Raw genomic sequence first — 225,288 nt, 5'->3', positions numbered from 1 at the left:
CACTTTCAACGCCCCCGAGTGCAAATATTTTATAGCTTGTATATTTTATAATCGTCATATTTTAGTTTTACTCTATCTATCCATTTATCTAACTATCTATCTCTTTCGCTCAATTGATTGCCCAACGCTTTCAATACCAAGTGTATCGGTGTGTGTATGTTTGTGTGTGTTTGTGTTTGTGTGTGTGTGTGTGTATATCTGTTCAATATTTATTCACTTGTCTACTATTTTATTCAGACTCATTTTTTTTTGCTTTGGCGTTTTTTTTCCTCTCTCTCTCTCTCTCTCTCTCTCTTCTTCTTCTTGTTGCATTTCATTTGTCAATTTGCAGCATTTAGAATTTGGAATTCCAAAATGGCTGTGATTGGAATTTCTCTTTCATTTAAATGGGTTAAACATTCAAAATTGATCGATGCTGAGAGCTCAAGAAAATCACAAATGTATTTAAGCAAAATATTATAAACGATGCACTTGGAATTCACATTTTTAAAACTACAACTTTATACGCTTAAAGAAACATTTATTCAACTATTTGAATTCTATTTGAAAAAAAAAAACCAAAAATTTCTTTCAAAAGAAATATAGAATAAAGAGCATAAATCAAAGTTATTCGAGTATTAGAAAAATTTAAATTAAAAATGAAAAGAACCTAAAATTTTTTTAATTATTTTTGTTTTATTAATTGGGCAACTTTTTATGATGTATAAAATGCATTTGCAAAATTATAATTCAAAATGAAAAATATAATAGAGTTTGTTTTATTAATTAGATTTTTAAACGACAACTTTTTACGCTATTTTCTAAATTCTTTTTGAAGAACATAAAGTTATATATAATATAATGATAATCATTAATGAACGTTATTTGAGTATCATAAAGATTGTAATTCACAACGGAAAAAAACAACTTAAATAAAATAAAATAAAAATATATTTCTTTCTGTTATTTTGTTTTATTAAAAAGAAAAAAAGTGAACAAAATTAAGACATCCAGTGTAAGATTTGTATTTAATTTTTATTTTTCATAAATGCAAAGAAATTTAAACTCTTAATTCCGAAAGATTAAAAATTCAAAAAAATTGAAAACAGAAACAATATTTAATGTGAATGTTGTGAAGTTTTCTATTTCAATCATAAAGATTTCATTTTTACAACAACATTAGACAAACAAGGAAATTTTCAAAAAAGAAATAATCTATATTTGGTATATACTATGATATATATAAATAGTATATATGTAGTAATACCAATATAAATATATACATATATAGTATATACTATATAGTACATAGTATATATTAATTATGCAACAAATTTAGATTTTAAATTCAAATGGAAATTGAAACACATAAAATTTGTGATATAAGAATAGAATAAAATATGAAATAAATGTTGCAGACGTTGAAATATCTCAAAAGGTATAAGATAACAAGTTTTTTCCCTTAAATATTTATTGTAAAGTGAAGAAACTGTATAAACAATGAAGAATTCGTACTATAAAATCACAAAATAAAAAAAGAAGTACATTTTTAAACCTATGAGGAATTCTCTAAAATTCAAATCTTTTATAAACAAGTAAGAAAGTTACAGTCGAGTATGCTCGACTGTGAGATACCCGCTACCCATTTTAAATAAAGGCAAAATATTGCGGTATTATTTTCAAAATTTACCGAAATACTAAAAATATACCAAATGGTATGTTTGGTATATCAATATAGTACAACATTCAAAATATACCATAGACGGCACAATATACCAGATCGTCAGCAAAAGCAACTAAGACCCCTAGTGAGTAGGGGTGTTTGACCATACAAAAGTATTTCTTTAATAACTTTTAATTCTAACTTTTAATTTTTATCTTATCGCAACCAAATTTTCAGGAAAAATAACTACTATAGTAATTATTATATATACCAAAACTCGCAACTCTAGCTTTAAAATTACGCTTGTTATTCGATTTTTTTATTGGCGGGGGCGGAAGTGGGTGTGGCAAAATTTGAAACAAACTTGATCTGCGTGGAAACATAACAAATGCTGTCGAAAAAAAATTATAGCTCTATCTCTTATAGTCTCTGAGATCTAGGTGTTCATACGGACGGACGGACAGACACACAGACGGACAGACGGACATGGCTAGATCGTCTCGGCTGTTGATGCTGATCAAGAAAATATATATACTTTATAGGGTCGGAGATGCCTCGTTCTACCTGTTACATACATTTCCTGTCGGCACAAAGTTATAATACCCTTCTACCCTATGGGTAGCGGGTATAAAAAGAAGTACATTTTTAAACCTATGATGAATTAATAAAGATAACAAGTGAGGAATTCACTAAAATTAAAAACTTTTATAAAAAATGTTGATTTGCTTTTTAAAACACGAAACGCACTGAAGATATCAAATACAAAATGATTTGAAAACTTAAGATTTTGTGTAATAAAAAATTATTTGAAAGAGTTTTCGAAATGAAGTTGGAAAACAACTAAATAAAAGGCTATAAAACATTTTAGATAGTTGATAAAAACTCGAATATTTAGAATAAAAATATGTGCAAACTAAATTAAGCATAGAATAAGTGTATTTGTAGATTAAATAGATTTGAAATTTGAGTGAAATTTTTGAGCACAGTGCCAAGTGAACTGAAAATGGTTTTTAGCAGCGAGTTATGATGATGACTGACGGATGATGATGATGATGATGATGATGCTGAGCAGAGGGGGAGGAAGGGGTGTAGTTTTTGGTTTTTAGGTTATTGCAGTTAATCGAAATGTTCATCAAAATTCTAAACAGGTTTCCCATTCCCATTCTCATTCGCTTATCGCGTATCGCGAATGCAGCCGGATTCCCTTTGGCGAAACGAGAGCGCACAAAAGTATGCAACATGTTTAAAAATGCAACTGCATAGCTCCCCAAATCGTTAGAGAAAGAAGGGGGACGGGAACGGGAACGGAAGGGAAGTGGCGCCAAAAATGCAAATTCCAAATAAATCAAATCAAACGCGCCGCAAGAGGTAACGAAGCGGCAGCAACACCAACGTCAACCGCCAACGGGAGGCGGGAGGCGGGGTCTGAGGTTCTGAAGTCCAGCTAGAAACCGAACGGTGGGGAAGAGGAGGAGAGTGTGAGAGGGGGGGGTTCTATATAGTACTCTTTTGGCTAGGCTAGGCTATTTGAACACTTTTTAAATATTTCATGTTCGTTATTTCAGTGATTGTTTATCGGCAAATTGCCTGGAAGCACTTTAAAACGCTTCATAGAGCGCAACAACAACAAGAAACAACAACAAAACACAGCTGCTGCTCGACTAGCTGCGTACCCGGACCCTTAAATTTGCATACTAACAAATGTTTGCATAGAATTATGTTTTACTTTGCATATTGAAGCATTGAAACAACTTTAACTGGAAATCTACATAAATCGAAAATCGAAAATATCTAAAGCAAAAATCACAAAGCGAGAAACATTTCAGCGAAAGTAAAAATTGTATTTTATATAAGTGTGGACAACAATAATCATAATAATATAATTATATTGCATGAATAGAAATAGTATTAACAATTAAAACAAAATCTAGATTGAAAAGTAGATTTCAAATCTTGATTTAAGAGCTTTTTGAACTTAGAAAAATCAAGGATTTGAAACAAGATTTTTATGCAAAAACTCAAATCTTATTTTAGAAATAAAATCTTGCTTCAAAAATGTTTCAACTTGCAACAAGATTTTTTGGTTGGAAAAAATCGTACATATAGATTTCGTTCATCAATCATGGTTTTAAGAAAAGCTTGAAAATTTTGTTCTTGTTTCTTAAATGAACAGAACATGTTTCTAAAGTCAGTCTTAGCTTTAAACTATGTATATAAGCTATAAACTTTACTTAATTTTAGAATTGCTTCATTTTATGTTTTTTTTTTTTTCACTGTAATTAGCGTCGTTCTCGTCATTTTACGCTATTATTAAATCAATTATAGAGAAGAAAAAATATAAGAAACAAACTATTAAACAAAATATGAAAATTCGAACATAATTATTATATGAAATGTATACTCGTATTTATAATTTCTTATTTGCTAACTGTCTAAATAGAAATTTGGTAGATCAACTAATTTGGAGACGTCTCATTAAATATTTCAAAAGAAGTGGATCTACCATTCTATTCTATTTCGGGATTTAGTAAATAAGAAAAATTAAATTCGGACAAATATGATAGTTTGCATTAAAAAATACAATATGCAAGCAGCTAAGTAAGATAAAAAATTCTGGATTTTCCAGTTCAATAATAAATGTATAAAGTAGTTAAATTACATTGAAATTATAAATTCACACATATGTTGGCAATTATATTAATGTCAATTAATTAATATTAATTAATAATATTAATAAATAAACCAAGTTAGATTTTCAACGCAAATAAAATAAGATATTTTCAAATAGAAACGTGATTAGGAAAAGCAATCGTAGTTGCTTATGTATGTATCATAATATAATATATAATATATAATAATAATATATATGATATAGTAATGTAAATAATAAAATTCTAAATATATAATGATATGGTATTAATATATATATATATATATTAATATGATATTATATACATATATATGTATATGAAATGATAATATAAAAATCAGTGAAAAAGACATCAAGCTCAACTTAGACTTCAATCAACTTAAAAGATCACAGATGTCGATCAGAGACTCCCGATCGTTGAATGAAAAATAACGAATGCTTATTCTTGATTAGAAACTTAATTGTTTTAATACCTCATATGTTGAGCATGCCCGTTTTATTTTGGGTTTTCGGCTTCGGATAGCAAATGTAGCAGGCAGCAGTGGCAACAGTGGCGCCCCCTAGCGTCATAAATACGCAACAAATATGAAAAGAAATAACAACAATACAACAATAAATGTATTGTATTCAATTGTTGTTGGGTTCGTTCTCGTTCTCGTTCATGTGCATAAAAATATTTTGTACAATCCCCCTCCTCTCTATCTCTCTCCCTTCCTCTCTTCCTCTCTTTCTCTTGCCTTTCAGCTGCTCCAGCTTAGCGGCAGGCGATTGTGCGAAAGGGTTAAATAGGAGGTAGAGGAAGGGAGCCGTTGGTGGAGGGGGAGTGTATTTTCGGCTAGCCACATTGGTGGACCAGGTCCAGAGAGTTCTCTGCGTGTATGTGTGTGTGTGTGTGTGTGTGTTGCTCCGATGCACACAATTTTTGCCAGCTCGCCGAAGTTCATTGTGCATAGTCAAATATATTTCACCATAAATTTTCGCACGTCCATCAAAAATTGATTGGGCAACGGACCATGAGCCTGCCACCTCGATATACATATATATATACATATATATTTCCATCCATATCCATATCCATATCCATATCATATATATATATATATATATGCATATAGCTGCCACACACTCTGTCGCTTTGTTGCATTATTATTGACTTTGGCAATGTTTTGGCCAGGTCCGCGGGCCACGCGTATTTTGTGCCATGTTTTTCCGCTTAAATCATAAAAATATACTGCAAATATACCTATTGTTTTATATACTATTCAATACGCAGTATTTTTAAAGTATTTTAGCTGTCATCAATCGTAACAATGAGTGTCAGTTAGTTTTATATTGTAAATATGTACTAAATTTACTAAGAAAACAATTCTATAAATATACGGTAAATATACTTTCTCAACAGTCTTTAAGCTGTCATCTGTCTTAGTAAAGCGTTAAGTTATTTTTATTTGTCGTAGGTGTCTCAGTTCGCCATAGCTAAATATACCACAAGTATATACTAAACTTACTACCTCACTATACTATAAATATACTGCAAATATACCTATACTATACATTTATATATAATATTTAGTATGCAGTATTATGGCTGTCATCTATCTTAACCATGATTATGCGAGAGTGCCAGTTTTAGCTAAATATACTGCAAATATATACTAAATAAACTTCAACACAATACTGCAAATATACTGCACATATACTTCAAATATACTTATAGATTTATATACTATTTAATATGCAGTATTTGTATAGTATCTCAGCTGTGATCATCACAGCTAATTATACTGAAAATATATACTAAATATACTACTACAAAAATACTGCATATATTCTCATATGTTAATATACTATTTAACATCCAGTGCGATAAACTCTTTAGAATCTCGCATGAGTGTCACTCTGTCAGAGTTAATTATACTGAAAATATATACTAAATATACTACTACAAAAATACTGCATATATTCTCATATGTTAATATACTATTTAACATACAGTGCGATAAACTCTTTAGAATCTCGCATGAGTGTCACTCATCCAGAATTAATTATACTGAAAATATATACCAAATATACTACTACAAATATACTGCATATATTCTCATATGTTAATATACTATTTAACATACAGTGCGCTAAACTATTTAAAATCTCGCATGAGTGTCACTCAGTCAGAGTTAATTATACTGAAAATATATACTAAATATACTATAATACCATATACTGTACACATACTTGAAGATAAATAATATACAATTATGCACACATACGAGTATATTTTTAGATACTTTCATCTATTCATTAGCCATGCGCTAAGCTATTTAAAATCTCGCATGTGTGTCAGGAGCGCAACTTGCAATTAGTCTCCACGCTACTCGTTAATTCTCCTCCATTCATATCTACATATGTGCACCCCTCCCACCTCCTCGCACTCCGCCTACTTTTTATTCGCCTTCCCTACCTTCACTCTCTTAGTGTAGGCGCTGCTCGTTGGCTTTGTATTTATGTTGCAACTTTTACATTTATTGCATTTATGGCATTTATTAGCTGAAATGCTATAAAAAAAAAAAACTTAAAAAAAAAAAATGAAAACAGAATCGCGAGAGGCAAAACATTACACAGCTCAACACAACACGGACAAAAATGTTTCAGCAGCGTAGCCCCAAAAAGGGGGCAAACTTTAAGATTGTCATACTAAAGATTTAATAAATCAATGTAACATATTTTCATCTTTATGGTTTCTATATATTTTTCATTTAGTTAGCCTCTTTTTTACAAAATTATTGTTAGAAATAAATTAAAAAATAAAGCTGAAATTATATCGAGTATTATTATGGACATATTTCGACTATCTAAACTTCAAGATTTAATAAATCAATGCATATTTATGGTTTCTATATATTTTTTATTTATTTTTTCAATTATTGTTAAAAATGAATTAGAAATGAAACTAAAATTATATCGAGTATTATTATGGACATATTTCGACTATCTAAACTTTAAGATTGTTATACTAAAGATTTAATAAATCAATGTAACATAATTGCATATTTACGGTTGTTATATAATTAAGAAGTAAATTAGATTATTAGAGAAATATATTAGATATTTTGAATATCTAAACTTTAAGATTTGCATTCGACATTTTTAATAAATCAATCTAAAATATTTGCTGTTAAGGTTTCTATATATTTTTCATTTAGTTTGTCTTTTTTTACTATTGTTATTTCTTTATTATTATTGTTATTAATATTGTTATTTTGCATTTCTTAAGATTTCATCGCGCTGTCGATTCGTTTTTCTTGTATAACTTATTATTTTTAGCATAACTTATTATTATAAATTACGCAATTAATTTATGCATTACAAATTTAAATTATTCAAAATGTATTTTAAATGAAGTTTTATTTTAACTGCTTAGAAAAATCGGTGTAACTTCGAATTCGTTTTTTTTTTCTCTGCATTTTATCATTCATATTTATATTAATGCGATATTTGTATCTTCTTTTCGACAGCATTGTGATTATTATTATTACTTTCTTTTCTTTTTGAATATATTACTTAACTAATTTTACAATTTCGCTACTCTGATTAAAACTTGAAACAATTTTGATAGAAACACGCAGAGATTCGACTTTTGAAATATATACAAGAAATCTTTTTCTTTAATTTGAATCGAAGACAACAAAAATCTTTTTCAAAATTCGAATCTATGCGTCTTCACATACAAATTGCTTTAATTTGAATCGAAAACAACAAATCTCTTTTTCAAAATTAGAATCTTATTATATCAAAATTATTGCAAGTTTTTTATTTTCTTTGAACTACAAAGTGTCACATAAATAATTAATTCTCCATCATATTTCGTTACTCTAATTTTCGATCTGATTCCCTTTTTCTTAATTCAAAATTTTCGATAATTTTCATGTTTTTTATAAAAAATAGCATATTATATTTCGTAGTGATATAAAATGTATATAAGATAAGATAAGATATGATATAAGATAGGGTTTTTGCATGAATTTCAAACCTTTTTCAAAGCGATAAAATTTTTTTGGTTTTCGTAGGATTATTGTTTTGAATTCAAAAACTTTTTTAAAGTGATAAAATAAATAATATCTAATCTCTGCCCCTTTTAGTGTCACGCCACTGTGAGTGAGGCAAGAGCAAGGGGAGGGAGAGGAAGGGGAGGCGTGGTATGGAGCTGTTAGTTGGCGCTGTTTTATGGGGGTATTTCAGGATGCACAAAAAGCCCGAGTGCAGCAGCGTGCACTAATTTCATTGCTGAGTGCTTTTAGTGGAGCCATCGAGCTCGACGCCCACGTGGGCCGAACGGAAGTAGAAGAGGGTGGGTGGAGGGAGAAGGAGAAGAGGGAGAGGGGGAAGGGTAGAGAGGCAAGGTGGAAACTGCCATCAATCTGCAATCTGCTGGCAAAACTCTCTATGCAAAATGTCCTGGTCGAGTGCTTGGCACAACGAAGCGAAGGCAACAGAACGGGGAGGGTGGTGACGGGGGAGGTGGGAAAGAGGTGCAGCTGCTGTTGCTGTTGATCCGCACAGCAAAGTTCAGCAGGCAAAAATAGAGAGGAAAAAAAAAAGATGTCAACAGGACCAATTAGTTTGAAAAATTGGCATAAATGAAGCCCGAACCAAAGCCCCCAAGAGGAGGAAGGGGTGTGGGCGGTTGGGGGCGTGACAGGCAATGCAATGTACTGCACATTGAGTGGCAGCCATGTTGTAAATAAATGTAGCACGCGCCAACCTCGTCCTAGTCGTCGTCCTCGTCGTCCTTCTGATGTCCTGCCGTCAATTGGGGAGCTTGCCTAGCCCAGCCAAGTGGCACTCGAATTGAAATTATGAGCACCGCCTTCAGGCTAATGAGCAGACGTTCGGTGTGCAGCAAATGTGCAAAAGTAGGAAAAAACGTCAAAAGTAGAAGAAAAGTCAGCCAGGTGGGCGACAATGTCCGCTCTCTCCTGCTCTCGCTCTTCCACTCTCTGAAGGACTTCAAAGCAATGCGGATTGTCCGTCAAGTGCTGGGCGACAAACCACACGGTTGAGTGTGGTTCCGACTCTCCTACTTAATTAAAAATGCACGAAAATACTCGAAGTGGGCCGCGCGCAGTTCAATAGCGAAACTCCAAGCTGAATGCCAGCCTCAAGTGTGGAGTCAAGTTTTAGAAAAGTCACTCTCTCCCTCTTCCTGTCGTGTATGCAAAGCATTTTTAATTACGTTGGAGCGTTGTGGAGCTAAAGAGAGAGTGAAAGAGAGAGAGTCATCACCCTGAGCACACACTTGAATGAAAGGCAATAAAAAATGCCTGCTCGCCTCGGCCAGCGACATTCCAGGAAAACAGGCAACAGCAACACAAAACAAGCCAAACAAATGCCAAAATGGCGGACATCTTGTCAACTTCCTAGGACGGGGGGAGTTTTTAGAGCCGCCCTAATTAATTCACCCCTGCTGAGTGGGCCACAACAACAACAACAACGAAACAGCAGCAGAGGGCGAACAACACAAAGGACGACGTTTAGCGCTCAAGTAGTTGCACGAGTGCTGCGACAATTTCAACCTCTCACATGCCACCCAACTGTACTTCTCCACCTCCGCACCACAGCACCTCCTCCTCTATTCATCCCCTGCACAAGCTTCCCTCCCCATCATCATCGAACACAACCGCCTCGGCACACGCTTTGCGTTGAAATTAATTTTGCAGCGCTTTTTAATCAAATGCTGCCACATGCAGCAACATTCCCTTCCCTTTTCATCGCCCTTTTCACTACCCACTACCCACTCCGCGCCACCCATGCCATACCCTTTGCCTAGAGTATTACAATTTTGTTCTCTAGCGTGTAACTCATTAAACTACCTAGAGCTAACTCTACGGAAATTGGAAAAGATTTCCATTTATTTAGCATGACAAAAAAATGTACAATTTTAGATTGACAACTTTTTAAATTTTCTTGTAAGTTTCATATTTTTCCTTTTTCTTCATTTGATCACCACATAAACTTATCTATAACTGACAAAGTCTTAGTGTTTTTCCATTGTATTATAAAGTCAAAAACAGCCTTTATGTTTTCTACTTGATTCAACATTAATTTCATATCAGTCTGTCCTCCAATTCATGTGCTTATATTTCTCTTAGACTTGCAGCAAATTTTATTAATCATGGCACAATACTGTATTATTCCGATTAAAGAATTAAGAATTACATTTTTGTATAAACTTTTCTATTTACTACTGCATTATTATTTCAGCAGCAATTCATATCTGTCTCTCAGATATGGGCAGTTAACTTTACAAAAAACTTGGCACAATTTTGTATTATTGCTATTGCTAAAGACAATTAGCAGCATCGTCAGTCTAGGAATACAATGGACACATAAACTTTCATTCTATCCGTCTGCCCGTCCGTCCATCAACTTTTTTGCCAATATTTCTCTCATATTTGAAATTAACTTTACTAAACTTGGCAAATTTGTATATTTCTAATATATTAACTCAAAAAACGAAATACTTTTTGTACATTTCTATGTCAATTGCTTTAATTTTCTATCCGTCTGCCTGTCTGTCCGCCAGCTTATGTGCGAATATTTTACCCAAATTTGCATTTAACTTGCCAAAACTTCTCGCAGCTGCCTATCTATGGTAATAACATATGAAAATCAAAGCAAAACTTGTAGTTAGCGTATTAAGAGTTCGTTATGCTGCAGTCCGCATTTCCATGCTGATTTTCTTAACATTCCTGTTTTTTTTTTGCTAGTTTATTTTACTTACTTATGTTGTTGTTGCTTTTGTATCGTGCTTAGTCGACTTATGTGTCATGGATATGTGCTGTGAGCATGGCGCGATTATGAGCATTTCATCAAATGAAAATCAGCTTGGGCCAATTCCCAGGAGTTAGATCAAAATGGTGCCAGGCCGGCAGGCAGGCGAAGCAACCACCATCATCATCACCAGCATGTTGTTGCACCACCATCAGCACCACCCAGCCATTGGGAAGCTAACTCTCAACACTCGAGTCGAGTCGTCAACTCGATTCAACTCGACTCTCGGGGGCGACTCTCGACGCGCATTATAAACATGTCGTCGTCCATTGACGGCATTTGAACAGACAAGGAGTTGAGCCAAGTGGAAAAATAATGAAAACATTCGAGGATAATGATGACGATGACGATGACGATGACGATGACGATGCAGCTACGAAGGGCGTTTGAGCACTTGAAATCGATACGGCCAACTTACACAGAGAGCTAAAGAGAGAGGGAGAGAAAGAAAGAGAGAGAGAGAGAGAGAGAGAGAGGGGAGAGATGCTTTTTATCAATAAAGCGCTAAGCTGGCCATAGTTTGCTAGGCTGTTGTGGGCAATCTTCTGCCCCTCGGCTTCGTTGCTGCCTTCTATTCTGGCCACAGGAAGCATCAACAACCCTGAAATAGGCTGCGACAACAGACGGACAGACAGACAGACAGACAGATGGATGGATGGATGGAGAGACCACATCCAGCTGAATTCAGCGAGCATCCTGTGTGCAGCTTTTCAACGAGCGATAACAACAACGGATGTCCTGAATGAGCCTCAAGGAAGTAAACACTTTTTGCGCCTGCACCCCGAGCGCAATGTGTGGCAAGCAGCAAGCAGCAGTCGCAGTGGCAGTGGCAGCAACATTTGCTCAGCCATTGGGTGCCACTCACGAGTGTGCACAACAAATACGTGTACTCACAATTCACAACTCTCAACTCACAACAGCAACAACAACAACAACAGTGGCTGCTGTAAACAATCTATATTCGATTGAAAAGAAATGCTTAAAGATGATTTCGTGACACGATCAGAAAAATACAAAATATTTCTTAACAACTTTGGATATCTTTGCATTTCAAGTTTAAAACCCGTCAAAACTAATTCCTTAGTAATGCAATAAAAATATTGCAGTGAAAATCAAATATTTATAGCTCAACCCATCTTAGCAACTTACCATTTATATTCTAACATTTTAAGATTCAAGTAAATGCCAAATTCAAAGCAAATAAGGAAGCTTTTGAGATAAAACCATATTCTACAAATATACCGCAAAAATACTAAAACATATCAGAGGCTATATTTGGTATATCGATATTGTACTACAATACATTCCAAATATACTACAATAATAGAGTACAATATCTAACAGATTTTCAGCCAGTATTTCAGTATTTCAATATTTCGTTAAAAACTTCTACAATTTGTATGTGATCGAATTTTTGGGAATCTTAAATTCTGTAGTTATTAATGCTTCAAAATTCGGGTTGATATTCGATCTTTGATAAAAAGTTAATTATACAAAACGAGTATGCAAACATAATTAATTTTTAATATAACAAACAATTTAAGCTAGTCACAATTAAATATGTAAATAAAACCTAATTCTAAAATGATTTTCATATTAAATAAAATAAAATATATTTTCATATATCAACTTTAAAGTATTTTAAGGAAACGATTCCCAAATGTACTTCACATAAAATGTACCAGAAATATTCAAGATCGTTAGTTCTAAAAACATTCTATATTTATTTTTTTAAATTTTCATTGTAAGCATGAATTTCATGAATGAACCTGACAAATATAGAAAATAATCGAAAATTTATATATGGCAGCATCAATAATATATGTAAGAAATCAATTATTAATTCTTAGTAAATTTATTTATTGTGCGGAGCGTTCATATCAAATTTAGCTATAACATTATCAAAGTATCTATAATGTTCTCTCAATAATAATATGAACAAATCTACTGTCTTTGCGAATAAACATCTAATTTACAACAATCTTATGTAGTTACAGAAGCTGCTCACGTTGCCATCTCTAAAGCCTCTATAGTAAATCACCTATTAGTGTCGACGGTGCACAGCAGATACAACTATTATTTTCACATATGTCAACATTCGGAATAAAAGCCAAGACATGTTCTTAAGTTACAACAAACTGTTGAAGTGTCTGCGACAAATACAAATCTTCGAAATGTATTTAAAATTGAGAATTTTTTTGAAAAAACTAAATCATAAAAATATAACTTAAAGTTATTGCAACGTTAACGTTCAAACTGAAAGGTTATTGACTGCCTAAAAAATCATGCAATATTATTAGAATTTAAAAGCCAGATCTAAGAGCAATTATAATTCAAATACCGAAATTAAATGACAAAAGTCAATTTGTAAAATCGTTACCAATATTTTTATTGAAAAAATTTACTCATACCTATTAAATATTTACTATGGAAGAAATGCTTGCAAAATAGTTTTGCAATACAACTTTAGAAAATAAATGAAAGAATTAGTGTATAAAAGTGACAATGGAGAGAGATCATCATAATGTTGAATATGTCATGGAAAAGTGAATTTTTTATTTGCTGCGAAATTGTTTTATATGTTTTCGTAAGGAAAGGGCGGAGAATAAACGTTTATACAATACTCTGCCAGATATATTAAAATATGTATGTATATTCAAAGTTTATTTACAAAAATTCTATAAAATACTGACTTTCTGTGTTTTGTTTCCCAAAACGTTAAATTTATATAAGATATTCTGCATAAATATTTCAGAGAATATTGAAGACATACAAAATATATTCCGCTCACAAATTAATTCGGTCTTTATTTTTTACTTATGTTAAAATATAACTATAATTTATACAAGATATTTTCTATATATGTACATATGTATATTTCAAAGAATGCTCAAGACCTAAAAATTGTATTACGCTTCCGCATAAGTTAGTTTAGTGCTTCTTCTAATGTTTTAATATTATAATATAACATATATACATAATTCGCTTAATATTTTTGATTTAATCATTCTTTACTTTTCAGATAACATATAGCTAAATATATATTCTATAGACTACATTCTGTTTTTATCAGTAGAAATGTCGAAAAATATTATTAAACTTTGTTTAGACTTTTAGACTTTGCTTCACTATTAACTTAGACTAAATTGAATGAATGCGAATCAATTTTATTGACTTATCCAAAACATATACTTACTCTAGATAGATTCTAGATATTTTCGTAAAGTTATATATAAAAAATATATTACGGTCTGAAGTTGACAGTCTCTTAAGTTGTACGAATGATTTAATATTATTTGCAGCTTATAAATGTACATAATATTTATGTTCATTTTGTTTAATTCCCTACAACATATTGTATACTATATTCCCAAAAAATTCTGCATACGATATAATAAATGTATAATACATCATATTATATTGATTATCTCTTGAAGTTGTGCCAATGTTTCAATATGATTTGCAGCTTATAATATATACAAACTATTTATGCTTATTTTGTTTATTTCCAGACAACAAATTGTTTACTATATTCTCTAGATATCTTAAAAATTTCTGTAAAAATACAGCTAAATAATAATGTGAATACATAAAAAATCTTTTTTTCTTACTGCATTAACAGAAAATATGAAAAGAGAAATAATATTGGTAACATAACTTATCTAGATTATTTGAAGTTTTTGCAGGGTATCTAGTCTTCGTTTAGACCGTTAGCTTGTTGAACGCGTTACTTTAAAAATTGTCTTTATCTCCTATTTTTCATTCTCTCTTCTTCTTCGTTTTCTGTTTCTGTTTCTGTCTGTGTGTGTGTGTGTTGGGTGGTGTCCTTCAGTTGCTGTTCCCGTTATCCTGAAAGCTGCCACAACGCACTTTTATGGCGTTTGCTCTGACAATGTGGACAGTGGAGCCCTGCCACGCCCCCAGGGCGTTCTTCTGCCACGACAGCTATCACATATGTTTGTGTGTGTGTGTGTGACTGTCGCTGTCTGCAGCCAGGATGTGGGCGACTGCTCAGAATTTTAGCCTGAGGAGAAAAGAGAAGAGAGGAGAGAGAAATGAGAGCAGAGGGCCAAAGGCACGTCAAATGTTTTGTCGTTTGTAATCTATTTACACAAAAAGATTCAGCAGACTCGTGCATGTTTTTCAAGAGCACCCAAACAAGGTGCACACACACACACGAGCACAAACACACATACACACGCACACACACACAAACGCAGTGACAAAAACTCACAGCATGCGAATTTTCAGAGTTGAATTCGACATTTACTTCAACGTTCGACGACGACGGCGACGACGATGTCGGCGACACATTTGGCGTGTGTTCACCAAATTTTGTAAGCTTCCCCTCGCTCCCCCTTTTCCCCCTTACCCTAAGCACTGCTTGCCTACCATACAGTCAGTGGGCTTTGTGCAAATAATGCAAAAGCAAAAAAAAAGATGACAAAAATTGGAAAAAGAAATGAAAGCAAAAACTTGAATATGATAGCTCACAACCTCAACAGCAACAACAACAACAAGCATACACACAGACAGACGCATTCACACACATGTGTGTGTGTGGCCTTTCAATTCTACCTACTTCTCACCTCTCATTGCCCAATTGTTTTGCTCCTCGCTTCGTCTACGAGTGCTTTCATCATATCTCTCTCGCTCTCCCTCTCTCAATCTCTCCTCGCAGTTCCCTTCTTACTGTTGTTGTTGTTGCTGTCGAAGTTATTTCTTATTTTTCTTGTTTTTGTTGTATTCATTACATTTTTCGCAATGCTCTTAGCTCTCAGCTCTGAAGCGCCGCGTTAGCTAATCACACCAGCAGCTAAGCATAGTTTCTAGGCATATCACAGTGGGGCAAATTATAAGTTGAAAAGCAGTTCATAAAATATGAATGAATATTGTAACAGCTCATAATTTAGAAATTCCGAGAAATTCGACTACTACAGAAATTTGATTTGAAGTTTTTTGAAGTGAATTTAAAATATAAATTATGTGACTGAGTGATTGCCTAAGTGTATGACTTACAGACTGACTGATTGATTGAACAACTGATGATTGACTGTCTAACCGAATGAATTATTGACTGTATAAGAGACTAATGATTGACTCGTTGCGTGATTGAGGGCTTGAATGTCTGAAAGAATTATTGAATATCTAAATGAATACTTGATTGACTTGATTGAAAGACTGACACCAGCATAAATGATTGACGTACTAACTAACTACTGACTGTAACTGACTAATGACCAACCAATAATTGGCTTGCGGGATTGATAGACTGACTGAATTAATGTCTGAATGATTGAATGCCTAAGTGAATAACTAAATATTTACTTTATTGATTGAAAGACTGATGACTACCAGCATGAATGATTGACAGAATGATTGACTTACTAACTAACTACCTCAGTAACTGTAACTAACTAATGACCATCCAATAATGTGTCAATTATTTGGGGAATTGATGGGCCGACTGACTAACATCCGAATACGTGACTAACGGACTGATTGACTAACTGCTTAAATGTCTAACTATCTAGAGGACTAACTGATTTACTGACTGACTGAGTGATTGACTTACGGACTGACTTAAGTGAATGACTGATTGATCGCTTAATAGAAAGACTGACTGCCTGCCCGAATAAATGACTAATGATTGGCAAACTATCTAAGCGAATACTTGGCAAATGATTGACTATTCGCTTAATTGAATGACTCAATTGATGACTGACTGTCTGTACAAATGATTGACTAACTGTTTATATAAATAATAGACTATTAAACGATTAGATGACTGACTACCTGTGTGAATGACTAACGTAATGATTGAGTTATTAAGTAACTAATGATTAATCAATGAATGACGGATTTTTTGATTGAATGTCTGATTGATTGACAGACTGCCCAAGTGAATAACTGACTATTTGCTTGACTGAATGACTGACGAAATTGAATGATTGATTGAATTATTGAGTAACTGATTAAATTAACAAATGACGATTAACTAATTAGATGGCTGACTGCTTGTATGAATGATTAACCTAATGATTGACTTACTAACTAGCTAATGACTAACCAACGATTGATGGATTGCTTGATTGAATGCCTTAATGATTGACAGACTGCCCAAGTGAATACCTGACAATTTGCTTGACTAAATGACTGACTGTCATGAATGGCTAACTGTTTGCATGAATGATTGATTGAATGATTGAGTAACTGATTAAATTAACAAGTGACGATTAACTGATTATGTGGCTGACTGCTTGTATGAATGACTAACGTAATGATTGAGTTATTAAGTAACTAATGATTAATCAACGATTGATGGGTTGCTTGGTTGAATGTCTGAATGATTGACAGACTGTCCAAGTGAATAACTGACTATTTGTTTGACTGAATGACTGGCTAAATTGAATGATTGATTGAATGATTGTGTAACTGATTAAATGAACAAGTGACGATTAACTGATTGGCTGATGGCCGACTGCTTGTATGAATGATTAACCTAATGATTGACTTACTAACTAGCTAATGACTAACCAACGATTGATGGATTGCTTGATGGAATGCCTTAATGATTGACTGACTGACTGAACGTCTATGTGCATGGAAGAGTGGGGCAGTTGAAGTGGGAGTTGACTGCTCCAATGCCTGCACTGGGGACATTTGAATCATGCTTGACTGCCTCCGACGACTGCCACCCAAAGCACACGCTCTCAGGGCATGTCAAGGGAATAGGCCAGGAGACAGATGTCGAAAGCAGCGGTGGGAGTCGAAAAGATAAAAAGCGAACAAGAAAAGGCGAGGAGGAGAGGGAGAGAGAAGTCTGTGTGTTATGTGCGAGAGTCGAGTGTTTGGTAAATAACACGTTCGTTGTGTCGCCGTCGCCATCGTCCTCCATGCTGTCGGTGTCTGTGTCTGTGTCTGCGTTTGTGTTTGTGTTCGTGTCCGTGTCCGTGTCCGTGTCCGCGCTCTCCACATCTTCATCACCATCAACACAAAACACAGTGATGGGCGAAGAAGGAGGAGGCGGAGGAGGAGGAGGAGGGAGGACTATATCATCAGGGTTGTTCTTTCTGTCTTTTGCCGTTGAGCTTTGCAGAGGGTTGAAATTGTGAATTATATATTAATAAACAGAACCAGCAGCAACAGCTACAGCAACAGCAACAACAAAACGCTAAAGTGAAGTGCCGGGCAAAGCCGCCATTATGCCAAATGCTGGCAACCCTGTGACTACCAAACAAAAAAGCGTCAGCGTGACACGTGTAGCCAACCCAGCAACCTCCTCACCTCACCCACCCCCTCTGCTGAACACGTTTCCTCCCTCTGATTTTAAATCATCGTCTCATCACTCGACCCGCATTCACAGCGCAACCTTTTGACTTTTAATGAAATGGATATCGCACTGAAACTGAGACCAGATCATCATCAGCAGCAGCACACTCCACCTCCACTAGGGTTGCCACCCTCTTGTTGTGCACACACACACTCAAGTGTCGATTTATGTTACTCTCTCAAACTTCGCTCAACTCTCGAAAAAAACAACAAAAATTTGCACATATGCCAAATGCAATAATTTCGCATCCGGGATTCTGATTCAGATTCACAACTCGAGTCCTTGTGTAGTACTCGAGCGATGTGCCCATGTTTTGGTGTTGCTGTAATACACTTGAGCATAATTTATGCTGTTAATTAGTCGACAGAGTCATTGACGGAACGCCATTTACCGCTTTTCCAAGGACTTTCCGCATTGCAGGTTTTTTTACTTCTTTCTTTTTTTTTTTTTGTACCTCCCCCAATGCACTTTTCATGTGTATGTTTTTTTTTTTTTTTGGCATTGTTTTGATGCATTGCGTTGGCAGCAGCAGATTGGGAACTTGAAACGCGTTAATGAGCTCACAATTTGCGCTGATTGCGAGAAAATGCAGTGTGATTGTTATACAAAACGATAATTAAGCCATTTACGACGAGTAGCGAGTTGCACATGATGAGTAGCGAGTTGAAAGCGGGTGCGGCACTGCTTATTGGTTAGCTGAAATCCAAAATACTTCATTGACATTAAAGCCGAGAATTCTGTTTGGAAAACAGTCGCTAGAAGTGCTTATTAGTAGCGAGTCCAAATCAACGAGTAGCGAATTTATATTTAAATGTAATTAAATCTTTCTGATTTAACGCAACGAATTGGCGAAAAACTATAAACAAATTTAATAATGAAAAACTGGTTAAACCAACGAATAACAAGCATTTTATACAATTTCAAATGAATAGCTATAAGCTAAATGAATAGCAAATTCTCGATTAGCGAACAAATTTAAGAGCAGGATAATAATAGCCTTGGGCTATTTAAAGTAAAAGCAGCGAGTGGCTGCTAGCGTGTAACAAGTAACTAAAAACAAAAAAGTATATAGACTCAAAAACTATAGCAACGAGTAGCAAGTAAACTTAAAATCAAATCAAATGTGAACATATGTAAGGCTATTTAAGGTTCAATCAGCGAATGGCTGCTAGCGAGTAACGAGTAACTAAAATTAAATTGAAATTTAAATCAATTGTATATCAATGTCCACTTAAAGTAAAAGCAACGAGTAGACTCAAAAGCTATAGCAACGAGTAGCAAGAAAACTTAAAATCAAATCAAATGTGAACATAAGGCTCTTTAAGGTTCAATCAACGAATGGCTGCTAGCGAGTAACAAGTAACTAAAATTAAATTGAAATTTAAATCAAATGTATGTTAATGCCCACATAAAGTAAAAGCAACGAGTAGCTAGTGGCGAGTGAAGAGTAACTAGAGCATTCAAATATATAAACTGCCTATTTAAAGCTTTTCGTTTTAAAGCGAAAAAAGTATTGCAGACAACTACTACTGATGAGCAACGAGTTGCCCGCAGCGTATAATAAATAACTGACAAACTTTTCGATTATCTGGAAAATCTTTACAATATTTTCATGTGGAAAACATACAGTATGCACTTTCCGAGTTGGGAGTTCGAGTCGGGAGTTGAATCTGCGAGCTGGAGTTGGGAGTTGGGAGTTCGAGTGCGCTGACATGACTCTGTCTGGCCAAAGTGTGCGCCAACTGCCAATTACAGAAGCATTGCGGGGGGGGGGGGAGGGGGATCAGGACGAAAAGGAAAGACTGCACACATTCACATATGGATGTTTTTGTGGAGTGTGCCCAAAGGCGGCTGGATGACTGCAGATATTTTTTATAGTACGGCGTACATATAAAAATTAAAAGGGAACATTTGTCATTTCTCAAGATATTTCATTGCGATTCGCTGTTGCTTTTTCCATCTGTTTTCTTTTTGTTCTTCGTCATTTCTTTTTTTGTTTTTTTCTTTCTTTTTGTTTTTGTGTCTTGCTTTTTTCAGGACAAGTGAGCGATTTTAATTAACTGCCAGTGTCGCAGGCTCTTGTCTCATCCCCCCTTCCATGCAACACTCATTTGCCTCCTGCCTCGCTCTGAGCCTGGTCCCCATTCATTTCATTCGCCTGCGCCTAGCACTTCCATTGCCTTCTGCCTTTTTCACTCGCCTCTTCAGCCGCACATCGAAATAAAAACAAAGAAAGAAAGCCGAGCAAAAAAAAAAAAAAAAATGTGGAAAAGCGAAAAAGTTTTGAGAGGTGACGAAAATGCCTATACACTAGCAAAGGAAACTGAATAAATATTTTAACTAAGCGAATAAAATCGAGAAAACCATATATATATATATATATTAGATATTATATTTACTAATTGCAAAAGATTACTTCGTAATACAAATTTGATATAAGAATTATTTAGGTTTTCTGCAGCTGCAAATTTTATAATCACAAACATAATCAATCATAGATATAAAGTTTTACTAGAACATTTGTAATATAGTATATCGAAGTACTAATAATTTTCTTAAACAGAATGTATATCAAGCTAAACGTTAAATTGTGATTAAATATGTTAAAATCTAAACATATTCCATCACAATTCGTTAGTTTAAGCTTTAGCTTACAATTGAACTTAGATTTGGTAGATCGAAAATAATTCGATTTTAAATTTAAATATTTGAAGAAATCATTTTTAGGAAAAGAAAACATGTACTTCATATTTGGTCACATGGATAGAAGTAGACTTGTTTCATAAATTGTAAATATTGTAATGAAGAAGAATAGCAATTATTGAGCATTGTTTGTTTTTTTTTAGTTTTCTTCGGATTAGTCTTTTTCTGTTTTTAGGAAGGAATTAATAAACTAATGAACTCATTTCCAGTACTACCAAAAAATAACATTCTGATAAAATATACTTCGAATTCAAAGAATTTTTATATTTCAAATGTAATCTCTCATCTTGCAGAAGAACAAATTATATGCAATGAGACGAATTTGGTTTTGCCTTAGTTTCTTATTTTTATAATTTTCTCTTTTCCTTTATAATTTATATTTACTGTATTACTTATTGTGATGTTAGTTATAGTTTAACCAATTAGTATTACATATAATAACTGGCAAACAAATTAAATATTTCTCAAAATAAAAAAATATATTACCAATGAATTTGGAAAATGAAATAATATTTATTTTCCTTGAGCTAGAGTTTCTTTCCCATATTTTTCAGTGACAATTTCCAATCTGGGTTGAATTTCTGCTCTGATGTCAAATTAGCAACTTGCATTTTGACAATAAATCGATGCTGGCTGTCAAAATCATAATACCCCCCGCATTGGCAAGAGTATACAGAAAACAGTTCTTTCATTTTTCTTTTTTCCATTTTATATTTTTTTTTTCGGGGCGTTTGTCAAAGCTCATTCGTTGGGGATGTGAATGTGACTGATACTCTGAGACGAGAGACGAGTAACGGGAAAGAGGAAAGAGGAAGAGAAAGCGAATGCGAGTAAGAGAGAAAGAGAGAGAGAGAGAGCGAGGAGTGCGCTTGAGGTTCAGATTGGTGAGGTGCTTGGGGTTTTACTTTTTTTTCGGAGGGGATTACGAGAATGTTTTGCGGGGGTGCGGAGGTGGGGGAGCGGTGACTCGGCATATTGTTGACTGCTTTTGTTTTTGCTGTTTGTGGAAAAGATTTTTTCCCTCTTGTAATGCAAAAATGCCGCCATTTTAAAAGTGGATGCAGAGCCAAATGAAAGAAGCCGAGACCGTAAGACAATGGGGGGGACAAAAAAGGAAAATAAGGTGAACACCAGTGTTGCCAAGTTCGCCATTTTTCCGTCAAATCGGATATACTGTTATCTTTGCATTTATAACCAGATATTGGTCAGGAAACGATTTTAATATACGAATATATACCGAAACATTAAGTAATACTTACACATTTTTCTTTGTGAAATTTTTAGCTTTTTTTTTTTGAGCTTTGTAAATGTTTTCAGCACTGGTGAGCACAGATAAAGCGAGAGCAGGACAGCAACATAGTAAGAAAGAGAGAGTGAGAGAGTGGAAAAGGAACATGTGCTGCCAAGCGTGAATTTGCCACCGAGTGCAAGATATTTCGCTTCACAGCTTTGCCGAGCGATCCCCAACTGCTCAAAAGAGTGCAAAAAATCAAAGGGAAAACCCCAAAAGTAGAATGTCCTTTTGCTGATGAAAATAGGCTCGACAGCATTAGTTATGATAATAGCATAGAAAATACAAATCTACTTTTTGGATGTAATACTTACAATCGAGTGAATATTTGTGGTGACAGACTTATTTATAATGAAATTTCATAAAATCTACCTGCATCTTCCTCAAAGAAAACAAGCAATTTAAAGAGAATTTCAAAATTGACTTTAATAGTAAAGTATATAGTATATATATAGTATTTAGTGTATAGTATATAATAGTATTTAGTGTATAGTATATAATATTTAGTAAATTAGTATAAAGTATGATGTGTATATATAATACATAAAAAGATCAATCAATATTTAGAGATTGAACATTATCCAGAGCAAAAAAAGTTGGTTATTCGAAAGCAGATTTATATTCAGTTCAATAAATATAAAAATGAAAGTGCATCGGAATTTTTGTCTGACAACTTAAACGATTAAATTTTGTTCAACTTTCTACAAGAAATATCTACTAAGAAATATACCTAAACATTAATTTTATATTTATTCAAAGGATTAATGTTTGGTTTTCCTATAATATTCACCAAAAAAATATTCAAATTGGAAATAAAGCTAATTCGCAAAGCCCGCAAATTTTATTGCTAAAACTCGTAAAAAGATTGTATCATACTTTATTCTATTATATATTGAACATATTACCAATGAAGAACTTTAAATAATAGATTATTGGGAAATCAAGTTATTTCCAAGAAAAACCAAACGGCTGTAAAGATGAAAAGTTTTGTGTTGAAACTTGTAAGAAAATAATTATTTTTAAGTTTTATTTTCAATAGAAATTTTTGAGCTAAAAATCATAAAGTATTAACAATTAATTAAATATAATTTGTTGTGCAAATATTTAATATACTGAAAACCCTGTGTACTATATTTTTTATCCTATGCAATAAATTGAAAAAAGTTTCAGATTACTTTAAATATTATTCATAATAGTTAACTTATAAGACAATCACTTTTTTTAGTTTTACTATTTGAATAAAAGGCTTAAATGATTGATCAATTTTTAAGTTTCATTTCTTGTTCAAATATTTCAAATACTGAAAATTATGTCCTAACCTATTTAATAAATATATTGAAGTAACTATTTTATATACATATATGTAACTATTTTATATACATATATATTTTCTTAATAATTACAGTTATTATGTACTAAGCATACATACATATATCTGAAAGAAGTAGTTATTGTTTTTTTTTAGGCTGCGGAAACAACTATCGGAAAAGTCTTATGTAAAGCATCGCTTCTTTCCCGTTGCCCAACTACGCACTGTGTTTTACCCTCAAAAGAGATAAGTTTCGCAAAAGATGTGTTCAATCAGGGTATTTAATTTGCTGCTCAAGAGGCCCATCCACTCACACACACACACATGTCTATTATAATCTGTGTATGTGTGTGTGTTTACGTAACGCAAATATGAAAGGCGTTCTAATTAGAGAGCAAAAATTCACGCAGAACGATGCAAACAGCACTCAACGCACACACACACACACACACATAAATATGTTGTATATGTATGTATTTATATATATGTATATGTATAAATGTATATGAGGGCGCAAATTCTTCAATTTAATAACTAACATCCGGAGGCGTAAGGCAGCTCAACAGCCGCAGTAGGCGGACGCAGCAAATTGTGGACAGAGATGGAGAGACAGAGAGAGAAAGAGAGAGAGAGAGGTGGAAAGAACAAGAGACTACGCTTGGGTGACGACAACAAGAACAACAACAACAGCAACAACTTGGGGAGACCCAACACAATGAGATGTCGAAGAAGCTGCAAAGGACAACAAGGATATGAAAAGTTGCTTGGGGACTTTGCCTTGCCTTGCCTTGACGAATCCTTGACAAGGACAAGCAGTGGCGAGAGGGAGGGAGGGAGGGTCGAGAATTTTGTCACAACAACAGCAATCACAACAATATTTTTGGTGGTTGTTTGCGGCCCCTTGACAACGTGAACGAGAAGCGAACGAAGAATGTCCTCTCGTTGTCGTCATCGTCCTTTTTGGTGGTGCGTGCTGACTGTGCTTTCGTGGTGGTGGCAATCATGATGATGATGATGATGCTGTTGGTGGTGGCGGTGGCTGTTGGTGGTGGTGCGAGGCGAGGCGAGGCGCCATCAACGGAAATGAGACGTTTAATTTACATTTACACAACGGCTAACAAACGATAAGTCCTGCGGGACGTCAACGACGACGACGATGACGACGTCGACGCTTTAGTTATGGGATCAGCATTTTGTGACATGGATCCAACAGGTCGAACAAGTCCAAGTGCGTTGAGTTGGACTAACAATGCGAGTGCTGACTGTACTTGAGCGCATGCATATTGTATGAATGTTTTTGGACAGCTTTGACGCCAAGCATCCTGGCAACACACACACACGCACACACACACGCACATGTGCTTGTATTTGTATTTCCGGTGCTTAAGACAAATTTTAAAAGAGCCTCATGAATATTTGAGCGCATTTCCTGCCGCACTTTGTTCAACTGCAAAATGTCCTGACGTCCTGTTTTCCAGGAGTTTGGGTGCCAGCTCGCCAATTAATACACGCATGTGTGTGTGTGTGTATGTGTGTGGGTGTGTGTGTGTCTGCGGTTAATTCAAGTGAATGCTTGCGTCAATAATTGAGGCACGAAATTTTGTTGCTGACTCCCAACAACGAGGCGTCTCCTCTTCACCTTCACCTTCACCTTCCACTTTCTCTTGCTCCTCGACGTCTGCGTTAATTGACCAGCAAATTAAGCGAGTTCTTGGCATTTTCCCACCTCCCCCCACCCCCCCATGCTGCACAACAATGCTGTTGCACTCAATGTGCAACAACGCACTCCGAACTATGCAAATCATTCGCGCCATTTTCGCATTCACTAGCAAAACGCATTTTACAGCATTTCTGGTTGACTTTGCTAATAATAAGTCGCGATGATTGGCAGATAGAATAATGATAATAGTATTTATGATTCCTGAAAATTTGATTGCAATAGAAATACTTTCGTATGGGAAAAAAGCGTTTTTACTACGGATCTTAATAGCTTTGGCTGACAATCTGGTATATTTTGGACTCTATGGTATATTTTGAATGTTACCTGTTTTGAATATACCTAAAATAGACGTTGGCATATTTTTGGTATTTTTTGCAGTATATCAATTTTTTGTATACTTTTCGAATATTGAGCATTGAAAATGGATATTTGAATGTTGTATATACCTAAGATAGTATTTGTTATATTTGTAGTATTTTTTGGGTATATTAATTTGGTATATTTTAATACCGCACTATTTTGCTTTTATTCAAAATGGGTAGCAAGTATCTCACAGTCGAGCACACTCGACTGTAGCTTTCATAACTATCATTAATTTTGTGAAATTACACACAAAGGAACTCCACTTAACAAAATCTAAAATAATCATAAAATATACTTTCTGCTCTCTTATTTTGTAAATTTTACGTAATTTTCTATTTCATGAATATTTGCCAGTGAGAAAGTTTGTGTTTCTTTAAAACACTTCTAGAAAGCTGTAATTAAAATTCGCATACATTTTCATGAAATTTTCAACAATTTACTGATATATGTAAATAATTACTAACATAAAGATTATAGATGTGATTGTATGTACCACAAATCATGATTCTAGCTTCAAAACTACACTTATGCTAATCCTTTCTATCGAAAATCTAACACAAACTTGATCTTTTGAAGTGCTGTCAAAAATCATAGCTCTATCTCTTATAGGCTCCAAGATCTAGGTGATTATACGGACGGACGGACAGACAGACAGAAATAGACGAACAACATTAATATTAATATTCTGACCAAATAAATTGATTGAAAATAACTTTTATTAAGTAGTTTAGCATGCTCTTCATTAATTCTTCAGTTATATCCTTTTGGAATTCGACTCCATTTGGCTTGAAAGCTTCTTGGTATTGCCCGAGCCATTTTTTCACCATTGACCAAAAGTTTTCAAATGGCTTGAGATTGGGACTTTGACTCCTGACAACTCCATCTATTAAACTTGCTGCTTTCCAATCCATTTCTTTGAGAATTTTGCTGTATGCTTCGGATCTGACTGGAATACAATTTCGTTTTGTCAATAAAATTCGAAAGATTTATTTATAAGCTTAGGCTTGAAATAAATTTGAAAACCAAATAAATCAATATAATTAAATACATTGAAAACAAAAGAAGCGAAACATGATAGACGAGAATTTCATATTGATTCGCTTGACAAAATGCTTTCAATTTATTTTGTGTAATAGTCTCCAGAGAATGCTCTAATGATTTGTAGCTACAGAGTTTTTAGGGGCTGTCGCTGTGCACCCTTAACGATGAAGAAGAAGAAGAAGTAGCAGAAGTAGAAGTAGAAGAAGAAGAAGTGCTGTAATGAGCTCTGACCGTTCGTTGGGTAATCCTTGAAACTCGACGTCGCCAGGACAAACAAACTATTTGCAACTTTTTGCCAACGCCCAATTAGTGACACTCAAATAGCACAACAATTGGTCAGAGAGAGAGAGGGAGAGAGAGAGAGATGGAGGCGTCTCCTTGTGGCAACAAAACGTGCAACTGGACCTCAATCAGTAATATTTTTGGACAGATGTCGTAGAGTGATGAAGGAGGAGCAAGAAGGGGCGGGGGCAGCACTTAGAAAATTGCGGCATAATCAGACGCTCTGCCTCTTCCTCTGCCTCCGCCTAAAGGAGGCAACAGCAACAACAACAACAAGAATGCGAGGCAGATGGATCATTGGGGGTCAACGGCAACACAATAAGAGCAGCACAAAATGGATGCCAGACAAGTGGAGGGAACCGAAGGGGGTAAGGGTGAGGAACAGGTTACAAAAGTGCTGACTGTGACAGCTTACTTTATTGGCAAAATCAAATCAACGTGGCATTTGCATGCAGCACAGCAGAGCAGAGCAGAAGAGAGCTGAGAGCTGAGAGCACAAGCCAAAGAGATACAACAAATACTACGATGTTCGTTGTTCATGATGAAATGGGGCATGTCTGGGAGGTCGGGGCAACAAATGGTGGCAGCTGTGGCAGCATTCAGCAACATCATCATCATCATCGTCGACATCATTCTTCAGTCGATGTCGATGTCGATGCGCTAAATGCAAGTCAAACACAAGTAAGAACGCGACTCGTTGCAGTCTGATCGACTTAGAGAGACCTTGTATTAAAAGGAAATAAACAACGAAAGAAATAAAAAACAATTAAAGTATATATTATTATTATTGAAAAAAGTGACTACGAAAGAAAATTAATGCCATGATAGTTACATTTCAATTAAATTCAAGAATATAACTTAATCAAATCTGATCGACTTAGAGATACCTTGTATTAAAAAGAAATAAACAACGAAAGAAAATTAATTCCATGATAGTTACATTTCAATTAAATTCAAGAATATAACTTAATCAAATCTGATCGACTTAGAGATACCTTGTATTGAAAGCGACAACGAATGAAAATGTATTCTATAATAGTTATATTTCAATTAAATTAAAGTATATATAGTATTATTATTTTAATACATTATTTGTAAAGAAAAAACGAAGAAAGTTCCAACAAAATGTAGAAATGAGTTCCAAAAAATTTAAATAAATTATTAATGTACAAATATTTAAATATATATATATATATAGAGAGAATTCAGAGAAGAGTGTCAAATCTAGAAAATCCAACAAAAAATCCAATTAAACCAATTTTAACTTAAGATGAAAATAAAAATAGATTTTAAGTCGCTTTCATATATTTCATATTAATTTTGATTACCATATAAATGATTATATTATTATATTATACATAAAAAGTTATTCGATCCTCAGCTTAAACTTTTTTCTCTCAAATTCAAACAAGATCAAAATAATTTATTTTAAAGATCGATAAAATTCTAAAGTAAGATTTTCAATCTTCATTTCAATCTAGATTTTTCATTCTGTGTAGCTGCTCTTCATTGAAATTTATTATTTCATATTAATTCTGATTATCGAAAAAAAAAACAATATACATAAAAAGTCATCTAAGACTCAATTTCGTTTACAAATTTTAAGTAAACATTCAAATAAAAGATTTGATTCTCTCTTTTTAGGTTTAACATATTTCTTTTTAATTTTGAATATCAAATATCATTGGAGCCTCAGCTAATAGTATTATATTATTTCCTTTGCTAGCAAACAAATTTAAACTTTAAATGAAAATTAAAATAAAAATGCAATTATGTAGTTGAATTCTTTATAGATTTAATATTTTATATTGATTCTAATTATTCGAGCATCAGTTGAATAAGCTTTCCTTTCTGCCTGTTACAAATGTGATCGCAATTCGAGCATACTCGCTGCAAAGTTTCAACAACGAGTGGAACAAGCAACGTCGCGTTGCAACAGAGAGAGAGAGAGAAAGAGGGAGAGAGAGGGAGCTATGGGGAGACAGAGGCTTGAGGCAGAAGTGAAGAGAGTCGTAGAGGAGAATGCTTAAGGGGGATTGGGCTAAAGAGGTTTCGTTCTTTTGCCTAGGTATTGAAGCTTGTAAAAATTGCATGGCGCTGCATTACCGCTTAAGTACGCGCTCTTGGCGAGAGGCAAGAGTGGAGAGAGGGGTGACAGGGGAGACAGGGGAGAGCGAAGGGAGGCAAGAGTGGAGAGCGCCCCAGTTGATGTGGCATGTGGCATGTGGCAGCCATCTTAGTCGGCAGTCACTCCACACAGTCATTCACATGCATTCAAGTGGCAGACTAGCCTCTCCTCTTCCCTCCCCTTCCTCCCCTTTCCACCCACTCCCTGCGTCAACTGTTTGGCAAATCACATTCATGACATTTTCTTGCATTGACTGTGTTTTTTTTTTCTTTTTTTTGAAGGCAGGTTTGAGGTTTCGACTTTTCATTTGTTTCGTTGTCGAGGCCGTCGAGGCAGCTCCGCCATTTGCCATTTGCCAAGGGTTGCGCATCATCCTGGTGGCATACGTCGTGGGTGGAGGGAGGAGGGAGGAGGTGGTGACGAAGGGGTGCCATGGGGTTGAATTTGTGGCGCACTTGACGCGTTTTATAATTTCCGTAAATAACAAACGGCTTAATTTGCGCATATTTCCGTTTGGATTTGCACGACTCGAGTGCCAGCCAGACTTGAGGATTCAGGATTCAGGATTCAGAATTCAAAATTACGCTGCTGCCTTTTTACATCACAACTTGGCCTAACTCGAACCTTCCTCCCCTTCCCTTCCCCCTTCTACCATGCCTCTCGCCTCTTGTTGAGGCATTTTTCAGGCTTTCACATTTTTAGCTTTGCCGCAATATGCGTAATTAAAAAATGAGAGAAAAAAAAAAGAAAGAAAAACGAACGCCAAAAGGGTCGTCAGGTATGTGACATGGGTTACCAACAGCCAGCAGCAGGAGCGAGTGAGAAGCCATCTAGAGAGAGAGGGAGAACTCAATGAACTGCAGCTGGCAGAGGACTAAGGTTCAGCACATTCAAAGTTAGACAACTTAAGGTAATTCCGATTGTAACAACAGTCGAGATCTTTATATTGTACATTGTGGCAATAAAGTTGTCCTAATCATTTCAGCTTGTTGAATACAAGCGAATTTTTAAACATTTCAGATTGCTAAACAAAAAAAGAAACAGAATTTCAAAAAAAAATCATTTTACTTACCGAAAATACTACGATTTAAATATATATATATATATATATATATCCATTTATTTTAGAAAATGAGTAACACTCATTGCATTTAGGATCAATCTTTTTAATTAAGTTGTCCTAATCATTTCATCATTCAACAGGCAACAAACATTTTAGAGTGTTGAATAAATAAACAGAATTGAAAAAACAAACATTACAGTTAACATAAGAAAAATTTAAGGATTTACATTTAGCAAATTATTACCACTCATTTCATTTAAGATTAATCTTTTCAATTAAGTTGTCGCAATCATTCAGGCAAATTTCAAAACATTCCAGATTGCTTAACAAAAGAGGAAAAGAATTTCAAAAGAAAATCATTCCATTTTTGTAAATTTTTTTTTAGAATCAAAAAAAATAATTTTACGATGTATATCAATTTATTTTACAAAAGAATTTCCACTCATTTTATTTATCATCAATCTTTTCCTAACAGAATCAACTTGGTTTCATAGCTTTGTCATTTTAATGAAGTTCATCCAATAATTTTATCATTAACCAAAAAAAAAAAAAACAAAATTAAAAAAAAAAATCTTTTCATTATTGTGAATTTTTTTTTTGTAATCGAAAATATTCATTTTACTTGAGGAAAATTTTACCACTTATAAATTTTAATTTGCAACATTTAAAAATGTTAAGTTTAAAAACAGAATAGATTTTGCAAAGTCATTACTGTTTTATTTATTTTGGAATAGAATGAGAAACTATTGATATTAAAATATTATTATATATTATATAATGCTATATATACATATATCATAGGTATGCGGCTAAACTGAAGTGAAACAGATTTCTTATTTATTATATTAAATAACATATTAAATACTAACTAAAATTTACAGCAAAGAGAGTTCTTGGTGTCGCTTTCGACTCGCGAAGAGATGTTTTCAACTTCATAAAGTTATAAACTCTGATCTTTATATAATGCATAGAAGCAACGGAATCATTTCGCTTCTAAACAGCACCAATTTATTTTACAATTCTGATCTCAAAAACTACAAACTATTCAGTATTTTTAGTATTTAGTAGTACAGTGTATAGTATATTTTCCATATTATAAAATCTTTTATTTATTAACAAAAAATCGTATTCAAAAGTATTTTATATTGAAATCGTAAAACTGTTTTCAAATATTAAAGTTTGAAATGAATATATTATTCTAGACTTGCAATAAAACATAAAGAAATAATTTAAAGATATTTATTAATCTAAATAAATTTGATGTGAGTAGTGGACAGATGGAAACTAATGTGATATAGATATTTACAGCAATGATTAATCTCAGCAAGCAGCTTAAAGCTCAGCAAGCTCAATGTGTGCTTAATTATGTTAGTTTGCGTTTTGCCATCAAATTGCTGAACAGAAAACAAAAAAAAAGAAAACAAGAATAATGTCAAAGGTAGAGGAGATTCCTCGGTTGCAGTTGCAATCGCTGTTGCAGCTGTAATTAAAAATCTTTTTGCCAAATGATTGTCGATGTGTGTGTGTGTGTCAAAGTGTGTGTGAGAGTGTTTGTGTGTGTGTGTGTGTGTGTGAGTGTTCTGTGAGCAAAACTGAATTTCCATTGATCTGTTGCTAAACGTTGTTAGCATCTCCAAACTTTGATTAGATGGCCACAAAGCAGTCGGGGAAAAGCAAAGCAGCAGGCAAAGCAGACAGCAAAAGTGGCAAATGAAACGTCAAGAAGAAGAGTAGGAGAAGAAGAAGGAGAAGGAGAGAAGAGACCGCAACATTCACACAGTTGTATGACAGTCAAGCAGTTGGGCAAACAACGACACTATTACGATGATGATGATGATGATAATGATGATGATGATGAGCGCTTGAATGATGTTGTTGCTATTGCATTTGTTGTTGAGGTTAGACTAGAACACAGCAATTCTCTAACTTGTTCTTGTTGTTGTTGTTGTTGTTGCTGCAGTCGCCTTGTCACGATGCTTATGACAAAAAGCTTTTCAACGTCGTTAGCTTAATAACTGTCAAGTAGATGAGTGTTTGCCTATGTGTGCGTGTGTGTGTGTGTGTGTGTGACTAGCTTTTAGGCATCGCCATATTGTCTCCCTTTTTTCCCCCTCTCTCTCCCATTCTTGTTGTTCATCTTTGCTCCGTTTCTTTGCTTTTTCCACATCTCTTTCATTCCCCTATTCTTTTCGCATCGAGCGTATTCCGTTTTTGCCACAAAGTGTCTATATTACACTTCAAATTGAGTCGATCGATCAATATTCTGATATTAGTTTTTAGTTTTCACATATAAACTCTTCAATCAATAGATCTGGAATTAACTATTTTCTATAATAAATTGACATTTACGACTATTCTTCAAAAATAACTAAAAGAATAAAATTTAGCGCTCTTAGGATAAATAATAATTAAAATTAATATGTAAATAAATATACTATATATACCAATATAGTATATACTATATACTCATAACCTTTAACTGTATTCTAATACCCTTATACAACACTAAGATGCAGACATTAGAACCCTTGACTAAACTGAAAAACAAAATTTTGTAAAAACAAAATAAATCAAAGAATTTTGTATAATAAAATAGTGTCTCGAAATTTTTATTCTACCGGCAACATTGCCCGTGGATCCCAAAAGTAATATGAACAAACATTTATAATCAGATGCTATTTCGAAACCTTGCCTTTAATATAATGAAACTTTGATAATACAAAAGTATTATAATCTTGATAAAATTTAAATGTTTTTTTTCATATGAATATACAAATATTTCATAAATGTTGACTTTAAGAATAGTAACATAAATCAATCATGATTTAAAATTAAATGTAAAAAGTTTCAAACTTGACTCAAGATTGTAATATAGATGTTTTATGGGTTTAGTTAAATGTATAAATTAGTTTGTGAATACATTAATAAGTTAATAATTATTAATAATAAGAATTAATAAGTGTGTAGACTAGTAAATCTGAAAGAGAACTGTAAAATGTTTTCAGCTTGGTTCAAGATTTAATTATTATTTTATTTATTATTATTAATATCAGAATACGCTTCCAGTTTGCGTAAATGTCTATTTTTGATTTTTATGCAGTTACTATCAAATTCTGTTGCAAAAACAATTCGATTGAAAATATACTTAAGAGTATGAGTTAAGAAAAAAACTATAATAATTTTTATTCAATTGCTAATCAACTGAGAAACTTGACTTCTTATGTAGAAAAATTCGTGGAGAAATATAATAAATCAGCAAATATTATATTATAATATGTAATATAGAATATGTAGAAACAGAAATATTCTGATATTTGAAAAGATAAACAAGAAAACTAAATGAAGACAAATAAGAATGTGGAAATCATGAAATTATTTAATGAGAATCAAATGTGTTAATCTATTTCGTTCCTATTTCATTCTAACTATGTTTAAATAATAAAATATCAATATACATAATTCATAGAGCTGTAATCAGCAATTCCTATGTCTATATCATTCATCTATATAATTTGTTTACATCATTATATTACTCTCATTATCTAAATACACATTGCCTTGGAAAGTATAATATTAGTGTCAATTATTTCGTTGCTTGACTTTTCTAGTATATCTAGTATAAGTTTCGATCTACATTATGTTCTAGTATATATATACTATAATCAATCTAGTATATACACATATATACTATAAACAGTTTAGTATATATACACTATAATGTGATCTAGTAAATATATACATATATGTTATGTACATATATACTCTAATCTTTTAAGTATGTATATATACTGTAATCTGTTTAGTTAGTATATATAAATACTAAACAGATTACAGTATATAAACAGTTTAGTATCTATACACTATAATGTGATCTAGTAAATATATGTATACTCTAATCTTTATAGTATGTATATATACTGTAATACTGTTTAGTATATATATACTATACTCTGTTTAGTTTATATATATACACATATACTACAATCTGATTTAGTATATTTACAGCTTCGGCGTTGCCAGCTTGTTTTTCATTTTTCATCTTGTATTTTTTCCTGTGTTTTGTTGTTGTTGTTGTGCTTGTCTAGCAAGCCGCATAATTACAACAACTGAGCGCACTTGTGTGTGTGTGTGGGTGTGTGTGTGAGTGTAGAAGACGAAATCTAAGTATGTGTGTGTGTGTGTGCGTTGGCTTTCAAAGGACATGTGCCAATATGGCGAACTGAACTGCGGTTGCCAACTGTCACAGTCACTCGCCGCAAATGCAAGTGTGTGTGTGTGTGTGTGTATCAGAGTGTGTGTGTGTGTGCCATTGATGTTGTATTTTTGTGACAAGCTGCCTCCTTGTTCACCTCGACTCCTTGGCCAGGCCATGTCCTCATCCTCATCCTCGTCCTCGTGCTCGTCCTCGACGTGCTCATTTCCTCGAGTGGCGCTAAACAAAAGATTTCTGCTTGCTGCACCTTGTTGCAAGCTCACCTCACTTCACCTTCCCCTCTCCACAGCATCCCACTTGATGTTGTGTTGCCTGCATTTTGCACTTTATTAAAACCAAATCAACGAAGCAGAAAAGTCAACTGCACTGCTTATTATCCTGGCTAAAGGACACATCACGAAAACAGACTTAACATTCTCGCTCGCTGTCTCATTTCGAACCAATTAAATGATATTACTACCACTCTAATCACACACACACACACACACAGATGTGTATCAAATTTTTTGGTCAACATCTTTACAAGTTCCCAATGCCGTAATCAGATTAAATCATTATTCATTGCTTCATGGAAAGATTTATTCATTTCTCATTGTCTCGTTAAAAATTAATCCTTAGTGAATATTCTATTCTATTCAAGGCGGTATTCAATCTGTGGCTGTTTTAGCTTCTCAAGGATTAAATACATAATTCCAGAAATTACGAAATTCCTTAGAGAAATCAAAGAACGAGAGATTAATCAATGCTTGGTCTCAATCTTAATGAATCATATTTAATATTTGATTCAAAATAAAGCTATATTATCAAAGAGTACGATTTATTGAACTTTTTAAAAGGTAAAGAAAATAACAATAATATAGTTTTAGCCAATTTACAATTGCCAAAAAACTCAATGAAGGAATCAACATATTTATTAGTTTGCATTTGCATTTCTACAATATAATACAACAAATTCGTAGAGAAACATAAAAAATCAGTAATCATTATATTATGGAATGAAATATAGAATATCAAATATATAGAAACATTATTATTCTAATATTTAAAAAACAAGAAAACAAAATGAACAAAATTTAGAAAAATAAGTAAGCACAATAAACCATAAAAAAATGTTTATTTGAGTAAACTAGTGAATTTGCTTCTCAAAATGTATAACAACAGAATAAACATATGGAGGTGTTTGAATTTGTACTAAAAAAAAAAACAAAAATTTGTAAAATGTAAGGAAAAGAAAGGAAATAAAAACTAAAGATTAAAAAAATGGCAAATAACAAATATAAAAATAAATATCATAATAACAAGAATTAGCAAGTATTACCAAACAAATTAAATACTTATTCTCAGCTAAACATACTCGTAATATCATAACATATAGAATTAGTTAATATTATATGACAAAGTAATTAATGTAAATCCAGTATTCAGTATTCAATATTTACAAGCATTGTAAAATATAAGCTATCGAAGGGGTAAAACATCTTTAGTATTTTTAAAAGAAAAGCAAGAAAAACTAACAAGCACAAGACATTAAAAAAAAAAAACAAATTAAAAGATATTTAAAATATATATCATCGTTGAAAGAATAAACAAATATTTTGAAGACAAAGCAAATACTTATTCTAAGTTTAAATATAATATCATAATTAGCAAATATGACAAATTCGAATAAGTAAATATAATACAAAATGTACAACCATTGCTACTATATAACATTAATCGTAAAACTATAAAATACAAATGCAGATTGATGTGCAATAAATGCGCTCTAGCTTAAGCTGTTGTCGAACGTCCAAAATCAATGAAAGAATCTCTCAGCAGAGAGATAGATAAATAAAACGCGCCTCTCTATGCGATTCTCAGACAGATGCACAAAGTGAATCGCAGATTCCTCTGATATCCACTCACCTGTCATATTGGCTGAGCTTTAAAAAGCGGCTGACAGTCAACACCAAAAAAAAAAAAGTAAAAATGGAAAACCAGCACAAGACGAGAGAACGACAAAAAAAAAAGGAAAATTGCACACACACACACACAGAAAAAAGGGAAAAAATCTCATTAAATGCAAGCCAATGAAGGCCCCACTTTGCTGACCGATAGATAAAGTCGCACAACGCCCCAAAAAAAAAAAAAAAAAAAAAAAAAAAAAGAAAAGAAAAAAATCCGAAACCTGCCGTCTGTCCCGACTATTCGTTTGGGCAGTTCAGCAACTTTATTTGCGACCGGACGACAAAATCCCCAGCAGCCTCGCCACAAGTCCCCCCCTCTCCATCACCCACTCACCGTTCGGTCCCCTCTCGTCGTAAAGCCGTAAAAATAAAAAGAAAATCGAATGAAAAAAGGAAGCAGTAAATAGAGAAAAAATGCGGCGCCAAAAAAGTTTTTGCGACCATTTTTGCTGATGTTGAGAGAAACGTGAAACGTTAAAGAAGCGAGAAGCGAGAGACGAGAGACGAGACCAGGGTTGTCATAGCAACGCAGCTAACGCGTCACTTTACGTGTCGGATTCGGGTGTTGGCAGCCATATTTGCTCTTATAGCGCTTTACTTGCCTTTCATCGCCAGCCAGGCAAACGAGGCAGCGAGGCAGCGAGGCAACGAGGCAGAGAGCCAAGAGGAACCCGCCCTTATGTGATGAACCAACCCGGCAAAGCCAACCCTCCAGCCCAGCCCAGACGAACCCAACCCAACCCAACCCAGAGGGCGGTAAGAGTCGCGAGGCTGTTGCTACCCTTGTGTCTATGTGTTCTGTGTCGTCGTCATCGTTGACGTTGCCGTTGTCGTTGTCGTTGCTGCTTCATTTGGCTTCAGAGTTCACTTTAGCCGGGGCACCAAAAAGGAGCAAAAGGGACTCGCCAAAGGAGCGTGGACCGAGCATTTGGCACCACTCACTGGCGCGTCCTTTGGCTTGTGTCCTGTCCGTAGTTAGCTAGAGACTCGACTGCTCTGCTGTCTGTCTGTCTGTCCGTCTGTCTGTCTGTCTGTCCTAGCTCGTTCTTTGCTCATAGTCCTGGCTTTTAGGTGTTGGGTGTTGTTGTGCGCACTTTACGTTGTCCTTCTCCACGCAAAAGAGAAGGCACATGTTCAACCTCAAGTGAGATATGGACAGCCAGAGAGCAAAGGGAGTCTGCAGTAGTATATATAGATATATGTATATATACTTTACTTTTCCTAAGGGCCTCCTCGCCACATGTCCTCGTTGTCCTTTGCACAGCTCGTCCTCGTCGTGTCAGTCTGTATAACATATATCTATGTTTATTTGCCAGTTTGTTTCTTTATTTGTTGATTTGCGGCCATTTGCCGTTTGCCTCGTTTTTCTATTTCTTCATTTCTTCATTTCTCAACTTGATTCTTTCTTCTCCTCGTTTTTTTTTTAATATTCCTTGCTAATATTCCTGTGAAATCCTTTGTGCTGGCACAAAAGCAAAGCGCACAACATGCAGGATAATAACCAACATTTCTTGTTGTTGTTAGTGAAGGAAAAGTCTTCGAGTGTCAGCCAGGTCGCCATCAAGTGACATCGACTGCAAATCGATTGCAAATGGCCGCCTCTAGATATGATTTCTTATCATTATACTGAGGGAATAGACGATCTAATAGTAGGAGAGAAACTCATTGAGAAAGCATGACAAATATAATTCAGATATAATAGGCCTTAACTACTTAAAAGTTAAGGAAATTTTAGTCAAATATAACCACTTAAATTCTTGAAAAAAATAAACAAAAATAAATACATGGCTTCAAAAATATGGCAAATATTTTCAGAAAAAAAATATACATACATCAAAATATATGTACATATATTCACATTAATTATTTATTCAGATTTATTTCAGCAATATTTTCTAAAAATTGAATAAAAAGAAAAATATTAAAAAATAAACCTTAAAAAATATTAAAAGTAGGCTTAAGTTAAGACAAAAATAGGATAATTAAATAAACAAAATATAAAATAAAAAAGGAAAACATTAAGACAACTCTTTAATAAAAAAGAAATTTACTCAATTTCGAAGTCATAATTATAACAAATAAATGGAAAATTATCAAATACTGATTGTACATTTCTGTGTGCATCAATAATTTTAAGTCCACAACTAATATTCTAACAACAAATTAAAAGTTTTGTCAAAAAATCCTCATCTTAATCTCCATTTCAAAAGCGTTTTTTAAAACCCCAAAACCTCATAAAATATTCATTAAATGTATAATTGCGATTATCCAAAATGTAATAAAAAGCAAAGCAATATTGATTAAATGGTAAATGCATATAAATATTTGGACAGCACTTGAAAAGCTTTTAAGCAGCTTATTGCGAGCTTTAAGCGGCTTTCGGCAAGTGCTAATAACAATAGCTAGATAAATAGCATATCTATCCGAAATAGATTGAGATTTGCATATGAAATGTATTTTTATTTGTCGAATGCATCATTCACTACAACCCCCCCAAGGAGCATTCGTTTTTCTATTCACAAGCGAGTGCTGAGTACTCTGAGTGTGCTCTGTGTGTATTCAAAGAGCATTCAGAGGCGTAATCAGGGCGCAGTTCGCTGCACTTTTTGGATTGTTTTGGCATTGTTTTCGATTCACGATTCACGATGGATTCACGTTTTACGATTCAATACTCGATTCGTTTCGTTTCGTTTCGTTGCGATTCATTGTTGTTTTTGTTTTTGCTTTTTGCATTCTTTGTTTTCCTTTTGCGTACATAACATATATATATATATTTTTTTTATCATCACCATCATCATCATCATCTGCTGTTGCGCCCTCAGCAAACTCAACAATTGTTTCGATTACGCAAAGGGATAAAAATGTTGTAAAAGAGAATGCAAAACATTGAGTTTTGAAATTGCGTTAAGCCTCAACTCAACGGCAGTCGAAGGACGAGACGTGACGATCATCAGCAGCAGCAGGAGCAGGAGCAGGATAATAGCTCAAGGCTGTATGCCTCTATTGTCCATTCTCGCAGATCGGAAAAGGACTCGTTTCGAGTGCCGCCGATTGCTCGAAGGCTTGAATAAATAGTCGAGCCGAGCGCCGGCTAAACAAACACACACAGAAAATCTGGTATCTGTATAATTGGGTTGCCAAATATTGCGCAGGATATCGCAGTCAAGGATCGAGGAGAAAGAAAAATTCAACTCTCAACTCAACTCTCAGTTCAACTGCGGCACCCACGGCGCAATTGCTGCTGCCGATTGCATTGTTTGTGAGCGCATGGGCGGAAACAAACAATCGACAATTGGCCGTAGTCCTGGATTTGGGAAGCCAAGAAAGGACGGCTAGAAAACATTAAGATTCATGATAGAAAGACAGTCGAAGAGATAGCTAAATATACAAAGAAGCAATTGCCTAGACTGATCGACTGATCGACTGATAGTCTAAGGTCTTAGGTCTTAAGGAGGTCTTAAAGAGTTGTCTAGGATTACAAAGAAGATGTTCATGGGCAATTTGTCGCCAAATTGTGTGCAAGGTGCAAGCAAAAGGTGCACGCCAGGACATTCAACTCGATCAGCTGCCAAGCCGAGGATCGCTGAGAGCAGAGGCAAACCAAGAGCAAGAGAGTGAGAGAGAGAGAGGGAGAGCACAAAAGCTTTCTTTGAACTATGCCGATGGGGGACGCCTGTCATAACTGCACAATGGGCAAGGCAAGGCAGCAAGGCAGGCAAGGCGAGGACTAAGGACTAAGGACAGCCAATGTTGGAACTTCCCTTGTTGCCTTTTGTTTTCGGTTCGCTTTTTTGGTCGACTGGCTGGCTGCCTAATATAGATTTCAGTGTGGTAAGCGATATGCTTGCTGCTTGTTCTTTTAATTGCTACGCTCCGACTCGCCCCGCAACAAAAACGATAGGCAATCACCAAGGGGATCGGAAGGAATTGCTATCCTTCAACAACAACAACAACTAAAACAACTAAAACAACAACAAAAGTCGTGTCCACGTCGAGTCGTCGTCGTCGGCGGTTTGGCGGCATTTTTCAATTGTCGGCTTTTGCGGACAGCACAAAACTATATCAAATTTCAGGCGCACACAAAATTCTCAACATCACCGACTATTCGCTCGCTCTGCGCTGAAGTAGTGAGTGAAAAGGTGAGTGATGGTCGCCTGACAGGGAGACCTGGTCAAGGGTCGACAATCCATGCATTTTATTCATTCACTAGTAAGCATTGAAACAAAATACAATTTCACATAACATACTTCACACACAATTTACATAAACTTTAAGCCCCAAGCCCAACGCAGCTTTAAAGCTTGAAGCGCAGACAAACACCCAGCTTAAGGGTGCATTAGACAGGATTTGCACCTTTTAAAAAGCGATTCAGGCTTCAGTCCGCAACAGTGTTGCCAGAGTCGCTTTTTCCCCGTCAAAACTGACTTTTTCAAATACCATTTACTTGAAAAAATTGCAAACAGCGGGCAGCGGGAATACTGGCTTTTTTTTAACTTAAATGGTTTTTTTAGATTTTTTCTATTTGCCCCGAATTTGTGCGCTCGCCCTGTGACTATCAGAAAAATATAGAGAATCCAATGAATTAAAAAATCAGTTTTTTTTATAGCTTTTTTTCTTTCTAATTTTTCAGCTTTTTTGCATCGTTCTTCCCGTCAAATACAGCTTTTTTCTCAACAAACTTTGGCAACACTGGTCTGCAACTGCTTTATAATGTTGTTTAAGTCAATATTAACCATATAATATTATATTTATATTATATTTGTATAATAGTACAATCGTCTTTTATTGGTTTATCAAAAATGTTGTATATTGTTAATTCTCACTATGCAGTATAAACCCACAAATGAAACTTATTAGTAATTTGAATTTTCCAAAAATAAAAATAAATGTTGAAATATTTGATGCGAAGCTTTGAATAGTAAAACTTCCCATTATGGAAGTTAAAATTCCCTTTAACATAATCCAAAGGGAAATCAAATGTATTCGCTTTTCAATAAGGAAATCTTATGCATTCATTTTAAAGTTAATTTTTTATGTTGCTTTAATTAAAATATTCGATGGTTAAAAGTAAAGTGGTTCTAATTCACGAGCGTCTACTGTACTTGTACTTAACGAACCACGTTTCGCAATTTTAATCCAGCCAAACTGCTGAATAAAAATCCTCCCAAAAAATCCAACAAGCGAGGACTTAAACCCTGCGCGCTAGGTTGATTTTAAATTTCGAAACGATCTGCGACTTAACTGTGATTCATTCGCCGTTTGTTTGTAATTTAAATCTAAAGAGGTTTATCTCACTTAAAAATATTCCACAAATATATTTTCAATGTTTTTTAATTAGAAAATCATATTGCTTATCCTTTAATGTTTTTCGATGTTTTCGTTGAGTTTTTGTGTTCGTTGTATTTCCGTTTTTGGATAAGTTGGCAGCGCCTGGTGCTTGTCCTTGCTGAACGGCGGGTTGTAGAGTCAGCTAACACGGACAGAGCGCTGCCACATTGTTGTCACATCCTGCGTGAAGTGGCATCGCTGTTGGCAAAGTGGCAACGCTGCAGGCACAGGACACCATGTGAAGCGATGATGCGATGCAGCGACAGCGACTGCGACAGCGAAAGCGACATTCAGTCTCAGAGAGCGGACGGCAACCGCCACAACTTTGATTAGGCCCCAAAAAAGAACAAAAAAAAAAAAAAAAAACATACTGAAAACACACGGAAAATAAGAGAAAGAGCAAAAGCAGAAATTAACAACAAAACAGTTAAAGGCAATAACAAGGAATGAAGTAAATGTTACAACAACAGCAAGTACAGCGAGAAGAGGAAGCAAGCAATGTCAACTAACTGCAACAACAACAACAACAACAGCGACAGAGAAGACAACAACAACAATTGTTGTTGTTTTTAAGCTCAACTGCAGCCCACGCAATAAGCAATTAGCGCCGCAGGAGCAGCGACAGAGCAGCGGCAGAGGGGCGGCGACAGCGCAGCAAACAGCTGTGTGAGTCAGTGTGTTAGTGTCTGTGTCCGTGTCCGTGTGTTACTGTTTTCGTGTATGTGTACGTGTGTGTGTGTGAGCGGCACAACAACAACAATTGCTAATTCACCGTTAGTGCTAATTCAATAATAAATATACAACAACTATTTACGCTGCTGCGACTCTATTACTTTTACTTCGAGCAGCGATTACATAAAATAAAAGAAAACGAAGGAAAGAACGAACGAAGGAACGAACAACAACAACAACTCAAATTAGTCATTCATAATTTATTGATTGTGCGAGCATGTGTTTGTGTGTGTGCTAGCGCCCCTTGTCTATGTGCGCGCGCGTGTGTGAGTGAGTGTTTGTTTGAACGCGCTGTTAAACAAACGTCGCCTAGCCGTCCTTTTGGGAGCCTGGCTGGGCATAAAAAATCAATAGACATCAGCAGTAGCAGCAGCAGCAGCAGTAACAAGACAACGACAACAACATCAACAACAACAACAACAGCTATAAGAACAACGACAACCACAAAACGCAGCAGTAGCAGCAATAACAACAACAACAAAGGATATAATAGGCGACAGACACAAACACAAATACAAACAGACACAGCTCAAAGAGCAATTGGCAAAGCAGCCACAGCCACAGCCAACGCCAACGCGAGCGACAAGGACAGCGCGCGAGCAAAGAGAAAGAGCAGGTAAGTAAGAGGCAACAGCGACAGCGTCATCGCCATTTCCCATTCACCAGCAGCAGCCGCAGTCGCAGCAGCAGCAGCAGCATAATAAAGTTAAAGTTGAGCAAGTGTCGCTTGCATCTGTATGTGTGTGTGTGTGTGGGTGTGTTTGGCTGCCTGAGTGCGAAATGGGAGGTAGGGTGAGTGTGAATACGTGAGAGAGAGGGAGAGAGAAAGAAAACGAGCACGCGCGAGTCTTTCAAAAGTGCACTTAATTATGAGAAGCAGCAACAACAGCAAACAGAAAGAACAAGAAGGAGACGAAGAAGAGAGCAAGTCAGCGCCATTGTTGTTGTTATTGCCAACTTTCCGGCAGCAATTCTGCAGTCGCTGCTGTTGTTGCTCTTGTTGTTGGCGTTAATTTGATTAAACATTTTTGCATAGTAGAATTTATTGTATTATGTAAGCATCAGCAGCGTCAACGATGGCTTTTGTTGCCACTTAATTAACTTTTATTGTTGCCAGCAAAATTGCACACACACACAAACATCCACATACATGTATAAATTACCCCGCCCCTCTCTCAACCAACACACCATTTTCAGTGTTGTGTAGTTGCTCGTGTCCGTTGGCAACTTTCTATGTACAAAGTGTTGTGCTTTGTTGATGACTAATTGGCAGCTCTAGGATGGGTAGCTAGAGAGAGAGAGAGAGAGAGCGAGAGATAGAGGTGGGACAGGCATGCATATCGATCTTCTGTCTTAATTATCGATAAATTGTCATGACGTTAGCAATATGCATTATTGCATTTTCATGCGTGTGTGTATGTGTGTGTGTGCATGTGCATGTTTGCCAGTCAGCTTCTGGCTCTCTGCATGTGTGCACATGTGTGTGTTTGTGTGCGCGCTGTGACGGTGTGCAGCAAATTCAGTTCAAGGCGACGCCTTCATTGCCTGTCACGTTGCTGTGGCTGCCTCTTCCTCTTCCTCTTGTCCTGTTACTACTATGTAGTATGTGATGATGACTTTTGCTTGCTAACTTTCCTATTACCCTTCTTCTTCTTCGTCTCTCTCTCACACTCTTTTTACTTCTTACAGTTGACCGAGCAGCATAACGATAACAATAACAACAACAACAACTAAGATGCTCTCACTGCCGCCGTCAACAACGCTGCTTTTGCTGCTGCTTATCATCGGCTGCCTGACGCTGACGCTGCCGCTGCCAACATTCGCTGAGAATGCGACGTTGTCTGCCGACGCTGTCGTCGCTGCCGACGCCGGTGTTAACGCAACGTCCAGCACAGCAGCGCCGTCGCCGTTGGCTAATAATGACTATGAGAACCGAACCGCAATCAGTAGCAGCAGCAGCAACAACAACAACAATAGCAACAACAACGATGCTAGCGACGAGCAGAGCTTCACCAGCGGCAGCGGCAGCAATTCGAGCTTAGCGGAGACAACAACCACAACGACCACAACAACCGTGACCACAACCAACACAGCAGCAGCCAACTTAACAGTGGAGCAGCAACAAGAAATCGCCAGCGTTGCAGCGCAGTCGCCAGCTGGCAGCAGCAGCAATCTAAGTAACTTAACAGTTGCCGCTGCTGAGCAGGATGCCTTTGGCTCCGCCACGCCCAACAAGGGCGAACAGGAGGCCATATTGCGTGCCCTCGATTGGCTAAAAGAGAAACGTGCCTCGGACTACGGTTGGGCCAACGACACCCATGTCGTCATACTGGCCAAGGAGCTGTCGGGCGGTCGCGATCCCAACGATAGTGCCGATGCACATTTGCAGGTCATCCAGGATCTGGAGGATACGCTCTCCGTCAAGGAGATGGAGATCGAGATACTGGCGATGCTCGATCGCCATCATACGCTGCCCAAGCCGCTCAATCTCGATAAGCTGGCACGCTATGTGCTTGCCTTGGGTTCGCTGTGCAAGGATCCGAAGCATTTCCATGGCCACGACTTGGTTGCCACACTGCAGCATCATGAACCCGCCCAGGACATTGAGTTCGCCCTGACCACACTCTCCGCCTGCAGCTCGGCGGCGCATGTCCGCAAGCGTCAGATACGCCGACTTCTCGACATTGCCAGCGGTGTGACGGATCAGAGTGTCGATGCCATTGCCATGGTCATCTTGGCGTTGCGTTGCATTGTCACCGATCATCGGCATCGCCATCTGCAGCATTTTGTGCGTCGCCCCGCACGGGGTTTGGCCAGTCTGCAGGATCAACGCGGCAGCTTTGGCTCGTTGCGCAGCACTGCCCTGGCCATGCAAGCTCTGCAGGATCTGGAGTATGATCCGGCTGGGCATTGGAATCGCACGGCCGCCTCGCGTTACATCTTGAGTCGTCAGCGTGCCGATGGCGGTTGGAGCGAGGAGCCGCTACAGGATGGCCAGGAACCCGATATTGGTGTCGGTCTCACGGCGGACATTATCCTCGCCCTCGGCTGGAAGGGATTGGGCGCTGTCCGTGCCCTGCAATGTGATCATGTCATACGCGAGAGCAGCGATCCCACAGGTATTTGTTGTTTTTTTTTGTTTTTTTTTTTATTTTTACTTTTGTGGTTGGCTTTCCCTCGCATCATCATGCAGTTGTTTTGCTTGCAGAGAATGGTGAACCGAAGCTGGCGTTGCCATTTGGACTCAGTTCATCGGCCGAGGAGTCGGATGCCAAGAATATCACGTATACGTACACTCTGTGGGTCGGCTCCAATGTCACCGAGGCGTTCTCCCTGTCCCTTGTCTCACCAAAGAACACCAGTTTCTTTAAGGCCATGACACAGGCGGCTGAAATGGATCCAAGGTGGGTAAACCAACAACAAAAATACTAAAAACATACTAGAAGTATACTGGTGGAGTGTGCATTTGGTATATACCTTAAATTAGAATGCTGAATATACTTAAGTTGTATACTAAAAACATACTAGAAGTATACTGCTGGGTATATACCATAAATATGGCACAATAGAGTACAGAATATACCAAAGTTGTAAAGAAATATACTGTAGATAGGTGCATTTGGAATATACCAAAGTTAGATACTACAAATATACTAGACATATACTGCTGGGAAGTGCACTTGGTATATACCATAAATATGTCACAATAGTGTACAGAATATACCCAAGTTGGAAACTAAAAATATACTAGAAGTATTCTACTGAGAAGTGCTTTTGGTATATATCATAACTATAATCCGTTGGAGTGCAGAATATACCAAAAGTTTTATACTATAAATATTCTAATGGAAAATGCACAGAATATTCCAAAGTTGGATACTACAAATATACTAGAATATACTGCTGATAATAAAATTTGGTATATAAATAAATATACTGGCTTAGATTTAAAAATACACCAAAAGTACTGATGAAAAAAGCATTTGGTCATAAATATACTGTGTTAAAAAAGAGAATATACCAAATTCGGATACTAAAAGTATACTAGAAGTGCAATGGGTATACATATACCATAAAAGTTCCGAAATATATATCCCGCGGAGTATACCAAATACTAAAAATATACTAGAAGTGAACTAGGTATATACCATAACTATGTCGCAATTGAAACAGAATATACCAAAGTTGGATACTACAAAAGTACTGTATACATTTGGTATATACCAGAAATATACTGTGTTAGAGTGCAGAATATACCAAAGTTGAGATTCTCTAACTATAAATTAGCTATATGAATTTGAAATACTTAATTTACATATATAAATAATCATAGTAACAGATAAATAATCAATCAGAACATAACTAAAACTAAAAATTGTATCGCTTACAGATTCATTTTCGAGGCCCGTGAATGGCCCAATGGACACTATGTGCATACGCTCTATGGCAAAAAGGAAGAACCGCGAGGGTAAGTCGCTGCCCTTATATATATAATATATATAATTATCGATATTATTTAACACTTTGATTCTTGTAGATATCATTACTGGCTGCTCTACAGATTGCCCGAGTTACCTGATCCGAACAATACGCCTGGGAATCAGCTTATTGCGCCTGTTGGTAAGTAAGGTGCACAGCTAAAAAGCACTTCAAATTAATTCCTATCAACGATTACAGGTGTCGATGAGCTAATGGTCGAGGATGGAGAGCACTATCTCTATTGGTATAAGAAACTTTAAGCACATGAAAATGGAATTTGCGCTGGCCTTAGTTGCACAACAAAATACTAAAGTTAACCCAAGGCAAGGCCATATAGCAGCTAATACGTCAAATAGAAGCAGCAGCAAAAGCAACAACAGTAAACAGCAACAAGAACAACAAACAACAAACAACATAAATAGCATATACTCTCATCTAACTGATTAATAATGGCGTAATCAAAAATTTACATTAATCCCAGAAATCTTACACAAGTCCATAAACACACATAACATATTATGTGCACATGGCTAGATCCCGCATAGTTATTCTATATATATATTTATATATATATATATACCCAACATCGACATACACACGCATTCTACTATATACAATAATATACCCTATCGGTAGCTTACAATTGTGTTTAGGTTATACACCAACAAAACAACAAAAAAAAAAGAAGAAAACAAAAAAAAAAACAAAGCTAAGGCAAAAAAAAAGCTTATGAAATACTTTAAACTAAGCAAAGGAAAACGAAAAGTTACAACAGATGCGATTTTCTCAACTGGATGTCAGAGTTAACAAATAAATCTAGCATGTACATGAGTAGATTATCCCATTGATAATACAGGGAGAAGAATTGTCCTATAAATCCTAGACTACAACGTGAACATGAAAAACAATTTACTTTAGTCAAATTTATGATTTTACCATCAATCGCATGGTTTAACTTTGACATGACGTTGAGAAAATCAATCTGATTGAGAGCAACTTGCAAACTAGAAACATTTACACACACTCACACAGACACACACTCACACAGACACACACACACACACACACACACACACACAAACAAAAGCAAAAAGCAACGAATAAGTGATCAGTGAAAAGCGCTCTCTTTCTCTCTATCATTCTCTCGCTCGAAAAGCTCTTCTACGATTCACATTATTGTGTAACGGGCAATAGTGTCATACTATCGATACTATTATCGATAGTTGTGTGTAACTTCATCGATAGTACAAGGCGAGAAATGAGGTTTGGTTCATTTATTACTCCGTCCGTTTTGAAGATTGAGAGTCCCAAAATATACACACAAACAACAAAAAAAAAATAATTGAGCTACGATTGTTGCACGCTAAAAACACTAATACACATGAACACCCAAATATGCTTTACATGTTATCGAACGAAATGATGGAGAAGAACAAGATGGAATACGGAAAAGCAGTCCAAGCGAAGCATGTTATACCAAACACCGTACGTAACAATAAGTGATTGAAAATCATCCCTAGACATACATAAATAAATAAATATATATACACATACTATATATATATATACATAACAAAATATATATATATATATAAATACCTGCATATACATACATACATAAAGATATACTAAAAAAAAGCAAACTAGTTTTATATGAAACAAATGAAAGCAAAAGCAAAAGCAAAAAACCAAACGAAAGTCGCGTCGGATTATACTATATTATGTATACAAAATACCATATATACACATACATACATATATGTACTATATGTATCTATGATATGATTAATCGAGTAAAACGCGTTGACGCAGCAGACGCAGAGAAACGCACTCGTAAGCTATAACCTACTCTCTCGTCTGTCGTAATAATCATTTAAACGCAATCATCCTCATGCCAAGTATAATACCTAATCTTATATCCTATACACATACTATACATGCATATATAGCCTACACTATCAGCATACATACATACATATATACAAAGTTATTGCCATTGCTCATCCAACATACTAATCTCTACTGCTATATATAAAAATATATATAAAACTTATTTTTGTTCTGACTCACTCATGCACTTCTGAGGTACAGAGCAAACGGTAAATAGCCAACATAATCTACTCTATTTCATCGTGTAATAAGGCTGGGTTTTTAGTAATTTTAACTTCCTGCTCTAAGTGTATTGAATCACTAATCGAATATTGATTTGGCAAGCTTCTACTTGGAAGAAAAGAAGAGTTGTAGTTGCTAACTTTTGAACACAGTGAATCAACTGTAAAAAGTAAGGGGCAATCATGGGTTAATACTAAACAAATGGTAAAAGTTCAAGAAAATTCAAAATCAAAACTAAATTAACTACTATATTCTATACTATAACCAGACGTCATTGTTTTATTTAAAGAATTTACTTTTTGTCCCGATCAGCTGTTTGGCATTAACCCATGTCACCTCTTTCTATTCACAGTAGCCGCACTGCAAACACAAGTTAGTAGCTACAACACTTCTTTATTGTCTAAGCGAAGCTTGTCATATCAATATTAAATTAATGATTTAATATAGTTCGAGTACGAATTTAAGACAGAAAAAAACCCAGTCTTATTGCACAATAAAATTGCGTAGACTATGTTGTCTAAAAATTACAGGCTTCTTGAATTTACCGTTTGGTATGTGCTTTAATACTTGATTCACTGAGTTATACTTCAACTTTTGGAGTTGTTTACAACTTTTCGATTACTTAAAAAAAAGTGCAACCTTTTCTTGCTAATCGATTGAGTTCACATTTATAAACTGAATGCAAAATCCGTTGGAATTTGTCCAAATCTTTTTCTTGGCAGCAAGCAATCATCTCTCTCGCTCTCGCTCTCATTCACACTCACCTACTCAACCACTCTCATGGCTATTTTCAACCTAACCTAATCCAAAACTAACCTAGAAAACAACCAAAAACAAAAAGATGAAAAGAAAAACAAACTACAACTTAATGGTTTATATTATAAGCATAAACTTGAGCTTTTTAATTGTGCAGATTCAACAACAAATAAATAAAAAGAAAATCACAATAAATTAGAGAAAACTATGAAGCAAATAAAAAAAGCGCATACGTGAGAAAGACAAACCAAAACGAAATAAAAACTAAAACATACAAAAAAAAACAAGCGTAGCGTATTCTCAATTTCACATTAGCGCAAAAAAGTATGCTAGAATTTTAGTCGTTGCTTTCTTAACGTGAAATGTGAAATTAAGTATACGCCACCGTGTTGGCTGTGTTGGCATCGACAAAGCAAAAAATTTCAACTATATTGTATTTATGTATGCAATGCGAGCATGTGCCCCTTTTACGTCATTCTCCGTTCTGTTCACCGGATTAACCTAACCTAAAAAAAAAAACAAAAAACTAAAATGAAAACCTTAGAGAAACTTAACTAGAACAAAAAACTATCTTTCAAATGCCAGCAGCAGCAGAAGTGTGTGTGTGAGCGAGATAATGACTATATATAGTTGGCAGATCTAAATCTGATTGCTTGCTGCTGGTTTATTCTGTGTGTGTCCCCAAAACAAAAACAAAAGAACTCAAAAAACTTTAAAACACAAATAAAACGGAGCAAGCAAACGAGAAACAAGCGTGAATAAACAAAGATACATTCAAAACTAAACAAAATCGAAATGTTCTTCATTTATAGTAAAGATTCAATTTCTTCTCTTAAGGAAATTTATTAGTCATTTCATATTTCAAAATGAAGGTAAGAAAAAACATTAGTTGTTCACTTTTTTTGCACCCCACAAAAAAGAGAAAAATGAAATATTTTTAAAACGCTGTGTTTATTTCAATAGATTTAGATGTAGAGTTCATCTTGCATAGGTTTAAAAAGCATATAATATATAATAATATTTTTATGTTTGTTCATTCGCATCATATCCAATCAACAATAATTGCGCATTGTTTGTTTTCTTTTATTGGACAAATGATTATTGTTCATAGTTTAGTTTTCTTTTTTTTTTTTTACTTTTTGAGTTTTGTTTTAAGAGTGGAAATTTGAAACTTGAATGCCTAACGATCATCATCATAATAATAGTATATATATAAAAAATGTATGTATGTATGTAAATATTTCAACATTCAATTGCTTAATTTTCGAAAAAGCCAAAAATGAAAAATGCCTCGAAAATGTTTTTTTTTTGTTTTTTTTTTTTTTTATCATATTTAGGGGGAGCTTGAAAAGTTGGCGTAGGAAACGGATTAGCTGGCTCACACATACATATACATATACACTCACTTATATATATGTATATATATATATTGGTTTAGTTATTTATTTGATTAACAAAATGGGAGCTAGGCTCCATTATAGGTTTCAACTGCTAACTCTTCTCTCTCTCTCTCTCTCTCTGGCTGGTATATGCAAATAGTCATCTCAAATCTACAAGTATATATAGTATACAAATATATGTATATATAGTATATACATATGTACTTGGTATATCGGATTGCGTGCGCTACAATTTGCTAGGCAACAGAATGAAAGATTGTGTTGTATATAGAAAAAGTTGCTAATCAAAATCAAAAGTCGACTATTTTGGAATTTGTTCGTAGTAGGCAACAATTCGGTTAACATTTGGATAATTAGTGCTGTGCTGCAAGCCCTCGATCTGTATATATATACTATATATCGTTATGTAAGTCATTTTTTTTTTCGTTTTTTTCTTATTTTTTTTTGCTACGATATTGAAAAAGGCCGCATAGAGCACAAAGGCAACAGAGTTACAACATCAAAACACACACACACATGCATACACTAATACACATTTAGTTATAGTACAAATACACACACACACACACATACACGCGCATAGGCAACAACATTGATTAAAAGGGTTTTTTTCATTTTGCGTTTTTCTTTTTATAATAAAATTGTTCATAATTTCTGCACTTGCTTCTGGAATCGCATTTGTTTTCAGTTTGTTTATATTTATATAAATGTAATCGAATGATTTACGTAATGTTTTAGCAGCTTTTGAAGAGTACAACAAACAAGAAAAAAAAAATAATCAAAATGTTGCTCTTGGAATCTCGTTTTGTTACGCAAACTTATAATGTATGAAAGTGGTTAAATAATGTGTTTAGGATTCAATTCTCAATTCAATAATTGTTCACAGTATAAAGTATAAAGTATAGAGTACATAGAATGTGCTTTTAATAATATAAAATTAATAGATTAGTTTACGTAATGATTTTCCCTTTTGCTTTGCTTCAGATTCAGTTAACAGATTCAACACTCAATTCAAATCGAAATCCATTTTAGATGGAAAAACTCAGCTGCAACGCGTTGCGCAACTCATTCAACACCATCGAACCGATGACCATCTTTTCGCAGTTGACGAGCAGCGTGAGTGCCTCATCCGTTTGCCACTGCAACGTGAGCAGGACGAGACTCTTCGAGCTGAGCGTTTGGCCGGCAAAGCAATGCAATTGTCCCGTCGTCGAGCTGAACGTGTGCGCCACATTGATGCACTCGTAGATCTTTTGCTTCAATGCTGCCACATCGAGCAGTTCACGCTGCATGCCACGCAGCTCACACTGATGCTCGTTCATGCCACGCAACTTGCCACGCTCCTCGCGATGCAAACTCTCGCTGATCTGCACGGCACGCACCAATTCACCCACCGGAGGCTTCAGCTGGACACGTGAGCTGCCCGCACTCGACACCAACTCAAAGTCAATCGCATGCGTTGTATCATTGAAATCCACGCCGAGCACTCCGCTGGCAACCTGCTCCGGTTGCAGCTGTGCGATGGGAGCGAACTCGCTCAGTTGCATGCCTGGGGGCAGTGTTTGTTGCCCCATCCGAATGCTGGTCAGCTCGTGATCGCTGCGATTCTCAAAGTGCAACTCAATCGAACACATCGCTGCCGCATACAAATGCGGCGAGCGGGTGAAACGATATCCCAGCTGAAGGCCGTGTCCTTGCAGCTTGTTCAGCAGCGGTTTGTGCTTGAAGTCCGTGTGCGAGGCGCCGACGAGCTCGATGCGATTACGAGCTTGCTGCGGCTGCAACGTCGCCTGTAAGCCGGGTGTGCCTACAAAGTAGAGAACTAGCATTTAATATTTGCACTTAATACGTACTTAATGGTGTTTACACTGCGGTCTTAAGCCCTTTCACACTGCAATTTTTTTTTAATCTAAATTATGAAATAGTTTGCTACTCGACAATTGCGATACCTTTGACCAACACTTTTTAAACCGAAATGGTGTTTACACTGCGGTCTTAAGCTCTTTTACACTGCATTTTTTTTTAATCTAAATTATGAAATAGTTTGCTACTCGACAATTGCGATACCTTTGACAAACACTTTTTAAACCATAATAATACTTGATTTTTTGTACAAATTCGCATCTATCAAAATGTCGAAACTTTTAAGAAACGTTTTGATAAAGTTTACACTACAAAACTATTGAAAACTACTCACTTTCAACAGTAATAAAAAGATTCCATCACAAAACAGTTTCAATGAAAAAATAACTTCCTAATACCTTTTTAAATGAAAACAATAATAGACTTTTCTTCATCTGTTTAATAATCATTCGCAATTTAAATAGACCGTTTACATGACAGAATCATTTGAAATTAAAAATCTATTAAAATATTATGTTTAACATTAATATAAAGATTCCACCTCAAATCTGTTCCAAATTAAAAATTACTTGCAAAGCCTCTTTAAATAAAAAAAAAGCTGCTTTTTCCTTAATATTTTAATATTTACAAATCTCTGATTTTAATAATCACTCCAAATTTTACGGTTTACACGGCAGAACTATTTGAAATAAATAATCAAATGAAATATAAAGTTTACACTACAAAACTATTCCAAAGTAATATTTATTTTAAACATTAAAATTATGATTCCAAATTAAAAATCACTTCCGAAGAATCCTTTCAAATATAAACAATATTTCAAAAATGTCTGATATTAATAATCGCTAGAAAACGATTAAACCGTTTATAAGACAGAACCTACATTAATAATCAGACGAAATACCACTGTGTCTAAAACCTTTTTTCAACAAAGTCTATTATGTACCTTACACTGTATTCCTAATATTTCTTTAAATAACATTTTGGAAAAGTAAAGTATTCCACAATAAATACAAATAATAAACATCTACTCTATGGATGACGGGTAGAAACATAGCTTCTAGGACAAAAATATGCAAACTTCCTAATCACTTTTATGATAAATAATTGCAATTCAAAAAAACAATCAACAATAAAAGGTCGTAAGACTTCAGTGTAAACCTTAGTGTAAACTCTCTTAACAATAAAGAAACCCCATTCTATGAACTCTTTTCGATGCACTTACCCGGCGTAAGGAAGCCGCCCAGCGAGGGCGTCATCACGGGTCCAATGGGCGGTATATCATCCAGATCGAGCAGCAGATCCAAGTTGCTCTTGGCGGGCGCCTTAGCAGCTGTCTCTGTTGCCTTGGCTTGTGTTTTGGCAGCTGGTGCTGCTGATGCCGCAGTTTGTTCGCTCTCCGAGTCGCTGCTCTGACCATCGCTGCTGTTGCTCTCGCTGCCGCTGCCGCTGTAGAACGACGATTCGCCGCTGTCCGATGTGCCCGAATCTTCGACAGCATTATTGTTGTTATTATTGGGAGAAGCAACTGCAGCAGCAGCAGCAGGAGGAGCTGAATTGCTGGCCACCGCTTGTGGCAGCTGCTTGGTGGCTTGCCCTTTACTTTTAGGCTGCTGCTCGTCAGCCTCATCGTCATCGTCGCTGTCGCTGCTGGATGAACTGTCACTGCTGCTGTCGGAATCCTCGCTGCCACTCGACTCGGAATATGCCGACGATTTGTCCGACTCGGAAAGGAAGCCCTTGTCACGTTTAGCCTGCTTGCGTTGCTTCTCCTTACCAGCAGCGGCACCAGCAGACGCGCCCTGCTGCGCCTCCTCGCCCGAATGCTTGCCACGTCCCGAACTATCGCCGGGCAACTTCTCATGCATATAGCCCTCGATGTTGCGCACACTGGAGTCGGGTGCAACAGCTGGGAATGCGGGCAAATCCTTATAACCCGACGCTGGCATATTCAGATAATGCGACAGCGAACCCAATTGATACACATTGCTATCGCGATACTTGCTCTCGGGCAGCGGAGCCGGTTTGGCGGCCAAGAACACTTGACGCGCCTGCTGGCTGAGCACGCTGCTTTTGCCGCTGGCCGGGAAGATGAATTGGCGCAAGAAGCGCGCACGATCGCGCACATCGTAGTTGGTGTCGTAGCGGGCCAGCGTGAACACGTATTGGCACAGCAGCGATGTCTGCTGCGGATTGGTCAGATACAATTTGACGCCCAGATTGAGCACCTGCAGCTTCACCACATCCTGTTCGTCCACAAACGATTTGGCCATCTTGCGCAGCACATCGGGCGCTATCAGCGGCACCTTCTCATTGTATTCGCCAATCAGCCAAATGATCGCCGCACGTGCGGCTGCCACATTGATGTAGTCGATCAGCTTCGCCATCTGGGTGATGATCTCAAAGTGTTCGGCCGCTTTGCTCTGCAACAGTTTCTTGATCACCACCACGCTCTCAGCAACAACGTGTTCTGCAAAGACAAAAAAAGGAGAGAAATTTAGTATGTACTTAGAAAAAAAAGTTAGTATTTTTATATCATTTAGTATTAATGGTAAATTTAGTGTTTTAGACTAGTATTTATAGTACTTAATATTAAAAGTAAATTTAGTAATTTAGTTACAAGTAAATTTAGTATTTTAAGTATAGTATTTATAGTAAAGTTGGTATTCATGGTAAATTGTAGTTTTCTAGTAAATTTAGTATTTTTATATCATTTAGTATTAATGGTAAATTTAGTGTTTTAGACTAGTATTTATAGTACTTAGTATTAAAAGTCAATTTAGACTAGTATTTATAGTACTTAGTATTAAAAGTAAATTTAGTATTTTTAGTATAGTATTTATAGTAAACTTGGTATTCATGGTAAATTGTAGTATTTCAAGTAAATTTAGTATTTTTATATCATTTAGTATTAATGGTAAATTTAGTGTTTTAGTATAGTATTTATAGTACTTAGTATTACAAACAAATTTAGTATTTTTAGTATAGTAAAGTTGGTATTCATGGTAAATTGTAGTATTTCTAGTAAATTTACTAAATTTAGTATTTATAGTATAATTACTAACTTTAGTACGCATAAAAATTCAGTATTTACAGTATAATTACTAAGCTTAATACATATATTAAATTTAGTATTTACTGTAAATTTAGTATTTATAGTAAATTTAGTATTAATAATACAAGAAGGAACAGAATATTAAAGTTTAACAGGGAATTTAGTTGTAGTACAACATTTTCCCTTCAATTCATTAAAAGTTTGCTCCCTATAATGTTTTGGCTCAATTTCATTATTAATCTGTTATCTGTACTCCTTTCTTGTATTATCAATCCAATCTACTTATAATACAATAATATACAATAAAAGCTATTTAAAGACAATCATTTAAATTCAAATGTATTGCAGTAGTTATTCCGTCGTATTTCGTCGATTTTCTTTCAACAATTATAGTGACAACTATACTATGATATAAACTAATTTAATATAATAACCGAGTTATCGGTTTAACAACATTTTCAATTGTTGGCAATTAACACTGATGATGGTATACCATATATAGTATTTGTATGATTCAGAGAGAGAGGGAGAGATTCAGCTGCCAGCTGCATTCACATTGTTCTAATCAACGAGCGAAATCTTTACAAGAATTTATATTGTGGATTATAATGTAATTTTTTCTTTCTTTTAAATTCACAGTTTATGTAAAGATTTTAAACTTTTGAAACAAAATGTAATACATATCTTCAACTATTAAATTTAGATTCAAATGTTCTTTTAAATTACTTCAGATTAAATGCTCCCCAGACTAGTATTAATTTCATCATCTAAGTAATGAGTTTCGATATCGTTATGACATTTAAATAAATTATAGTATTTTAAAAGAATTGTAGTATTTAAATAAATTATAGAATTTAAATAAGTTCTAGTATTTAAATAAATTCGAGTATTTCAAAAATGTTAGTATTTAAATAAACTTTAATTCTATCTCTCTCTTATTGTCAACTCACCATCGTGATTGGAGAGCAGATGCACCAGACCACTTAAACAGGTCTCGGTGACCGCTTTAATGCTGGCCGCACATCGTCCAATTGCCTGAATGGTGGCAGCCACAAATGGTCGATCGCTGCTCGAGATGTACGTTTGGAATTCGCGCAGGATGAGCGAAATGCTCGATGCGGATGCCAAATTGGTGAGAATGTCCAATTTGAGCAGTTTAATGTGCGTGGGATCGCTGGTGCGTACAAAGAAAGATTTCAGATGCGGCTCAAAGATCGCTTTGCGACGCGACGACATCGATGCAATGCAATTGAGGACAACACTCTGCACCTCCTTGTGGGAGCGCAACAGACGAATGAGGACCTTGGCAATCAGTTGGACTTCGTTGCGTGGCGCCACATGATGATACAATTGGGCCACGGCCATCACAACCGATGCGTTACGCGATTGCAGCAATGGTTTTGTCTGTCGCAAAAGCAAACGGTGATCCAAATCGATATGATAACTGCTACCGCCGCCGCTGCTGCCACTCGTATCCTTGTCGTGCTCCTTGTCATTGTTATTGACATTGTTGCTCTTCGCTTTGCCCTCATTGCCACTGGATGCATCATTGTCATTGTCATCGTCATCGCTGGCCGACGATGACTCATCGTAGAAACGCTCATTGGCCGTTCCATCGCCATCGAGACAATCATTTGCCCCATGCTCCTCATCGGGATTGGGATCGACGAACTGTGTGCGCGCATAGCGGGTCAACATATTGATTATGATCACCTGACCCCATTCGTCCACATCGACGAGCAGATTGCACAGCTTGCGATAGTTTTTGTGTATCAAGTCGACGCGTTCCGGGCACACCTGAGGGTAAAGATGAAAAGATTAGGGCAATCATCATAGGAACAAAGGAAAAATTTAATTAAGATTGAGAAAGTATTAAAAAGGAATTATTAATAAAGATTGAATAAGTATAATCATATCATCCAGCTTTAGTATTTTTCTTATACGACTTCGATTCCGTTTTAAAAGTCAGTATTATTTATATACTGAGTAGCTGATGCTGAAACCTTACAATATGCATATGCTTACCTCATCGAAAGCCATCACAGCTGAGCCCACCACGAGCGTGGTGCGATCGGAGAGCAACTTCTCGATGACCGTGACCAATTCGTCCTTTTGCTCCGCATCCAAGGAGTAGAGCTTGGGTATCGCATGCGCCGCCGTCTTGCGGACATAGGGACTGAGATCGGCGGCACTGTCGCGTATCGCCAGCATCACAATGGGCACAATCATGCTGACCCTGATCGATGAGAGGACACGCAACGCTGAGGCGCGTATCAATTGATTGGGATCCTTCAGCGCCCGCTGGAACGTCGATATCGATAGCAATGCCAAGTCCTGTTGCTCCTCCGCATAGCGCACCAGATACACATAGACCAGCTTCTTCACCTCAATGTTCTTTGAGACGACATTTTTGACCACAGCCGGGAACAAATCGCTGGCATCGCGTCCACGCGCAATCATGCCAATGATGCGTTTCATTGCCTCCAGCTTGAGGCCATCCTTGTTGCTGTCGAGCATCTGCTTGAGATCATCGTGTTTGCGTCCATCGCTTTGGAAGAATGCCGCTCCGCTGGCGGGGTCAGAGCCAAATTCCACATCCAGTCCCAATTGCGGACGATCGCCATAGGCGGCCACCGAAAATGGATTGCTGGCTGCGTTCTGTTGCATCTTGTTGCAAACGGTGCAAAAACTTCTTCAATTGTTGCTGCTGCTTGTTGTTTATTTGTTTGTTTGTTGCCTATGCTGGATGCGTTTTGGGGGCGGGGGGCGTGTGAAGGCGGAGAAAGCGTCGACGTTGTCGACGTTGAAACCTGCTGTTACTAATACACACTCCACACACACACACGCACACTCACTTTACGCACTTGGCGAATTCGTCTACATCACACAATTGGCATATCTGGAACATGCAGAGCAGTGTGACCGCATTTCACAGCCTCAGTATGTGCTAAAAAATGTTCCCAGCAAAATTAACCAACATTTTGGCATCCAACGAAATGAATAACAATATAAACTTATTTTTAATTTTGTATAATAGGCAGCAATAAATTTGTACTAGAAACATTAATAATTATTTTGCATAAAATAAATAATTTTAAGAATAGCATTTTTCATTTACAATTTTTAATCGTTATATAGGAAACAGGAAATTCCAATACAAATAGGATCTACTAGTTATAAAGAAACTATAATTAAATGTTCAGTTTAAATTAATTAAAATTTTAAAAATAAAAAAATAAAAATCAAACACATTTTATTTAAGTTATTTGCCAGTTGACAGAAATTACAATTATTTTGATGGATGATGAAATATAGTCTAATTTTGTTTAAAGTTGGTATGCTTTATTTATTTTTTTATTATTAATTGAATTTTCAAATATAATTAAAAAAAAATGGGTGGTAACTTAAAACACAAAAAAAAATAAATAAATTTAAAAAAAAAAGTTGCAAAAGATTTTTGTGGGCTGGCAGTGTGAACGTGTTTTGTGCTGCATATTTGGTGAATTATCGTCTCATCGATAACGCTATCGATAGGCGCCGCATCGTATTGACAACGACAACAACAGAGGCAACAAAAACAACAGCCGCTGCCGTCGACGTTGCCGTGTGGTGGTTAGAGCAGACCAGACTGAGAGCCCTGAGCGCTGCTGCAGCGCCGCAATCACGTCAATTAATGGTCAACTAGTAATTGAAAAAAGTAAGAAAAGCGCTTAGCAGAAAATCAAAGGGACAAGCCATGAACTTTCCGCTGGCCAACTCCAACAAGGATACGCTGCGAGCGGCGTGCAAAAAATGCGGCTACGCTGGTCACCTGACCTATCAATGCCGCAATTTTCTCAAGGTAAGAAGTGTTGTTCGTTCTCCTTCTTTTTTCGCTGTTTCTGTTTGATGTGCGAGAAGCAGAAGCCGAAGCAGAAGATGAAGAAGAAGAGAAAGTAGAAAATCTAACATGTTGTGTTTTATTATTTATTATGCATACATACAGGTGGATCCAAACAAAGAGATATTGCTGGATGTGGAGAGCACAAGTTCCGATTCGGAGCTTGATTATTTGACGCCGCTAACCGAGCTGCGCGCTCAGGAGCTGAAAAGCGGCGGCAGCGGCGTCGACGTCGCAGCTGCGACAACGACGACAACAACAACAACAACAGCAAGCAAAGAGAGTAAGACAGATAAGAACAACAAAGCAAGCAAGAAGAGTAACAACGATAGATCAGCAACAACAGCGGATAGGAAACAAACAAAAACGGAGCGACACAAGAAGCGTAAGAAAAAGAGCAAGAAGCACAAGAAGAGCAGCTCGAAGGACATCAACAAACTGGCGACAACAACAAGCAAACGCATTGCAAAGAAACACAAAAACAAAAAAAAGAAGAGCAGCAGCAGCAACAACAATCACAAGAGCAGCAGCAGCAGCAAGAAATCAAAACGTCGCCGCACAAGTAGCTCCTCCTCTTCCTCCTCCGACGACGATGACGATGATGACGACGACGACAGCAGCTCGTCATCGTCAACAACTGCCTCATCAACTGCCTCATCATCGTCATCCTCATCATCTGACAGCGATTCATCGTCGGATGATGATTCAAGCAGCGATTCCAGCGACAATGAAGAGTCGAGCACCAGCGAATCGGATGAATATGGACGCAAAAAGAAGCGTTTGGGCAAATACAAGCGCAAAGCGGAAGCCGCTGCTCCGCGTCGCAAGAAGCCAAAGGCGAAGCGTCGACGTCATCGTGTCAGCGGTGGCGGCGCCTCAAATGCCGCATCCGCCTCCAAAGCGGGGGGAGCAGCAGGCACCAGCAGTTACCTCAGCAGCCTCAGCGATAGCAGCACCTACTAAAGCTACACTTTTGGACTCCCAAACTCTTTAGGCTAGTGTTTATTAGACGAAACGATAATTCACAAACATCAGCAGCAGCAGCAGCGAGCACTTCCTTTTGCATCTCCCGACATCCAAGATCCTTATCCAAACCCTCTGCTCTGCTCGTGTCTCTTCCGCATCCAAAGTAGCAAAGAGTTCTATGCAACAAACAACATCAACAACCACAACAACAACAACTCGACATTAGACTTCTCTTAGTGTTTTAAGATAAAACTCCTGTTTTATGATTTTTGCATAAAGAAAATACAACAAATTAGTTTGTACAACAAATCGTTTTTTTATATCTAAAATGAGTTCTATAAGAAATCATAGAAAGAATATCAGGAAAACTGGATGAATAGACTAGGAAAGGAATCGATGAAGCTATAGCATAAGATCCCCTAATACCCACTTAATTAGGGGAAACCAACTAACGTGAACTATCCCTAACTTTATGATCATCTTATGCCAATTGTTTCCTTTACTACTTATTCTGCTTTTCCTGACATTGTTTTATGATTTCCTATAGAGTGAGATGCGCTTTTTAAGCTGCACATCTTCATCACACTTATTACCATATATTATATGTTTAATGTTTGTATATATATCTACGCTTCCCATTTGATTAAGGGAAAACTAACTTTCCTCAACTTTATGATGATCTTATACTATAGCTTCATCGTTTCCTTTCCAACTCTAGCCCTCCGTTTTCTCTTATATTCTTCTATGCAATATATGATGTGTTTAAAAAGATCTTTACACAGACATTTTTCAGCTGATCACCCATTACTATATGTTATATGTCTAAAAAGATCTTCTTGGCAGATCTGTTGGGTTTTTCTTTGAGCAGTAAAAGAACACGGTTTTAAACTAATTTAATTATTTATTGCTTTTTCTTATCTATACACTAAATTTTTGTAAATTTGTTTCAACAATTGGTTGGATCTGTATATACAAAGTAAGTTTAAGTGATGGCAGTTAATATTACAAGTTTTGAATAGATAATTTATTTGTTCAGCTATTTCAGCAGATTTTACACACAGGAAATCAAATGACATAGAAAGGAGATCACTAGAAATAACAATAATAATATACAAATGAAAATTGTAGATTAATTTTATTTATGCTATTATTGTGTGGAATGCACAAAAAAAAAACGGGTTCCAATTTTGGAACGAATCGAAAATAATAATGAATACGAAATACAAAAAGATAATACAATAATTAGAGAAGCCCTGACGAGTTGCTGCTGCTGCTGCTTTTGATGTCCTTGGAATAATCCAAGACAACCGCTTGCAGCAACTGAACACGCTTCTCCAGCTCTCTGATTCTCTCCAGATACTTGTCACACTGCAAACAACTTGCATTCCCCGCTGCATCATCATCATCTTGCTGATCATCGCTCTTCACCTTGTCCGCCAACGTTGCGATTAAAGTTCTATTTTGCTTCTTTAGCTCGTTGTTTTGATTTCGCATTTTCTCGCACAAAGCACAACTTGAGGCACGCAACACCATCATCTCCTGTTCGCGTTGCTTTAGACTCTTGGCGAGCACACGATTCTGTTTCTTATAGTCCAACAATTTCTGCTCCAGCTCCAGCAGCTCATCCTCGTTGTCGTTGTCAGCGACATCGTCGACCGACTCAATCTTCAGTGTTGAGGCGGAATCACTGACAACGCTGTTGCTGCTGCTGTGATTGGCTGCTGTGAGGCGACACATGGCCTGAAGTAGTGTGTCCATTTTCCTGTCCATCGCTTCGCCATTGGCACGTTGCTCATGCAAATATGCCTCCAGTTTGTTGCCGCTGCTTGCTGCTGCTGATGAAGTTGTTGATGCCACTGGAATGAGCGCTTTACTCGGCGCCGGCAATGTCAAGATGTTCTCCTCGTTGGATTGCGTTGATTCGCTGTCGCTATCGCAGCTGCTCGCCTCGAACTCCTTGAAACGTTGAAACGATCTTGGAGTACCTGCTGCTGACGCTGCTGTTGATGCTGTTGATGATGCTGCTAATGATGTGCTCGCCTGCTGCTGCTCTTCTTTAGCATTCTGTTGCGCCTTTTCAGGCTGCTTCTGATCGATTGGCAGCCCCAAACTGATCAGCGCATCGGTGAATTCCGCCTCATCGACGGCGGCCTCGAAGCGCAGACTCCAAAAGCGCTGCTCATCATCGAAGAACTGCATATAAGAGGCACGCATTAGCAGTCGGGAGGCGCCTTCGCCTGGCGACGACGATGTCGTCGATTTGGTCAGTAGCAGTGTGCTGAGCAATTGGCTGCGTGACTTGTAGATCACTAGCTTGGCGGCACCGACGACGTTCCGTGAGAGTGCCACGCCCACACGTCCCACACTCTCGCTGCCGTTGTAGCCATTGGCTACTTTGGCCACCAGAGTGCTCCACTTTGGCTCAGTTGTTGATTTGTTATTGTTCCGATTGCTGCTGGCAGTTGTCGTTGTTGTTGCTGTTGTTTTTGTTGTTGTTGGAGCTGTTTGTGACTTTTGTTGTGTTGGTTGATAGCGCAAATTATTGCTTTCGCTCTGCAGCGGTCTGTCGTCGTCTTCGAATATTTGTTGCAAATTACGCGTACCTCGAGAGCTGTGAAAACAAAAGGAAGGAAATTATATTAGAGTTCCTTATGAGGGTCAAAAAAGGGATGAGAGCTCATTTAACCCAACCTTGATCCTTATTGAAGTCAAAAATGAGATCAAGACTGTTTTAACCCAAGCTAGTTCCGAATTAGACTCAAAAATGGGATCAGAAATTGGTTAAGTTATCCTTGTTCCTTATTGAGGTCAAAAATCGGATCAGGACTGCTTTAACCCAATCTAGTTCCATACTAAGGTCAAAAAAGTATTCGTTTAACCCAATCTAATTTCTTATTAACTTTAAAAATGGGATCAGGTATTGTTTAACCCAAGCTATTTCCGTATTGAGATCGAAAATTGGACAAGGACTGCTTTAACCTAGTTCCCTACTAGGATTAAAAATGGCACTTTCGTATTTGTAAAAATAAGTTTGTTCTATACAAGCTACCCAAAGAGTTAAAGGTTATTATATTTTTGCGCCTCAAGTAAATGTATAAAAATTGTAAAAGATATTTAATTTATGGCAAAAAACGACTTGTGTAGTCGGGTCTTAGTTGCCTTGGTTGACAATCTGGTATATTCTGTACTTTATGGTAATTTTAAATTTAAATAGTATGTCAATATACCAAATTTAGCAAAAAGTGTGCAAACAGGTTTGAATTTTTTGGTCCCATTTTATATATTCAATCTATGATCTTGCGGTCTGATCACTAGCAAACTAATTAAACAAGAAACGATGATTCCTCATTTCCCCCAAATGAAAATATTTATACGAGTATTCGGATATCGAATTGCTTGCCGAAAGATGAGATGAGGCTTTAACAAAAGGTTATAGTAAAATTTTGTGATCGCATAATTTTTGACCATAACAAGGAATTTTTAGCTGCGCAGTTTGTATACTTAAAAAACATTTTGAAATAGTAATAGCAGCTCTTTAGAAGAAGTTAATAACTGAGCTAACTTTGTCAACAAAAGAGTTATTTGAGAATGTTTGCTTGCTCTCTCACCTGTGCATCTTATCGAAGAATTGCTGACTCTCCTTGTCTTGGTCGAAATTCATCACAGCTTCTTAGTGGGAACTCGTTGTCGAGCTTAACTTAATATAAAATATAATATATGTTGATTAAGTTTTATGCTAAACTTCCGACGACGCCGCCTTTGGTAGCCAAACATTATTTGCGAACAGCTGATTCATTTGTTTTGTTAATGGCCAGTCGATAAATATGCCAAGCAACGCTTATCGGCGTTGCTAACTGTAATGTTATCGAAAGTGGTGAAAGTATCGTGCGTGAGCTTGACGTCAACTATCAATTAAAAAATATCGGATGTGAGAGCATTTTTTATTTGTTTTCCTTTTTAAACAAATTTCATTCTTAAATAAAAAAAATGAATGCAATTAAAATACAAATTAAATTATCTCTTCTTCTCAATCCATGTTTGCCAAAATGTATGCAATATTTATGCACTGAAATCGTGATTGTAAAATTCGAGTATTAAAGTTTTGCTTAATTATTTGGATTTGAAGTTTCCTTGGACAAAGCGGCTAACAAAAAGTAGTGAAGTATAGATTTAAGAATGTTTCCATAAAATATTAACAATTTCCCTAGAGTTGTTGTTGAAATATTTAAGGAAAAGTTCAACAGCCCCACCTCGATTAATGCCTAGAACTTTCTGCAGCTTTGTTGTTGTTTGTTGTCTCACAAAAATTGGATATTCTTGATATTTGACTAGAACTAAATATCTGATCTAAAACTTAATACCATATAAAAACGGAAGCTTTGATATCCAATTTTTTTGTATCAATAGTAGACGCTAAAATTGCAGAGCTATCTTAACGCATATACGTGTCGGTATATTTTTAAGACAAATAGTATATTTTCCAATATAAATAGTATATTATCCTATTTTTGAAAAGGGACGGTATATTTCGATTTTAGTGCAGATACGGTCATACTTTCAATGACTATTCGAGACTCTCTCGATCAAAGAGAACAGTGGCTAACATAAATCTCACAAGGCGCTGCAGATGACAGTCAAGAAACACGAAAATAATCAATCTGTTAACTGAGTGAAAATTAAAGTGAAATAAACGACTCATTAAGTGAATTTGTTTATAAACCGCTTGACAACATAACAATTCGTAAACTAATTATAATTGCGTATTTAAAGTATTTAGAGTTGCCAATCAATTGCGTATTTCAAGCTTAGAGTTGCCGTACTAAATTGTGAGCGAAGGAGCAACGAGTGGTTTAAACAGCTGTTGTGCTCTTAACTCGAAACGAAATGCAACAGTGCAACAGCTATCGATAACAGTTGAGGTTAACAACTATCGCATACAAAATGAAAAGTACGTTGTAATTATATATTCAAATAAATTATATAAATCTATAAATAGTGTAATGATTTTTTTTGACATTACAAAAATTAGATTACATACAAATATAGATTAAATAATTTGTAATTTGCAGTAGCAAATACATCGATATTTGTCATTTCAATAATCGGTTTCTACGATATTTTGTGCAGCTCTAAGATTCTGGTGAACGAAGTTTGTTCAACAAGCGCGACACAATTAAGCAATAGGATATCAGCAAAACAATAAACAAAATGCATTAATTAGCAATTAAAAATAGATAGAATTCAACAAATAAGTGCGCTGTGTGGAAAGTGCGAACAGCAGCAAATATGTTAAATTGAGCAAAACTTCAAATTGGGGAAACGTAGACAACTCCGATCATCTAGTATTTTGTTGTGGCGAGATGATGCTGGAGTTGCCAGGTGAGTGCAGTGATTAAGTACCGTATAAATCTCTCACATACACGTTACTTTTGTAGATGTGAAGCCGCCGCCTGAGCTCTTGATGGAGGTTGCAAGCGATTTGAGCAGCATTAAAAGCGAACCCGGCACAACAAACGACAAACCCAAGTCCAAGCCCAAGCCGGCGCATTGTGCATTAAAGAATGCTGCGGCCTTTGAAACGGAACGTTTGCTCATCCAGCTCGTGAGTGAACAACCGGCGCTGTATAACAGTCGACATCTGCGCTTCAAGGATGATGCATACAAGGAGCTGTTGTGGCAACTGATTGCCAACAAAGTGGGCAAAGAGTCGAGCAATTGCATGAGCCTTTGGGCCGAGTTGCGGCATCGCTATCAGCGTCATTTGCAGCGACGTCGTCGTCACCATCGCGTTGGCAAACGTTACGCCTCGCTGCTGCATGAGGAGCAGCTGCTTTTCCTGTATCCCCACGTGGCCAGGATGCCGCTGCAACGTCAGACGCCAGAGCATCAACAGACGAGCAACGTCAGCAACGCTAACGACAACGATGATGATGATGATGACGACCTCGTCATTGTGGCGCCACAACCTGCGATTATTATCGATGTGGACAAGGTGGCCATTGAGTACTATAAACTGAACGCAGAACAGTTGCGTCTGATCGATGCTGTGCGTGCTTATCCGCAGCTGTATGATGTGCGGCATGCCGCGTATGGGAATCATCGGCATCGCGGTCTCATTTGGGGCGCCATCTCGAATGAGCTGCACGAAAAGGCCACCAAACTGATGAAGAGTTGGCTGCAATTGCAAATCCGCTACGAATGGGAATTGCTGCAGCATCACAACAACAACAACACGACAACACGTTCGCGTCTCAGCGAACTTTTGGAATTCCTCGAGCCCCATGTGCCCGAGCAGACGGGCAGCGTTTGCAAATTGTCGCTGTATTTGCGGACTGCATGGCACGATCCCATCGAGCATTTTCGCAGCGTCATGTGTCTGATCCAAGTGCTCTATATGGTGCCCGAACTCATCCAAATGGTGGAGGATTATCAGCACAGCGAAGAGAAGCCGCCGCGTTACGAAGAGCTCTGGCTAAGCGTTGCGGCTCAAGTGCAGAATGCGAGTCATCAGCGTTGCGAAGTGACGTGGCTGGGGTTGCGGCACTTCTACCGTGAGCTGTCCGAGATGCGCAAGGTGGGATATCAGCTGCAGGACAAATGGTTCTTCGAGAACATCATTTCAGCGATGTACAAACAGCAATTCACACGACAAGCGCGTCCCGGTCGCAAACGTGCCCATCGATCTTCATCGCCACCGTTGCAGAGGCTGCCAGAGGCTATGAGCGACGAACTGGCGACGGAGAACGATGATGGCCCCAAGGGATTGGCTGCGGGTGAACCTGTGCCACCATTGCCCCTGGCCATTGTGTATCCCATGAGCAGTAAGACGTCAACAGCAACCACATCGACTTGCGGCAGTGATAATGGCTGCAGCAATGAGAACAGCAATCATAGCATTAGCTCCAATTGCAGCTCCACAACGAGCTTTGTGCTGCCGCGCATCGAGGCCGACATTAGCGTGTTGCCGCCGGCAACAAGCGAAGCGGTTGCAGTTGCAGTTGCTCCTCCCAGCACTTCCATTATCTCAGTTGTGCCCAACAGCAGTCTCTTTCCGCCTGGCAGCGACAAGGCGAACAACAGCAACTCGAGTGGCGACAGCAACGCGAGCAGTGACAACAACAAATTGAACAGCAGCGACAGCAACAACATTAATGAGCCTGGCATTGTAACTTATTTGTCTAAAAAATCACCCAAATCGCTGACGGTGCGCAATGACAAGGTGCCTATGCCCAGCAGCCGAATGTGGCCAACAGCAACGATTGGATCAACAACAGTGACAGCAATGAGTAACGAATCAGCAACAGCAGTAGCAGCAGCAGCAACATCCACTTCGAGTGCAACAGCAACATCAACAGCAAAGAAAACTGTAATTCCGATTGGCACAACATTAACCATTGCCACAGTGCAGCGCAACACAGCAGAGAATAGCAGCAACAACACGAACAACAACACCAGCAACAACACCAGCAAGAGTACCAGCAACATCATCAGCATCAACTCCAGTAACATCACCAGCAACAATACCAACAATAACACCAGCAACAACACCAGCAAGAGTACCAGCAACATCATCAGCATCAACTCCAGCAACATCACCAACAACATCACCAGCAACAATACCAACAACAACACAAACAGCAACTCCAGCAACAGCAGTAACTCCATCAGCAACTTTTTGGCCTCTCGCAACAACTCGGGGAACTTTTTCGACATACGTTCGTCTAGCGGCAGCATCAGCATACGCACCAACAGCGCCAATTCGATTAGCATACGTTCCATCAGCAACAATCCGGTAAAAATTACTGACACCAACCACAACAGCAAGTCCAACACAAATTCCGTTGCCTCTTCGAGTTCTGCGAGTTCAGCAGCAAATTCAACACCAGCTGCACAATTGTTGCGTGTGGAGTTCCGTGATTGCCCATCGAATGGACGCATGTTGCATGTGACGGGCAGCAATGTGCCGATCCAGGCGAACTTCAATATGTCACGCACTGCGCTCTTCATACGCGAAGTGATGGCCGTGCCACAGCTGCACAGCAAGGAGCCGCATTTGACCAACAAAATCAACGATCTCTGGTCGCAGTTATCCAAGAAGTTTCATCTCCCAGGTAAGCTTACATTTCTTTAATTACCTTGCTCTTTTTGTTAAGTTGAAACTCAAACCATAGCATGTGCTTCAACCAGTGCTTAGCGAAGATAAAAACCAATGACTAATTTTATTAAAAAGTATAGAAGATATCTTCTTAGTATATATATATAGTATATATAAATTAATCAATGGCAGCTAGTGTTTCAATAGCTTTTATTTTCAATTCAAATTGGCATGATAAACGAGTTATTTCTTTGTTGTTTTTATTAAGTCATGACACAAACCATAGCGTGTACATCGACCAGTACTTAGCGAAGATACAAACCAATGCCTCCTTTTAAATATATATCAACATTATGCTAACGTTTCACTAGCTTTGATTAAAAAATAAAACTAATGACAGCTTTCAAACATTATTTTGTTAATTTCATTGAAAATTATAGAAAATCTAATCTCACTTAAAATACTTAAATTCCCTAAGAACGATGTTCCAACGGTTTTTAGATAAATTATACAACATTATAAATCAATCAATATACTCGTAATCCAAACGAACGCTGCATTTTAAACACCACACAAGTTTAAAAGGTTGTCTTGAAATTCCGGCTCTAAATTTGAATTCAAATTCGTATGCTTTATCTTTTTTTGTGTAGTCAAGACGCAAATCACAGCATGTTCTTCAACCAGTGCTTAGCGAAGATAAAAACCAATGACTAATTTTATTAAAAAGTTTAGAAGATATCTTCTTAATATACTTAATAACGATTTCCCAGCGGATTTTCGATTACTCAAATAACATTTTACTATCAGTCACATTATATAGAGGCGAAACTGACTAAAAGAATCTGTTTAAGAACTTAAGCAATAGTTAACAAGATCAACGAAATTCAAGCTTAGTAGGTTATTATTATAGAGCTCTGTGACTGATATTTTCGTTCTTCTCTTTTTGCAGATGATATTTGTCGCGGCATTTGGACATTTTTGTCGCACAACCTCAATTTGTTTCCACAAATTGCGCCCATGGTGGACTTGATGCGTCCGTTTAAGAGCACACTCAAGGTGTGGGAGAAATCGCATCGTCTGTTCAGCAAATTCGATGAGATCGCACGCAAATACGAATGGATGCTGCACAAACACGAATTGCCCGCTCTCATGCAACATTTTAAGCGCTTCGAGCATCTCTACTGGGAACTTCGTCGTCCACGTCCCGGCGAATCGGCAAATTCGATGCGTCCGCCTCGTGAGTTTACCGAGCAGGAGCGTCACGATGTTTGGCGCGAGGCAAAGGAGAATTTTCCACAAAGTGAGTAGAGTTTTGAATTATTTAGTAAATCAGCAAAGGTTTAGACTTTGTTGGAGATCTAGTAAATTTGATTTGATTCAAATAACTTGTGCAACTAATTTTAATACTAGTTTCCCTAAAAAAAAAAGAACAGCTTTATATTCTGTGCAGATTATGCTACTTTTATAATAGATCAAAGATTGTTCGTATTAGTGCTGGGATTTTTATTTTTGATCAATAGAGAACTGCAATTTAGATATAAATAAATCAGAATTGTATTAGAATATTTTCCACAGTTCAAAAGAGTCCAAAAGTTTAACAAAAAGAGTCCAAAGTTTAAAACTAACTTTAATGTGACAATCTTAAGGTTAGAAATTTTAATGCTTATGCTAATAGAGTGATAGAGAGAGAGAGAGAGAGAGAGTGAGGCAACAGCAGAAATTTAGAAATTAATATATCATTATGATATTCGAATATTTTTCAGAAGTAATCGTCGACAAAAGTTTCACAATTTTCCAAATAAATGACAATGTTAAGTTCTGTGAAGTGTTAGATATTTTAATGCTATTTCTAAGCTTGATAGAAAATAAGATAGAGAGAGAACCAGAAAAAGAGGCTAGAACAACAATTTTCAAATTAATATGTTATAGATTAAATAGAATAATTGCTGCAAGAAATCTTATAACAAAGTTTAACTATTTTCTGCCAAAATTGCTGTATGAATGAGTGTTATGAATTTCGAATTTTAGAGCGAGAGAGATAGAAAGAGAAAGGCAATGTTTCCCTTTCTTTATATTACTTTCCCCCGTTTGTATAGCTTACAAGAATATAACATTTTAACCTAAGATTAGAAGTGAATCCCGTTTTCCCTTTTCTTTAATATACTAATTTTTTTTGTAACGAAATAAAATTTTTATTGTTAATTTTTTTTTTTTTTTTGAGAGAACATTTTTTTTTGTAATATTTTTTTTTTTTTTTTGAAATGAGATAGAGAAGAAAAGCTACAAAAATATGAGATCTGGCGTTAATTCTTAAGTTAAATCGAAGCGATTTTGTGTGCGATATTTAATTGGATTTCATGTTTGAACGATGTTCGTTGTTGCGCTTCTTGGGTGCAAAGTGAATCATCGGGATGTTTGGTCGATGTTTAAGTTTGCATTCAAGACCTACATGGAGGATCTAGAGCGGGGCATCGAGAATCCCTGGCCACAAAACTGGTGGCATGCACTGGAGCAACTGAAGTTCCTGGTCAATGTGCGTTACCATCCGCTCGATCCCTACTATTATATTGTGCACAACAAGTTCATGGAGGAGGTGAAACGTTGCAGCATGTACGAAGCATTGATGCAACCCCAGGATGATGATGATGATGACGACGCCGATGGACGACGCTCCGCCGCCAGGCCCAAGATGCCACCGCTGGCCAGCATCTCGGATCCCATGCCCTGGGAGACGGAGGAGGCGAAACGTTTGCTCGTTGGCGAATTGCACGAGGCGATCAATGTGCCGTCCGAGGCAGAGAATGAGTCGGAAACGGAATCTGAAATGGAAACCGAATCCGATCTCGTTGTTCACCTGCCAGAGGAGCAGAGCCCGAAACTGACGGCGGAAGTGGTGGCAGACCAGCCAAAGCCAATGGAAGTTGATGGAGCAGATGCGAAGCAACCGGTTGTCGAGTTAGCTCAGTTCATTGGCAACGACGATCGACAATTGCCCAGCGTCAATGGATTCCTGTTGACGGAATCAATGCGTCGCCATCGCAGCGCCTTTAGCGTTGCAAACACTGCCGAGAAACGCGCCGCCTGGATACGTATCTCCAGGGAGATGAGGTCGTCAGGTAAGTTCGCAGATAATGCTACAACTTAACTGAATAAGCAAACAACAAGTAAGAAAGCTACTGTCGAGTGTGAGATACCCGCAACCCATTTTTAATGAAAGCGAAACGGAGCGATATTGCTCTTCAAATATACCACAAAAATACTAAAAGATATGCCAGATGGTGCGATATTGCTTTTCAAATATACCACAAACATACTAAAAGATATGCCAGATTGTGCGATATTGCTCTTCAAATATACCACAAAAAATGCTAAAAGATATGCCAGATGGTATATTTGGTATATTTTTTATGGTACTACATTCAAGCGTCAGAGTCATAGAGGTAGCGGCTATACAAAGTTTGTCTATGAAAGTATATCATTTGATCATCACTTTTTTCGATGAACAAACTTGAGCTGCGAAATTCAAAATAGCATTACTTTTGAAAATTCTTCTTTCGCTATACAAATTGCATTAAAAAAATAAGTTGAAGCAAGTAAAAAAGTTGAAAAAGAGTAAAACAGTACGGTAAATAAAATAAAATATACCAAATTAGTTAACCGCAAAAATAATAAAATATAGTGAAGGCCATATTTTGTATATCGATGTTGTTCTAACTTTCGAATGTACCATATACCAAAAAATACTATATAAATATACCAAAAACAACCCTTGGTATATGTTTAGTATTTTTGTGGTATATTACTTTGTTACATTTGTAGTTTTCATATTTGTTGACTTGAATTTTTTGCTCACAAAATCTATTGCTTATTGTATGACATTACTTAAATCAATTATTAATCATGGAAATATAATTTAGTTATGTACATGGGTTATTCTCTGGCTATTTACAGTGAAAGAATCATAAACTGAAACAATTTAAAAAATGAGTACATTTTGTTCTTATATGTCTGGATTAGCTTTTGTATCGAACAAAGATTGATTTTAAGAATTTTTCTCTATTTTACGCTAAAATTTATAAATTCGTTTATACCATATATAGGTTTGCGTATGAATTCGTTCATTTTTGCAATTAACTTAAAACAGTCAAATAATTCCAATAAGATTCTTAGCTAATCAAGAGCATCAAAATCATTTCTAATTAAAATGCTAATCAAGAGCTGTAAGATTTATCTTTACTCAGTGTTTTGAGATATATTGTATTTCACTTTAGACGTAAGCGACATTTTCACCAGAGAATTGTCCATAAGTAACATATGTTGATATTAAAGATTCCCGCTAATAAAACTCCACACACACACACACACTTTTGCAGTCACCGAATGCCGCTTGAGTTTCCAGCACATGCTGAAGGAGCAACGCGTGTGGCGCATCAGCGATCCGAGCGGACGTTGCACGTTGTCGACGAAGTATTATCGCCACATGACCGACATCTACAGGGAGGTGATGTTCGCCCACAACGCGCATCGGGTGTCCAAACAGCCCGACGAACGCGAGGAAACGATCTTCCCCGAGCGCTACGTTCCCGAGATCAGTGCTCTCAACTGTGAACCGCAATTGGTGCTCAAGAATTGGTCTTATGCCATTGCCCATTTCCCATTGGTGATGCAGGAGGAGCTGCGTTCGCGTTTGCGTTTCATATTTGCCAAATATGAACGACTTGGAAAGTTGCGCGGTGCTGCCAAGAAATTCGCAAAACATTATTAAAAATAAATGTAATAATAAAACTAGTTCGGGATTTCAATTCCCGACTACAATTGGAACCCAATTCCTCGCCCAACAAATTATGATTGTTTTATGCATTAATGTTATAACAAATTTTGCTACTATATAAGTAAGCGCTTATCATGATTGTTTCTAGAATTAGACATTTAGGTTATTCAATGTTTGTACACATTTTGTAAAATGTATCATGAAAATATTTATATTCGTGTATTTCACAATGCGGCTAAAATTTATTTGTAAATATTCAAATTATGTGTAAAAAAATAAGTGAGTGAGTAAAAATAACAAGTGAGTTCTTTGAAAATTGTAATATTATAATTTAAAATATTTGCGAATATTCAGATTATGTGTCTAGAAAAAACCAACTTTTAGTTCTTTGTTATTAGTACTTTTCTTACTTTTCAAAATATGGAATAGAAAAAAGATAATAATTAAAAAACTTTCAAAATTAGCAATAGAAAAATTTGCCAATACTCAGATTATGTTCTTTAAAATTTATAAATTTCTTTCATTTTAAATTAAGAAATTGAAAATAGGAGAACATCTATTAAACATAATGATGCAAGTGAATTTCAAGATAAGCAATAGAAAAAATCACATTATTATTATTTTTGGACTTTTTGAGAAATTTGTAATTTTCTAATTTCAAATATTATTTCTTATGTGCCTACAAATTGAAAACTTTGCAATAGAAAAAAGTGTAGCTTAAATATTGAAAGCAATTTAATATTTTTCTTATTTCAAATGTTTATTATGCAACACGAATTAAGAACCTTGCAATAGGAAAAACTTTGCTAAGGAAAAATAAGAAAAAGAAACGAACTGAACTCCAAAAATATATCAGCAATAAATATTATTTCAAATGAATTCAATTGAATTTTGTGAATTGTGAAATATACAATGAATAACTTTATTTATTAAACTTGTGTTGTTTTCGGTTTAACTTTATTGTAAATATAAAAAAATATTGAAAGCTTATTAAATCATGAAATTTTGGACTCAAAAGTTTAGAAAACAAAATGAATTTGTGTCTAAAAGTTAATCAGAATATTAAAAATTTATCATTTGCTCGAATTGTGAAATATTGAAATATAATTATATATTTAACTGCGACAAATTTCTACATTATGAAAATTGTAAATTATGATATTTTAATTTGAACGAGAATATGGATTTAATAGTTAATGGATTTGTCTGATCAGCAATTAAAAATGCAAATCGTAACTTAAGAGAAATTTAAAGTTTCACGACTTTAATTCCGCTGAATACTTAGCTTAAAATAAGTAAAATTTAACATGAATTAGAAAAAAGAACAAAAAACATTATGTAAAATACTTAAAAAACAATTGTATGAAATAATGTTTATGCTTATTTTTATAACGCGAATTGTATTAAACAGATCTAAGCTATTTTCATTTGATATTTATATAAAGTTAAGCAACAATTTAACAATTTGTATAAAGAAATACAATTAATAATGAATTAAATATTTATAAGTTTAAGTAAATTGCCAAAAATGTTTAACATTATTCATGTTGTTGTTGGGTTGCAACATTCCTTCGCTTTTCCATGGGGTTGTTTTCCCTTCTGCCTGCCACAGTGGTTGCTGCCGCCCACTTTAACGATGTGGGCGTGGTGATAGGACATCAAAGTAAGCCCAAGTTAAATGGAAGTCTGGACAATTGTCGTCGCATGATTTGATTGTGGGATCAGCAGCCGTGTATTTCTTTTTTCATATTCTGAAACTATTCAGCTGCCATAAAATAATTTTCGTCTATTCGTTTTTATATAATATCTTGAGTTGGATTTGAGCGTATTACACTTACAATTCGTTTATTTTTCAGCCTGCTTTTCTACTTTAAAAGTGGAGATGACAAAATATATCAAAACAAACTATTCTATTTTATAAATAATAAAGCTTCGAATGGGTTCTGCAACTTTTCAAATTTTAGTTTTTTTTAAGAATTTTTCAAATTATTATGTTTGTTTTTTTAAAGTGTCTCAACTTTGAGAAATCTATTCTTGTTCAACTTTATAAATATCTCTTCAACTATGATACAACTTTCTTTTTTTCATAGTCAGCAATATCTCTAATTGTTGTCTTTTTCTTAATTAATCTTTCAAATTGCATTCTAAATTATAAAAGTAAGAAATTTTATAGTTTTTGTTCTATTTTTTTTTCAAATAGAACAAGAACTAAAAAATTTCTTACTTTTATAATCTCTCTTCTTATTCTACAGAACTTCCTTTTTTAAGAAATCTTCAAATTGTCAACTCTGAAAAATCTTTTAATACTTTTTCTATTTTATAAATGCCTCGTTCAGCGCTGCCAAAACTTCATACATAGATTTTATGCACTTTTCTTGAACGGAAACTAGCAAATAAATAGCTTAGCAATTGAGCTTTAAGAGTGCAGCAGGTGAGCTAGTTTCAAGCGGTCATTTGGCAGGACTTGGCTCTAACTATCGTTGCGTTGTTTCGTGTCGTGAAATGGCCATAAAAACTGAAGGTTAACGACCCAAAACGTCGATGCTTGTGCCCCAGCTGCGTGTGCCAGAGACATCAAATTAACATTCTAATGCGAGTAGCATTTCCGCTTTCCCTTCGGAGCGGAGAGAGAGCGGAAGAGAGAGAGAGAGAGAAAGAGAGAGCAAGTTCAGTAGGTTGCAGTGGTGATAAGGTACTTGAAGCTATCTATGCTGGGGGATGTCGGTAATGTTTGCTGCCGGGCGATTAACGCAATTAAACAGGTGCTCAAAATGATGTTTCCACTGGATTAGGCAACGACAGCAACAGCAACAGTAACAGCGACAGCGACAACGCTGCGTATACGCGATGTGAACTTTTGCACGCCCGCTAATAAGCGCCACATTAGCAGCATGCGCCACAATCTCCCTTAATTCTCTCCCCCTGCATTAATTCAATGTGGATTCCGAGACAAGCAGTCAGCAACATTTAACGCACAGAAGTGGATGGGGAGGGGATGCGAAACGACATTTGACGTTAAAATTCCATTAGCCGCACAATGAAGAACGAAGCAGGAGGAGCGTCGACTGTGCCTCCCTTTATGATTTGTAGGTGTTTTGTTGGGCCATTAGATTAAACCTAACCTGTAATTATGTTGCCCACTTCTTCATCTCCATCTCCATCTCTTCATGTTCAGCTTCAACTTCAGCTTCAGCTGTGGCCGCAAAAAGCTGGTCAAGTTCCCAGGATCCTTAAAGCGGAGACAGCTATCAAAGTTTGCTTTTCTTTCACTTCTTTTTCTCTTGTTGTTGTTGTGTTGTTGGCTAATTGGCCAACTCCGGCACCTGGCATAATTATAGACTCAACGGAAGCAGCTGCATTACCCGGGCAAGTACTTTACTCCATTTATTTGAAATTGCGAGAAGGGAAAGAAATAATGAGAACAAAATATGTAGAATAGTTGAAAGCGATTTATGGAGTAGCGAAGTATGCGTAATATTGTAGTTGCATATAAAAAGAGAGAGATGAAAAACCAATATGCGTAATTCTCCGACACTATTTAAAGTAAAAATAAACAAGTAAGAAAGCTACAGTCGAGTGTGCTCGACTGTGAGATACCCGCTACCCGTTTTCAATAAAAGTAAAATATTGCGGTATTTTTTCAAAATATACCAAAAATGCAAATATACTAAAAATATACCAAACGGTATGTTTGGTATATCGATACAGTACAACATTCAATATACCAGATTTTCGGCCGAAGCAACTAAGACCCCTAGTAAGTAGGCGGTTTATACATACAAAAGTAATAACTTCCACATTTTTTATCTGATCGCAACCAAATTTTCGGAAATCATAAATACTATAGTTATTATATTGTATACACCAAAGCTGTAGCTTAAAAATTACTCTTGTTATTCGATTTTTTTGTTTTGCGGGGGCGGAAGTGGGCGTGGTAAACATTTGAAACAAACTTGATTTGCGTGCAAACATAACAAATGCTGTCGAAGAAAAATTATAGCTCTATCTTTTGTAGTCTCTGAGATCTAGGTGTTCATACGGACAGACGGACAGACAGACAGACGGGCATGGCTAGATCGTCTCGGCTGTTGATGCTGATCAAGAATATATATACTTTATAGGGTCGGAGATGCCTCCTTCTACCTGTTACATACATTTCCTGTCGGCACAAAGTTATAATACCCTTCTACCCTATGGGTAGCGGGTATAAGAAGAGGAAGATGAAAAACCAATATGCGTAATTCTCTGACACTATTTAAAGTAAAAATAAACAAGTAAGAAATCTACAGTCGAATGTGCTCTGTGACTGTGAGATACCCACTACCTATTTTTAATAAAATATATATTATACAATGACTAAATTTAGTATATCTATATTGTCATACATTCAAAATATACCATAGATCTCAAAATATACCAGATTATCAACCAAAGCAACTAAGAGCCAATTGCATTAGATCTTTTTTTGTCATACTAAATACTGTTTTGTATTTTCAGGCATCATGAATAAATAAATATAAATGTATCGTGGCTCTAGCTTCATATATATATACATATATACTATATATATATATATATATACTATATTCATAGCTCTAATTGGGAGATTCAAGATTCATTATTTGTTCAAAATAAAACAGGTAAGAAAGCTACAGACTGTGAAATACCCGCAATATATTTTTAATAACTCTAAAGCAGTGCGGTATTGTTTTTAAAATATGTCAAATTAATATACCACAAAAATACTAAAATATACCGAAGGGTATACAGTACCCCATTTTAATTAGAAAGTGCAAAATATACCAGATTGCCAGAAATCGGTTCTAGCATCAAAATTACACTTCTTATTCGATTTCTTATCGATTTCCAGGGTCGGAAATGGGAGTGACAAAAATTTGAAACAAACATATGTGTATATTATAGTCTCTGAGATCTAAGATTAAGAACGGACAGACAGACAGACGGAAAATAATTTGAAATGAATACAAAAATTTCGAAAACTTTGAACTTTTGAAAATTCGACTTTAAACTAGTTCTGAATTTTTAAGAAACACCCAAAAAGAAGTCTCTCGACTCTGAAGTTCAGCAACTTAATCGACTTTTTCAATCTGGTCTCGAGTGTTTGACGTGCGGACCACGCCCTATTTCAAGTGCCACGCCCCATTTTTGCAGTGTGTGTCAAATTGTTTGACATTGTTTTTGTTTTTTTTTTTTGTTTGTTCAACTGGTTCACATGACCTCCGCGAATGTTCACAGCGAATTTTAAAAGACCCGGCAAGCAGAAACCATTGTAAGACGATGTTTGTTTTCGTTTTTGTTTCGGTTTTTCAGAAACAATTTCATTGTGCAGTGGAAAACTGCTAATTGAACAGTTTTTGTGTGGTATTTAACTATGCTTTATTGTTTCAACAAAAGCAGCACCAACAAATAGTAATAATAATAAAAGAAAAACAGAAGAAAAAAAACGAACTACTTATTTACTGACAAACGAACTACGATAGTTAAAGGGTGAGGAAGTGCAGGTGGAAAAGGGGGAAGAGGGGAATAGTGGGAAGGCAATTGGTAACCGGATTCCAGACTCAGCATAGTTCAATGTTTTTAGCTACTGGGGCAGAAAAAAAAAACAAAAACATAAAAAACACAAAGAACACGCCCCACTTGGGGCGACGACGCAGCACTCGAAAAGTAAACAGAAAAACCATTAAAAAAAAAAAAAAAAAAAACAAAAAAAAACACACTTGACAAGCGCGCTTGAATTGTGCATGAAAAACAATTACAATTTCGCAAACAAAGATAATTTGCGAATGAGATCGACGACACGATATAACGACAACGACGACTGCAGCGACAATGACGATGACAAGAGAATCCCTGAACGACAGCGCGTACAGTGAACACCCATTGCAGTGAACCGATTCGAACCACAGTAAACTCTCACAACTCTAGAAACTTTTAACAACTTAACAATTTTGTATTTTTTGTGACAACTTTAACTTTCTATTCCAAGTATAAAATTTTTCTTTAGATATAGTATTTAAACCCAACCTAAAATCGTCTGTGAGTAGGCTACAAATTGTTTACACAAGTAATAAAATATTTTCTAAAGAAAATTTCCAGCAACTCAAATTTTGTAAGGCAATTTTTTTTAAGACAAGCATTGTACTAATTATGTAAAACAATATTTCATACGATATGTATTTAGATTCGAACCAAAATCGTCTGTAAGCAGGTTAAAATTATTTGCCACAGCAGTAGAATTAAAATAAAAAAATGACAGCCAACAACAATTTCGCACTATCATTTTTCTTAAGATATAGTACTAAGATCCAAATTAAAATCGTCTATAACTACATTACAACATTTTTGTTCGAAAAAAATCGGCTGCAACTAAGAGAAAATCTTTTCTTTACAAATTAAACAACTGTTTCTAAATATATATTAGCCACAATTCGTTATCAGACAAAAAGTTTTATTTGACGATATACTACTAAGATCTAAACCAAAATCGTCTGAAAGAAGGCTACTTTGTTGTCCCAGCAGTAGAATTTTTTCTAAAAAAAAACTTGCTGGCAACAACAATTTTGCACAACAATTTTTCTTAAGATATAGTACTAAGATCCAAACCAAAATCGAATGGAACTACATTACAAGATTTTTGCTCGAAACAAAATCGAAGAAAAAACGTTTATGTTTCCAAATTAAGATCAAAATCGTCTGTCAGTACTCTACAACTTTTTTGTTCAGAAAACATTTTTTCTAAAGATATAGTTTAAAGTTTTTAACTAAAATCGGTTGCAATAAACCCACAATTTATTATCAGACTAAACTAGTTTTTTTCTTAAAGATATACTTTTAAGATCCGAACCTAAATCGACTGCAACTAAATTGTTAAGCTGCTTATGCAAGTTTTTTTTATTAATAGTTGACGAGCTGAAAATATATATTTTAATAATCTGTCCATGACTATGTTAAAATTATTAATCAATCTGATTTTAATATATACATTAACTAAGAGCTGTAGCAGCATTCATTCAAAGTTTCAGATAGTTTGCTTGCTTACAAGCTGAGTTCACATGGTTAGGTAAATTAGTGGATACTACAAAATTAGTGCAGTGCATGAGTTAATGCAAGCTATGATTAAAAACTAATTTAAAAAAAGGCTTTGCGAAATTTAATACTATACTTACATATTTGTTATATAACTCTGCATTCGTTATTGCGAGTTTTTACTGTGTTCATTTAATGATGAACAAACTCATCAAGTTTGTGAAACTGACCGCATTAAGAGCCAAATAAGAATAATTTCTTTAACAAGTCAGCGAAGAGTTTCTTTGTTAACAATGCAGCAACAACAAAAAAATGTGAGGTGGACTTAAGTCTGGAGTTGGAATTTCCGGAAACTCTGGACCGATTGGGTTCATATAACAAACTGAACTTGCTGTGGGAAGATTTGATAGACGATCTAAGATATTAAAGAATTTTAATTTTTTTTTTAAATTCCATTTTAAGATTTAGCAGAACGATGTTTGACTTTAATGTTGTGAACTTAATATTAAATTATTATAATATTTAGTTTTTAGAAAAGCCGTTTTTGCTTAAATTTCTAATATTAAACTTTATATATTATAAATTTAATTAATATATAGAATGTAGATTAATAATGCAATTAAACAAATGCCATCTAAAAAGGAGGCAAGGGAAAAACCACTTTGCATTTTTTATGAAATTTATAAATTTTATTATAATTCATAACCCAAAATACGAAAACTTGGAAAAAACCGTTTACACTATTTATGAAATTTACAAATTTTATTACAATTCTTAACCCAAAATACAAAAACTGGAATTAAAAGCAATAAATGCTTGGAAGAGTGACAACAATTTTTGATTTCTGGTTTTAGCGAAAAGTGAAAATGTAGATAATGATTTTAATGATCCACTGGAGCTTCGCGTCTAGAGCTTCTCCGCTGACCCACTAAAAGTAATCGTGCGTAATCCACGCAACAACAACAACGACAACAGCAGCAGCAGCAGCAACAATAGAAACAGAAACAAACAGAAGAAACAACAAAAAAAAAAAACAAAAACAATCTAGTTTACGACGTGAATTGTTTATTACGCCTAACGAACTTTCTATGCTGGGGCACTTGGCACTTGCATAATCGACCCTAGGCCGACCATCTCTCCACCTCCTCCACCCCCTGCCACTATGCGTCTCTCTCTCTCTCTCACTATAACTCGATGACGCTGCATTTAGCGGCGGCAAGGTAATCAATGTGGCATCTCCGTTGATTGCATCGCGGCGAAAGCACAAGAAATACGCACAAAGCACGACAAATATTGTACAAATAAAAATACAAGTATTAAGTATTTGTCACATTCCGAAAGAAAGTGACAATTTTATTATTATTTATCTTATTTTTGTTGTTGTTGTTAAATCAGTTCCAACTTTTAAGTACATAAATCATTCACTTAATGCAAGCTTAAGAATTTTTACTTTCGTTATCCACATTTCAGTTTGAATTTAACCGCCAAACTTCGTTGTGAATGGCAACAATGACACTATCGATAAGTGACGATCGAAATAGGAGCTTGTTACTTTGTGACAGCAACTGAAAATTGTCAAAGTACCCACAAATTTGCTTAGAATTGAAAAATGTATTTTATTGATTTTTTTTATTGCAAAAAAAAACATAATTTAATTAAGCAGTAGACAGCGACCGTTGTTAGATATTGAATTTCGTGGTGAATGCCGCAAGTTTCCAAATATCGATAGCACGTTGGCATGTGCATGCGCATGTTATCGATAGAGGCATCGATTGCTTTTGGCAAGATTAGTCTGTTTGGCGCAATTGTAACGCGAAGATCGTGCTGAGAGTTTTCTCTCGCAGTCGAACGGAGAAACGGTCGCGAGTTCAAGTTGCACCGGCTAAACGAAACCGGAGCGATTATTAAATTACGGTTTATTGATTGATTAAATACGCATTTGTTATTTTTTTTTTTGTCGGTTTAATCTGAAGACTAAAGTAATTGTTGCTGTTGTGGCGTGTGAAGCGTTGATGTTGACGTCGACGTCGACGTCGTCGTGCGTTGCGAATAATTTTGCGGCATCATTTGTTTCGGTTTAATTATTTGTTTATTTTTTCTATTATTTTTTTGTTTTATATTTTGTAAACTGTGTCGCATAAATAAATCAATTAATAATAGCATATTCAATTTTGAAAGCTGAAAGCAAGAGGGCGACAACAGTGCCAAAGAAGAAGAAGTAAAGTGCGATACGCGAATTGATGTGAAGTGTAAAGTGCGTGCAATTCGAATTGGAGCAGCGAGTCACCATCAGAAGAGGAGACAGCGCTGCGACAGCGACAACAATTGGCCTGTGGCTAAATGTGTGTGTAAGTGTGTAAGAAACCGAAAATTCAAATTTTTTGTGTCTTTCTCTTCCCAATTTTTTTTTGTTCTGTGGACATTGTTTAAGTTCAAGTTCAGCTTTAGCCTTCAGCCTGTTGCCTCCCACCTTTCGCCATCCCCCTTTGGCTAATTTGCCGGTAAAATGCACGACGTGTGTGTGTGTGTTTTTTTTTTGTCGCCCACAACTTGAACTTACGCTCACTTCGCATGCTTGCTCTCTTACAAGTGTGCGCTCTTTTTTTGCGCGCTCGCTCTCTTCTGCATTTCGTTGCGTGCATTGCACCTTTGCCTGTTCCTTACAGCCTGCGCCTGTATTGGTCACGCCGCTGCTGTTGTTGTTGTTGTTGCTGCTTTTTAGTTTTCGTTTTTCGTGCGTTTTGCTTTTTGACAGCGAATTGCTAATCGTCGGGGTATTTCGCACTCCAGCCTCAGTCTGCCTGTTCTCTCCTGCAGCCACCCACTCACTCTCTTTCATTCATTCACTACACATCGACGAGATCAGACACATACACATGCACACTCATATTCATGCTCTCTATCGCACACCTTATTCACTCGAATTCTTAGAGTTCTTGTCATTTCCTATGCCTGTGTTCTGTGTGATAAACAGCATTTGATAAGTAATTTCGTATGTTGCTTTTGCAATTTTTTTTTGCAACCCGTTTAATGTTTGCCCGTTCACCCGCTCACCCGTTTAACCGTTCACCCGCTCGTCTTGTCTTTACACACGCATTGTTTTATTTATTTTTTTGGCATTCAAGATAAGCTCCGCTTCGTCTCTCTATATCTCTCTGTCTCTCTCTAGCACACGCCAACGCATTTGGCTTATCGTAAGCAGCGAAAAATTTTGGTGGATTCCCATTAGCACATTTTTGTTTTCTATATCAATCGGTTCTATCTGGCAATAGCCCCGACTTCCAGCCATTAGCTAATGCCACTGTTAATGCCCATTCAAATGCAATTTAACATCGTTGTCGCGTCATACTCTATTAGCTTTAGATAGAAGACAGAGCGTCGTTGCTTTGCTGTTGTTGCTTTGCTCGGCAGTCTTATCAGTTTTTTTTAGACCTCATAGTTCCCATTACGCTGGTCAGTCAGGTAAGATTTCCCACTGTGCGTGTGTTTGCTGTTGCTCTTGTTGTTTGTTGTTGTTGTTGTTGCTGTTGTTTCTGTTTGTATTTGCTTTGAGATTTGCTTCTCATGTGGACTCACTGGACGTGTCTACATAATCCCAACTTGTAACATATACTCTATCACTCTCTCTTTCTTGCTCCGCCTCTGTCTCTGTTTCACTGTGAGATCATTTTCAGTTTGTTCTGGATTTTAATCTTACAGACTTACTTAACCTGATTTGACAGCTCTATTTGTGTGAATTTATTCAAGATTCGTAGGATCATACAAATTGATGAAAAAATAATGGGAATGCCGACATTTATCAATTTAAGATTTGTAAGATCATGTAATATTTAAAAATTAAGAATTTAACAGAATTTTTTTTTTTTATTGGGAAAACATTTTTGTTATAAACTAAATTTAATATTTTACTTTTTCCTATAAAATTGTTAGGATTCCTTCAAGTTTTGGCATAAGTTATTTTACTATAAAAATATTTTTATTTGATATGTTATTGCACAGAATCGTTGGGTTTTCTTTGGATATCTTTTTGTTACAAATAAAATGTAGTTTTTTACATTCTTAAATAGGATTCCTTAAAAGTTTCGGTAAAAGTTATTTTTTATTTATATGGTATGGCATATCTATTTATTATAAAGTATAACAAAATTAAAAATTGTTTTCTTTATGTTAACAAAATGAATCTAAGATAATTTCGTAGATCGGCTTTTGTATGAACCCTTAATGACACTTACTTTGAGAGAATTTTCTATAATAAACTCTAATTATTCATGTACTATTTGCTGATCTCCAACGCATCAAGATCGTTTGCAGTTGACTGAATTCATTGTCTCTTTTTTTTCACTCCATTTAAACACTTTGAAACATATTGTAATCTCCAAAAGGTAACAAAATTTGAATAAAATTCTTAACTTGAAAGTGTCTACAAATTTATGTTATGTATTATCATTAAAAGCGTGTTTATAGCGATCAATTTACGCGATAAGAGCGCATAGCAAAAACAAAACTAAGAAAGACGAGTAAAAGGGCAAAGAAATTTATAATAATGCCAAAGAAAGAAACTAACAATCTAATAATGAAATCAATGTAAATTACTGCGAAAAGAAGGTGGAGAAGACGTAGACGAAAAAGAATTATTGCAAAATAAAAATAATGTTCAGGTATTATGTCAGCGCTTTGAGACATTCTTATGGATGATCAGCTTTCAAATAAATACAAAATATTAAGTAGACATTTGAAATATTGAGTTTTTTTTATTTTTTGGAGGGGTATTTGAAACTTGTTTATGGTTTGAGTTTGAGACACTTGTTTATGAAATGTGGATCGATCGTTCGATTGATCGATGTGGACCTTACCCCAGTGATCCACAACTACAACAACGAGTGTGGCACCCACTTGAGATCGTTTGCTCACAATGAATCACAATGGGAAGTGGCAAATAATTTGGTGTTTGGCTAAATACATATCTGTATGTGTGTATGTGTGTGTGTGTTTGTTATGTGCGATCAGTTGTGCGATCGTTTTGCCATGTGGGCGACCGAAAATAATATTGATATGTAGACTCGCAGTTGTTGTTGCCACAACTGTTTCAATAGAAAGCCAACGACGTTGCCGATCTTGTTGTTGAATTCGAGATCCGAGGTCAGGCTGAAGACGATCATCGATCGCAGTGTTTGCAGGGAGTCTAAAGACGCTCTCATTCGCAATTCACAATTCACAATTCACAATCCACAATTCGCCTCGATCAACGTTGACGACGAGCGTCAGCTTCAGCTTCAGCTTCAGTTTCAGTTTTAGCGTCAGCGTCTAAATATAGATTTCGACCATATTTGATGATAAATATTGGCAATGAGTGTTGGCTCCAGACCAAGCAACCGGACCTACCTCAACCTGTGGCCCAGGCACCACTCGCACCACTTGCGCACAAAGTATCTTTGTATCTGTATCTGTAAATGTATCTTGTGCTAGTTGTGGCACAAACCACGCGCATTTGCCGAGCAGAAGCAGCAGACGGAGACAACATGTCACATGCCCCCACGCGACATGCGACATTTTTGCAGCGACTGCGCTGCGTTGCCTGCCACGCTGCAACGCTGCAACGTTCGTTGCCACAGCAGTTGCGCTGCCACAGTTGCTGCGCCTCCTCTGCTGCCTTAATAAGTTTTAATCTATTTGTCAATATTTCCTTGTTTAGTTCTCAAACATTTGCGCCTGTATGCTGTAGCTTCACTTCTATCCGTATCTGCATCTGTATCTGTATCTGTAGTTCCATTTGTATCTGTATCTCGTAGCTGTTTGCTGTTGGCTCTTGTATCTGGTATCGTTTTTATTTTGTTGTTGTTTTTGTTGTTTTTTTTCGGCCCTATGCTCCGCCTCGTCGCCTTGCCACACAATGCCCGCGTATTCATAAAACAAGGCGACACACTCTGGACTCTCCTCGCAAAACTCCTTGCCACGACACAGGCCCTCATCTAGTTTGGTTTTTGCGGCTGCTTCTGCGGCTGCCACTTTGCCACTTCCACTTTGGGTTGCCATGCGCTCCCAGTGTGTGTGTGCGTGTGTGTGTTCAGCTTCGTTTTTGTTTTGTTTTTTTTTGTCTTTTTCAGCTCTTTTTTTCATGCGTTTTGTTTGCCTTCGCTGATACTGAATGTTCCACGTTCTTTTTTTTTGTTTTTGGCGTCCGTGCAAACTGTCGTCATTGTATTGTCATATCCCCCCCCCCCCCCCCCCCTCTCTCTCTCTCTCTCTGTTTGTCTCTTTGCTTGTTTGTTTGTTCGTTTGGCAGTAGTTTTCTGTTTCTGTTTCAATTTCTCGCTCTCCATTTCCAGAAAGTAAGAGTCGATTCCACTGTGTGGCCTAATACAGTCAATAGAAGCATAGTTTTGCCTTTTCAACTGAATGCATAAATATGTCTAATAGGCTGACAATACTGAAAACTATTTCTGCAATTTGGTATATTTTGTACTCTATGTGATTGTACATCGTTATACAAAATATAGTTTTGAGTACAATTCAATATTTTTTTGTGAAGGTGAATGTAATTTCATTTCGTTTTACCAATTATGGTTTTTAGTATTTTTTGGTATTTTATTCGGTAAATTTTGGTTTATTTTTATCGAAAATACTTACAGAATTTTGCAATTTGATGTATTATGTACACTTTAGTATATTTTGAATGTGTGTAGTATATCGTTATACCAAAACATAGGCTTAGGCATAATTCGGTATTTTTTCGAATATGAATGTAATTTCAGTATATTTGTTTGTATATTTATTTTTCTAGTATTTTTATTCAGAATATTTAAAGGAATATACCAATTTTGCACTTTTTATTTTACTGCAAATTTATACAAATTTGCGTTTTAAAGTAATTTACATACAAAAGCTGTCTTGATTTAATGGTAAAATTAAAATGTTGCTATTGTATTAATGCTAAAGTCAGCTGAAAAGTTTTACTTTTAAATAAGTTTGGATGCAAGATATACTAAAAGCCATATTTGGTATAACGATATGAAATTTATTCATGTAATTTCATATATTTATACCTAATATGGCTTTTAGTATATATTCCGAAAAATTCCGAATAACTACCGCATTCAAAATATACTATAGAGAACAAAATATACCAAATTGCAGAAATAGTTTTCACTAAAAAAATACATTTTAATGAGTATTTCAATCGCTTAGCGAAACCAATAAATTGTCAAAACTGATCTGTCTAAACTGATAGTAAAAATAGACATTCTAAAATTGTACGCTTGTGATAATTTTAGCTAAAAATAAACCGAAAATCGTAAACTTGGCTTGGAATGCAAACCACATTCCGTTTAGTATTTAAATAATGTCGCTAGTATCTAATTTATGTGGTTGTTCTGCTTTTTTTCGATAATAATATGCAGAAAACAAAACAAAATAAGCAACATGTAAGCTTTAAATGCATATTTAGATATAATAAAGTGTCATAAATATCGCACAAGCAAATGAAATGCTGTGCGACCCGTTTCAAGGCGAGGTGTTACTGCAATGTATCTCGATCAGATATCAGATATCAGGTATTTGGGTATTATCTCGATTTCCATATTGTAAAATACCAGTTCTTTTTCGAGCTCGAGTTCGAGTTCGAGTTCGGGTGTGTGAAGATTGACTTGAAAAGCGATAAGCGAAATGTGTGTCAAAAGTATCTAACCAATTGGAACAAACTGACCTTGCGCAAGCTGATTTGCATTGTGTCGCTGACTCGAAAGAGCAGCTGTAGATACAGTATCTGTTAGATACGCAACGCAAGCGTATCGGCCCTCAAATTGATGATGGCTTCGCATTCACTTATTGACGCCAGCAATTGTGCGAAAATAACATTGATTAAAAAGGACAAGCCAATTGGAACAAAAAAGGGAGCTGCATTTCAATTACAGTGACGATCGACGATCGACGATTGACGCTTATCACAGATGGAAAAAAAAGAAGCACATTTCAATTGATTTATTGCGGAATCAATTGACTCAAAATGCGAAGAATGCGATCGCCTTGGCGACACTTGAGATGCGGACGTTAAATCACCTTCAGCCTCAATTTGCTGCTGACGTCGCCGCTGTGCGTGCTTATCAGCAAAGAGTCAAGAGAGAGACAGAGAGAGAGAGAGAGAGAGAGACAGAGCTGAAGTTTATGTTTGAGCTCGTATTTATCACTAAAACAAAACAAAAGACTGGCTTTGATAAGAAGCCAACTGAGAAACAGAAGCAGCAAACAAATATTACTTGGGAACTACTTTGATTTAAATGTATCTGCAACCAATGTATCTGTATCTGAGAAGCCGTGCTTGCCGTCAGCTGCTCACAGCTGTCGTCGCAGCTATCGCTCTCAGCTTCATATCTGAGTGTGTATCTGTGTGTGTATCTGTGTGTGTGTGTGTTTGTGTTTGTGTGCCTTCAATTTATGGCTCAATATCATTTAATTAACTTCAATTTTACGCTTTTCCTTCGCTGTCTTTGGCTACCTTAACACAAAATATTGTAGTTATGCATATTTCGAATTCAAATTGAAATTTAAAACTCGAATTGAAATTGAATCAACAAACGTTGGGAATTTGAAGTTGAATTTGAATTTGAATTTGCATCGGATGGTGGGGGAAAACTCGATTCGGAATTGGAATTGGAACTTTGTCTGAAATTTCATGCCTCTCACACAATCTCTGTAGTCGCATATGTTGTTGTTGTTGTTGTTGTTGTTACTGATGTTATTGTTGTTACTGTTGTTGTTGTCTCATATGTCACCATTTGCTAATGAGCCGGTTCAAAACTGAGAAAAAGAAGGAAACACAAAACAACAAAAAAAAAAAGAAAAAAAATGGTAAACATAAACAAGAAGCATCAACAAGTTGAGCAATCTTTTGATGCCCCAAAGCGATCTTCAAATGCTCTTTAGCCATTCGGTAAATATTTAGTTAGCTTAACTATAGCAGCGCGTCTCAATATTATCACCACAAATAAACGACAATCTTTTGTAATGAGCAAGGTCTGTTATATCAGTTTAGTTTATAGTTAAGTGTCGACTGGAATAATTTCAGTTCCAGTTTCCATTGTATTACAATTTTCAAGCGTCATAAGTAGTAAACATTCTACAGTAAATAATTATATCCATATTATTGTTTCCTCGTATCTAGTTTACTTCCATGAAGCGCATCGAATGTCTTAGTGTTTCTGTATTTCGCCGTTGAAATTTCATCTCTTTCTTAAGACTTTTTGTCACTACTTAATTATATTTCCCTATTAATATAATTATGTGCGAAGATGCGACTCTTATTCATATATACACTTCTTCTTCATGTTTGACGTGCTAGTTGTTTCAAATTCCGTAGTTCCTCACTTTTTCTCAATTTCCACTCTTGTTATGGATGCTTTACAGTTATTTTCTCCTTCTTTTCGTTTCCATTTCATGCCACTAGGAGCGCGATCACTCCAAACTCATCGTTCCTCGCTTTTGTGTTGCAATGTTATTAAGAACTCGATTGATTAATCGTTATTTTTGCATCAAACGATCGTTTCATTTCCATTTTATTCCACTAGCAAACTTATATCGATATGCATTAGTTCGGATTTAAATTTCAACGTATCCAATTATTTCACAGCTTGTTCCAAATTCCCATAGTTTCCCTATTTTTATTGTGACAAAATTCGCTCATTATAAATATCTTTTGTAGTCTACATTTATATTTGCAGCATATGCACGTTCCGTGTCCATTTCATTCCCATGCAAAGTATAACCCCAGTGAATTACTCATAATTCATTAATTTTAACCCAATTTACAATGTATGCAACTTATATTCCATTGATTGTTTTAAATTCCATCGTTCCGCTATTTTGTGCTACAATTTGCAATCTTTTTATTCATGTCTTTATTAATTTACCATTCGTTTCACAGCATATGCATGTTACACTTCTATAATTCCCAATTCCTCTGTTTGTTTCAAATTCTATCGTTTCACTCGTTTTATTAGTATTTCTAATAGCTTACAGTTCTTTTAATAGCATATGAATCTTCCACTTCCATTTATCTCAATTGCAGTGTATTCCTCTGTTTGTTTCAAATTCCATCGTTCCGCTATTTTGTGCCACAATTTGTAATCTCTTTATTCATTTCTTTATTAGTTTACCATTCGTTTCACAGCATATGCATGTTCCACTTCTATAATTCCCAATTTCAGTATATTCCTCTGTTTGTTTCAAATTCCATCGTTTCAGTCTCTTTATTAAAATCTTATTAGCTTGCAATTATTCTCGTAGCATAACATCGATTCATTTCCATTAAAGCCAATCGCAGTATATTCCTCTGTATGTTTCAAATAACATTGTTCTCTCTATAAGTTTATAGTTATTTCAGTAGTATATGCATGTTCCACTTTCATTAATATCAATTGCATTTCTGTTTGTTCAAAGTTCCTTTGTTTCTCTCTAATTTACTGCAATTTGCACTCTATAAATCTCTATTGGCTTTCGCAGAATATGTGCATTCCAGTTCCATTCCGTTCCGCCAGCAAAGCTTTCATTAATATCAATTGCATTTCTGTTTGTTCCAAATTTCTTTGTTTCTCTCTAATTTACTGCAATTTGCACTCTATAAATCTCTATTGACTTTCGCAGAATATGCGCATTCCATTTCCATTTCGTTCCGCCAGCAAAGCATGTTCCACTTTCATTAATATCAATTGCATTTCTGTTTGTTCCAAGTTTCTTTGTTTCTCTCTAATTTACTGCAATTTGCACTCTATAAATCTCTATTGGCTTTCGCAGAATATGCGCATTCCAGTTCCATTTCGTTCCGCCAGCAAAGCAATAACCCCACGAATTGCTCGCAATGCGTTATTCGAGGCATAATGTGCATTGTTGACTTCACTTTCCATCAAGATATGTGTGTGTCTCTCTGAACACATTTGCATTTGTATCTGATGCAGCTAAATTACGATCTAAATGCGACTAATGACAAATTCAAAGCACTCCACGTTGTGCATAGAGTGTAAATCATATAATAAACAATTTATATACACAATGGAGCTTAAATAAATAAAACTCCCGGGACAAGAGCTCATTTCGTATGCATTTAAGCTTGAGTAATGAGCTGCGACAGCGACGTCGACGTCGACTGCGACTGCGCAGCTGCTGGCGAGTTGAGTGCGTTGATTTGACGCGTTTTTTCACGCGTTTCGCGTGTTGTATTTATTTTATTTTAATTTTGTTTTTATTTATTCACTTGTATCTGTATCTGTTGTTTTTTTTTTCTTTTTTTTTTTTGTTGGCTTGATTATTTTGATGGCCGATTTAAAAGCGCGCGTAGTTCGAATGCATTTCGAGTTGTTTTTTGTTTGTTTTTTATTTTACTGATGTGTGTTTTTTGTTTTTAGTGTTTTCTCTTATCAAATCGTGTAAATCGCTGGCACTTCAATTTGCAATTCAACTTCCGTCAACTGTTGAGGAATTTTGAACAGGCTTGCTTACACACATTTCTGAGCTAGTTAACCAAAAAATTAATGATATTAAAAACCAAGTAGCAAGTGTTGTTAAACGGCACTGAATGAATGACTATGAGATACGCTGCAGGTTTTACATTTTTATTAGCTGTCAAACGTAGCTTATTTCATTTAAATTCAAAATTAGATAATAAAAAAATAACAAATAAATATTAAACATTTACAAATTCAGGAAGTTCATTAAATATTGAATTCTGCACTAAAGTATTGATAAGAGAAATGTGCTAAAAACAAAGATTGCTTGTGAAAATGACTAGCGAATCAAGTAAACTGAGTCGATATAGCCATGTCCGTCCGTCTGTCTGTCCGTATGACGATTTAAGTTTTAGCGACTAGAAAAGATAGTAATATAATTTTTTTCGAGATTGATTTTCGTTGTACTCTATGTTATATTTTGAGTTTAGTATGGAAAATATATCCTTTGGTATATTTCAGTATTCTGATATATTGTAAGAATGAAATATGAATGAATATATTACTATGAAATATACCAAATATAGTGTTTGATATGTTTGAACATTTTTGCGGTATATTTTAAGAAAAATACCAGATATTTTAAATGTATATAATATACCAAATATATAATTCAGTATTATTTAGCATTTTGCGGTATATTTTCGGTATATTTTAAAAATAATGCCGGATATTTTAAATGTAGTAGTATTTGACATACCGAAAATAGCCTTCGGTATATTAATATTTAGTATTTTTGTGGTATATTATAGGTATATTTGTAAAATATGGTTAGAAAATGAATAGCTGGTAACTCACATAATTTTGCGGTATATTTTCGGTATATTTAAAAAATAATTCCGGATATTTTGAATATAGTAGTAATTGACATACCGAAAATAGCATTCGGTATATTAATATTTAGTATTTTTGTGGTATATTTTAGGTATATTTGTAAAATATGGTTAGCAACTGAATAGCTGGTAACTCACAGCATTTTGCGGTATATTTTCGGTATATTTAAAAAATAATGCCGGATATTTTGAATGTAGTAGTTTTTGAAATACCGAAACTAGCATTCGGTATATTAATATTTAGTATTTTTGTGGTGTATTTTAGGTATATTTGTAAAATATGGTTAGCAAATGAATAGTTGGTAACTCACAGTCTGGCACACTCGACTGTAGTTTTCTTACTTGTTTTTGTTGTTTTTGTTTTTTTTTTTTTTTGTACAGTTTACAGTGTATGGGAATTAAATAAAAATGAATTAAATGGCAGACATGTAAGTAAGTAAAATGGTTATGTAAATGCAAATGGAAATGGAAATGAAAATGTAATTAATGAGCATAAAATGCGGAAAATTGTGGAAAATACGTGAAACAAGTTTTCATTTTAATGCGTCGCGCAATGTGGTTAGGACAGTTGAAACAGACCAAACAGACACACGGACAGACAGACGGACGGACAGACAGACAGACAGACGGACAGACAGAGTCTGGCAGACAGAGAAACGGACTGACATCGTCAAACATCTCGGCAATGTTTGGACAGAGCGATTGCTCTGCAAGCTGCGGCGCAGCATTTTTTTTTTCTTTCGTTTCATTCGTTTTTTAATTAAAAGTACGAGTATCTGTAAGATACATTCACTTTTTATTTGGTTTATTACACTGTCTGCGAGGGTTCCAAAACCAATTGCTATTCCGAGCTTCGCACTGAGCCAAAAATTCAATTCAATCGTCTCAGCTCTCAGCTCTCAACGCTTAATGCTTCATCTCGCGTTTACTCTTGAAGTTGAAGCTTATAATGGACTTTGCTACAGATATGCTATGCTAATAACCATGCCATATGAGGTAGCTTTATCAATTACGATTTGGTAACTCGCTGTGATATCATGAACGTTGGAAAGTTTTCACTTCTCATGAGGCGAAAGGTGGAAATAATCTTTGTCTATTGTTTGTCATAAACAAAAGAGGTGCCAACTAATGATTTTTGTTGCGACTCAAATTCGATTTTTATTGCAGCAGCTGTAATGGGGTTTTCTAATAATAATATTAGTTAACATTTTAATTAATATTTTTTTATTAAAATAAGTATTACAATGTTTCACAAATCTTGATAATAATACTGAAGTTGTTGCTATTACATTCCATTTTAGCTGGTATTAAAATTGGGAGCGTTTAAAAAATAGTCATTGAAATTATTGTTTAATTTTATGGCAATTATTAAAGTTTTTCCTACTGTTCTGTCTTCATAAGAAAATACTTTTAATTTATTTTTTTGTTGTTTCGCTTTCGTTTATTTTTGCCTTGGTGCAAACTAATGATTTTTGCTGCTTTTAAAATTGACTTTTTATTTTATTTTTAAATATGATTAATATTATAACAATTTTTGTAGCCTTTTCTACTCTTCAAAGAAAGAAACTCCCTGTTTTTGTCTTCTTCTTTGTAAATAAAATAAGCATTTTTTCTGACATTTTTTTCTATCTGTTTTTTTTTTTCTGAAAATGAGTTTTGCTGGGACTAAAATTGGATTTCTAGTACGTTAATAAAAATTGATGATAAATATTGTTATACTTATTCTTCATAGCCATTGTTATTATTATTCTTCATAGTCTTCATAGAAATTCGCTGTTTGTTATTCTTTGTTATTCTTTGCTTGTTAAATTTTCATTATTTTCTAAAATTTTTCTGCTGCGACATAGATTTGATTTTCATTTCATTTAATAAAAATTAATATGAAAAGTGTTGATAAACTTTGCAATAAATATTTCCGATTTATGCTTTATAGAAATTTGCAGTTTTGTCTTTATTCTTTGTTTATTTATTTGTGCGTGAATTAATTTTGCTGCGACTAAAATTGAATTTTCATTTCCATATTCATTAACACAAATTAATGTTCAAAGTGTTGATAAATATTGCAACAATTGTTGTGGCTTTTTCTACTCTTCAGTCTTTATAGAAATTTTCTGCTTGTTCTTTCTTCTTTGCTTAATTAAATGAGCCTTATTTTTGTGAAATCTTTCTCTCTCCCTGTTTTTTGTGCTCTTCCCAGAACTCTCACATAAAAACCGAGTTTAGAGCGCAAAGCAAGCAAAAGCAGACTAGTTTTAATTACACAATAATCTCTGATCATGGTCTTTGTTCTCAGTATTTGGAGCCAACTGATTTTGCAGTGTATAAACATACATATATTATGGCTTTTTATTCGCACACTTGGCAGCCGCCCATTAAGTGGGCTCAAGTGGTTATAACCCAAGCAACACTAACTCGATGTCAATCTTTTTGTCCACAGTTAGCCAGCACGTTCCAAAAGCTCTCTACATACGCTGAGCTCTGTCTATGTGCCTCTCTCTCTCTCTCTTTGTGTTTGTGAGGCTGCCCACCTGCCGCATAAGCAAATCGAGCACGTTAATTAAATGTCAACAGATTCAACGTTTGAGAAGAGCGCGCGGGACGCGAAAGGACGCAGCGACGTTGGAGAAGAAGAAGAAGCTGAAACAGCGACGGCGACAGAAACTGAAACTGAAATTGAAACTGAAGTCGAAGTCACAGAGTCGCAGAGTTGAGTAAAGAGAGAAAGAAATAAAAAAAAGACGACAGCAACGAATTGAAATTGTGCAAAATGTTTGCATGACTGTCAAATAAATCATAAGAAGCAACGATAAAGCAGCAGCAACAACTATAAGAGAAACAACAACCACGCGAACAAGCAACAAGCAACAACAACAACAGCAACGATATTCACAATGGTTAATGCTGTGATGGATGCCATTGCGGTAAGTGTCCAATGTCCAATGTCCAATGTCCAGTCAGTCAGTCGTGTTCCCAGATCGTAACTTCATTTACGTTTAAGTAGCGTATATTCACATAATTTCTGCATATTTATTATACCGGCTAACCATAGGGTAAAAGGGTATTATAACTTTGTGCTGCCAGGAAAGAAAGAGGCATCTGAGTGACTTCGTTTGATAGTCTGGTATATTTTGTATTCTATGGTATATTTTAAATGTAGTAGTATATCAATATAGCGAATATAGCCTTCCGTCATCTCTGACCCAATAAAGTATAAACATATATATTCTTGATCAGCGTCAACAGCCGAGACGATATGTAAGTCTGTCTGTCTGTCTGTCCGTCCGTTGTTGTTATACTCTTTGTTAAATAAAAAAAAACTATAGCTCCATTTCTTATAGTCTCTGAGGTTTCCATATGGATTTTGAGTGTAGTATACCAAATATAGCCTTTGGTATATTTCAGTATTTTTAAGGTATATTTTGATATATTTTAAGAATAATACCGCATATTTTGAATGTATTACTGTTAAATATACTAAATAACCCTCGATACATTTCAGTATTTTTGCGGTTTATTTTCGGTATATTTTAAGAACAATACCGCATATTTCGAATGAATTTCAGTATTTTTGCGGTATAGTTTCGGTATATTTTAAGAATAATTCTTTTTTAAATGGTTATTAGGTATTTCACAGTTGAGCACACTTGAATTTAGGTCTCTTGTTCCGTTTCGTCTTGATCCATACCAATTATTATGAGCGTTCTCTTGATTTCATTTGATTTCATTTGTTGATCCCTAAATTGAAATTTGCAGTCGCGCAGCCAATTGAAGTTTGCAGCAGACGATCATAAATTAAAACTGAATTGTTTTGAAGGCTTGCCTTTTTTCTGGCTAAATGCAAAACTTATTTTAGTTTAATAAATAAAGGTAAAAGGAACAATTTAATGTTATAGTAATAAAATGATTGACTCTTTGAAATTTCCATTGTTAATTAATGAAAATTTAGTGAGCTCAAATATCTTTTCTAAAATTTCTCAAAAATATATCTATTCTTAAATTTAGATACGAGTCGTTTTAAAATGTTGCATATTTATTTAAAATAATTCACTTGAAGTAATTTACAGTGTTTTCATTTGTGATCACTTATGACTACAGCTGGTTTATTTCTGCTGCTGATTTATTATTTGTTCCTTATATTTAGTTATAGTTTAGTTTTATACATTTTTATATTTGTTTTATTAATTTCATATTATATAATTCTCAATTCTGTATATTTTCTTGAGAACATATTTTAAGCTAGTAGCGTATTATAACTTCGTCTATGCTCTTCATTGTCTGCTCCTGCTTGTTTTACATCTTTCTGTGTGTGAGTTATTATTATTTTTTGCATTGCTTTGCCCACATTTTCAATTTGAATTTGTTTGCTGTGTCAATTGCTCAATTGGCTGGTCTGTCTGCACATATTGTGATGGTGTGTGTGTGTGTGTGTGTGTGTGTGTGTGTGGAGTGTAGTGAGTGTGTGTGTGTGCTGCACTATAATCCATGTGTTTAAGGCTTGTTTTTTTGTTTCTCCTTTTGCATAGGAAACGACACTGTGCACATTAAGTGTGCAATGAGGCGTATGCGTGATGTGGTGCAACTGCGTCTGTGCATTTGTGTATGTGCCTCATAAAAAGCAAGAGGTGTCAAGACTTGTGTAAATTACAGACATGCATTAAGTGCCGCTAGCAGACGTTAAGTGCAATTGTTGAGGTTGAATAAGGGGCGGAAGGGGGCGAAGTTTAAAATTGGAGAGAAGAGTTGAGCAAAAGAGAATACGTAATAGAGGATCGCACAATGCGAATATGATTGAAATTAGCGAGGAAATGAAAGTAAGTAGAGCGTCGGGGAATTCAATCTTATTATAGATATTTTATGAATTGAACAAGTAAACTTTTTAGCAACGAGAGTTGTGAAATGATTGCTAATATTTCATCGAGTTATTTGCATTTAATGCTTTATAACTGAAAATTGAGGCCATTCAACTCTCCCCAGCTATTTATCCAAGCAATTATCGATGAACCCAACTATTTGGCATTCCCATTTCATATAACTACAAAAATATCTCTTTGCTTGATTTATTCACAGCCTCCATTACAGTGTAACATAGTACTTTTAGGTCTCTGTTCTTTGCTTCTCGCAGTCGCTGTCGCAGTCAAAAAGTCGGTCGCCGTTTTTTCCACTTGAGTTTAGCCCACAAAAATTTGCATATAACTCGCAAAACTCTGCGAGCCGCACAAAAATAAAGGCCAAAAACTGTAGAAATATTTATAAATACAGCGAACGACAGCGAAACAACAGCAAATACTACAACAAAAGCAAATGAGCTGAGTCGCAAAACCGACAGCAACTGAAACCAACAAAAAACAAAAAAAAAACGAAAAAAAAGAAGGAGAAAAATTATAATAAAAAATAAAAACAACTGAAGTGGAGCTCAAATTAGCACAGAGCGTGGGAGCCGGTTGTGGTTGAGGTTGTTTTAGACTTTTCTTAAATGTTGCACGTTGCAAGTTGCACTCTCGTATGTGGCAGCATTTTTTTCTTTTATTTCTGTTTGTTTGGTTTTTGAGGAGCACGACCGCAACCCCAACCAAAAAATCAAAAAACCCGTTATTCGTTATTCGCAACTGTCTGTGGCATAATTATTAAAGGCGTTTTCGATTAATCGTCAGCCTCGTCAAGGCCTCCCCACTCGATGCCACCGGCCGGAAGTCAAGACCAGTTTCCAGTGCTTTTTTTCGGGCACTGCTGCAGGTACAAACACTCTGCAACAGCAACAGCAACAGCAACAGCAACACAGCCAAGTCCAGCGCTTTGTTTGTGTAACGGAAATTCCTCCAAGTGCCAGACGCTATTGGGCATGAATTTGCATGAAAGTCAATGCATTCTCAACGGCTCGACTACATGATACTGCGTCAGTTTTATTTTCGATGAGAAATCCAATATAAATATAAATATACAAACATCTAACATCAAACAAAATTAAAAAACAAAAATCTGTAAAGCAAACTATAATTTAATGTAAAAAATAAAACAAGAAAGCTTCAGTCGAGTGTGCTTGAATGTGAGACTTGACTTAAGGCAAAAGAGTATTATTATATACCAAAAACAGTATAGTATTAAAATATACCAAGTCAATAACTGAAAAAATACTAAAATAAACCGAAGAACGAAGTTGGTATATCGATATAGCACTGATAATTTTGTATTTTTCAGCATATTTATTTGGTATATTTTAAGAAGAATATATATTACTACATTCTAAATATACCATAATACAAAATATAACAAATTATCAAACAGAAATATGTACTATTGCACACTTAATGTGCACAGTGTGCGGAAAGTGTCATTTCCTAAATAAAATGAGAAAAACAAGTAAGAAATCTACAGTCGAGTGTGCTCAACTGCAAGATACCCGCTACCCATGGTGAATAAAAGCACATAAGTACAATATTAATTTTAAAATATACCAAATTAGTATACCGAAAAATACTGAAATATACCAAATAATATACCGAAAAACTACTAAAATGTAACGAAATCTGTTTTTGTTATATTGATATAGTACTACTATTGTAATTTTTCGGTGTATTAATTCGGTATATATTTAGAGTAATACCATACTACATTGCATTTATTCTGGCATCTTACACTATCTTAAAATATCTCTCAGTACAGAATATACCAGATTGTCAGCCAAAACAACTTAGACCTGATTGCAGTACTCATTCCTTGACATACAAAAGTGTTTCTAGAATAACTTTTAAAATGTTTGTTTAATCGAGTTTTTTAAGACATCTAAAATCAAATAAATATCATACACCCTTCTAACAATCTAGCTGCAGGGTATTACAAAAAACTCTAGAATGATTCTCATGGTCAGAGAGATCGCGTCAGCGACAGCGTTTGATTGTCTGTGTCAAGTCTATGGCTACTTGAGACATCCGTTCATTAACCCAGAAAAACTTGACAGACATTGGTTTTTTACTTCTTCTTCATTTCTTGATTATCCATCGATTCTGTATGGCAATTGCAATTTTCCAAAGACAAGACAACCGTTTTCACCTTCGTGTATTTCGCAAATGCAGCTTAAGGTTCTTTGGAAGTCCAGTTTATGCAAATGTTGATTGCAAAACTATTGCTACTAAAATTTGTGGAAAATCAATCGGTTCACAGACATTGAACACAGATTTGTATTTCCTTGCTGTGAGGGTTTTGGGTTTGGCAATGAATTCAAATTTGTGGTCCGTGAAAATCTTATAAGTTGTTTTAGAAATAACTGTATGTGGAGAAAAACGGCTACGGCAGTCGGTTCTTTGTTGCATTCGTTGGAAATCTGGTATATTTTCAATGTAATAGTATATTTTTATACCAAATATACACTTTGGTCTTTATACTTTAATATTTTTTCAGTATTTTATTTTGTCGGGACTTACTTGGTTTGGTTAACAATCTGGTATATTCTAAAGGCAATAGCATAACGAAATACCAAATATACATTTCGGCATACTTTAGTATTTTTTAAATATTTTATTTCGTAGGATCTGACTTGCCTTGGTTTTTCATGCATTTATACTTTTAATGTAATGCGTTCAGTATTTTTTTTAGTATTTTATTTTGGTATACTATTTTCTTTAATGAAAAATGAGTAGCGATATCTCACATTCGATGTTGTAAAGTGTTTCTAAATAATTTATAGCAACAATATTTTTAGGTTTCTGCAATTTAATTTAATCCTGTAAGTAGTTAAAGTTTTCAAAAATGTTTTAGTAACCAATTAATTCAAGGGAATCGTTGTGGTAATTAATAAAATAATGCTACTATTAATAATCATCTCTTTGTTATAAAATTCGACTTGGATGTCGAACCAGGTGAAGGCTAAAATAGTGCATCGAATCGTTTGCTCTACATTTTAGTTTTGAGTGATGGTTCATTTTATTTAAGTATGATATACGATTATATGACATTTAATTGCAGCTTTTAAATTAATGTGTCTCGTGTTTTTGTTTATTGGTTTTGTTACAGCTGCTGAGTTCGCTGGCCAGCGATCTGGATGTGATGCTGAATGATTTGCGCTCAGCGCCGAATCATGGCACAACAACAACACCAGCAACTGCGGCGACAGCAACAACAGCAACATCGACAGCGACAGCGGCGACGATGACGGCAACAGCAACAACTATAAGCCAGCAACAGCAACAACAGCACACGAGGCAATTGCAGTTGCAGCAATGGCAAAGTTTAAGCAATAGCAGCAACAATAAGCATTGCAGCAGTCACATCAGCAACAATAACAACAACAACAACAACAATTATACCAACAACAATGGCTGTAAAATTAATAATTATAACAACAACAACAGCAACATTGGCAGCAAAAACAGCTACAACAATAGCAGCAGCAACCACAACATCAGTAGTAACAACAACAAGAATTACAACAACAAGTATCAGAACAGTCAACTGCCACGCCCACAATGTCTAAATGACATTAAATTGCGAGCTGCCAAAACGGCCAGAACATCAACAACAGCACCAACAACAGCAATTGCCACAGCAACAGCAGCAACCACACCGAGCAAGACAACACTGCAGCAGCAGCAGCAATCGAATGTCTTGCAACGTCGCCGCTTTACAGCGAAGCCGGCGACGCCATCGCCACCTCAGCAGCAGCAGCAGCAGCAGTTGCAGCAACAGCAACTGCAACGTCGTTCAACGCGTCGACAGCAGCAGCAACAGCAACGCGCTGAGCTGGAGGCAGACGCCGATACGGATGCCAGTGATGTGGCCAACATGACGTCACCATTGAGCGCGAGTGCTGCGGCCACGCGCATTGTTGGCCTCTCGCCGGACGTCAAGAGGTTGCAGAAGTTGCCGCTGTGGTGTCGCAGCAACCAAAGCAACAACAACAACAACAACAGCAGTAGCAGCAGCGCAATTGCAGCGCAGCGTCGTCTAACAACAACCACAACCACAACAACAACAACAACGCGTCAACAGAGTCAATTTCACAATGTGCATCATAGGTAAGTGTCAAATGTGCAAATTACGCTAGCGATAAGGAAATGCCACATGCCACATGCCACTTGCCACTAGCCGCATGCCACTTGCCGCAACGTCACGCCAAATTGACATTGCTTAGATTTTATACCCAGACATTCCCCAAAGCGGGCAGAACCCGTGCTTGATTATCTGGTAACCGTCCGTCTGCCCGTCTGTCCGTTGCTTATTTTGCCAGCCAATCGCTCAGCTGTAGAGCTATCTTGTTGAAACTTGCTACCGCTCTTTTGGTATTAAAAACATATATCTACGAATTAGGCAGATCGGTAGAATACATCGTGAGGAATCTAAGATTTATTATTAGCCATTTCTTATAAAGAGAACTTGTAAAGAGATTGAAGTTGAGTTTTTTACTATTCAAATTAACTTACAGTTACTTCATTATTAATAATATGGTAGTATATTTAAGTTTACAAATTACGAACATATACTTATCATAAAAAAAAAGGTTTTCAAAATTTAGTTTTGTGTAGAAATTTGTTGTCTATTTGGATTTCTACTAAATTGTTGATAAGAGTTGCATTTACATTTTTTTAATATATTCAAATGTCATGTAAATGTAGCATCATCACATTAGGTGGGATTTGTATCAAGTATAGATAAAATTGAATTTAAATAATACCAAGCAAATGAATTAAAGTTTATAAAATGTGGCTTACAACAATTTAAATTTCACCAAAAGTAAGTAAAGTAAAAAGTAGCTCTTTGTAAAAATGATTTTTGATTCATTTTTTAAATTCCATATAAAGTATCTGATAAATACCTAATACATATATATAACATATATATATATAATGTATGGCTACCACGTATCGCACAGTCGATCTTACTTTGTTTAAGTTTATTTTTCTCATTTCATTGCTGTGCATATTTTACTTGAAACTCTGCTGACCAGCTGAGCTCGACCTTGGTCAGGGAAGACAGACGATTGTGGCTGTGATTCATTCAGTCACAGTCGCAGTCGCAGTCAAAATCACAGTCACAGTAGCAGTTACTGTGTGCAGTCACAGTCACAGTTCAGCTGGCGAATGGATTCACGCATCGTTGAGCGCTTCATGCGAATGCCAAAATGCATGAATGCCATTGAGGTGCAGGCAGAGGCAGTCAGCCTGAAATGTTGTTTAGAGAATAGCAGAAAACAACAGCAGAGAGCAAACAATACTACAATAACACAAAGGAAACAATGGAAGAATAAGAGTGATAAAAAAGCTAGGCAAAAGTGATGCGGGGGAAACAACTTAATCATCTCATTAATAATTGTCTATTTTTAATGCGCAATAGGCGGACAAAAATGCAAATTCACAAATAATAATTGGTTTGCAGGAAAGGCTTTTAATTAAGTAAAAATCAGAAAGGTTTATTAGGATAATAGCAAATTAAAGTTGAGCGTGAATAAAAAAAATTGTTTGCGAAATAAGCGAAAATATATTAAATTGTAAAAAATAGGATTGAAACATAATGCTAACTAGCAAACTTTATTAGGATAATATCAGAAAGAACAAAGGAATGTGTTATAAATTATAAAAAGTAAAAAAACTGAAAATTTCAGAGTTACATTCTAGTATACATTTACTATATAGCTATAGAAAAAGTATTCCTATCGAAAACGTGGTGTACTTTTCCATAACTTCTTCCTATGGAAGAAGAGTTATATTTTCCTATAGCTTATTCCGTATGTACAAATAAATAGAGAAAGTAAAAATAAATTTTAATAATAAGCTTTCTTGCGCTTACAAAAGAATTTTAATATAAATTTCGACTTAACAAGGAAGTAAGTAATGTCTGGTAAAAACAACAATCTCCACCCTTTGAATATAATCCATTATTTCTGCTTCTCATGCTTACACAAATCTGCCGAAAATTGCATTTGCTCATTATGAAATACAAATGGGATTTTGCAAAGATTGTGAAGAGGTTTTCTTGCTCACAATTTGTAAGCCCTTTACTGATGTTTATAAACACACACGCCTTATATCATCTTTTGAAAGGTAGCTGCTACCTTTTACTCAGCTGTCGCTGATGTTTAAAACTCGACATGGAGTTTATGTTTTTTTTTTTTTTTTTGTGTCGTTTTATTCGTGGTTCCACTTCAAAGGCGACTGACTGCATTTGACAGCCAACATTTTTCGTTGGGGGGATTTCGGCAATGCAAAATCTGAGGACCCTGTTTAACCCCGTCAACGAAAAAAAAAAGCCGAAAGACAGAAATATTTTTGTAATCCATATAAGCGCAATATGTTTAGCATATAAATTATGAGGCCAGTCAACGGCAGTCAACAGACAGCGATGCTGCTAAAACTACGTAACGGCGGACAGCATCAGAGATAGATATAGTAGTGCTTGTAGTATAGCCAAAATACCAACTACACGCCAACGTTTCCCCCTTGACTCCCCCCTCTCTCTCTCTCTCTCACTCTTTTGTCTCAGCAACACACAATACAAGCACTCTGAAACTTTGCACAGTGGGCTGAAGTGTTCATATGTTAGGTCAGATTTTGCCAGCTATTTGAGAAGATTATTTGAATTTTTTGCTGATATATTCTTTTGTTATTATGAAATTTGTACGAAATTTTATTTAAGGAACTATTGAAAATATTTATTTTTAATAAATATGATTTTCTTATTTTAAGAGTCAAATTATTAGCTTGTATTTATTTATTTATTTTTTTTTTGTTTGAAGAACAACTCAAAAATTTATTATCAATTAACTTGAATTAGTAATAATGCAATATCCATAATCAATATTTAAAAATATCAAAAATTATATCATTTTGACAATATTACATTTGTGCTGGAATTTTCATAACGAATTTGGAAATTAAACTAGCCGCTTTCAATGTTGTTTGCTAAGCATTTGCAAGATCGAATATAATAAAATTTGTTTTTAAAAGGTCTTAAGCTAAATTTGTAATCTAATTTATATAATTGAATAGTTGAAACCATATATTGTTTAATTTTCTCAATAATATTATCATCTTAGTTGGGAATTCTAAAAAGTGTGCAATATGCGCGCCAATTTAGCCCACTGTGCCTTGTCGCAGAGGCAGCTGCTGCTGTTGAAGCTGTTGTTGAAGCAGTGTCGTAATCGTCGTAGGCGTCGCATGAATTTGGCTCAAGACATTTGGCCAAAACAAAACAACGGCTAACAAATGAGGGGCGGGCCCTCGCAAATATGTTAAAATGAAGTGTTATATTTTATGTGGTTGGCCGCAAAGGCGAAACAGCCTACAGCAGCAGCAGCAGCGACCAACAACAACAGCAACAACAACCAATAACAGTTACAACAATATCCCTGACAAGAACAAATAGAACGAGCCATAAACTTAAGTAAATATGAATATGGACGATGGCAACGACGATGGCTTCTTCAGTTACAGTTTGTTGGTTCGGGTTTTGCTTTTCTTTTTTGTGGTCTGTTGACAGTCGCAGCCAAGCAAGCAGAACTCACAACTCGTAACTCGCAACTCGAGTCACCCAATCACCCATCACCAAAGTGCCATCGAAGCACCCAAAAAACAAAAGCAACAAAAGCAAAAGCAACCACCCAGACATCTGCAATCCAAGCTTCTCCCGCTGGAGTTGCGAGTTTTTGGCATTTTACAAAGGGTTGTGACTTTTGTGTCTTTAGCTATTTATTAAATTTGTTTGCCAACACACACACACACACACACACACACACACACACACACACACACACACACACACACACACACACACAGAGGCACACGGAATGATGTGTTGAATTGTGTGTGTGTGTGTGACAAGAGGCAGAAAGGGGAAAAGAGTCTTGATGGGGAGATGGGATATGGAATATGGGACATGGGTAGGGGGAGGTGGAGGGGGAAGCGCAAACAGGACCAGTGAACATGAGCTGCGTAACTAATTTGCTTAAAGTGCACGATGGCTCATCAGCGACAATGATGGCACAGTGGTGCGAAAGCGCATGAAAATGTTGAATAAAATCTAGTTTTGTTTTAATATTCTGAATTCTGAGCAAATTTGTGATTATGATTAAGCTGAGAAGAGAGAGAGAGAGAGAATGAAATGAAATTAGTCTTTGGCAAGTATAATTTATAATCTATGATAAATAAAGCTAAAGCGATTTTTGGTACATATGGTTCAATAATAAGGATTCCTTAATATTTTGTAGAAGGTATTTAAGGTGCTACATTCAGGTCTTAGTTGCTTTGGTTCATATATTTAGATCTGGTATATTTTGAATGTAATAATATACTAAAATACCAAATATAGTATTTTTGATATGCCTGCTATGAGATAAAAATTGTAGAAATTATTTAAGCTGCCGCAGTCGGGCTTAGTTATTTTGGTACGTATATTTTGGTCTGTATATTTTTGTAATAGTATATCAAAATACCAAATATAGACTTCGATATAGTTGAGAATTTTTGGCGTGGTTGCGATCAGATACAAAATGTAGAAGGTATTTAAGATGCATTCGGCTCTTATTTGCTTTGGTTTGTATATTTTTATCTGGTATATTGTGAATGTTCTGGTATATTAATATACCAAATATAGCCATTTATATTTTAAAAGATTTATTTCTATATTTTTAGAATAATACCGCACTGTTTTGCCTTTATTGAAAATGGACAGAAGATTTCTTACTTGTTTTTTCATAAATTGATTTATGATAGCTTCGAATGAGTATTATAAATTAAACTCGCAATTTTCTTTGTCACTCGCATTGAACTATAATTTTCTTATTATTATTTAATATCGCGCACGTTTTCGACACCCCCACAAACACATTTAGCATATATGTGGCCCAAATTTCGAGTTCTATCATAGTTGAATTTCTTATCTAGCTATGCAAAATATTTCAAGATAAACGCAAGAACTTGACATATTTCATTTGGCATATACTGTGTATAGACTTGTAGTAAACACATCATATCAGCGTCAACTTATAATGCATATATGTACATATATTTGTTTTGATTCCCAGCCGCAATCTTCTTTTTGTTTTGTTACAAATTCTGTGCATTTTTATACCCGCTACCCGTAAGGTACAAAAGTATATATATATATATATATATATATTTGTGTCTCCATGAAATACTATATATGCAACAGACACCCCGTATAACTATATATATTCTTGATCGGGATAAATAGACGAGAAATTCGACCCATATATGCTACATCAATATACCATATATAGTCTTTATTATTATATAGTCTTAATTTGACATTGTTTTGCTTTTATAATAAAGGCTTTTTTAAATAGAATTATATCAATATACTAAATATAGCTTTTGGTATTTTTTAGTAGTTTTTCGAATAATACTGCACTATTTTATCTCACAATCAAGTACACTCTACAGTAGCTTTCATACTTTGTTGTTGTTGTTATCGCCTTTGAATACTTTTCACAATTTCTACAGGAAAATTTTTATGTTTTGTTGTTTAGTGCAATTGTTTGCAGTTTTCCTCTTTCTTTTGCTCTTCTCGCTCGTAATTATTACACTAAATTTTTTTTGTTCGACTTACAGTGCTTTTTTATTAGCTAACTACGGTTAGCTTTTCTCTTGTTTTTACTCTCTGGATTTCTTACGTTTGCTTTTTTTCGCCTAATTTTAAAAAGTTCGTCATAAAGTTGCGCTGTCTGTGTTTCTCAGTTCATCTTTCTCCAGTCTTTCACTTTTTTTTTTTTTGCTTCACATAAATCAAAAGATGTGATGGCAAATTGCATTGATTGCTTTACTAATGACATTTTCAGGGCACTTTCTCATCATTTTCATGCGCTTCTTTTTCCCGTTGTTGTTGTCATTTAGTTAATAAGTAACCACTGTAAGATACACTCTCTCACACACACACACACGAACACACACAGACGCCCGCACACACTTCAGAGGAACCGCAAAAAGTTTTTGCTTCAAAGTGTTTTTGCGGTCTTCATGCAAAGTGCAGAAGCGTTGCTGAAGGGAAAGAGCTAAATTGATGACGTCTTAGGCGAGCTGACAGTTAGTATGTATGTGATGTACGTCATCATCATCAGCATCATCATCGTCATCATCAGCATTGGATAGCTCATGATTGTCTAAAAAGTTTTGCGCGATGGGTTCAACGATGCGTATGAGCAACAAATGAAAAAGAGTAGAGCAGATGCCTTTCTCTCTCTCTCTTTCTCTTTGTATCTCTCTCTATCAGCGTCACTCGATGCCAAAGTGCGACAGGTGTTTGCTTTATTAACTGTCATATATATACCACACCACTTTAATGCCCCCTTTCCCCTCCCGCACACACACTTTTTGCGTTAACCACAAGCGACGCGGCAGCTCGGTGACATGTAAACAGATTAACATAATTAATTTATTTGCATTGTTGTTGGTTAGGCCAAAGCCAACGTAATCCAAGTAGAAGGTATTTTATACACAACAATATAATTTGCCCGCCCTGATGACATTGTTGTCCCCAAACTAATTTGAGCTTTTTGTCAACGCCTAATCAAATTAATTAGCATTGCATGCGCTCATTAATCACAATGCATAAATATTTGAACAAACGAGGAAGACAGAGAAAAAGATAGAGAGAAGGCGCACGCTTATTGTGTGTATTTAATATTTATTGAGATATTTATTTATATTGTTTTGTGGTGGGAATGGAATGGGGGAATGCGAGCTCGTTATCATATTCATTTGACGTGCAGTGAAATTTGACATGCTGCTGAAATGTGGCAACAGCGCTTGCGAGCTAAGCTCTAAAGACACTCATTTGATGGAGTAGTTGAAACGTGCGAGTATTATAAATATTCAAGGATTGCTGAAAAGTTGTATGTGTTTTATACAAATTGACCAAAAACCAAATAAAAATTAGACTTTTTTTTCAATAAGTATTCTTGAAAATTTTAAATTTTGATTTTTGATATGAAATGATTGCGAATTATAATAATAGTGAAGGATGAGGTTTTTTTTGTTCTATTCAGTATACTAAAAAAGTTAAAATGGTGATTTTCAATTATAAATGAAATTCTAATTTATTAATTATTTCATTTTAATTCGTATCTAAAATTAACACCATAAATATTCGACTGTGAGATACCCGATATCCATTTGGAATCCATGGGGTAATAATTTTAAAATATACCAAATTAATATATTGCAAAAATACTATAAATATTCGAAAGAATATTTGAGGTATATTTATATAGTATACTAAATATACTAGATTGTTATCCAAGGCACAAAGTTATAATATGGACTCTTTAATTCAATTAACATTAGAATTTTTGTAAATAAATCAACATTAATACAAATCTCAAAAGGATTGCAAATTCACACATATTCTATGCACAATTGCATTGTCAGGTGGCAACTCTGGCACACCAGTTCATCAAGATGAGAAGGCATAAAAAACATGTCAATGAATGAATTGTGAGATGTGTGAAGCCTATGAAATTTGATGTAAAGCAACTCGGATTGCAAGCAATCAATACTAGTATTCAGCTACACACACACACACTTGTATTCATTCAGTTACAAGTTATTTAATAGATATGTTTGAATGTGGATGGCATTCATTGATTCATGGCAATCAATGGACAATAAAGAGTTTTTTGGGCTGCATGATGATTATGACTTTTTGTGGCATTAGCTGCGATAACAACAACAATCGCGATCAATCATATTTAGCATACAACTGTCAGTCAATCAGCCAGCCAGGCAGGCAGGCGAGCAATCCGGCAGTCAGTCATTCAATCAGTACGTCAGTCAATTATACAATTCGAGGTTAATTCAAGCAACTGACAAACTGACGAGTCATTCCAAATGCTCAGCTCAGATTTCGCAATTATGCAAGAAGAGAGCCGAAGGAGAGAAGAGAAATGAGAGATGAGGAAAAGAGAAGTGTATGTAAAGTATTTGACAGCTGCTTTTTTTTATTTGTTTGTTGTAAAGCCTGCTGGTCAGCTGGTTGAAGCAGCTCAGCTCGAAGTGAAGTCAACTCAAGTCAGTCAACTCATTAGCTTCGCAGTTCTGTCAGTCCAGCTAACACATACACTCGTCACACTCACACCACTCGGGCCTATTCACTTCTTATTCACACTTATTCACAGCGCTAAATTTCCCCAGACAATAGACCACAAGAACTCCAGAGAAACTTCAGCCAAACAAAATGTACGAACGAACCAAGAATGACCAAAAGACATAAAAAAAAGAAAGAAAAAAAACGAAACGTGGCTTTTAGAGTGTAAAACATTCCAAGCAAAGCACAAAATATGCAAATTGAAAGGACACCCAGGCATGGAAGCCACTTCTCACTGACAGCTCGCTGCATACACTGCGCAAAATAGTCTAGCAACTTTTTGAAGTTAGCATTAGTTGACTTCTAAAATAGAATACATATACAAATTGAAATATAATTTAGTTCGCTAATATTTTAGCCGTAAATATGATTTTCAATTTATATAACTAATATTTACACTTAGCTTGATTTTCACGTAATTTGTTTTCTGTAAAATTTCAATTCATTCTCTAAAAATGTCTAAGGTCTATCTAATTTGTTTGTTATGAAAGAAGTTCTCTTTAATTAGCAATATTTGTATTAATTAATTTATTTGAGCCATTGGTAATCTAAGAGCAAAGTACCTTTTATAGAAGTCTATGTATTTGCTTTGAATTAACATTTAATTTCAAGCTCAGAGTTCTGTAATTTTAAAGTCTCCAAAAAATTGTGAATATCTTTATGACATTTTTAAATAAAATGTACTCTTCTATATTAGAATAATAAGTTTATAAATCAAGTTTTCTCTGATTTTGAAATCTCAAAAAAATTTTTAAATATTATATAGATTTAAAAAAAATTACTGTTTTAAATTAAACTAGCTATTCTATAAATCTTTGAACTATTTACAGAATTTCGTATTTCGCCTTTTATAATTTCTTACTAATGACTTTGAATGTCTTCGACAATAGTGTTGTTTCTTAGTAGAACATCAAATTATAAGCTATACAAGTGCACTGCAAAAAATACAAGACTATACTAAGTAAACAAATATTTCGCTCAGTGCATTTGGTGTCCGGAAAACTTTACGCTGACATAAATTGCATATTAAATTTTACATTTTTCATATTTATGCAGCCAAGTCATAAAGTGAAAGTGACTCAAAAGACGTTTAACAGAAGAGAACAGAGGGTGAGAACGTGGCTGGGGGATGGGGATGGGGAGGGGGATGATGAGATGGGGGCAGCAGGAGGTAGCAGCAGCTAGGCAGTGGCACAACAAGAACAACATTTCAATTTAGCAAAATATTCATTATGCTCAAGTGTAGACTTCAGGCAAATGGCGCTAAACGGCGGCAGCGGCGGCGGAAACGTGCCAAGCTAAGAAAGGTGGAGCCTCCCTCTCCCACACCCCCTCTACCTTCCCCTTCGTTGCGACCCCCAACAGAGCGAGTGGCAAAGTTTCAATGGTTGTGCCACAGCGTCCCGCATAAGTCGCCACGCGGTTGTGTGTGGCCATTGTCAGGCGAGGCGTCTTCATTGTCGTCTTCGTCCTCGTCATCGTCCTCCGACTGAACCTCAACCTCAGTGCAAGGAGACAGCGAGAGAGAGAGAGAGTTTCTTTCTATCCCTTTCACACTCTGTCTGTTGTCTCAACCTCAATGCTTGTCAGCTTCGTCCTCGTCTTTGCTTGCATTGTGCAAACTTTTATAAAGTTATGAAAAGTCATTCAAGTGCGTGGCTGTAAAAGCGACGGAGACAACGACAGAATGAGTGAGAGAGACATAACATACATATATATAGAGATAGATATATAGAGCGAGAATGTGTGTAAGATATTGAGAGACGACTTGGCGACTTTCGAGCACTTTGTGCTCATTTTCAACATCGTTCTTTTTTTTTTCGTTGTCGTTTTTGTTTTTGGGAGTGAGGAAACTAAAGACAAGTTTGGCGTAGTGCTGTGACCAGGTGGTTTCCTTGTGTTTTGGGTGGTGCGACTTTTGCCTTGAATGGTTCCGCCTGGGCGGACAATAAAGCCGTCAAAAACGTGCGTCGCCGCCGACAAGGATGTTGTCCTCAAATGTCCTCGACTATTCTCGATGTCGTCGGCTTAAACGCCAAACGACAAACTAGTTTAGATACGCTAACTGCGTGGGGTATTCGAACAGAAAGCTTCTTTTGGGAGCGCTTAAATAAATCTGTTAATCAAAGTTAATTATAGCTTTGAAATATTGTACAGTTGTTCATCAAAACGAACTATTTATTCGATTGCTTATAGCTTTTAAATATGAATGAGCTTTTAAAGCTCATTAATATAAATCACTTAAATAAACTTAATGATAGCTTCGATATATTGTAAAGTTTTACATAAAAGTAGATAATTTATTCCATTGCTAATTGCTAATAGTATTAATGAGCTTGCTAAGCTTATAAAAGCTGCAATTTCCTAATCGTAGTTACTATGCAAGCTTTGTATTTCCATTTTGCTTGTTTGAGGGACTTTTTAACTTGTAAAGCTCATTAATAAAATCTGTTAATTTTTGCCTATCAACGTTAATTATAGCTTCGATATATTGTAAAGTTTTACATCAAAGTAGATTATTTATTCCATTGCTAATTGCTTATAGTATTAATGAGCTTCAATTTCCTAATCGTAGTTACTATACAAGCATTGCATTTCTATTTTGCTTGTTTGGGGAACTTTTTAACATTGCTTTGCTTATATTAATAATGTTCTAAAACTGTTATATGAGGCTAGTTGTACTTCAAATCTAATTGCAAAATGTATAGCTTAGCTTTCACTAACCTCAAAGCTGCTTTATCGAGCTTTAAACCTCATTAACGCATTGAAAAAGTACATAGATCATTCCAATTCATATTTACTTCGCACTTAGACTTTTTTAATCAACTCTTTGCATAATTCTATTCCATTTCGTTGAATTGCTTTTGTAAGTGCATTAAAGCTGCGTTGTGAGCGCTGTGCAAAAAGCACTTGGCTTATCCTTACGCTGAGCTGCGCCTTAAGTGAGCTTTGCCATTACGCTTAGCTGCCGCACAGCTGCGTCGCTGGCTGGCTACCTGTCAATAAAATCTTTACCTGGCGTTTCGAATCGTGAGTTAGGTGAGTCTGAAGAGGATGGTGGGAGCTGGGAGGGGATGGAGGGGAAGCTGCACTTTGAGTGCTGCTGCCAAAACTCATTAACCACACGGAACGCAAAAATTTGCAACTTGTGCTGATGTCACATGCGGTGTCTGGACGATGCCACGTTGCGACGTTGCCACGCCCATGACCCCACACACGTTGACCCCTCAGCCCCACTCTCTTTATTCCACTCGCCTTCTCTGGCTCTTCCCCCCTCCGTCTCTTTCCCCTGCCTTTGTGGATTGCGTGTGTTTTGTGCCTGGCGGCAGTAAATAATTTTTGCCAAAAGGTTGTTGAAACATTTAATAAAACCAATATAAATCATAACAAACACTTAGCACGACAACAACAACAACATACACGTTGTGTGTGTGTGTGTGTGTGAGTGTGTGTGCTGGCAGGCAACAAAGCGTAACTAAAATTCCAAAGCGCTTGCCCATTTTGGCCGCAAAAACTTCTGCCGCCGTGCACAAAAATGCCGAGCAGTCGACGTTGTATATGTGTATGTGTGTGTCTGTCTGTGTGTGTGTGTGTGTGTGTAAGCGTGTCCGTGCTTCGCAGGCCTCCGAATGCTGCATTGCAACGCGTGAACGCACCTTGCCATGCGTTCATCTCTCTGCCTCGTCCAGCTGCCTCTGTCTGACGCACACTACGTGCCACACACACACACGTTCTCTATGTGTATGTGTGTGTGTGTATGTGCATTGCCCTCATGCCTCATGCTGCCTTTGCTATGCATAGTTCCATGTTGTCGTCGTTGTCGGCAACGCTTCCCCAGCTTCTTCCCCATGGCAACATTTCAGTGTAACATTAACAGCAGCGGCAATGCACGACTGGAAGATATCCTGTAGTATTCTATATATTATTAATTTATTGAATGAAATTACTAAAATAAACCTTATTGATTATTTTGAATTACTAACAGTTAAAGCAAATTATAAAAGACAATCTTTCAAAGATCAAATAAATATTGAATCACAGCCGATTATAAAAATATAGCAAGTTCACTTACCAAAAAATCCTGAAATATGTCCAAAACTACATTTGGTATATGGATATACTACCGGTAATATAAATATGACATGTTAACATACCAAAAAATACTAAAATATACCGATGGCTATATATTTTGTATATCGAAATACTACAACAGTCAAAATATACAATATATAATATTATTAAGTACTCCGTGGTATATTTTGAGTGTTGTAATATATCGATAGCCTTTGGCATATTTCAGTACTTTACAAAATCTACCAATAATATTTTTTCTTTAGCCAAAATTTATTTATTTTAAAAGTTTTTATCTATGTTTTCGACAATTAAATCTGTTAAAGTTGCAAATCTAAAATTCTAATATGAATATAGTAAGAAAAATACTAAAATATACCAAAGGCTACATTTGGTATATCAAAATGGATATGTATAAATTATTTAGAACCGAACTTAATAAGGATTTTAGCGTCATTTACCAACATTTTTATTCTTTTGCATTTCATTTCACAAGCTTTTCTCACATTGCGCTTATGAAAATACTTTTTTGAATAATAGAATTTAAATCGATCTTTATCAATATTAGTTTGGATGATTTCTTTATGTTTAGCATTGATAAATTTACCAAAAAAGTGTGTTGGATGCTTGTTCCCTTTACCTTATTCCATTGCATTAAATTTGCATCAAATTTCTATAAAGTAATTCAATTTTGTAGCACAACATGAAAATGTCATATTATTATTTTATTGAAATAACGAATACAATTAATTATTACAATTACTAAGACCTTTAGGCATCAACTAATATACCCGCTTTGGCCCCGCCAATACAGGGTATGAAAATGCGCAAAAAATTAATTGCAGCGCATAAATCAAAAGACTTTGCTCTCACTCTCAGTCGCAGTCGGCACTCTGTGCTCCCCTTCCTCTCTCTCTCTCTCTCACTCTTTCTCTCTCTTTGGCCTGCCCTTGCCCTTGCTCTTGCCCCGCTTGTCGCCTTTCTCTGTCTTTCCCCCCGCCCACTCGCTATTTGGCAGCCCATCGTTGAGTTGTTACTATTTCTGTTCGATGCATTTCAATTCGTTTTCAATTCGATTGCAGCCAAAGACCTCGATTCTTATTGTTTACCCTCGCATCAAGGCCACATTTGATGATGAGGTCCATGCACGCAACACTCATTAAAGTTTCTAGGTGTTGTTGTTGTTGTTGTTATTCTTCTTGCTGTGCATAAACAATAACAAAATGAAATGCTATTGCAAATCGTCAAGTATTGATTACCGGAAGTTTCGTATGCCATTAAAGCCAATTGACTGCTTCATAAACAAGATCATTGTTAATGTTGAATGTTAATGCCTGATGGATGTATTTTGCATGTCCATCAACTGCAGCAGCAATTTCTTCTGCCCAGCATCTCGCTCGTTGATATTACAATTAGTTTTGCACCGAATGTGAAATGGTTTTTGTTGCACATTGTATCACGCATCAATTGAATCGTTTTTTATTGTTTTATTGAACTGCTTTGCATTGTTGTTTAAATAAACAAATTGAAGCAATTTTAAACACAATAAAAACTTTTGCTGCTGCAAGTGAATAATTGATTTATAATGATTGTCTTTTTAATTATAATTCTTTTTTTTTTTTTTTGATAATTTGTAATTATTTACTAGTTTTATAGGGCAGAAAGGTATTATAGCTTTTTTTCCTGCAGGAAATGAATGGTAAAAGATAGAAAGACCCTTAAATGTATATATATGAAGATAGAGACGCGTTTTTGCACTCTATAATATATAATATTTTGGTATATTTGTACTCCTATATATATATAATATAGCCATATTTAGTATTTTTAGTATTTTGCTATATATTAACTTGGCTTACAATTTGGTATAACTTTGTACTCTATGGTATATTTTGAACGTTGTACTATATCAATATACCAAAAATAGTCTTTGATATAATTTCAGTATTTTTGCGCTATATTAATTTGGTATATTTGAAATGGGAAGTTGGTTTCTCACAGTCGAGCACACTCGACCATAGCCTTCATACTTGTTTTTTTTTTTTTATTAAAAATATAATTCTGTTAAGAATACATAATATTCATTATCTAAAATTATTTACTTATTTTTTTGATAATTTATTTGTATATCTTTTTTTTATTCATTTTGTATTATTTATTGTTTTCTAGTTAAATTACTTATTTATTTTTTAGTTATTATATATAACGTATTTATTACTTATTTTTTGTATTAAATCATACAGCAAAAGTATGTTTATTTTAACTACTTTTAGTATAATCATCACTTAAATCCATCAGCTATTTTATTATACTTTACTTTATATTTCATATGCTCATTTGTTGCTTCCCCATAAAATGGCAAACTTAAATGCGTTCATAATTCACAGACAATGTATTTTATTTGCTTGTTGTGTTTTTTGTGGATGGCCAAGGCCGTTGCACAATTTGCTAAAGCAAAGACATTTGTTTGCTGCCCGCAACTGGGAGCGTCATGCCATATCACGCATACGTCATGGGTGCCGGCCATAAAAAGTAACCATGCATAAAATACACGTCAGAAAGACTGAAGAACGCCAGCTCGTAAATAATGCGCCAGCGATTTATCAGGCAACGAGACGACAGTTGCAAGTTGCAGCAGCAAGTTGATGCAACAGAAAAATACATAGAACCTCTCTATAAAAGTTCGCGACTATTCAAATTGCAATTTGGCAATAGTTGAGCCGGCTCTCTCTCTCTCTCACACGCTCTCTGTGCGGCTTAAAACTGGTCTGGCTACAGCAATGTTTTTTCTTATTTTTGGGGATTTTGCACTGCGGTCTCGGGTTTTTTGGGTTTTAGCCCACACTAAGCCAAAGCACAACTCAGCCAGTTTTTGTTTAGCCACGTTAAGCCTCACACTAATTACACTTGCGCTTTTTATAACCCCACACACACACATTTTTCTTAGTCTCGCCACAAAAAGCTAACAACAAATGGAAAATAAAAGACGGACGGAAAAAACTAACAGCAAACTGGCTCGCACATATTTTCATTTTCATGGCCAAAAATGTGTGAGTTTGAATGAAAATGAGTGGAGGATTTGTCCTAGCGACAAATATGCAAATTCCTCGACTCAAATTTCCCTTTTCGTTTGGCCACTCATCCTTTCCCTCTTTCCCGCTTTCCCTCTTGCACGTTTGTCCATTTCCGTTTCCGTTGTCGTTTTTGGTGTTTTTTGCATACGTTCTTCTGTTTGTTGTTGAAGCACGCAAATCTTGATTTAATTTCCGTCTATTAAGCTTGAATGCCAGCCAACAAAATATTTGTGGCCATAAGGGATTTTATGAGGCTTTAAGCCCCGCCCTCTTCATCACAGCTTAAAGCTCATTAGCCAACGTGACTGTACATGCCACTAAATGCTAGTTGTTGAAGCAAAATTTACATTAATTGTTCAACACAGACAGACAGACATTTGTGAGTGATGGCAAAAAACTTTAGTGCAATTTCCCATTGTTGTCAAACATGCAGCCACATTTGCATTGTTGTCAAACTTCAGCTCACTTTACATTCATGTCAAACAGTTTTTCTAAAAGGCGACTGTCAATTAGTTCACAGTTATGTTTGAGTGTTGTCAGAGACTGTTTGGTTTGAAATGTTGTTAAACTTTTCAGAATACACCTTTCAAGGTTTTCTGCAGCGTTGCCAAAATTTTATGCTTTTCCAATTGCAGTTTAATTGTCGAAGTCGTTACCTTGTTGCCAGATTTTAGCATATTTTGAAATGTTGTCCGACTTCTTAAGTGGCAAAATTATTGATTGTCTAGTTGCTTTGCGTCGTTGCCAAACTTCACAACTAGAAAAGTTAAACAATTTCTACATAATCAATATTTTGTGTTCTTACCAAACTTTGCACTTAAACTTGAACTTTACATCTGCATAATTTTCTTTTGCATAGCCTATAAATAAATCCAATTTCGCAGCAATTTCTTGTTTGTTGTGCAAGCGAAAGGCCTATATAATTACTTCAAAATGCTACACTGTTGTCAAACTTCAGTCAAGACCTTTTCAATTTATTTCTATGCCCACATACAACGTTCAAAGTTTATTTAGGATTTTAGTTTAGCTCAGTTAATCGCTATAACTATTTAATTTGGCAAAGTTGCGTAGGCAATCTTGAAAACTTTTGCACTGTGGCCAAAAACTTGAGCATGTGACATTTGCTTGTGCACTTTATGAGTCACAAATGAATACACTCTGCAGCCGCTTTGCGACAACACTATTAGTTATTTATATAAACTTTGAACCCATTGAACCCCTTCATTTTTTTTTTTTTTTTTTTTTGTGCTCTGACAATGTTGACTTTGCCGCATGGCCGCCTACACACATTTTTTCAGTCTTTTTTTTTTTTGTTGTGTTGTTGGTGTGACAAATGAATTTGGGTCAAAAGTTGTGAAAATTAAAAAGGGCCAACTCAGCTCAGAGTTTCAGCCAAAAATGAACTCGCACTTCAACTCCGGAGGGAGAGATGATGATGATGATACCAAAGTTGCCGCAAAACATTCGCACGTCTCGGCTAGCGGCCAAAACTACAAAAAAAAAAACCACGGAGGGACAAAAGGATAGCTGGACCATCGAATCGAGTCGATTCGCAACGCTGTGGCTGAATGACATTCAACTGGTCGGCCAAATTGCAGTTTTATTTCCGTTTCCGCATCGACGTGCCACATATGCCACACGTAGCACTAGACCGGACTCATTCAATTGAGCATTCGCTCGGCTTTTTCCTACATTCTCTGGTTTCTATTTTTTGTGTTGGAGCTCATCTTCAACCGACAAGAAAAAGAACAACAACAACAACAACGAGAGAACAGTAACAAAAGGGACACTAAAACGTTACAAAAGATTTACGCCGCTTTTGGTAGCATCCTCCTCTTCTCTCTCTCACCCCTTTTCTCCCCATCTTTCCTTACTTTCCACCATTACTTTTGCCTTTTGCGGGTTTGAGTAATGGATTAGATTTTTACTCACTTGTTGTTTGGCTACGCTTTTTTCGTGCCACCCGAGTGTGGGAAGTGTCTGCGGGTCGCGTGGTAGGGTTGGAGAGGCTGTTGTTCCATTGGTTAACCGTTTGGTTGACTGTTTCATGCTGTTTTTTATATTCGCACCCAGCTTTGATAGTGGCTCGCTTTATACACTCTTTGCATTGGGGTCTGTTAGTTGATAGTACGCGTTGACCTGTTTAACTTATTGTAGTTGTGGTTATTTGGATAAATTTAAAATTTTATTATTATTTATACTAAACAACCTTATCATTTTTAAATAATTGTCCCAATCAGCAATTTTTGTGGTAGATTTCAGAAACCTAAGAGGGCAGACAGATGGACGGACGGTTGGAAAAATAACCTAAATATACCCCAAAAAAATTCTTTTAATCTTAGCTTCACTTTTAAGTAATCGTTATATAGTTTTACTATAGAGCAATCTATGTGACAAATTTACAGTACCCAACTCATTTAGTTTGCAAATGATAAGTAACTAAAGCCGTGGACAGACAGGCAGATGGATGGAAACTAAACTAAACTACATTTCCCTCCAAAAAAAATCTCTTAATCTTAGCTTCACTTTTAATTAGTCGTTATATAGTTTCACTGCGTGACACATTTAAAGTATCCAACTTATTTAGTTTGCAAACTATAAGTAACTAAAGCCATGGACAGACAGGCAGACGGATGGAAAACTAAACTAAGTTCCCATCTAAATATTTCCATTTTTGTAGGAAATATGTTTGCAACTTTCTAGACTCCTTCTCGGCAGAGAACATCAAGCATTCGGTTTCGTTCAGTTTTCCAATTCCATTGTTTCGCTGCTGTGTTAGCGAGGATATTTGCTCTGGCTGCCCAATTGTGGTGAAACCCCTTTTATGGACGACGCCACAGAATGTGGGAACATTAAAGCGCATTCCGAGGCTTCCTTTTTTGTCTCGCTTTTCCGTATGTGGTGGCAAAATGTTTTATTATAGTTTCGATCGCAGTAGTTGCTTTATTTTCCTTCTCTCCTTTAAGGTCGTCTATTCAGTTTTCAGTTATCGGTGTTCACTTTTAAATGGAGTTTATTTGCAAAATTGTTCAATTTTCGTGAATTTTGTTTGTCCGTTGTTAACTTCTTTTTTTGCATAACAAGTTTGTTTGTTTTGTTCTATAGCAAAATGTTGAGCAGTTTAGTAGCGCGCACCGCTGCCTTAACCCTGGCCATTTATTTTACCAATCGCGTTGGCATTTGGGGCAACACAGATGCCTCCGATAAACTCTGTGAACGCATCTCCCATGGCCTTGAACCGATGCGTCAACTGACCAAATCCAAAGTGAGGAAATGTTATGATCTGAGCGTGAGGGAAGCTTGCCAATTGGCGCAACAGTTGCCTGTCTATACGCAACAGTTGATTAAATTGGCCAAAAGCTGGCACAAATTTGGCGACAATTTCAATGCTTGCAACGTGCAACAAGACAAAGAAGAAGAAGAAGAACTACAACAACAGGCGGCAAGATGTAAGAATGCGGCAGGTTTCCACTGGTTGCCGGTTATCACAGCTGGCGAGGAGGCCAACGAGATGCATGACGAGTGCGTTGTAGCCGCGAAAGTAGCAAGTTGATGATCCATTATTAAATATGCAATTGGTGGCAATTCCTAACAAAATTGTATCGATGAAGAGTTGTGCTAGTGAAGCATAAAAAATCTAGTATTATTATTTGATGTGATGTATATTAAATACAATAGTGTTGTTGAGTTGATGAAATTAGTCATCAGTTTATATTTTGTTGCTTGTTAAGTTATTTCCTTTTTCCACTGCCTTTCAGCATCTCTTTCCACTGTCTTTTCAGCTTTCTGTCCGAAGGTGTCTTCGGGAAGTTTTTTTGCTAGATTTACAATCAGTAAAAGGACTTAACTTAGCCTTTAGTATATTTAAATATTATTGAGGTATATTAATTTCGGGTATATCAGAATCGAGCACACTCGATTGTAGATTTCTTACATGTTTCTTTTTGTAAAGTTTTAGGATCTCAATTATCGAATACAGAATCATTAAGGTTAGAGTCTCTTTCAATTGTCTCCTTCAGTTTTATCTCTGAAGGCGTCTTTAGGAACTCTTTTGCCTGTATTTGTGATCTAAGAATTAAGGTTTAGGAATTGTTTTAAAGGATGTCAATAACCTTTAGATATTATTTCAACCCAACCCTCAAAAATCCTAATTTCAATTTATTTAATTTTCGATTAGATATTTTAATAGATAGATTAGATATTTTAGTATCCCAAGAAACAAGTGAATTGAGAAATGATTTCTGGAACATAATTTTACCATGTCAAGAAATTCTTTCACACACACCGATTGCATTTAAGCTTCACAAATTCCGTCAAGACTTGTCGACATAATGTCATTAAGTCTTTAAGCAAATGACAAGTTCAAGTTGAGTCCTTTAAGACTTGTCAGCTGCATGTTTGGCCAGAAGAAAACCTGCAACCAGAATTCAATGCGAACATGTCTACGTGGTCGCTGTTTTTGTCACGAGCCATTGTCACTGCGTTGCGACAGAGAGAGAAAAAGATGGGGGAGAGAGAGAGAGAGAGAGAAAGAGAGGGGGGAGAATGAGTGCGAATCGCTAGAGAAGCTGTCTCAAACCCTTGGCGTACAGCCAGCGACGAGACACACTGTAAACACGGAGAAAAACAAGAAGCACGACGCAAGTCTATTAAAATGCCAGTCGAGCGACCTTATCAGTTGTATCTATGTATCTATGTGTGCGCCAATATCTCTGCTATCACCCCAAACCCATCCCACCCTTAGCTTTCGATCGAAAAACCTGTTCCCCCAGACTTCGATACAGTAGTATAACATGCGTTTTAATGTGACCCTTGCGGGCTCATAAAATTTCAACGTCTCTTTGATGGTTTTAGGGTTTGCTCCGACTTCTCTTTTTTCTAGGCCTATGTTTTCCTTTTTTCCCCCATTTCACTTTCCTTTTTTTTTTTTTTTTGTGTTGCCATTGTTTTTCTGTGCTGGCTTCGATTGATTTTGATACGGCAAATGACAAACAACATAGTTTTTGTCAGGGGGGGGAGGAAACGTGGGTTTGGGTTGGGCCATAAAATACGGCAAACGGGGCTACAGGTAGTTGTCTCCTCCTCCTCCTCCTTCTTGTCCTCGCCCACGTCCTTGGAGTGGTTTTGTTGCAACGCCAATGGAATGGAATGTTAGCCTGACTTAATGGCTTTTTTCGGTTGTGGAATTAGATACACAAAATGCCTTTACAATTAGCAATTAACTGGCCGGGATTGTGGTCTTGAGTCGGGCCAACTAAGCAACTAGTTAGTTAGTTTTGGGTTCAACATTTTTGCATTTTGGGTCAGTTGAGAGACTGAGGAGAAATTCTGGATTGAGGTCAGAGAAGGAGGATTACAAAACTCCAAGCCTAAAATAGCATCTAGAAAACAAAAAGTAAAATGCATATATTACAGTTATTTATTATAACGGCTAAAGGAAAATACGATCAACATTTAAATTCCGTTTTTGGGCTGGAAATAAGTTGTGTAAGTAAAGAACTTTTGTGAAAGAATGAGTAAGGGAGTTAAGCGTTAGAATGTCTTGACCTAACGGCTATCTAGCCATCTTCGACTTGAGATCTAAGATCCTTAATCTCAGAAGCTTAGGTTTGAGGTACCCCTAGAAATCTTAAGGCCCAGCAACTGCCAAGAAGATGCTAAGGTTGTTTGAAGGACTTTCTAGCAAACCTCTAAGTTTCTGAATCTCAAAAGCTTAAGCCTGAGGAGGCCCTAAACATCATAAATCTCAGCAACTGTCAAGAATCTATTATGGTTGCTCTAAGAGCTTCAGAACTGCTCGAGGAACGTCTAATTCTGTTGCAAATGAGGTACATCACTTAGGTACTCAAGGAGCTAAGCCTTACTATTCCAATGTTCGTCTATAAATTTCTGAACTCAATAACTGCCAAGGCGATGGAGCTTCAAGTCAGCCTCAGCGATTTCGACTTAAAATCAACTCTTTAAATGAGAATAAACAATAAACAAGCCAACTTAAAATAGGAAAACAAAAAGCGTTAACTAAGGACCTAAGCTAAATAAACATTCCACTCCAACTGCTGTTCTGGCATTCAAAAGTCAAGCAAGTGTTGTGGAAATCGTAGGCATCATTTGAATTGTGAATGTCATGAGGAGATCAATCAAAGAAGTGGGGAGAACTTGGATAGCTTCCCATTCCTTCGCTTTTTGTTTGGATCCCTTCTCACAGCTGGCAGCGTAAAACGCTTTTCACTTTTGTGTGTCGAAACATAATCCAAAGTTGTATCTATTTACATATTTATCTGCATGTGGTGGCCCCTCCGTAAAAAGAAGTAAGAAAGAAAGAAAGAGGTGTGTAAATTTCCAGAGTTGGGGAAAGGAGACTGTCAGGGGTGCGCTACGTGCCGGGAGGCTGACTCTTTAACTGCTTATGGGTTAGATTTATAGTCACGGCTTTTATTTATGTCACTTTGCCTTGTCTTCGCAGGACACTCACACTTGCTGTCCCACTCGCACTCTCCCTGCTCTCTCTCTCTCTCTCGCACTAAGAGTCAGACATTGTAGCTCGTATTTCTTTTGCGGTTTAGCATATCGTTGGCTAGAAGTTCAAACCATATACTAGCGGGCACCCGTTGCATAAAATCAATTTCTTGTTGCCTCGTTCCGCACGTCGATGATGAGCCTGCAAGTGTGTTGCAAGTGCGTCTCGATGCTGCCCCAGCTGTCTGTCTCTCTCTCTGTCTGCGTGTGTATGTGTGGCAGGGTTGCTGCTGGAGGGTTCGCCTTGCCTTGGTGGCACATTTTGCGCCCAGCCACGCGCTGTCTTGCATATTTAAGTTACCCCATGTTCCACTTGCCACTTGCTACTTGCTACTTGCCACTTGCTGCTTGTTACTTGCCACGTCCGGTTTTTGCCTCGAAATTTCCGTTCAGTTGTTTTTGGCTCTTGTTACCTGTTTGTTCGTGTTGGGCGAACGCTTTGCTTCATTAGAGTGTTATCTATATCTGGAATATACTATATATATTCTATATATAGACTACATTTTCCTGCATTCATTTCCGCTCATTTTCCGTGGCTTTTCCGCTGCCCTGCTTTATGAACTCTGAATTCTGGCGTGTCCTTTATTAATGAAGTCCAAAGGTTGTTTTACTCTCTATGTATATCTCTGTCTCTTTCTATCCGCCATCTCTTTCTCTTTCTCGCTCTTGCTGTCTTTGGCAATTAGCAAAATGTGTGAATATTTTGTGCTAATTTCCGTTTAATTGTTTAATATGCTGTTTGCACTTTCCATTAGCATCTTTTCCGTTTGCCTCATTGTTGCTACAATTATTGCTTCATCCGCTTAACTCCAACTCCCCCTCCCCTCCTCTCTTCTTTCCCTCCTCCCCACACTTTGGCTAATTGTGTGAAGTGTTAGCCAAGTGCCGAGCATTTTCGTAAAGGGGTTGCTCAGTCTCGATTGTCTTAAGGGTTTGAGGGCGTTGACAGCATAAACATAAACAGCGAAAAATATTGACGAGTAGCAAGTGTGAACGACTTGATGACACTGCGCAGTCGAAAGTTGAGCTAAAAATACAGTCAAAGTTATGTATTTAAGTATAATGATATTTTTTAGGATTTTTAGCTGTTGGAAAAGTTAGTTACGAAAGAGGAGTTTCAATATGTGTGAACTATGAACTACATATAGCGTTAATGACTAAATGTTCCCTGACATAGTTGAGCATGCTTTTCTATAAAAAAAAAGCTATTTGGGGAACTAAACTAAATAGTTATGAAATTAGTAAATCAATTTAGGATGTCCAGAAAGTCCGAGTTGATTAAAGAAATGCGAAAACTAAACATTATTTGTGTATTAAATACTACAAATTGTGTACTTAGTATTTATATTTGGTAAGAAATACTAAATTAGGATAAAATACCAAATACTAAAAATGTAATGCTCAGTATTTTTATTTGGTATTGAAAAGTATATTTTCGGGTTTTTATTAGAGAGATTTTACTACTGCACATTTTCATTTAAGAAGAGAACAAATTTTATTTAAATACTAAATATGAAATACCAAATATAAATACTTAGCACAAACTTTGAATACTAAATAAACCTAATATTAAGATAACAAGTATTATTAGCTATTCTTAAACATTGCTAAGTTAGTTCGCTCAATCTTTAATCCTATTGATTCTGACCTTGGTTTATTTCGTCATATGTATTTCCCTTTTAATCCACAATTCGATAGATCGGCTGTAATTTTAAAACTTACAATACAGCTTTAGGAAGTAAATTTACTAAAACGAAAGCTGGAATGCTAGGAGATAATTTTTTAGATTTCAATTAAGAAATTGTAGCTCTGAGAATAGCTGCAACAATAATAGGATAATTTAGTGATATAGATATTTAACAGATAGTTGTAGTATATTTTTTAGTATATAATATTGTGTATATTGTGAATATTGTGTAGTATAAATTTAGTATTTTTTATAGTGAGTAGTAGATATTTTACAATTAGTTCTAAGAATAACTATAAGAACAAAAGCATAACTTACTATATATTAGATATTTAATAGATAGTTGTAGTATATTTTGTAGTATATACTATTGTGTATATTGTGAATATATTTTGTATAGTGTGTAATAGATATTTTACAATTAGTTCTAAGAATAAGATTAACAACAATAGCATAACTTAATATATATTAGATATTTAACAGTTGTAGTATATTTTTTAGTATATAATATTGTGTATATTGTGAATATATTGCAGTAGTATAAAATTAGTATTTTTTATAGTGTGTAGTAGATATTTTACAATTAGTTCTAAGAATAACTCTAAGAACAATAGCATAACTTACTATATATTAGATATTTAATAGATAGTTGTAGTATATATTTATTAATTAGTATTTTTTATAGTGTGTAGTAGATATTTTACAATTAGTTCTAAGAATAACTCTAACAATAATAGCATAACTTACTATATATTAAATATTTAACAGATAGTTGTAGTATTTATTTAGTATTCATTTTAGTATTTAGTATTTTTTATAGTGTATAGTAGTAGTAGTATATATTTTACAAGGCTTTCAAGTCGAGTCACCGATGAGTGGCTTGCTTGAAGTTGCCTGGTCAAGTGACAAGTGTCGCATTGAGTGGACAGTGGCAAATGTCTTGTCAAGTAGCCACTTAACCAAAAGACAGAGATAGAAAGGCAGAATGAAAGAGAGAGAGAGAGAGGGTTAAATAGGCTTAGCAATGGAGAGATGGAAAGAAAGAGAGAGATAGAGAGAGGAAGCTGTGTGAGGATTATTAGCTGACTAGCGAGGTTAATCCTAGCGGTGGAAATGTTGCAGCTGCGCTTAGCATGACAGACGCGATTCGAACATGAAGAAGGAGCAGCATTAATATTGCGGGCAGCGAGGGGAATGCACACACAAACACACACACACACACACACACACACACACAGACACACACACACAGACACACACACACAGAAGCAAGTACACAGAGCTCTTAACTAATTTAAAGCATTTTAATGGTCTCGCTGCTCAAGTCAAACTAATTCCGGGAGCTACGCAACGCAACTGCAAATCCCGCCATAAATGTGGCGCCGCGCCACGCCTCCCCTTCTGCGACGCCCCCGCCTCCCTCAGACAACCACAGAGCCGCAGCTTGAAGCTCGACAAGGAGTTTGGGAAGAAAACTTTCAATTGTTCCCTTTCGCTGGCAACTCGGTCGGTAATAGAATAAAGTTTACACCATGGGAATTCCGACTGTTGTTTTTCAAAACTCCCACCTGACTGCCACGCCCCCCACCATACGAAGAGCAGGCACATAAAAAGCACATAGATCTTGAGACTTTCGTTTGGCGGCGCGCGCTTCTTGTAATCCACTCAGCCTCAGACTTTAGACTGGCCTACCTTAGTCACCCCCTCCCTTCTCCCCTCCCCCTCGTCACCGAAAAACACCCTGTATATACATATGTATGACAGTTGGCATGGGGCAAACATTTTGCCGGAATTCGTAATCGTAATCCAGGCGAAACGCTAAGATGTTTATAGCCTCTTGCAGAAGGTATTTCAACGATGTGGCATGTAGCATATTTGCATTTACACTTCACACACTCACACACACACACGCACATTCTTTTTGCACATTTCTTGCAAAAGACATTCACGATTGTAGCGCACACATATATCAGGAAGATATATCCTAACTTGATGCCTTGATTTGCTTTATTTGCCGCGCGTTCTCTTCTCTCTTTTTTTAATACATCTTAATGGCATTTTAAATGGGATAACTCTAGCGCAAGCTGTGAAGTTCTTTATTTATTTCACACATTTGTGTTTTCTTTTATTTTTGGTATATTTTTGTTTTCTATTTATGATTATTATTGGGTAATTAGAAATAGTTCAAAACTGTTTCTAAGTACAGCAAACTTTTGCAATTTAGAAATCTTTTTGAGATTAATTTTTGATAAAATACTATTCTTAATAGTTCTAGTTTTGTATTCAAAAACATTTTTGTGTCTTTTCAGCAAATTTTTGTATTAGTAATTGTTGATTCTTATGTGGGACATTTCTGAATAGACCTAAACGGTATTGTTTCTTTGTTATTAGATGGTATTTAATGAATAGCTATAAACTAATAAGAAGTTTTAAAATGTTGAAATATAAAATGTTTTTTTACCGATTTAATAAACTTTATCACAATTTAACTATGTATTTTACGAAAGTTTTTATAAAAGCTACCCATAGGATCGTTATTTATGGTATATTTTGATATTCGAAAATATATCTAAGCCTTTGTTTGGTATATTGATATATTATTGCATTTAAAATATACCGTGAATACCATTTGGTATATTTTACTCTAAATATATGGTATTCATTGTATATTTGGTATATTGATAGACTATTCCATTTAAAATATACCGTGACTACCATTTGGTATATTTTAAATGGAATAGTCTATCAATATACCAAATATACAATGAATGCCATATATTTAAAGTACCATGAATATGGTATATTTTGAATGTAATACGAAAATATGTAGAATACCTTGTTTGATATATTGAATAGTATATCATTCAATATATATCATCAATACCATATGGTATATTGACATACCAAACAAATGCTTCGATATATTTTTTTAGTTTTTTGATGGTATATTTCATGTTCAACATTCAACTTTAACGGTATTACTATTTCCATTACAACTTTATATTATGACCATTCAAACTGAAAAATTGTTCATATGCTATCTGTAATATATGTAGATCTGCGACAAGTTCCAAACACACTTTACAATCCATCAATCACTTGATAAAGATCACAAAAATCCAGATCCAGATCAACTGCAATCATAAGAATAATTGAAATTTATCAAAGATTTCTGTGGGACATTTTCCACTTGAAATGTAGTTAAAGTTAAAGTGTTGAGTTGAGTTATTCACTTATGCAGTTTATTCATTTCGCTTGTATCAGATGACAGTCATTATATAATCGCGCAATTTGCTTGATCGAGTTTCAAGGGCAACGTCAAGCCAAATAAAAGAAAATTCAGTCAAAAGAAAGAAGCAAAAAAATTTCGCAGCTTTGTTTCATACATAAAGATGTCTGTGTGTGTGTGTGTGTGTGTGTGTGTGTGCAGCTCCCGCGCTTGAGACTCACCTACTTATGGCGCCTGCTGTCGTCTCTGTTGTCTGCTTATTGCTTTTATTTATTTACTAGACATAACTGCCTGCCTCTTGCCTCCCCTTCCCCTCTTCCTCCCACCTCTCACTCTCTCACACTCATTTTGCTCTCAGTCATTTACACTGAACACAGCCGTTTGCTGTTTGCCGTCTGCGTCGTCTTTTGATTTGTTGTTGCTTTTGTCGTCGTCGTCGTCGTCGTCGTCGCAGTCGCGACGGCTGCGTCGCAGGTGTTGCTGCGTTCATTTTTGTGGTGTTTATGTCAAAATGTGGCATTTTATGTGCCGCGCTTAAAAGTATGCAAAATGTTTTGTCTCTCGTTGCTTGTGGGTGCTTGTCTCGACTAAGGCATAAAACAAGAGCGCGCTTAAAAGTAGGCAACACACATATTTTTATCACAAATTTTTATATGCATGCCGCACGGCGTTTTTGCCCCCCCACGGGAAGCGTCATGTGGGTAGGGGAGGGGGAATGGATGCCTGCTGGCTGCGGCAATCAATATGCCAACTGTCCATTGATTGGATTTTGATTTGCTTGGCGCCCTCTCCTCCACAAGTCAGTCACAGTGTGTGATTAGGAGGAGTTCGTTCGAGTCCCGGGGCCATAAAACTAATCAAGTTTAAATGCGAGTTGAGCATTAAACGTTAAGCTGCTTTAATGGACATACACACACACACACACCAACACAAACACACACACTCTTAGAGTGAGTCACTAATTAAGTAATTACATTTCGCTCATTAAACGCGTCGGAGGAAATTCAACTTCAATTTGACTTGATGCTGTCTTTTCTAAGACTCATTCGCTCTTGCTCACTCCCGCTGTCTTCCCTAGCCACACACACGCACTCACACACACACACACATTCAGAGTTCGCAAGTTTAATGCTACACATCCTTTGGCCCCCGTCTTGCCTTGTCTTTTTACATCAATCGATTGAATCGACGACGCTTAAATATTAATGATAAAATGAACCAAACGGTGGCAGCAAGTGGCGCCCTTTCATTCCTCCCCCCTCATCACCATCAGCATCAGCATCATCGTCATGTTGTGTTGTTGTGTACGCGAAGCTGCTGCGACGCATTTCATAAGCAGCATCAAAAGTTTTGCGCAGTTTCTGCGATGACTCATGTCGGCCAATTCACATTTAGCGCTGTCCTCCAAGTCGACTTTGACATCACCTGCAACCAAACTACATATTTAAGCAGCTTTGCAGAGCTCATAAAGCTTTTAAGCTACTCTTCAATGCAAGCTTTTGCTTTAGAATACTTTTCAACAAGTGAACTGGATTAATCAAAAAGAATTGCTGCAAGTTTTAGAATACTTTTCGATAATTAAACTAGATAAATACAAGAGAAAAAGTATTTTTTTTTTCAACTTTGTAAGCTCTGTTTTCTGGTCAGCTCTGCTTAGTAAACTTAGTAAGCTGTAGTAAATCGAAAGCTTTCTATTAACTAATTAATTCTTAAATTAGAATGCAAATAGAATTCAAAATCGTTAAATTGTTATTTATAGAATAATTTCCAAAGCATTTGAAAGCTGAACAGCTAAGAACAAAAGCTTAAAAATCCATATAAGTCACTGTTAAGTTGCATTATGACCTTTCATGAAAAATCGTTTGGCACAGTTTGCAAATTACTGTTAAATATGATGAAGAGCTTTAAGCAGCTTTAATAATAAACTTTAATCAACCTCTATATTGACCAAACAATTCTTCAATTTGAACTCAATAAACATCTTAAATTATATATAGAAAAATGTCGGAAGCTTTCAAGGTGATTTTAATCCACAAATAAACTTTGAAAAAGTTAATCTAAAGCACTTAAAAATACATACAATCAGCTGTTAAGTATAATAATGAGCTTTAATTAGAAAGCTTTTGATAAAGTTAAGTATAATGAATAGCTTTAAACAGCTTTAATAATAATAATAATTTGTAATAATAATTATGAGCTGTATTCAAAACGCTTTCGATTAAGTTGCAAACGATGTAGAGCTTTAAGCAGTTTTAATGGCATTGATATAGAAAGAGAGAGAGATAGAGAGTGAAAAGGCAAGACAAACAAAGCTTGTGGTCGTTGAATTCATCACAAATATGCCTCATTAGATTGAGTGTAGGCGAGCAAAAGCGAAAAACCAAACTAAAACCCAAAAAGGCGAAAGCGTTAGGAAAATATCAGACACCATAATTAACTAGCTCATAACGCACACAAAATGACGACGTACCGAAAAAGCGAAAAAGCAAAAAAATAAAAAAGCAGGCAACAAAGGGCGAATTGCAGCGAGGCAGCTGAAGAAAGCTGAAGAGTGGGGAAGAAAGGGAAAGAAAGGGGAAGAAAGGAAGGCAGCCAGTTGCCAGATGCTGACGCTGTCGGCCAACTTTTGTGTGTGTTAGCCTCACGTTGTTGCAACTGGAGTGGGCGTGGCACTTACATTGGATAATTTTTTGGCAGCAGACGCCAAAAATTCAGCAGCCTTTTTTTTTGCGCTCGTTCTTTTTGTTGCTGAAGGAAAAATTGCAAAAGCCGTGCACTGAAGTGCTTTAAAAAGATAAAAGCCATTTATCACGCGCGCACACTCGCACACACATGAAGGAAGAGAGAGAGGGAGATAGAAGAGCATTGTCAGGTGGCGCAGGATATGGAATTCAGAATCCAGACACGCGTGCCGCAACGCATTCTCATTGAACTGAATAATCCCGGCAAGAAATTTAAGAGCAACGCGAGAGAGGTTTTAGTCAAGACGAAGCTGGCATATTCTTTCCCTAACTCAAGATAAGAAACAAAAATTTAGAATTAAGATATTTAAAAAAAAACAACTAAGAAAGTTACAGTCAAGTGTACTCGACTATGAAGTACCCGCTAACCATTTTGAGTATACGTAAAACATTTTTTTTTTTATTATTTTTAAAATATACCAAATCTATAGAACATAAAATACTTAAAATATACCATAGGCTATATTTGATATATTGGAAGTACTAAATATACCAGATTGTCATAGAAAGCTACTAAGACACGTAGTAAGTTGGCGTTTTTGCCCATACAAATGTATTTCTTTAATAACTTCGACAATTTTTATCTGATCGCAACCAAATATTTGTAGCTAAAAGAAAATTTCAAGAATTTTCAATAATTTAAAACGAAACTCTAAAGGTTCTTCCTTAATTTCTTATGTCAACTATGCTGAAACTACAAAAATAATTTGTGCAAATTGCATAATGTAATCAAATAACTCCAAGGCATTTTCCAGTTTAAGCTAAAATAAATTTGCTTATTAACGAACTTCGTTATTGTTAATATAGAAAGTTTTGTAAGTTTTGTATATAAACAATTTTTTAAAAATTGTATTCAATTTTATCCTTAGCTTTGGTTACTTTTCCAAATTTAGGCGTTTCCTATTCTCGGAATGCGTTTGTAAATAGATCTCAAACATTTTTTTAGTACTGAATTAAATTTAATACTGAATGAGCTTTTATTAATGTCACCATTTTCGAGTAGAGCAACAATTACGAAAAAAGGGCTTTCAAATTTGACTGATTTGCTAAATTTAGTCGATTTCGATTCTTGGAATGTGTTTGTAACTAAGCTTTCTTAAAACTGAATTGTATTTAGTTGAGTTTTAATTCCTTTCACAATCAGTCTCTATATCACAGCATACCCTGCATCTGCACTGTCTGCTTCTAGAGGGCATTGTTAAGCCAACTCAAACTCGAAACTCGTCGCATTTGAAGCAAGTTTCAAGCAGCTTTCCGCTTGGTTGTTTCCCATTCCTGCAATGCGCCGCGTGTTCGCAACGCACACGCAGCTGCTAAGCCGCTTAGCCGATCAGCAGCCATTAGGCAGCGACCTGTCTAAACCGCACCCCAAATACCCTAACTACCTGTCACCCCACCCCCCAAGCATACACACTCCGTTCAATCGAGCAATCGCGCTGACTGACCGCCCAGCGTGTGTAATAATCTTTGCTTGGGTCTCTGATAATTTCGCTGCCTAAAAGCATGCAACAGTTTTTAGGTTTAGGTTTCGCTTTTATTTATACATGCGGCTTGGCAGTGCACTATGTTGAATTTGACCCGTTTTCGTGGCCAAAACTCATTTTTCGCAAGTATTCAAATTTCCGTGTTTTTAATGTTACCATGTTGAGAAATGATCAAATCGCGATATTGTATACCGAAAATGTTAACTTAACAGTTTAATGTTAAAATAACAGCTGTTAAAGTAAGCTGTTGCAAGCAGACAATACGTGCAGTGTTAAATGTTAAATTTGCGATGCAATTTCAAATTGGCATATCTCCCACAAAAAATCATTGAATAATAAAATTCAAAAGGAATATTACTTCTTTAAGTTATTACTATGTGTTGATACTAATATGTTCCGTGTTTTGTTCGTATTTTTCTAACAATTTGTATATTTAGCAAGTGTTGTCCCCTTGTCACTTTTCGAAAGAAAGTTGAACTTTCCAAAAGGTTTTAACTAAAATGTTCAAATTTGTTCAGTAAGTGTCCATATACATGTTGTAGATCTGTCAATTCTGAATTCATAACATGTAAGCTCATTATGCGTTTTTTGCGGTTTTTTGCGTAATTTGAATTATTAGGGAGTAGCATTTGGCCAGAATTGCAGAACTGCTAAAGCCTTTGCGATTTTTTTTTTCTTGAATAACTTCCATATTTATTATCCGATCTGAACCAAATTTTCAGGAAGCATTTGAAATAGAACATTCATCATGTGTTCCAAAATTCGGGTCTCTAACTTGAAAATTGATTTATATATTCGCTTTTTTTCGATTTATGTGGGCGTTGACACGCCCACTTTTCTAAAATACCTTCGTATAGCAATAACCTTTATTATACAAGAAACCTGCATTCAAAAATCTTGTTAATTTAAAAAATTTTAATTTTGGCCACAAAAACGGGTCAAATTCAACATAGTGCAGTGCACGTAGCAAAAGTTAGCCAAGTCATAAACCAGTTTTTCAATTTGTAATGCAAACGGCGCAGAAAAAGACAGCTTGTTGCGAATTGAGCTAAACTCGAGTTATACACACCCTGTAAGTGCTGTGAAGGCGGGACATTTTTTTGGCAAATGTGAAAATATTACTACATACTTGATTGTAAGGGGAAATTACTTGAAATGTATATTTGTAAAATAGAATTTATATTAAATATGAAAAGAAATACATTTAAATATGTGTATTATTTATAATATAAATATTTAAGATTTGTTTCATTTTTAATTAATATATATTTTCTTTTATTTTCTTTCATTCCAGGTGAGTCATGTGTCAATATAAATATTTATCTAACTACAGGTATTAATTATAGCATTACATTAAACAAATTTTTATATACCATACTTTTTGCTACCCTTTGTAAAATTCGCCCAACAGGGTATGCGCATAAAAAAGGTTTTTCTTTTTCTGCTTCGTATTTTTTTTTTGTGTGCAAATGGTATTGAAAACTTTGTGTAGTTGTGTGTGTGTTGTGAGGGATCGAGCCGTGTCGTAAATAAGCAACAACTACAACGATAAGTATGAGAGCTTGAGAGCCAGAGCACTTTTGGTTTTCGCTTCCTTTGAATGCAATGGCGGCCACTAAATTTGGCACCGGCAGCAGCAGCGACGCGACGTCGACAGCGACGCCGACGCCGGCAGCGACAGCGGTTTTTATCGCATTCGCGTGTCTGGCATGCATGCTTCACTTATGCCAATACACAAACCCATTCCACATAGACAACACAACCACAACTTGTCCTCTCTCTCTCTCAGTCTCTCTCTCAGTCCCTCTCTCTCCTTCCCCATTGGCATTTCACTTGTGTGTTCGTCTCCCACACGCAACAAAGCTGAAAATTGCTACTTTGTACGGCGTCTCAGTTGAGTCTAGCTAGAGAAATGTGGAGTACTGGGTTAATATGTCTATCACTTTTATGGCTAGTTGGCGCTGCTAAGCACATATTAATTTCGAGAGTTATTAGTCGCTGTCGCTGTCGACGTCGGCGTCGCTGTCCGCGTTGTTGCCCCGCCAACAAGTGCCACACACATTGTTGCAACTTTCGCGCATTTCGGGGCGTGTCAATTGAAGACATTTGTATTTTTGTTGCGCAAGCCAAAACCAAAATAATTGCAGCCGGGATTATGGTAATACACTCAGAGAAAACGAAGTTCTAAAATCAAGATTTTTGTCTAAAAAGTGCGTTAAGAATATGGAAATATTTTCTTATGGTAATACACTCAGAAAAAACAAAGTTCTAAAATCAAGATTTTTGTCTAAAAAGTGCGTTAAGAACATGGAAATTTTAAAGTTTCGAAATACATCTGGACTTCAAAAACATTTGATCTAAGATCGAGATTAAACAATTTTGTAACCTAAATCTCGTATTTTCGATTTTATTTTGAGAATTTTTACCATTTTTCAGACTAAAGTTCTTAGTTTTAATAATTTGTTAAAGTGTTCATATTTTAAGAAAGCAATTTTTAAGATTTGATTTTAGAAACTTGTCTTTTTATTCATCATTCTGTTGCACTCAAAAAAACAAAGTTCTAAAATCAAGATTTTTGTCTAAAAAGTACGTCAAGAATATGGAAATCTTTTTGATTTCACGAACTTTTAATCTAAGATCGAGATTAAACAATTTTGTAACCTAAATCTCATATTTTCGATTTAATTTTGAGAATTTTTACCATTTTACAGACTAAAGTTCTTAGTTTTAAAAATTTGTTCAAGTGTTCATATTTTAAGAAAGCAATTTTTAAGATTTGATTTTAGAAACTGGTCTTTTTATTCAGCATTCTGTTGCAAAATTTACTCTACGCCAAAATACAATCCATTTTATAATCCATTTTGAAATTTTCAAAATATTTAAATAGTTCTTTAAGCTATGAAGTACACTGCTTACAATTTGCAAGGAATCCAAAGTTTAAGTTTCGGATAACTGTCAACCTCATAAGTTGCAGTATTTAGAATATTGGAGAAAGGTTTTAGATTATACACTCGATAAATGCCAGCTTTTTAATATGGAAAGTGTAGATATCAGAGCTGGAACTCGAATGATATGTATAGCAAATTAAATACTATAAATAAAGATTGTAAATGGAATACATTTTGTTGAGATAGTACTATAATAATAACTTTCTAAGTTAGCTTATTCTATATTCTATATACGTGCAGTGTTCCCCTTTTTATTCTATATTTCTTTGTAATTATTTTTATTTAATATTTTATTGTAATATTTGTTTCCCCATGTATTTGTTTTTTGATTTTGTTATATACTATCTATATCTTTAATTTTCAGTTGGCTTATATTTATGTTTATATCTTCGTATAAATCTATTTATCTATTGCTCAGACATACATATATTATCATATATTCTTTGTATATCATATTTTTCTATATTTCTTGGCAATTACTTTATTTTTTATTATTATTATTATTTTCTTTGCATGTTTTATCTATTTATGTATTTGTTGTTAATTTTATATAATATTTATTTATTTATTTCTTAGTTTTTCTGCATCTCTATGTTAATCTTCTTTTCTATTTACCATTGTTTTTATGCAATTCTTATATGAGTTTATATTACTATATCTCGTTATCTATCCATCTTAATGTCTACTTCTAATTAGTCATCTTCTATTTATCTATTTTACTATCTCTCGATTTGTTTGTCCGCTCTTTTCAATCAAGTTTATATCTATTAAACGATCTTTGCATCCAGTTCTTCTCAGTTCTCAGTTTTGGATCTGCAGCTAATTAAGTTCTCGGCGACTTTTGCAGTTCAGTGTTCAGTTTATTCACTTTATGGTTTTTTTTTTTGTTGTTTTTTTGTATTGTTGAGTTGGCATTGGATGATTTGCATTTGGATCTTGTTGCATGGCTCCAGTTTCGCTTCAGTGCGGCGAAATGTCTCTCTCTCTCTCTCTCTCTCTCTCTCTCTCTCTCTATCTCTTTCTCTCTTTGTCTTGCTTTTTAGTTTTGTTTTGTGGTGCGTTTCCTAGTGCGGTTGCAACGGGTTTCACCTTACCACATGCACTTGCCTCAGGGCTGCCGCACTGTTGCACTTGTTGTCAAGCATTTGATCAAGGCAATTGCAAACCTTACTTGCTGCTACTTTTTTTTGTTGTTGCATTGCTCTTATTGGATTATGCGCTTTCTCTTTCACACATTTCCGCATGCGACTGCAGTAAATAGCAAGGTGGAGAGGATGGCGAAATGTGGGAGGGGGGAAAGGTGGATTGGTCTATGCCAGTTTTGCGGAAAAACCAGACCACAGCGTGGTGAAAAGCCATGTCCGTCTTGGCATGCAGTGAAAATCGCTTAGTTGTTGCTGCTGTTGTTGTTGTTGTTGTTGCTGAAGCCGGTCAAGCTGGACGTGCTTGAGAAGAGAAAGAAAGAGAGAGAGGGAGAGAGAAACTGGAACTATTGCGCTGCAAATTGAATTTCCATTTAGCGGTTCCCAATAGCTAATTAATTTGCATTTTTCTTATTGCTCTTATCGATTTTTGATTGCAGTTGATTGAACCTGAGACTCAACAAATGGCTTCCTTCTGCTCTCCTCCCTCTCTTGCTTGAATTTGCTCTTGTGTGTTCTTCAAGTTTTGCTAAAACATTTCCAAATTCCATTTTCGGTCTCCTCGCACGCATGCGTCTAGTGCTCTTTTACACTCACACACTCACTTGCAAATGTGTTCCCTGCTTTCACACACATAGCCTGGAGCTCGCTCTCCTCTCTCTGCATTTGTCGCTCTTTGGTTGTCTGTCAGCGCCTGCAATTTTCGCCTGCTTTCACACACAGCCTGGCGCTAACGCGCTCTCTCTCTCTTCCACCATTTGGCGCGCTCTTCGTGTGAGAGTGCGCCAATGACTTGGTGTGTCGCTTGAAAATGTCGTCGCCAGCTTCGCCTTCAGTTACTCGCAAACTTTCAATGAGAACGTTGTGCGCGCGCGGCGTTTGTTCGGTCTTCGTTCGTTGTGTGTTGTCTTCTACTATACACAGTGTTGGGCAGCCTCTGCCGCCGCCGCCTGCTGCTGCTGCGGCTGCCGCGTAATCGAAGTGTATGTGTTTTTATTTTTTCTTAAGGTGTGTATGTATATGTGTGTGCATGTTACCCCACCAACAAACACACACCCGCGCAGAGATCGCGACGCGACGCGACGCTTGTGATTCATTCAAATAAAGCGAATTTCGCCAGCCTCAAACATCATTTAAGTGTGGCCTTTGTTGTTGTTCTTCTTTGCTCTTGTAGTTGTCGTTGTTGCGCTGTAGCCTAACGGTAACGGTAAAGTGAGCAAGCAGCTTAAGGCCCCAGAGCCAACAATAACAAAAGACTCTTATTATTTTTTTTTTTCTTTTTTCAACTCGACACACGACAAAAACGAAGAAGCTCCAAGCAACAACGACGAAAACATTGAAGTTCAGCAAATGAAATTTTGCAATTTATGTAATGTTTGTTTTACGATTATTGTTATTGTATGTAGCCGAGAGTTCAGCGAAGAGTTCAAAGCAAGGCAGCAGAAAGAGTTTACAAATCAATGCACAACTGTTTTTGCGCTAGGGAAATTCTATAGGGACATTGTAAAGGACAATTGTTGTGGGGGATTTTCTGAAGGGAATTTTTTTTAGTTACTTATTGTAAATTTTCAAGCTTAGTACAAAGGGAAATTGTAAAGCACAATTTTTATGTGATCTTGGTAAGGGAAATTCTATTGTATTTCCATAGAGCATCTTTGAAAGTGGATATCGGATTTCTATTAAAATTGGCTGGCATTTTTTGTAAAATTTATTGAATTAGTTTCTTATCTCGTGGGATTTCCCAACAATGAATATTTATGCAAATAGCTATTTAATCATTTCATATATATAATGCACATTTTTGCCAAGATAAGCAAGGTCATTAATCATCACAACCCTTCTGCAAAAAGGGGAGTTGAGTGCACACAAAGCTTTCAAGCGATGAGTAAGAAGTCGTCGTAAGCACTGCAACAACCATTGTGCCTCAATTAGCGCTTCAATTAAGCTTCGTTCTAGCTAAAGAAGGATTAATTTCGTGATCGTGTTCGTGATCGTGTTCATGCGAAGAAGAAAGAAAAAAAGAACGAGGAAAAAATGACTAATTCAAATGAAAGGCGAGAAAAGAGGCGGGAAATTATTAATATATTGCGATCATCATAGAATTAAAGTTGTATTTTCTTTGTTCAGTGAAAGTTTGAGATTTGAAAGAAGTGGAATTAATAGAGAATGCAACAATAGTGTTGGATTATAGATTAAAATGTATACGAAATAATTTTGATACTTAAAACGAGCCTCCTGCATGATATCAAAGCAGTTACCTGCTATTGTACTGATGGTTAGAATACTTTATTATATTCCAAAAATAGCTTAAAAGTAAAGGATATTATATCTATCTAAGCTTTAAAGATTATATCCTACAAATTTCCGCAGAATAGTTTGAAAATCATTTTGGAATATTAAATAGTGAATAATATATAATATATTATATAAATATATTATTAAAAGCAGCAATTGAAGAAAAGATAGTGTATTAAGAAATAGGTTTACGTATATACTTACATATGTATATATAGAGAAGCATTGCTTAAGCTATAAACATTATATCATAAAAATGTCCACAGAATAGGTTAGAAATAAAAAAAAATTGAAAATAATTTATTAAAAGTAACCATACAAGAAAAGGTAGGGCATGACAAATCGTCAGTTTTGAAAATCTTATAAATTTTCTACTACGTCTTTACGGAAAACACTCGAAATACTTTTCTCCAGAATTCGCGTGCGAATCGTTAACAAAACGCGCCGTTTTCGACTTCGTCGTCGTCGTCGGTTTTCCGCTATTTGCAATTTTTTCTTGTTCTTTTTTTTTTTGTTGTTGGTTTGTTTACAAATTTTGCATTAAATGAAAAGAAGCCCATTAAAAGATATGTATGTGAAAGAGCTCTCTCTGGCTGTGTGTGTGTGTGTGTGTGTCCGGTCATATGCATGTGTGTGTGTGTGTGTGTGCGTAGGCGTCTGTTGTGCTGTATAATATCGTCTGATTAGTTTAATTAAAGCGTATTTCCAATTGCATTGTGCGCAGTTTGCAGTCAGCGAACAGCACAAAGTACACACATACAAACACACACAAACACACTCACACATACAGGCAAGCCGAAAGTCAATAAGCAAAAGTGAAGTTAAGTGATCGTCTTGGGCGCCACTGAATCAAAAAAAAAAAAAAAAAACAAAAAGGAAAAACGCAACATTTTCAACTTAAACACAGAACGAAAAAATCGGAAGATGACAACGACCAGCCTGGGACGACATTTTCTGGAAAAGTTCTTTCCATTTCGGTGAGTGCGGCTAAAACTGAGAAACTGCAAAAATAAGTAATGCAAAAAAAAAAAAAAAAAGCCAGAGAAGATAAGCAAAATACCAATGCCAAAAATAAATATGGGTCAGGCGACGAGGCCTGAAAGTTCGACAATGCTGCAACTGCAACGCGCAACGTGCAACGTGCAACAGGCAATTGCATCTGCCACCAAAGTGCTGTTGTCTATTTTTGTGTTCTTCCTTTTTTTTTGCATCTCAAGTTGCTTGTGTCACTTTGGCTGCAAATTGCAGGAAATTGTTGTTGCACAGAACTCTGATCGAGCTATCGCTGGAGTCACTAGCTATTATAGTCTCTCTGCTAGATGCACTTTAACGAACGGACAGACAGACGGACGGACGGACTACATTGAACTGCTTGATTAATCCCCTTTTGGTTTGGGGCCAACGTCTCCTTTAATCGCTTGCTCATTTCTCATTGAGCATCTTCATTCTCTTCTCTCTGGCTATAAATTAAAATTGTAGCCTAGCAAAATTACACTTGAATTAATAATAATAATAAGCCTGCATCTAGTCGTTGGCATCCTCATTTATTAGTCTTTAATGTTATGGCTGAAAAATGGAGAGGCAATCCAACAGCTTTCTAGATCAGCAAAGATTGTTAACAATAAATGATTCTTCTTACAAAAAAAAAATTTCCTGTTAACAATTGAATGTAGAACTATATTAATATACCAAATATAACTTTTGTCATATTTTAGTATTTTTCGGTATATTAATTTGACTGACAATCTGGTTTGTTTTAGTACTCTATGGTATATCTTCAATATATAATATTACTGTATCAATATACCAAATATAACTTTTTGGTATATTCTAGTATTTTTCGGTATATTAATTTGACTGACAATCTAGTTTGTTTTAGTACTCTATGGTATATCTTCAATATATAATATTACTGTATCAATATACCAAATATAGCTTTTGTCATATTCTAGTATTTTTCGGTATATTAATTTAACTGACAATCTGGTTTGTTTTAGTACTCTATGGTATATCTTCAATATATAATATTACTGTATCAATATACCAATATATTCTTTTTTGGTATATTCTAGTATTTTTGCGGTATATTAATGTAGGTATATTATAGTTCTTTGTGGTATGTCTTCAATATAATACTGTACCGATATACCAGATATAGCTTTTGGCATATTCTCGTATTGTTGCGGTATATTAGTTTAGGTATATTTTTGTACTGTGTGGTATATCTGCAGTATAGTAGTATACCGATATACCCAATATATCCTTCGGTGTACTTTTGTATTTTTGCGATATTTTAATTTGACTGACAATCTGGTATATTTTGTACTATATGGTATATTTTGAATGTAGTACTATATCGATATACTAGATATAGCTTTCGATATATTTTTGTGGTATATTATTTTGGTATATTATAAAAATATCGCACTGAAATATGTAGCGGGTGTCTCAAAGTCAAAAATAATTGTTTTTAGGTTCATATTCATAAAGTTAATCCTCATTATAATTTTCTGATTACTTATTTACTTCACTCGGTTCTCTTTGGGTAATTCTTAAATTCAATGTGCAATTAATTGTAAATTTATTTTAATCCTTAGATGAGTAGATTATTTAATTTAGGTCTCTTAAGTAATCCTTGGATAGATCAGTAGATCAATTCATTCAGTTCGCTTTGGGTAATTCTTGAATTTACTTAATTTAGGTTTCTTATATTAATTCATCAATTCGTTTTTAGTCCAAGCATCGCTGCTTTGCTTCTGGTCGGTCTTCGATCTTCTGCTTGCAGCATTTTATGATCAGTTTATAGCTTTTCTCTCTTCCAGGAATAGAGTTGGCAGTTGTTTTGAGTAGAAGTCTTGCAGTTGCCGGAAGAATTGCATAAAGGAAGTCGCTGCTGCCGTTGATTGCAATCCATGATCAGCCATCGGATGCTTGTGGCATGTTGCAAGATCGCGCTAGCTGGCAAAGCTGAAAAATGATGAATGGGGCAAGCAACTAGCGCAATCGTTTGACAACCAGCGGTAGATAAAGAGACAGAGAGTTAAACGTGTTGCATCGCAAGTGGCAAGCACTGTGGCAAGTGGTAAGTGGCAAGTGGCAGTGGCATGCTGCACTGTCGCTGTCAACCACTTGACATTTGTCATATGTGCATTTTAAATCGATCGTGTCTGCCAGTGGAATGTGCCACAAACACACCGCTGCCTGCCCGCAGCTGTAGGGCGCGTGTGGCAAGCAGATGGGGCAGGGGCAAGGGCAGCGGCAGGCAGCGAAGACTGACTTGCTTCGGGTGTAAACAAACAACAACAAAATCGCTGGAAGCGCAATATTGGCTTTGATCGAAAGAGGGCCAAAAGTTGGCAGCTGTTGAGAAAGCATTCTCTGTCTCCCTCTCCCTCTCTCTCTACCTCTCCCTCTCTCTCTCTCTCTCACTCTCTTACTTACTTCTTGATTCCTCGCATTTACGCTGTTCGCCTCTTTAGCAGCTAAACGAGTCGCAGTCAACACATTATCCTTACTGCCAGTTGGCTAATAAACATATTTTCTCATTTCGGCCAGGCTCATTACGAGACAAACCCTGCCCCACCTCCCCCACCTCTTGGTCGCCCTTTGTGTGGTGCCTTGAAGCTGCTCCAACAACAACAACCGACAACCAGCTAAGCATTTTTATCGCGTGCTATAATTGTCTGCATAACAATAACACTTTTGACATTAACAATCACCAGCAACAGCAGCAGCAACAAAAACAACAATAACCATTATGACAACAACAATAATAAGCAAACAACAACTACAACACAAAACAATGCCATAATTTTGCACAATAAAAAGTGTTTTTCTTGATTAAATGGCGAGAGAGTGAGTGTGTGGGGAAAACTTATGAAGGGGGTAAAAAGGAAGCCATGCAAAAGATGTGAAGACCCGACGAAAACGCTGGCGAAATTTGCGCTCGCGTTTTGCTGTTTTTCTTCTTTGTGTATAAATATACCATATATACTGCTTGGTATATTTTAGTTCTATATACTGTTTGGTATATTTAATGTTCAATGTAGCACCATAATTAACTTTTTTCTTCTTTTTATACCTATATAGTAGGTGTAGTTTGGGTGTTATGGTATATAGATATACCAAATACTTTTTTTTTGGTATTTTTTCATTTTGAATGCGGTACTATATCGTTATACCAAATAAGCTCCCATTACAATAATTTACTCATAGAGTGGAAAATGTATTTTAAATGTAAAAGTATATAGATATACCACATATACTCTTTGGTATATTAATTAGCTATATTTTACTTTGATTGTAATACTATATACATAGTATATATGTGTATATATAAGTATAGCAAATATAGCTATCGCTAAAGTAATATGGTATACTTCATTTTGATTGTAATACTATTTCATTAGCATACCAAATATATAAATTCGTATATCTTTAAGTATTTTTCAGTATATTTTAAGAATAATACCGCACTTTAGCAGATTTTTTTTTAAAATAAGTAATGGGTATCTCTCAGTCGAGCACACTGAACTCGTAGTTTTCTTTCTTATGTGCTTTTTTTTTGGCTTTTCCTCGAACGTCGCTTTCTCGGTGTGAAAATACCAAAAATGGCATTCGCCCATCATTTTATTGCCTTCGTTTTGCCAAGGCGGGTGAGTGGGAGTTAAGGGGGCAGGGCAGAGCACGAGTCAGTGGGGGAGACAAAGAAAGAGAGAGTGAGGGCAAAAGGGGGAAGTCAGTTGGTGTCAAGCGCGGGGTTAAAGAGCTGAGAGTGTTTATGAATTGTTGTCACAAAATGCGGGAAGGGGAAAGTGACAATTTGCCCGACAGTTTACACATCAAAGTACACACACACACACACTTTTAAAGGAGTGCAATTGAAATGATATGGAAATATTTAGGGCCAAAACTTTAATTAGTTTTATCTGTGGGTTTTACTTCCAAGAAAAGAAAAGTGTACAAGATGACACATTAAGAATTGCTATTTAGATTATTCAGTTGTTTATTTAATGGCATAAGTCATTAATAGCAGTCGAGTTTTGGAATATTTTAAATGCAATACTTCAGTACAGTATATGTTGGATTAATAATATGGTATATTTTAAGATTGTTTTGTCTGTATTAAGAATGACTAGCGGGTATCTTACAGTCGAGCATATTCAATAGTAATTTGAATACTTGCATTTAAAATACAACAACATATAGATATAGTAAATATATCCTTTGGTATATTTTAGTATTTTTTGGTTCAATAATCTGGTTTATTTGTGCTTATATTGACAATGCAGAATTTATATTTCAAGATTTCATCATTTTTAAAATTGAATTTAAATTTTAATGACATAATTTAAATATTGCTGCTATTGTAATATAATTTCTCATTTATTCCGCTTGATTTACACTGGGAACAATGATTATTATAAAACTATTTAGTATTAATTTAATTCGATATCTATCCCTGACAGTCTTTGACCTCGATCTCTTTGCTTGCTTTTCTCACAACAAGAATCGTTAAGTTTTCCCCATCGTTAATTTCAACTTTGCAACTTTTGTTAACTGCAACTTGTTCTTCTTCGTCCTCTTCCTCTTCTTCTTCTTCTTCTTGCTTAAGAGCTGTCAATCAGATGTTGAGTGCAGAGTTAACATTTGATTGCCCATCCCTGGTGCATTCCGCAGATGTCCATTTTGTGATTGGAGAAAGTCCAAATTGTAATTGCCATTTTACCATTTTGCCATTTGCCATATTTGATCATTTCTCAACTCGATGCAACGCATTCGCGTGGCGCCCCCAAATGCAGCACATTCATATGTGGTCTGTGTGTGTGTATGTGTGTGTGTGTGTGTGTGTATTTGCCTCATAACATTGTCGCATATGACTGAGCAACGCAAACATAATCATCATCCACATCATCATCACCATAATCATATTTTGATGCCCTAACATAAGCAAGTTATTTTCGTTTTCTTATCAATTTGGATCGTTATTATATACTGAGTGACAAATGATTTGCTTAGTCAGAGAACGGAATATACAATAGCTTATTTCATATGTGGTAACTAGGCCATCAAAATGCGGTTTATAAGCAGAACAAAGCTTAGGCAATTAATATAAAAATAAAGACAATTAGTAATGATAAAGACAGCAAATATTTATTTATATAATAATTTATTTTATGTTTGTATTACTTAAAACAGAAAAAAATAAAAATTTCGTATATTTAGACTACAAAAATTTATCACTGTTTTAGAAGAATATGAAAATAAATTTTAAGAGTTAAACGCTGTTCTCAGATAATCCAATTAAATGAACTGCAAAAAAAGTTTTATGTTTCGCAAGTTCCACAAATTTTTAGAGCTACCGTTTTTAGCAACCTTTATATGCCTAAAAAAGCACAAAAATTATGGCCACACTTTTGAAACATTCGCTTATAAAACAAATGGTAAAAAGAATTTACAGAAACGTTGTATTAAATTTAATAAAAGATCAGTTTTTCATATTGCTTCATTATTCAAAAATTTAATTCATTTTCAAAGACAATTTTTAGCTTTGCTCAATATTAAATTTGAACTTTTCTCTTATTTGTATACATTTTAATTTTATACTTGAATTTTCAATTGCTTCGTTTCTGCTTAGTAAATAATTATAAAGTGTATTTGGAGTGCTATGCAATTGTTTTTCCGTTGTTCTTTGCTTATTTTTTCCACGATTATTTGTTTATTTGTTGCGCTGACTCTACACATCTATGCCCAGCTTCCTACTCCCCCGCACTCTCCCCCGCTCTGCTCTCATTTTGCCCAGTGGCAACTTTCGCTTGAAAATTTATTAATTTATCCTAGGGGAGCAATAGTTTGGCGTGTGTTGCTCCCTCTTTGGATTATTTGGCGTGGGCAACCAGACGGCAAACAGCTCCACAGTCAGTTCTCTCTCTCCCTCTCTCTTTCTTCCCACTACTCTCAGTGACCCAAGCACGCATGTTGTTGTTGACTGCCTTTATTTTGCTGTTGCCATGAATACCCTGTAAACACGAAATTGAGAATGTATTAAAGAAATAGTTGCTTATATTAGAAATTCATTTTATGTTGTTAAAGTAATAAATACTCGTAAGCCATATGATAGAATATTTTACTGTGATTTTGTTTTATAGCTGGAAATAGCAGTAACTTAGTATTTAATACTAGATTAAATATGATTAACAAAAATATATATTACAGAAATATTAAATTATTTACTCGAAGTGATTTAAGAATTAAGAGGATTTTAGTTCGATATTCTAAACAATGTTACTTGTATTTATAATGCAATTTCTGTATTTTTTTTTTTTTTTTTGTATAATGGTTTGGAAATATTTAAGATTCTTTTGTTTATATTAGAAACACCCCACGGGTATTTCACAGTCGCGCACATTCATATGCAATAGTATGTCGATATACTAAATATGACTATGGGTATATTTTAATATTTTGTTGGTAATATAATTTGGTAATATAAGAGATTGTTTTATAATTGTAATTTCCTTACTTGTATTGAAAAATTCAGTAGTATATTAATGTGCTAAATATATATATTTACATATGTTGAAATCGGGTATTTTACAGTCGAGTCCATTCGATTGTAATTTCCTGACTTGTATTTAAAATGGAATAGTATATTGATATACCAACTATAGCCTTAGGTATATTTTAGTATTTTTTTGGTATTATAATATGGTATTATAGGTTGTTTTATAATTGTAATTTCCTTACCTGCATTAAAAAATAGTAGTATATTGATATATTGATATAGCCTTCGGTATATTTTGGTATATTTTAAGATTGTTTTATGCTATATTGAAAATGACTATCGGGTATTTAACAGTCGAGTCCATTCGATTGTCATTTCCTGACTTGTATTGGAAAATGCAGTATATATTGATTACTTACTAAATACAGTCTTTGGTATATTTTAGTATTTTTGGTATATTTTAAGATATAGGGGGTATCTCACCGTCGAGCACATTCGACTGAAATTTCCTTGTGTGTGTGTTTTTTTTATTCTTATTCGGCAACTTCTACTTCAAATGGCGCCGCATGCCGTTAAGATACTTTTGTTGTTCTGTTGTTGCTGTAACTGAAACTGAAGCAGCTACTGGGAGATGGACATGAGTTTGATGGGTCGAAGAGGGGAGTGCGAGGGCAAGCATGGGTATTATTTAATTACAGGCTACAGTTGTCCTGTCGCTGTCCCTGGCTACACGAAAAAAGAAAAAAAAAAGAAACCCACCTAACTAAAGCTGCTTCCCAACTTCGGCCCCAGGGCTTTGGCTGCTGCTTTTGCTGCTCCTCAGCTTTGTTGCTGTTGTTGTTGGGCGCTTTATCGTAAAAATACTTTCAAGCTGCTGCAGGTGGGGAGGAAGAAGTGGAGGAGTGGGGGAGTCATTCCCTTTAGAATGTCAATTTCTTGACCCCGTCAATGGCCTGTGGGAGCCTCAGAACAATTTGAACAACAACAAGAACGAAATCTTCCAAAGTTTTTAATTATTTTACATGTTTTTTCTTTCTCTTTTTTTGTTGTTGTATATTTTTTTTTTGTTACTGTTATTGAGAGCATTAAATTACAACAACAGATTCAATTAATGTCATTTCTTACGATTCTTATTCTCCTTTTTTTTTCTCTTTTTCATTGCAGGTGAGTTTGAAGTTTTAGTTTTTTGTAACTTTTTATTGCTACCAAAGTAAGTACAAAGTTTGCTTAACAATTGCAACAATGTCAGAAATACTATATATATATATATTCTTGGCTAGACTTTTTCAGTGTTGTCACAACAACAAATTCAGTTTCACATTCTCATCATCGGCATTATTATCGCACATCATTTCTGCCACTTTATCATCTTGCACATCAGCTTTTCAGCTTTTTCCCCTTCTCAAATTTTGCGGCAGAGTTCCGCAAATATTGTGCTCTCATTCTTCTCGTTTTCCACCGAATTGACAGTTTGTTTACAGTATGGAAAATTCTATTTTGTGGGCATGTTTGTGGAGATTGTCTGCCTCTGATATGCTACAACAACTCCTCTTTTTTTCGCCCCCGTTTTGTGGGTGGCTCTTGTCAATTGTGTCAAACAAACTCGATTGCAGACAGCTTGCAAAAAGACGAAAATAAAAATAAATAACATAATCCAACGGAAATAATTTCACATACGATCTTTATGGGGAATTGTTGCGGAAACCATTTGGAAAACTGTTCGTAGAAAACTAAAAGAAAAGCGAGTTGGGATTGTAATACTAAGATCACTCATTAAAAAAAAACTTTCGATTGTTATCCTAAGATGAATTATTAATTTCCTAAAATTCAAAATAACTTGAAAAAATTTACACATTTGATTTGTTCTTCTTTTTCATATTGAAAAATCTTTTCAGAACTTTGTGAACAAATGTAGCTCTTTTTTTGATCTCTCGCTCTCTAAAGCTAAACCGCTTGCAACGATGCAAAAGCTGCGTCGCTGCAAAAGCTCTTGAAATAAATGCAGCTTTTTGTTGCCTGCTTTTAGGCTTTTTAGGCAGCAGTTGCATTTCATTGTTATCATATATTTGATAAAAGATTGATTTGGTTCAAGCAAGCAAAAATTTCATAAAGGTTCTTGTTTATTTTAATGTTTTTATTGCCCATTCATTAAAGGGTTTTGTTTATTTCAATATTTTCAATTTCATTCATTATTACTGTTAGAAATTAAGCTAGATTTCACATTATGAATTTAACTGCATTACGGAGATCACTTTTATTACTAGTCTGTGATTATTCTTTACTATTTATATTTGTATATATACATATATATATTTAACTGAGGCTCGCAGGTTGCGCTTTAATGATGTTGGTCACATTCCTGTTAACAATTTAGCCCTTAATTTGTAGGAGCTTAATTCAAAATTTAGATAGGGAAATAAATTGAAATAATGTAGTGTATTATGACATTAAAATTTATAATCAAAATGATAATAACCACTGATATTAGAAATTATAATATTTTATTGGAAATAAATCAAAATGATATGAAAATAATAATATAAAAACGAAAATAATTAACTAATATCTAAAAAAAGTGCAAATAAAGCAATAATGATAATAAATAATTTAATAGCGATTTTATTTTCCAAAATACTTATAAGATAGTTAGAGTCTAGTTAGTATATTCTGTGACTGAGATACCCGCTACCCACCTCAAATGAAACTATATTATACAAATATACTAAAAATATACCGTAAATACTAAAATATACCAAATGTTGTGTTTGGTATATTGATATAACACTATATTCCAAAATATACCATATAGTATATATAAAATATACTAGACGATTGCAGTAGCCGGTTTTTGCCATACAAAAATATAGCTTAAATAACTTTTATCTGATTGCAAATAAAAAGCATTAGCCAATAGTCTCAAGGAAAAAACATTCTTACTTTTGCAATAAAGATAATAAAGAAATTGTCGAGCAAAATACCAAAACCAAATTTAGCTTTGAAGCTCATCTAAATAACATTAAAATTTGAAAAAAAAATTAATAACTATTAAAAATAACCTTAATGTAATTATAACTTACAATTGCAATAAAAATAATAATTGCAATTTAATAGTAGATAATAATAGTCAACAAACTTTTGAATGCTTGGCAATAGTAAACAGGTTTACGACTGAGGTGGATGGGGGGTTTGGTGATAGGGATGGTGAGGGGGGGAGTGGGAAAATACAAGTTACACTGGACAACTTTTTGGGAACACAATCGGGGCTTAAAGATGCGGCAACAACCACAACGGAATTTAAGCGGGAAGCGGAAAATGGGAAGACACAAATATTTCATGGCCATTAAAATATTTTGTGGCGACGCTTTCTGCTTATTGTTTATTTATAATTAATCATTTGGCCTTAAAACACAAACACACACATAGAGAGAGTGAGAAAACGCAACAAGCAGAAATATGCACATTATGTGGTGGCCAAAAAGGACACAACGACACCAACAACAATAACAAGGATACGAATAAAACGCCAATGAGGCAAAAGCAAAGTTGAAGCCGAAAACCGATATAAATTGCATTATGGGCAAATTAATTGTTTTTACCGGCCTCCTGATGGGGGCCATGGGGGAAGAGGGAATGGGGAAGGGGGACATTAATGTGTCCTCCTCTCTTTGCGTGCCTTTGCAACCCTGGCAAATCCAAGGCATAAGGCCCAACGACATTAATAAGGCCCAAAGGATGTGGTGACATTAATTGCGCGACGTCCGAATTCGACTCTGTGGGGGGATGATGGAAAGAAGGGTGAGGGGAAAGGCGGAGAAGGCAGTCATTACATTTCCATATAAATATTTATCGCATGTGATAATGCCATGCGAGCATGAGTGAGAGAGCGAGAAAGGAGAACTAACTGTGGTCGTCAATAGTTTTTCAATTTGCTGTCGGACAAGGACAACAGATGTGCAATAAGCAGAGCGCACACATGTGCACAAATTCCCCACTCTTCTCCATCTCCATCTCACTCTCTCCTTATGTTGTGGTTGTGTGTGTGTGTGTGCGTGTGTCGGCGCCTGGCTTTGCATATGTAATGAAAGGCGAAATCCCGATGCCCAAAATGGCCAAGAAATCATAATGGGCATTTAGCCAAAACGGCTTCAAATCACATTAATTACTTTAATTAATAATTGTCTGGCATTTAATTTTGTTTTATGAATCCCCTTCTCTCTCTTTCACATTTAGCTTTGCCTTCTTAAATCAGTTCTCCTCTCCAGCTTTTGTTGCTCACTCTCGCTCTCTTTCAAAACAAAGCAACAGCTGGTCGATCATTTGGTCGCTCGAGGCCACAAAACTACACAACGACAGAAACAACTATAACAACAACAACAACAACAACAATCGCTACGGCAAGAACAAAGGCCACAAAGCAAGAAGAACAAAACTTCAGAAAAAAAAAACAAAATCAGCTTGACGAAGGGCTCTCCCACGTTCAAGAGTTGCCATGACAATGCTAAAGACTCGCACACACACACACATAAGCATACGCATGTGTTCCACTTCCTTGGCAGCCAAACGATCTTCAATATGCGCTCCCACTCTCTTTGCTTTGCTGTCACCGCGTTCGCTCTCACTGCCGTTTGCTTCTCCTCCTTCTCTTCTCCATCTTCTCGTGCACGCTTCGTTGAGCTTTTTGGCCAACAGCAGCGACGTCAGCAGAATTGGGCGCGTTTTACACAGTCGAACACAAAAAGTTTTTGCACTCAAAATTTACTTTTACGTGTGCGTGTGTGCATGTACATGTACATACGTATATATGTGTAGGAATGCAGCGGGGCGCAACGGGTTGATGTGTGTGTGTTTTGTTTTTGTTTAAAGTGCAGTCAGCTTTTAATAGTTTTGGGGGAGGGTAACAGAAAAGAAAAACGCATGCGTTTTATGCGCGTCTGCAGTGCGGTTAACCAAAAAGACAAAAACAATGCGAACGCTTTGTTTTGCGCCGTCTGTATATTGATGCTGATCAAACGACCTGCAGTTGTTGCAGTTGCATATCGCATATCGCATATTATGGGACATATGGCGCGTATGGCACGCATACGCAATCAATGCGCAGCGATCTCAAAAGAAGAGAGCCAAACGACAACACCAACAAAAAAAAAAACGCATGCGATTTGCGCAATTTGCTTGCATGCAGCAACTGCAGTGAGAGCAGCAACAACAACAACAACCCAATTGCAGCTTCAACTTCAATGTAACGCAGCAGCAGCTACCAACGCAGCGACGCCAAGTGTAAACTCGTTCCACACACACACACAAAACATTCATACTCAACATCCAAAGCACATTGGATTTAAATGTGCAAATTTTTTGTTTGTTTTGTATTTATTAAATAAAATCAATTGCTGGCATAATAAATAACTAAAGGTAATTAATTAGATTTGCAGGTTTTAATATTCAATATGCAGTTGTAGGAATTTGTAAACTTATCAATGGTCGCGCACCACTGTGCGCACTCTGCTTTGCATGCATTGTGGCTAGTGTGTGCGAAGAGAACCGCATGTATACGGGTAAAGCGGGTGGCTGAGCAGCGAAGAGCGAACGCCAAACATGCACGAAGAAGAGAACACGAGAGCTCCAATACTGGCGTCGACGTCGCTGCGCTGCGCTGCTGCTTATGCTATCAACGGCCGGCCAAAACTCTGCCGGCTTCGTTCAGCTCAGTTGTGTTTTGCGTTCCACAGGCGACGGACGAAAGTTTTGTAAGCGCAACGTGTGCGGTTGCTTTTTGTTTGTGTATGTGTGAGTGTGTGTGCGCGATGTTGTGTTATTTTACTTATTTGTTGCCAATGCGTGCGTGTGTGTGTTCGATCAAAAATTAACGTTTGTGTGCAAAGCAAACAAAACAAAACAAACCAAAAGCAAAGCTGAAAACAAAATAAATACAAATAAATGAATAAAAAATAATAGCAAGCAAGACTAAAACTAAAGAAAAATGCCAAATACGATTATTTCTTTCTCGATTACAAATGCAATTTTGTTTTACACATTTTGTTTCTATTTTTTGTTGTTGTGTGTGTGTGTGAGTGTGTGTGCAGTTATAATTAGTTGACAGCAATCAAATGTTATATAATATTAATACAATAATTAACTGAAATAATTAAAAAAGCAAAAAGACCCAAAGCAGAGCAAAGTTTTGTTCGTGCTGTTGATTTTGTTGTTGTTTTTGCGCCGCGCTGCGTTTTTTTCTCTTTGCCGCTGGCTGCGCTGCCAGCGTCGCAGTCGCTGCCTAACCGAATTTTGTATTTTGTTTTGTTTGTGTTTGCGTGTTGTTGGCGTTGTTGCTGTTTCTTTATTTTTGTTTTCTGCATACGATTTTTGTGTTTTTAGAAGTTGTGCAGAGAGGGAAATGAAAAGTGCGAAATTTAAATATTTCATTGAAAAAGCCAAAAATGACAAAAACGGCGAAAAATAACTTCAAAGCGGGCAAATCAAAAATCAGTGAAGCGAACGGATCAGCGTAGGGAAATTGACAAACTGACCGATGGATAGACTGACGGACTGACAGACTGACAGACTTGGACACAACTCTTAATGAGTCACTCTTTGCGCGTTTACTCTTTGCTCTGTCTCTGTCTCTGTCCCTCTCTCGGACTCTTGTACTTGAGACCGGGTTTTTGAGTCTCTGTGACTCAGTTGAGATGAGAAATGCGATTCTTGAAGTAATATCACAGAAATATTTACGATTAAAACCAGCTGCAAGCGAAATAAAAGGGGGGAAGTCAAAGATTGTCCAATTACCATTTTTTTTTTGTCTTCTTCTTCTTCTTCTTGATATCAGCAATGAAATCACAAAACAAATTAAATGAATTCTTAAGCGTTAGTAAATTAATAATAATGATGTATTATATGTTTATTATAGTTATTATTCGATGAAGATTATTCATATATAATATTATATATGATGATATATGATTTTATTATTAAAATGAATGTAATAAGTATTCCCTCAAATTTATCATGAAGATCCATTGAAAAGAGTATAATGATTAATTGTTAGTAAGATCTATTTAATTTGGTATTGGCATTGAAGATTTGTTTGACAACTTCCAAATTGAAATTTTCGAATAATTAATGATTAAAATAGGTTTTACAAAAAAACTTTAATTTTGAATATGAATTTTGTGAATGAAATTAGTTCAGCCAAAATATGTTGCGATAATTCTTAAGCATTTAGTTTATTCAACTATTCCCAATGCTTAAATTTCATATTAACTTTTCTTATAATATAACATTTAGCAATTCTTCATAATTTATTCAATTATTCCCCATACTTGGAAATAACTAGTATAATTATTTGATTTCTTTTAAAGTTTTCACAATTTAACATTCAGCAATTTTTCATTCAAATCAAAATTCTCTAATTTCTTTATTAAATGTGCCGAGGGGAAACTCTTTCAAGTTCTTCTTCTTCTTATTCATCGTCGACTGTCTCATGGGGCATTTTTGGAAGTGCTTAAGAAGCTAAAAATAAAATGCAGTCAGATGTAGCGCCGTCCGTCTTGCATTTCCGATTTCCACGTCTTCAACACATTTTCCACATTTTCCCAAGTCGATGGGAGAAGCGACATTAATGAGAACTAAAATCATTAGCAAATCAATTTGACAACAAATGTGACAACACTTAAAGAGCAGGGAAGGGGCGTGGCATTGGAGAGGGGAGCGGGGAGTGGGGAAGGGGCATCAGAGTGTGGCACTTGCAACACCGTTAAAGAGGCCAGCGAACTCAATGGGCTACTTGCGGTTAACGTTTTTATTAACTGTGCATCAAGAATAACAACAACAACAACTGCACTGGCGACGTCTCTGCCGCAGTCGCAGTCGCTGTCGACGCAGGCGTCGAAAAATCGCGAGCAAAACGCGCGCGATTTTTTCTTTTAAACTTTAAACTTATTTTTTTCGTTTGTTGTTTGTTTGTTTGTACTTTTCGCGCATATTTCTCTTTTATCCAATTGTTGGCTGCATTGTGGGTTTAATTTACGTGCATTGTGTGCTGGATAAATAATACAAGAGGGGGCCAAAGGGGAGGGGGGATGCTGCCATGGCAACTGCAACAGCTTGAATGATTGAGTGAATGAATGTTTGACTAAAGTGCGCTCGACTGCACTCTGCAAATGCAACAACAACAACAACAACCAATAAATGCAACAAAATGAGTATATAAAAAAATAATAATAAACATTTCTTTAACATTATTTGTTTTAATTAAAATAACAATGCCAAAAACAGCGCAATGAAAATGCAACTGCAACTGCAACGTGGCAAATTCGTGCACCAAGTTGCATTTTAAATCATTCACGTCAAAACGTCAACGAACTGTCCCAAAAAAAAAAACAAAAAGAAAAATAAAATAAATTAAAATAAAAACTCAGCAAAGAAAACAGCGAAAATCAGCGAAAAAAGCGACGACAACATTTTTGCATATTAAAGCAAAAAAAGGAAAAAAACACAAGAAAAAATTAAGGTTTTTCTTTCGTTTTTCTTTTTTGCATTGCTCACGTAAGTTGGAAAATAATAATAATTATTTGCTTAATATGTGAAAAAAATTTGATGCCACCAAACAAAATAAAAATAAAGGGAAAAGGGGAAAATATTGAAAAAGTTTATGAAATAAATTCTTGATAATAGAATATTCGATAAAGAATAAACATATTAAATATAATGCCAAAGTCGATAGAAATAATATATTTCATGTAAATTTATTATTATTTACAATTGCTTTTATTTACGTAAACTATTTAGCCAGCTTATTTTTGTTATCTTATTGATATTAACTCTGCCTTATCAGCGGCAATTGTTGTGGAAATCTCTGTTGATAATTAAGTTGATGCGAATTCGATAAGCCAAAAAAGTCGTGGGGATTAGCATAGATTTTTAGCGTATTCTTTTTTTTCTGCTTATCATTGCTGATAAATGAATTTTGTTGAATTTCATTCAAAGATAGAACATTAAAGAGTCATTTTTGAAGTACGGAAAAGCTGACTTAACATGAATGAAATACTTATACATAAGTATAATCCAACGTGTATTATATTATTTCCCTTTGTTGTTCTCACTTTTTTTTTGAAATACTATATTTTTTATAATATTTAAATTACAGTCAAATGAAAAATGAAATCTTTCCTTTTTTGTGTTTTTTTTTTCATATAATATTTTTATTTATTTACAATTATTATACATACTTCAATTGTCATACTTCAAATTGTCATTAAAAAATGGAGTAAACAATAATAATACTTAAAAATGAAGTAATTTATGTTACTCCATTTATTATTATTAAACAAATATAAAAACTATTCAAAACAATCAACACAAAAAAAACCTATATTACAAAATAATTATCTTAAATAATATAATGTCAAAAATACTAAATATTTCATTTTACTCTATTTTTATTATAAAACGAAAATGAGTATCATTAAAAATGTAGGAACAAAAAATTAAATAAAAATAGAAAACACTTTGAATTATAACGTCAAATAATAAAAATAAAATAAAAAATAATAATAATAATTTTCATTTAACTAATTTTTTATTTTGCTTAATGAAAGAATACATTATTGTGAGGTATAGAGAAGTTAGATGTGATGAGAAATTTTTTGAACTCAACAAACTAAATATAAAATTTCATCAATTATCAATTTCAGTTCTTAAAACTTCGAAATGAATTATTTATTTAACTTTATTTTTTGTTGCTTATTATTTTAAATTTTTATAAATTATTTTTTATTATATAAATTAGATATGATGAACTAAAAGTACATTTTATGTACCCAACAAACTAAATAGAAAATTTCAAAATAAATTAGTTCATTTGAATAAATTATTTTGCTTAAGCAAAAATAAATAATTGTAAAACTAGAAATGAAGAAAAATCAAAGTAAGGAAAATCGTAAATTTGCTATCGAACCAACTAAATTTTTTAATGTAAAGTCCAGTTTTATGGTACTTTTAGTTTAAGAAACTTTATGAGCTTCGAGATTGATTTTATTTATTTATTTGCCACAACGTTGAAGTAAAGTAGAATTCGCAGGCCACAAATTGGTTGCAACTTTAATGCCAATTTGCAGTTTATCAGGCAACTCGCAAGTTTCAAAGAGAGACTGAGACAGAGAGAGAGAGAGAGAGAGGGAGTCAAAGATGGAGTGTATTTATTGCCCGTTTTGCTTCTTATCAGCGCCTTTGCACTGTCGATAACTCAGAATTGTCGTGTGTTGACCAGTGACCCATGCTCTGTGTTCCTTTCCCCCCCTCTTTCCCTCTCTGTCTCTCTCTCTCACTCCTTCACCTGTCGCACAAGTTGCGCACCGTTCGATAAGGAAAAGTTTTGTTTGCCACATGGCCAAAGAAGAAGAGTAGTATATTAAATGTTGTTGCTGCTGCTGTTGTGGTTGGTGGCTGGTGGCTGGTGGCTGGTGGTGTGCAATCGACGACACAATTTGTTTGTAATTTGTTTGTCTATGAGACCAGTGACCTCTCTGCCCCCCTCCTTGGTTTAGTTTATCTGGTTCGTGTACCGAAATTGTATCTACACAAATCGCTGAACAAATAGTCAAAGTCAAATGAAATCGATTGCCGCGGGGCGCTAAAAGCAAACAGCAACAGCAACAACAACGCGAGAGTGACAGCAAACAACAACAACAACAACAACAAATTGCCAGCGAATGCAACCCAAATAGGTGCCCCCCTCCTCCTCCTCCTTCTGCCCCCTCTTTCGCCCATTGAAAAAGTTTTATCTGCCGCAGGCAACGTCAACGTATCGACGACTTTCGTTTTCGTTCATTTCACTGCACCTGTCTTATCAGTAGCCCCCTCTCGCTCTCTCTCTCTCACTTTCTGTACAAACAAAGTCGAACCCACTCAAAGTTATTTGGTAACCGATTTTGTATGGCGCGTCAGCGATTACCAAATTGTTTCTGCTCTCTCTCTCTCTCTCTTACTCTCTTTATTTTATTTTCCTTTCTCAACACGTTGTCAATTGCGTCGTTTATCATGTTGATGAAGAGCCGCAGATAGTAGGGGGAAGAGAGAAGGCAAAGCTCCATTTAATTGTACATACGTAACTCAAATGCCAAGCCACAAACTTATTGACCTATTGATTTCGCCTGCGCTTGCAACACACAATTCAGATATAACAACAACAACAATAACAACAATTTGTTGAAGATCATTTAATGCTATACACAAGACCAAAGACAGTTCATCATTTATTGACAGCGCACAGTTAACTGTTGTTTAATGCTCAAAAGTGTGGCAACTACTTTCAGACTTTGACTTTGAAAAACATCTTGCGAAAGCCCCAAATTAAAGAGCAATTTATTGTGAGGAGACAACAGTTACTTTGTTGCCGCTTGCATTTATCTATAAGATAGATTTAGACCTTTAACTCCAACTTTAACTTGCTGTTTAACGCAGCTTTATACTTCGCATTTATTTAAAATGCTTTTCAACTTTCATTTGAATTTCGCTCTATAATTAGTTATTGAATTGTTGTTAAATTAAGATTTCTACATATTATCTTTAAGATAGATTCAACTGCAGTTAAATGCAGTCCTTAACTTATTTAACTTCAACTTTATACTTGTATTTTACTGTGTTACAATTGTTGTTAAATTCATATTTATACTTCACATATGCTGCCTCTGTATCTATCTATAAGATAGACTGAAAGTGGAACTTACTGTTTTATTCATTCTTTTACTTAACATTAACAGTTTGGTCACATTTCATTTCAATTCTATTTAACTGTGTTGAACTTATTGTCAAATTCTGATTTAGGCTTTAGATATGCTGCCTCTGTATTTATCTATTAGATAGATTTATTCTCCACTTTTAACATCCAGTTTTGTTTGGATTTTACATACCATTGACTTAACTTCTTCTTCTTCAATATAAATTAAAGTTCTTGCTGTTAAAGTTGACGTTAAATGCAGATTTAAACTTCACATTTGTTAATTAAAGGTATTAAACTCAAGTTAACATAATTTTTACTTCATTTTTTTTTAATTTATTCTTCAAATTTGTTAAGCTTGTTGTTAACTTGAGTTTTATGCTTTATCTTGTCAAGTTTATACTTAACATTTATTTAACACACTGTTAAACTTGATGTTAAGTTCAGAGTTGTATTCCAAATTAGTTGCATCTTGTGTGAAACTAGCTGCTAGCTAAAAAAAAGGTTTATATTTCATCTACGAGATAAGTTTATGCTTAATTTAAAACTTAACTTACGGTTAAAGTTTTAGTTAACATTATGCTTAACATTATTTTAACCTTGCGTTAAAGTATCTGTTAACTAAAACTTGTTCAATCTCTGCATCTATCTTTTGGTATATTAAATTCAGTATATTTTGAAATGATAATTATGCACTATTTTGCTTGAATGAATATTGTAATTAATCGATAAACCAAATATGCATTTCGGTATATTTTAGTATTTTTTCAGTATATTAAATTTAGAACATTGTAAAGATAATACTACGTTCTTGTGCTTGTATAAATGCAGTAATAGGTAGATATACAAAATATACTTTTTGGTATATTTTTAGTATTTTTCGGTATATAAATTTTCTACTAATAATACTGCACTATTTTACTTGTATAAATATAGTAAAAGGTCGATATACAAAATATACTTTAATCTAGATTTATGCTTAATTTAAAACAGAACTTACAGTTAAATGTAGTTTTAGCTTAACATTATTTTAACCTTGTGTTAAAGTAGCTGTTAATTGAAAAGTCTTCTTCGTGTTCTGCTCTCTGCTCTGTTAAATTATCAAACTTGCTGATAACTATCATGAACTTGAAACCCTTGATAACTTTATGAAATGAATAAATTAATAGAAGCAAACATTATGTTTAGATAAAGATTAGCAATATGTTAAATAAGTTGTCGTTAAAGTTGCCAAGTGTTGAATTTCATGTGATTTAGTTGACAACTCGAACTCAGATTAGCTCTTGCTAATTGTTTATTTATTTACAATATTTGTGACTTTTTGAAATAATTTAAAATAATATGAATCACAGCATACCTTGATATTTACAAACAATATTAGTCACAGGCATTTTAAATGTGAGATTAAAATGTGCAAATAAAACAAATCTTTAGTTGCAATGCGAGAAACCTCTAGACTTTGCTTTGATTGAAGTGTATGTATGTGTGTGTGTGTGTGTGTGGCAGCTTCTCAATTTTTGGCAGCACTTCCGCTGACAAATTTCGCGTGTGTGCTGTGATTGTGATTATTTTTTGTTGTTGTTGTTGAAAGTTCTTGAGACGTTGACGACGCCAACAACGACGAATATGATGAGGCTGGGCAATTGTGGTTGTCAGGGCAAAAAGCGAAAGAGCTGCGCGAGGAGGAAGGGGAAGGGGGAACGAGAAGCAGCGTTGTTTCATATTTAAGCTGGCAGACAGAAGCTGATTGAGCTTCAAGTTCGTCGTCGTTGGCAACATTTAATCAAGCCAAGAAGCCAAGTGGAAGACGCCGCTGATGCCGCCTACGATGTGAAACACACACAAAATGGAAAACGGAAAGCAGAGAAACAAAGCAAAGTTCTTGTCTTGTTGTTGTTGTTGTTGTTTTTGTGCCGATGATGCTAATGATAGTTCAGCATGCAGATATCATAAAAGCTAGACGAGAGCGAGAAGCGAGAGATACAAGCGACGTGAGTGCGTGAGCAAGTACGTGTATCTGTATCTGTATCTGTAAGATACACTGAGATATGTGCACACACATTTTTCAATACGCTTGCCAAGGTTAACGCAACTGCGTAGATACAAATATTGTTTAATATATTCTCTTATGCTTTAGTTCTTTCAACTGCTCTTTGAAATGCCTTTATTAGAAAGATAAATGCAAAACAAGTTTGAGGCAGCAAACGGATATGAAGTATTTTATGGAGTATGTATCTTAAAGAGCATCTTAAAGTTTAGTTAGCTTCGAAAGTTTCTCTCGCGGATAGCAATATTTATACCCGCTATCCATGGGGTAGAAGTATATGATAAATTTGTGCAATTCGGTATATTTTAGTATTTTTTGGTATATTAAATTCAGTATATTTTTAAATGATAATTGTGCAGTATTTGCTTGTATGCATATCGTAATTGATCGATAAACCAAATATACATTTCGGTATATTTTAGTATTTTTTCAGTATATTAAATTTAGTACATTTTAAAGATAATATTGCATTCTTTACTCGTATAAATACAGTAATAGATCGATATACAAAATATATATTTTGGTATATTTTAGTATTTTTCGGTATATAAATTTCCGTATATTTTACTAATAATACTGTACTATTTTACTTGTATAAGTATAGTAAAAGGTCGATATACAAAATATACTTTTTGGTATATTCTAGTATTTTTCGGTATATAAATTTCCGTATATTTTACTAATACACTGCACTATTTTACTTGTATAAATATAGTAAAAGGTCGATATACAAAATATACTTTTTGGTATATTTGTAGTATTTTTTTGGTATATCAATTTCCTTATTCGAATAATACTCCACTATTTTACTTGTATAAATATAGTATGTTTGTAGTATTTTATCGGTATATTAATACTGCTCGAGTAGCGGGTATAGCACAGTTGAGCACACTCGCATGTCGCTTTCTTACTAGTTATGTTGAGTGTGGGAGGCGCAAGATTTATCACACAGCTCAGCAAGTTTTTGTTTCGTTCGCTTTGTGGTCTTTGGCTGCTCTCAAAGGAACCTGCACCTGCAGCTAGTTTTGAAATTGTGGCCCTGAACACCAATTGGATCACGCCCACACCGAAACAACAAACAGGTGTAATATAATATATATGTATATTGTATATATAGAAATAGATATAGATTTAGATTGCGGTCGATCTCTAAGCCATGGCTAATGGCTTGTTTGCAGCGACAGCTGACAGTTGAAGCACTCGCAGCAATTTACAAAAAATATCGAGATATCTAAATATAGTATAGTAAATATTCCCACTGGAATGTGTGAACATGTTGATGGGCTTTGGGCTTTCCAACAGATTTAAAGTCGTGTGAATGACATGCGATCGAACGTAACGCAATGGCATTAGATACATTTGTATCTTGTAGCTATATCGAGTGGGCTGCGCTTGCCACATGTTGTGGGCTGTGCAGTTGCATCCATTAAAGGTGTTTGTCGAACGGGTTTATGGCATTTTAAATGCATGCAACAAACTCGCTCTTCTCTATTTTATGTCTCCTCTCTCTCAGCCGCAAGCCAATTAAAGTCTCTCTCTCTCTCTCTCTCTCTCGCTCGTGGGTAGAGGAAGAGTTCAAAATGCAATTTCGCGTGGTTTGACTCCTAATTGGGCGTACGCCTAAATGTGGCAAATTGCAAATTGCAAAAAATAGTTACTCCTGCGTTGGCATTTGCAACTTCAGCTTAAAATTTATTGCCACGCCTTTGGCAGTGATTTCCTAACTTGTATTTGCATTTTTCAAGCGGTTGAAATATAAAGAAATTGCAGTTGATTTATGTGTAAGCATTCTGAAATGATTTATATACCTTCTCACATTTATATGATAATAATTAAAAGCATTAGAAAGAAATAAATTATTATTAAAAGTATTAAAAGCAGAGATCAATATATAATATTTAAAAATATGATCAAATATCAAGAAATTTCAATCAAAACAATGTTATCAACTCCTGTTTGCTTTCTCCAGGATATATCTGCACTGCTTAACGCTCAAGTGCCTGGCAAATTATCGAATTAGTTGAGAGGCAATCAAATGTTTAGCAGCAGCTTTTGTTTCGAGGGGCTTTCAAATGTTAATTGTTGTGTAATTTACAGAAACTGCAGTGGAATCGTTTATTTTCTCTCTCAGCCGTTGGCATTCAATTGGGCGGCAATAATGTGGCCTAATGCATGTGGGCGTGGCCAAATGCGAAGTGGGCGCAGCATAATAAAAAAACGAAGCTAAATAAATATAAAAATTGATTATGTCGCGGGCTGCTGGCAAACGAATTGAATGTTTAAGAGGGGGAGAAGTGAGAAAAAAAAACCAAAGTCAAGCGGGAATAAAATGAAAATAAAAGAAATGTCAACGAGCGTGAAAGCGAGAGAGAGAGAGAAAGAGAGGGGGAGAGGGAGAAAGAAAGCCTGCGGCCTGTGGCGGCAATCAAAGTTGAAAATTAGGCAATAAAATTAAACGAACGGCAACGAAACGAGGCAAAGAAAAGGAAACGCGCAACGAAGTGGCAAGCTCGAGGAGGTTTGGAGAAAAGGCAGTGTTAACCTTTTGCCACAATAAACAAAATGAAAATAAAGTGAAAAAATAATGCCAAAATGGAGAAATGGAAAACAAAGCAAAGAAAAGCAGCCATATGGGGCGCACTTCTCTTCATTGTTGCCACATTTCACCGACACACAGGAGTCGCCTCCGCTGGCAACTCGAGTGTATTATCGAGCCATGAATTATGCTTGCCGCAGAAAAAAAAAAAAAAAAAAAACAGCAAAGCTCCCATTTGGGTCATTACAGCGATTGATTTGCCTGCAAGTTGTTGCCACAAGCGCGTCGAACGTGTTACCTGGCAACAGTTGGTTTTGGCCACAAAATTTCATGTGAAAGTCGCGTGCAAGCAAAGCAAAAAACGTCCTGACTTCGCCTTGGCCAAGTCAATAAACATGTTACACAGCTGCGTTGCGAGTCTGTTTTGCTTTATGCGCCATTATGTGTGAGGGAGGCATGCAACAGCGCCGCCAAGTCAATCATATGGCACTCAAGTAGACTTACGAGCTTGTCAGTGTTGCAAAATGCCACAAAGTGGAGTGAAATCTACGCGAATTTAGGCTTAGCTTTGTCTATAATGTTAAGATTGTGAGTTGAATAAACTTTTGCCTTACTTGTAGTGTTGGAAAACAATTGTGATTACTTTAAACATGATTTACAGTGTTGTAAAGGAGCTAAACTTTGTCAAATTAATTCATCTTTAAGCTATGCTATATGGGGGTTGTGTTCTCTTTCATTGTTTAAATAGTATTTAAATTTGTTCGTAACATTGTCCAGAAGTTTTAAATTGAGCAAAGAATAAGCTGTTGCCTTTTTAATAGTGTTGGTAAACATATGTATGTACTTTAAAATCGTTGTACAGTGCTGTAAGAAAGCGAAGCTTAGTCGATTGCTTTGTTATTAATGTGATAAACTTTATTCACTGTGTTGGAAATGTGGGGAATTTACACAAAAAGTTGTAAAAATGCATATTTCGCTACCAGTGTTGCAAAACAATACTGGATTTAATTCATTAGGTTCAGCGGAGTTTCTAATTACTTTTTGATATTTAAGCTGTCGATGTTTCTATGACATTTTCGCTGCGTTTCATTTCAATTTAGTCTTTGCAAGCTTAGCAAATAATTTAATGCTCGCCAGTGTTGAGCAACGACGCTGAGCTCATTAAAATTGCTCGCAGCAGCAACTCAATTGCAAATGCATTTGCATTGAGTTGTCATTGGTACTTTGAGTACAATATGCATGTACATTCGCGCCCACTCCACAGCAAACGTTGTTGCGCCGCTGGTTGCATGCCCCATGCGGTGTTTGGTGGTGCGCTGCGCTCTAAATGACCACAAAAGTTGCTGCTGCGCTCCAGTTTGGCATTTGCAAATTGCAAACTCGAGGCTGTGCGCCTCATAATCAGCTAAATGCATCATTACAAAGCTGCGCTGAATGTTGCCCCCCAGTTGCAGCTTAACCAGCCTCGTCTGCCTCGGGAGAAATTTTGATGAAACGCAGTCTGTCGATGTTGCTGCTGCTGCTGCAATTACCACACATACCACACCATGCCCCAAAAAAAACAACAAAAGCAAAAGAGTGTGGCTTGCATTTGAGGTAGGTGCTGTTGCTCATTAAATTTCCGCTCTCTTTGCAAAATGAAGTGGCCGACGTCGCAGTCGCTGTTGCTGTTGCTGGTTATGCTCTGCAAACTCATAAAATAACTGTAATTGTCGTAGTTTCTGCTTTGCAGCGATGCATCCATCAGCATCAGCTCCTGTGCCTGCGCTTTATACTTGTTGCCAGTCACGTTTTTGATGCTTCGCGAATTGCGAGTAAATAAAAAATGGGTATGCCAGGCCTTTGTCTCCGTTTCTTTGTAGTAAGCAAGCTTTATTTTCGCTCACAACGAGCTTGCTTGCTAAGCAAAATATTTAGAATGCTTTTCGCAGGGTTTTGTGCAGTCGAGTAGACTCTCTCTCTTTTAAACATTAATAACTTTCATCCAACTTTCAATAAGATAACTTCTTAGACAACATTGTTAGAAAACTTCAAAATTACATGCAGGGTCTTTTGCAGTCGAGTAGACTTTCATTTTATGCACAAAAGTCAAAGCCTTTCATTCTGAATTATTTGCTTGCACTGCAAACTTCAATGAGGTTATTCAACAATATAGCTAGCACGCTCTCTGATCTGTTGAAGGGTCTTTAATAGTCGAGTAGACTTACATCTCTTACGCAAAAGTTAATAATTTCTATGAGAAAACTAAATATTTCAAGAAATCATCCTAAATTACCTTATTAGAAAACTTTGTAATGACAGACAGGGTCTTGTGCAGTCGAGTAGACTCACATCTCTCACACAAAATTTAATAACTTTTATATGAATTCCAATACTAAAGATTTCGGGAAGATAGCTTCTTAAACAGCATTGTTAGAAAACTTTCAAATGGCATGCAGGGTCTTGTGCAGTCGAGTAGACTACATAATATTATATAACTAAACAAATGGGAGATTTCTATCAGAATATGTGCTTAAGTTGTTATGTGCATCAGAATTGTTTGCTAAACAAAAGAGTTAGTTACAGGGTTTCTAACAGTCGAGTAGACTGCGCTGCTGCTGCTGCTGCTGCTTTGTTATCACTCGCCAATCTTTCGCCTGCTCTTGCACTTTTTTCAGAGCAGACAAAGCAAAGTGGATGACAAAGACAAAAGCCAAGGGAGAGGAAGCGAGAGATAGAGAACGAGAGAGAGAGAGAGGGAATTGGCAGGCAATAAGCTGCAGTCTGGCTGGCAGCACCTGTTCGCTGTCCCTCTAACCCGACCATTCATCCGTCCGTCCGTCCGTCTGCATTTTCGTCTGTCTTTCGGTTCGTTTGTCCACCTGGCCATTTGATGCGGCCGCAGCACGAACGAATCTCGGCACAAAGCAAATTTTCTGGTTCATTGCAAGCATTCAAACTGTAATCAGATATGAGCATCGCCTTCTCCTTTCCCCTTTCACTCTCTCTCTCTCTTCCACTCTTCCTCTATTTTATATTTTATGCCATCCACTGCTGTCCTGCTGCGACCCTCTGTGGATCGTGTGGACTCTGTGGCATGGCACGATTCTGTATGCAGCGCAAGTTTTGCCATGCAGTTGCTATATGTGGGTGAACTGAGCTAATAAAGTGCCAACAAATACCGTTATATTGTCCCCTTTTGTCTCTTTCTTTTCCCCCTTCCAATTCCAATTCATTAGGCAGCTGAAAGTTTCGCCTGAATTCAGTTGTCACTCTCATCGTCTTACATCAATTGAAGCAGATTTTAGAAATACGCAAAGAAATGTATTTAACGATAATCAGTGATCCAAATGAAATTCGATAGGAAGCATTATTAATTAGTAACAGAGTTTAATAATTTGTCATTTTATTAGAAATAAGTAATTTAATATTTTACATTGATTTACTTAAACTGAAGAATTCTTAAAGTTTCTCGTAATTGCAATTTTTTGATTAGGAATTCATTTCATTTGACAACTTTGTTTTAATATCAAACGATGATTTCAAAATAAGTTTCAATCTAAAGTAAAGTTTTATGATTGAATATCAAATTAAAAAACATATAATAATATATATATTATAAAGTGACTTTTTTAAATTATTGCAATTGTTTAAAAAGACTTTGAAAAGTCAAATTTTTGAATTTCTTTTTATTTATCTTGTTCTTAAATCTTGTTTAAATATACTTTCTTATTCTTTATTATTTTATGAGTCTTAGTCTTTTTTATATAGTTTTAATATAGTTGAAAATAAAATTTCTTCAATTTCAAAAATTCTTTATTATTGAAAATTGAAGAAAAAAGAAAAGTTGTTTAAATAGAGTTTCCTTAATTTAAGATATTCTTTATTATTATTATTTAAGTAGCAAAATGTCGTTAAAATACAATTTCTCCAATTTAAAGAATTATTTATTATTTCGCTGTTGTTCTTCAAATATAAATTGGAAATGTTGTTTAAATACAGTTTCTTTAATTAAAGGTATTCTTTATTACCTTTCAAATCTTAACAATATGTTTTTTACAAGTAGCTAAATGCCTTTTAAATACAATTTCTTCAATTTAAATAAAGTATTCATTATTAGTTCGCGAATATCAATATATTTCATATATCATGATTATATACAACTTTTTGAATCACGAAACTTGAACGATTTATAATGTTATTGCAAAATACTCTAAACCAAATGTGAGCTGATCATTGGCGGCAAAGTTTTTATGTGATTCATCGATGTAAATTGATATGCGATAACTAATTAATATTCATTATAATTATAGCCATTTGATTTAGCATTAATTTGTTGACGTCTTTGTTGTGTGTGTGTTTTTTTTTTATTTACGATCGAGTTACGTATTTGAAATGAGATATTTTTGTTTGTCTAGCGAAGCTTCACTGTATTCCGTGGATCTCGATAGGAAAAGATAATTGAAATTTTATGTTTATCGACGCATTGATCTCGAGATCACGCTCCATTTTAGCTTTTCTGCTTTTCTTTGAGTTTTCATTTAATGTTTGCTGCTGTTTCTGCTGTTGAACTGTTGAACTGCACTTAACGGTTAACCGCCGATCGGCAGCTGATCGCAACTGCAAACGCAACGGTTGCAACATGCCGCAACATGCCACACCATGCAGCTGACCCAACGACACCCTTTTTGTTATGTTTTTTTGTTGGAATGCAAGCGGGGCAAAGAGAGAGAGAGAGAGAGATTAACTCGAGTTAATGCTCTCTGGCGCATTCCACACGCAGCATTGGCATTGCAAATGAGCAACTTGTGGCAACGTCATCGTCAGCTATTTGTGTTGCGAGCGAAAGAAAGAGAGAGACAGAGAGAGCGAGAGAGTTCGTTTGATAATTATTGCAACACTGTCTGGCAGCGGTGTGGCATGTAAATATATGTCTGTGTGTGTGTGTGTGCATCATATTTCTTTCAAATGGCTTTTTATGCTCTGCTGTCGATGATTCAACAAGTCTCCAAGGCGTAAAAATAACAACAAAGCATCAACAACAAGCAACAAAAATGCGTAAAACACTTACAAAAATATTGTAATAAAAATATTTTTATAACCGAAGACGAAAAAGTTTTATAGAGCTGCACGAAAGTTTGTTCAACACAAAAATCTACATGTAAATTTACCGACTGTTGATATTTTTATATTGTTGTGTTGCACGATGGCAAATTGAAAGCATTTTAATACCATTTCATTTCATTCCATTTCATAAGGTAGCAAAGCTCTCTTAATTAATGTGCTCACACACACACACATAGACACGAAAGAGGCTGGGCCGATCTACCGATTCTAACGGCATGTTTGACCCAGCGACCAACAAACTAAGAAAAATTGGCCAAAGCAAAGGAGGGAAAACTAAAAACTAAAGAAGAAAGAAGCTCTGACTTGTAGATAACCTGTAATTAGTAACTTAGTTGTAGCAAAAAAGAAAAAAAAAAGATCGCGTGAGTTTTTAAACTCAGCTTCCTCTTAGAATTAAAAAGTATCGAAGTATTTGAGGAATATCATAATTATTCATTTCAAATTGTATACTCTTAAATATGAAAACGGAAGTGTTCAACTTAATATAACAAAAATGTAATAATAATTTAATAAAAATAATATAAATAAATAATTTCAATCAAAATGATATCAATGAAAACGTAAAAGAAATATAAGAATAAGTTATGAATTTAAATTTAAATAAAAAATTCAACATTAAAATTAATTTTATATAAATATAAAAAAAAAACAGAATATATTTAAATTTCTCATAGTGCCGCAAAGAATTAGAATAATATTTTTATTTAAATAACAAAGTAAAATTATAAAATGAATATAATATAAATATAAAAGACAGAAATAAATAAAATACAAATATAAATATGAAACTGAATTTACTAAAATTACAATTTCTCATAACGCCACAAAAAATTTAAATAAAATTTGTTACTATAAAATTTCATCTCTAAAAATTTCAAATTGTAAATGATAATAATTGTCAATTCAATACATATTTGTATTTAAATTGCTTGCAACTTATTTTTTGCTTTGCTCTGTTTTTCTCTCTTTTTTTTGGGTTTATTTTTATCTGTTTTTTTCAATTGAGAAGCGAGTTATAAACTGCTGTTGATTGGATTTATTAGCGTTCATAGATAAAATTGTTGTTGTGCATAGATTACACAAGACTGAATGCTGAAAGCAATTAATATTCAATTAAATTTCATTTAAAGTGCGCATTTCTCAGCAAATGTATATACCCGATTTAGTTGTTGTCGCTGCAGGGTAGCCATATAAACAATCGATTTTATTTTTATGTAAATTTGTGCCCGCAACGAAACATGAAATGTTTGAAGGCATTTTCATTGAGTATTTCATTTGTTAATGCCACTTCATATGCAAATCGCACAACGCGAAAGTGTCAATTGATTGTCGTTCTCTTTGTTGTTGTTGTTGTTGTTCTATTTCAACATCTGGTTGATCAGTCGATCCATAAATAAAGTTCAAAAGACTTTGTGCTGCCAAATTGGGCACAAGCCTTGACTCAATTCTGTTTCGTATCAAATGTAACCTCAGAGTTTAGCCAAGTTCCGCAAAGTCTTTTGTGGATTTGTTCTTTTGAAAAGCGATCGCACATGATACAAAAAATGATCTGTAAAAGTGATTAGGCAAGGGCACATTAAAGTGTCTTAAATTGCTTTTTCTTTTAATTGTGTTGTTAGCGCTTGATTCAGTTTGTTTCTTTTGTGAAGTGCCTAATCTTTGTAACTAGTTAAATTGAGCAGATTCTGAGAGTTTCCTAGAAATTGTTAGCTTTATTATAGAGATTTTGCTTCAAAGGGTAATGAATGATTAGCAAAATCAAATTCAAGTTGATAGCTTTTTTTTTTAATTTTCTAAATTTTCAATACTTATTTGTGTTGTTAACTTTTTATGTTTTATATTCATGAAATGCCCAAACTGCCTATTTATTTAAATAGAGCAAATTCTGAAAATTTCATGTTGTTTGCCGCCTTTTGAGCAGAGTTATAGCTATAAGTCCAAAGTTTACAGGGTATTTCTTTTTCTTTTTGCTCATTTCTCGCTAATCGCTGCGATCGTTTGCTAAGCAAGCTCTGCCCTGCCCTTGTCTTCGGTCTTCTAATTGCGTTCCACCATGAGCTCTAATTAGAACTTGTTTGGCATATTGAGATCGTTACTTGTAATACCCTAAGTTGCCCATAAGCTGGACGATGACGTCAGCTGCTGTTGTTGTTGTTGTTGCTTGGACTTGTGGACTATTAATTGACCGCTCAGAGTCGACGCGCTCTCTTTGCTCTCTCAGAGCTTGGCTTTTGGCATTGCATTTGCCGTTGTGGATCGCATTTGAGGCTCGCTTAGCATCCACTCGATTGAGTTCCATATCACGTAAAAGTTGCTCGAGCAAGTTTTTCGTTTACTGTTGCTACTGCTGCACTTTCATATTTGCTTTTTTGTTTTGTTGTGTTGCAGTTTTTTTTTTGTGTTTTTGTTTTTGTGCTGTGTTTTGTTGTGTTTTTGCCATTGTATGGACAGCAGCATTGCAACTGAACCGTAAGCTGCATCGAGAAATGTTGCGGCTGCATTTTGTAGCTGACTTTTTATCATAAATATTTCAACGCCTCTGTTTAGTTGCAGCAGCTATTCAGCTTTTCAGTTTTGCTGCAACATTTTTCTTTCTAACAGCGCCTTTCACCAATTCAATTCAATCCGCTCCGATCCGAAATGGCTGCACAACAGAAATTTGTATCTCTCAGATACCGCATCGTAGAATTATTGTGTTGTAAGCAGCCAGAAGAGCAACAGAAATCCATTTGCTTTTGCCACCGCGTGAGGCCAAACAATTAGTCACACCCCAGCTGGCCCACAAAACAAAAAAGCGAACACGCCAAATGAGAATACTGCCCAAAAGAATTCATCTAAATCTCCACACAAAAATCTAGCTAAGAAATGCAAAAAAAAATATGTAAGAAATCTACAGTCGAATGTGCTGGACTGTGGAATACCATTTTGAATAAAAAAGTGAGGTATAAATTTTAAAATATATCAAATTAATATAACGTAAAAATAATAAAAGATATACCAAAAGTTATATTCGGTATACTGATATAGTACTATAATATAAATATAATATGAATAAAAAGGTGAGGCATAAATTTTAAAGTATATCAAATTAATATAACGCGAAAATACTAAAAGATATACCAAAAGTAATATTTGGTATATTGATATAGTACTACATTTAGGTTGTATTTGGTTAATTGGTTAATTACTACATACAAAATATATCATACAGTACAAAATATACCAGATTGTCAACCACAATACCTAAGACTTCAAAAATTCTAAAAGATATACCAAAATTTATATTTGGTATATTGATATAGTACTATAATATTAATATAATATGAATAAAAAAGTGAGGCATAAATTTTAAAATATATAAAATTAATATATCGCAAAAATTCTAAAAGATATACCAAAAGGTATATTTGGTATATTGTTATAGTACCACATTTAGGTCATATTTGGTTAATTGGTATAGTACTACATACAAAATATATCATACAGCGCAAAATATACTAGATTGTCAGCCAAAATAACTAAGACCGCAAAAATACTAAAAATATATCAAACGTTCGAAACATTCGAAATATACCACACAATGTAAAGTATACTAAATTATAAGCCAAAAATACCATACAGTGCAAAATATACCAGATTGTCAGCAGCCAAATTTTCAGTAAACCTAAATCAAGTTGTAATACCCTTCCACCCTATACGTAGCGGGTATAATGAGTATAGAAAATGACAAAAGTTGATGGGAAACAAAGTTAGCAAAAAAAAAGTAGCAAAAATAGTAGCTTGATAACATATGTTTGAAAAGCTATCAAGTATCCAACTGTCTGTTAAGAATTGATTTGAACTCTCATACATTTATAAACAACAAAATGCACAAAATGCCATAACAAAAATGTCTGACAAATACCTTGCTAACACATGGGCTGAAAAGTCCCGGGCCTAACAAAGAAAACACGCTTTTTTTGGATCAAAATTGGCGTTACTCATTAATTTAATCTTTATCAAGAGCATCGCAATCATTCCAGAGCCGCTGTAACATTTTAATATAAATTTTTTAGAACGATTTATTTTTTGCCTCAAAATAGGCTTCAATTTCAGTGATAACCTCTTCTTTCCTACGAAATTTTTTACCGGCGAATATTTTTTCAGGACTGCGAACTTCCAGAAGTCGCTGGGAGCCTAATCTGGAGAATACGGTGGATGTGGGAGCAATTCGAAGTTAAATTCATGTAGTTTTGTCACTGTCATTGAATCATGAACACATTCTTGTTAATGGTCAAAAGTGAGCAAACGCGGCAGCCACTTTGAAGAGAGCTTTCTCATAGTCAAATGTTCATGCAATATTAGGCCAACATGTTCTTTTGATATCTTTACGATGTTAGTTAACTCATGCAAATTTAATTTTCGATCATTCAAAATGATTTTGTGGATTTTTTTGATGTTTTCTGGTGTGACCTCCCCATTTGGACGTCCACTGGGGTCTGCATCATCGGTGTCTCTACGACCACGTTTGATTTTCAGCAAACCAACGTTTAATTGTTGTTTCTGATGGAGAGGAGTCCCCATAACACTATTTAAACCAAAACTGTGCTTGAACGGTATTTTTTCCCATCAAGAAGCAGTGTAAGATTAGAACACGAAATTGCTTTTGATGCATTGTTTTGAAAATAGCAAAAGTAGTGTCACTCTTAGCTCAATAACTTACAAACTAATGAATAGAATATCATGAAATTTTAGCAGCTGTCTTCTGAAGGATTGTATTAACTGAAAAAAAGGTGACTGCAATAAAACTAGCGCCACCTGTGTGTAAGGCCCGGGACTTTTCAGCCCACGTGTTAAGTAGCTAACAAATCTGCAGAACTTGAAACAGAATTTTTGTGTTTTCTTGTAATGCCTTACACAAATCTTTAGCATCAAATATTTTACAACAAATCTCCAAGTATCTTAGAGTCTGGCAATTGACCCAAAAAAATAAAAACAGAAAAATACGACAACAAGAACTATCTCATGGCCCTTTGCTAACACTTTTCATTCAGTTCACAAATCACACAAATTGCAGGCAAATTAAAAATTCATAAAAACCCAAAAATCAAATTTTCCAAAACAGTCCAACGATGATTTTTGATAATAAAAAAACAAAAACATCAAGAGTGAGAGTGAGACGCAAAATGCGATTTACATTTACACAATTTATGGGCGCATGTCGTACAACAAAAACAAAAAAAAAAAAAAAAAAAAATAGAGAGAGAGAGAAAAACTCGTATTTATTTAGATAACTTTGCTTATCGTTGTCGCTGTCGCTGTTGTTGAACGCCGCGCCGTCTGGCATTTTTGATGTGGGCTGCGAGTTGTGAGCTGTATGCGGCGTGGGCGTGCCACAAGAGGCCACAGGCCTTGAGTTATGTCGTTGTACACACACACACACACACACATATACATACATATGCGGGATATGATGGGATGTTGTGAAGCAACTGCCGCCTCAATGCCAGCAACAATTTAGTCAAAAACTCTGTCGAAATCAATTTGCTAATGTTGTCACCAGGCGGCAGCAGCAGCAGCGAAATCTGCACTTCTCTTCCTCCCCCCTCGCTTTGCCCCTTCTCTCTCTCTCTCTCGAGCTCACTCTCGGGCCAATTACAAAAGGCAAAGAGCACAAAAACTTCAAATGTTAAGCGTGGCACGCAGCAAACGCATTCATTGCACGGCCAACAACAATGCGAAATCAATTACAGTAAAGCCCCGTGTGGGTGGCTGACTTACAACAGCATAACCACAGGGAAGGAGCGAGTGTGTGTATGTGTGTGTGTGTGTGTGTTTGAGTGTTGTGCACGTGCCCGGCGCACCGCCAATAATTTGTAGTAACAAGCAACAACAAGCAACCACCAAAAGGTCGCGCCCCCCGTCGCAGCAGCAGACAGAGTAAAAGAGAGAGAGTGGGGAGAGAGACAGAGAAAGAGAGAGAGAGTGTGAGCTAGCGAGGAATTGAAAAATTACTAAACACACACACACATGCTTTAGCGGTACAGCTTAACAAATGATATTTAAAAAGCAAAGCGCAGAACAACAAAAAAGCAATTTAAAATAAGTCAAACTTCAAATACTCTTAAGAAAATATTGTAAGCCAAAAAAAAACTAACTACTTTGAAAACTCTCCTGGGCGGACACGCACAGTGGCACAATTTGTGTCCGGCCAACGGGGGTTACATACTATTTTAATAGTATGTTAATAGTATTTTTCAATTTTAAGCGGTTAGGTCGTAAGCACTGCTATTTCAAAGCTCACAGTTGTACATAGCCATAACGAGATTGACACAAAAAATGTTTACTTAATAGAGTCGGACGCTAGCTTCACAGTATGCTGAAAACTCTCTTGGCCGGACGCTCAACCAGCAATTGTTTTGCAAGTGATTGCTCTAAAGCAGCGAATAGAACATTTGTGTAAAGTGGAAGGCGAATGGCGGAGTTCACTAAAAGAATTTTCACTGTAATTGCATACAAAATATAGTGTTTGCAATCAATTGATAATATGCCAAGTTTAATTAAAATAGTTTTAATTTAAAGCGAATTATTGGCTTTATAAAGAGCGGACAGACAGACAGACGGACAGAAGGATTTAGAAAGAATGCTAAAAAAAAATAGCGACAACTTTGGTCTACTCCACATACGACCCTTAGCTGTGCAGGGTATGAGAACGAGAAAAATGAAAAATGTGAAAAGGAAAATTCGAAATTATTTATTTTTGTATGGCAATAAGTTTGTGGCAGGCGGGACTAAGCGAAACTCGAAAGTTTATTGCATTCCACTTATGCGACGTCACACGAGGAGGGAGCAAAAAGAAAGAAAGAGAGAGAGTGAGAGAGAGAGAGGAAAGAAGAAGAAAGAAGTCTGGGCGTTTGTGAGTGAATATGTGCATACATTTGTTTAAATTGCAGCGATGATCACTCATTAATCATTCATACGCATGTGAATCATATTCATAGATGTGTAAATGTGATTACGAGCAACAAACAAGCGACAGATACGAACGTCGCATTCATCATGAAAAGTGCAAAGATGCATTCACAGCACTCACAACATTCACTCACTCATTCACATTCGCATTCATAGTTTTGCAGTCGCATCTGCTTATGATTCAGTTGTAATGAATAAATGCGCATTCATGGCAAACATCTTTGCTTTTGAGAGAGTTGTGAACGACTTTGAAGCAATTTTGGAGTCGAGAGCAAAACAGTTGCCCATCACTTTTGATGGCTGCTGAAGAAGTGACAGCACAAAGATACCCTGTAAATACGGTAGTAATTTAATTATGGCAAATGTTGTAGACTTGGCAGTAGAATACTTGTTTTATAAATCAATTTTAATGTTTATAAACAAACAAGGAGTGCACAAAAACGTTAAAGTCGAGTGTACTCGACTCTGAGATACCCAATGCCCATTTTAAATAAAAGCAAATGAGTGCGGCATTAATTTTAAAATATACCGAATTAATATACCACAAAAATACTAAAATATACCATATGTTGGATTTGGTATATACATAATATACCGTATATTCAAAATATACCAGATTAATGGCCAAAAACCATAAAAGAAAAGCAACAAACTATATTATGACATATTAATTTTAATTACAAATTGGCATTCAAAAGTAGTAGAGATATTTTGTTGTCTGATAAAAAAAAAATTGGCACCATGTTTAGGTTTGTAACTATTATTTAAAACAAATCATCATATGCCTTTCAAATTTTTAAGAGTTTCATCTATTAGATACCATAAGTTTTCAATTGGGGTTTATTGGGTTGCAGACACCCCTTAAATCCATGGAATTTACGCTTTACGATCGCCGCCAACCAAAAGTGACTGCGATGATCATAAAAACCTCAAAATGGGTTTATTAATATTGAATCACCGTCGAACGGTTAATTGAGGCTCTTAATGGCGCCCATTAAGAGTTGCCCTATTGGGCTGATAGTATTTTATATATAGTATACGTATATACTAAATATAGACAAATTTATGCCCACTGTCGGCATTCGTTTAACGGTCTAAAAATGCAAAAAACGCAACGTGCGATTTGGCCTTGAGATCGATGCGATCAAAACAACAACAACAACAACAACAGCAACTAAAAAAGACTGAGATCCAAAAATGGTTGTTGAATAACTGAAAATGCATATTGTTGTAAATATGTACGTAAAAAGTCGGCAAAAATCTTCGTTCAACACTCTTCAGAGCGAAGTTGTAAATCCGTGTTTAGCAAATGTGCTCAACTATCGCCAAGTTTGGTTCACAATTTGTTGACAATTGCGTTTCACACTTTGCATATTAATCAGGCGTGCCGGCAAACAGCAACAGCAACATCAACCTCAACTTCACACACAGTGCGTCTAGTATGTTATGCGACTTGTCAGACGGGGGGAAAAAAGAACGCTGAAAAAATAAGCCAGAAAAAGAGCCGTCACGAAGTGCAGTTATTGACGGGGGGGAATAAAACAAAAAAACAACAGAAAAAATAGCAAGAGCTGAGGCGATGTTTGCTGTTTTGAACTGACAACAGAGCGGTAAAGAAAAAGAGCAAACGAACATTAAAACCAACTAGCAGTTACCCTGTAAAGGGCAATGTCGGAAAAGTTGCAGAATTGCACAAAATCAATATTTAATAAGTGAATAAAAATATATATAATATATATTATTAATATATTTTTTAGTATATTTTTTGGTATTTATTTGGTATATTTAAATGCTAATACATCACACTTGACTGCAGCTTTCTTCTTGAATCAAATATATAATAATGAAGAACTATATAGCCATAGATATCCGTATGAACACATAGATATTAAAAACTAGAATATATAGAGCTTTAATTTTTTGATCCCAGCACTTTTATTATCAAGATACCAAATATACATTTCGGTATATTTAGGTATTTTTTGGTATATTTAAATGCAATACAACACACTCGACTGAGGTTTTTACTGTTTTTTTTTTAATATATGTACTCTTATATATATTATGAATGTATATTAGCATTGTTTATTGTTAATGTTTTTTTTTTTTTTGTAACTCTTTGCTTCTTTGTTCAGTTTATTAGTTGCTATGCTAAAGTCTAGGCATATTGAGGCATAATAATGTAGTATTATAAAATTCACTTTGTTATACTTTTTCTTAAACTGAGCATACCCGATTCTTTAGCGTAAAGGGTATGCGATATTTATGCGGAATTCTGTCAAGCGAACGTACGAATGAAATGAATCATGTTGTGAATGCGAATGAATATTTCGAAATCGATTCGAATGAAATGTCTAAAACACACCTACTCACACACACTCAAATACCAAAAGATGTATATATATATATATATATAGTATAACATATGTATATCGAGCACGAACATTGCATTTGATTGCAAATTGCAATTGTAATTGGGTTTCAATTGTTGCCGTTGCTGTTGTTGTTGTTGTGGCTACGAATCGCATTACATTACAACAACATTACAGCAAATACGACATTAATTGCAAATTGTTCGCGATGCTTTCATGTCGCGTCTCAATTTACCTGCCCCACCTGCCCCTCACGGCGCCCGTATTTGGCCTCCACCTTCACTAATCTCGTTAGCTGATAAATTGCCAATGCACGACAAAGAACAGCAACAACAACAATAAAGAGAGGTGAAAGAGTCGTGAAAGTTACGAAAATGCAATGATAAGAAACGCGACAAAGCGTTGCAAGGGGGCGGAGGGGAGTGACTCACAAGTTTGGAAAACTTTAAACTAGTCATGAATAATGACTGTGAAATGATTTCACTGCAAACGTCAATTGGCCGTTGTCAGATAACATTGCATTTGAGTCAAGAACAACAAAGGGCAATAAAAATCTAGTGCAGTAGAATAAAAACAGATAATATATTTATTTTCTTACTATTTATATTTTACAAGTTTACGAAAGGAATAAATAGAGAAGAATTACAAATAATATTTATGTTTAATTTAGAACATTTTAATAGAAACATTTTTGTTACAACTTGCAAAAAAAAAAAAAAATGGAATAAACTAAAAATACAGAGAATTTATCTCTGAAAAATATTGAAATATTTCAAAAGTTCATAATAACAAAATGAAGAGAACAACACTTAATCAAATTATAATGATTGTTAGTTTCATTGCGATCTGTTTAAATAGAAAAGGTTTAAATAATGAATACAACATAATCTAATAAATAGAATACTTATAGATATAGTAATACGGGCAAAATAGTGCGGTATAATTCTAGAAATATACCAGTTTAATATATAAACATTAACAAAATTATAAAAATATATAAATATTAAATAAAATACAAAAATATCCCAAAGGTTTTATTTGGTATATGAATATACCACAACATTTAAGATATACCGCAAGATATGCCTTAGTATTTATTTGGTATATCAGTCTACTACAACATATAAAATAAAGAAAAAATGCATAAACGTAGCCATCTAGAATATTGTTTGAAATCAGGCAATTTGAAATTGAACATAACAACAATTTTGCTCTTAAAAATCTCTTAGAAATATACCGCAAGGTATGCCTTAGTATTTATTTGGTATATCAGTATACTACAACATATAAAATAAAGAAAAAATGTATAAACCTAGCCATCTAGAATATTGTTTGAAATCAGACAATTTGAAATTGAACTTAACAACAATTTTGCTCTTAGAAATCTCTTAGAAATATACAGCAAAATATGCCTTAAGATTTATTTGGTATATCAATATACTACAACATATAAAATAAAGAAAAAATGTATAAACCTAGCCATCTAGAATATTGTTTGAAATCAGACAATTTGAAATTGAACTTAACAATAATTTTGCTCTTAGAAATCAGTTGACAACTTTAAAGAATACTCGGAATTAGCGTAATCGATATGGGTGAAAAATAAAAGTAAAACTTGAATTGCGGAAAAAGCAATATACTTTGTTTGTTGACAACCTCTAAAGGTAACTCCAAGAGGTTTTCTAATCAGCATTTATGTGACGCAACTGTGGCACGAGAGTGTGTATTAAACATACCATAAATGTAGAGAGCGAGAAATAAAGTTAGCCGCCATTGAGGGAATTCTTGTGAATTTCTACGAATTTATTCGCAATTACGAATATGTGTATTTTCTTTCGATTTATTGCTTATGAATGGCATTAACGATAAACGGAAGCCCAAAATGCCGCAAAAAAAAAACAAAATCAACTCATGACGAAACACACACACTCACACACAGAGAGACATGTGCGTGTGTGTCGTATAAATAAATTAAAAATTCAGTGAAGCACAACGACGCAAAATGAAACCCACTTTGGCTTTGGCTCGAGATGAACGAGACTCGCCTCAACTCAACTCAACTCGACTCGACTCGCGCCTCCATCAATTTTATTATTATTATTATTTTTTCTTTTTGTTTTTGTTGCTTCTGCTACTTATTTTGTTTTTGTTTTTTTCTTTTGCTGGGGTTTCTTTTCAATTTCTTTTGATGTCAAAAGAAAAAAAAATTAAAAAACACAAGTAGCAAATGTTTATAATTGCTTATCACTAGAACTTGTTGTTGGTAGAGCTTCAGCATATTGTAAGTGTGTGTGTTATATGTGGGGCACTTAATGTTTTGAGTGCTCTGACACATTCCTAACTTCCTTTGACTTTGACTTCGACATCAGCCTGCGTAATTCAAATGATGTCCATGCCCATAAAAAAACGACTACACTTGGACGCAAATATTACATTTTTTCTTTTTTTTTCTCTCTCTCTTCAACAAAATGAAATGGATATCCAAACACACAAGCACATGCACACAAAATTATTGCGGAAAGTTCATAAAGCCAGCTGGAAAAATACTTTAGAAAAAAAATGTCAAAGATAACACCGAATGCAGGTTACTCTTTAGACTTTCTTACTTTACTATGACATACAAAATATACCATTGAGTACAAAATATACCAGATAGCTACCTATTTGGTAGAATTGTATAAATATAATAGATTAGGCTTTATTTGGTATATCAGCATACTACAACAACTAAAATATACCATTGAGTGCAAAATATACCAGTTTTAAATAAATATAATAGAATAATATATAGCGCAAAAAAAATATAAAAATATATATTACGTATATCGGTATACTACATCACATAAAATATACCATTAAGTACAAATATAAAACTTCCAATAAATTGGACAATATTGTTTTGCAATTACTAAAATCTGCAAAATTGGAAAGTTGATTTCTCATGAATTAAGATTGAAGACAAAAAAATAGGTACAATAAATATAAAATAATATAGAATATATGTATCTAATATAATAATATATCAATTATGGTTAGAGTAGCAGCTAAATTTGTCTGGAATTCTTGGACTCTTTATGCTGAACTTATGTCAAGGCAAGCAACAACAAAGTTGCCACAGTTTTGAGGCACAATCCTTTTAGACTTTGTCTACTTTGCTTCACTTTGCTTAAATAGAGCGAGATAGACAAGGATGTAAAGAGTGAGAGAGAGAGAGAGAGAGAGAAGGAAACCGGAAGAAAGTGTCGTTGTTCGGGTCTGTCGCTATCTCGCTCTTTGGCTTTAAAGGCGGACAGTTGGCAGGTGTTGCCGCTGGCTGGGAATCTATAAAAGCGTCACATAATATGATATGACGCTTGTGTAACATACACGCCTTCGTTGCCACGCCCCCTATGCCGCACCGCCTGCCCATTGTTTTTGTGTGTGTGTAGAGGCCTTTTGCTGCTTTTATTAGTAATAACATTTTGAAAGCCTCAACATGGTCGTTAAATTAAAATTCATGCATTCGAGTGGTCGGATATGCGATACCTTAACGTGCCACAAGCGGTGGCAGCCCACACACACACTGAGGAGTGGGGAGTGGGCAAGAGGTGTGGTGCAAGTCAGTGTGACAAACGATACGAACACGTCGCGTCCGTATTAAATGTCGAATTCAATAAAACTGATTGACACATGTGTGCTGAAGTGTGTGTGCGTGTGTAGAGAAGGGAAAAGAGAGTCGGGAATGGGGATTGGGGAGTGGCGGGGGCAACGAGTTGCAAAGTGTATTCAACTCCTCAACTTTTTTTTTTTTTTTGGTGGCATCAAATATTTTTCTCGCAGCCAAAGTGTTTCCCCTCCCCTCAATAGCTCGACATCTTGTAACTTTTGCAGCATGTCGCAACAACAAACGGATTCGCAGTGTGTGGATGCCACAGTGATGAAGCAGCAGCAACAGCAGCAGCTGGCTGAGGATAACTCCAAAGTGGAGGTGATCGTATATACCAAATCGGACAAAACGCTCAAACAGAACATGAACGCCAAGGACGAAACGCTGCGCAAACGCACCTCGCTCATTATTGTGCCCCAACAGGTGACCGAGAGTCTCGAGAGTCCCGACGGCGGCGTCGGCAATCGCAACTCCATCGCCAGCATGGACAGCTGTGTCTCGACCAACACCAGCCAAAGCAATCAATCGAGCTCCAGCTCGAGTTCCAGTTCTAGCAGCAGCTCAGAGGACGCACATGCCGCCTATCAGGATCTGCAGAATGGCAACGCGGATGATTTGGCCGCTCTCCATTCGCCCAGCTGCAGCAGCACCTCGGAGTCGACGTCGTGTTGCAGCTCCGTCGACTATTCGTTGCGCGAACAGTTGCACAATTTTGCTAATCAGGATCAACAGCAATTGAAGTGTGTCAACGATTTGCCAACTGCTGCTCAACTGCTGAAGGGCATGACTTTGCCCATGGATCAGTCGAATGTGGCATCTGCTGTTGGGAGTGCTGTGGCACAGCATTGCGATGCGCTGCTCAGTCCGCAGGAGGCGCCACTCGGTCGAAGGTATGCCGAGGTGGCACAGTTCAAGGCGCACGGCAAGGCGAGGTGAGTTTGCAGCTGAAACTGAACTTGCCGAGGCAAATCCTTTTTGATTTCTTATCAACTGATGGTAGTAAAAGAAAAACCCCAGATATATGTATATTCCTGATCAGACGAGGTGCTATAGACATGTTCGTCAGTCGTATAAAGACATAGGTCTCAGAGACTTAAAGAGTTATAATATTCTTTTCATAGCACTTTTTATACCATTTTCAGCATATTAATTAGGAATATCCAGTATATTAATAAGGCATATCCAGTATATTAATTGGGTATATCCAGTATATGATTTTTGGTACATTCAGTATGTGTATCTAGTATGTTCAATAACACTAATTTGGTATATTCAGTATATTAATTTGATATATTCAGTATATTAATTAGGTATATTAATTTGGTGTATTCGTCATATTAATTTGATATAATCGGTATATTTATTTGGTATATTCATTATATTAATTGAGTATCATCATCATATCAATTTGGTATATTTAGTATATATATCTTATATAGTCAGTATATAAATCACATTAATTTTGAATATATAGTGCATTAATTCGGTATATTCAGTATATTCATTTGACAAATTCAGTATATTAATTCGATATATTAATTAGGTATATTAATTTTGTGTATTTGTCATATTAATTTGATATAATCGGTATATTTATTTGGTATATTCATTATATTAATTCAGTATATACAGCATATCAATTTGGTATATTCAGTATATTTATCTGGCATAATCAATTACATTAATTTTGCATATTCAGTGTATTAATTCGGTATATTCAGTATATTATTTTGATATATTCAGTATATTAATTTGGTATATTTAGTATATTAATTTGGTGTACTCAGTATATTAATTTTCTATATTAAATTTAATAAACTATACCAGTATACATTTTCGGTATATTAATTTGGTATATTCTATAAATTTTACCAGGAATTTTTGTCATCATCAATAATTTGCAAATTTTGAATTTCATTCAATTTATTTGGATATTTTATTTGAACAGCGTTTAGTTGCTTTGTTGTTATTCTTATAGTAATCCGAATTATTAGTACTCAATACTCAATAGTATATACAAACTTTGTCAGCATCTACAATTTGCCACCTTTTACTTAAATTTGCAACTTTTTCCATTTCCTTAGACTGTGTTCTTTGACAACTTTTGAGTGTTCAAAGCGCTGTATCTGCACTTCAATCAATTACCTGAATTCTCATTAAGCGTGACAACTTCCCGTCAGCTTTTGTGGCAAGCTATCGCCCGAATTGCATCGCAGTCATCTGATAGACAACTTTATCTACTTCTACTCAGCGACTTTTACTAGAACGCCCTTCACTGCTGCTCTCAAAGCAATCTCTGAGCCAATCTCAAGCACTTTGCCTGCCATTGTTCGCTGTTCCCTACACTTCCCTAAACGTAGTCAAAATGTACAATATATAGAAAACCACAAGCCTGGACCAGATTCCTGCTTGTTTCTTCTTCTCTCCTCCGGGTCTTTAACTCTTTTTATGAGCTGCTGGCAAATTTGGTTTGCTTAGCTGCGTCTTTTGCTGCACATGCATAATACACAACTTAATTAGTATTACTACTTTATAGCACTCTCGACGAAGTCACTTCCCTAAACCCTCTCTCACCCCCTAGCACTCTTCTTGCCCTGCTTAACCTCGGGCTGAAGTTTTGCAAGAGCTGAAATCTAATAATGGCACATTCCATACACGCATTTGCCATTGCCACATTACCATATCAAAAACGACTGCTACTCTGACTTGCATTTGCCCCACGGGCACAGACGAGTTACCCCAGCAATCCCCCCCTCTTACTCTCTCTCTCTTGCTCCCCCTTCGCCCTGTTCTTTTGCATAACTCAAAAATGCATTGGCTGGGGGAGAGACTTTGGAGTGTGTTGTTTATGAACTTTGAACGTTGCTGTTGTCTGAGAGAGAGCTGTTGTGAGCTGCTGCTGCTGTCAATGCTGAGCTGAGCTGTGCGTTGCTGCCGCATGCTGTTGCATGCCACTCTATGGATTAGTGTCTGTGCTACCCGACATTGACAACTATGTTGGAACTTTTTGAAAGCTGTCACAACTAATTTGCATAGAGAGACCCGCACTCAAATCGAAGCTACCCAACAACAGCAGTCTTTCTCCCATCTCTTTCTCTCTCTCTCACTCTCTTTGTCTCTTTCTATTGTTGCCACACCCGCATAATACTCGTAACTCGATTTCTCCATATTTGTTTTGTGCCTTTTTTTGTGATGTTGCTTTGATTTGCCGAAAAAATTATTCATGAATGGTTTTACACACACACAAAAAGTTTTGAATAACTGTTGTGTGTGTGGCATATGTGGCAAGAAGAGTGGACAACAATCAGCCAGGGGCAGGGGACGTGTGTCATTAGCAAGTAGAATCAAATAACAACAGGCAACTTTGCTAAAAGTCTGCACAACTTGACCTAGGCCTAGGTCTTGGCCTTACGTAACATTCAACTATATATAAAAGTTCCGCTGCCTGGTTTGCATTTTGATATATGCCACTTGCCACATTTTATCTTAATTGCCACGCGCGCGTTGGCAATTTTCTGACGGCGCCACAAAGTATGCTACACGTTTTGTTCAGCGCTTCGTGAGAGAAGTGAAAGAAGAAAACAATAGCGAAGTTCGAAATACCCAGTAACTATTTAAAATTTGGTAATAATAAGCTGCTTGAAGTAAATTTCAATACAAATTGACTACTTTCATAAGCATGTTTAATGAGGCTATAGCTTAACTATACTTTATAGCGAAGATACAATTTCAATTTGCCATTAACAGTCTTTTATTTATGCTCTTTTCACTTACAACTAGTAACTAACTTCAATTAAATTGATGAATATTTTGTATATTATACTATTATATACATATATATTATATTATGGTATATAAATATGTTTGGTATGTTTTCAAAATAATGCCAACTATATAATATGGTATATATCTTTTTTTTTGTATATTCATGTTGTATCTTAAGAATAATACCAAATATACATTATGGTATATATTTTTTTTTGATATATTCATTTAATATATTTTCCATTGAGTATTTAACAGTCGAGCACACTTGACTGCAGCTTCCTTGCCTTTTCTTAACTAACTTTATCAAGAGTCTAGTATATTTAGGTATTCAACTGAATCTCTTTATTATTTAAATTATTTTAAATAAGTCACAGTTTGCATTCGTTGACGTAGTAACTGCAAAGTCGTGCTGACTTGTTTGTTGCTTCTTTATTTGTTTACTTTGCATTGTTTGCGCATTTTGTTTGGCTTTCGCAGAATGCTCATAAATTTGCGTTCGCCCACTCCTTTTGGTTCCATGCTTCGCTGTGGCTACAGACAAGGTTTAGCCTGTCCTTGAGCCTAACAGCCAAGCGGCTCTCGTCTAATTCCTTTAAGTGTTTTATTATCCATGTCGTTGCTGGCGTTGTTTGTGTTAATTTGACATGATTATGTCAGAATGTTTGACAAAAAAGTTTCTTTGCTTTTTTTCTTTCTTGCGCTTGCTTTTTCTTCTTCATCGTCGTCGTCGTCGTCGTCATCTTCGTGGCACATTCATTAATAACATTTGTGCGGCAACTTTACTTACATTTGCTCCCCCAAAAATATATATTGTTAAAATGGCGTAAAATTGCCCACTTTTTGGGTGTCACGCGCGTCCTTGTGGGCGTCCAAAAACGAAGCAGAAAGGAAAAAATGTGTTGCAAATTAACCTTTTGACAGCTGCGCAATGACAAGTGACAAATGAGGGAGAATTTACTTGCCACACACTCATTGACTAACTTCTCTCTCTCTCTCTCTTTCTATGTTTTTCGTTGCAGAACAAGTGAACAGCTGCCATCTGCTGCTGTTGCTGTCAACGCTGATGCAACAACAACAACAACATCAACAACAATAGCAACGGCAACAACAAACACAGCGAATAACCAAGAGAAGCCAGAGGTTGTTTCTACTAACAATAACTACAACAACAACAATAACATAAACCACAATGCGCCACAATCACAAACGAATAACAACAAATTAAATGGCCAAACAAATAGCCACAACAGCATCAACAACAACAACAACATGACAGCAACTAGCCAAATCGATGCCAAAAATGGCAGCGACTGCAATCATCGCAGCAGCAGCCTCGACCCCGATGTCGATGGCGATGACGATGTCGTGGACTTGGCCCACGGCGGCGCCTTCGAGGATGACATGCAGGCCCTGTTGCCCAAGTGCACGCGCCGCTCGAGAGATGAGCTCAGTCAGGTGAGTCCAACACCACTGTCATTGAAAAATCTGCATAAAATTCATTAGGAAATTCGAGACTTTTCCCTGTTGCTAGTTTATCGAACAATTTATATTTGAATTGATTTAGCTCTGGCGACTTTTTCTTAACTAGGCGCTGTCCATTTTAGTAGTGAACTTTGTATGTACAAATAAGTTTGAGTAGCTTGGCTAATTTCTTGAGCTACGACTCCACTGTTCGACATAATCTGAAGAGCAAATAGATTATTGTTTGGTTAAAATATTCAATATGAAAATCAAGGTAGCTTTTTTACTGTAAATTCTCAAAAAAAATTCCATTGGGACCAACTTCTAATCTAGGCACTGTCAACTTCTTAATAAGGCACTGCCAACTTTTTAACTAGGCACTGCCAACCTTCTTAAGAGTACAAGTGTACAAATAAGTTTGAGTAGCTTGTCTAACTTTTTGAGCTACGACTCCACTGTTCGATATAATCTGAAGAGAAAATAGATTATTGTTTGATTCAAATATTCAATATGAAATTCAAGGTAGCTTTTTTATTTTAAATTCTCCAAAAAATAATCCATTACGGCCAATTTCTAAACTAAGCACTGTCAACTTCTTAATAAGGCACTGCCAACTTCTTAACTAGGCACTGCCAACCTTCTTAAGAGTCCTCTTTTGTATCCTCGAATGACTTGGTGACAACAAAAATGATCATATTGCATAGTTAGGCAAGTAACTTCACAGTCAAAGCAGAATCAGTGTTGTCTGCTTGTCAAGTAAGTACTGGCAATAATTGCTTTTTTCTCACTTTCAACCAATTGCTAAGCAAGACGTTAACAAAATGGTCTTTTGGTTGCGTTTAAGTGCTTATGCAATTAACGCTGTCCATCTATTGAGTAGGCGCTGTCCACTCTTGCAACTGCAAGGGCTGCCAACTTGTGGATTAGTTATGTGAAATTTAGCAGTTCGAGTTCATGTTCGATTATGATGGGTTTAAGCTAGTGATTAAATATGGATCAAATTAGAAGTCAGCATTTGCAGTCAGTTTCAGTCAACTCATTGGGGATTTTTCCCTCCCCGCGTCATCACCAATAATGTTTTCCCCTCCAATTATGAAACACTCTTGGTCGCGTCGAGGGAATTGTGCGCCGAGAGGCAAACTGTTGAGCATATTGATGAGACGAATATTCTTGTATTTGTCGCCACCGCACTATTCATAAAGCGAGAAGTCTGTGTGGGTTAGAGGCAGGCAGAGTAAGTGCCAATTACGCAAGCTGCCAATGGGGCTATCAAGAGTGGGGGCATGCCACTCACCAGCCACCAGCAACTCCTTTTGGCCTTTGTGTGTGTGTGTGTGCTGAGTATGTGTGGCACTCATTCATTCATAATTTGCTACGTGTTGCCATGCCAGCCATTGCCATAATGATAATGCTGACTGCTTGTCTGCCTGACTTGCCTATCTCTTTGGCTGCTATTGATGGTGCTGGTTTGCTGGCTTGCTGGTCGGTGCTAATGGCTTGGCTCGATGCTGCGCTTGCCTTGCCGCCCATAAACTGTGCATCAAATGATGTTCGGCTGCGATAGAAATCCAGCAAACAAAAAGAGAAGAAAATTACAATACACGTTCATATTCAAAGCTTTTGCTCTTTATTTTTCCTCTTTCATTTTGTTTTTTTTTTTTTTTTGTGTTCTGCCGTTTGCCATTATTGCTTCATTATTTACATGCATTCGTGCGTGCGTCGAGAGAGTTGTGAGAGTCCTGGGCCTGGGCATTCTCTTCATTAATAACTGCGAATCCTTTCCATCATTGTCATTAAAAGGCGACGACGCCTCCTTTTCAAATGTCTGGCAGGAAATTATAGTAGCAGCAGCAACAGCTTGAATAATGAAGCACTTTACGCTGGGAAGAGAGAGAGAGAGTGAGAGAGACAGACAGAGGAGAAAACACTTTTTGACAAGTCAATTTAGTAGTTAATTTGATAGCACTTCACTTCAGTTTGAATTCACTCATTCGTGTGTTGTTTAATTAATAATGCGTTAGTTATGCACATTTGGCAGACTGTGTTGTCAAATTGCACTTGCATTGGCGCAACGTTGCCAAATTTCTCATGCAGCGCCTCAAAGTAGGCAACAGCATTTCACCTTCGTTTATCGTTTAGATTTCTGTGTGTGTATCTTCTACTTCCCCAAGTTCAAAGTCAAAAACCAAATGAGAACTTACAAAGCTATTAAGATTCACTCCAGAGTGAGAGTCAGGAAAAGAGGAAGAGAGAGAGAGTTATCTATGTGTCCAGACAGGAACTGTACTCAACTGGGCAACCACAAACGAGTGGTCTGTCTGGAGCACTTGGCGCATACGGGATCAGCAGCAGCAGCAGCAGCAGACAGACACATGTTCACATTTTAATTTGTGTTGCATTTCCTGTTGCATTTGGGTTCAAACGAGCCGAGCCGAGTTGTGCCACCAAGTGTGGCAAGTGGCAAGGACAACGGCAAACGACAAACGACAAACATCTTCTATGTCTCGACGGTGGCATAAAATATTGATTTCAATGGGCTTCGCCTGTCCAGTTAGGCAAGCAGACGGACAGTTGCACAGTGTGGCAAAAACGTAACAGAATTGCCGACAACTATCGATGCAGCTATCCATAAGTATCGATTGTTGGCACAACTTAAGAGCTGGCAACTAAAATCATAGTTGAAAAAGTGTAAACTGAGGAATGAAGAAGCATTGAAGACTGTGATTATTAGTTTTTTTTATTTATTAGTTTACTCTCTATTCGAAATCTATTATATGAAGAATTAGAAATGATTTATATATGCATTACTAAATCGACAAGTGCTTTTTTGTTGACAAAGCTTCAGAGTATTTTTTGTTGATGTCGAGTAAACTCTTAGTTGAATTCGAGTAAGGGATGAAGAAGAATTGAAGAGCTTGGAATTATTTTAAAATCGATATCAAATTTGACTCCAATTTCGAGTGCAACTATCGATAAATATGGATTGTTGTCAAATCTTAAGGACAATTAAACTTTTAGTTAAAGAAGAGTAAAATGAAGAGTAAAGACGAGTTCAATGTTTATTTTCAATTTGATAACAATTATATCGATAATTGGAAAGTACTGCTTTATTATTAAAGCCTCTTGAACTATTTTTGCCACACTGTGTGGCAGCCACAGCTGTGGCAATGCACAAAACGTTTGCGCCAGCCAACAATTTCCTCTCATCTTTTTCGGCCATTTATGAATATTCAATAAAAACAACAAGAGCAACAACAGCAACCGATGTCGATAAAAACGTCTGCCCAAAAAAAGCAGAGAAAGGAAAGTAAAGCTGGCTGGCTGACTGGCTGGCTGGCGTTGCCATAACCACAGACAGCTTCAGGCGGCATGCAACACATGAGCCAATGCTGGCTGGCTGGCCGTGTTGCATGCCTCGCTGGAAAGTTTTTATCGCCAGTCCGCCAGCCCGACTGCAAGCTCATCGTTGTGCTCAACTTTATTACATTCATTATGCTACAACCCTGTCGGCATTTTTGCTGTGGCGCCCCCACTCCTCAAACAGTAGCTGGCATCGTGCCACAAAAGTCCATAAACAAGTTTGGGAGTTTCTAATCTGCAGAGCTAAGTGTGTATGTGTGTGTGTGTGTGGCGTGTCCAGGTGCACGTGTACTAATTGCAGCGGTATTAGTGGCGCTTTGTCAGCGGCTTACACACAGAGTGGGGCATGCCCCATCCCCTCCCACAGCTGCTGCGTAGCTTTTAGTTGAGCTTGTCATGTCAGCTCTGTTTTTGGCTGACTCCTGACAATGTCCTCTCCATTTTTCTTTTGCCAACATGTCTGCTAATACCCAACCAGAACAAGGGACAACGCAGGTTGCAAGTTTGCCGTGGTTGGGGCATGCTACCGAAACAGCAGCAGCAACGGCAGCTTTAAAAATGCCGCCTCTAATGAAGTGTATTCGGTTGAAGCTTCAACTCGCTGCTGATGTCTGGTCATCTGTAACTTTGTCACTTCATTTTTTTGCGTTTTGTTTTTGTTTTCTGTGGGGTGCGACAGAGGTTTGTGGCATGTTCTCTCTGTGTGTGTGTGTATGTTCGTCTCATGTTGCAAGCTGCCTGCTCGCATCCTTCGTGTGCCTAATGGTTGTGACTTTTTGACAGCTACGGCCAAGTATCCACTTTCCACTGTCGTCCCAAGCAGTCGCGTCGCTCTTTTCCTTCTCTTTCATCTTCACGCCGCCTTCATTCCCTTCCTCAACGCCAAAAGGAAAACATTTGTCTGTGTCTCGCCAGTGGCCATTTTATGGCCATATATTTTATGTGCAGCTTATTACATGGCTTCCAAATGTTTATTGTATTTGACTTTGCGCCGAATGAAAGATTCTTATTGCCAGATTACACATAGTTTTCGCCTATTCAAATGTGTCTATGCGTGTGTCTCTGGGCACTGTTGCCAAACTTCAGCTTGCTGCGTTGCCAAACTTTAACTACTTTGGCATCCATTCAGTTATTGTTAATTGCTCCACTCAATTACAAAACTTCATCAGTTTGTAATTAAACTTTGAAGTGTATCTCAAGCTATAATTATCAAGATGGCAAAGCGTTATCAAATTTCATTGGCATACAATCAAATAGTTGTAATTGTGTTAACAACAAACTTGACTTCGCTATTTCTGCCTGATTTTATTAGTATTTAATTTAACTTTAACTTGAGGCAATAATACAAATTACGTATTAAATGCTAAATTGCTGCTAAATTTTACTCAACAGCGTTGACAAAGCAAGCTGAAGCAACGCAGCTTATCATAGATTATTTGCTAATACTAATAAATTAAGTAACAAACATAAAACATGAATTGCTGCAAATTTCACTTGACAACAGTTGCAAAACTTAAATTTTAGGTGCATTAAGTTTCATTTACACTTGCAAAATGAATGCTGTAAAACTTCACGCGCTTTAAACTATCGTTTCAACAGTCAGAGCTTTTTTTTTCAATTTATTTTTGCACTTCCTCATAAAAGAGTAAGTGTAAAACTCGACAGCAGTGTTGCCAAACTTCACACGACAACTTTAGAAACTTTAGAGGCAAAAACGCTTTTAATTATGCATTCATAGAGCGAACGTCCAAACAAATCGACAACATGTCAACATCACGCTTCAATTAGCCAGACCCAAATTTCAGTTTAGGCCTCGCCACAAACACACACACACACCACACACAGACACACACACACACACATGCACACTTTCGGAGCTGCAAGCTGTCGTCTGACAGAGTTCTGGTTGTAGTTCTGCGTTTGGCTCTAAACTAAACTCACGCAGACAGAAAGAGGCGCATACACAACATATGTCATGCGACTAGCAAATGTGTTACCGGGTTCTCAGTTGCCACACACTCTGTTCTTGTTTTTGCTGCTGCCGGTTTTTGGCGCAGTTGTTGGCATTGCGGTTTTTCTGGCTGCCGCTGTTGCCATTAAATGTAATTCTCTGTGGTTTTTATGGTTTTTTAAAACATTCAACAACATTTTACGTGGCTGCTATTTATCTTTTATTTCGCCACTCGCATTCAGATCACCCTTCTCACCCTTTCTTCTCTCCTTCTTTCTCTCTCTCTCTCTTTTTACTCTGTGCTCGCTCTATTGATGCTCTGCTCGTGTCATGTCCCTTGCCGTGTCGCGTCTCGCACGTTTCGCATACCTTGTTGTTGTTGTAGTCGTTGCTGCTGCGCTGCGTCAGGCAATAATTCAGTCTCGAGTGCAATTTGGCGATTCTACACACACACACACACACACGTGCGCCACTTTTGAGCTTATCTCGGCGCTCACCTTTTGTCAAACTATTAGCACAACGACTGCGCACCACGGTCGCACAGTGGGCCGCTTTCAATTGGCAACCCCATTGTGATAGTGTCGAAAATATATCAAATTAATTTCTTAAATTGAGAAGCAACAAAAAAAAAAAAAAACAAGTAAGAAGCTACAAAATATATAAAATAAATTTCTAAAATTGAGAAGCAACAAAAAAAAAAAGCTACATTTTGAATAAAAGCAAACCAGAGCGGTATTAATTTTAAAATATACCAAATTAATATTCCTCAAATATACTAAAAATTGATCGAATGTTATATTTGGTATATTGATATAGTACTACATTCACAATATACCACAGAGTGGAAAATATACCAGATTGTCAGCCAAAGCAACTAAGACCCTTAGTAACTAGACTTTTTTTGCATACGAAAGTATTTCTTTAATAACCTCAAAAATTTGTTTCTGATTTTAAAATATTTTAATTTAATTTCAAATTTACTTAATTTCTATTTAGCCAGCATGTAGAAATGGAAAATGTATATGAATTAGTCGGTTTTTAAATACGATTTCCTTAAATACTCTGCCCAAAAAGTTATATAAGCAGAACGAAATCAAATAAAATATCTAGTAGCGATTTTTTCAAGTTACAATATTATAATCCCAATAAAAAATAGTGAAATAATAATAATATCAAAAGCAACTAAGCAATTTCTGCTGCAATTTAAAATGTTGCTACAAAATTTAATATATTTATTTGTTCGTAATTATCAAATTCAACAGACTGGAGCTTATGCTTGTTATAATATTAATACGACATAAAGCCGAGAACACAAATATTTTGTAAAACAATTTTGCGTTGTTTGTTTATCGTATCCAATTATTTTCGCTGGCATTTCGTAAGCACTTGTTGACAAGTTTTAGCCAGAGCGGAATGTTGTCCAGCTAGCAAACTCTCATTAATCCTTGTTATAATTTATGTTCAAGTTTTGTCGCAAGTTTTTGTTTAGTTTGTGCTACACATTTTTGCAGATGATGCCACTGAAAGTTAAAGCCGAAACTTGACGATTTTACTATTACATCTTTTTTTTCGCATTTTGTTAGAATTTCATTTTGCAGCAGTAAGATATTTGCATTCATTGTTGTGCTTAGAATTTACAAGTTTTCTAATGCTTTTTTCTTTGAGCAAACTTAAGAAGCTAAGAGCAAAATGCGCATAATACTATTTGTATAAAATTTTTATTTGTTTTTCATTTGCTGACAAAAAGCTAAGAGAAAATGTGCATAATAATATTTGCATTCATTGCAGTTGTGCTTATTACTTTTTCACTTTAATTTTATAACAAGCTAAAAATCCGTAGTTAAACTTATTACTTTTTCTCTGTAACTTTTTTTGCGAAAAGTTTCAACAAGCAAAAGTGCGCTTAAATTTTTACGAAACCTAAAGTTTAATTATGCTGACTCTGATCAAAATGAATGCGATTGCATTTGTACAAAGTCAAGTCTCAGCAGCATTTTGTGGTTTTGCAGCGGAAGAACTCTTTTTTTTTTCATTAATTTCGATTGTCTCTTTTCGAAGGAGAAGGAAGAGGAAAAGAAAGACATTTGTCGTGGCATTCCAAATATTTCATTGCATACTTCTGTGCGCTTGCATTTGCGGTTGTGTGCGGCAATTTGTTGCGCAATTTATTAGCAAGCAAAGACAGTCGATGGGAGCATGCAACATGAGTTCAACTTGCTGCCGATATTATTTAGTTTTTTTTTTTATATCTTTTGTTGGGAATTTTTATATTGCAATTGGCATCGAATTTGCAGACAGACAGCGAGCAATATTTAACCAAAAGGTGCGCTAGACTTCGACTCGTGGCAGGTGGCAGGTGGCAAGTGGCATGTGGCAACAGCAATGGCGATTTTCATTTTCAGCCGGCCGGAAGTCAACTTACTTTCGTCTGTTGTCTGCAGCTAGCAAAATGTCTGCAGCTGTCTGCTTCCGCTTGGCAGCTTTGGCAACTCCCTGACCCTGAAATGACACGAAGAGTCGAGTGGAGCAGCTTCAGATTCAGCTTCATCTTCAGCTTCTGCTGCTGTTTGTCTGGGCGCGTCGCTTGGTTGCCCATTGTGTTGCAGTTGCAGACATTGAAACAAGATTTAAAGTCGCGACTGTTTGCTTAACATTACGCGTAGACAACGCCATGCCACATGCCGCATGCCACATGCGAGCAACCCTCGCGAGGCAACAAAAATGAAAACGAACAACAAAAAAATTGCAGCTACTTAGAAAGCATTTGCCATTTCACTTATATTGAGGGTTGCTGTCAGCAGCTTCCCTTTGCAACAGCCAACAAAAAAAAGAAAATAAAGTAAAATAAAGCAAAATAAAATAAAATAAAAGAATGAAAAGAGAAGCAACGTAAACTGTAAACAAATGAGAACCTTGGCTAACTTAATAAGCAAACGCATTATGGCCCAATGCTTGTCCGTTGTTTTGTTTGTGAGCCAAAAATAGTTTTGGGACCAAGCGCATACACAGAAAAAAAACGATTCTAATATCAAGATTTTGGTCTTTGTTCTACGAATTTTGGTCTAGGAAGTGCAGGAAGAACATAAAAATCTTAATGTTAAGTTAAAATACAAGTAGAGTACCATGTTCTTGTTAACAAGAAAATAAAATCGTCTAGTATAAAATATTTTATTTATTTTATTGTTTTTTTTTTTACTACTCATTATAACTTTTCAGACTAATGTTTTTAAGATTAAGAACTTGTTCTTAAAGCGCAGTTCCCAATGAATTTGATTTCATCTGTGTTCATCAATAATTGCATTTATTGAAAAGTCAAATATTTGAGTGGTGTGGCCATAAATGTTTGTTTATCATTTTAATGTCAAATTTAGGGTCACAAAGGTTGCCAAAAACGGTCACTCTCAACATTTTGAAGTACTTTTTCCCACTTTCAAAATGTTATTTATCTGGGAAAACAGTTTTTAAGGCGAACGTTTTTGAAACTGGTTTTTTTTTGCAGTGCAAAAAAGGGACGCACGCTTCGTGTAATAAGCAATACTTAAGACTTAATGCAGGGTATAAAATATGCGCAGCATTTACCTCACAGTCAGAGCTCTAGCGTTAAGGGTTGTCCCAAAGTCCTTTTGCTGCTTCTCGCAACCGCAGCAGCTCAGTTTTTTTTCTTTTTCTTTTTTTGTGCTCTGCTCTGATTTTTGATTTAAGCATAATTTCGCAAGCATTGCCAGGGTTGCCAGCTCACCGCCTGCTGTGCAGCTCTCGCTTTTCTTTTTTTTTTGTGCTGAACAATTTCAAACATTTCTTCAAGGGATTTGCGCAATTTCCCATTTCTTTTTTTTTTGTATTTCTTTCTCTAACTTCACGTGTTTTGTCTTGCAAATAAACTGGCAACATTTTTGCAGCATTTCCATATCATTTGCGTTTTGCCTGAGATTTACTCAGTGCTCTCTCGCATTCTTTCATTTCCTGACTGCTCCACGACAACGTGGCGTATGATTAATGTCACAAAGCAACGAAAGAAAAAAGGTGCAACATTGTGTGAGATGCTGCTAGGCGAAACAGAAGGAAAGAAAAAGAAACCCGTTTAATAAATGATATCAAAAATTAAAACTCGCGCGTAAATCAAATTTATGATTTCTATTTCAAAGGTGTCTCTGTTGCTGCATTAGTATGTGTGTGTGTGTGTGTGTGTGTTTGTAAGGGGCACAACCTAATTTGACAGTCGGCCAGAAATAACTCAATTAATGATGCCAACGATGCGACCTTTTTTGACTTTGCAAGAACCCCAAAAAACGAAATTAACAAGAAAAAAAAAAAAAACGAAAAGATGTCAGAAAAAAAAGGACAACCCTATCCATGACGTTGTTAGCGGTAACAAGCGTTAATGCTGGGCGTGGCAGGGGCTGCCACGAAGGATGCCACTTGACTTGCTTGCCACTGAAGTGGCAACCACGCGCTGCCTTTGCTTTTGCTCTTGTTGCATTTCCACTCTTTAAGCTTTGGCTCAGTTAATGCACATAAAATGATCTAGAAATGAGTTTATCACATTTCCTTTTTACACAGATTATGTCTGAAAATTTGGCATTAATTAAGCAGAAATATTTTTGTTACGTTCTTCTGATTTTGTGAAATTTATAAATTTAATTATTTTTTGAATTGAATTTCCGAAATGGATTAAGTATGTTTCAAGATTTGTTTCGAATGAAATATCGAGTGATTTTTTGAAATCCATCTAGCTATTTAGGTTTTTTAAATTCAATTTCCGAAATTGATTTATTTTCTTTTTGGATTTGTTTTTTTTAATTTCTCGTGATTTTTGAAGAGAATTTTCTCTTTTTTTTGTGAAATTTATAAATTAGCTTTTTGGTTTATTTTTAATTAGATTTTTGCAATTTTGTGAGATTTATAAATAAGGTTTTCAGTGGCTGAATTCAGGTATCTAAATTTGGCTTGTGATGCACATTTGCCATCATTATTTTGTCACCTTGTTTAGCAAACATTTCGTTGCTTGGAAATCAATTAGTTTTCAACATTTATAAAATCATTTTCATGGAATTGCAAATATAAAATGATGCTGACATAGACACTTTAGCACACATTTATCTATTTGCTTAGCAAGTGCATATTTTCACGCAGTTTTTTTTCCTTCTATTTGCATATTCCCAATTGAGCTGCCCTCAAATGTATGCTACAAAAATAAAAAAAAAAACATTTTCAGCAGTTTATTGTTTATCTAGGGTATTGCAATTGCCATCAATGTCAGCTGCTGCTCGCTTTTTATATACTAGTCTATTCACATTAAATATGTATATATTTGTTCATCAAGAGATATATTTGCATTTGCATAAGCTGTGGCTTCTCTACTGTGCTGTGCTGTGCTGTGGCTGTTGCCTTGGCATCAATTTGGCAGCATCGCTTACAGTTTGGCAAACATCATTATATGCTTTGCTCGACACACCAAAAAAACGGGGACTGTGTGCATAAAAGCACATGAACTCGACAGAAGCCCTGGCCAAGCATAAAGCAGCCATCTCTCTTCCCTCATGTTGTCGCCCTCTTTTGACTGCATTTTCGAAAGTATGCTACAGGGCAAATAGACAGAGAAAGAGAGAGAGAGAGGGAGAAGAAGAGAGTGCGACCCAGCGAAAAACAACTTCAAAAGGCAGCCCACGGCAATTTTCAATTAAAAACGCCTACGCGGCTGCTACAGAATTTTGATTTCGCTCTCTCTCTCTCTCTCTCCCTCTTGCTGTCTCTTCATTTTTCGCTTTGTTTAACTGCAGAGTAATGTGTAAGAATGCCGCCAGATGAGATGCTCTAGCCCGCGGCTCTCTTTTAAAGTTGAGCCGAAAAAATACCGAAATGTATTTCGTTGATGGCACGACATGAGATTGCACTCAAGATTTGACAATGTGTGTAAGAGTTTATCTATGTGTCTGTCTGTGTGTGTGTGTGTGTGTGTTTGCCTCCGGTCTCGAGAATATGGCCAACAGCAATGTGTCAAGCATGGGACATGTCAAGCAAAATACTTAGAATACTTAGTTCTATGCCAGCCAACTTTAGGTAAGAGTGTCTCAGCAATTGCAGAAAAAGGCGGTCGAGTGTTGGCAGCCCTGCGAGTGTGTTGGCAGCCCTCGTTCTTGTGCTTGCTTAATTTGATTTACATTTCAACTCATTTGGGCAGAAGTAGGTTGCATTTTATACCTGGTTCTTGTGTAATTATTGCACTTGACTTCTAACAGCAACGTTGGCATACTTTTTAATAGTTTTATACAGTGTTTAAGATGCCAGTAGCCCTGGTTTTGTACTACTTGTGAAGTTTAGCATTGCAAATAGTAGTTTTATGCTTTAGAAGCAAATTTTGTCCATCTTAGGTGGCCTGCTTACCTGTTTACTCTACTATTTACATTTTGAGCAACCGGATCAGCCCTGGTTTTGTATGGCAGCCCTAGTTGCGGCTATAGTTAAGAGCATCAATTTATTATGACTGTCTAATATGCATTCTAGACGAAACGTTGTGTGACTTCGGAGAGTTTGAGGCTACAGCATGAGCAAAAAAAGGCCATGCTAGCCCTGGTTTTGTATGGCAGCCCTAGTTGAAAATATAGCTACCACAATATAATACTTTAGATACTTTATATAATATTTAAACGAGACTTTAAGCTTTAGGTAGTATTGGGCTATAGCATGATCATATTTAGCTCGTGTCAGCCCTGGTTTTATATGGAAGCCCTATTTAAAATGTTAGCTACGAAAATATAATCATTTTTACTATTTCATATAATATTTAAATGAGGCGTTATGCGACATTAGGCTGCAGCACTGATCACTGCAGCCCTGGTTTTGTATGAAACCCCTAGTTATAAGGCTAGATACTACTATAAATTCATTATAACTGCTTTTTATGTGTCGCATTTGAAGAGTTGTTCCATTTAGAAAAATGTAAATATACAGCATAGCGATTTAGTGCTTACTGCAGCCCTGGTTTTGTATGAAACCCCTAGTTATAAAGCTAGATACTACTATAAATTCACTATAACTGCTTTTTATGTGTCCCATTTGAAGAGTTGTGCTCTTTAGAAAAATCTAAATATACAGCATAGCGATTTAGTGCTTACTGCAGCCCTGGTTTTGTATAACAGCCTCAGTATTAAAGCTAGCTGCATCAACGAAATCTTTATCATCGCCTTAACAGCCTCCAAATCAATCGAAAGCAATAGGCTTCAACGTGTTTTTGCATTTTAAAGAGAGTACTTTTAAGCATTTTGAGTGCCTACTTTATGTCTCCTAATACACTCGACTCAATGTACTTATTGTTTGTGTTTTGATTTTACGATGATCTTTGCAGTCACGCACATCTCTCGTCTCCAGCTCGGAGGGCGGCATTTTGGCAGAGGGCGAAACATCGAGCGATGAGGAGAGCTCCCGCGATTCGAGCGACAATTCACCGCCATGCGATTTGGGTCTGATGGAGCGATTGCTGTTAACGCATCCCATGTGGTTTTTGCCCGGGATTCAACGTTCCGGTGCCGTTCACTTGCTGCAAGGCAAAGAGGAAGGGGTGAGTGCAAACTGACCGATAATTATGAATTTATTGATATCGTTTAATGAGACAATTGCCGACGTATGGCAAACATGCAAACAAGAAAAAAAACAACGTATAAATACAAAAGGGGCTGAATGGCGGCTGAATAAATCAGCAAACACGCAAAATTTGCAAACAATTTGCATATGAAATCGAGAGAGAGTGAAAAAAAATAAAAAAAGAAAAAAATCGCATTGCATACAAACAGACGCAATTTACATATACAAATTGCAATCAATTAACGTGTGGCAATAGCTGAGGTTTAGCCACACACACACACACGCACTCGAGGCAGGAGCAGGCGTGACCAGACAGAGATAGCAGCAGAGAGAGACAGATAGAGAGAGAGAAAGTTGGGGGAGATTCATTAATATTACGAGAGCGACAACAATGCGAAGCCCTTTTAATTGTAAATGTATAAAGATAAACAAAGAAATGTTGCCATACGAACGCGCCAGGACACGCAGTGCCAGCAGGATAATGCCGGCCCAGGACAACGATTTCATTGAAATTTATCTGGGCAACACACAGCAGCAGCAGCAGCAAATGGGGACAAAAGACGACGAGCTGCGACCAGAGACAAAAGCCATTCAATGCGATTTACATTTACGTCTGCAAGGACACGGCTAAAAGTGGGAGGGAATGGGGGGCGTGGCTGGTCACTGGTCATTTTGTGATTCAAGGCGCTTTTGCATAGACAATTGAAATTACAAGCGAGTACAGAGAGAGAGAGAGAGAGAGAGAGAACAGCCAACAAATTGTACAGATTCAATAAGTTTGTCAACCCCCCAAAAAACGTGAACAAGGCAAGTCTCCAAGTCCAAGTGCTGCCCCAGCAATTATCACGTGTACAACGCAGGCACAGACAGATGGACGGACAGACAGACGGACGGACGGATAGCCAGACGAATAGATGGATAGATGGGATAGTCTGTCAGGCAGGCAGTAGAATGAATCAGTGAATGCTTCATCGAATCGCTCGAATGCCAACTAAATTGCTTGTCATTTGTTCTCGCAGGGGCATTCAGCTTAGCCTCCGAACAACGAACAACGAGCGAACAACAACATTTCGTCTGGGGGGCGTGCTAAAGTGCATCGCAAATTGAAAATTATACCTTAAATCAAGCCACATTAAGGCCATGCGTATGCGTGAGTGCTTCAGCTATCAATAACAAGAAGAATACACATAGTAGATGACAGCAGTAGGCTGTGATGCAAGATTACAGCCTATTCAAAAAGTTTGCTTTAAAAACATTGCCCAACAAATTAGTAGAACGTAGAACGTTGCATGCAGATAAATTTCGTTGAAAAATTTTGCAACGTTCACTTTCGACTTCGAATTTCTTTAAGATTTATGGTCAATCACTCGAATTTATTGGAATCATTCAAAATAGTTGCAATTAAACAAAATATTAAACTTTAATATCAAATGGCTATCTAAAGCTTTTTTTACATATTTTAGATTCATTAAGTAGTTGAATAAGTACAGAAATAAAATACCATCAATTTACTTTGTGTTATGCCAAAATTTCTAAACAAAAAACGTCTGTAAAGTCGATTTTTTGATTAACTTTGAAGTGACAACCTTTCTTTTAATATTACCCCTCAATCTTGACTAACTGTATGCAACTTTCGGTTTTATAACCACGCAACTTTCATGTGACAAATCTGCATAGACACCGACGCAAAGACTACGCTATATATAGTATATAAAGTTAACGCTAAGCTCACGGTTTTTCAATGTATGTAAATTCAAGTCGCCGCCTGAAAGTATGCAACGGAAATTTTCAATTACGAACTTTTTCCTCAGTTGTGTGTGAAGCTTTTTTTTTGAAGTTTTGCACAACTTTAAAAATCGAACTGCGAACGAAATTCAAAGTTGTTGAATGCTTGTGGCACGCGACGCAGCTGCACTCGAATCCCAGACTTTGCAAATGGGAAATGGGGGGAGGAGGGCAGAAGGCAGATGGAAATGAAAAGCGTTTCGTTTTTTCAGCTCGGCTATTTTCAATTGTCGAACGCGTCGCAACAATGGCGCATTGATTGAACTCCAAGCAATGAAGGGGACAAAATGAAATGAAAGGGAATCGTGACGGTAGCGGGGGGGCGGGAGAGACGGATTAGGTAAGAAGAAGCGTAGGCAACAAAACTTTTGCAACTCTCTTCTGCACCTTTTGCTCGCTCGTTTGCTAGTTGCCCATTGAAACGCTAATTGCATGCGTCGAAGTCGAAGTCGAAGTAGCCGGCGGCAATTACACGCCTTGCCTGCCTTGCAGCAGTTGCTACGCATTTGTTTATGCGTTTAATAAAAAAGTATTTGCATAATTGAAATTGAAATTCAAGTAGAGACCAACTGCGAACTCAAACTGCGAACTTCGAACTCTCGACTCCATTGAATGGCGACCCTCTGTGTAAACGGCGCTGGTAAATGTTTGTAATTAAAAATCAATCAATATGTTTGAGCTACGAATGCGGCTGCTGACCATTTGTGGCAACACATGTGGCATGCAGCAACAACAACAACAACAACAGCATTTACTTGCTTTGCTTTGCTCCATTTGCCTGCCTGGTATTTTAATTACTTGTTTTCGCCTCTCTGGCTCTCGTTGTATGTCCTCTTGTATTTCCATCTGTCGATTTCTTTTTCACACCCTGCAATCGTTGACGGTTGGGTAGCTTAGCTATGCCTTAAGAGTTCTTTATTTTTAGATGAATTCACACTCAACTCAAATAGCTTTCTTTAATGTAGGGTATTTGCTAGTCTCTCGCTTCGCCTTTTTGTCGTCTCGCATTTCTTTTCCATACTGCGCTCAGCTTTCACTGTCTGCGCCATCAATCATAAATGGGTCCAAGCGCTGGGGCTGCTGCTGCTGCTGCAGCTGCAAATGAAAGCTGAAACTGCCCACATGTGTGATGTTGTTGTTGTTGCTGTGATTTTGTTTTTCCGCCTATTTTTTCTTTTTTTGGAGTTGAATGGAGGCAGCATTTGGTGTGCGGGATTTGTTATGCTGACCGCAGAATGTAATTAGCAGCAAATGGCGACTGACGAGGCTTTCGATACACACACACACACACACACACACACACACACACACACACACACACACACGCATACATGTGTGTAGGTGTGTGTGCTGCCTTTTCATTCTTTGTATAAAGTAAAAACGTTCTTAGCAGCCGCATAATTGTCTGCGGTCGCGCTCAAAAGTATGCAGCTAAATTTTCAAGTTTTTTCTGCGCTTGAAAGTATGCAACGCATTTGCGGCTTTCGCATTTTGTTTGCCCTCGCTTTTAATATGCAGTCAATGTTGGCTTTGCCTTTGCCATATTGATCCGCTTGCAATATTCAACTATTTTGTTTGCAATTCTGTTATTATTATTACTTTTTTTTCGGGCGCTGTGATCTCTTTTGAGTGCATTTGATTTATGCGGCAGGACATTAAACGTTTCATTGCCATATAGCCACAGGCGACAGGCCAAAATGAACTTGTTAAGCTGCATCCAGCGTTACCACGCCCCTTTCCCCACCCCCCTAACTAGCTATCGAGCTGTGAGCTCAACTCTAGCTTAAATGGCCAATAGACACAAGGCGGACAAAGCAATCAAATTGAATTTTTTCATTGGAATTTTGTTGGCTTTGTCGTTAGCCATGTGTTGTAATGTCAAAGGGGCAGCGGGAAAGGGGAGAGTCAAAGGGCTAGTCAGCTTACAACATGGCACAAAAGTCACGGGGAAATGAAAAGCGAATAGCAAGAAAGAGCAACAACAGCAACAGCAACAGTATCATCAGCAGCAGCAGCAGCCACATAGGCGCAGACAGTTTTTATTTATCACCAGCAGCGGGCTAAGCGGAGTGTGGGGAAGGGGTGAAAAGGAGGGAGGGGGGGAGGGGAAGAGACATTTTGTATTGGCATTGGAACAGTAGCAGCAGCCACAGCTGATGAGCGATAACGTCGCCAGACAGCTGTAGTGTGGGAGACACAGCTGTGTGTGAGCGTGTGTGTGTGTGTGTGTGTGTGTGTGTGAGACATGCAGACATTCAGGGTGTAAGCACAGATGACAAGCAAAGCCCCAGAAGGGTTGCAAGCGACACCAAAGCAGAGAGAGAACAGAACGAACGTAAGTAGGGAGATCAATTGAACAGAAGTCATAAGTTGCATAGTTAACATGCCATAAGCATTGCTTCAGCTGGAGTTGGAGTGTTGCCAACAACACTCAAAAAAAAAAAAAAAAAACAGATATATGTATTCTATATAGAAGAGACAGACAGCGAGAGTAAATGTAATGCAAACACTTTCCCTCGTTCAACCACAAGAAGCGCCAAATGTAGCATGAAAAACGCAAAACGCAAAACTCGATTGTCCAGCAATGCGCATTAAACGTGACGATTCCAACCGAAAAGATTCTTTTAGATGATCCCACTTTTTATTATAAGCATATTTCGAAATAAGTGAGTACTAGGAAAATACTAAAATACTGCTGAAGCGGTGTCATTTTGGTATATTTCAATACAATATCGATATTTTAGTATTTTTGTGGTATATTTCTAGAATAAAGAAAGGAAGGAATGCTACAGTCGAATGTGCTCGAACGTTGTAGACTAATTACCCATTTTCAATAAAACTATATTCTATAAATATACCGAAATTATACCGCAAAAATACTAAAATATACCAAAGGGTATATTTGTTACATCTATAATGTAATGCATTCAAAATATACTATAAAGTGCAAGAAATACCATAAAGTACAAAAAATACCATAAAGTACAAAATATACCAGATATTCAACTAAACCAACTAAGGTCCAATTGAGCATAATCTAATCTCGAACTGAACTAAATTAACAATTGAAATTTATAGAAACAGTTGAGTAATTGCATTTAAGAGTTATTTTAGTATTTTAAAGCGTACTTTTTAGTTTTCAATTAGTATATCTCATATATTATTATTCGTCATATTTTATTCAACCAAAACAAAGTTGAAATTCATAAAACATGCAAATTTCGAATGCATGAAGCAGAGGTGAATAGAATGTGCAAAATGTTGTACACGCATTTTAAATCAATTTGGCTGCGGGCACTTAAAGCGCTGTCACACATGGCGTATGCGCAACGTGCACCAACCATAAACTGAAAGGGAGAAGGAGAAGGAGAAGAAGAAGTTGTCTGAATGCATTTTGGCTCAACTCGTTATACAACAACAGCAGGCAGACAGGCGACACATTGTGCTAATGAATTATTAACAAAAATTATAATTGAAAGCCGCTTGGCAAATGAGTTTAATGCACCTCAAATGCAGAGAGTAGACTGGCAGAGAGAGAGAGAGAGAGAGAGAGAGAGATAGAGACGGCGAGAATGTTTTTGACGAGCCAATGATGATGAAAAGGCACAACAACGGAAATCAAGGGAAATCAGCTTAAGGCAAAGTGGGGAACTGACTCTTGAACTGCACAGCGAAAGCCGCTTAGCAGACAATGCAGCAAAATGAAATGGAAAAAGGAAGAGAGGGAAAGGGAAGAGCAAAGGCAAGTCCGTCAAATGGACAGCAAATGGCAAATGAGATATCAAACAGCACAACAATGAGAAGACGGAAAGGGAAGATCTCGTGAGGTCGCTTCATTGTTGGACTTTGGATTCAAATTCAATTTGCTATGCAAAGAAAGCGATGCGCAAGTAAAACAAAAAACCTCCCAGCCAAATGAATGTCAATGAAATGCAAATGCTGGGTTCTATACGGGAGGGGGGAGAGGGTCAAACATTTAAAGATAAGGGGTGGCAACCCCTCAAGCCGATGCTCGATGTATTCGATGCCACAACAAAACGCAGCTCACATTACCAATTTGAATAAAATATGAGATTTTTATTATATGAAACCACTGCCCAGTCTTTTCCTCCCTCCCCCTCTCTCTCTCTTGCTTTATCGCTTGCTTTGCCCTTTTTTTAATGGACCAATGGCTAGATAATAGAGGTCCAGTTTGCGATGTTTGAAGACACTCGACGCTTCTCGGCATAATTTCATTATTTTATGCAGTTTTTTATGCGCATCCCGCTGCTTCCCATACTCTCGACTTTTGTTGTTGTCGCACCACACAAACCGCCGACACTCATTAGGCGGCTGTCTCTCTCTCTCTCTCTCTCTCTCTCTCTCTGTCTCTCTCTCTCCCCTGGGGCACTGCAGGACACTGTCTGGCGTTAAATTGCTGCTCCCCACAGGAGGGGCCATTTTACAGTTTCAGTTTCGGTTGCAAGTTTTTCGAGTTCGGAATCGAGTGGCAAATAAAAAGCGTCAAGCTCTCACAGCAGGCAACACAAATGAACAGTTCATTTCAATGTATATCAAAAAAGAATTCTTATTGGCGTTTGAAAACTTTAAAATATTTATCTATTTATTTAAAAACGTTAGATATAATTTAATGTAAACGTTTAAACGTTTAATCTAAAGTACTGGCATTTATATAAAATATGTATTTTATTGAATATTAATATTGTTAAACTTAGAACATTTCATTTTAACTGCCTGGAGAAAATATTGTATTCGCTCATGAGTATGCTACGTTTTTTTTGCAATTCATATGCAGGGATTTCCATAGCGATATGTAATATGTTTATAAGTTGTCATTATCCCAAATTCAGTGTAGATTAGAATAGTTCAATTGACAGCAAAATTATTTATAAATGCCATATAGAGCAAATACTTAACTCATACGCTCAGAAGTATGCTACGTTTTTTGTGAACTTCAACTACAATTTGTGTTGGGCTGAAAAATCCAGAATAGTAGTTGAGGATAGCTTTTAAACTTTAGCATGTTGATGAATTTCGATAATATGAATTTTAATGTATATTAACGATATTAAATTCAATGCAAAATTAATTCAATATGAAGTATTCTACATATTATTACGTTACACTTTCTGTACACTTCAATTTAATCCGCATGCATTTTGTACTACTTGTAAACGGTTGCAGGCATTATTTCGATAATAAGTGAGCACTTTTAGTTTATGATAAACTCAATTTGCGAGCAACTACATACTTAGAAAACCTTTTCCCAATGGCCATTTGAGCCAGTTTAGTTGATCGCTTCATTGCAAACTGGAGGCTATTACGCTGTCAAGATTCGGTGTCAAGTCGAAGGACAATAATGTGGGTAGAAATAGAAATTGTACTCGTAGCATGATTTGATGATTATAGACTAGACTTGGCGCTCGAGCGAGCGCAAAACACGAGACAAGTCTATTTGCGGTCCAAAACTTGATTACAACTATGTGCAAAATGGTGCGAGGGGAAGGGAAAGGGTTAAAGGGGGAGCTGCACTTTCGATTCACGGCCAGAGACCGCAAAGCAAGTGAGGATGGAAAGGGGAGGGGAAAACAGACAGCAGACAGCAGCTGCGACACGTTGCGCATAGTGAAGGACAACAACAAGACACAGCAACAGCAAAAGTCCCCAAAGGGGACTGCAGAGGAGAAGAGAGAGAGAGGGAGAACACCTCATTGGGCTCACAGCCAACGCAACCAAAGGGGTGACGCTGCGGACATTTCATACTCCGTTCCCCTTTCCCTTCTCTTGTCACTCGCGGCAAATAGTCGAGAAATGGAAACCGGAAATGTTGTTACCCCTTCTCAGTCTCAGTGAAACAGAGACAGCTAGAGAGTGGGAATGAGAAAGAGAGAAAAAAGTGCAGTTGAGTTGCCGGAAATGGGCGCAAATGCGACAACGACAAGGACAGACTTTTCTTTTTTTTTTTGTGTGTATTTCGGGAAGAGGCAGAGTGTGAACGAGCGAGAGCGAGGGGTGAACAAGAGGTTGAGGTTGTGTTTGTGGTGCGATTGCTGCAATAATTTATGTGCAATTAAATGCGAAAACAGAATGCAATTCAAGTCGGCAACAGCACAAATGTAAATCACTTTCGCTAGCAATACGCCAAGCAAAGGCGAATGTGCAAGAACACATTGAAAGAAAAATTGAAAAGAAGAAAGAAGAAGATAAATCAAGAGCAGCAAATTGACAAATGCGACAAGGAATTGAAACTAGACTTGTGCAATTTAAAGAAAACTAATAAATAAATTTAAACCGAAATGTAAATGCAAAATGGCAAAGTTATAAATAAATATAAACTACAATAAAAGTGCAGAAAATAAGTTGAGATAGAGAAAGAAAAAGAGATTGCAATTTGCATAAGAAATATTACAAATTAAAGTATAGAGAGACAAAGTGTGAAACGAAAAAGGAAATAAAAGAAAAAGTGAGGGAGTACCAAAAGTAAAACAAAATATTAGCTAGTTCAGCTTCAGTTCAATGTTAGAATATGTAAATAAACACACAGACAGAAAAAACATTCTAAAATCAAGAATAAAAGACTTGAAACAATTTTATTTCATTTCAAAATTGAACCAATCTTAAATAAAGATCAAAATTGCTAAAATAAAATTGCTCAATCTTGAAATTCAAGTATATTCTTGTTTTCAGAATGAAAAAATCTCAACATTTTTCAACCTAAAAATCTTGTTCAAGGATTTATTTTAAGATGAACAAGTTATTAAATCAAGACTTGCAATTTTCTTTTTATTATCTAGAATAAAACATTCTTAAAGCAAAATTTTAATCTTCAAATATGATGTCTTCATCTTAAAATGGAAATTTAGCATACAAATCTTGATTTAAGATTATTTTAATCTAAGGTCGAAAAAATATTAAATCAAGATACAAGATTCAATCTAAATTTTGTTCTTTCTGTGTAGAAATTCTTGGTTGAACATAAACATAACATTCAAAATTAATACGTATAATATTAGCAAATCGATAATGTAGGTAGAGAAAAGCCAAAAATCTATCTATTAGAAAACAACAAAAGAAGTCAAAAGCTAGACTACGATAGAAGAAAGTATTTTCTGCTGCCAGTTGACGACAAATAGATAACATAATGTGTAACTTTTTAGGCGGTTTAACAATTTCAAAGTCTTATGTTGTCGGCACTTTTGTCTAAAGCAAAACGAAACATTTTAAAGAGTCGCACTTGAATTTGCTTGAACAAATCAATTTACTAACAAATGTGGGACGGGAAATTGTGCAACACTTCAGTTGCACGCACCGCAACGTATAAATTAACTAGACGCGCGACACCGGCCACGCCCACAGAACGGAAATTGAAACCGTTAACAGGCTTTTGCGGTTGGAAAAGTGCAAGTGACATTTTTTGGGCAAAACAAGCAAAGTTTGTTGAAGTGTGCGGCAAATGGACAGCGGAGAGTTATGCACAGGTGTGTAGAGTGTTGTAGACTGTGGAGAGTAGAGTGGAGAGTGCAAAGTGGAGAGTGGAGAGTGAAGAGCTAAGTCGACAGACTGCAAGTCAACGAACTGTGAAGTGAAAATGCATTTGACGTTGTCGTCTAATGGCATTTCTAGAGCTTCCATTTGCGGGCAGCGCCTAAAAGCAGGCTATAAAATTTGTTGCAACTGCGTAAGTGCATGTGTGTGTGTGTGTGTGGGTGTGTGGGAGTGTGTGTGAGTGCTTGGCAGTCCAGGCATTGTGGGCGTGTAAAAGCCAATTGATTGCAACTATTGTTTGAACTGCGGCAATCGACAATGGATTTGCATACACACATAAAAATATATAAATGTATATATATATATGTATATATTGATGTATTTATTTGCTTGTGTGTCTGGTTTGAAATGCCGTTACGCCTTTTTATTGTCAGCCACATTGGCAAAATTTGTCAAGGCGTCCATAAAATGCAGGCAAACTCACACACAGATTACTTCAGCTCTCTCACTATCCTCCTCTCTCTCTCTCTCTCTCTCTCTCTTACTCTCTCTCTCTCTTTCTTTCTCTCACTCCCCCTTTGGCATTATCTGTATTCAGTTGAGCAGCTTGTTAAGACATTTTTACGCTCGTTTTTGTCCCTCGCAAATTGCATTTCCGTGACGGTCAAGCAAGCAGCCACGCCCCCTTATGCTGGGCGCCCACATTGACCACATTATTGAATCAGTATATAATGTGCTTTAGCATCGCTCTCTTTCGCTCTCGCCTGCAGCATTTGCCGTCTGCGTATAATAAAATCAACAGCCGAAAAGTATGCTTTAAAAAATTGTTGCAACTCGCAAGCAAATCAAATAAACATTGAACGAACGAAGCACGGGAGGAGAGGAGGAAACGCAAGAGCATAGAGTCATCATATCTATACAGCCAGCACTTCTGTCCTGCCATTATACCTGCCCCTTCCCCCGCCCCTCTCCTTTATGCTTTCCCGCCCCTTTGAGCTCATCATATCAAGTGCGTTGTTATACGTTTTCCATTTTTTTTTATCTTTCACTTTTTTGCCTTTGCGCTCTCTCAACTGCTTATTGAAAATTGTGCAGAACGCGCACAGAAATCATAAACAACGCCGCGGGGCGTCCATATTCGTTGGCCGCCCCCCGCCCCGCCCTCCTGCAGCCTTAGCTCTAGAGTTGGCATTTATTGAAATCTGAAAAAATATAATTGCATGCTTTTAGGGTTGCTCAACGAAATTGAAAAGCACACACACACACACATGCACATACACAATTGCTTAGCAAAACACAGTAGCATACAAAAAAATAAAAACGCATAATAGAAAGCAAAGCAAAAAGAAGCGAGTTCTTTAAAACACATTCGCAAAGTTTTGTCGGGAATTCGCTTAAGAAGAAATGCCAATGCAAAGTGAAATGAAAAGCAGTTGAAACACTTGGAGCATGAACTTATTATGTTGCTTCCACATGCGTGCATCATCTTTTTTATCACATTCAGAGCATATCAAATAAGTTGGCTAATTTAGAATTACTCGAGACAGAATTGGGCGCCAAAATAGATAAGATATTAAAGCTTATCTTCTGTTGGTAAAGCTAGTCAAACATTTGCAGATGGATTTGTGATTACATGAGTCTTAAGCGAATAAACTAGCGAGAAAACCCGCAAATAAACTAAAGTAGAGAAAAATGTGCATAGTTTTATAAGAGGCAGAATTTGATTATATTTTTGTATTGATAATTATTGTATATACTATTTAATAGACAAACACATTTACAGTTTTATAAGCCAAAGACTTGACTAAAATTGAGCAAAGAAATATGAATAGTCTATCTTTTGTTCGATAGTTTCCCTTCTTTTCACATAATTTACGCTTTTAATACTCGAATTAACAATTGGCGAATTGCCGTTGAAATCGTTGAGTGGAACACGGCAACAACAGCTGCTGCGTATTGTGCGTGACTTTAAGTGAAACGCTCATTATGAAAACTTTAGCAGGCGATTAACAAAAAACAAAAAGAAAACGGACATCGCCTGCCACTTGACCAGGTCTGCAGCCGTTTAGCTGCAGAAGGCGTTGCCAAGGAAGTGAAGTGAAGTGAAGTGCAAATGCCACTCGCCACTTGCCACTTGCCACACGACTTGGCCGCTTTGTCGCAGCGTCTGCAAAGTTTTTGCCAAGACAAAGGCGCAGACCAAGCGAGTGGAAAAGAGACTGTGAAACGAACGCATCGCATACCAATTTATCATTTATCATGCGACGGGCAAAAATAGGGAGAATGTGAAATGGGAAATGGGAAATTTATGTGCTCGCATTTTTAACGCAACATTTAACGCGCGCGCTGAATTATGACAACAGCTCACTCAACAGCAACTCTCTCTCTCTCTCTCTCTATTTTCCTTTTGCAGACTTTCATTGTGCGCGGCTCGAGCCAGCCGAATACGATGGCTGTGTCAGTGCGTCTGCCACAGGACACAGGACCCTACATCGAACACTATCTGATACAGTCGCAGGACAATAACATACTCAGCCTGGAGAGTTCACGCTTCAAATTCGGCTCGATTCCCGCACTGATTGCTCACTATGCGCAATGCTGTGACGAGCTGCCCGTGCAGCTGATGCTGCCGCGTGTTTTACGCGAAGCAAACAACCGCAAGAAGCTCTCGTCCCTGGCGCTGCTCGGTCAGGAGTTCTGGAGCTATGCCAGCAGTCCGGCTGTCCTAGGTCCCCCAAAGCAGCTGCAACAGCAGCAGCAGCAACAACAGCAACAGTTGCAGCAACAGCAACAGCTGCTGCTCGATGCCAAGTCGCCGTTGTCGCTGACCGAGACAAGCGGCTTGGGCACCGCAACCTTCTTCAGCGATAAGCTAGAGCGGCAGCCACAGTCAACGGTGGCACCACAGCAAGGTGGTAACAACAACAACAGCAACAACAACAACGTGTTCAGTCCGACGGGCAGCGGCCAGCTGTTGGGCTTCTTCAGTCAGGCGGGCACGCCATCGGACACCAACTCCAGCATGAGCTCGTTCTGCACCAGCGGGGGACAGCACATGCAACAGCTGCTCAGTCCCAACTCGGTGGATTCGGTCATACTCACGATGTCCCCGGTGGACGCTCAGGGCTATTTGCCCGGCGGAGCAATGCTCGATCAACAGCAAGTGCCACAGCAGCAACAGCAACAGTTGCCTACGTTAGGCAACAGCAACAACAACAACAGCAACAATCTCAGCACGTTCAAGACAACAGCAGCGAGCGGCGAAGTGGAGCAAGTGCAGCGTCCGCAGCGACCAAAGCCGCCAAACACGTTGAATCTCAAGCCACCGGCGCCGCCGATGCGTTGGTCCAAACCCCATTCACCGGATCAGCTGAACAACAACAACAACAATAACTTTACGGTGACCACAACGGTCACCTTCTCCATGGAGAACGGAAGCAACCTAAACGGAGGAGCCGCAACTCCACCGACAACCAAATCGAATCCAGCACAATTTGTAGAGGTAACGACGCCGGCGTCGAGCAATCCCTTCAACGCGCTGCTCAACTCGCAGGCCAGCACGAGCACGTTCCAGACATTTGCCAAACGTTTGTCGCCCGAGGGCGAGTGCAAGGACACGCTCTCGTCGCAGGGCACATCCTCCTCGAATGACAGTCGCTGGCAAACTCATTCGCAGTCGAGTCGCGACTCCACGCACAGTCAGCGCAAGATACTCTCGCCTCTGACGCCGAGCAGCGCCACAGGATTGTTGCCCGGCACCGGCAGCAGTGGCAGCAAGTCGCGTAAGTCACGCATCCGGAGTAAGGAGTCGAAACACTATCAGGAATCGGACATACTCGAGAGCCCGCCGGCTCAGTATTGCGCCAGCGCATTGAGCGACAAGATCAGTGACTACGAGGATGTCTGGTCGCATGATCCCAGCGATCGTGCCAGTCTCCTGACCAGCTTTAAGCCGGGACTCGATGCGCACGGCGGTGTGCTGAACCGACGACCCGATCTGCTCGCCGAGACACGTAAGTTAACTGCACTAAACACTACCATCAACTAGGGAGCCCTAGGAAAACACCGTTGACTAAACTAGCGAAACTTTAGCAATGAATTCCCCGTCAGAAAGCCTCTCGACTATCCCTCGACTACAACTTAAAGTCTTTGAAGTCACTAAACGAAGAATTCCCAAAACCCTAACGGAACATATTCCTCTAACCAACTAGACCAAAAAGTCTGGTGAAACCCCTTGACTAAATACCTTGTCTAAACCTCCCGTGTAGATCGAAACCCCTTGTCTAAACACTTAGAGGTAAAGTTCCTGACTCAAATATTTGTTGGCAGGTCTTGAAGAAAATCTTTAAAGAATATCTCATCATCTAAATTCGCAAGGCAATCAACTTTTGTCTAAAACCTGCACAGAAACTTCCTCTTTCACCAAATTCAACTCCTTTAACTAAGCGTCTTGTCTAAAACCCTTGAATATGAGTTTAACATTGGCTGTACGAAAAGCCTCAGTAAAACCCTGTACGAAAACCCTCGACTAACAACCGAGTATAGCCTGAAGGGAAACTTCTAGACTAAATTCATTGACGAAACTCCGCAACTATTTACAGAATCCCTTATCTGAACTTTTCAATAAAGTCCCTCGAGAAGTCCCTAATAAAATGATTAATCCGTTTATCTAACTAATGGTCCTGATTCTGTTCTCCATTGCAGCCAGCACACCCACGCAACAACTGCTATCGCCCTGCGAGGACACCCCACAGCAACAGCAGCTCGAGAGCAGTCAGCAACTGTTGCAGTTCTCTGGCGATGCAGCGCCACGATCCCGCGCTGGACTGCAGCTGCCAAATCTAGCGACAGCCATGACACAATCGCTCACGGAGCACAGCACTGCCGATGACGGTGGCGACACCACACCCACAGCCCATGCTCAAACGCCCGGCTCTTCACGCAGCAAGCAGGGCAGTCCCTTCTATGCCGAACCCGCCGATGCATTGCGTCAGGCGGGGTTAACTAATGCGGCGGCGGCGATTTTGCGGAGACAGCAACGCAGCCAACTGCTGCCAGCGAATCAGCGGCATTCGGAGCCACTCAAAGGTGGCTTGGCCACCACAGCGGCGCCACTTTTATTGCCCGCCGATCTGGAGAAATTGGCCGCCGGAAGTTTGGATGAGTTGAAGCAGAAACCAAAGCCGTTGGCTCAACAACCGCAAGCGAAACGCGGACGTAATCGCATCGAGCACTGGCAACTCGACAGCAGCTGGGAGTTTATGGCCAAGCAGGAGACAAATGGCGGTGACTATGATGCGACCGCAGCCGATTGGCAGGAGAAGGAGAATTCCCTTGGTCGGGAGAAGGATGCCAAGAAGCGACCACTGACCGTGCATCAGATCATTGCCAAGCGTCTGCCCGATCTCAATCTGCCGGAGCTCGTCCGTTGTTCGACACCACCGCAAAGCGTGGGCAACGTTGTACCGCTGCAATCGGTACCGAGTGCCGACAGACAGTGTGCGGACAAGGAGAAGGACAAGGACAGTCAAAAGTCATTCCAGAGTCAGAATCAGAATCAGAATTCGAATCAGAACCAGAATGGTTGTCGTCTCTCCGCCTATGACAATGTGGAGCGCAATTGTGCTGCCTTCTGTCAAACGTATTACGGCGGCATTGACTCGGCACAGTCCGACGATGGCACCGTCTTCTCCGAGCCGTGGGATTCATCGCAATGGGACTCGTTCATTCCCATGCAGGATGGTAAGTATTTAGGGATGGGAAGATATCGCTCACTATTATAAATATGCAAATCTTTTGCAGATGCCACCATGAACTCGGACACCATTCACTTGTCGAAGTGTCGACCGGCATTGTCGGAGGACGATACGATCGTTGAGGAATTCAGCAGCACCAAAGATGGCAGCAACAGCAGCTGCAACCAGGACACGCTCAAGGCTAACAAGAATGGCAATAATGCCGGCGCTGGCGCAGGCAATAATAACAATAACAACAAGGCAATGAGACCTAAAGTGGCCACCATATTGAGGAATCCAAGCATGCGGGATCGTGAGATTCTATGTGAGTAGTAATTCCCTTTTTTATTCTATACGAGTATGAATTGGACTTGGTCTCAAGCAATTGAAGACCGAGCTGAGTTTGATAGTAAGATTTCTTTAGTTACTTTTTTCGATGGCCTGAAACAATATGGAAAGTGCAGTTGGGACTTTCAGTAACCTTTCAATGTGGTGCTTAATCCTTAAAGACTTAATTACTTTTTGGCTTTAAGTCCAATGAGAGCTTGCGTATTATGTGAATCCACTGAAGAAAAAGTTTCGTTAGGAGATTATTCTTACTATACGGGGGAAAAGATTGCTGCGACACGTAGAATGTATTCATCCCGCTATTGAGTTAATAGCTCTGCTAACAACTCGACAATCTTCAACAATGGTGCTAATGTTCATCGATAGACTGAAATAGTTCTTAAAGTGTACTTTACAATGATGTTTTCATCTTTAATGATATTTCTTTTCCACTCGAAGCAATTGATTTGCGAATAAGAAGCTCGATTAAGAAATTCAAAAGTTGCAGTCTCTTTGAGAAGTTCCCTGAATAAGTCATATTAGTTGAATAGAATAGTTGCAGCATTGAAGAACTATCCTAAACTTTAACTAAGTTTCATAGCAGAAGAAAGTTGATGAGCTTCTCTCACTCTCTGCAATTAGATCAGTCGAGGATCAGTTCAGCTCAAGGTTGCCATCGATAACCATAACGATAACGATATCGATAACTGCGATGGCAGTTAATACGAATTACTTGATCCGCTTGATGTGCAGATTAACTCGAGCATATGATCGCCACACTCGACGAGTTGAGAAGATCCTCCTTAATGAATGCCATGCTCAATTTGCTGCAATCGCTTGTTATTGTTGCATCATTCATTCAGCCTCGATGGCCTCCATCAAGACAGCGAATGGAATGAGAGATTGCCAGATGGCGAGATTGCAAGATGGGCAGATTGAGCGCACGCAAAAGTCAACAATAAAAGCTTGTACGCATCGCTTTTACCGCTTTCAACCGGTTAATGCGAAAAACACTATCAAACTGTGGCTGCAGGCGACGTCGCAGTCAGCGTCGCAGTCAACGTCTCCGCTTTGTAGGCCGCTCTTGTCGCGGTCAGTTTACAGTCTGCGATCTGCAGACTACAAAGCCTTTGCCGAAACTTATCTGCCCCGCGCAATGTCTCCCCTTCGTTATCCCCCTTTCTTTGGCATTCTCTCGCGCTCTCTCTTTCTCTTTAGATTTCGTGCTTCCATTCCCCCCTTACACACCCCGCCCTGGCGGCGCCTGCCTTGTGACTAAACTGCGTCGCAGTTTGCAAGCCAAACAAATTTGATAAGTTGCTCTCTCTTTGGTTCACTCTCTCTCTCTCTCTCTCTCTCTCTCTCTCTCTGTATGCAAATATTGGAGCAAGAATTGTCGTCGCTTGTCTTGCACTTTGGAATGTAAACCGCAGCGTTTTTATCAGCGCGCGTTTTAAAACGCGCACGCCGTGCGTCGCTCAATGGGATGCGTAATTGGCCCGCCTCGAGTCTCGATCGCCTCGTCGCCGTCGTCGTCGCCATCTCAGCGTGAGCTCAAGACATCGATCGAGTGTGGAAGTGTGGCTATTTTAGGTCAACGTCTGATGAAATGCAAATATAAACAAACAAAACTCCTCTCGTCACATTCACTTGTGTAAATCGCGCGCATTTTATTTTTAGCGCGTTTTTAAACGCACTCCAACACTCGCGACTATTTTTAGCCTCACATTCTGGTCCAGCCCAATGAGCACGTGCTTGCCGTTGATACCAAATGCAATTTGCAAATTGTTATCGCAGCCTCTTGCAATTAGGCAACCCATTTTCCCCGTTTCTCTGTTGCCAAGCTCCTCTCATATATTTCTATTTCTATTGTATTGTGAGTGTGATAAGCACAAATCTGGATAATTTCTCGACAACGACAACAGTTCGCTGAACTTTCTCGCGTTGTCTTAAAACACACAAAAAAAAAAACAAATAGCGAGGCAATAAAAATTACAGCTAAAAAAAATAACAGTTGCAACTTTTGAGGGCACCTTGAAATAGTCGAGATTAAACAGAGTTGAAACAGAACTAAATAGAATTTGATAAATCCATCTCTTTGAACTTGAACTTAATTGATCTGAAGTATTCAAAATATCAAATTTATGTCCTGAACAGACGCACAGAATTTATTTAGAACTTCCTTAGTCTGAAGTATTCAGAATATCAAATTGATATAGAAATGAAACAGAACTAAATAGCATCTGATTAATCCATCCCTTCGAAATACAAAACTATATTGAATTTGATTGACCTAAAGTATTCCAAATATTAAATTGATATCCTGAAAAACAGAACTATATAAAAGCAGTTTATTCTAAATACAGAATATTCAGAACGATGTATATAGAACTTGTTTAATCTGGATTATTGAGAATATGAAAATACATATCTGAAATATTCAGAATAGCAAATTGATATAGAAATGAAACAGAACTAAATAGCATCTGATTAATCCATCCCTTTGAAATATAAAACTATATTGAATTTGATTGACCTAAAGTGTTCCGAATATTAAATTCATATCCTGAAGAGAAAGACAGAATTACGAGTATATAAAACTTGTTTATTCTGAATACAGAATATACAGAACGATGTATATAGAACTTTTTTAAACTGAAGTATTGAGAATATGAAAATATCTTGAACAGAACTACAAGTATATAAAATTTGTTTAATCTGAAATATTCAGAATAGCAAATTGATATCCTTAACTAACTGTGAATAGAGTGCAAAGACAGTTAGCAAACAATTTATGAATTTTATGAACTAAATTCAAATCAAACACATTCTGAAATGTTACTGCAATTTTATGAACTAAATTCAAAAGTGACTTTTGGGAAGCACTTTCTGAAATGCAACTGCAATTTTGCAGACTGCATTAATATCGGGACTTTTGCAGTAACTATGAGTAACGATTTATCTTTGAAGCAATTATGCTGAAGCATGCTGGATAAGCATTATATAAGCTAAATTCTATGGGTGACTAATTTAAAGTCGCTAATTATAATAATGCAACTTTTGATGAGGAATAATTCCAAAGAAGAAAAATTACACACATTAATGTTATATCGAGTTCATTACAACATTGCATAGTGAGAGAAGTTTCAGAATACCTCTTAAAAGTGAAAATGAAAACTCTCTCTAGAATTTCAGAAAAGTCTGTACACAAATGTAGAGTTGCTGTAACAAATGTGATGTGAAATAGAAAAACCGAAACATAGCCGCAGGTAGATGAAGACCATTTTGTTGTGGCTTAGCGCCTCCTTTTACCACCATTTTGGTTGTATTGGATGTATTGAGGTATTAACTGTACACATCGGTTATGTATGCAACATTTCCTGAACCCAGGCACCTTGGAAATATCAAAGGTTTTTCCTAATTGCGCAGCAGAAACGAGAGGAGTCTTCTCTAAATGCTGATGCAATCGTAAGGTGCAATTGCAAATTGTCTCCCGTTCAATAGATCAGCATAATAATAAATCGAACTATATATATAGAAAATGTAAATACTATAGCATTAGGTTGAGGCATCAACTATAATTTCATTGTTGTCTCCCATTCAATTTGATGGCGTCATTCAGACAACATTATTAGACAAACCGTCGTTAAACTAAGCTCTCTCTCTCACTCTCGCGCTCTCTCTCTCGCTCTCTCTCTCTCTCACTCTCTCTGTCTCTCTTTGATTCTTCGATCTGATGTCGAAAACATGGCTGTTGTTTTGTGTGTGAATAACGGAGCTGCGATTTACAGCTGTTCTTCAGAACTAAGTTATAAGCTAGAGCTATGAATCAACTCGCTGCGCTAATCTCAACAGCCTTGCGATCAGCTCTTAAGCTCTCCTCTCCACTCGCTCTCTTTCATTCTCATTCTGTTTGCCTTCTCTCGCATTTTTACAGTTACCTGTCAGCGCATACAACAAAATGGTTACCTGCTCACTGATTGAATGATTCGCTTTGCTTAGCTATTCGTAGTCACTATCACAGGTAGTTTGAGCGTTATTTGACGCCTCTTTAGTCACCATCAGTAGAACCTAGATAAACTGCTAGAGATGGGCGTTTTACATAGAGATGGGACAAACTCTTTTGTTCCCGTTTAGCCGCAACAATGTTTGCAATCAATCTGTAAGTGAATGATTCATTGGCGGCCTTCATAGAGAAGTTCTACAGCTTACTTGATTATTACTGAATTATATGCACTCTCTGCATACAATGTTTTTAGAGAACTATCGTTGAATTAACTATTTGTAGAGCAGATTCTTTAATTGATTTTGAAAAAGTTATTCAACATTGTTAATTGCATGTGTCTAAGTTCTATCCAAGCTTTCATCGAATACTAAACTTTGGAAAATAAGGTTCAACGTTGCTAATTGCTTAATAATTGTTCTTAATCTGCAACGATAACTACACGAAAGTTGAACAACTCGAAATAAAAGTTCTGTAAAGTAAGAAAATAGAATTTACATCGGATTTAGTTATCTTATAAATGCTGATCTAGGGTTTCAATAGCTATATCGAAAATTATATCTGATTTAGTTATCTTATAAATGAGTTTCAATTGATTTATTGCTTTTACTAAACATTAAGGGAATAGTTTTTGAGTTTAAATTTAAAGAAAGTTCTTCAAGTTAAAGCATGTTGAGTTAGAAATCCCAAAATTATTCTTCAACAATGGTTGACTAGAAAAGGTTAATGCGAGTGTTTGATGCACAAAGAGTTTCTTATGCTAATATGAAACTATCAGTCAAAGGCCGTGTCTAAATTTGTTAATAAACAATTTATTTTTTGCGAAATAAAACAATGCTTGAGTTCGAGAGTTAAAGATTCAACTGACTTTTCATAGAACATACCGATAAACGATACGATAAACTATCGGTTATGAACATAGATTCGAAAATGAAGCAAACACAATTATGTTAGGCATCGGTTCAAAGTTATTTAAACTTAGTTTCAGCGATCAGTGAGCATCAACTCAAGAAATGTTTTCACCAAAGTTTTTATTTTTAATGACGAATTTGTTGTTGGAGTGAAATTCTGTGACTCTGCAAGTCGAGTGATAATTTTCCCTAAGCAAAATTCCTCGACATCAGCTTTAAACTTTAAAGTTATCGCTCGTCATTTGCAACATTCCAAGAGATTGTCGCGTCAAGTCTAGACACAATGTTCTCTCTCTCTCTCTGTTTGTGTCTGTTTCTCCCCTCTCTTTGACAATGCTTGAGGCCCCTTTCGACCCTGACTGACTCAAGACGATTTCCTCTTGACACAGTTTTGTTTTCCCCCTAGACAGGCAAATATTACTGCTGTTGCTGATATTGTGGCCACATTTGATTTGCGCAAAAAGCAGGCAACAGACCTTTAATCTGTGTGCAACGCAATGTGCCAGGTAAATATCCGGGAAATTTCCGCGTAGATCGCGCATTATTACCTGAGCAGGCAAAGGGAAGAGAGGAAGAGAGAGAGAGAAAAAGGGAATTGAGGTCGCTGCGCTAATTAGGACGTCAGCGTCGGAGTCGGCGTCGCTCGCTATCTTTGTTATATTTTCGCGACGTCAGCGTCGACGCAGGCAGCGCAGTTTGCAAGTGCAAATGCAGCGGTCTTATAAACTAATGCGTATGAAGTTCAGCATTAGTTTTGCATTGGCCGCTTTTAGAGCAACAACGCAACAACGCGACAACGCTTCAAGAGCGAAACGAACAAAAAAAGAAGAGAGAAAACGAAACGAGAAAGAGAGAGAGCGAGAGCGTGCGAGCCAGCGACAAGTGTAACGATAACACAATCGATAACACACACACACTCAGAGAGACTGAGACGGGCAGCAGCTTGTGCCGATGAGAAACTTGCGTTTTCGCCAATTCGTTTTAGCTGGCAAAAATCGCTTTAGAATCCATCATGAGCTGGTTCAGAAAATCGTCGCGCGCAAATTCCGCGAACCTCCCGCACAACAGTCACAGCAATCCCGCGCTTCCCACCACCACCACCGCCACCACCAACAACACATCGAATGGCATCGTCGTGGATCTATCGAAATCGCTGTGCAGCTTGGATGAGGAACGCATCGAACGTCTGGAGCCCGAGGAATTCTTTCACGATCCCGTCCATGTGCTGCACTACAAGGAGGAGGCGCTCTTCCTCAGCTTCATGGCCGAGTGGGAAATTGTCGAGCATCCGCAGCAGCACGACAACTTCTTCTCCGGTGACTTTGAAGAGGAGTTGCTCCAACAGCGCACACACAGCAGCCACAATCTGTTGCTGCTGCCCCCCACAACAACTGTGCCAGAGCTCGAGGAGAAGAAGCCAGGCAGCAAAAGCAAAAGCAAAATGGGAAGACGCAAACGCAAGCTGCTTGAGCTGCTGTTTGTGGATAAAATACAGACGGGCTTACCGCTCCCTCTGACGGACGACGCACAGCACGAACACAGCACGGAGGAACACACGAGCAGCACGGTGCTCGGCAAGAAATCGAAATACGCCAGCAGCAGCCTCTCCAGCATGGGTTCGATTTCAACAACAACAATAACAACGACTACGACGGCCACCTGTCCGCAACAGGTGCTTAAAGACTGCCGCATCAATCGCAAGCAACTGAAGACTGAAGCACTCGCCGGTTCTATAATGGGCGCCATTGGCAAATGTCCCAATCCACGCACCGAGACAACAGATGTCACCACACAAACAACAACGAATGTGGATTTGTGCCATCCAAGCGATCGGAATACCTGTGATCATTATGATATCAAGCAATTCTTTCGGCTCGACGATCAGGGCAACATATTGCTCAACATGACGCACATTGTCGAGTGCCAGGCGCTCGGCATTTCGCTGCAGGCGCAAAGTCAGCGTCTCTATCGCAGCTATCGGCGGAAGTGCGAGTGCGCCGATGAGCGACACTGCCACACTGGCCATGGCTGCTGTGCCCCCATGGTCTGCCTGTTTCAGCTGCTCTGTCAACTGCTATTCGGTAAGGAATTAATCACAGAAAAGGAAGGAAGGAAATACAAAAGTGATCTATCAACATTTACATAATGAAAAAAGTTTTATATCTGGTCTAGTAGTTAGCTCTTTCTTTTCTGCGAGCTGTATGACAATGATCTATCGGTGATCTCGTTTCTTTTCATGCCAACCAACACGATTATCTTGAGATCAGATCATGAGTGCTCTTCTCTCAAAGATAGTAAAAGCAACATCTTCAGTGCAAGTATTAATGATATTCAAGAAAAAACAGAAAAAGACGATCTTCAGTGCAATGATTTTTTAGTGATCTTTAAGTAATGGAAAAAACGCTCTTCAGTGAATCTCTTGGAAATTTTAATGATCTTCAAGAAAAGAAACAAAACGATCTTCAGCAACTCCCTGGCAATTTTTTGTGATCTTCAACTGAAAAAGAAAACGATCTTCAGCGCAATGATTTTTAGTAATTTTTAAGTATAGAAAAATACGATCTTCGCGCAAAGAAAGAAAACGATCTTCAGTGAATTGAAATTTGTAGTGATCTTCAACTTAAAAATCTTTAATGATCTTTAGTGCGTTACTTATAATATTCTTCTCATCTCCATTTCAGGCCATCCCCGCAACAAGATGAACGTGCAGAGCATCGGACCGGGCGACTCGCTGCGCGCCTACACGCTGCAATTGGCCCAGGATCCGAGCTCGACATTCGCACGCAACATTGAGAACTTTATCAGCTGCACGAAGGAATCGCGCGAAGCGGTGCCGCAGGTGATAATGCGCAACATGCGTCAGTTTATGAGCGGTATGAAGAACTATCTGGTCAAGCATGGCGAGGGCAAATTCCACGCCGAACTCGAATCGGCACGTGCTCGCCTCAAGCCCGATGAGTTTCTCAATCTCGACACCATGCTCGAGACGGTGATGCATCAGCTGGTCGTGTTGCCGCTGCGCGAACATCTCTATGGCATCTTCGTCGATTATTACAAGCGCAGCGAGGACATTCAGCTCTTGGCACAAAATGTGCGCTACGCCTGTGAGCGTGACGCCTCCGATTTTGGCATTCGCGCCACCGTGACGCCGCCATCACAGACCGCCTTGCGTCTGATTGCCAATCTGCTGTGGCGTCTGCAGGAGGCCGAACTGCCGCTGGACAAGCTGGAGCTCTTCCTGTGCGTCATCTCGACGGTGTTCGATGCCACCGGTTGTCCGCGTGGCCAGCAGCTGGGCGCCGATGATTTTCTGCCCGTGCTCGTCTATGTGGTGGCCAAATGTGGCTTCGTTGGCGCCGAAATCGAGGCCGAGTTCATGTGGGGTCTGTTGCAGCCAACGCTGCTCAATGGCGAGCCAGGCTATTATCTGACGGCGCTCTGCAGTGCCGTCCAAGTGCTCAAGACATTCATGGCCTCCGAGGGCGAAAGCGGCAGCGGTTCACTCGATGTAAGTAATACTACATTTGATACCAGTTCACAATCGTGTTTAACCAATATTCTTCATCTCCTTTTGCAGTGGCGTTCCAGCTGTTTGCCCGCCTGCTCGAGTGTGCTGCGCGTCATCATACCCGACGAGTGCAACGGCTCGCTGCAGACACGCACGTTGCCCGTGCGTCCGCATACCACAACGCGCGAAGTGTGTCGGATAATCGCACACAAGGCGCGCATCACCAATCCCCAGGATTATGCGCTGTTCAAGCTCGTGGATGGCGAGGAGACGCTGCTCACGGATGCCGAGTGTCCGCAGGACGCACGATTGGCGGCCAAGGGCAAACACTGCATGTTGGCCTATAAGCGCATCGATGCAAAGATCGCTTGGCCAACAGCCGCTCAGCCGGGCAGCCATTGAAGCACACACACACATCTATGCTAGGACTATGCCACGCCTACCCCCCTCCGCACACATCTTGCTCACTAACCAAGGCGAAAGGAAGCCAACCCAACAAGAAGAACACAAGCATATTTGATTAATAATTTATTATTATTACATTAAAATATACTTAGTAGACGATAAGTAAAGCTAATACATCTAATGTGTACTAAACAACAACAGTATTGAGTTAAGAGCGCCCCCAAAATAATACTAATCTATGTTCTTTTTTTTTTTTGTTCACTCAATCATCTTGTCAATCATCAAACCAATCATTCGAATCAAAAACAAAAAACAAAAACCGAGCAAGCGTGTTTGTTCGACAAATCAAACTTTTTTTTTGCTAATAAATATACGATTAAAATATATTAAACATAAATTATATAACTAATGTATACATACACTTACATATATATAGTATGTATGTGTATATACCTACCCTATATATACTATATATATACATATATATATCGATATAAACGATACGTAGCGTTTAGAGCGGGACAAGAGTTTTGCACAAGTTCACTTCCCCAGACTTTCTGATGTCTTCCCCTATAGCTACACATATGCATATATCTAAACACTGATGACTTCCCCCTTAACAGATATCGGAAAAACATATATCTAATCAACCGTACTATAATCTAATCAATCAACAACAGACCAATTGCAAGCAACCACAAAACAATCGCAACTTTTATACAGAGAAAGCATTTTAGACTCACATACACACACACAAAACACATATACACATACACATACACAACACACACTCACACTTACACCAAGGCATTTATTGCAATGTTTTTAATGGGAGGGTTATAACACATTTACATCTAACTTAATAATATTAACGTTTAACTTTAATATTTATATGTACAACTAAACAAACAACCAGCAGCTGCTATCAAAAAAATGTTTTTTTTTTGTGTTTTTTTTTAATGTATACTTTGTAAAATATAGCAAACCACAAGGCAATTATTTAATTAATAATAATAATAAACAATAATAATGGAAACTTAAACAGAAATTTTGTATTTTACTTGTGACACATCCAATTTGCAGAAGCTTCTAAACGAAAATCAGCAGCAAGTTTAATTACGAACATGCATGAAAATCTTGTTGCTGGCCACTTGATATAGCAGTGAACAGCTGAAAATTGTCAACTCAGCAAGAGAAATACCAGGCGAACAGAATTTAGCAGCAAGCAAACCTTGCTTATTTGCAATAGCGCCATCTATTGCCCAGTACTCGAACTAAATTTTAAACTGGCGCCATCTTTTGCCAGATGATGCAACTACATTTTAAATTTGTGCCATCTATCGGCCTATCATGGAAGTAAAGATTGTATCGGCACACCCTCAAAGTATGCTACAATAAATTTAATATTTTTGCGGTGAATTGCGCGCGCCAATTTCAAATTTTAAATTTGATAGTTTTGTTTGCAGATCTCTGCCAAACCCTTAAGAATCTTGCTGGGACTTACCTTATTATCATCAGGACACCTAAATCTATCGATTGA

General features: G+C 36.5%; 7 protein-coding genes across 15 annotated transcripts; 5 read left to right on the top strand and 2 right to left on the bottom strand.

The window, feature by feature from the left end:
• Positions 1-42,126: 42,126 nt before the first annotated feature.
• Positions 42,127-47,759, top strand: LOC117571844 (uncharacterized protein CG3556). 2 transcript variants are annotated; one of them, XM_034254238.2, is made up of 6 exons: positions 42,127-43,188; positions 44,262-45,691; positions 45,781-45,976; positions 46,963-47,040; positions 47,110-47,192; positions 47,250-47,759. In XM_034254238.2, the coding sequence occupies exons 2-6, from the start codon at positions 44,308-44,310 to the stop codon at positions 47,309-47,311; spliced, it is 1,803 nt and encodes a 600-aa protein (XP_034110129.1). In that variant the 5' UTR covers positions 42,127-43,188; positions 44,262-44,307; the 3' UTR covers positions 47,312-47,759. The 2 variants fall into 2 exon arrangements, with proteins under 2 accessions (XP_034110129.1, XP_051857850.1); XM_052001890.1 differs by lacking the exon at positions 42,127-43,188 and adding an exon at positions 44,060-44,174.
• A 3,092-nt stretch (positions 47,760-50,851) lies between these two features.
• Positions 50,852-59,150, bottom strand: LOC117567605 (AP-3 complex subunit beta-2). The gene is made up of 4 exons (XM_034247696.2): positions 58,263-59,150; positions 57,188-58,034; positions 54,408-55,652; positions 50,852-53,126 (listed from the first exon to the last, which is right to left on the bottom strand). Exons 1-4 carry the CDS (start codon positions 58,902-58,904, stop codon positions 52,348-52,350), a joined length of 3,513 nt encoding a protein of 1,170 aa, XP_034103587.1. The 5' UTR covers positions 58,905-59,150; the 3' UTR covers positions 50,852-52,347.
• A 649-nt stretch (positions 59,151-59,799) lies between these two features.
• LOC117573750 (uncharacterized) lies at positions 59,800-61,357 on the top strand. The gene is made up of 2 exons (XM_034257134.2): positions 59,800-60,078; positions 60,223-61,357. Exons 1-2 carry the CDS (start codon positions 59,974-59,976, stop codon positions 61,078-61,080), a joined length of 963 nt encoding a protein of 320 aa, XP_034113025.1. The 5' UTR covers positions 59,800-59,973; the 3' UTR covers positions 61,081-61,357.
• A 645-nt stretch (positions 61,358-62,002) lies between these two features.
• On the bottom strand, positions 62,003-64,884 carry LOC117573740 (uncharacterized). Its single transcript, XM_034257122.2, has 2 exons — positions 64,692-64,884; positions 62,003-63,694 (listed from the first exon to the last, which is right to left on the bottom strand). Exons 1-2 carry the CDS (start codon positions 64,742-64,744, stop codon positions 62,326-62,328), a joined length of 1,422 nt encoding a protein of 473 aa, XP_034113013.1. The 5' UTR covers positions 64,745-64,884; the 3' UTR covers positions 62,003-62,325.
• Positions 64,885-66,210: 1,326 nt separating this feature from the next.
• On the top strand, positions 66,211-74,223 carry LOC117573714 (probable serine/threonine-protein kinase DDB_G0278665). Of its 2 annotated transcripts, XM_034257087.2 has the most exons (5): positions 66,211-66,462; positions 66,519-69,194; positions 70,128-70,478; positions 71,578-72,294; positions 73,552-74,223. In XM_034257087.2, the coding sequence occupies exons 1-5, from the start codon at positions 66,444-66,446 to the stop codon at positions 73,941-73,943; spliced, it is 4,155 nt and encodes a 1,384-aa protein (XP_034112978.1). In that variant the 5' UTR covers positions 66,211-66,443; the 3' UTR covers positions 73,944-74,223. The 2 variants fall into 2 exon arrangements, with proteins under 2 accessions (XP_034112978.1, XP_034112991.1); XM_034257100.2 differs by lacking the exons at positions 71,578-72,294; positions 73,552-74,223 and adding an exon at positions 71,449-71,553.
• An 8,579-nt stretch (positions 74,224-82,802) lies between these two features.
• Positions 82,803-224,780, top strand: LOC117573684 (protein sprint). 7 transcript variants are annotated; one of them, XM_034257034.2, is made up of 11 exons: positions 82,803-83,344; positions 95,759-96,242; positions 101,329-102,329; positions 181,693-182,400; positions 186,256-186,691; positions 199,354-199,566; positions 211,273-212,872; positions 213,564-214,601; positions 214,662-214,919; positions 222,517-223,343; positions 223,413-224,775. In XM_034257034.2, the coding sequence occupies exons 2-11, from the start codon at positions 96,213-96,215 to the stop codon at positions 223,743-223,745; spliced, it is 6,444 nt and encodes a 2,147-aa protein (XP_034112925.2). In that variant the 5' UTR covers positions 82,803-83,344; positions 95,759-96,212; the 3' UTR covers positions 223,746-224,775. The 7 variants fall into 7 exon arrangements, with proteins under 7 accessions (XP_034112925.2, XP_034112950.2, XP_034112959.1 ...); XM_034257059.2 differs by lacking the exon at positions 181,693-182,400 and having other exon boundaries at positions 223,413-224,774; XM_034257044.2 differs by lacking the exons at positions 82,803-83,344; positions 95,759-96,242; positions 101,329-102,329 and adding exons at positions 152,799-152,841; positions 155,369-155,638 and having other exon boundaries at positions 223,413-224,772.
• Positions 120,520-121,265, top strand: LOC117573758 (uncharacterized). The gene has a single exon (XM_034257148.2). It carries the CDS (start codon positions 120,661-120,663, stop codon positions 121,102-121,104), a length of 444 nt encoding a protein of 147 aa, XP_034113039.1. The 5' UTR covers positions 120,520-120,660; the 3' UTR covers positions 121,105-121,265.
• Positions 224,781-225,288: the final 508 nt, after the last annotated feature.

Source organism: Drosophila albomicans, chromosome X, assembly GCF_009650485.2.
Source record: "Drosophila albomicans strain 15112-1751.03 chromosome X, ASM965048v2, whole genome shotgun sequence".
Classification (NCBI taxonomy): domain Eukaryota; kingdom Metazoa; phylum Arthropoda; class Insecta; order Diptera; family Drosophilidae; genus Drosophila; species Drosophila albomicans.
The sequence above is the reverse complement of the archived record's forward strand: the minus strand, read 5'-3'. Positions and strand labels throughout refer to the sequence as shown.

What these genes read in the sequence shown, in the direction of transcription:
- LOC117571844 (XM_034254238.2), top strand. Translation starts at nt 44,308, where the DNA reads ATGCTCTCACTGCCGCCGTCAACAACGCTGCTTTTGCTGCTGCTTATC. An exon ending in CGAGAGCAGCGATCCCACAG is followed by an intron (nt 45,692 to 45,780) that starts GTATTTGTTGTT and finishes TTTTGCTTGCAG; the next exon opens with AGAATGGTGAACCGAAGCTG. An exon ending in GCGGCTGAAATGGATCCAAG is followed by an intron (nt 45,977 to 46,962) that starts GTGGGTAAACCA and finishes TATCGCTTACAG; the next exon opens with ATTCATTTTCGAGGCCCGTG.
- LOC117567605 (XM_034247696.2), bottom strand. Translation starts at nt 58,904, where the DNA reads ATGCAACAGAACGCAGCCAGCAATCCATTTTCGGTGGCCGCCTATGGC. An exon ending in CTGTGATGGCTTTCGATGAG is followed by an intron (nt 58,035 to 58,262) that starts GTAAGCATATGC and finishes CTTTACCCTCAG; the next exon opens with GTGTGCCCGGAACGCGTCGA. An exon ending in TCTGCTCTCCAATCACGATG is followed by an intron (nt 55,653 to 57,187) that starts GTGAGTTGACAA and finishes TTGTCTTTGCAG; the next exon opens with AACACGTTGTTGCTGAGAGC.
- LOC117573750 (XM_034257134.2), top strand. Translation starts at nt 59,974, where the DNA reads ATGAACTTTCCGCTGGCCAACTCCAACAAGGATACGCTGCGAGCGGCG. An exon ending in AATGCCGCAATTTTCTCAAG is followed by an intron (nt 60,079 to 60,222) that starts GTAAGAAGTGTT and finishes GCATACATACAG; the next exon opens with GTGGATCCAAACAAAGAGAT.
- LOC117573740 (XM_034257122.2), bottom strand. Translation starts at nt 64,744, where the DNA reads ATGAATTTCGACCAAGACAAGGAGAGTCAGCAATTCTTCGATAAGATG. An exon ending in TTCTTCGATAAGATGCACAG is followed by an intron (nt 63,695 to 64,691) that starts GTGAGAGAGCAA and finishes TTGTTTTCACAG; the next exon opens with CTCTCGAGGTACGCGTAATT.
- LOC117573714 (XM_034257087.2), top strand. An exon ending in CAAGAAGTTTCATCTCCCAG is followed by an intron (nt 69,195 to 70,127) that starts GTAAGCTTACAT and finishes CTCTTTTTGCAG; the next exon opens with ATGATATTTGTCGCGGCATT. An exon ending in AAAGGAGAATTTTCCACAAA is followed by an intron (nt 70,479 to 71,577) that starts GTGAGTAGAGTT and finishes TTGGGTGCAAAG; the next exon opens with TGAATCATCGGGATGTTTGG.
- LOC117573684 (XM_034257034.2), top strand. Translation starts at nt 96,213, where the DNA reads ATGGTTAATGCTGTGATGGATGCCATTGCG. An exon ending in TTTCACAATGTGCATCATAG is followed by an intron (nt 102,330 to 181,692) that starts GTAAGTGTCAAA and finishes TAACTTTTGCAG; the next exon opens with CATGTCGCAACAACAAACGG. An exon ending in GTTCATTCCCATGCAGGATG is followed by an intron (nt 214,602 to 214,661) that starts GTAAGTATTTAG and finishes AATCTTTTGCAG; the next exon opens with ATGCCACCATGAACTCGGAC.
- LOC117573758 (XM_034257148.2), top strand. Translation starts at nt 120,661, where the DNA reads ATGTTGAGCAGTTTAGTAGCGCGCACCGCTGCCTTAACCCTGGCCATT.